The sequence below is a fragment of the Penicillium cataractarum genome (assembly GCF_028827025.1).
Source record: "Penicillium cataractarum strain IBT 29864 chromosome Unknown utg000008l, whole genome shotgun sequence".
Lineage (NCBI taxonomy): Eukaryota > Fungi > Ascomycota > Eurotiomycetes > Eurotiales > Aspergillaceae > Penicillium > Penicillium cataractarum.
This window is the reverse complement of record NW_026622744.1, coordinates 3,733,770-3,952,903: the sequence shown is the minus strand read 5'-3', so window position 1 is coordinate 3,952,903 and position 219,134 is coordinate 3,733,770. Positions and strand designations below refer to the sequence as shown.

The following is a 219,134-nucleotide window of genomic DNA, read 5'->3' as shown; positions in this document are numbered from 1 at the left end:
TAAGTCAATCACCAAGTGTTACCACTGGGTGAATCCCCTACTTGTAGGTTGGGTTGTCTTAAAGGTGAACTGTGAAGTGCAAAGTACCAAAGGTAGTAACCAAGTAACAATGTGCAATTGATCGCGAAGAACTAAATACATGGTGCGAAATGAGTGTCCTTATATATCTAGCTCCTCCTACTCCTGATCTACTCCTGGGGAGTATATCTGGAGTCGCCGTATACTCCATCGTATACTCCTCGGAGTCACGCTGGGAGTAGGCCTCTGCATGGTGCGGTCTTGGTCCTTAGGTCGAGGACCGCGGACCGGACCGCACGGTCTTGCGGTCTCGAATTCGGGGGTTGAGACCGCACCATAGTGAACCGCGGTCCCTTGCGGTCTTCACCACGGTGAACCGCAATTGCATAATTCTACCAAGACCTTCTCTTTTCGGCTACATAAATTGATGATTCATCCCATTTAATTACTGTTATTAAACACTGTTTTGGTCCCTTCATAAACATTTACTGTATTTCAGCATCAGCCACTATGAAAACAGATGAAATATACTCGTATATAGAAAATCTACTATTTAAAATACCTAGACCTGCCAGTACTAGTATATTTCTAAGTTCTAATAGAGAGGTTTAGTAATAATTATTGCTGGCTAGGTGTATGAGGTAAGAAATATATATTTCGATATCAGTACCTGACCCTATCTTCATCTGAGACTTCTTCGTTGAGTGTACATAACCCCCTACATACAGCTAAAATAGGTATTAAGGGTATTATCAGAGAGCTTAGATTCTCTAGTTAACTATTTATCTTGAAATTCTATATTCTACTACTAATATATCATAATAATCTCTTTTCAAAATTGGTTTCTCTGATATGAAGTGTAGACTTAGAAAGAAAAGGAGGATTATACTATTATATGGGCCTTCTAGCGGTCCTTTTCGGTCCTGTGCGGTCCTCCTCATGGTTCTCTGCGGTCCTCTGCGGTCAATCATAGTATTTCCTACTAGCTGTCTATGCGGTCTTCTGCGGTCTTTGCAGCCCTCTATGCGGTCTATCGCGGTTTTTCCTGCGGTTCTATGCGGTCTTCTGCGGTCTTCGTAGCCCTTATCCTATCGGATTGTAGTAAAGTGGAGCCTACTGCCTAATCACTATTACAATTCAATTTGATCTATCTAAATCATGCCTATAGCTTTCTCCTAGAGAAAATCCTTTATTCAGCTTTTTCTAGTAGACGGAAATATTTTAGCAGGTATCTCCTTAAGTCCTTTACCTCCCCCGTCCTATCCTATACTCATTTCGTCAAAATGTTACAGAGTCAGGCCTCCTCTCAGTTCTCTGATCAGTATCCCTCATCGGCTTTTGAGGATAATCCACGAGATACTTTCTCCTTCTTCACATCTGATGGGCTGTTTAACCTCGACGGGCGCGAAACGCCAACTTCTACTCCTAACGTGAACTTACTCCGACCGGCGATTCCTCCTGTTATCCCAGAAACACTCGAACGCGTTGGTCCTCCTAAAAGGAAAAACTATATCCTCTGGACAGAAATGGCGAATGAGGATTTCATCGTCTGGTGGTTAAAGACGGAGTATGGAAGTAAGATGAAACGGAATATCTTTGAGGGTAGACGCAATGCAGAATGTTGGGACCACTTCTACCAGGTCGCTACTATCCAGGATGGGTCTCCTAAGGTAATATGCAAGAATTGCGACCATATCCTTGCCCATCCTGCCGATAAGCGCCGGGGAACATCTACTATGAATAGGCATTATTCGCAAGTAGGTACCTGTCGGAGAGGACCGACTCAGTCGCAAGATATTAGGAAGGCTATCAAGAACGGGGTATGGATAATCAGTCTACCTTTTTCTAATTATTACTAATCTTATAAAATACCCCTTCTAGGCATATCTGTCGTCTCGTAAAGCATCATTTACGCCGCAAGCTTGGATGGAAAGGTTAATTACCTTTATTGCTGCCTCGCGGCTACCCTTCCAGCTTATTGAGCATCCTGAATTTCGCGCCCTTCTTGAGATGGCCCGGCTTGCTCCCTGCTTCCCCGAAATCCCAACTGCAACCACAGTCCGCCGTCATCTTCAAGAGATCGTGGAAGAACGCCAGTATACTCTTCTACAGAAGCTTCCTAATAGTGCTAAGCTCTCTATTGCATTAGATTGCTGGACCTCACCATTTCGCCAAGCTTTTATGGCAATAACGGGCTATTTCATTGACCAAGAGTGGAATTACCGAGAGCTCTTGCTTGGCTTTGAACCTCTACAGGGCTCACATACGGGGGCCTATCTAAGCACTGTCCTGCTTGACCTTCTTGAGAAGCATCGGATTACTGAGAGGGTGTTAACTATTACTACTGATAACGCATCTAATAACGGAACATTACTCGGTAGCCTTCAAGAGGTCGTCGAATCCCTACAGCTACCTAGTAGTATACCGGTTATTCGTATACCATGTATTGCACATGTTATACAGCTCAGTTTGAAGGAGCTCCTTGGTCAGATGGACGCGAACCCAGGAAACGAGAGGGAAGAGATTGAATGGACCGAGAAAGGGCATATAGCTCGGCAAGAGAATAGAAAGATCGTGGATACTCTGAACAAGGTCTAGCTCTCTCTAATCTCTTACTATTATCTCTCTTTCTTTACTAACTCGCACTATATTCTAGGTTCGGAAGGTAGCAGTCTACATCAACAAAAGTCCCCAGCGCCGCGAGAGCTTCATAAGGCTTCAGACGAAAGAGCCTAAGCTTATGCCTATACAAGATGTTCGGACACGATGGAATTCGACGTTCCTCATGCTCAGGCGTGCCCGGCGATTGCAGTCTGCCTTTGATGACTTCTGTGTCCAATTCAACCTCGCTGATGTAAAGATAGACAGAGATAAATGGCGACAAGTTGACTATCTTCTGTCAATCACTTATCCCTTCTTCAAATTCACTTCGTCTCTTTCGGCAACTACAGACGTGACTATCCATAACGTCTTTGGTATCTATAACGCCCTATTCACACATATTGATAAGGCGAAAGTGCAGCTAGCGCGAAAGAAGGTTGGTTGGAAGAGAGTGATGAAGTCCGCGCTTGACCGTGCGCGCGATAAGCTTACAGAGTATTATGGAAAGACTGATGATATTCCTGGTGATCTCTATGCAATTGCGACTATCCTAGGACCACGGAACAAGCTAGAGTTCTTCACAACATCTGAATGGGAACCTCACTGGGGGCCTCGCTATAAGCAGTCGCTAGAGGCTTACATTCAGCCTTACCGGCAGCGCTACGAAGAGGCACAGTCTACATCAACTCTCCAGCCCACAATTCAAGACGTCTCTGACATTGATATCCTTCTGAGACCTACTGTATCTCTTCAGTCAAACGTGACGGCTCCAGATGAGCTTACACGGTATCTTAGAAGTAGTAAGTTAATCTATATACCTCTTCTTATATACTCCTTCTCTTATACCACCCTCACTAGGTACTGTCGAAGCAACCCCTCTCGTTTTCTGGAAAGAACACCAAAATGAATATCCTATTCTGGCAAGCCTTGCTCGAGACATCCTTACAACACCAGCCAGTGGTTCTGGCGTTGAGCGGTTATTTAACTCTGCGCGTGATATCTGCCATTATCGCCGGGGCTCACTGAAACCGCAGACAATCAAGGAATTGATGTTGTTTATGTGTACAACAAAATTTGACGTGGAGTCAGAGCAGCTTGCCCTAGTTGATGAGTATCTTTCTACGCAAGAGAAGCAAGCAAAGAAAGAGCAGAAGGACGCCCAGAAGAAAGAGGAACAATTTGATCCAATTAGTGATAACGAGGAAGACCTATCCACTACTGAAGATTCTGCCGAAACTATCCAACTTCCTAGTGCGCGAGCGCTTGGAAAGAGAAGGGCTACCCCGGATCAGCTATTTGAACTTGACGATGATGACGATGAGGTTCCCCTGCCTGATAATAGCCACTTAGAAGAAGGGAGGACTACTCAGAGGCGTTCATCTGGGCGTGTTCCAAAGCGCTTGAGACAGGATGAGGATTTTGTATATCTTTAATAGAAACAAGAACCACATAAGCTATTCATAAGGAAATCAGTCAATCCTCGCTTTTTCGGTAGAAATCAACAGACACCAAACAAAGAATTATTCTTTACTCCTACCTCAGAATTATATAAAATTAAATATCATTTGAAAGCAGAATACTCAAAAATACAGGCGACTTCTACATAAATTATGCATACCTTGGGTCTAAGATGTTTTGCTTGTTTGCAGGACCGCAGGACCGCACCAAACCGCAGTGGTGCGGTCCCTAAAAATGTAGGACCGCCCAGCGGTCTCAAGGTCTGGGACCAAAGACCGCGCGGTGCGGTCTAATGCGGTCTTGGGTGCGGTCTTTCCGGTCCCGTGCAGAGGCCTAGCTGGGAGTATATCCTTGGCGTCACGTGTGGGTTTACCGGGTCCTTGCATTTGGGGTGTAATCTGGGTGCTGGTAAAGTAGTGGCCGTTTCCTGCGTCGCGCTAACCGTCAGATGGAGTAAGCGGGTATTGATTGTGACGGTTAGCCGTAGGCCGTTTCTGGCTCCTGCCCATAGTGTCTGCCTTGGGGCCCTGCCGGGGCTCGCCCAAGTATACCGAAACGCACGTGACAACGCTAATCCCTAGCGTCCGTAGGATGATTGGCTCTCCGGCGTCCTCAAATAACTGCGGCCCCCGCGCCTCTTGAGGTCCGTAACACCGCCCTACCTAAGTCCGATTATCCGATACTAAATATATAAAATAGCTAACTTTGAATATAAATAACTCGATAATTAGGGGGATAAAATTAAATAGATTATAGTTTTGAAAACCATATATATCGCTCTATATTCTAGTGCCGTAAAATCTTTAGAAAACCTATAACGTTATGTTACATTAAGGTCACGATTTACTATATAGAATCTGCTCCGGATACCCGGTAGACATAGGAAGCTATCTAGGAATAGGAGGGTATCGAGGCGGATATATAGTAACTTTAGTTACCCCGTTATATGCCACGACGTATTCAAGGACTAGCGATTTACACTAATAGGTTACTATACACTGTCACCCCGGACTACGAGTATATATATCGAAGTAAGGAGAGTAATCGCAAATATTAGCGTACAGACTAATATATGTAAGGTATAAGGATAAAGATAAGAAGGGAAAGGGAAGAAGAGGAATATAAGTTAATATAAAAGTTGATAATTTAGCTCATGCCTAGGAAATACCCATAAATCAAATCTATCCTTTAATTTGCTGATATTCGAACCCGTTCCCCGATTCCAAAAAGAAATGAAAAATCAGAAAAAAAAAAAAAGGAAAGGAGAGAAAAAGAAAAAAAGAAAGTTCTAAATCTCCCTCCCATACGGCTTCCCCTTATTCCTCCCCTCCTTAGTCAAAGGCAGTTTATCACAATATCTGAAACTATCAACTTGAATATAACATGGGTTGAACCTCTCATAGATAAGTCCCTGTTTATTACCCTCCACAGAGGCTAACCAGCGGTTCACATCCTCTTCAATGGCTTCCGTGGCACGGCGTTTAAACCATTCATTTTGTCCCTGGTGGCTTTCTTTGTTGACTTTCGTGTATATGGCTGTCTTGAATACCTCTGTAGTCCCAGTTGAGCTAGCCCCAGTTAAGCCGTCTACTTTCTTCCAAGGGCCAGAGTAGGTGTACGCGTAGTAGAAGAAGCCTGTTCCGCCGTGGGGCATTGTTGTTCTTGGGTCTGGCTTAGTTGTTTGGTCGATTTGTTGATATGGTTGTTACGTAGAGGGCTGTATGGGGACGAGAGGTTGGGGACGAGAGGATGCGCAAGGCTTCGTAGACAACTGGTGAACTTCCGTTTGCTAGCAGGCCTAAGGCCTCTCGGGGAGGGGGTTGAAAGCGATTTCCCCAGAGGATAGTTTTTTCTCTTTTTCTTCTCCTCTCTAGCTTTAGTTGCTTCGTTGAATGCACCTTCAAGATTCAGTCTTTTATCTTGGCTGTAACAATGGTATAGAGATGGAGAGTTGGGGGTTATAGGGTTGGTTATGGAGAAAATTTGAACTCCTCGGTCCTTGAACCAGAGACTTCCAAGGCTTGATTCCGTGTGAAATCAGTAGGTGTAGCAAAAGAAGAAGACACACTATTGAGCAAGTGTCAAGGTTTCAAGGTTGATGAGAATCAGAAGACGGTATTCAACATTTGAGCCAAAGTGGAAAATGCTGGGGATTTTGTACCCCTGTGATTTATAGGTGAGGGGTAATTACAAGGCTGTCTTTAGAGCGCTATAGCCGCTGGAAGTAATGAGGCTGTGAAGGCGCTGCGCCCAGACACGTCAGAGCTCCAACTCAACCTTGGAACTCAAAGACCTAAGATGACAACCTTCCAATATTGGAAGACGATGTCTTCCCATGCCTTGTGGGCCAATATATCTATTAGCACAAAGTCGGTGGGATAGCCCATCCATTCTTTGCACTCTGACAGAGGCATATGGCAGCCAATATATCCAGCACGCTGGATAGTCAATTTTCGGAGAAGTTTTGGCACGGAGTGGTCAAATCCAAAGCGCCTGGGCTTACCGCTCGCGTCATGCGAGTGGCCTGCATACCTAGCTTCGATACATGTTTGCCCCAGCCCAGTTCAAAATCTTACAGTCTCGTAAACTCCCACTATCTCTCGATGTGGCAGTGTATCGCCACTCACTCACTCCTATTCCACAGACAGGGGTGAGAGAATCAGGGTATAAAACACTCGATCTTTTCCGTACTATAGAGAATTAGACAACTTTACACTCGGTTCTCTCGATATAAACACGCCGGGTTATCCACATCGCATCGGACTAGATAGCTTACTTAGTCAAGTACAAGAAGTATTTCGAGACTGATTATGGTGCCACTGCATTAAGGACATACTGTACTGTTCGGCGTAAGTTCTGGGAATGCCAGAAGTGGTGTGCTTGCACAGTCAGTCCCCTTTTGTTTACGTAGTTTGTATGAAGTACATTCTGAAAACCCTGGCTAAGTACACAAACCTACTGTACCAGGCCTGAAATCTTGCTGAGCTGGCAATCGAGACTGTGTGTCAGTGCCAAGAGTGTAGTTTTTCCAGAATGAACGCTATAATCCAATAACTATCCACTGCCGCGCAGCTGGGAAGGTCAGTGCGGCGCTCGGGTGACGGCGGGAGATTTTCACTCAGCTTATCACCCTGTCTATAGCGCACTCACCCTTATCAGCCCCGATCGCGCGACCGTAAAGCGGCGCTCGCCCCTTTCTGTAAGAATACTAGTTGTCTGGATAGTGTCAAGATATGTAGGATTGGTATAGACTAGTATGCATATGGACGAATGAGAACTATCGGAATCATACAGAGAAGGTTGATTTATTGAAGAAAGGAAAAGGACTCGAACGAATGGGAAAAGGGGCAGGTTGAGCTGTCCCATGGCGGTGTAACCAGGTATTCAAGTGACCATACCGATGGTCAAGGGTTACCCGCATATTACATACAAATACATAGGAAATCTGGGATGGAAGTGACCAATCCGAGGTCACTGTAATGAATCTCTCCACTTTTCCACGACAGATAGTAACCAGTTGGTCAGGCAAGGCAGAAAAGCACCAAGTCAGATTGCTGGCAAGACTGTTTCTTAAGGAGCTTCGTGCCCCGCTCCCCATAGTCCTAATTTATATACAGTCTTGTGCGAGAGGGGTAGCCAGAGGTTGGACGCCTAAACATATTCCGGTCGTGCCCCGGGGGGGGGGGGGGGGTCTCATAGTTAAGAGAGTGGGGCTGGGGGGCGGTGTTATAAAACACCTGACATGAGGTTATTTACACTTCGGTGCCTCAGGCTTCTCGCTGATGGATCGGCGGCCTTGCGGCAGCTATCCGCTGGCACCTCGTTATCACATCCCAGCGATCTCATGCAGGGGAGCTCCCTGTAGAGGCCACACATTCTGCCCCGCTACCCCTCCATGTTCAAGGATGGAACTCCTTCCTGTTTTGGACGACGAGCCTGTATATAAATCGACTCTCCATGAGGAGGCTTCACGCTCCTCAAGAAACAGTCTCTGAGAAATCTGACCTGGTGCGTTTCTTCTACCTGATTGACAGGCCTTCTACCCTGCAAGTAGATAATACCTTTACACGATCTCACGATGTTATAAATACTGTCTATTTTCTATAGCTAGTTAAATCAAGTTCAATCATTCTGATGAAGATAGAGCATTCTTCTATCATAAGTTGACTTCCGATTCTGAGCCGAATCGTACGACCTGACCTATACGATTCTTTGCCGGATCGTATATTCGACCGATCATGTATAATCGCTTGCTTGTGCACGCACAAGGATTTATGCCGACCCTGTAAATCCGACAGTAACTGTAGAAGCTAAAGGTTAAACTAGAGATATATTAGATATGACCTTAGAATCCCTGAAATTTTCAAGTTCATCGTATAAGGGAAAGGGCGGGCAGTCAGGTCAGGAAAAGTGCCATCAGTGAGGGTGGCCGGCGTGTGGCTTCTGCTCAATCAGTTCTCGGGTGGGTGACGCCGCTTTTGATTCGCGTCACCCGGCTCACCCAGGGTGAGTGCGCTTTAGACGGGGTGAGCAGGAGGGTGAGCATTCAGCTCGGTAACCTTTTATATTCAAGCCAGTATCACGGAACCGATTATAGTCACGCGAACATCTTGAATTATCATCTTATCTGTTGCAAATGGCTCTCAGCAGCCCTGTTATACACCTTAGTCCGGAGGGTATAGTAACTATATAAGAATAATACAAAACCCTTCCAGGGTAGAATTAAACGTCAAAGTTATTCCCCCTCTCTAAGCAAATTCTCCTTGGAAGTTTCTACATAACAAAGGATATTATAGGCAACTAACCTAGGGCTAGGCCTCGTAGCTTTCCTATGAAGACATTGAAATATGCCTAGTCCCCACTTCCCATCGCAACTGCCCTAGTCTCCTCGGCTGAGTCTTCTTTATCGCGCCTATCCGGCGTGTTCTAGGGTCCACAATGAGTCTTCCTCATCGTCAGGCCGTTCCACATTTCTGGCATTGGGGATCGTTTCCTCAACCCCCTTGATCTCCTTGATATTCGACAAGCCTGACTTGTAAAATGCCATCAAGGCATCAATCTGCGCATCCCACTTCTCACAGTGCCCCCTCTCATATCCCCGAATGCAAAGGTATTCCAGACTCTTAGGTAGACCATCCCGTAGCATGAGTGGTTCCCTTTTCTCGTCCGTCTCGCCAAACCCCTTCGCAAAATACAGCAGGAACCCGATTCCTAGGCTCAATCGTTTCAAAGCGCGAAAATCTTTCAGCGAGCCACTATTTCCCCAAAAGGACCGGATGAACTGTTGCTTCTCATCCTCTTCGTCCCTGTAGAGGTCCGTTGCCCTTCCGTCGATTTCCTGGTCGATAAGACCCTCCTGTTCATAAGAGGCGCCTAAGTAGTACATACATGACTCGGCGTCGACATCTAGAACTTCTAGTGTGTCTTTGTGGGGGCATATTGATTTGATGAATGTTTTGACATTGAACAAGGAGTACGATCCATCCAAGACGCCTCGGCCGCCGATGGTATACTGGAATTCTCGCAAAGCCTTGCTGGATTGGATAATACAGGCAAGGTAGGGCGTCCCAAGGGCGCAGTGGTTAAGATGGATTTTGCTGATATTGGATGATCTCGGCACTAGGCGCGAGATGTCATTTTCGTCTTCTCCGAGTGCATCCGTGCCCATCGATTCTATAGACGGGAGGTGGTCGAAGAGTGTCATGCAGTCAATGAAGTCGATGTGGATGTAGAAGCGCTCGTCATCAACTAGGCTCGCTTCGTCGACTATCATATACACCTTGCGAAGATTCTGGAGATATGGGGTGTTGGCCGGGTCCGCATTGGCCCGACGCAGAAGCCGATCGAGGGGATAGTCGACATGCGAATCTCGAGGCCATTTCTCGGCGTCCAGGTAGAATCGGTAATACGATTGGAAGGGCTGTGTCATCGCTAAAGCCTCCAGACCAGGCGACACCGAGATAAGAATTGCCGCCAATGCTTGCGAGATGAAGGTTCCCAGGACCCGACGGGGGCTGTTCGTCTCTTTAGCATTCAGCCGAGGAAGAAGAGGGAATATTTAAAATGTGGATGGCTTCCTTACCTGCTTCCATCTCGATAATAGCTCTTGATGCTATTTGCACCCTGCGTGGTGTTTTGCATGAGCATGTTGATCATAGCGCTTTCTTGGGGACCGACAAAGCCCGCCCTCTGCACAGCCGCGCGGATGAGATTCATTTCGCCCGCGCTGAGGTCGCGCTGCTCTTCCTTCCCTACATAGGAGATCTCGCTGCTGGGCCTCCAGTATTGCTCAATTTCGCGCACATAATGGCCTAGACTGCGCTGCCTGAGGATCTCCATCAGCAAACCAAAGGTCTCGTTAATGCTGGTGTCATTGGGATAGACACGTATCCGGTAAAACCGCTCGCGCGTTTTCATGTCGCATAGGGAGTGTAGTGCACGGCATGACTGCGATAGGGCGGCCAGATCGCGGATTGAGGGGACGTAGAAAACAATTCGAGTAATGATCTCAGGAGGCATGGACAGGAATGCCATCTTGTGGAATTCCTCGCCGGTGGGGTTTTCTCCTGGCTTGGGGAGTCGCAGGTTCGTTTTTAAGCCGCGGGTTCGCGCCCCGCTACACGGACTAGTCTAGACACCCATTGGTTGCCTGAGAAGACTTAGCCTTCGAGAACAGGAAAATTAACCATCATGATTCTAGAGAATATATATATATATATACCGCGAGAATTGTTGGAGGAAACCAGAGATAGGTGGCAGGGGATAGTGCAGCCTATATCCGGCCCTGGGAGAGGCAGAGGTAGAGGCAGGGGGCAGCCAGCAAGAGCATAATCACAGATGAAGCATATCTCATAAAACTAGCTATCGTAGCACTTCTTATAATTCTTCTCTCATATCTGATTTGGTACGAGCAATCCACGAATACTTAATGCTCTCTTATTTAAATTTGGAATTTGCGCCAGATTTTCAAGGGTTTGAGTTAAGGAAGCTGAGCAAAATCTTTTTCATACCCCGTCGTTATCTGAACAATTCACATCTTTAGCAAGATCTAGGGCATGAGCCATATACATAGAGCCCTAAAAAAGCAATATTCTCAAGAGTGTTACTTCACCGGGTGGGTGTTTAGACACTAATTTTGAGCATATTGCATAAAGTCTGGATGGCACAAATGCACCGACGAAGAACCTGGGCATAAGGACAACAGAAATTGTAGAGGGTAATGAAACGCTTTTGGCATAAGTGGCCTACAGAACATTGCTATTTAGGCGAGGATATAGGCTACTGATTATATGGAAGCTCAGTGTCGCAATTTCATATTCAATGTATTGGCCTGATACAGTTCATTGGTGTCGAGGAAGAGCATGGCAGAACCGGAAGGGTGGGTGAATGATCGGGGACCCATACTAGCAGCATTGGGATGGAATTTGCGAACCCCCGAATTGTTGGAGGTACTCGATTCGATCCAGACGCAGATAGGTGTGGGTACCTGGAAGACCTAGGTATTCACCTTCGATAACTTCGTAGTAAACATGAACGAGGACATAAACTATACGAAGCCCTCGGTATTCCCTGGCTTGTGCCCTAAACCCGTGAAAGACGTGTCTCTGGATTTGACGGGAAAACCTTTGAGTGTGGTGCTGGTGTAACCACAATCCAACATTCTCATTTCTTGAGGAGGACAACACGAAGCACGCAAATTCCCTTACTCCCTGCAACCTCGCGTGTCTATTAATGATCAACAGCCCGGTCAGGTACTGGAACTGGCATCACAGTGTCTGTCAAGAAAGCAATTCCTTTACCGAGGATGCTTGGATGGACCGATGCGTGGTGTACTCGGAAGAGAGATGGAAGAACAGCCGGGATCGGCTAACAAGCACACCACCGGGTACAAAGCTCGAGGGTGTGGAGTGGCTAAGGTGTTGTCAACTTGGGCCAGTCGTTGAATTCACTTCGTTGCTAGGACCTAGATATGGCTAATATTGTTTTCTTTTAGCTACGAAGAAACTTTGCCAGTTCTGTACGGGACAAATGTATTCATCCCACGCAGTGGAATTGACTCTTTGTTTATCGTTTCGAGAGTTTTGTCGCCTGGTTGTCTAAGCCTTATCCAATCCATGGATATACTATTCGAACTTTGGGGTGCCTTGAACGAGCCACAGGAAGAGGTAAGAAGCAGCTGGACACCCGTCTACCCTGCATTTTTTGGACTCTTTGGGCAATTTCTCTCCAACCTCCACTCATTACGACTGACAATTCGAATGCCCTCACTACAACATGAGACTGTTTCTCCCAGCGACATGAATGAATTTATGGCGCATTGGGACTGACTTGCTTCGAGTCGAACATGGAAAAGGCTACAGCTTTGCGTTTCTGTCGACTGGTACCTAATTTTGCTAGAGCAGGCGGAAACTAAGAATCGGTGGGAGCTCACCCAAACCTGGTGGCAAGACAGGATCATGAATTATTCTTGTGGCTTCTAAACATCTCAGACCGGCCGCCAGCCATACTAGCTAATAGTCGTTGCCGGAACTGGGGTACCGCTGGTGATGGTGGTAATGGGCCCTGCGATTCTAATACACATAAATACAGACGCCTGTAGACCTGCGCAATTTGTGCTTACGCTTTTATCTGCAAATCTGTGACCAGAGAGTGTACTTGAGAATGGATATGTAAATGCTGACTCGAAGGATAAAGCGGGTACACCCTTGTCCAGAGCGGGAATAATCTCCAAGTATTACTAGAATATACTGCCTCCCTCCCTTCGCTTCGCTCTTCTTTCCCATCTCTTCCTTCGTTTCTCATCCCGCTTGCTCCCCCCAAATTCTTCGCCAGCAACCCCGTCGGCTGGCAAACCAGCCCTATACCTTAACGCCTGCTCACGATAATATTGATGCCTCTGCTCCTGTTGAATCCGTTGCATGACGAGATTTGCCCCAACTTGCCCTTCGATCATACCCATGACGGGATCTCCCCCTGTTTCAGCGCCAATGAATGCGCCGGCGCCCATACCGATCATGTTTGCTTGATGCATTTGGGACGAAGCTGCTGGCCCAGTACCCGGTGCATATTGTGCCATGGCACCTCGTATTTCAGCATTCGACGCATCGGTAATGCGTGGTGGTTGCTCTAGCTGGTGATGCTGATCGACAGAGTTGGAGACGCGTTCTTGCGGGCAGGACTGCGGGATTTGACAGTTCGTTTCTTTTTTATTGTGATCTGGCCGAGGGCTATTAGAGGAGTCGTGACGACGGAACATAGATGTGAAGAAAGACATTGTGAGTTTTTTGCGGCCCTAGAAATTCAGATCACGCCCTCCTTTGAGGTTTTAAAGTCTTTGCTCTTCTTGAGCAAGGTGCTGGTTTGTAACTAGTTAATTTAACATAAGCAGTCCAAAATTAGTAACACGGGACAATCGACTCAAATGAACCAATGGATTCTTTCAGTGGAATGTGTGTGCAGGCGAATACGAGAAAGTGTGTCTGATAATAACGAAGGTAAATATAGTGCCCATTAGATAATTGGTCAAGTGGGGCTTCGAGCTAACCGTCCTAGACCTAGCTGTTCCGTCAAATATGGGTAATAAAACCCTGGAAGATGTAATTTTCTAGATATTTAGGCGTTTCAATATGTATATATTACGATCTTTCGATAGCGGCGGAACCCTACTTACACAATTGCTTAGTAGGCACTGTAGTTAGTTACACCCTAACACTTACTCTCAGTGACTAGTAGGCACCACGTAGCATCAAGGTATTTCAAAGATAGAAAGGAAGATAGACGAAACTATTACGCGGAGCCTGCTAGTCACAATGAGTAAGTGCGTCGAGGATAAATACCTTTCCTGAATTGTGAACAGGGACTACTCCTATTTATAGCTAACTAAGACTAACAAGTCCCCAAATACGAACCCGGTGTGCTTCCTGACTCTCACAGATCTATATACGGCTAACTAAGTTCAGCGCTACTCTGGACTACATAATATGGGCAGCTGGCAACAGCGCGAATCAGCATCCAACAAGGGCCTGACATCGATGTGATTGACCATAACGAGAGATCACCATTGGCCTGGTCTGCGCAGAATGGGCACGAGGCAGTAACTAAGATGTTACTGGAGACTGGGAAGGTGCGTGTAGACTCGGAGGACTTTGGCGGCCGGACACCATTATCCTGGGCTGCAGTAAATGGGCATGAGGCGGTAGTGCAGCTGCTCGAAAAGGCACAATATCCACCATCTTAGAAATGCCAGATCTAGACTACCTCTTGCTTTGAGCGAGCAGGTTAAAGATTCTCACATCTTTGCCGTGTCTCAAGTATGGGATGAACGACAGAAATCATGGACGCCCAGAGACATATCCTTGATATTTGTCCAGTCCGTATTGTAACCAAAGGAGTGGATACGGACATTCTGCAAATCGGGCTCCCGAGGGAGCCATGCCTTAGGCCACGACTGACGTAGATCTCCTTTATTGCACCATCTCTTGCCTGATCCTCCTCTCAATCCGTGAATAAAGATGAGGTCCAACAGGGGTTTAGGTGGTAAGTACAGAAGATTCAACCCGTATGGACCCCAAGAATCCTCCTCTGTTGTCGGCACAGATCTGTTTGGAGAGATGGAAAATTTTCTCGAGGCTCTAGACACGGATACGGCTCTAGCGGTTGACGCTGAGAGGAAGAAAGAAACCTTCGGGGAGGCTTGGTCTTCCAACGTGTCTCCTATATTACTCGCAGGCTAACCGCCACGGCTATTAGGAGCATATCGACGATTGTAATCGAGCAACAGGGTCAACTACACTCTGGAATGGACGAAATATAGCGTGCTAGGTATAGTATCTGCCCGTGGGGTGTTAGGTTTGAGAACACATCGGGTACTGACCCAACCTTCTCTGCACTATGAGCCAGAGACCAGAAAGAACGAGACCGGGGGGCAGGACGCACCCATCTGCAAGGCTCGCGCGTGCATTTCACCTCGACGGACGCGGACAAGGGCCAGATAGACAGCCTCCTCTACTAAGTCTTTCCTTTGATTTGACTTTAATTTTGCTTAAACCCCATTCCACGTGATTCACGTGGGAAGCAACAAAGTTGAGAACTCGGTTCCGAAAGAGTTTGGATCGCCCTGGGTTCCTAGGTTATGGGGCTCTCACGGGAATCCCGTGGTGGATCATCCGGATTTTCGTCCCGCCCCGTCCCGCCACGTCGGCGAATCACCCGGGTAGATAGTGGGGTTCTACTTTTTTAGGATTAGGAGATCTTGGCGGTCTTAGTCACCCTTGATTGAGGCTAAGAACGAGGCTCTCTGGGGAAACAGACTCCTGGCACCATCATCCTCACCCCCTCAACCATGAATCAGTTGAGCGATCGCGGGTTCACCCCACGAGCGCTGGTGGCCGGCCTCCTGGTCGGCATCCTAATCAACTTTTCCAACACCTACTACGGTCTCCGGGTCGGCTCGGGCAGTCAAATGTCCATGATCTCCGCCTTGTTGGGTTTCATCACATTCAAACTGTTCTCTCGACATCTCGGGAGATCCTTCACCCTCCAGGAGAATGTCCTGGTAATCAGCGCCGCCACGGCCACGGGGTGTATGACATTCACGGCTGGCTTTATCAATATCATCCCAGCCCTAGAATACCTCATCGGTCCCGAGGAGAATGGCCCGATCAACATCCCCACGAGCAGCTTGCTCCTGTGGTCCATTGGCCTTTGCTTCTTTGGAACTATCTTTGCTGCACTGCTGCGGGAGCAATTTATCGTCCGAGAGAAATTACCGTGGCCCGGACCAAAAGCCACCGCGCAACTCCTGCATACTTTACACCACAAGTCACAGCCCTTGCCGGGTGGTTCTGACGACTTTCCGTCATCCGACGAGGCCACTGACGGAGATGTTTTCCGTCCCGCGCCAGAGGAACAGCCTCTGATGGCACAGACGAATGATATCCGATGGGAGACGGGCATGAGACGCCTGATCCAAGGCGCGATGATCTCGGGCATCGTGGTGAGAACCCCCTATCCCCGCATGCACAATGTTCCTGTTGGAAACTCGTATCGCTGATGCACTCTAGACCATTGCCATGTTCTTTGTTCCTGTTCTCCACGATCTACCCATCCTGGGGCCCCACATGGCCAACGAATGGCTCTGGACCATGGATCTGTCTCCCGGGTTTTTCGGTGGCGGCATCATCACCGGCACGGCCATTCCCCTGCACATGTTATTCGGGTCCATTGTCGGCTGGGGGATTCTGTCCCCATATGCCAAACACAAGGGTTGGGCACCCGGCAACACTGATGACTGGGAGACTGGATCGCGCGGGTGGATCATATGGGTCAGCCTGGCGGCGTTGCTGGCGGACGCTTCCGTTAAGCTTTTGTGGTTCCTTATCCGCCCGCTCTGGTGGAGCTCCTCCATCTCCACCGGTGATCTTCGTCCAACGAGAGCTGAGGCGGTGGGCGAGGATGTAGAGCCCACGCAGAATCTTCTGGTAGAGCAAGACGATCGGTTGCCTGATTGGCATCCCTCGGCTCGACACATAGATCTGTCGGCACAACGCGATGTGCGACCGCGCGTATTATGGCTGGGGTTCTTGCTCGCTGTGTTGATTTGTATCTTCTCGGGCTACCTTACCTTTGGGGAGTATATCACCTGGTACTATACACTGTTGGCCATAGCCCTATCGCTTCCGATGGCAGCGGTAGGAATCAGATGTCTTGCAGAAACGGACTACAACCCTGGAAGTGCTTTGGGTAAGGATAACCTTCGGAATGGCTGTGAATTAGCTCGCTGACTTATCTATGACAGTCTCCCAGTTGGTCTTTGCGACGTTGATCCCCCACTCTAATCCTAATGGCATCATCATGAACCTTCTCGCGGCGGCAATTTCCCAAGCTGGCTCCAACCAGTCGGGCGAGCTGGCCTATGATCTCAAGATTGGAAGCCTCACCGGATCGCGGCCAGAAGTACAAACCTACGGGCAGATCATCGGCTCGATCTTCGGTGCCTTGATCGCATGCAGTATATACAAGCTCTACGCCTCCCAATACCCTATTCCCGGCCCGCTTTTCCGAGTCCCGGCTTCATTTTTGGTCCTGAGCACGGCGAGACTGCTCATGGGCCAAGGACTCCCGGAAGGTATCACCCCCTTTGTCATCGCAGCCGCGATCCTCTCCGCGGCCGTCACTATTTTTAAGATGCGGTATGAAAACAGGTGGTGGCAGTGCTTTATCCCCAGCGGCGTTTCCTTCGCTATTGGTATGTCGATGGCTCCCAGCCCCCCTCGAAATTGTTCGATACTGACGTCGTTGTCCAGGTATCTATAATTTGCCGTCATATACAATCACTCGTGCCCTCGGGGGTCTGTTTTACTGGTTTTACAAACGAAGAAATGGAGGACGGGCTGGCAACATCGTCATCCTGGCAAGTGGGCTCGTCCTGGGCGAATCCATTGCCAGCATTGCCACTGTTGCCCTCTCTGCCGCGCGCGCTTCGTAAAACTTTATTACATGAAATGATTAACGTGATCTTTATATAAGGGGTGTATACAGTCAGACTACCCTCACAATGCTACCAATTTGCATCATGGTCGCTTGATCTGTAAATGAGGCTCTATCCCTAGATGCATTTCCACCTTTCCCGATGATATTGGATTTCCGAAAGCCCCTAGATTAAACTGGCAATGAAGCCGATACTGAATATGAGGCTCCGTTGAAAAGCTGGCTTGGCATAAAGGCGCCACCCGTGGGGCACTATGATCCTGCAGGGGAGCTGTCTATACCAAAGATGCTTAGCCTCAATACCGTATGGAAACATAGAAAGTCCCCGAGTGAAAATGTATTTAAGCTCGGAAACATCCTCCAAGTTGATCCACCCCGCCAGTTGCCTTTACACCCCCACCGCCCCGGCTTCCCTTCCCTTTTAATCAACTATGTCTTCCAAAGACCTCGAGCTTCTCAAAAAGTTCTTCGCTCAGAATTATGGCGTAAAATTTATCCGCCTGCACTGGGTCGATTACTCCGGGGTTCTGCGCACTCGAATCATCCCCAGAGCACGATCCATCCGTCTGGCCGCAGGTAGCGACACATACCACCTCGCCCAGAACTGCATGATATGCCCCATTTCCACCTCTCCGCGATGCTTCCCCTTAGAAGTGGAAGACTGGACGCTCTATCCAGACTGGACATCGCTGATGCTCTGCGATTTCGCGCCCACCCACGCCTCAGTGATGTGCGCCACCGGGCACAATGGTACCACCACCAGGAACCCAAACCCAGAGCACCTCGCCCGATGTCCCAGGACCCTCCTCCAGACGGTCTTACACAATTTCTACGCCGACTACCCCCGGTTCCAAGACGGTCTACTGCTCGGGTTCGAAATCGAGTTCGTCTTGTTGGACGAGTCGTCGAATCTTGCGAGTTCCCTGGACCGCATGGTCGGGTACTCCCTAACGGCGGGGATACGCGCAGAGAATCTGGCCATCCTCGAAGAGATCGTGACTGCGCTGGAGTTCGCCGGGGTAGAGATCTATCATCTCCACACGGAGACGACGGATCAGTTGGAGATTGCCCTGTCGCCGATGGCACCAGTGCGGGCGGTTGACGCGCTGATGATGGCGCAGGAGACTATTCGTACGATCTGTATCCGGCATGGAAGACGGGCGTGTATGGCTCCCCGTCCGACGCTTCTGAGCTCCGGACCGCTGAATGGGTGTCACGTTCATCTGTCGTTGAATCCGGCTTCTAGCCCGAATTCGCTGATGAATGTGACGGAAGAGGGGCAGATCATGGAGGACCAGGAAGAACAGGCGAACAGTGCGGACTATGCATCCTTTCTCTCGGGGATCCTGCGCAAGACCAAGGCACTCTGCGCCTTTGGTCTCGCCAACTACGACAGCTACTGTCGGGTCCTGGGGGATTGCGCAGGGGAATGGATCGGCTGGGGAACCCACAACCGCGAGTTCCCTGTGCGCGGAATGCGGCCGAACAGGTGGGAGATTCGCTGCTTGGATACCACGGCAAACGTGTACCTATTTGTGGCTGCGCTGGTCGCGTCCGGCATGGATGGCATGAAACAGACAACCCCTCTGACGATCACCGACTGCCCGCTTGCGCCGCAGCTGTATAGCCCCGAGGAGGCTGAGCGACGGCTCCGTGAATACGGTATCACGGAGCGGATGCCCAAGTCTCTCGAGGTGGCCCTGAAATGTGTGCAGGAGGATGAGGAGCTACGTGGATGGGTCGGTGAAGAGCTCTTCGCGCAGTATCGCCGCGTGAAGGATATTGAGATCCAGCATTTCTCGGGCATGAGCGATGAAGCGCGCAGGCAGAAGTTTCTGGATTACTTCTAGACTTACATCGTCTATCCAGCTAGCTAAGGGCGAATGCAGGTAGTCCATATTAAGGAATTAATTGTGGTAACAATAATGAATGCACATGAAACATGCTCAGATCGACCAAAAACAAACCAAGTCATCAAAGTCCTCCATCTCAAGGTCTTTCTTACCTGACTTATCCAGCAAGATCTGCTTTCGGAGTGCGACTGCCCGCTCGACCAGTCGCTTACCTTCCTCAACATTCTGCTTGCCTCCCATCGACTGCAGATGCGTCCCGCGGAGGAAGGACGAGCGTGCGGACTCGTTTCGAAACCACTGCCGGTCTCCCCAGATGCCGAGCGCGCGATCGAGATATTCCCTGCTCGTTTACCACGTCAGCACACCGTGTACGAGCCCGCAACCCGGGTTTAGAAAGCATTTACTGTGCGAGATCATCTTGTCCAAATCGGATATGGTACTCTGCGAGCTTGTGACAGGCATCAGCGGTGCGGTGGTTGAACAGCCCCAGCGTGGCTTCGTATTGTTTCAGACACTCCGAGTGCAGGTAGAACACCTCATCCCACAGACTCTTCGCCTCGGCGTCCATCCCCCGCGCCTCGAGTTGCTTCGCCCGGCTGGCTTTCACATTCCCCAGCGCCTGGAGCACTCTACCGGTCCTGATTGACCAGGAAGAAAGGGACGAGTTAGCGAATTGTGACAACCCGGATCAAACACACCCAACCATTCACCCGTGGGGAGGGGGGAAGATGTACTTGTACGAAACCCGATCCAACTTCCCATGCCGCTCCTCGCGCTGCTGTAGTAGATCCGTCAGCACCTGATCCGCCGTCTCGTGCTGCCCCTGTACCCAATACGCCAGGCCGAGGTTACACGACGGGAATCCAAACTCGTCGACGTCAACTTCCAGCCCCTTCAGCATCTCCACACACTGCTTGAAGTACTCCGTGGCGAGAGCGAACTTCCGAATCATCATGTACGCGATGCCCATCTGGCTGTGGGCGAATGCGAGGCGCAGATCGGGGGTCTTTTTCCGTACCGATTCGGCCTTACGCAGAGCCAGACAGAGGATGTTGTGCTCGAGACAGCCTTCCGCATCGTTGGTTTCGTTGCATAGCGCCCCCATGGTGAGATGCATGTCGCTGATGAGTGGCTCGCTGGTGATGTTCCCGCGTTCGCATAGGTCAAGAGCGAGTTGGAGATACATCTTGCCCTCGTGGGAGAAGCCCCGTTCGTGGAGGTAGACCGCTGCTTCGTTCAAGAGCGTCGGGAAGATGGGATCGATCTCGAAGTTCCCCCAGTCTGTGGCATGCTCGTTGTAAATCTGGTAGAACCGTTCCAGATGCGGGAACAGCTTCTCGCAGATGGCCCATCGCTCGCTCGCCTGACTGCAGAGATCTCCCGGCGGCCACGCCTTGGTGAGCAACGCCAGGACTTGCCGGAAGGTCTCGTACCGCGTCCGTTTGTCCATGCGTGCCCGCACCTCGGCCTGGATGACCCGATGGATCCAGAGCTCCTTCTTGTCGATGTTCCGCTTGATGATCGACGAACCAAGGAGTTCGTACCGGGCGCTCTCGAAATCCGGCGCCGTCCACACTCGACCCTCTCCGTCGTCACCACCGTCCTCAGGCCTTCCCAGTCGTCGCGCACCCAGATAGATCTCCTCCTGGACGCGATCTGGGTTCATGAACGCCAGCGATTTCAGCAACCTGGTGGAATGCTTTCCGAGCCCTTCGAAGCTGTACGCCGTTGCTAGCGTGTGGCCGTATCGGTTATCCTGCATGGGGTTCCCAATTGTGCGCACATCGGCATATCGCGCATCTGACGCATATAGCTCGACGTACTCGCTGATGGTCAGGTGCCGACGGCGGATAAATCCGGCCATTTGCGTCATGGCCAGCGGTAGCCCGTCGAGCTGTGTCGCGACCTTCACGGAGGCTTGGTGCTCTTCCCTATCCGGGGTTTCGTCGGTGCCTTTGGTCAGCCGTCGGAGAAGATACGCCGCGTCCCCAGTCGGGAGGGGTTCGAGATCGATTCCCTGTCCGTTGGAGAAGAAGTGGGTTTTAGCGAAGGGGTCCCGGCTGGTGATCAGGATGGAGCCGTTTCCATAGTAGGGGATGTAGTCGGCGATGATATCAAGGGTGTCCGCATTGTCGAAGATCAGCAGCCAAGAGTAATTGGTCTGGCTGGGGTCACCCGTCCTGTTCGGCGTTTTGGACGGGTTGTTCAGCCATGCTTTCACGATGGCGCGGCTGGACTCCAAATCCTGCGCTTCTTCCGGGCTTTCGAGTCCCAGCTTGATGGAAATGCCAGCGAAGTCGGAGATGAGTTGCGAGACGCCGCCCGCTTCGAGCCAGAAGACCGCGCCGAATGCGTCCTGGCGGGTGTAGGCGTATTCGATTGCGAGGTCGGTTTTGCCCACCCCGCCCATGCCACAGAGGGAGAAGACGCGACTGGTTTGGGCATCACCCGTGTCTGTGGGCGGGGGGCGTGGAAGGAGGTATTTGTCCATTCGTGAGAAGACCCCTGTTCGACCGATGAAGTCGGCATTACGCGAGTAGCTCGCCAGGGAGAAACAGGGGAGTCGGCACGTCCGCGACTGGAGGAGGCGGTCCGAGTTGGACGGGACGTGGCGGAGGCGACGAGGGAGTCGTTGGCTGGTTCGAATGGATTCGCTGGACGAGCCGATAGTGCGCACATCGCCGTGGAGTGATGCTCCTCGAATCCTTTCGGGAGGTTCGATATCGGCCAGATTTAACGGATTGAGCGGGTCATAACCTGAACTGCTGGGCTCATCCGAAGGTCTTCTGCTTGCTGTGTTGCGGGGGGGTCAGTAAGTGACCTACGTCCTAAGGACTGCGGGGGCAGAGCGAAACGTACTGGAGATAGCCTCGAGTAAGGAACGGAGGAACTCTCGCGCGGAGTAGGTTTGGTCTCGAAGCTTCGAGAGGTTGCATAGTTCCATATGCGAGAGGTGCACGCCCAGAAAATGCTCTATCTGAGCGGAAACTGTGGCCGTCTCCTTGTCCACTAGGACCTGGGGCATATCAATCGTCAGTGAGCGGTGGGCTGCACAGGGGAGGAATATGTCGGACCTTCTTCTTGCCTTTGAAGGGCCAATACACACCGGTCCGTTGATAGTGTGTTTCGTATACGGAGAGGACGGGGATCGTAGCGATCTGTTGAAAGGTTGCGGCCAGGTTAGCGAGCTGGAAGACGTCCTTTGCTGGTAGTCGGGACGAGCGTCTCTGCATGGCGAATTTGGCGCAATTATGCAGGACTCGGTTGTGACGGAGCAGGGTGTCATCGTCGTTGGTGCCGCAATGTGGCGTGCCCAGGAACAAGATCCCAGAGAGGCAGTCCACGACAAGCTTGAATCGTTTGTCATGGATGTTTTGATGCGTTAATAGCAGTGCCTGTTGATCTCGTCAACTCCAGCCCGAGGCCCGTCACGGAGGCCTCTCCTACCTTCTTCAGCAGAACCCCTCCTAGAGAATGTGCAATGAAGATAATCGGCCGTTCGGGAAACTGCCCAGAGGATGTTAATTCGTGGTTCATAAGGCTATATCTGGGCCAGGACTCTGGTACCTCCGTAGAGAGTCGCGCGACATCTTCCGCCAGATCATTTCCGGCCGCGAGGAACTTCTCCCACGAGAAGACGTCTTCCTCATCAAATGCCGGCCGGTGGATATAGATATGCAATCGGGAGAGCGCGTCCACGGCGAGCGCCGCGCTTTCAAGCTCATTGCGCAACCCCCACTTGCGAACTGGAGGCGTCTGGTATCCCGGGACCGATATTACACTGCCATGTTACCCATGAGCACGACGCGTTTCGTCGGGGATGGGTAGACCGGCCACATACCTGGTTTGAACCATGCTTCCGTCATTGGGATCGGGACGCAGCTGGACCACACTGCTCAAATTAAGAGAAGAGTGGCCGGTGGTCGGGGTCGTAGTCGTCAGAGAGCTGCCGCCTACAGTTTCTTGGCCTGGTCCATCTGCGTCCTCCTCTTGATGCTTCATTGGCGAATATCTGCCCATAATATCCAGAGGGTCATCAGAGAATAGGACGGGCAAAAGGGCGAGACCCTGTACAACCAGAGGAAATGTTGGTAATTACCCCTCGACATCGTGAGGGTTCCTCCTGAGCCGCAGCTCCATGTGTACCATGTATGTGTACCATGTATATGTACCATGTATCTGTACCATGTACGTACATAGCCTCGTTTGAATGCAGGCCCAATAGGACCGAAACGGGTGTCAGTGCGCCCTCGGGAGGATGCACGAGCATGCAAGATATCACAAGACGGCGCCATGCAAGGATCCGGACGGGATGAGCGCCTCAAGCGACTGGGAGGCAAACCCGGGTGATGGGCAGAAGGATGATCGTACGGAAACTTCCCCTCTTCTCCAAGCCATCTGGACATGGCAGAGCCGCATCAAGAATGGTATTTCAGGTCTCAGTGGAAGCGCCCACAAGGCAGAATCTTTCTTGTGTCACTGATGCGAGTACCCTTACCGTTATTTTCAGCTCCCTCTAAGTACAAACGCCCACGCGAAAAACAAGATTAGCTCCCAGTTATGGAGCCTGCATCGAAGATCCAACCATGGAAGGCTCTTTCGCCAGAGGGTCTGAAGGAAGACCAGAAGCCAGATATCGCTGCTAGGAACCTTGACGAGAACGATCAAGGTGGTGGCTTTGGCGCTTCGGTAAGCAAGCCTGCCGACCGCCAGATTGGCTACCAGGGCTGGAAAGCGGAAGCCTCAACCGAATCCAAGGTACGATGAGACATGATACCCGAGAGAGTTTGCCGTCTGACTATGACAGTGATGGGAGATGCCGCTTGGGTCACTGAGGGGACGAGGATATGATTTTCAACCAACTAAGAGAGGACTACTCTCTCGTCATTCTTTTATTGCGTTGGGGATGTGAATTCTGTTTGCACCGGCTGGGGAAAGCCATGGTGGTCACTGGAATTAGTTTGCCACGAAGCTACTTTTGTACTTGGACGTCCATGTTGTAATTACCTAGGTAGCGGTCCTAACTGATGACCAATTACGAGAGTCCTTTGAATGATGCTTATCGAACCACCATATCTTCATGAAAAAAATTTGATTTCAACATTATGATTCACCACAAAAAAACTAGCTAAATCATGCTACCGCTTCCCTGCTATGCCTCACGAAGCCCAAGGCTTGGACTCCGGATATTCAATGTCAGCGTACATTACCAGCAGACGAACATCTATGCTCTCTCTTCGAGGGATTGTCTTGAGATCCTGCCCTGGGAGAGGGAATGCACCATGCGAACAGGCTAACAGAATCAGTTATCATCTGAACCAAGGTTTGGAGGATACGAAGCGACGTACGGTGGTTATACCGCTTGTCCGAATCAACGGCCTTGAAAACAAGTACCTCATCGGGTTGCTGATCCGGCAGCCAGTACCATGTCTGATTCGAACTGTAATGTAGCATTAGATTTTCGGCGACGTAGTTGGGGTAGATAATGTCAGAGGGCTCAAAGTCTGCTGGGTCGATACTGGAAGCATCGCAGAGAGCAAGAGGCCAGTCCCGGACGGGAACGGAAAGAGGCTTCCAGACACTGTATATGGGGGGGGTTCTATCAGCCACCTGGCAGTAATACGTATCTCACCTAGAGTAGAGAGAATACTGACGTTATGACCTGGAATCGGGAGTTTGTTATCCTCGCCGCATCGTCTCCATATAAGTCGCCGATGATGCTTTTAGACGCTTCCAGAGTGACGTCTATCGTAGCGGTCAGTATTGATACGTACCTAACAAACGGACTATTCACATTCATACCGGCATGCAGCATCAGACTTGGCTGCGGTTTGGGGTGTGGCTTTCCACCAAAGGCTGGAAACTCCGGATCTTTCAGTCGCAACTGTGATAATATATCCCCATAAGTACTGGGTAAACGCCTTCTCCCAGGCCAAAACATACCTGGGAATCCAAGGCTCGAACCTCGTGGGCGCCTAGTTTCTCCTTCAGGTGGAGTTCAAGCTCTTTGAAGTACTTGTCCCGTACGACGTCCTCGTCCATGAAATCCTCGTAGGTCATTTCTGTGGCGAGCCTATGCACTTCGAAGCCCTGCGTGTCAATGGAGAGGGTGGAAACAAGGGGTCGCATGCTTCGCACGCAGACAGTCTGGATATCATGCTTGACGTTGTGGAGGGGGAAGATTTGTTTCGGAAAATAGTGGAAGTTATATGGCTTGACCGTGTCATATAATTCGCTGCGCTCTAGAAAGTGCAATGGGACATCTGGGTGGGTATGAGCCCCCTACTTCGTGTACCCGAAGACTGGAAGCAGCACTCACACTGATCTGAATGATCCATATTGTGTTTTGGCTATAGCAGAATAGCAAGTGAAGAGTAGGTTTCAGTGGTTAGCAGCGAGACTGTGGGAGTGTTCTTTGAATATAATGTAGCAATAGCATCAGCTACACGATCTACTGACGGAGGATTGCTATGCTTACGTCTATATACAGTGCTTACTAAATAATCGTTTAACTGACTCTTCGAGCTAACCTCTTAGATCTTAGCTATTCTGTCAAATATGGGTAATGAAACCCCGGAAAATGCAATTTGCTAGACATTTAGGCATTTCAATAATACGTTACGATTTTTTATAGCGGCGGGAAGTGGGCCTAAACAATTATTTGGTGGGCACTAAAGCGTAGGCTTAGCGGGCAAACGCCTAATTTGCCCCACCTCTGGCATGGACCCCTCCCGTTTCTAGGATGTCCAAGCCACAGAACTCTGGTGTGGACTGCACGGCTGCCGGTTGTTAGCGTCCGTCCCTCACCCTCGGTCCTAAATCCGCTATGACTGGCCACATCTTTATCCCCAGCATCCTTGACCATGTCGGAAACAGTCACACCGATACAGAAGGGACGTTCATTGGATCAAAGAGTCGACCAGGGTCCCGCTGTCTATCATAATAATACCATCTTGTATTGCCTGTGTTTTGTTTGCTAGCCACGTCATCTTTGCATCCGGAGCGGGGTACCTAGTGATGGCTCGACTTATTACCCTCTGATATAGCTGGCTTGGCATGTACAGGTACCTAATCAGCCTCAATTTGAACTTTCCGAAGGTTAAACACGCCCACGCACCGATCCTGGCCAGCCCCCCGGCTCCCTTTGGGTGAAGTGCTGGACCTCCTTCCCCCCTTCCCCCCTGTGCAGCAGCTTGTTGGTTACACTTTCCCATCTCCTTTCACTACTTAGGCATGCGTCTTAAACGAGGGCAGCACACGATGCAAATCCGCCAAAGCTCGCGACTCAACCCTGCGCCACTCACTATGGCTTCCCCCTATTCTGCGGAGAACAAGGCTCATTCGGTCCAGATGGAAGTGCAGGTCACCATCGACGGGGTGGATTATCTTCTTATCCCCAACGGCAATAACTTCCTTTCCTTGGAGGACGACGGTGGTGTGACACCTGCATTGGTGTATGTGACGAACCCCGGACAAAGGATCTCTTCCAGCATTCTGGAAGAGTTTAAGGAAACCGTCCTCGACAAGGACGACGTGTTCCAGCCTGAATTCTTCCGCAATGTGCTGTTCTACGGCCATCCTAAGGCCGATCTGGAAGTAGATCCGGATATCCAGAGCCAGCTGAAGTCGCAATGGGGGACTATCTGGCATGATTTTGTCGAGGGAGATTTTGATGCCGATGTCCGGCCCGGACCTTATGTTTTTACGCAAGGAACAACCTGGCAGCCATGGAGAATATACCGTGATACTCATGGCGCGTTCATGAATACCTTTAAGCCCGCACCGGACTCTACAGGAAGATAAGTGCTTAGGACTCGGGGGGGTGTATAAAAGCCTAATCTTATTGTGCGTATACATTAGTGACACTGGATACGCCACAAGCCGGACTCGGCGGACGAGTTGTCGTGCCGTCACGATGTTACTTTAAACCTTCGCCCGAACGGCCGCTGGATGGAGCCCGAATTAGTGTCAAAGACAACATCGATATCGCCGGACACAAAACCACTCTCTGCAATCGGGCATGGCAGGAGCTGTATCCCGCTCGGTCCGAACACGCCGCTTGTGTGCAGACCATGATCGATGCTGGGGCCGTCATTGTGGGGAAGGTCAAGCTACAAGCCATGATCATGAGAGAAGAACCTCTGGAGGCGGTTGAGTTCACGGCCCCGTTTAACCCCCGTGGCGATGGATACCAGGTTCCGTCGGGGAGCAGTCACGGAAGTGCGGTCAGCATTGGTGCCTACGATTGGCTGGACTTTTCCTTCGGATCGGATAGTTTGTCTCTCCTGATCTTTGCACATGGTGGCTTTCAACTGACATAGAGTCAGCTAATGGCAGCGGCCGCAAGCCGGCGCAATATAACGGCTGCTTTTCTATCCGCCCATCCACAGGGATTATGGATACCTCCGGCGTTGTGGGACAGTTCCCGTGTGTATACTGATATGCTGACGGGGACGGAGGGTACCGATACTAACTGGCTATCTAGCCTCTTCGACATGCCGGTCTTCTTTGGCCGTGATCTTGGAAGATTCTCCGAGTTCATCTCCACGTGGTACGGGAAATCACCGGACCTCCGCCAAGTGTCTAATGCGAGTTAATCCTATGGAGTCAAGGTCTATGTGCCTGGACTAACACCTTGATAGTTCTCTCTGCGCATTCTTTATCCCCAGGACTACCTTCCAACCACAAACCCTGCACAGACCAGACTCATCGACAAGTTTGTCAAGGGCTTAGAAAAGGCGTATCGGGTGAAGAAGGAAAGCATTTCCCTGGCGGAATTGTGGAAGGAGGAACATCCAGCCGGGGAAGCTAATACAGATCTTGCAGAGTATCTGCGATTGGTAAGTCTTTCCTACTGCCATTGACCAGTCGAGATAAGATTTAAACCTGTGTAGACGGGTGGATACCCCTATTATTATGATTCGTACAAAGATCTAGAACAGTTCCGAGTCGAGTACGAAAAAAAGTACAACAAACCGCCGTTCATCCACCGGGCCATGCAGTGGCAGTGGTGAGTATCCTCCAACTCGCCGCGTTATGGCATTACATCATGATCTTAGACTGAAATTCTCCTGCACCAGGGACGTCTCGCGGAAGATCTCTCTGAGCGAGCGAGACATGTACTGGGACCGTTCGGAGAAATATCGAGAATGGCTTCTTTCAAGTGTCTTCAATGCCAAGGACCACAACGAAGTCACCGTCATGATCTTCCCCATTGAGGCCGGAAGACCTAACTACCGAGATTCAGAGTTACCGTTTGTCCTCCCCCATATTGCCCCCGGAGTCCCTATTGATATTAACATCCCGGGTAGTCCTATGGGTATCCTCAGCGGTTATGCATCGCTGAATATGTCGCCGATGATGCGGGCCCCTGAATTGACCGCTATAGGTGAGTCGATCCGCCCCAACAGGTCCTGGAATCAAGTCTTTGACACACAGCGTAATATAGTGGGCGAGTCGAATTATGTATCGAATGTGACCAAACGCGAAGAGCCGTTTCCCATTGCTGTATCTGTGATCGGAGCACCTGGTATGTGTCTTCCTGAAACTTAGGATCGTGTCGATACGGCAATGAATTGCTGAACCACCGCGTATAGGAACCGACTTGATCCTTGCAGATATCGTTCGGAAGGGAATGGAGGCTGCGGAAATCCCGACTACGGTGAAAACTGGGCGTTTCGTACACGATTGAAAATTGCTTTGGGCTATATCTGGGATAGTTTGGGTCAATTAGGAGTAGTTAGTAGTGGCAATCCTTCAACTACGTATCTATCACTCGTACTGGCTCTGTCTTGGCGGCGCCTAAGAATGATTCATTTCTACGAGTAAACAGAAATGCCCTTGTTAAGTCTGGGAGTAACAGGATCTCTTCGCGCCCAAAAAAAGCGGTCTTAGCGATGTCTAAGCCTCCTTTGGATTCCTACTGCACCTGATTCAGACCAGTACAGCGCCGCTAGCGATCCTTCAGCCTGAAAGTCGAGGCTGATGACAGGAGGTGATTTGCCGCCCCTGTTCCTCAGCTGTTTGCCTTGTTCCCTTCCCCCGTAGGTAGAAGGGGCATTTAATGGTTCGTATTCCCCCGCCAGATGGTTCATAGCTAGGGTACAGACCGTGGCATACATTACTACGAGGTCGTAAACTATCACTCCAATGGTTCCACATCAAGGTACTCGCCGGAAGGTCACCTTCCCTTCTCTAAATAGATTCTAACGCAGCCTATCGAGCAGGTCCCTCATTCCGACAAGCCGTCGAACGCCTGCACCAGCAGTCCAGCGACAAATCTGTATATCCACGGCCGGATCTCTATAGCCTGGGCCAGTACTTGAAGTCGTCGCCTAATCCCTCAAAATTTCCGAATGCGACGACCAGTGGCTATTTGACACCCTCCCGCTCTTCCGAGGGAGACAAGACATCGAGCTTCGCGGTCGTCCATGATTTAAACGGGGGCACCGCAACGAGCTTTGGACCGTCGCCATCTGAGCTGGCGCAGTTTGCGAATCGCCCGTTAACCCCCAACCCGGCGATCCTTTTCCTCCGAGGCCACGCCTCCCCCAATGGCTGAACTGCGTTGGTGATAAATATGACATTAACCCGGAGCTGTTTCACCGTCATATGCAATTCCCTCCGTTCGCCCTGGGCGATCGAGACTTGTATGCGTCGCCCGCGTTGCCCTCATCGTCCACGCGGGTCTTTCAACTGACTATCTCCACGATCTGCGACCGAAACGTGACCGGTACCCCCTACGAGCCCGAAGATCTGGAAGACGCCCGTCGCAGTGAGGTAGCGGCTCTGGAGGCATACTTTCGACGGCTTCGTAGCGAAGCGCAGGTCACGGATTCCTGGGTGCGCAACTGCCTCCTCTTCAGTAACCGCGAATATATTCTCGAGCAAACCATCTCGATCGAAGTGGGCCCCTCGCAGGGCGACCCCTGGCGCGCGGTCGTCTGGCTCGACAATGGGACGGACCTCGCGCGAAGCGTCGAAGGACCCTGGAGTCCCCGTCCCAATACCCGGTCCTGGGAGACCTTCTTCTATCCCATCATCGTGCACCAGGCCAACAGCTCCAGTGGCACGCCTGCGCCCGTCCGCGGGCGCTCCTCCTCGTCATCCTCGACGGTGCGGTCCTCGTCCGCACCCAGGCTGGAAGACCCGTCCATCTCCCCGCCAGTCCCCAGCAACGCTGCAGCAGGCACATCGTGGAAGGCGGCGCAGAATATCTGCCTGCTTCCCTTTTACTACGGGGCGAAACTGGACCGCGAGACCGCCACCCAGGACGCCGTCTACGCCCTCAGCGAGGTCTTCCAGTTCGCCGCGTCCTCCGAGCTCCAGTTCCTCAACTTCATCCACAAGCGCATCGATCACGAGCTCTCGTTCATCGGCCAACATACCGTCATCCGAAATAACTCGGTCTCCCTGGTGAACCTCCGCTACATCAAGAAACACCTGGACTCGCACGCTCAGCGCCTCGCGGATGTTGTAACCATCCTGCGCAACCGAGACTCGCTGGACTGGCCATGTGCCCCCGGGTCGCAGAAAGCACAGCATACAGCTCGTCTGCTCCTCACGGACTTCGATTACCTCCTCGCCCGGGCGGAGGCCTTGGCCCGAGCGTGCGAGCACGGGATGGACACGCTCGGGAACAGTTCCGTACTGGAGGAGGCGAGACGCTCGACGGAAAATGCGGCGCGCGTTCACAAGCTGACGGTTATCGCGACTATTTTCATTCCGCTGTCATTTGCCTGTTCGCTATGGGGGATGAACTTCAAAGAGTTTGGTACTGGGAACCAGCCATTGTGGCTATTCCCCGTTACGGCCGCTCCGGTGCTCGTAATTGCTGCTGTGATATATTGCTATGATTTGATATTGTTCTGGTATAAGCAGGCAAAGCACTATGTGTACAAAAACGATATGGGCTGAGGCGGCTGATTCCGGCCCTGTCGGCACAGACTTTAATTCCAAGAGTATCTCTCAACCGTACCGTTGCGATGCTACGCCTTATACGGACTCGGATTTTTTTGAGTATCTTGCAGAACGTGCTAGAGTACGCGCTAAGTAAGTCAGTCACTGAGTGTTGAGCTCCCCCATTTGTAGGTTGGGTTAAAGGTGAACCGTGAAGTAAAGACCAACTGAAAGTAGTAATCAAGTAAGAATGTACGATTAATCGCGAAGAACTAAATGTATAATGCGAAATAAGTGTCTTTATATATCTAGCCCTTCGTGGTGTAGTCTATAGTCAAGTCTTAATAATGACCACTCAGTCAAAAATTGGTGAATTTGTTATCAAAATGTATAGTTCATGTAACCGGCCCCTTTCATAAATTACTATTTATTACGGACCCTCGTTATTAGTAATTTATGAAAGGGGCCAGTTATCCCGCTAATGAGTTATCTCATTTAGCTTCTAGTGACAGCTAGACTCAGGTAACCTAGCATAGGACCTTGAGAGGAAGGCCTTACTGACGGTATTTCCTCCACAGATTCACTCTCGGCAAGAAATACCCGAGTCTTCTTTCATGGAGGTCCCAGAGGCATGCGACACGGGGTTAATATCAGCGGGGGCACTTTCAGTTTTTGGTGTGGACCGTCTTTAGCTTCTTTCGTGGAGGCATACATAAATTGTCCTTGGTAGTAAGCAGATGTTAGTGAAATGGCATCATGTATATATTTCAAGAAGAAGAATTTTTGGGTCGACTTACTGGGTCAGGCTTGGTCTCAGAAGCCTTCGCCGGAGCTAGACTCTTCACGGGCATCTGTGTGGGGCCTTTCCCTTTCTCAACGAATAGTTCATCGATATTTTTGAAGGATATCTGTCCGAATAGAGAGTCTTCAGGTTCCGTGCGTACGAGATGACGAAAGTTAGGGTTGTCCATGATGGAAGCGGATGGACTCCAGGCAGAAGCTGATTTTGGGAGTTCGGGGGAAGAAACGCGGTTGGATAAAAGTCGTGAAAAGATTAGCGGTCATGAAGCAGAAGACAGATGCCCAAAATATTTAGGAATTTTCAACCGTAAGGTCCATGTCGGACTGTGAGGCGAAGATCAAGGCTTGAAGATATGAATGGAAGTTGCAGCTTCGCTCGCAGATGGGAGATCCCGTTTCGAAAATCGTTGCAAAAATACTATAGCCCAGTGTATTTGAGGGCGACACACATACCCTTTTATCTTCTCTATTTTCTTTTCAATCAAGCTTAAATGTTGGTCAGACTTGTTTGACCGAGTCATCTTATTTTGATCGGCCTCTTGCGGTAAATTCCACGTGGCTACTCTAGATATATATCTCGAGGTCAAGAGTCGACATACGAGCGTTCTAGACGGAAGGTGCCGGTTTAACAAAGACTCGACAATATAACACGGTTTCACCACACCTTAATTTAGGGTAAATATACACTGGTGTGGATACTTGGATATAGAGATCAACTAGAGCTCTGAAATTGGGAATAGACTCTCTTGGCGGGGTTGGCGACGAGAGAAGCCTAAACTAAGATGGAAGGCTAAAGTACGTTTCAAATATACAAAGACTGTAATTATAGAATGCCTTGAAAATCCTATATAAAAGGCTACGTGATCGTGGCTTCCGGTGCGTGTTGTGATATTCCTTCAGTCAACACCGCTACCGAGCGACCACCATTAGTAGACAAGTTGCGCTAGCCCATATAGGCGAGTTCCTTCCCCAATCTGGATTTATTGCCGCAGCATCTTGGTAGGAATTCAAATACGAGGTATTGTAAGGTACAATAAAATCAAGGCGAGACAAGCGAGATATATCCATCAAAACCCACCGCGTCTGCACAAACGATCTTTATCCAGTACCTACGTGAGTGTGAGTTGAAATCCTTACGGCGTAGTATAGATTAAAAGCCTCGTAAATGTTCCAAACTCTCAACAAGTCACAACCCGGAGAGCTCTAGCATAGGCCTAAGTCTTCGTTCTACGATCGAAGTATACCTATATGATCCAGGAACTACGCTGTATGAAGTTAGAGAACTTTCAACTACCACCAATCCATTATACAACGACCTCTGGATGCAAGAGATGGAGAGCTGGAATGTCAACAGGATGTATCAAACTTTTCAGTCCAGGTAAAAATAAAAGGATTTATCATAAATGAAAAAGCCAGCAAAACATTAAAGTTGACTAGGGACAAACCCTTGTTTTGGGTCGCCAGGCTAGTCGCATTGCCTTTATTGTCTTACCAATATACCATTGCCTTCTTTTTTTACTCCTTATTATTATCCTCTCAAAGATAGAAACATTCTGATTCTCAAATTAAACATGGCAATGGGCTTGGAGAAAGCGGCGTTAGGTGGAAGTGGCTAGGCGCCACGGCCCAAACATCATGATTGTATTTGTCCATCATTTCTCCCTCAATTTTCTTATTTTAATTCTTCAATTTGTTCAGAATTGTCTATATTGGCTCCTGATCTGATACATCTCCGAATCCTCTCAATCCTAAGCAGATTATTTGAACCCTTTCCTGACGCCCCTTGCTAGCCGGCCTCGACCCAAACCGATATCCGCACCCTCAGGGCCTCAAAAACGCTGGATAAAAATTAGTGAGCATCCATTTTATGATTTGGTAACTTCAGACACATGATCAGAAAAGAAGTAAAATAGGCTTTACGAGCGATTGGATGTGAAGGACTCAAAGGGATGTATTCAGGGACGGGAATGTGTAAGGAGCTGGAATGCGAGAAGCTCTCTCTCGTGGCAGATGGATTCGACGCTCTTTGACTGGCTAGTTTTCGGAATACTTCCGTTACTATTGGTCAGTTCAAAAAGCTTGGAGCCGGACAACTCTGTGGCTCCAGTGGAATGAAGTTCAGGTGAGTGGTTTAGTCATCTATTCAGAATTTCTGTTCTTTTGCGTCGCTTATTCTTGACCGAACATGAAAGTAAAGCTCCTCAAAAGCCACAGTATGAAGTGGCAATCTGCTGGGCAAATAGAAGAGCTGGATCTAATTCCTCTACAGTTAGTCTCCATGGTTACAAATTCCTACACTAAGGGGCCGGCCCGACCTTGACTGTAGTGTGCATTCTATAGTGATTGTTGTTGATCAACAACACTATTATCCGGGAGCTCAACGTCTATTCTCAACATCTGTAACTACACTCTCCTTAGATATAAAAGGCTCTATCTTTTGGGCACTCGAATATGTTCCCCATCGCCAATTCAGTCGACAACATTCGCCAACCCGGAACTCCGCCATCTTTCCTTTTCTAATCTTGACATTGAGATTCAATTGCTGTCTCTCATTAAGCTTCGCAATTACATTTCAGAACCACATTCATTTAAAACATCGTCTGAGATGAAGACAGTCATTTGGCTCTCGTTTTTCGGTGTCGGTGCGCTCGCGCATCCATCGGGTCTGGTGAGTGTCCAAAATTCTTGATGACTACGTGAACATGAACCAATCTAAACGAATTTAGTGGTGGGGCACTGATGAGTGCTACCCAAGCCCGGAGAATACCGACAATCAGTGCTTGGAGCCTCAGAAGACTGGTTTTGACTGGTCTGACCTGGGCAACGGAGACTATTGGAGCTACGAGGGCTTCAATTTCGTTGGCTTCACCCCCAACGATGCCTGTGGATCTTCCGGGGTAAGTCGGCCGAGACTAGGTCATTATATGCACAATGTTAACATCAATAATAGGGCAAGTGCATCGAGGGAAGGCTTTCCCGCGACGATGACTATGCTATCAGAGTGGAAGCGACCCAGGCGCCGTTCTCCGTCAGCAACCTCCATCTCTCTACCTCGCGGGACACCCCGGTCATCCTCAACTACCAGATGGCAGATGGCTCTATCTGTCGCCAGCATGCTTTGGGTTCGACTAGCGGAGCTGATATTACCAACGAGCAGTGTGGTAACGCTGTTGCCGTGGAGTTCACCTTGCCCGAGGACAGCCAGTTCGGCGAATGTGATATGAGCATCCATCGTATGGACTTTGACTGTTCTACCGGAACAAAGCCTCCCACGGAGATTCCTCCTCACTCGTCGCATACTCATCCAGAGTCTACTCCTACTCCTTCAACGTGCACCTCAGGTACAACCACGGTGCCCACCGAGTCTTGGACCAAATCGACAGTGTGGACCTCCGAGACAAGCAGAGTGACGGTGCCCACGGTGCCCACCGAGTCTTGGACCACTTCGACAGTTTGGACCACCGAGGAGATCACAGTTACATCTTGCGCACCCACAGTTACTGACTGCCCTGCGCACTCTACTACCGTGGTTACTTCCACATATGTTGCATCTACTACCGTGTGTCCGCCTCGTCCAACAACTGATCGCATAACCGAAACTCCTCCAAGCCCGACCAACCCAACCAGCCCTACTAGCTCCAGCCCGCCAGTTGTCCCTGCTCCATGCCCTGAGATTGTCCCCAAGTGCTTAAACACTTGGCTCTCTGTCCCCAAGTGTGACTCCAACAGTGATGCTGCCTGCTTCTGCCCGTCTTCTGAGTTCACTGAGAAGGTCACGACCTGTATTCATTCTTGGGGCACGTCTGAGAAGGAGGTCGATTCTGCACTCTCCTACTTTGCAGGTATCTGTGCGCCTTACGTCCCCAAGAACCCAGAGATTATCGACATTGTGCCACCCAGCAACACTCCCACGGATGAGGTTCCCCATCGTACCGTCACTGCCCCGGCTCCTGGTGTGACTGCGCCGCCACAGGATATTACCCCAGCCCCCACCGCGCCCAAGACCCCTTGCACCACCATGTCTTGGTCCTCGCGCACTGTTACCGCGCCTTTGGTTGAATTCAGCACTATTCCCGTTGGCACCACCTCTACCGTTGCCTTGGTGCCTGGTACCATGACCGACACCCACCCGACGACCAGCCATCGTACTTGTTCAACATCGACGACTTCCACTTCAACTTTCTCTACTTCCACTAGCTCCAAGACCACCACCTGCATTACCCATGCCCACAAACCCACGGCGACCATTCCCCTTTCTAATGGCGGATCACGGGTATCGTTCCCAAGCATGTGGGCCTTTGGTATGGTCTTTGCTGTGATGTGGCTCAAGTAGATCATTTTTCCTTAAACTTCTTCTATATACTTGACTTGGTTCGAATAATAGTCAAATATAAGACAAGCTTTTTGCATGGGATGTGTTTCAAAAGTTCAACTAGTGTAAAGGTGGATGCCGGCGACTTGGCCCGAGATTTGATTCGACTGCAGCGCTCCGATCTCTGTCTCAGATCTATTCCACTTACTAAAATGCCTAGAAAACTAAAACCATACTAGCACCGGGTATAAACAGTGAACTATCATCACATAGTTCATTTAGTAATGAAGTGCCGGACCTTCCCCAGACTCGCTCGGCAAGTGGAGATCGGGAGGGGCAAATAACTCGACGTCTCCCGCTTCATTCAGAATCTAAGCGTACGGTTCTCTCCTAAACTCAGCATCTATGGAGAATCACACCGATAGTCCTCGAAAAAGGATCCGTCTTTCCTTTGCGTGCAATTACTGCCGCTCAAAAAAGACCCGCTGCGACGAAGAACAGCCATGTCGAAATTGTCGTCAGGCGGGGGTAGAATGCATCACCACAGACAAGAGACGCGCTGGAGCGCTCGTATCTAGCAGACGACGCACCGTCACCGCAGAATCACCATCTCAACAAGCAATTCCAAGGACACCAGACTCTCATCTTTCAACCGCCACTCCCTCTGCTAGTCAAGACCGCCCGCGACTATGGAGCCAGTGCTGGGGACGCGAAGGCTGGAAAACCGGTCGTCTCCCAATGATGCCGCGATTCGTCGGAGCCAGTACGGTGGAACTCATGACTGAATGGCTCGATATGGCCTTTTATCGTCTCCAGGGATCAAAGACCCATGCTCTATCCCCACAGGTGAATCAGGAATTTGCAGCCGAGGTTCCCGACAAAGCCCCTGAATTGCCTTCGCTGGAGGAAGTGCAGGCTTGTATGAACAACTTCTCGGATACTCTCGGCCAGCTTTTTCCTTTCCTTGACCGGAGCGTTACGGAGGCGCTATTCACAACCGAAGAGCTGGCATCTACGGTACACCCATGTCGACCCTCAGGCGTGTCCCAGCGGGCACTGATCTATTTGACGGTCACGGCCGGAATGATGGCCATGCCCGCATCGGAAGGCTCACAAAGTCTAATTTCGTCCTACATTGCATATTGCAATTCATTGCTAGGCCATATTGTTGCCACACGCTCCCTCAAATCAGTACAGGCTATCCTTCTCTTTGCAATGGTCCTTCGCAGCTGTGACAAAATAGCCTGGGCTTGGGATATTCTCACAATGGGCGTATCGATGGCCCAATCCATCGGTATTAATCAAGCCCGATCTCCGAGCTCAACTCCTGCTGGCCCAGCAGATAACCAAGGATTCAAAACGTGGTGGTCCATGTATGTCTTTGAAAAGATCCTGTCATTTGAACTAGGCCGTCCTTCCATGGTATGGGATCGCGATTTGTCGGGGACGCTTGCGGCATCTGTTCTACCCGAAGCTCAAGATGACTCGGATCAGCAATTTTGGCAGGCATCTACCAGTCTTTCAAATATGCTTCATGAATTGCAGGAGCGATCAGCAAAGGCATGGAGGCGGGAAGCTTGGTTGCCTCAAACGGTTGAGCAGGCAATTGAAGAGAAGCTTCAAACTGGAGGGGAACTTTTAGTTTTACTTTGTGAATGGCAGCAGAACTTGCCAGATAGTCTAAAGTACGTGAAAATTACCTGCAAATCGTGTCGAGAAATCAGCTAACAGATCTCCTTTCAACTTAGACTCCGGTCTACGGCCATCCCCAGTTCTTGTAATGGAGCTCGATCAGCGTTCCTCGCCTACTATTATAACCTCGGGTAAGATTCGGACGCTGTTCTCCTTTGGCAAAGTTGGCTAACCTCCGGAAATATAGTGTGATTTTGGTACATCGTTCAACTCTTCTAGTTGACCCAAATGAATTACGTGAAGTGGTCGAGAGGTTTGCACCGGACAAACCATGGCGTCAACGCCTTCTCAGCGGACCTTCCGTGATTACCGAGGCAGCTCGGGAAATGATCAAGCTTTTTGTTCCACTCGTTGACTCTGGAATTCCCAATTATCTCACGTTGATGACCTCTCCACTTGCTGCAGTATACGCTCTTGCAGTTTCCATCGTTCGGGAGCAAAAGTCACTACTCGTTCGATCCGATTTTGAGGTGTGTCGGTGTGTCTATATTAGATAAAATTTGCTAACTGTTCCGCTAGTTGATGAAAGCTGGTATGCAAATCAGCCGACAGCACTACCGAAAGCATGGCACGGTGAACAACTTCGACGATATATTGCTTGACCTGGAAGGATACATCTCCCACCTTCTCGAGGCACCAATGCCAACCCGACTCGAATTGACGAGCTTGAGTTCTGCGAATCCACTTCTCAACGACTCCCTGCTAGACGACTCATTACCATTTACGTCCCTTGCAGCACAGTGGGGACCCTCCGCTCTTGACTGGGCAGGTTGGGATTGGAATGATTTGAGTCATTTATTTCAACATAGTGAATGAACAATTTATTCCGACAATAAATACATGAATCCGTCAGTAAAGATCTCTCTTCAATTTTCCCCGCTCGTCCAAAGCTTAAGCCATCTGCTCGAGGTAAGGAATACCAGTCAACTTGAAACCCCGATCAGAGAGCTGCACCGGCTCACGAGGAGAAGAGCGCTGGTATGGGTCTGCCTCTCCGTTCCTGTACACCGGGAGGTCAACAACGTGCATCGCGTTGGGCCAGTGGGTGGTCATCTTGGTCTCCTCAAAGGCCTTCTTCTTGATGAGGAGTTGCTCCTTAGTAGCATCTGCGACGGGCATGAAGCAGGTGTACACGCAGAAGCGCGGCTGGTTTGTCTCGGAGGAGACATTGTAGTGAGGAGTGCGAGAGTCCCCTGCATAAGTCTTGTTAGCTTCATAGATGATGAGAAAATGCTAGAATGTAAACTTACAAAGGAGAAGGTCACCGGGTTCAGCCTCAATCTTGATCCACTCGCATCCCTTCTTCTCCAACCACTTTAGGCCCTTCTCTGTGAAGCCATACCACTCCTTGGTCCTGAAAGCATAGTTAGCATCAGTAATACCTCTTGAGCAATAGTGCCGGTAAAACTTACCAAGACCAAATCTTCTCCTCCTCATTCTTGAATTCCTCATGGAACTCTTCACTCAACAAATGCGCCCCCTTGCATACAATCAAGCCACCATCCTTCGGCCCGTTAGGAAGCAAGTTGACCAGACCCTGCAGGCAGCGGAATCCAGGCTTCTCAGGGTCCTGATCCTGGTGGGGCCAAGGCTTGTTTGGCTGAATGTCCTTGCGGTTGGGGAATCCAATACCAATGGAGTCGAAAGAGACGATAAGGTCCGGGGTATCATAGACCTTCTCGAAAGCCTCGATGACGTTGGGCTCTTGGCGCACGCCCCAAGTAAAGGATTCGTGAGAGACGGCGTATCCCAAGCACATACCCTTCTCGTTGATATCGGGAAGGTGGTCTTTGTGAATAGTCGAGGGATCATCTCTCTTGAAACCGAGGTTGCTATTCAGTCTTGGTTAGCACGCGATAAAGACACCACAGGGGGTATGAACGTACAAGCCCTCCAGCCACTCATAGATACCATCGGCATACTTCAGCGCCCGCTCGCGGGGAACGGCGCCCTTGACAACGGCAAAGCCATTTTGCAGCAGGTCATCACGGAAGTCTCCATACTTCACATCCGTGCCCTTAGAAAACAATCGTCCCGAAGGGGCGGTAGTCACGGTTTCCGTTGTCGAGCCCATTTTGCAATTGTTCACATGAAACTTGTTTGGTAGAATAGAGTTTTTTTCTGAGAAAGTCCAAACCTTTATACTTTGTTGACCACTTTACCCCATGATCCGAGTTGGACACACGATCCAAGAACCTGGGGACTCCGGTCCGGCTGGCCGGTTCGGCTCGGCTGGGGTCGCTTGGTGGGGCGAGGAGCTACACAAAATGATGCATTGACCTCGGCCATTGCGATCAGACGAATGATAGCGCCTGGATAGCAATCGAGGTTTGAGGCTTTGTTTCTGTTCGTCGGCTATACACTCGACTGCATCACCCTGCCTTGTTGTCTGCCCCAACACGCCCACATCCCGGGGTTCACCAAGGTCTACACTGAAAGTGGCGACTAGCGAATCCCCCTCTGAATCAAAGCTTGACACTTGAAATATGATCATGTTGAATAGAAGAGGTACTGTTGATTTCGCAATTGCAAGTGGCACGGACATTATGGGGCCTGGGGGCACTGGGCTACAGAGATGCTATTACTATGTTCTTCGTTATCTATGTAGTTTGCAACGGGCTTTAGGATCCGGCTACTGGCACGATAAATTAAGTCTAGTTCGGTTGGCATAGTCTCTGTCGAGAAGTCTGAATCTAGCCCACAGGAAAAGTCTAGATAGATACGCTTTAACTTACACCCTTTCAAACGATTTTTCCTAAACGTCTTTTATACTATCTACTATGACAACTTTAGGATTTTCTCTCGAGCTAATTCGTGGGTTATTATGAACAAACGCGTCAAATTTTTAGCTAGAGAATAGTACAGAGAGTGGAGCTGCACGTTTACCCCGTACTCATTTAAACTACATCTTGTGGACTTCAGGGATAGAAAAATAAAAAATTAATTCACAAAAACAAAAAACTATGGCATGCACTCAGTCATTCCTCAGTTCACCTTGTCATCAACACCGCACCACTTCTGAGCAAACCGTCTGATCCGAGGTCCCAAGAAGAACACCGGGACAGCGATAAGTGCAAATACAGCACAAATGACCACCTCGACAATCATGGTACCATCATAACCAAGGGTATGAACAGCAGGCAACGTAGCATAGCTGAGACCGAAGGAAATGAAACCTCTTCCAGCACAGATCACAACCAAGAACGGCGCAGCGCGGGTCGGGAAGCTATCCACGGCATAGGTAATACCAACGATGTTTGCGCCCAAGAAAGCGAAGAAACTAGCGTTGTAGCCAATGACGACCGCTGCCGCACTCCATTTCTCCGGGTTTTCAGCAGCCTGTCCGTAAATAATTCCACAGACGATGCCGACAATGGCGGGGATGATGATAACTGGCAGACGGTATTCAGGCTTGTAGAGGCCACCATTGCGACGACTGAAGAACTTGATCACGAGATCACTGCCGTAACCCAAGAGGGGCAAGAAGACGAGACAGCAAGCGATTTGTCCAGCTTGAACGTAGCCCAGGGCTTCAAAGGCAAAGGAGTACGGAGGACCCATCAGGATGGTTGAGAAGGTGGAGGCCTGGAAGACGTAAACACCGAGGTGGGCACCGTTCAGCAAGAGAAGCCAAAAGATGGTTGGGATAAGGAAGCCCTGCAAGATTTGCTTGTAGAAAGTCGGGATATCACGCAGACGGGGCTTCACAACGATGGGTTTGATGTCATCAATCCAGCGGCGAGGGGCGTACTGTTCGCCTCCATCGGTACCAGGCGCGCCAGAGATCTTGGAATCAGGCAGCGACTCCCCACGCATGGCCTCCTCTGATCGCTCAAAGTGAGACTCCGAGACGAAGATCACCGACAACACGAAGATGGCCGCGTTCATGATAGTGAAGAACCCGTACCACCATCTCCATCCCCAAGCACTGACCATGTAGGTGGAAATGACGAAGAATACGCCGGCAGCAACGTTTTGGATAAAGATAAACCAGGCAATCTTTCTTCCACGCTCGTGCAGGAAGTGAATCTCCTGGACAATCATTGGACTCAACGCTTCACTCTGACCGGCGGCAAGAGACATGATATTCCGACCAGCGATATGGCTTCCCAAACTCTGCGAGCATTGGCACCAAATGCCAGCGGCGATGAGCAGGAGCATCGATGCAAGGAAAACAGGTCGACGACCACAGGTAAAAGCGAAGGGCATAGCAATGAGGTTTCCAATACCCATGAACAGTGTCGGATAGGTCATGAGGTCGCTCGCGCGGGCTTCTTGTCCGGGGTAGGAAGCTTCGACAACGGTGAAGATAGATCCCATTCCAGAGGCAAGTACAACAGCTGTACAGCTGTAGGCGGAGACGAGGACAAGCAAGACCCATTTGCGCCATGCGGGCAGGTTCAATGGATCTTGGAGACGTGAGCGCTGAACGCATGCTTCATGGCTGGACTATAACATACCTCTAGGATCGGCCGATGGTGTCGGGATCAGCACCACCTCACCTCCACGCAAGAGCTCAACTTGTCCATCTCCAGGATGTCCAGACATCGAAGTGTCATGGGCAATTTCGACATGGGAGATGTCGGACTTGTCCATGTTGAGAAATTGGATTGAGCAGATTTGGAAGATTCAGGAGTCAGGCAGCGTCACCGTCGCACACGCAGAAACTATATGCATGGCAGCTCCAAGCGCATTTATAGCTCAATTGACTGGGACATAGCTACCCTTGTCTTCGCTTTTTCCTCGCTTCGATTAACCCCGTATCCTGGGGTACGTCCGCCCCACTCCAAATCCGGGGGCCCGGTTGATTCCCCAGTGCCCGCAATCCGAAGCGAAGCGAACCGAGCCGGGAAGTGGGCGAATCAGACGTTTCGAAACACTTTATTATGCGCAGTATCCTCGACGCAATTGTTGTGAATTGTGAAAAAAACAAAGCAAGGTTGTTCAAACGTTTCTTTTCCTTTCATAATGACTGTCAAATTCAATGTCGATGTGCCTTGTCAGGAGCTGAAGGCGCCGGAGGTTGGCCATGGAGGTTATCAAGAACTCAACCCACGTACCGAGATTCTCTCAAGCGGTAGTGTGACTGCACCTGGACGACGAGCTCTGTCTTGCGACATCCTCGTGGAACACGATGTTGCTATCCCCATGAGAGACGGGTGCAAGCTCTATGCCGACATCTATCGACCCACAACGGCCCGAGAGAGATCCGTCCCCGCAATTCTCTGCTGGAGTCCGTTCGGAAAGAAATTCAACGGCATTGACTCATTGAAGCTCATGACGCCTTGGAATCTCGGTATTCCCGATGGAACATTGAGTGGACTGGAGAAATTCGAAGCTCCTGATCCTGCTGAATGGGTGGATCGCGGATATGCCTTGATCAACGTTGACTCCCGCGGTGCTTTTGATTCTGAAGGCGTGATGGCTATCATGGGAACGCAAGAAGCCGAGGATGGATACGACACTATTGAATGGCTCGCTAAGCTCCAATGGTGCAACGGAAACGTCGGTATGGCTGGCAATTCCCATCTGGCGATTATCCAATGGTTTGTTGCAGCTTTGCAGCCCCCATCACTCAAGGCTATTGCCCCTTGGGAAGGCTGTGGTGACCTGTACCGTGAGCAATTTGCGCGCGGTGGAATCTATGGCGGAGATTTGTTCGACCACCTCATTATCAAGTACATGCTGCGCGGCCGCAATGGCATGGAGAGTTTCCGCAAGATGTTTGACCAACACCCTCTTGCCAATGACTGGTGGAACGACAAGAGACCCGACATGAAGAAGATCAACATCCCCACATATATCACTGGCACTTACACCAACACCATGCACGGCATGGGCGCCATCAGAGGCTGGCTCGAGGTTAACTCGCCGAATAAGTGGCTTCGTTGGCACCCATACCAGGAGTGGTATGACCTCTGGGGCAACCAAGAGGGACAGGAGGAGCTGTTGTCTTTCTTCGATCGGTACTTGAAGGGTATTGAGAATGACTGGGAGTCAACGCCGCGAGTGCGCATGTCTGTCCTGAGATATGGAGAGAAGCAGCCTTTGGCCGAGGTGGTTGAAGAAGACTTCCCCCTCCCACGCACCAACTACCGCAAGGCATACTTGACTTCCAACGGAGCTTTGAGCCTAGATCATCCGGTACCCAGTTCTGGATCGGTCTCGTACAACTCGGAGGATGCAAAGGACCGGGTGACTTTCACATATAAGTTCACTGAGCGAACGCAGATCGTCGGAATGCCCAAGGCTGTTCTGTGGATGCGCAACGACGACTTTAACGACATGGACGTGTTCCTCGTCTTGAACAAGCTGTCCGCTTCGGGAGAGCGGTTACTCAACCTCAACATCCCCTGGACCAACCTCCCAGTCGAGAAGATTGCCGATATCCCCGCGGACAAGCGCACCGAGGTCATTCTGTACCAGGGACCCACGGGTATCCTGCGAGCATCAAACCGGGATATTGACCCATCACGCTCAATGCATGAGAACTGGCCCTACTACACGCACGAGAAGGAAGAAAAGATTGAGCCGGGCACCGTGGTGCGTCTGGAGATCGGTATCTGGTGCATGGGTATCGAGTTCGAGGAAGGGGAGAGCCTAGAGCTTTCTGTGAGTGGAAGTTACCAAGGATTCTCGAACTTCGGAACAAGCGAACATACCCAGAACAAGGGGAAACACTGGGTTCACGCCGGAGGGGAGTACGATAGCCACCTGGTGCTGCCATTTGTATAGAGGCTTCTTGGACGATGTGTTTCTGTCCACGTATGATATTAGTAAGAAATTAAATAGAGTCAAATTACATGAAGTTTTTTTCAATACCATGGTTGTGTCAAATGTGTAGCCAGGGTAGTCCAAAGTGAAGTATCTTTCGTGGTCCCTTACTCTGGTGTATTGTAAGTCCCATATGAGCAGGGGAGAGGGCGGGAGGGACAAGAGCCATAGAACGGTCTGGGCAGGCTTATATCCCTGGATGTAAGGGATGCAGAAGTTCCGAGGTCATCAAGGGATTGAATTTAGATGGCCTCCTGAATTTTTCGATTTCCCTTGTATCCTCCTTTCTCTCCCAATCCTCGCCCTTGTCTTAACTTTTAAGCCTCGAATCTTAACGATAATTAAGCTACATCCCTGTCCCAGAATCGGACTAGCCGGTGGGGCATCCCGCATTTAGATGGGCCTGGCCCGTGGAATCGGACGCCGCTTAGTCAGGATTGACCTAAGGCATAGTTAGTTAGTTACTTATCAGTAGGAGTTCAGGAATCTACAAATCTATCACCGTCGGGAGCACTGTCAAGCTTGTATGATTTACGTGTAAAGCACGGGCTTACCAGTTGACTTGAACTTCCACTGTGCCCATGAGTTAGTGTGGTTTAACATGGACACAACATAAAAGTGTGATAATACAGCGGGTTTACTCGAAGAACTTGATGGACTACTTGGGGTCTCTATAAGAAAACCACAAAGTAAGACGTTGGTATGATCGGGATCCATGAAAATGAAACATTAGTTGCATGAATGTAAAAAGAAGAAGGTGTTCCAATGCCAGCGTCCCGGATCATTGCCCCGAAACAGGCATTTGCAAACACACAACCAAAACGAAAATACCGAATCCAGTGTCGTAGCATCATTTGTCGTGTCATCGTAACCGAAAAAATAGCATTCACTACCATTGCACATAAATGCCAAATCACTTTAGCGGAATCCGCCACTCGGGAAAAACCTCGGCCCCGCATATCCATGGGCGATGATGCTCTGAATATCGATGTTGCCATCACTCCGAGGGCTCCAAAGTTTGATGAGAATGAACCGTCCGGAACTAGAGTAGATGTCAGTAACAGGAAATCAAGCGACAAACCCAAGCGTTCACATACGGAGGTGGATCAAACTTAATGCTGACCATGCTCTTCTCTCGCTCAATGAAGAACCGCGCATGGGGTTTCAACACTTCAAAAGTTGGCGAGACTCCGCTGGACCCTGCCGGAGCAGAAGATGGAGGGGGAATCGGGTTAACTAGGCTGGCCGGGCGACGTCTCTGCGTGGCTTGGAGGCGTTGTAGCTCGATGCGGCGTCGATGGACGTTACTCAGATTATTATCGTCGAGATCCTCGTCCTCACTGATACTGTCCTCGCTCTCCGAGCAGAGATCATCGTCTTCTTGAACTTGCTCCAGTTCAGCAACCGACGGGCGGTCCTCGTCTTCCCGTTCCATGAACAGATTGTCTTCTGGATATTCATCGTACTCGGTAGTGATGCGGAAATCGGCCTGTGGATCGTTTGCAGCCCGGCTGGCATTGTCGTTCTCCGATAATGCCTGCGAAGCAGGTCCCATGAGCACGGTTCGATCGAGAGATTGCAGCGGAGATCGAAAAGAGTTCAGGTATTCCTGGGATGGCTGTAAACCTGATCGGCGATTGCGACGGCGGCGGCGATGACTGGAGTATTGGATTTGATACTGGGCAGTGCGGGCAAGTAATTCATCGGACGTCATAGACACAAATACCATGCCTTCTTGAATTCTGCGATCGGTGGTGTCAGCAAAGTTCTAGTAAGTAGTAGACCACACGACATTAACATACGGTGAATCAAATCCGGTCCGCGGAGCTTTGATAACGATCTTCTTCAGGCAGAAAGGGGCCTCACCACGGTGCTGAAGAACAATATTGCAGCGATCGGATTTGGTGCAGTAGACTGACTGGTCATTCCGAAGAACATTATCCGGGAATGAACTATCTCCATCAGGATCGTAGATTCCCCCATCACAGCTGGCAATCTCCATCTTCAGAGGCCCGGGAACTACCTGGCCATTATGGCCATAGTTGAAACCTCGGAAGCCTTCTCGGTTATCATCCGCATCAAGCTTCCGTCGCTTCAACCGTCCACGGCCATCGCGGCCCGAGGAAGCAGAAGATGACTGTGGCATGAGGGGCGGGATGGGGATCGGGTCGGTGATATTGCTACTGCCTCGCAGGTCAGGACGGAACGAGCGACGACGAAGGCTTCTGCTGCTTGTTGTTGGGCGCGAAGGGTCTTGATAAGGATTTGTCCGGGCGGGACTTTGGGCATTGATGCCAAACTCGGCCCGCACTTGATCCCACAGCGTTCTGTGGCTCGACCTCAGAGATGCAAAATCGATCTGCGGGGGGCGTGGGATGTTGAAAGAAACCGGCTCTTCAGAATGAGGCTCACTGGAGCTGGTGCGATCCCGGATCTGGTCGAGATTATGCTCTTCGATTTCCCTATCCAAGGTTTCCAAAGCACGAGAGGTTTCGTCGGCGTTTGAACGGTTCCTTCCGGAATGAAGGAGACTCCGTAGGTAATGTAAACGGGCTCCGGTAGATGGCCTAGCAGTCTCAGCGGCTCGTGGATTCTCTCGAGGCGTCCCACCAGTCTGGTCCATATGTTCTTCGGATATCCTAAGCAGCTCGGACAGCGACTCCGTTGTTTCACCGCTTCCCACGTTCTCTATTAAACGAACCCAAGGTGACGAATTTGTGTCGGTAGTAGGCCGATTTTGCTGGGCATTCAAGGTGTCAATCAGGTCTTGGGTGTGTGGATATCGTTCACGGAATGACTGTTGACTGAGTTGACCGTCAAACAGACGAGGGGGTCGGGGCCAGAGTGAGGCAGGAGGATAGTCGTAGTTTCCAGAGTTTCTCAAGTTGCTCGAGTTGCCTGGATTTCCTGGGTCCCCTGGTGGATTCCCAGAATTTCCTGACTATTCGATCATCAATCAACGGTGTTCGTGGGGCTCGCAGAGATCGGGCACGAAACAAAGCACTTCGAAACATACCATCCTGGTGGGTTAGTCCGGGCGGATACCGCTTGGGAGTACCGGATTACCTTGGCGATCGGAGGGTTTTCCAAAAGGAAGAGAGACGGAGTCTCACGGAGTCAAGAAGGAGTAATCAGAGATACGCCCTGCAAAGGGCCAGCCAAAATCAAGAGCAGGATAGGTGTATCTCACTCAGATATGTGATGTGTTCGAGGGGAAAGCAGATGGCGCTTGCTACGTCTATGGTTATCGCATCCACGTGATCGCGGATTAGATCATACGTTTGTGGGGAGAGCTTGAGCTTCTTTCTTTCTATTCCCGTCAACAACCTCAAAATGGCGGAAGCAGAGAACGGTCAGGCCATCAGCGCAGGTAAGACTGACTAGGGCAGACTTTTTGATGAGTGCGAAATAGCGTCAAGATCTCAGATACTAATCGAGTTCTACTCTAGATGAGATTGCGCTCTATGACCGACAGATCCGGTTATGGGGAGTGCAAGCGCAGGAGAAGTGAGTCTCTCAAGCACGGCCAATCTGTCTAGAAAACATCTAATACAATCTCTAGAATTCGATCTGCGAACATCCTCCTTATCACCGTCAAGGCCCTCGCCAACGAAGTTGCCAAGAACCTGGTCCTAGCGGGCATCGGCTCGCTCACTATCATCGACCATGAACCCGTTACAGAGACCGATTTGGATGCACATTTCTTCCTAGAAGAAGCGCATAGAAATGAGGATATTATCAAGCAGGGAAAGAACGTAAATTGCCCTCTCCACAAGTATATCCATGACGGTTCCAATCTAATGAAATCCAACCCTAGCGCGCCGAAGTTGCCGGTCCTCAAATTCACCGAATGAACCCTCGTGTCAAACTCCACATAGATACCTCCGACGTGCGCAGCAAGGATCCCGCATTCTTTGCCCAATTCGACGTCACAATCGCAACCGAGCTAGACTTCGCTACGAATACCACCATCAACGCGGCATGCCGTATCGCCAACAGACCCTTTTACGCAGCCGGCCTGCACGGGTTCTACGGCTATGTCTTTGCCGATCTGATCTCACACGACTTTGTGATCGAGCGGGAGAAGTCGAACGGGCCCACGCAGCACCAGGAGACGCTCACGAGGAGCATCGTGAGTGTGACGACCAAGAAAGAGAGTGAGAAGGGTGAGAAGGGGAACAAGGGAAAGGTAATCGAGCTGGTTACCAAGCGCGAGATTTATTCTCCCCTGCAGTTGGCCAACACCTCCCCATTGCCGGAGGAATATACCAGACTTCCCCGGCGCCGGAAACAAGTCACGCCTCTGCTGAGCTGCCTTCGTGCGCTTTGGGAATTCGAGAAGATTTCCAACGGCAGACGGCCCAGCTTCGCGCATCAGGATTTGGAGGTGTTCACAAAGCTTGCGCGGGAGAGCCACCAAGAGTTAAAGCTGGATTTGGCCACGCTGGATTCCTCGTTCCTGCGCCAGTTCCTGCAGAACCTCGGCTGTGAACTTAGCCCAGTAGCAGCCTTCCTCGGTGGTGCCTTGGCTCAAGACGTGATCAACGTGTTATCTGCCCGTGAGCATCCACTACAGAACATGCTGCTGTTCGATGGCGAGAAGTCCATCGGCCCTATCTACCCATTGCACCCATTCTTCCCGCCAGAGCTGGACGTCGGTTCTCTAGCTGCAGTCCCACCGGTAGCTAACCCGATTGTATTGGACCCCACCACGACGACCAATCTTGCGAGTCATCCAGCTCCCAACTCTGCTGTCAATCTTACGATCAACCACACAGCCAATCCTTGATCTCACATCAGATATGTTCTCTTTTGGATACACGGGACAAGAGAGCTTTTTTCTGGTTTGGCGTACTATGGAATGATACACTGGGATTCAATGGGTTTGACGATTTTCTTTGGAACTTTGATTCCTCGGATAGATGATTGCATGTCTTTCAATGTACGATATCTTGCGGAATGCACTAGTTTATTACTGTTACAGATCTTCGGTGTCGGCTGTTCTCCTGAATTCCAACAAAATAGGATAATTCTCGACGCAAAAGAGACGGTTTGGGAATATTATCTCTCCCGAGTCAGTCTCAATCGTGATCTGGCTGTTGACAGTGAGTTGGAGAGCCTCTTGGTAAATATCAGTCCTTACATTCACTCATGAGGATCAGCAGGCTGGCTCTATACCATCCCTTGTTCCTTGTATATGACCTATCTCTGTGATGCATTGAATACGGGTAGGCTAATCAAAGCTACTTCGGGAGATAAATCCTAGGTTCACTAGCGACGTTGGTCCGCCAGTATTTACTCAACCACATACACGTATTCCGGTTCAAGATCTTGTGGATCCTCCATACTGCAATAAGTCTTTCTCGTGCAGTAAGATGAAGGAATCGGCCATATAAAGGAGGATATGTAACCCAAAGAAGAGAATACTAGAATATCTTATATTCATAACCTAGTTAACAGGATCATTGACTAGTCTATTATCTACTATCTAAAGCTGTACCTTTCTAAAATGACAACATTCTTCATACAAGTCAGTTCATTAAGATCAAGATCGAGGAGAGAATTGCTGATCTTGTGTAACAATGCTCAAGTAACTCCACGGCGAGTCTATATAGTCATTCCCTGCACTTATGTTCTGTCTCTGCATATCATGCAGATGTGGATTCAGCATATAGAAACCAATCACAGGAATTCAGTGAAATATTCCGATAGTTCAACAGAACTTTATTAACACCGAGAGCTCATCCGACTAGCATTCAAAACATACATTCAGGCGTAATCAATATGCTGCTGACGAACTCGAATAACCCCCCGCTACACGCCTCTTGAGTAATCGAGCAACCCACTTCCCACGCAAGTATTCCTCCTTAAGAAGCATTTCTACATCTACCTCCGCATATTCCACCGCCTATCTCACCACTCTACTAGACTTCGATGTGCTAACTACCAAAACGCATTTCACACCCATAGCTCCACATCCATCACGGCCTCTGTATGCACCTCGAAAAGCCCAATCATAACGAAATAAGTCACTCTACGTCACGCACGGCAGATTCATTACCACATACAGCCCTCAACACCCGGGAAAGGTATACGATTGGTATAATGCTATCCAAAGAGAGGGGGAAAGGGGTTTTATTATCGAATCGTCATAGATGGGTTAGGGGTATAAGTATCCGATTCCCATACTCATAACCTTAGTCTACCTCTAGCTCTATCTCTACCAACCTACTAATTATACTCCCACTCTCCCTAACCCAAACAACATCTAAGCTATACGCTTTCCGTCCTTCAAAAATGCGAGCATCAGCCGGAGACAGAATCACAGTTCGATCGAAAGTAGTAGGTCAGTAAATCTTGGGGAAGGCCCTTAGACCAATGCTAACTTTAGAAAGGCCAACCCGATAAAATCGGCGAAATCATCGAAGTTAAGGGTCCGGATGGGAACCCGCCGTATCTTGTGAGTCAAATTGTGCATAATCGGGATTTAGTGTTAGGATTGGTAGTATATGGTACTAACGTGTCGTCAAATCAAGGTGCGGTTCGATGATGGACATGAGAGTTTGATCTTCCCTGGGCCGGATGATATAATTGGATGAGTCAGTCATTCGAGATGAACTGGGATGCTACTCTTGTATCAGACTTGCTCTAATAAGTCAATACATCGATCGATGAACTGCCCTCCAGTTCCATATACAAGAAACCAACCCTAAGATAAAGGATTGAGAATATAAACAAGAAACAATATGTTCAATTCCATTAGCAACATATACTAGTGCAAACAGCACCCAAGAGTCCAACCGACCAACGCCTAGAAAATCATGCATATGATATGGCCCGTAACCCAGAATAACAAGTCACAGGATTACCCAACAGTAATGATAAGGAGACAAGTTCAAGACCGAGAAGCCTCTTTAGCACCCATCTCCTCGTCAGTCGTCTTTTTAGGTCGCATCGAGGAACCAGCTTCGTCCTCGTCATCACTCATCAGGCCCTCCAATTCAAAAGCCTCGGCGTCAGAAATGCGCTGGGCATCTGCGGTCCTCGTGCGGCCGTTCATGTAGTTGCCATTAGCGTTGGCGTACTTGTGAGCCTCTTCTTCTTCTTCCTCCTCGGGGGCACCCTCGGGCCAGGCGTGGACGGCGTAGATGTGAAGGAGGATGTTGACAACTAGAGCGGATTAGTAAGGATCAAATGGCGGGTGTTAGGAAAGGGACATACAGAGGAAGAGGATAAAGGCGATGCTATACAAGATCAAGATGTACGAGACGTGCATGATACCCGCCTGGCTGAGCAACTCCATCTGCTCCTCCGTGGCACCCATGAACAAGAAGCCAGAGGCATAGAGCAAGAAAGGCGTGAGGTACTGGAAGCTGTTCGGGTCGGCACCGCTAATGCTGACATTAGGCTTGTCACGCAGGACGAACGAGATCTCGATGATACGAGTCAGAGCTGCAGCCATCAGAGTGTATCCAAAGATACTATGGACCATAGTACTGATCATCAAAGTCTGGGTGTGCGCCGACATCGCATATCCAGTCAGACCGATAACGATAGCAGGAATCAAGTTCCTCTTGGGCCGGCCATTACGGCTACGGCTCAACCACATGCCCAGTAGACCGGCACACCACCAGACGATACCCATAGTGGTATGCTGGAGATCATTGTGGACCCAGGGACCGCCCCAGCGGTGTTCAGTAAAGGTATTGACGCAGCCCCACGCAGCGATAATCAACGAGTCGAAGAATTCTTGGCTCCGGCCCGTGCGGCGAAGCCAGTACTGACCCACCAGCAACAGAATAGTCAAGCAAATACCATAAGCAATGAAAGCACTGCCCATGATAAAATGCGCCAGACACTGTCCCATATGATCACCCTGGCAGAAGCCCAGGGCCGCAATACCACCAAACAGCATCTGCGTCCAGCTCACAATCGGCATGATCTTGCCGACGATACCGTGTGCGAGAACGAAGATCCATCGGATCCGACCCTGGCCTGCCTTTTCCAGATGTAACTTCAGGTAGAATCCAAGCACGACCTGCACGACCAGGAGCAGCATGAGCCAGTTTGCGAACGAGGCGTGGGCGTTTTTGCCGAATTGGCGACCTTTGTGAGCGTGACCGAGGAAGTAAGCCAGCACGGCGATGATGGTGCCGACGATTTGAACGGGGACGTGCCAGCGCGAACGGACAATCTAGAAGAAGCAGTAGATGTTAGAAAATATTCGCAGCGTATCAAACTCAAGAGCAACAACATACACCAAGAACCATTCCCAACGGGAAAATAATACCAAAGGCAGTACCCATAAGAATCATATGCGTCCATAACGTGGAATCCTATAATCAATAACCACATCAGCAAACCCATTCATCAAAAGTCGTTATCCGTCGCAACCGGGTAACCCGAGTATAAGCCACGTACAATGGGTTCCAACGAGATAGCCTCGCCCTCCGGAACAGCCTCATGGCCACCATGGGCAAGCGCCAGACCAGCAAGCAGCAGCAGGCCCCAAAGGGACCCTTGTCGCGAGAGGGTCATGATGGCGGGGGGTTTGTTGGTGATAAGGTGGGCGAGGGAACGAAGAAGGGGAAGGGTTTTGAAGGGGCGAGCGTCTCGAAAAGGGAACCTCCACCAGTCAGGCAACGTCGATCTTTTGCCAATCCGGCGCATCCGATTACGCCGGTAACGACAACTTGAACAACTGTGCTTCTCTTCCCAGGGTCAGCGACAGGATATCCTGATATCAGAGTGATTATCTGATTGAAGGCGTCTGCTTGTCTTTGACTTTCTTTTCTCGCGATCACATTTCATTCAAATCCGGTTCCTGGCCGACTCGAGGACTCGATTATTCAGCGGCAGTGGTGATTGGCGGGTTACAGTTATACAACAGCCATCCCGGACGAGACCCACTCAACACGCGCGAACTACAAAAGAAACAAGCTCGTTAGAGAAACAAATTGAGTTCTACATCAGAATGGCAGACCACTCAACAGAGCAGCGTCTAGTAAGTGTCCAACCTGAGTATCACAGTCACACCAACTAATCAAACCCTACCCAGGCCACGCTCCGCGCCTCAATAACCACTCTCCAAACCCAACAAGCCCAGCTAGAAGCTGAGATATCAGAAATCAAGACCCAACTCAAGTACGTTCACAACAACACCAACCTCCCCTACACACCCCTTTAATCCCTATGTCCTGTGTTGTATGTCAAGCTAACCATCCCAGAAACGACCCCTCGGAAACAGTGAAACGGCACATCCGTCTCTTACACGAGTACAATGAGATCAAAGATATCGCCCAGGGGTTGATGGGTCTTATTGCCGAAGCACGGGGTGTGCGACACGTTGATGTGCAGCGGGAGTATGGTGTTAAGGAGCAGGATTGATATTATTTTGCGATGCATGAACTTAGGAACTGTGGGTTGGATGATGGAAGGCTGGAAGACGACTTACCTATCTGGCGATGGAGATGATCCGCGCGTTATGAATTATGATGAGCATGTAGTGAAAAAAGCGATATGAGTTATGGTTCCTCGCATATCTATCATCACTTGAGTGATATTCACGATTGATCCAAGTCAATCCGCAGAGAATAATGAAGGTACCTCTACCAACTCACACCATTCTACCATAGACCACCACATTACAATCATCAACACCAACTACTTCCCTCAAACAAAAAATCAATCTAATAAACAGATCCCATTTTTATTTTATTTCACTTTAATAGCTCAAAAGCAAGTATCCAACCCAAACTCCACCAGTAAATTCTATCAGCCAGATAACGGCAAAGCAGAACCATGGAGGACCAGAAACAGGAAGGAGGAAATATGAAATATGAAGATGAGAAGGGTGATTATTTCAATTCATACAGTGACAGGAGATGGATATGGATATGGAGTATCAGAGATGAGAATGAGGACGAGAATGGAGGGAATAAGAAATAGGATCAAGGTAGGAGATGATCAGTAGAGGTAAGATGATTAGACAAGGGTATTGAAGATGATAAACCACGAGGGGGAAAAAAGTGGTCTTTTGAGAAAAAGAGACGGGGTATGGCATGGCAAATATGCATCGCGCATAGCACAAAAAATGCAAAAATAAAATCACAAGAAAAATAAAAAGTCGGTCAAACCAAGTCTTGCAAAGCCCGCAATTAATGCGTCTTACCAAGACTCTGCAAATTAACCAACTCATAATAACGACCCTTATTCCTCAACAGCTCCGTATGCGTACCACTCTCCACAATCTTACCCTGATCAAAGACATAAATAATATCCGCTTTCTGGATAGTACTCAATCGATGAGCAACGGCAATCGTAGTCCGGCCCTTCGCCGCCGCATCAAGCGCAGCCTGAACGACCTTCTCAGACTCCGAGTCCAAGGCAGAGGTAGCCTCGTCGAGAAGCAGGATCTTCGGGTTTCGCAGAAGCGCGCGGGCAATGGCGACACGCTGCTTTTGGCCACCGGATAACATGCCGCCCTTGGAGCCGACGACGGTGTTGAAGCCTTCGGGGAGGGACATGATGAAGTCGTAGATGTTGGCGTCCTTGCAGGCTTTGACGAGTTCGGCTTCGGGGATATCGTCCTGGTCGATGCCAAGCAGGATGTTATCCTTAATGGTACCTTGGTAGAGGGTGGGTTCCTGGCTGACGAGGGCGAGGTGGCTGCGGTACGAGTTGACGTTCAAATCGGCGATGTTGTGGCCGTCGACGAAGACACCGCCGGAGAGGGCGTCGTAGAAGCGCTCCAAAAGGGCGATGGTAGTACTCTTACCGCATCCACTAGGTCCGACGAGCGCGATGTACTGACCGGGCTTGACGCTGAGGTTCAGGCCGCGGAGGACGGGTTGCTCGGGACGGGTAGGGTAGCGGAAGTGGACGTCGCGGAACTCGATTTCTCCATCGATGTGGTCAACAGTGGTACCCTCCTCGGACCAGGTGTCGATAGTCGGGCGACGGTCGAACAGCTTGCGGAACTCGTACGCAGCGTTCTTAGCCTTGCCCATGTCGGGAGAGAACGAGAAGACGGTACCGGCAGACTGGGCGCCGAACAGGATTTCACTGAAGCAGACGAAGAAGCGGAAGGTATCGTATTCGCCGTGACCAAGCAGGGTACCACCGTACCAGAAGCCAAGAGCAACACAGAAGAAGACCAGAGCCTGGGAGGCGGCGTAAAGAGTGGACGACTTGATGACGGAGATCAAGCTGACGCGAGCCTGTGACTCGAGCTGATCGTGGTAGACATCCCAGACATCGGTCTCGCGGGTGAGAGAGGCAACAGTGCGGATGGCAGAGGTAGCCTCGCAGGCATAGCTGGCAGAGCCCTCGTAGGCGAGCTTGGAGCGGGCCTGGAAAGCAGCGAGCATGTAGAAACGGTAGAAACCACAGCCGAGAAGAACGGGAACGACACTGATGCAGACAAGAGCCAGCTTCCAGCCGAAAGAGAGGGAGATGACGATGGCGGCAATCAGGGTGGTGGAGGTCATCAGAATTGTACCCAGGGTCTGTCCACTGATACCGGAAAGATGCTTGGTCTCAGTGGAAAGGAACGAGGTCAAAGCACCGGTGCTGTTCTCCTCGCGATCGAAGAAGTTGATATCCTGACGGAGCATAACACGGAAAGCCTTGCTGCGAGCCTTGCGGATGAGACGCTCAGAGCAGAACGCAAAGGCAATACCATGAGTCGAGAAAGTGATAAACTGGACAATACCGACGACCAGGAACATCAATGACCAGAAGTTGGCATCGGATCGGAGCTTGGCGTACTCAGACTTGGGCAGAGACAGAGCGCTGATAGCCTTGGCGTAGAGGAAAGCCTGGGTGGGCTGACCACCACCAGCGAGACAAGAGAAGATCAAACCGAGAACCAGGTACTTCCACTCCTCCCTGTTGAATGAGGCGATAAACTTGATCAGAGTCCAGAGCGAGTACTTGGCCTTCGGGTCGGGGCCCTTCTTTGAGAGGATCACGCTGGAGACAGACTTGCGGGTCTCTGCACGGCGGACATCCTCGGGGAACAGCACCCCAGCCTCTTCATCCTTGCGAGCGCTCGAGGCACTGGCCACGGACTTGACACGGGCAATGCTCTGCTTGTCCAAAGCCTCATCCGAGTCGTCCTCCACATCCTCATCAGCAAGAGCATCAGCCTCCTTCTCCTCGTTGATGCGCTGGGCCTCGACGAGCTTGGAGTAAGGGCCCGCAGTCTCAATCAGGGCGTCGTGAGTACCCTGCTCAACAATCTGGCCGTTGACAAAGACGACGATGTTGTGAGCAGTCTTGATAGTGGAAAGGCGATGAGCGATGACGATGGTGGTACGGCCCTCGGCGGCACGGTCCAGAGCAGCCTGCACCACACCCTCAGACTTGGTATCCAGGGCAGAGGTAGCCTCATCCAGCAGGAGAATCTTGGGGTCCGAAACGACGGCACGGGCAATAGCAATGCGCTGCTTCTGACCACCAGACAGCAGGAAACCACGCTGGCCGACGTTGGTCTCGTATTTCTCAGGCAGGGACATGATGAATTCGTGGGCATTGGCCATCTTGGCAGCGTTCTCGATAAGTTCACGGATGCGTTCCTCGGGCTCGTTCTCAAGGCGGGTGCCGATCAGACCGTGACGGATGTTCTTGTAGATGGTAGTACCGAAAAGAACGGGCTCCTGCTGGACAAGGGAGATCTGCTGACGCAGCCAGCGCAGGTTCAAAGTCTGAATATCGTGGCCGTCCAAGTAAACGGTACCACCGACGGGCAAGTAGAAACGCTCAACCAGACCGACAACGGTAGACTTGCCAGAACCCGAAGGTCCAACCAGGGCGGTAGTCTTGCCAGCAGGCATCGATAGGGAAACGTCCTGCATGACGGTGACTTCGGGGCGGGAGGGGTAGATGTGCTTGACATTGCGGAACTCGATTTCACCCTCGGCGTGATCGGGGATGATACCCTCGTCCGAAGTAGGATCAACGGGCGAGACACGGTCAATGGTGCTGAAGATCTTGGCAGCAGCAGCCACGGCATTGGTGAATGCCTGAGCGTTGGGAGCGACGTTACCCAAACTGAACGAACCGATAAGAATGGCCATGAGAATAGTCAAGACCTGGCCGACATTGACCTTGCCCTCGACCAAGTATCGCGAGCCCATCCAGAAGCCCAGACCGTAGTTCAGGAACATGACACCGAACATACCACCAACCATGACACCCAGGGCCATCTGCAGGCGCGTACCCCACCGTTCGGCAGTGCGCAAGTGCACCTCGTACTGCTTGGCCAGCTTGTCCTGGGTACCAAAGGCAGTGGCATTGCGAATGGAACTGATGACTTCTTCCGCAACGGTACCACCGGCACCGTAACTCTCCAGAGACAGTTTGCTGTACTTAACGATGAACCGGGATCCACCACCCATAATGAGAAGCAGCGCGACAATGGTCGAGGTACAGATACCAGCCAGAGGGGCATACTTGACGTAGGCAACGATGAAAGCAGTGACAAAGGTTGCGGCGGCGGTCAAAGTCAGACCGACCTTTTCAGAGACACCATCCTGGATCAGGTTGGTGTCAGCGGTGATACGGGTAGTGACTTCACCGGCGCCCAGCTTATCAAAGTAGGCAATGTTCTGGCGGAGGATAGCTTCGAGGTACTGCTCGCGAATCTTCTGGGTGACGTGCTCGCCAGTGTAGATGAAACCGACAGTGCTAATGTAAACGGTGACAAACTCGCCGATACCGAGGTAAACGAAATACAGGACATTCTTCGTTAGTTCGTGGTAAAAATCGTGGTAGGTCATTGTCCCCAATTGGATGCCCTGGAAGGCAGTAGTCAAGGAACCGAAGAGAATCTGTAACACAAAACGTTAATTCTAGATCTGAATTGATTTCTCTATACGACATCAATTTCAGGGCAAAACTCACCGTGAAGAGCGGCATAGCAGCACCCGCAGCAATAGCGCAGAGACCGCTAACCACCAAAATCAAGATATCCATCCTAGAGGCATAGCGATACAGGCCAAAGAATGAGATCTTGACCACCGGAGCATCGAGCTGCTTCTTCAGGATATCCTTCTCATGCTGAGGCAAATGCGCAAAGATCGCATCGTCATCCAAGGACAGCGCGGTTTTGCTTCCATTCTCCTTGGCGGTTCCGGACAACGTCGAACCAGAGTCGTAGTTCTTCTCCGCAACCTTTTCTTGCGAGGATGAGATCTGTTCACCAGCCATCACCTGGTCGGGGACTTTTTCCACCGCAGTGGCCCCCTCTTCCGGTTGCTGCATAGCGGGGGGAAGTATCGCGCGTGGTGACGCAAGTTCGTGGTTGCGGTTGTCGCAAGATTGAGAACAGTCGTCGCTTGGGTCCCACTTTTAGTTCCTAATTCGGGGGGGATGAACCAAGCCTCAGCTTTCAGGAATGTAGGCCCCGAACGGGGTGACGATTTGAGTTGTGGGTGGAAATACGATCGCAACGAGACTGAGAATGGAATGCGCGCAGGATCGATAGAAAGATGAAAGGAGCTTGGCTCAGTATTGTCGCGCGAGCGGGGGAGTATGGAAATGAGAGATATGCGTAGGTCGTAGGAAAAGGGAAGAGAAAAGAGAAAGTTGAAGAAATGGCAGGATTAACAGGGTGGTGATGAATTAATAGGAAAGAGTTGAGGACGAGCTATCGAAAGCTGTCGAGGAAAGAGAGTGAGGCGATAATCTATGAAGGTGATTGTCGAAGATCAAGAAAAAAGAAACGGATGAAACGAGCGGGCGAATAAGAATGTATTTAATAAGGCGACAGCACCAGGCAGATGATTCTTATTGTTCTAGCAATGACCACAGCGTAGTCCGTACTCAGTCTAGTTGGGCTCGCTAACTAAAATCAGGAAACGTCTAGATTTTCTAACACATAAATCAGCCAAAAATCGGGTTTCAAGAATGGAGACCGAGTTGGCAAAAGTGGGCCGGAGTCTGGAGTCTCCGGCAAAACCTTGTGCACGAGGCCCTGCAAGCGATACGGAAGATTATGTACAGTAGTGCTCATAATATTCTGGCATTCTAACTGGTCGGCTGATTTGCTTATACTTCCTTCCGAAGGTGGGGGAAATCAGAATATACTGTACTTACATGTCTACTCCTGAGTTTCTGAATAGCTTCTTCTACAGTATGGAGTACTGTGCGAGATACAAGATGCTTTCTGATCCTACATTTCATTCTAACCCACAATTCCCGTCATCCATACACATCTAAGCATAATTCTACCATCTTATCGTAGCCTCGTCAGCACAATCCCGAGCCGCCACTACTGCAGCATCCTCCGGTCGGAGTATGTAAATACATCCTGCAGAGTCTAAACCAGGGTATCACAAAGAATACAAGGTGGCCTAATTTGTCGGACCCTCCCCGATCAATTCCTTCGGGAAATAGAACATCCCGATCATGGACTTTCGGCCTGAAGCAATCTCCATATCTTCTCTATAGTCATCCATGAGCACTACGGGCATGATAGAACCCGAATATCTCTATTAATATCACCTCTCATCCCTCATTCTTCCATAAACCCAAAACCACTCGTAATGACAGGCCCATGACGCAGCGAATGCATTGCATGCATCCAAATGCGACACTACCAGCAACCCCGGAACATGCGTGAGCCGAATACGAAGCTTCCATAAGTGGACCTGGGGCCCTGACTCATTTTGACGCGGCCGGATCCATCAGCGAGGATGCCTAGGAGTAATTACTGCGACTCAGGAGTTACTAGTTACAGTAATTATACTGTCGTTTTGATAAAATCTAATTTTCGATCCTCCGACTCCATCTCCGTTTCTCCAAAACCCGACCCCGAGCTTTTCTGCCTTGCGGTTCTTGCGTATACTCGACTCCGCTACAGGGACTATTCCACGACTATTCCAACGCCAACCCCATAGAAAATATCCCGATCGCTGCCTGACTCGATCTTCAATCTTCAAGCGAGTAATCCACCGACATCACCGTGTACACGTTGAGGCGATCCGCCAGTCAGGGGAGGACGATCGGGCGACGTCCACTCCTGGTCCGTCCATTTCGTCCGGTCGGGAGTCGGCGAAATTTTATACCCGGATACCGATCGTCTACTAAACGAACCGACGAACCAGGGTTGACTCCTTGACTCCTTTCTTTGGTGTCTGATAATCTCATTCTCCTTTTTTATGGGCCGCACTCTATACCGGTTTGGGAAAGCGCTGCGATATACAGAAATTGTGAAAACTTAAGAATTACATACTCTATACGGTGTAGTGTGGGCGGTTCCTACATCTCCCGTTGATACGAAGGAATCCCTGTGATTTTATGAGACCAGATAACTCGTCTGCAATCCATCTGTTATGCTTATGCAGCATACCCAGCAGAATTAACATGGTCGCCTGGGTTCCATGATGCATGTCAGAGCGTATCTCTAGGCCACCATAGATCCACTGTGGGAATACTAGCAACGTTCAATTTCGCAAGCTCGAGGTGGCGGTCTCCAAATTGGGCAAGAGGAGGATTGGAATCTAGTCACCTTGTGGAAGCCTCAGGCAGAGGTATGTTTTAGTTTCCAGGAGTTGCGTGTCTATCATCTCCGCAAGGCTCAACAGTAATGCAATTATGTATGGCTCATCACTCCCGATACGTATTCTATGTACGTGCTTACAGTAAGAGCCGCCATCCTCGACGTCAACAATGATCATGATCTGTCCGTTGTGAACCTTATTCTTGCTCACAGATTCAGAAGCACGGATCGCTTTCTGGCCACATGGTCATGACGAGGTGACTCGTGCGATATCCAGGCAGCAGATGACTTCGTTTGCCACAAATACGGTCAATCAATAACTTTCTACTCGACAAGCATGGATGTCGTTGTATGGATTGCTATGAAGGACCAGGGTTTACTTGCCAGTGGCAAGCTGCCATCCATAACAAAGCAATCAATGATTAGTTTCTGTACTGTAGTTGTGGCCTTGGTGCCTTAATATCTTTTATGCCTGAGGCATCAACAAATCTCCCAAAACCATGCCTCAGGCCCCACTGCCAACACATCACCTGACCGAACCGAAGCGAAGCCAAGCCCTGCCGCACACAAATCATCCGCCTCCCGAACGACGACATCTTCTCCCATCAAACCAGCTCGCCGTCGCGACCAAGCCTTCAAGATGCCGGTCAGTATTCACCACTATGACCCTCGAACCTATCCCAGTGCTATCTCTCGGCCCTCTCGCCCATATTCTCGTCGTCCAGAATTTTTGAACCGGCAACTAACCCTTCATTTTTCCAACATACAGAGCCACAAGACTTTCCGCACCAAGCAAAAGCTTGCCAAAGCTCAGCGTCAGAACCGCCCCATCCCTCAGTGGATTCGTCTGCGCACCGGCAACACCATCAGGTAAATTGCGCCCTCTGCAATCAAAAACACACATGATACCCCGAGCCATCCCGCAAAAAAAAGAATCGACAAGATACCCGCACAAATTCGCACCCAAGCCCGATCGAAATTTCGCACCACACACTTGAAACAACCAAAATAACTGACAACCCACCCTCAAACAGATACAACGCTAAGCGGCGACACTGGCGCAAGACCCGTCTGGGCATCTAAACTCGTCCCGGACAGCACCCACCCGGTCCTCCTACACGATCCCAATCCCGGACCAACGATGTTGTGTGTTTCGATATCCTAACGACGCAATACCACCCACCCCCACCAACCACCTTATCCGACAATCTTGAACGCGCTAGTTTAATACCAGAAACTACGTTCAAGCCCGCAACTCTCCGTCCAACTCGGATTCAATCCCTCGACCGACACGAGCGTGATTTGTCTACAATACGTTCGTGTCGCACTCGATATCGTTTTCTTTTTCCCGACCCCCTGTTTTCCGAATGGGAATAACGACCTACCCCGAGTCTTGTCCAATTTTTTTTCGACGACGGTTGCGTGAAATGCTTTTGATGAATTTTTAAAACTCTTATGTGTGATGGGTGGTTACTAGGTGGGGCTGAGGGGGAATTTTCTTCTTCGCGGCTCGGTGGTTGAGATGGTGGGGAGGTTTTTTATTTCCTACCTACAAAAATCTGATGGAATTGAATTGACGTCCCTTTTGTCTTGCAATGGTGTTCTTGCTCTGGTCGTGTCTGTGGCGTAGGTGGGGTTCGCTCTCGTAGGATGGAGCTGATATCACGAATGATTTGGGGTGTGGGATGCATTCCAGCGCTTACCTTGATCGATGCCTGTACACGGGGTCAATGGTCAGGCTTGGATACTCGAGTGGACCCATCGCACTAGAGATGTAGAACTGGTTTGGATGTAGGTCTGGGAAAGTGATCATCAAGGCTGGCTAGCATATAATCCATGCCACTCAACGAGTCCTCCGAGCTCGATATCGAGGGCAATGCACATTATCTGCCTGTTATGACTTCTTGACTTCTCCATTCTAGGCTACTAATTGTCTGTGATGTCTCAATTCCCACGAGATCTGATGTCGACCTTGTATGAGTATTCTATCTTCCTTCGTCGATATTCCCCGGCTATCGGGCTACGTGCACAGTCAATTATCATGCAGATTCCCGCAAATGGCTCTGGTCTTAAACAGTGTAGACGATAATCTTGACACCTCGAGCTGCGATGGGATACCAAATCTCTGCCAATTTATCTCTATAAAATGACACAGGTCTGAGCAATGAGATATGAAAATCGACGTTTGACCAGGTGTACCTGCTTGGAGTGGTCTGGAACCTAACTCGTGCTCTTAATTCCATCTGATATGTCGTGACTCCGCACACCATCTCTATTTTCCGTTCTGGAAGCTTGAATAATCAAATCGGAAGGTCCACGTTGGAGCATTTCCAAGTCACAGACACCTATCCTGCAAAGACAAGGCTTAAACACCAAATCAATATCCAACCTATATCTCCTCCTCGCGAAAAGTCTGGCCTCCTTTAGGAAAATCGACAACTCATCCTCAGTATTACCCTTTTTATCATCAGCATGTATCCTCTCAAGCGAATGTTTCAGAATTCCTTACACCCAGCATAACCAATAATCCACTTAGTTCGACCAGCCGTGTAATCCGTTCACGGACCAAGTCCAATGCTTCGACCCAGTGAAAGAAGTTCTCCGTTAGAAATGAAAGGACATTGTTTATCTCGGCTGTGGGGTCCTCGCTCTGCCCCAAATGGTACACCCAGTGGTTACAGGCATATCGTACTTCCAGTGGTATGTTCTGTCGTGAAGCTTGGGGGTGGTGACATTTGGGTTTCACTGTACTATCGCTGCCCAAACCGCAGAGGCTTTTCCTGAGTTTCTTGCGCATGATATCTATACACTGGAGGAATATTCGCCGATGTCGATGTGGGGTATCCACGCGGAATTTCGTTTTGGAGCGTATCAGAAAATCTCGGAAGGATAGATGCATGATTCTCACTGGCAGGTCTTGATCATCTAGCACATGGAGAACAGACGAGAAGGACTCTAGCCGGTTGCTGATGACATCCGCTGGAATATCAAGTAGCTCAGCGAGAGTTTTGACAGGAAGAGGTTCAACTAGGAGGACGATAGTTCCAATGATATCCTGGAATTCATGCAAAAGCCTCTCCGAGTCCTCCTCATCTTGACCAGCGAGAAGTCGCTCCAAGATGGGCAGGTATGTATTTTCCATTTTCATGGCGTACTTTTCTTGATTATTGAGGACTTCGGCAAGACGTACCGTTGGCTGCCACTTATTATCACCGATGAATCGGCATAGTGTGGCCGCAGAAATGAACAACGGGACTGACATAGTGACGAGCGTTTGAAGATCTTCCTCCCGAGGCCAAGACAGAGGTAGGCGTCGCGAGGCCCTGATCTTTGTGAATTGGTCCTTCAGAAATAATGCAATATCCTGTCCAGTTGAGTCCTTGGAGATCATTTCATGCAGGACAAAATCCTGAAAACTTCGATCTGATATTTCTGAAAAGGCCTGGCGAATAGGTAACTCGGGCCTACTCGTGACGAAAATTCGTATGTTCAGATTGCTTGCATCTCGCAACAAAGGCAGACAGCGCAATATAGTCTGAACATCCTGCTCATTCCCACACTCGTCCAGGGCATCAATCACAACAACTGCAGTGGAAAGTTCCGGCCTCTGCGGCGCCAAACCTCGAAGTGGTTGGTATAGCAGTTTATCAAACTGCTCACTCAAAGACTTGGACGTAATACCAGGATTTACCTTCATCGCTGATCGGATCCGATCTCCCAACTCCGGATACCTAAGCATCAATTGCTTGGTAAGAGAGGGAAAGAACTTGATCGCATTCCCCCGATCAGCTTCACCCCATTTAAAGAAGAAACTTGCACCAAGCAAGTTACTGTTCTTGAATATCGCAGCCACGGTGCGGGAAATAGTTGATTTTCCAGTCCCAGCCATCCCATTCAACCAGAAGATGCATTTGCCGTGTGGAGAACGAGCCCAGGTTGTAACTTCATCGAGTAGAGCGGTCCTCGTGCCTGGAAGACATTCATCTTCGTACTGGTCTTTGTAGGAACCATATTCAGCCTCAGGTACACCGGAGAGCTCGCTCAACGGATCTGTTTCGCATTCAGTGCATATTCATTCGACAGGACGGGTGCATCAGCTACCTAGAGCTTCGACCAGGATAGACCCATGGTTAACTCCAACCTGGAAACCTGAGTTTGAGCCACCAAATGATACTCGAGGCTCCATGACCGTGGTCACACAGAGCCTTCAAGGCAAGAGCCCGAAATGCCATAGTATCGTAAACGCGGGGCATCAGTTGGTGAAAGTGTTGGCCTAGCCGCACTATCAGGTGACTTCTTGACTTCTTGCATTGTACCCCTACGTATACCCCTATCCAAAGGTTGTCTCGTTGAGGGAAAATTTTTAATTCTATATATTGCCCAGGGCAGTCTGGATGTTTCGGTGTTGTAAGGAGAGATTTCCACTTGGATAGGGTTTATATGGACATGGTGTGGTGTGGAGTATATATAGTATATATCTTGACGGGCTGAGCCTGCTTGCGCGACGGACTTTTCACCACTCATCCATCAGATTCCTAACCGATTTGGGAATCTTGTAGATCAATTGATAATTAATTATTGAGACCATTTATCAGCTCGAGTACTTCTTACAACTTTTGTTTATTTCGAAAGGCACTGGTCTACCGGGGATTATTTGTGATTATGTCAGCATCATGAAATTCGTCAACAAGACCTAACTCGCAAAAAGCGGCGGAAACCGTTTCCGGCTTTGCAGCCTTAGGCTTCCATATCATGCGCCTCTACTTTACCTATTTCGGCCAGTTTCCAGAACGAGCAATCGCTCATACAAATAATAAGCAATTATATCCTCACACACTCTAGGTGTAGTTTTGCATTTAGACTTGGGAGTTATTGTAAGCCCAATAGTTAGTAATCTGACATAATTCTGCTTCGCTGAATAAATCGACCTCAGCAGGTTCTCAAAAATATCCGCATTTCACTGTATATAACGTGTCGGGTTTGACTAAGTACAGGTACCCAGTGCAGCGAGACGCGTCTACACAGTCGAAGCGGACTATTCCAATCATACCGATGTTGAAGCAGTAGAGAGTGGTCTACTTATACTCTTATTCTGAGCATACTCTAGTTCATCCTGTCTGTCTTAAGCCAAGTCAAGATTCAACTCTAGCAAGTAGAAATCCGAAGCATTTTTGTGAACAATCTCGAGGAAAGAGAAAGGAATTCATTCAGCCTAACCCAGTCCCAAAATTCAAGTACACGCGGTACAAGAAACAAGCAAACTAAGAACGCCATCTCGGAGCAATGTGTAAGGAACAAAGAAAACAAACGGGGGGAGCAACCCGAATGACCAAGGTCCTCTATCTAGCCCAGGACCTGGTTAAGGTATTTCAATGCCCCGGGGGATTCCCCGTTGTGTAACCGGTCAAACTAGACGTGGTCCGATGGGGCGGGGTGTGTGTATCATCGATGATTTTCCGGCAAAGAGAAATATCAGGGCGTTGCAAGGGTGTAGGAGACGTAAAAGCAAGTCGTAAATACGAAGGGGGAACTATTTTAGCGACTGTAGAGGGGGCTTGATTAGCAAAAGACTCGAACAAAGCAATGCGACGCTCAATGAAACACTGGGTGTAACTTACTCCTCGGCCCACTCGTTCTCACGGCGGATCTGGTCTTCCTCCTCGGGGGTGAAGTCATTCTGGATGTTGAACGTCTTGCGGATCTCCTCGGGGGACTTGCCCTTGATCATGTTGGCGACGGTCTTGCAGCCAACATCAAGGAGAGCCTTGATGTCGAGGTAGTTGGCAGCCTATGAATCGCATTAGTCAGAACTCGGAATGGAAAACTAAAAATGATCCACGGAGCATGTCCCGCTGAGGAACGTATGCTGTCAACTTACCAGGATGATCTCGAACAGCATCTCCTGGTCAACCTGCATGAACTTCTGGTCCCACTCATCAATGTCGGTGGTCTTGCGGCGGTTATCATCGTCATCGGTGGCGCTCTGGGGGTCGTTCTTGTGGTGCTCACACCACTCGATGACCTTCTTGAGAACGGCCTCATTGACCTACAGTGTGATGGTCAGCGTTAAGTCTTCCACAAATGCACTATCCGGTAAAATGGACGCGGCAGAGGAAATACTGACGTTGGGGATGGGGATGGCCTCGCCAGAGTCACCAAGATCCTCCAGCATGTTCTTGATCAGAACGGAGCGCTCGGCGACGACACGGTCTGTTTTTCCTGGTCAGTGACTGCGGGGTTAGGCGTGGCGCGGGGCGAAGAGTGCCCTCGCGCTCTTGACTTGACTTACCGACAGAGACATCAACGCCGTCGCTGCTGGTAAGGGTGATTTGGGAGGACATTTTGAGTGACGGGTATATGTGGGTAGGAGAGAAATCGGAAAGGCGCAACCTAAGAGGGAGTGAAGAGTGGTTAGATTGAGGCATGGTTGGTGGCGAGAACCGGGGAGACGCGCGAGATCGAGTAGTCGAAGGAAAATAAAAGCAGGGCAATATGAAGGAGATACTCACCTATTTCGAGAGAACACGGAGTTGAGGGGCAGAAGTGGGAGAGAAGAGAATGGGAGATGGGAAGATGAGGCGGGGAGGCTTAAGAGGAGGTGAGGTTCGGCGGTTTAGTCAGTCCGGCGGCTCTGCAGCCCCCACAGTCTTGCTTTGGCGACGGGTGCCTGGATTAAGTGAACGATGAGTAAATGTTCGATTTAGGATTAGCTGTTCAAGTGTGAAGGGTGAAGACGGTAAAGTTCTACGGTCTTCGATATGATTCTTAGAGGTTGTTTGTAGTGAAATCTAAATAGGCAGTATGAAGCATCCTTTGTATGGGCCCTTTGATTATGCCTAATCGAGGAATCTAGGGGTCCTAGTATACTACTACCTTTAGCTGGGGGCTAGAAGTAATCATCATCTTTGTCCTGGTCATAGAAATATAGTTTTAGGTTTAATTCGGCCATAGAGAACACCTCCGAATCCTAAAGAACAGAGCCTATACCTAATAGAGTCGATAGCCAGTGGTTTACATCTTTCAACTAGTGCATTTCTGAACTATCACACCCAAATCCGATAGATCGCCTAACATATTAGGACAGGAGGTACACAGTACAGCCAAGTCTTAGTGGTCTAGCTCGAGTCATAATTTTAAACCAAACTATCTCCCACTAGACTTATAATAAAGGGAGTAAAACCATAACCACTTTCAGCTGGACCTATGGGAGTTAGTGAACAACTAGCCTTGTCCGTCTCCCAATATTCTGCCGCCAGATCGCGCCAGTGATATCATCGTCAACTTCAACGCGTCTTTTCTTACATTTTCCCTTTCTTTTGAAAAATCCCCCCCTCCAAGAGCCTAATTCTTTCCCTTCCACTTTCCTATCCTTTTCTAGACTTCATCCTTTTTGTTCTCCCGCTGCTCCTTCTGCAGCATGTCCCGCCCCTGAATCATGTGGAGACGAACCTATCTACTCTTACTACTCATCCGTGTTTACTTTGCGCTCTCGCCAAGCTATCTACATCCCGATGAGAACTTCCAGGGTCCAGAGGTCTATGCCGGTATGTTGACAGTCCAAAGATGGGATTTCCCTTATTCTCTAGCACCATTCATCCCTTGCGACACTCGAGGAATTCCATCGCACCGCTGAAAATTATTTGCGACCGGCTGTCGCGGATCTTGCGATGCGCCCGGTCCCGCCATCTCCCTACTCCCAACAAAACATGCCACAACTTCGTCCAGCTTGATGGTCATTATACTATTTCTATCAAATAACTAATCAGATTATCTCTGCTAGGCCGCATCTTTGGCTACCCTTCCAAACTCCCTTGGGAATTCACCGTCGACCACCCCATCCGCAGCGTCTTCCCACTATGGCCCACCTACGAGGTTCCCATGAGCCTGTTGCACTGGTTCTACACGGAATACGGCACTGGCAACCCACCACCACAACTAGTATACTATGCCTTACGAGGAGGAATGTTCATGCTGAGCTTTGTGCTGGAGGACTGGGCGATCTATGAACTGGTGCCATCCCCGCGCCACCGCCGTGCGACGGTTGTCCTGGTGGCCTCGTCGTACGTCACCTGGACATATCAGACGCACACCTTTTCCAACTCTCTGGAAACACTACTGGTAGCCTGGGGCTTGGTTTTGATTCGGCGCATACTCGAGAACAAGGTTCGTGCCGTTTGGCGCCTGTGGGGAAGATCACTACTAGTGGTGTGTATTCGTGGTGGGCACTTAACTAACTGGTGTCGGCAGCAACGCTCGTCCTTCTTCTCCTACGCTGTTCTCTCGTTCATCGCAGTGGCCGGTGTCTTTAATCGAATTACCTTCCCTGCTTTCCTTCTCATCCCAGGTCTACAATTGTTGCCATACTTTCAGCGCAAGTAAGTGTCTTCGATCTACTCCCCGCCCACCCCCAAACTATACAAATCATACTAACCCACAAACAAGACCAAGCTCTCTAGTAGCAATCATCGGCTTCGGCGCTCTCTTCTCCTCAATAGCAATCTACGCAGACACCCTCTTCTACCGACCCTCATCGACCTTCCTCTCCGCCATCCGCAACCCAATCATCACCCCATTAAACAACCTTCTCTACAACAGTGACACCACCAACCTAGCCACCCACGGCCTCCACCCACACCACCAACACTTCACGGCAAACCTCCTCCAACTCCTCGGCCCAGTCTACATCGTCATGATCGTCTCCCTCTTCCGCACCCTACAAATACCCACCTGGCTCCGCAATGCGCGCGCCATCTCCGCCCTCTCCGCAACTCTCCTCCTCTCCATCTTCCCCCACCAAGAACCACGCTTCCTAATCCCCTGTGTGCCCCTACTCCTCAGCTGTATCCGCGTGCACCGCTCCCGCATCTTCCTGGCTGCATGGATCATCTTCAACGCTATAATGGGCTTCCTAATGGGCGTCTACCATCAAGGCGGCATCGTCCCCGCCCAACTCGCCATGCGCAACATAGTCGCAACCAACACCGTCGCACAAGGCATAAAAACAAACCCAGACGCATCAGTCTTCTGGTGGAAAACCTACTCCCCACCACAATGGCTCCTCGGCGCAGATAACAGCTCCACGTCCGCGATCACCACCTTCGACCTAATGGGTATCCCAGGCGTAGACCTGATCCAGCGACTAGACCAATCCGTTCCACGCTGCGGCACCGTATCACCAGTCTACCTCGTCGCGCCGACATCAGCGACCTTCCTGGACGAGTACGCCGCGACGGGGATGCCACGAACACCAGATCTCCAACTGTACCGTCTCTGGACGTACCGCAAGCATCTGAATCTGGATGATCTGGACTTTGGCGATGACGGGATCGTCCCGACGCTGACGCGGGTGATTGGGCGGCGTGGGTTGGGTGTTTGGTCTGTGCGGCGGGCTTGCAAATAAGGGGCGTTTTCCTTTGAGATACACCATATATCCTTCTGTTCTTACAGCTTTTTTCTCTTTGTTACTTACATTGGGTGGTTGGTCGGGTCATGGTCATGGTCATGGTTGGGGATTGGGGTTGGGGTTGGACTGGTTGGGTTGGGTCGGGGATTGTGAGATATGACTATCGTATAATAAAATTAGCAGACACTGGGATTCTCTTGTCAAGTACTTGAGATTCGTTCGTTGGGTGTGATGCACTTTCTCTATGACCTTCTCTGTCACTATTATACCCCGAGATATACTACACTGTTATTGACGCTGCGCGACTCGGATAAGCTGTCCTTTTCTACAAATACATTCCGAAATTGTATGACTCTGCCAATTTTAACCCAATAGTTAATCAATAACACGCCTTCCAATCAATATAAAATAGTAGAGTACATACCTACTGTATGTACTGTACTGTACTGTACGACTGATCAAGTGGGGGAGTGGGGCATCCAATGATCCACTCCAAGCCTGTCGCAACGAGGACGCGTGATATTGATTGGCATCGACACCGAGTACATACTCCCCGTATATCCCGGTTTATCTAGGAGTCTTTAAGTAGGTACTATTCTACGGAAGGCAGAGAATAGGGTTTGTTATGCTATAACAAGGTTACAACTATGACAGCATCCACCTGCTATATCTAATGAAGGTCGTAACCTTCTCCAAGTTCTAACTGACAATTCTCTCGGCCATAGTTAGGGAGCAGTTCATGTACCTCGTTGTGGGTAGGTATAATGGGGATATCCCGACAAGAGGTAACCCTACAACAAACACAAGAACAACAGATCCTTCAAACTAGATCCCGTTTGATGCTCCTTCATATATACCCTCTCACTGCCAGTATCTCGTTCCTTCAAGCTTCTCTTCTCCATTATACCTTCATATTTCTATATCATACCTCCATGGCAGCTCACTGTCCTCCTTTATACAAGGCTCACTAAGACTAGTTTGCCTCATTAACCACGTTCTCCGTACTTATATACACACTGTTCCCACCCCTCCAGCATACCCAAGAAGCAGAGTCAACTCACGACTTCAAAAGCAATCGAAAAGAAGGATAACTATCTTCCCTCGTGGTCATGGGGGATAGGAACCACGCAGATCCACCTTACTCTTCACCGTCTTCACAAAAAAGGCGGGGTGATTCGGGAGTCTCTGGATCGGCATGCGAGGACTTCTGGGACACCGAATAATTCAAACCGTGGAGTTGTGGGCATAGCTTCCTCCATGTACAGCATCCTGTCCGTCTATGGATCGAAGTCGTAATCCATATCGCAGTCTGGCCTTGCGAGCTCCGTTGACCAAAATCAGTTGATGAACTCGTACTCGGTATCTCTCTTTTTGTCACTGGTTCGTCGAGGAAAAGCCTAGTCTTGAAAGACTGAGTGTTATTCGTGTTTCTTTTTTTTTTTTCAAACATGGAGTCTGGTAAGTATCTACTTTAACCCCCATTCAGCTGTGGTATTCTTGTTTAACAATGACTAATTCCTTCGTAGAACGGTCATATCCAGAAGACCTCTGAATCTGCTTCCTGATACAGAATTCGGTGGACAGATCCATCACAGATACTAGGAGAGCCATCTATCTACACCGTGCTCGTGGCAAAATGCCATGACGAGAATAACTTCTGGATGAACATTCCCCGACAGCACGTTTACCGGTGCTCGCCAAGGTCCAGCGTTGGGAAGCACGTGAAAAGGGTGCATGAACCGTTGTTGTCCGCCGAGAATCAAGCTTGATACTAAGACTGGACCTCATGATCATGAAAACTGCCACTTTGCTTCAGAAACCTGACAATCTCGTGGAGGGTTCAAGCTGGCCATCACCATCTCACGGAGAGGGAGCTAGATACTGATTTCTTTGTTTCTGGATAACCGACGTGTGGAGTGGCAATGGTTTAGTTTAAGCCCTTGACATAATTTATACAAGGCAGGTCGTATCTAATACCTATTGCTCAATATTCTATGAAGATAGTACGCGTCTAGCCAGCATGAAGAGAAAAAAATATTATCTATACCATAACCCCTTTTAATAACCGTACATACTTAGCAGATGTTCCAGTATTCATAGGCTACTTCCACCTACAGCCTCCGATAATCCACACGACTACTCTGACAGACAGGTATTATTAAAAGCCTCGAAGGTTAACCTTTATCAGTTCGTAAAACTAAGAATGTAGAATGTATACGTGTACTTCTCCCTTTTAGAAATGGTCACTGGAACTAAGTTACCTACGTCCCGAGATCCCGGGTACAGTAAACAGGGGGTGGTCAGCGCACGGGACTTGATTCGCATGACTGCACCAGCTGGACGGCGGGTGGCGGATTGACGCTAGCTTGAATAACCGGGATACCGATACTAGATACAGTCAAATCTCCATATTCCCATTTGTTGCAGCTATAAGTGGATAATGTGAAGACCACGGTAATTCTGATCTACATCTACTCTCATACCGTCTACCAAGCTCACTAATTCAGCGAAAACGTCCCATTTTGCCCATTAAGTAAGTACATGACAAGTTGTTTCGGGAGGAGGAGAAGGTGAAGAGAGAAAGAGAAGCAAGAGTCCACGCTTGAACTGGTCAGGGTATAGAACTGCAGAACTTCGCGGACTCAGCAAGCTGGATTCAACTCGGGTGAGTGCCGCAAGATCTCAGCCACTTCACCGAGATGAGTTCAAGAAGGGGAAGATGAAGGGAAAGGGGGGGGGGAACTGGAGAGTTGTGTGGGACATTTCTGCCAAATACTGGATGATCGACAGTAGCATGATTGGTATTCATCAGAACGTAAGAAAAGGAGAAGAAAAACATCGAGAGAGAACCGGCCACGTTTACTCCTCGTCATCATCCGGCTGGTCAAACAGGAAGTTGGCGGCCAGCTCCTCGTTCTTGTCGCAGGCAAAGTAGGCCTGGATGACGGAATCCCGAGGGAAGCCCAGACGGCACAGCTGTAGAGAAAGAAGTCAGTCAAATGTACATCCAAGACAAATATTATAGTCCAAACATACACGCTCAATAGCATCGCGCTCCTCCTCCGTAACCGAAATCGCCTGGGTGCCAGGAGGCAGAGCCTCGTCATCCTCACCAAGGTCCTCGGCAAGCAACTGAAGGAACTGTTCAGAGTTTTGCCCAATGATCTGAGCAATCTGAGGGTTACCAGCGGCAACCTGTTGCAGGATAGGCTCGAGCATCTGGGGTTGCTGCTGAACCAGTTGACGGAGCTGCTGGAAGTGGGGGTTGCTGCGAAGGAAATCCAAGTTTGCGTCACCACCAGCCGCACCGGCACCTCCAGAACGAGCACCGCGACCACCGCCCTCGCCAGCCTGAGCAGCAGCCTCGAACATATTGAAGGGCTCCTCTCCACCAAGGGCACCGGCGGCGGGAGACTCGGCATGGATCTCGGTCTGCTCCTGCTGTTGTTGTTGTTGCTGCTGCTGCTGTTCACGTTGGGCGCTCTCGGGGATACCCTGGAGTGAGAATACATCGTTAGAATGGGAAGTATCTGGGGGTGTCCGGGAAAGTAGCTTACGGTCAAGAGATATTCGATAGCACGGTCAGGGTTGAAGAAAGCGGCGCGCATGGCCCGCTCTACCATGGGTCTCTCGAATCCCATAGCTTCCATCTGCTGCATGGCACCCTCGGCGGCACCGCCCATGGCCAGGGCAGAGGGATCACCAAAGGCAGCCGCATCGGTTGCTTGTGTGGTAGCACCGCCAGTTGGGGATGGGGTGGCCGGTACGGCGGGCGTGGAACGAGTGGCGGGAGCGGGGGCAGCAGGAGCGGGAGCAGCGGGCGTAGCAACGGGAGCTCTGGCAGCGGGGGTTGAGGGAACCGAAGAAGCAGCGGAGGAGGGGGCAGCCTTGGGTTGCTTTTGAGATGGGTTAGTATGAAAGAAGGGAAATGTTGAAGAAGACAACGTCCTCCTTGGGAAATTTGCTTGGTGGAGGGAAGCCAGTATTTCTTTTTCGTACCTTGGCGGGCAAGCAGACTAGGAAATCCTTCTCTTGAATGTTGTAGAACTCGACAGTCTTGTCATCTTGCAGAATCTTGCCTGTAAATAGATAAAAAAAATAATTAGCGGAGATGTACTTGGAAAATCGAGCTGTTCCTGGGTAGACAGAGACTGCGAGGCAAACGAGCAGTACCTCCTCACGCCTCCGCAACCCAGCAGCCTCTTCGGACATCCAAAATCACATACCAGAGTAGATAACCTTCATCCGTTCCGCGCCATAATCGGGCTTTTCTTGAGAAATCTTCTCCTTAACCTGTCGGACCTATAACAGTCGCAAAAAAGAAAAGCCAGGTCAGCCCCGCACCAGGTGGCGTCGAGTAAGAACATTGCAAGAGCATCGAAAGTAAAAGTTGGAACATACGGTTTCGGAGGGCTCGACATCGATCACGAACTTCTCTTGCTTGAGATCCTGTACGACGAAGAAGAAACTGCTGTCAGCACGTTCATGGCGGGTAGGATGCCTAGATGGCGGGCTGGAAGGGACGGACCTTGAAGGTAAGCTTCATTTTGGCGGCACCAGGAGATGTGGAGGGTAGAGACTAGGATGGGGAGGGTGGATAAGAGAGAGACCGGGATCAAAGATGGTCTTGAGGAGAGGGGGGTTGGAACAAGATGGTCAAAGTCGATGATCAAGAGTCGAAGGTCGAAAGAAGTTGAGAGGGGCGCAAAGAAGTGACGATGAGGGCCAATGCCCGAGGTGGTGCCTGAGGCGGGAATGGCTTCACCGCCCCACCTTTGGGTCACGGGGAATTGCATAGTTATGGAGAACTATAGAGTTGGACAACATGGGAAAGCTTGGAGATTAAGATGAGATAAATACGTCCTAACTAACTTACATGATCTGTCATGACTGTCAGCCTGTCAGGACTGTCCTGATCTTGCCTGTGCGTCTGGACTCGTGACGGGCACCCCGTTGGCAATGGTAAACCTCGGGGCCAAACCAGAGACAAGCCACAGTTCGAAGCTCATAAAGTGACACAGCCCTGTGGCTGAGCATGAAATGCAGCTTCTCAATTGCTGTCTCGATTGATGCCAAGGTTGATATTCCAAATCTCAAAGCTCTTCTCGGTTGCGTCGAGCACAGACAGTCTCCACCATCTAGAGTGGGAAATTACGGTACGGCACATTCTTAGTAATCGCATACCAATAGAACAGACCGTCTACAAAGCCGCTTTCTTATGAATGCCATCGATTCCAGGCCAGTTTCCCTTTCTCAGTGAAATTGGCCATTAACCATATAAGCAGAGTAGTGAAATGAAAAAAGAATACGTGGGAGATATTGACAGAAATAAAATATGAGCAAAAAGATGAAATCAATTTGGTTTAAGATCGCGACTCTCTTGATGGCTAGAAAAATAAAACCGGCAGAATCAGGTATGCTGGTCTGGCCGCGATTCCCACCATCCATGTCAACAAGGTCTCGCTTATGAGGAATCAACCCACATAAACCCTGAACAAAAGTCTGAATTGACAAATCATGCAGGAAAATATTATGGCAAGTCTGATCCTTTCTCCAGGATCATGCAAGTAAAACCCGAACTCAATTGTCCTTCTCGATCGTCGATCGACGGGGTCAAGCCCATTGTATACCTTCCCAGGGACCTGGTCAGTATACAAGAACTGATCGACTGATCGAGCCTATCGGAGCCAATCCCCCGGGCCGCAACTCTGTTCACTTCAATAGATCCATAACCCCAGTAATTGATATGATTCACGCTGACCAACGATATCTCTAGACCGACTCTTCTTTCAGGGGGAAGCCCGGAAGATTGTGGTGAGTGTCGAGTGACAGCTCACATTCAGCCGCATCGGAGATCGGGAGGGGCAATCCGCTTTGATGAACCCAGCAGACCGTCGGGAAAGCCGCTGGATGGATCATATAGATAGTACGGGAGCTAGCGGGTTGGATTGACCGAACTATGGAAAAGAAAATTTCCCAATCACCTGGTTTGGCCCTGTCAAGTCTGGGGTAGTGATATCCCATAGGCTCGGAGGATTTCCAAGACGGTGGCGATGTATAACAAGACTGATTGCGATATATCAATTCGGTACCAGAAATGTAATTAGAGTAGCATCCACTAAACGACACTACCCTAGTCACTCTACTAGTAGTAGTCTAGTACTATCCCACCCAGTATCCTCCCCGCAGACTCTAACCAACATGCCGGGTAGATGGGTCAGATCCTCGTCTCCCGAGAAATGACAGGTTGGACCGGACTTGCAGAAGTGTGCATCGGGATATGCTCGATATACTTTGACGCCACGCTTTCGACGATGCTTTCGCCCCGTCCCGCTCCACGCGAACTGCAGTCGTCAATATCATAAATATGAGCCATTGCCCTCGTCCTGCAGGGGGTGAAGTTTCTCCTGGACAACGACAAAGTGTTCTCTCTAGTTCTCTGACCCTCCGGTCTTTCAGAACTCTTCCCATCCACCCAACGTGGACACATTCTTTCCAAGGCCGTCGTGCAGGCCAGAATCAGGTTACTGAGCCAATATCTCGGTGACAATCATTCTTTATACTTTGTTATCTGATTATCTTTCTGATTCTGGATCATCCTGTTCTGCACGCTACCACGTTCTTTTCTATATCTACAGTACTACCCCATTCATTCCTTCATCATGTCTTCTGCAATGCTTGTATACTCCCTCGCTGGAGCTGCAGTTCTATCTGCAATCATCGTCACAATCCTCAACGGCCTTGCCTACGCCGAACTGCAATCATTACCCTCACATACTACGACAACCGGACTAGCTCCAGTCCTCATCAGCATCTTGACGAGCATCACCCTGCTAGTTCTCAGCCTTCTCATCCACAAAGATGTCCGCAGTGACATCCCCTGGTCGACATGGAAACTCGGCATCTTCTACTTCACCGGAGTATATCTCCTCACCAGCACCGTCTCCGTCGCTGGGACAATCGCCTCGAACGATCTATACCACTCAGTCCACCAAGGAAACATTTTCATTGCCCGGTCCATCTTCTGGGCTCTTTCTATCCTTACTCAAAGCCTCTACTACGGCTTCATCCTGGTGACTCTAGCCCAGCGCAAACCATGCCAAGATTGGCCACGCTCCTACGCACAGGAACTCAAAACGCTCTCCGAGAGCCCGGAACCAGTCCGCTCGCCAGCACGAACACTCTGTGATCCATACCCAGAGCTTCAACAATTCGATACGAGACGCTCTTCCCTACGCAAGTATCCCCGTCGTTCCCACCGTTTCTCGGGCGGTACCCTCTGCGTCGAGAGAACACGTACAAAGCACGAGTCCTTTGATACGAGTTCATCATCCACACTCTCTTCGCCTTCGCCTTCGCCCTCGCCAACAGCAGAGCACATGCCCACACAGTCACAGACACAAATGCAACCACAATCACCAACGCAACCCCAAAACGACCCCTTCGCAGACCGCGACACCCGCCCCCTCCTCCTCCGCGGCTCCAGTTTCAGAAGCATGCCCAGTCTCCGCCGCGAAGCAAACATCCAACTCTCCCTCGATAGCCTGGTCCAACCATCCCCAACATCCTCAACCTTCGCCCTGGACTCCCCATCAGCATCATCACTAACTCTCCCGGAGACATACGCATTCTACGCCCCCAATCACTCCCAAGTCCAAGCACACGGATTCGCATCTACATCTCTACCCCCTCCCCCCACTCCCCTCACCCACATTCCCACCCCGCGAACAAAACATCCACCCCCTCTTCCGCTCCACGAGTCCCTGCCCGAGTCCCACGCCACTACCTGGTAGCACGGTGAAAGCATCCCCGTCCGCGGGCCAGACAATTACCCAAAAGACGTTGACGCGGATGCGGTCTGCGCGGGAATTGAGACACCTGCGGAAGGAAGATTCGCCCGGTGCTGGGATGTGGATGGGGATGGGTCGGGCGGGGTATGTGAGGAGGAGTATTACGCAGTATGAGAAGAGGGGGGATTTGAATGAGTTGCCTGAGGAGAGGTGATTACACCTGTATAGGATGGAGATTGAGGTTGAGAGTATGGTTTGATTTGATTGAGCTATTTGCGTTCTTTTCTTTCTCTTTTGGTCTGTCTTGCGCGTTTTCTTTAACTTGTCTTGTTGGTATTTTGCGATATGGGATATGATTGTGATTTGGATGGATATGGGATTGATGATTGATGTATAAATGGGTTGGATCTTGTTCGTTTGAGTCTTTGTACAGGAGTAAATGCAATTGGAATGGAGTGATGCAATTGATCGTTACCTTTTTTTCCCCTGGACGTGAATATGCCAAGTAGCATGTAGCGGAGAGACCATCATAGCGATGCCTTAGTAGATGGAGTAGTCTGGATAGTTATCTCTTCTACTGCACAAAAATAATCAATTGTGAATACCGCTTCCTATCTATCATATTATTCCACCAGTACTGAGTCTACAGACTATCCCTGTAATTTCCTCCATCTCCGTAATCTAAATTGCGAGTGCCGAGAAAGGGATAGCCGCTGGATTGGCATACGAGTTCTTGCCACGCGATCAATCCAAGAAGAGAATACTAATACTCGAGTATTTACAGTATTACAGATTGATATTCCCCCAGATCACTCCTGTATAGCTTGACCTAAGCCGGGGACTAGGAATGCAGAAAATGGCCGCGTTCGGTATTCCCCCAAAGTGGGTCGGGCCGTTTATTTTTTTTTTCGAGGCAGACGCTGGCAAGGTAGATACAGTAAGCGCCTGGAGGGAAGATTTAAGAGTAGGCAATGAAGTTGAAAATTAAGATAATGTTTGAATAGAAAGTGTAGCCTTGGAATGTTATTGTTTGTTTTCTTGCCTAGGACTCTAATGCTGCCTCCAGCTGAGATGGCTGACTAGCAAGGCCCATGACGGTTATAAACGCGCGGGAAATCCAACTCGGATCGCTTTTTCTCCCCTTCGTAGACCAGATCCTCATCAACCATCTCCTCCAGTTGATCTTCTCTTCAACTCTTCTCGTCAACTCTCAACACTTCTGATCTTTTTTTTTTTTCCATCTCCCATCTCTTCTCGATTTACTACTCTCCCATCTCCATTCCATCAATCCCGAGCTCCTCGAGTTCCAGTCAGAATCCTCCGACGACGGTCAACTGGCCAGTGAACTCTCACTGGTCCGGACTCTTGGACCCGGCGAGAGTAGATCCTCTCCCGCGACTTCCAAGCACTTTGGTTCCTTTCCTTCACTTTCTTCATCCTCGACAATCCCATTCCCCTTCCACCCCTGGTAAGTTACAACTTCTTTTTTTTCTCTCTCCCTCTACCCGTGTTCTTCTCCATTCTCCTCCATCTCTTCATCCCCCCCCCCCGGGTCAATTCCCGTCACCCCTGGGGTCCGAGCCAAGTACTGTGGATCGTTCTGTAGCCACCGGGGCTGGCTATGCTTCCTTCATGCTTCATGCTTCATGCTTCCTGCTCCATCTTATAAAAGATCCTCCCCATCTTTAATCCAACCTCCCCCTCCCTGCTCTCTACACTCCTTCATCCATCTACTTCTTTACTCTGCACTTGTCTCTCCCTCACTCTCCTTCTCCATACACCCTCTTCCCATCCACGAGCATCCAAGTGATAATCTCGTCGCGTGTCGTCCATCTCACCTCGTCGACACAAGTCCTGCTTCATCAACATCCTCAATCCTCTTCCTTCTCTTTTTTCTTTCTTCCTTTCTCCCATCTCTCCTCAGCTTGTTTTCCTCCAACTCTCAATCCCCCGGATTCTGACCTTTCCCCATTTTCTTTTTTCTTCCCCCCCCAATCCAACTCCCTCCTGTCATCCTTTGACCATCCTCTCTCACTACACTACCCTCCTTCTCATCCTTGTCTACATCATCCAACGAAAAAACCCTCTTCAACTCAACAGTTTTGACTAACTCTCCCTTCAAGACCCTCGCGATGGTGGGCAGACGAGGAAAGCGAGGCGCCGCTGCGGCTAATGCCAGCCCTGCGACGCGATCTTCACGCAATCCACCCAGTAAGTGAACCATCCCCTCCCCCAGTCCGGTTTCATCACGATGGTATTCAGTTCCAACCCAGTTCTACCTCGACACGTTTATCTCGACGTGTTTACTTTTGTTTTGATTTTTTTTTATTTTACATTGCTTCTCACTCTAGTCCCCAACTACTCGCTCTTCTTTTATTCATTTACTAATTCATCTTTTAGCTACTGTACAAGCACCCCGTGCTCGTGGCCGCGGCCGTGGCAGAGGTCGCTGGGCCAATCACTGGGCCAACCGCATCCTTCCTGGCCGCTCGACCAACGCTGGTCGTGTCGATGACCAAGGGGAGTCGCCCAAGCGCTCCCACATTCTCAAGTTCAAGTTGCCCTCCCTCCGGAAGTTGGGTCTAGGATCCTCTTCCACCAATGCAACTTCCTCGGATCAGGCCGACGCCTTTACCGCGCCAGCCGGCACTCCTATGGGCTCGCAGAACCCCGAGACCCCTCGTACTCGCCGCTCCAAGCGCGCCATGGCAGTTCCTGAATCCTCCCGTACCACTCGCCAGTCTGCTCGTCTCAAGCCCTCGGAAGAGATGGCCACTGAAGAAGCCACTCCCAGCAAGTTGGCTGATGGCGTCGATGCCGATGCTGAAGCTGATGCCGACGACGATGTCGATGTCGATGCGGATGCCGACGCAACAGAGGTTGAGGATGGCAGCTCCTCACCTGAACAGCCAGACCAAGACGACGTGGACTACACTCCTAAACTCCGCCTCCGCCTTAGCCCCCCCAAGCCTCCCACTCAAAAGCTATCCCTCACATTCTCCAACCACACCACAGATCCCGACCAACCCAAGGCATCTACAGAGACCGTCGCCATACCTGAATCATCAGAGTCGTCACCGAAAGACTCTCAGGACAATTATGACGAGCCTCACGCCTTGCTCCCCCACACCTCACTCTCACCCCGACTCTCCCGAAAGCGCAAGTCCACCGAAATGAAGGACGAGCCGCAAGAGTTCGAGTCTGCCGAGATGCCCGAGCCGACTGGCACAGCCACGAAGAAGCTCAAGCTCGAAGACCCCGACTCCATCCATGCCATCACCCTTCAAAATGGCAATGGCAACACAGCCGAGTCCGCGCAAGAGTCCACTCCAGAGGACAGCGCAGTCCCTTCCGCCGAGAACCTCGACTCCGCAGTTGCGGCCTCTATTGAGGACCCAACTGATAGTGGGCGAGGTCGCGGTCGTGGACGAGGACGTGCCCGTGGTCGAGGTAGTCGTGGTGGTGCCGGTAGCCGTGGCGGTGCCCTTGCTCCAACCCGTGGAGCAGGCGTACGCGGCCGTGGTGGCCGTGGTCGAGGACGTGGGCGTTGGTCAGCCGCAGCAGCCATCCGTCGTGGTGGCAAGCGGATTGAAGACGAGATCTGGGATAGCGAGAGCCGGCGCCGGACGCCTTCTCCAGTGCCCACCACACAGCCGATTAAGGATCGTGCTGAAGAGTTGGCGGCACTGTTCAAGAAGGTGGGCCAGGCACAACAGCTGGCTCTGAGTGTGTTGGCAGAACGCTCCATGCAGAAGATTGCGCGAGACCAGAACGCGCACATGGAGTGCCCCGAGTACGATCAGTTGATGCGCGAGCTGGGTGAGTACCAACGCAAGGCACTCACCCGATGCCGCGATCAATATGATCTGAAAGTGGAAGCTGCCGAGAGGGTTTACTTGGGGAACCTGGCTATCGTGGAGATGCGGACCCAAGAACGCCTCGAGAACATCCAAGATGAGATGTTCTACGCTGCCCGAGGCAAGTACATGGAGTTGGTGGCGGGCCGTCGTGCTGCCGAAGATGACGAGCACACAGAGGTGAGTTAGAGATCTATTCCGCTGAGAAGTGATATCACATTTGAACTGAATACTAATGAAATCTGATTTATAGACGGACGGATCGGACGCCGAGGCTGAAGAGCCTCGCTACCTCTTCCGCATTGGCAAAGCCGGCCTGCGAGAAGTGGAGCGTGGCTTCTTCGCCGAAGCAGTTCGGGAGCCCGACGGTGCGGCTGCTCTGGAGCGAGGGGAGCAAGAATGGGAGGACTTTGTCATGAAAGTCCGTCTCGGGGAGGACTTGAACCCCCAAATGCAAGCCCTCGACTCCTCCATCGAGGCATCCACGGATTCCATCAACCGGACCGTGGAGTCCCTCCTCCAGGCAGCCCGCGTCGTGGCTGAAGAATCCGACGTCCCGCGCAGTTACGACGGCGCCGCAGACGTCGCCAAGGCCCTCTCCGTCTTGGCCGAGACCGCGCTCTCGGACCTTCACCCCTCCGCGGCCTCATCCTCCCATTACCCCCAGATGCGACCTGATCCCCATCTGGCGGGAGGACACCGCGCCCTTCTTCCCCAGCCACAGGGGGTAAATGTGGCACAACCTGCACCTCCGGGCATGACCCATGGCCCAACGGACCCGCGATCCTTCATTCTCCCGCGGCCAACGCCAACCCAGCAGCCGCGTCGCCTTCTCCCCGCGCGGTCGCCCTTGGGCATGGGTCTGCCCGACCCCTTCGCCATGACCGGACCCCCGCAGCTTCCACCGCCGCCGGGGTCGAATTTCCACCGGTTGCCGCTGCCTTCTTGGCCTCCGGGTCCTCCCCAGCAGGGTGGACAGCAGCCCGGGCCCGGTCATGGTCCGGGAAGTACAGGGTCTCACGGTGGCCCCGGTCCCCACGGGGGACCACCGTCCTTGTACTTCCCTCCGCCACCTCCACGGCGGTATTGAGGTGAGGTTGTTGTTTTTGTGTGGAGGAGAAAAGTTTGTGTTTGTGCTCCGGTGATGGAGCTGGGCAGAAATGCCCATGTATGAGTATTTTCCTTGGTTCGTGGTTCGTGGTTTCGTTGTCGCTCGCCGTTCGTTGCCCGCTGCGGCAGGGCTGGTTTGGTTTTTGGTTTTTGTTTCTTGTTGTTTCTTTTCTTGTTCCTTGTTTTCTTCTTCTTTTTTTTGTTAGATTCCCATCTTCATACCCGTGTACGATTCATACCCTGTTTACAATTGTTTGAGCGACGGCGTTAATATGATGTCTCTTTTCATTGCAAGTTGCAGTTTTGAGATTGGTTTGGGTTCTTTGTAGATCTGTAGATGTGTAATTTGCTATGTTTTTCTTGGTATGTGTAGATGATAGATGTGTCTATTGGATAGTAGTTTGTTGTGATTTACAAGGGCTTAGGAATGGATTGGAGTATAAGGGGAGACAATAAACTTGTATCTTTGTGGATGGGGTGTAGTATCATATAGGGGCGTAGCTAGAAAGAGTAGAGTATAGCACTAGTCGATCTATGGTGGCTAAGGTTTGATATGCCAGTGTTAATATGGTACTACTACTAAGTGGCAGAAAATTGACAGTGGCGATGCTCAGTAATCCAGAATCATAATCTGTAATCCACAGTCTTCCATAATCAGTTTCTACTTCGTATAATAATCAATAGACTACTGCGCCTCAATACTATCATGACTCTAATGCAGCCCGTCAACATGAGACAGGATGAGTCAGTGATAGACTCGATGTACCAGATACATACTTTTAGTATGTAACATACTGGTAAATACAAGTATTGAGTACTTCTTCCCTCGACTCATCTTGGACTCCACCGGTGGAGTCGAGTCCAAACGGCCCGCTGATTGGAGCTTTTGCTTTCTGCAAAATCCCAACTTCAGGCTGTACAGAGCACAATCAAATAGAAAGCGTTTAGTTTTGCTCGAGATTATAATATAAGATATTCCCATCATAAATCCTCCATCTTCATCTCCAACTAAAAAAAAAGCAACTCGAATCTACTAAAAAGTTCTTAGTATTTCCCTTTCTACCCGCTCACTTTCTCTTCTCACCTTCCGTCTCCACCGCATCCGAGCTTTTTTGCGTCGACTTTCTTTCCCTACGACTCTTCTCTCACCTTTCCCTCTCACACGATACCCTCCCCCATCACCACCGGACAACCCAACACCATGGCTGTCCGCGCCCAATTCGAGAATTCAAACGAGTACGTCCCCCCTCTCCTCCTGTCCTGTCAACCCCTCCCCTCCCTTCCCCTCTTCTTCCCTTCCCCTCCAACCCCTCCCCAAGAAACAACCCTCTAACTTTTCCTTTCCCCTCCAGAGTCGGCGTCTTCGCCCGCCTAACAAACTCCTATGCCATCGTCGCAGTCGGCGCCTCGGAGAACTTCTACTCCGTCTTCGAATCCGAACTCCAAGACGTCATCCCAATCTGCCACGCTACTATCGCCGGCACCCGCATCGTCGGCCGTCTGACAGTCGGCAACAAGAACGGTCTGCTAGTGCCCACAACGACTACGGACCAGGAGCTACAGCATTTGCGGAATACCCTCCCCGATGCGGTCAAGATCCAGCGGATAGAGGAGAGACTGAGTGCGCTGGGGAATGTCATTTGCTGTAACGATCACGTTGCCCTCGTGCATCCTGATTTGGAGAGGGAGACGGAGGAGATGTAAGACACCGCACCCACTACCAGGATTGGATTTAACCCTTTTCTTTCGAAAAGGGTTGGTTGTCCTTTGGAAGAAGAAATTTTTTTTTTTTTTTTACTTATACTGACTGGCGTGTCTTGCGTGTAGTATCGCCGACGTCCTCGGCGTCGAAGTCTTCCGCCAAACAGTCGCCGACAACGTCCTGACAGGCTCGTACATGGCACTCTCCAACCAAGGCGGTCTCGTGCACCCGAAAACCTCCATCCGCGACCAGGACGAGCTCTCCTCGCTCCTGCAGGTTCCCCTCGTCGCTGGTTCCGTGAACCGCGGCTCGCCCGTCGTCGGCGCTGGTATGGTCGTTAATGACTGGCTGGCTGTGACGGGTCTGGACACGACGGCTACCGAGCTGAGTGTTGTGGAGAGCGTTTTCCGTCTCGGTGAGATGGCGCCTGGTGGTACCGGTGCGGGTGTTAATAAGGAGAGTATTGTGGAGAGTTTCTACTAGAGGGGGAAAAGTTTTTGATGGGGATTTGGGGGGGGTCTTGGTTTTTTACATATGGAGATCTTTTACTCTGACTATTACTCTTTGACCCCCTGATGCTTGATCCTGATGCTTGACACTTGACATTGACACTCGCCGGGTGGAGTTGTGACTCTTTTTTTTTTCGTTCCTTTTTTTTTGGTTACTTAGGTCCGGCAATGATGATTGATGACCATTTCTCTCTCTGGATTTGATGTAGATTGTGAATTGCTCGTACTTGGAAACTGCATCCTTGAGGTATGGATATGATACACTCGAGTGGAACAGGGTATAGCACCGAGTACCATGGTCATGGTGGAGTGTACTGTGGTATCTCTCTCTCTCTATGGTCTAGTAGATATCAATTCAGATTGAGTAGGTATACTAGATTTAATAGGTATCCGTTGATGGATTGTATTTCTCGGCGTAGTAAACGATAGCATAAGACTTATAACTCTAAGACAGGTGGAGTAGGGTATATCTGAGGCAAACCTTGACTCTGTTTTACTTCTATTTCAAACACAGACACACGTTGTAATGCTATACCCGAACATTCTTAATAGAATGGAATCTAGGAAGGATGTGAATGAATGCATCGAGTAGAATCAAATACACCCCCTAAGCTCGAACCTAGAATCAAGACCAAGACCAAGTCTACATAACCAACCAACCTACTACCCACACCCTCCCAAGTCCTCCCTCCATACTCTCCCGAGGTACATAGGTACGTAGACTATACGTATATACTCCACAAACAAAACCAATAATACACTGCCCAAAAGTAAAAAGTTAAAAAAGAGTATCCCAAACTCCTTATTGCAACTATTTCGGGGGGTATTCTCAAATACATAGCTAGGTACTAGTACCAAGGAACGAGCCAGCCAAAGATATCTCCAACGGAGGAGAGAGCACGAAACAGGAAAGAAAAGTAAAAGTAATCGAAACAAAAACAAGAAAAAGAGGGCGAGGGTGAGGGTAAGCAAAACAAGTCCAATCCAGCACCTCCTTACACCTCGCGTAAACCTCCACGGAAGGAAATCGAGTTGAGTTGAGCGGGAAAGCTGAAGATATCGACAACGGATATAGAGAGATAGAAAACAGCAGGACGACGAGATCAGAAGATGCAGATGTTGCAAGAATGAAATAAAACACATCTAGAATGATAAACGGATGGAAAAGATACAGTATCCAGGATATAGTCGAGGGAATAGAACACAGTAAAAGGGGGAATATTAAAACCATCCCATGCATAAGAAACAAGAGAGCCAAAAAAAATGAAGAAACGCTTTTGCTTTACCCATTCCATTTCCGAAATTTGCAAAAATTAACACCTATGTTTGTGAAGGGGTGCGTGCTTGAGAACCAGAATAAAAAGAAAAAAAAGTCCCTCGTCCAATGCAGTTTCATTTAGGCCAGAACAGGCCGGACCACGCTGTCTCGTATCATCTGTAACAGACCTCACCAGTGCTTCGGAGCTTCGGACCTTAAGCGCCAGGGAAAACGTTCCGCTATACATTCCCCTGGACACTAAGAACAGGACGAGTCTGGATATCACTCATCTCGACATCAGTCCCGCCCTGACCGGGAAACCCCTTCGAGGCTGAAGGCGGCGAGACCGATGTATCGTCATCTGCATCGGCGGGTCCATCCATCGGCGGGGGTGGAGGTGGAGGAGGTGGCGGAGTAGATTTTTGACGTTTCGATGGTGAACTGTCAACTTCCGAGGTAGGATGTGTATCTACACCAACACCAGGGGAAGTCGCATTATCATCGCGCTTGCGTTTGAGCGTGGAGGCAGCAGAATCCTCGTCCATTGGCGTAGGAGGTTCAGCGCTGGCATGTGGATGTGTGACTGGGTCGGCTTCGTCGTCGGACATTTTGACGTCTGGGTCGTCGGCGGGTGTGCTGTCGGGTTTGGGGTTGGTGGAGGTTGTGGTGGAGGAGGCTTGGTTCTGGGCTTTACGGGCCTCGCGCTCCTTGTGCTTTGCGGCGGCTTTTTCGAAGAAGGATTTGCAGTAGCTTTTTACTGTTTTCTTGTGTTTGTCGCTGATTGCAGTTGGGTCTGTGACGCGCCCGTTTTTGTAGTCGCCTTCCACGAGTTTCTTGGCGGTCTGGAATTTGTTAGATATGGGAAAAGCGAACTGGGACTTGATGATAGACATACCTCTTTGGCGAAACGCTTCAGATCGTCCTTCGGGAGCTTATGCCTGAACTGGTCCACAACGTGCTTGATCGTAGGGTGAAGCTAGAAGCGTTGGAGTTAGTATATGTATACATGACGCTTGGGCTGCGCTTCACGTACCGTATTCTCATAGAGCTTCTTCTGCTTCTCCAAAGAAAGCTTCTTCCACCAATCTGCATCTTTCTTTTTCTTCTCCGGTTGCGGATCAGACGCCTGTGGTGTCCCAGGCGTCGCAGTCTTCTGTTCAGAGGGTGTCTTGTCCTGCGAGTTCATGATTCCATCGATGATGCTCTGCAGCGCCTGATTACGCTTGTTGGCAGCTGGCGCAGCGGCAGATGCAGCTGGTGCTGTCGGACGTTTCCACGTCGTCTCTCCCGATGCCGAGTAATAGTACACCCGACCTCCTTCAGCTTCCGCGGTAAACCATCCCTCAGGAAGAGGCTGACGGTTTCGAGGATCATGGCGACGATCCCGGCGTGATCGTCCACCTGGTCCTCCACCAGCACCAGGCCCGGGGCCTCCATGGTGATGTAGATTCCGATCTCTTCGTGGCGGACCAGCGCCATGTCCCCCTCGTGGTTGTGGTTCCACGGGTGATGGGGAGCGACTAACAGATCGCTGCTGTTGCTCTCGCCCAGACTCACGACGCTCGAATTGATTGACAGACTGCTTGGCTTGTTGATCACCCCTTTTCATCCGTGGAATGCGATATCCAACCTCCAGATTGGCCCAGCTTGCAAGCAAAGCCACGGCCTTGCTCGCCACGCGCTCATCGCCAGCAGTCGTCAATGGTTGAATATTCGACTCGATCTTGGAATCAATAATCTTGTTCCTCGTCAAACGCGGGAACTGGTCCAGAATATCCAGAATCTGCATGATCACATTGTGATCCTCTTTCCACATGGCCAACTGCGAGTTGAGAATTTGATAACCGTGCATCTTGACAACTCGGTTGCGTACGCGCTCGTCCTGGCACCGTTGGATACGGCCCAGCAGCTTGACGGCAATCCACTTCTCCTGGCACTGCATGAGCGCGGCCATGACCTTGGTCACGCCCTCCTCATCCAGCGACTTGGGCTGAACGCTGTCCACGTACTCCTCATCGGCTTCTTCAGTCTTCTTCTTGCGAGGTCGCCGGGCAACCACCGTGTCCCAACCGTCTTCGTCCTCAATGCCCAGGGCTTCAATGGTCGCATTGGACAGCTTAGTCGCCCGCTCAGTCTGGGTCCGTCCACCGATGAATCCTGTGCAGTTTTGCTCTCCACAATAACACGGCTGTGGATCCGCACCGTACCGATCAACGTTGTAGTTGAAGACGAGCTCCTCGCCTGCACGAACTGCACGCTCGGCGAAAATGCCCATGCGCAGCTTCTCACCCACCACCCACTTGTCGACATAACAGTTGGGGTTGCACGAGTGATTGCAGAAGCGGCCCAGATTACCTCGTTTCGTGGCATCCACAAACTCACCCTTGTTCAAGGACATAAAATAGAAATGCTTGATTCCTTCCTCATCGTATTGCCTCATCCGACGCCGGAACTGCGCTTCGCCAACCACCTCGCCGACATATTCGAAGATCAGCTGGTGCGGATCCAGATCGACCTCCGCCCGCAGACCGAATCCCTTCTTCTCGGTCTTGATGACGGTAACTGGCGCGTATTGCTTCTTTTGGAATCTTTGGTTGCGACAGTCGGGTCCACATCCACAATCACCCACGCACTCGATCTTGGTCGCACGATTGATGCAGTCGGAATCCTCGCCACATGCTGAATTTTGGCCGGCCTCGGAGTCTGTCGAAAGAGAACGATATCATTTAGTAAAGATCAGAGATAGAAGAATAGGAAATACGCGGGAAACATAAAGGCATTTCAAGGGGCGAATCCGGTGGTGATAAACGCCCTCCTGCAGCACGCTCTAGACCTGCGGAGATTTCCAACAAGAAACACGAGCTCTCCCTCTCTCCAGTCCAAGTGGCGACACCGCAGCAGAGCAAACATCGAAACAAAGAATCAAGAAATAGACACGGAAAAAAAAAGAATACATACCCCACTCCTCAGCGCAGTCGCACTCCATCGCATGTTCCGTATACCCCATATACTTATTGGCATACCAACAAGTCTCAATCTGCTCAAATGTAGCCAGCGCATCGGCCGTGCTATCCGGTAAATGCGAAAACAGCTGCGGTGGCCTGGCCACGATCTTCTGCGACGAGCTCCGCGACAGCTTGGCCGGTTGACCCGGTTCCTGCTTGACGATGATCTCGCCGCCTACCGTCTCCTGCTTCATCTCTGTGTCGTGGTTGACGGGCGAATCGGAACTCGGGGTTCTCCCGGGACTGGTGATGGGCGTGTTGGCGTCGGTGGAGAGATCCTTTTTGAGAGGGGGGTGAGGTGAGTGGGAGGATGGCGAGGGGTGGCCGTTGTTCTTTAAGCTGTGGCCGTTGATCATGGGCGAGTCCATTTTGGTGGATGGTGCCTCGGACTCTGGAGAGTCCGCATTGTCATGGGTGGACATGACGAACACGGACTGTACGGTGGGGGGGTTGGAGAAGTAGAGAGGTTGGTTTTGGAGCTAGATGGGATGTAGAGATGAGGGTGATGATGGAGGTGATGGGTGGTGGGAGAATTGCCCAGAGAGAGAAAGGTAGAGAGGAAGAGTCCTCGAGACGAGTTCAGGTGTTGGAGAGAAAAGGTAGAGAAGATGCACCACTTCATTCAAAAGATAATCCTAAACTGACCGGCCGTCGCGCGCGCTCACCGCCCGCCTGCCTCGAGAGATACTTTTTAAGTTGAACATTTCCCCCTAGAATGCTCCCTAGGATATTCCAAAGACGTGACCGAGTTGTCATTGACCATTCGTTCTTCTCGAGACCTTCTTATTCCCAGCACGATCGTTCTCCATGATGTCCTCCCGAGTCGACTCCGATGATCCACCCTTGGCCCGAATATAGACGCGTCGCGCGACCGAGGCCTATACGTCCTCGAGGCTGTCGAGAAGAAACCAAACCAAAATCTATGCGCGCGCAGGAGGAAATATAACTCTCGAGTAATGAGACAAGGGCATGCTTTTGAAGCCGGATCTGTTGGGCGGGGGGATGGTCTGGTAATGACAGGCGTGGAGAAAATCCACGGTTGACGAGCCACGTCGCGTCAGGTTGTCGCTCCGACCAGGATAATAAAAGGGGGGTTAGCACTATGCACAACCTCGGTATCAGACAAGACGATGCAAGCGATAATGCAGCTGCACGCGAAGCAGCAATTTTGCCAGAGCTATAGGCTCAGCGAAGCCGATCAGACTCGAGGCTCATGCCGAAAATGCACGGCGCCGGTGGATGACACCGGAGTAGATAGAAGACGGTGGGCTAGAGGAGGAGAAATGGTTAGTACGAAGAGGGTCGGGTTTGATACTGTCATATTCGACAGTCAAAGCACAGCCCGTGGCGCGTAATATCTGTAAAATATCTGTATTCTGTCCATTCCCTGCAGGATGTTTCCCAGAAAAATGAGTGGATGAGAAGAGCCGATTTTTGGTTGGGGGGGGTGCAAGGTGCTGCACCCTGTAGGAGTGACTCTGGGCGGGAAATCGATTGGATGGGAGGGGCTCTGCAGGGAGAGAGTTTTTTTTTATTTTTTTTTTCTGTCAGATGCAGAAATGCAGAAATGCAAACGGTGTCTGTGCGTCCGGAGGATCGTTTCTGATTCAGTTGGAATCGGGAGAGGAGAGTGGGAGAGTGGGAGAATGAGAGAGGGTACGGAGGAGGAGAGTAAGCGGAGGATCCAACCTTGAAACCTTGTCATCACGGGAGAGCATAGATATGGCTATTTAGTTGGGTATGGCGGAGAGAATGATTATCATACGACTCTTATCCAGAGTATACTTGAGAATCATCACCCAGGACATACTTTGAGAACTACTAGGACTACTGGAACCTTAGTCCAGATCGGATTAGTTACAATCCATGGCCATGTCATGCTGCGCAGATCTCCAGCATTCGAATCACCAACCCATTCAAGGAAGTAAGCTTCATCGTAATTAGAGCTAGCCGCGAGACGATACGCTTGCTACTATACCTCGTGCTATTCAAGCACAATGGCTATTTACTACATCTCTATACCCTCCTCTCCATACTTGGCACGTTATCAACACCCCTTTTAGCCAGGTTCTATTTATTCCCATCTCAAAGTACCCCGTGCCCCGCGGGATGCCCGTATCGACGACCTACATTAGTGAGGTACCGAACGAAGTATAACCAGGACTACTAGAGTTAGGCTGTGAGCATGGAAAAATGGACGATAGCCAACGAGAATAAATCCTCCGAGCTAGGGAGCTAGAGCTAGAGCTAGACTCGGTACATACTGTATAAGCAGTACGTATAAGCAGTACAGAACTGTACTTAATACTGCGTCTGGTATGGACTATGGAGTCTTTTGACACCCGAGAAGACACCGGTGATTCATGCTAGCGGGCCAGCTGGTCAAAGATCTTCGAACCGTTTCCTGTTTCTCTCTGACCCCCCTCTCTCCCGAACTCACGAGCTAAACCCTGCACGGGTGATCTTGGAAGGGCTACAATGAAGTACACAATATATTAGGCAATTGATCATTCAATTGTATCTTCTACACTTATTACCTACTTCAGATAGCTATATATTTACTTTTTTACTGTCTCCATCCCCCACCGTATTCCCAATACATAATAATCCCTTCCATCAGAAAAAACTCCCCGGTGGATCGACCCTAAACCGCCCCTGGAGCTAGCTTCAAACACAATCCATTCACGGACAACCCAACGTCCCGGGGCACCCGCCGGGGCGCGCCTATCAGACGGTCGCAATTCGCCTGGCGCCCTGAAGGAGCCCACTTGAGGAACTTTTTACTAGAGGTTTAGCTCGGTTTACCACGGTTTACCACCGGAAAAAAGCACTTGCTTCCCGCAGCATGTCCCTTGGCTCTGGGACCGTCAGGGCCAACCGTTTTCCGACTGTACGACATTTTGGGGAATATTATTATTATTATGTATTATTATTATTATTCGTGTTTTTTTGTTTTGTGTTGTTTCCCCCCCCCTCTCCTAGTCTAGTCCACCCCCTGATGAGCTGTCCGTCTCCTTGTTCCCGGCTAGCGTGGGGACTAATTAAGTCTCTTTTCGTCAGGTCCTGTCGCTTTGCGCTTCCTAGAGTTTTGGCTATGGCAGGAAATATCACGGAGGGATTAGAGTAGTAGGGGATTAATTTAGCCTTGTCATTTCTTTTTGTATATACTCCGTACTCTGTAGAATCCTACTATATTCTATTATTCAAGACTATGTACGGGGTATATTCTCTCTATTATTATACTCCTCTACGAGGTACCTCACTAGCCATGCAGTGTACTCTTGATCCCCACTTCCACGCGCAAAGGACTCCATCCTCATCCATGTACGGAGTCTTCTAGTTACATACATAATCCGTTTAGCCCTTTAGAGTCTTAGTGTGTCTCCGTCCACATACAGTAGTGCCCAGTGCCTTGGTGTTTTAGCGTGTTAGCGTGTCTCCGAAAGTACTCAACTTGGGATAATCCAGTGGAAACGCTCTGAAATATGTACTACAGTACAGACAGTACAGTAGGATGTTGGCCTTTCCCCCTCGATCGTACTTTGTTGTCCCAGAACGAGCCCCTCCGGCGACGTGCATCACTAATAATTTTGTTTCGTCTCGAACTCTTCTGGAAGAGATGAAACTCCCCGATTTCCCCGTTCTTATTCTTTCTCTCTTGTTTTATTTTAACCCTTTTTTTTTCCCTTTCCCTTTTCTCTCCCTGCCACTCATTTAATTGTGGGCTCTATAGCGTCTGTTCTGCTTTCTTATCCTCTTTTGGGAGTTCGCTATTTTTATTTTCTTCTTAGCCTCCTTCTCTTCGCGCGTACTGTAAATCCTTTTCTGGTCTCGACTACACTACTGTACTGCATTACTTACTGCATTACTTCTACGATCAACCCGCGAAGCGCACTCCATACCTATCGCTACTACTCTTTTTTTTTGTTACTGCTTCTCCTGCGCCAACTCTAGTCTGTTTCTACTTTCTACCTCTTTGCTTTCTATCTATCCTCCTCTTTCTCATCCTCCTCCTCTTCTACTCCACCTCTCCACCCCAATTCTCACCAACCCCTCCCAAACACGACTTAGACCCTGCAGCTTTCCCTCCGGTCCAACGCGCCGCGGTCCCTCCTGCGCGATCCCGGCTGCTCAACTCCGTTTTGGCCAATCTTTTCCAGCCGGGGATTCATGGACCGCGTTTTGTTTTGCTGCACCTCTATTTCCTGTGGCTGTAAAGCCCTCAATTGAACCTCGCTCTCCTTTTTGTATTTTTTGGGATTTTGTTTTCTTCCTATCCTCTCCCTATCTCTTGTTTTCTCGCTTTCGCATTCTCGCCTCTTCCTTTGCCCGGCCTTTTCTGTTGGCAATTGAAGAATTCCTGACGATTCCCTGTTTGAGAAATAATTCTATTTCTTTTCTCTCTCTCTTTTTCTTTTCTTTTCTGGACCTTTGCCCTTTTGACCCTGGTGGAAAGAGGACGGGCACATAAGAGTTTCCTTTTTGCGTGTTTTTGATTTGTTTTCTTGTTTTCCCTTTCTTACTCTCCTTATTCTCGAGGATTCAAGTTCGTCCATCGTGGGCGTGTTTGTGGACGCGTACACACGGCTTTCTTTTCTGATTGCCATTCGCTCCGATTTAATATCTTGTCTTGGGAGGCTGTCTTTGCTTTGTTTATTGTTTCTTTTGGTGACGAGGTTTTGAAGACGGTAGCTCTTCTCTATTGACCTATTGATTCTCATCGGGTCTGTTCTACTATCAGTGTCCAGACAAACTAAAAGAACATTTATGTTCTCGCTTGAATGGTCTGGATATGTCCAATTCATCTGATACGCCATGGACCGAGGAGGAGAAGGTATGGTCAAAGACTCTCCGAATGATATTGAACTATACTAACATCGGTATAGAACACTCTACTCAGCGAAATCCTCAAGAAAGCGGGCATTCCGTCCAATTATCTACTTCGCATAATCAATGAGTTCCGTATCAGCCCTGACTGGGAGCATATCCCCTTGCCTCAAGGTAATCTTAAGACTGGACTATACGACCGCGCCTTTTACACTAACCACTATCAAATCGGATGAAACCATAGGCCGCTCGCTCAGTCAATGCAGATTGGCCTTTGAAAACATGCAATTGCAATTGAAATCGCAAACACAGTCACAAGCACAAGCACAACCTCAATCGCAATCGCAATCACCATTCCAGCCTCAACCACAGCAACCTCAGGCTCAACATCAACACCAATATCAACAGCCACCACATCCAGCACCACCACCAACAGCAGTCCCAATCCCCCGCCCAGAAGCACCAGGAACACCCTCCAGTATAGACGCAAACCTTCGCAAACGACCCCTCTACCCCGCCGAAAAACCACTCGCTCCACGCGCAATCCAACCCCGCCCCCCAGCAAGCACAGCCTCCTACAGCAGCGAAAGCTCTGCCCAACTATCCCCACGCCTCGACACAACATCAACGGGCGAACCACCCCGCAAACGCGGCCGACCCAGCAAAGCCGAGACCGAACGACGCAAAGCCGCCGCCGAAGCTCGCGGCGAGACCTATCCACCCCCTCGTCGCGCAAACCCAAACCGCATGAGAATCCCACCATCACCAACCAGTCCAGCGGGTCCATATCCAGTACCGACAGCTCCAGGCCCAGCCTCGCATCCCGTCCACGGACCCAACGCAGGACTAATCCCCTACGACGTCCCGGGTCCTAGACCCCTCGCGCCGGCACCGTCTATACCAGGTGCAAGTTCATCGCCCAGCTCCAATCCCAATCCCAGCGAACGCCGCGATATACCAAACCGCAGCATGGGCCCTAATATGCGCGAACTCCCCCGGCCGACGGAGATGGGTCATCCAGGCCATCCGTTGCCCTCCCCGCATGCCTTGCAATTAGGGACGTTGCAATTAGGACCCCCGGACCCCTTTCCGCGGTTGAATAGTAATCCTGGCGAGAGGAGTGCTTATGGTGCTATTCCGCCGGATCGCTTTTCGCCGCCGGATAGTGGGCGCAGAGACTCGGTTGCTAGTCGCGGTGAACGTGAGCGGGAGAGAGAGCGTGAGCGCGAGGGGATGGGGTCGTATGTTGAGGCGAGGAGTAGTACGACGCCTGGCGAGAAGGCGTTGAGGTAATCGGTGTCAGGTTGGCATTTGATTATCTTGTCTTTGGGGTTGAGTCGAGTCTGGATTGGCTTTGCTCTTGTGACGGGATTGGATACATTAAAGATCGTGCTATGAGTACGATCAATATGGCCTCCGAAGGTAGACGGTATTTCTGATTTGTCTTGGCCTGCTTTACCTTCTCCATCCCCTTCCTGACCGTGCTTTTGACCTTTTTTTTGGACCTTTTGGAAAAAAATTCCCCCTTATAACCATCTTTTTCACCTTCTTTTGCAGCTATGTTGCAGCCATGTCTCACGACGACCTCGAATTCATGAAATGAACTCTTGACGAACAGAACAATAGACAGCGTTTCGAGTTGCGTTTATTGTTTATGTTTTTTACTTTGACTTTGGATCATGCATTATGCTTGTCAACTCTTGATTCTTGCGTTTACATCTGATCCCCCCCTTCTTTTTGGATATCTTGTTGTTACATTTTTCGCTTTGCGTTCGACATTTGCTATTTGCGATTCGCATACTTCATGCACTATGTCTTGCAATGATTTCGTCCTGCACGGTCTATTTCCGATTACACGTCTTCAAATGACACAATCCAATCACAATCACAATCACAATCACAATCACAATCACAATCACAATCACCGATGATCTCGCTTTTTGCGTCCGCGACTTCCACTGCCTGCCACTCACCCCTCGGCATGCGGCTCTGATGTGTCCACGATGACTCCTCGACGAAGATATGGACTCCCTCCCATACAATACAGCCTTCCGATCTGCAATTTCTTTACCGAGTTCAAACTCATCTTATGAACCAATGCTTTATGTTCAATGTTCAATTGACGTTAAACGTTAAACTGTCTTGTCTTCTGTTTTGTATTGATTGTTTTACTTGATCAGCCTTGCTTTGCTCTATCTCTTACAATGCTTCTTCTACTCTTCCATGTGCCGTGCTTCTTTTCTTCTTTCTGTCTGTCTGCCCTGTGTCTCCCATGACGTGCCATGACATACACTCCCTCGATCACGACGTCTCCAGTACCAACTCCAGCAACATGGCGACAGCAACCCTTCTTCCGCGCGGTCTACTTTGTTTCTCTCTCCTTCTACGATGGACCTCCTTTTTCACCGTCTTCATTATACATGATCTGGCGTGCCTTTGTATTATTTAATACCCCCATTCCTTCCAGACGTCCTTCGTCCGCAGATGAACCGACCTGTCTTCGACGCCATTGCTATTGCTTTGCTCTGCTTTGCTTTCCTTTCTACGAGACACGACACGTCTCAACCATTACTTACGACTTCTCGCCTGTCATGTAACACAGGTACAATGATGACCTGACCGCGCACCAGATCAGCCCTTTTTTGCACCTTTTTTCTGATTGTCCATGTTTCGTTGATTCTTCTTCTACTACTTCTTTACTGTGTTATGACGCATGTAAGATTATGGATTGCTTTATAATGTACAGCGCTTAATTAGTCTTCCGTCTCTGCCTCTGTCTCTGCCTAGGTCTGTCTGGGCTGTGGATTACTTCGCTATCTACTCTTTGCTTCTATGTTTTTCTTTCGGGTAGTATACATAGCAGCCACGCCTCTTTCTACTCGTTGGTTGATCTTATAGATATGCGCATGAAGACTCCAGCTCGTTACTCTACCCAGCGTAAAAGCATCAATATCGCGTGCCATGAAGTACACGTATTACATAAAGAGCGCATACGATTTACTTACAACCCATCTACTTGCCACCAGTACTGGACCTACCTGTCTACCAAGCATCTTCCCTGTCACCCCACACCAAACCATACAACAACCACAGTCCACCCTACACCGTAACTCCAGCCCTGTCATGTGTCATGTAGATCTAAATTGAGGGGCAGACGTATTGTGTAACCATCCCGCATGTCCCATATGCAACGGGCAATTCCCGAGATTTTGATCACTGCACTGGGACTTTTTCACTAGGTTGGACACATCACCTCAAATAAGGGACAAGGGAAAATTAGGAGGTTTGAAAGGTTGTATGTAGGTATATTTTTTGTTGGAAATAGACTGAGTGAATCTCTCATAGTTGTCAAGACTATATTTCTTTGTGGTAGTGCGCACATGCGCTTGAGAGTGAACTTCAAGGTCAGGGTTCTGTCATATGCAAGGCGATGAAAGTTATGGAACCGCCGGTATGAGGACAACAAGGGAAATGCTAAGTAACGATGTGCGACCTGATATAAAAAGCGGAGAACGAGGTGCTAGCCTTGTCTGCTATTCATATATGTCCTTTCCTCGACCCATCTTCTCTTCACGACTGACACACTCCTCTATTTACACAACCCCCGCGGCCTTCCCTCCGACACAGCAAATCTCTTGTTACTCCTCATTCTTGTCACGAACACGAGCGAGAAGTCGACGCAGTTGCGTGGTTGAGTCTTCTGCACTGGTGTTCGGGTCCGAAGCTGGAACGCCAGTTGCTTCCAAGGACGATGCTTCGGGGCCAGGAATCGACTGTGACGAGAGCGATGAGGAGGGAGGATGGGATTGTCTGCGCTCACGGGGAGGGCTCTGCTGACTTTCCGTAGATTCTTGCCCCGGATTCGACCCCTCCACCGCTGAAGCATCCATTTCGTTCTGCTCGGCCTCCCTCTTCTGCTCCATCTGATTTCGCAACAAGCTCACCGCCGCCCCAAACGCCGTCGCGGACCTGCCAGCCGACGCAAAGGGTTTCCTATTGCCCATTTGCACATCGAGAACTTCATCCTTGACAAATTTCATCACCTCGTGCTTGCCCTCAACGCGACGCGTTAGATACACCTTGGGACTGACGCCGGCGCCAGGGAAGGTGGAGGTATTGGACTTGATGCGCTCGAGTTCCTTACGGTATGCCGTTTCGTAAATGTCAAACTCTGCTGCACCGGGGGATTCACTGACGATTTGCATCGGCTCGTCGGACATGGCTGCATCCAAGGCAGAATCCATTCCGTCCTCGGTGCTGTCGGGCTCGGCGAAGATGGGCGTTGGATCACTGCCAATATTGAACTCGCTGGGTTCCTGAGGTGACATGCCGGTGTAGGTCGAAGGACCAATGAAGAGATAAGGGAAGTCCTCTTCAAGCGGATCCCGTGCATGGCCTCTCGTCCCCTCGACGCTGCGCTTGGTGGTTGCAGAGCTAGCTCGCGAGAGTGCGGGATGAGGCGATGCCGACTGAGAATGGATCCCAGTCGCATCTACTTTTCCAATTGACCTCCCACTCCGTATTGAGCCAGAGTCCTTTCGCTCTGGAGGCTCAAAGGCGCCTCTAGATCGTCCACTGCTGGTTGTACTATCGTCTGCACCAGACGCAACGCTCAATGGAGTGGTTGCAAAGTGTCTCTCTGCTGGTTCGTCTCGACCACGCCCTGCCAGCATAGGGTGCCGCCCAAATGCCTTCCTGATGCCACCAGTGAAGATATGACGACCAGCACGCTCGGCGTTGGGATCCAGCCCAATGGTCGGGAAATCATCGCTCTCGTCCATTTCCATAGGGGGTGCCACAAAGTGAGCATCATGCTCACTACCCAAAATACTTTGCATGGCTGATCCTGCTTTAGACGGATCTACTAACCGCTTGAAGCTCTTGACTGCTTTCATCTGCAACCGTCCATAATTAGCATGAAATTCTGTAAGTTGTCAATTCTGGGTATCGAGTACATACCACTGTTAACAAATGACCCATGTTCTTGGTGATAGCTAGGTTCAGTTCTTCCTCCGTGGGTGGCTCGATGAGCTGTGCTGTGTTGTCTTCATAGGAGAGCAGAGGATCAGCCCCATTGGCGGTTACCCAAGGGTGTTCCTAATCGCACAATGTCAGTGAATCCTCAACATCTCGCCAGCTCTCTCACACTCACCCTCAAGTCGCGCATTTTGATACGCTTCGCCGGGTCCTTTTCCAGAATACGAGTCATCATATCCTTGAAATTATCATCCTGCTCATCCTCAAAGTCTACCGAATCGCTCCGAATGCTTTCATACAGCTCGAATATACTCTGCTGCTCGAATGGAAGCTTGCCATATCTCAGACAATATAGGGTAACTCCCATCGACCAAATATCCGCTGCCTTGCCAGAGACATCACCATGCTTTACTACACACAGCTCGGGCGGGAGGAAAGCCGGAGATCCAGCTGACTTGGCAGTGAACATGTCCGAGTCCTTTTCAAACATCTCCGAAACACCAAAATCAACCACTTTCAGCACGTCGTCATTGGTCACGAGACAATTGTCGGGCTTGATGTCTCGATGGACGATCCCTTGCGCATGAAGGTACTCAATCCCCAGAATCAGATCACGAAACCAGCAGCGGCAGTGCTCGTCATCGTATGGATCGGCTCGTTCTTCCAAGCCAACCTTCATAACCACACCTTTCTTGCACATCTCCATGACCATATAAAGTGAATCTTCAGTCGGATCATCCAGCACTTCGATCAGTGAGACCAGGTTGTTGTGATTCAGTTTCTTCATAATCGCAATCTCCTCCTTGATCAGATAAAGCGGATTTTTGGCGTTCTCATCGTCGTCTTGAGAGGGATGGCGATGCAAGGGCGAATTGAATCCCGTACCGGGTCGTTGAGGTCCACGCGGTCGGCGTAATAGGTGTGACTGTGCACGTTTTCTGAGTCGGGATTTGGAGAATTCTTTCACTGCCTGGTAATGAGCTTCTGTCAGTACCATGCCCTCATTCTCGTCCTGCCTCGTCTCAATGCCCTCAATGGCTATTCCAGGGCGCTTCCATACATATTCATTGCCAAACTGATCAGCAGCCAAGTGGACGGCGCCAAAGGAGCCTCGTCCAATCTCCTGCTTGATGATATATTGGTTGATACGGTGCTCTGCCGTGCCGTCGTCTTGGCTCGTCCTATACTCGGAGCGGGCGTCCAGTGTTTCCTATGCGCCCATGAGACACGAATCAGTCTCTCGCCGGAATCTCTCGCGCGCGCGGTACAAAACGTCTACCAACCTTCACCGGACGCCGAGCTCGGGGGTTTCGTTGGCGGTGTCTTTGAAGACTATCGAAGGATCCAGATGTACTGAAAATGAGGAGATAGGAATACCCGTTAGCTATTCGCCCAAACTATGCCTCGGACCTCAGGGAAAGCTTACGTGACTCGAGATGGGGGCGGCGGTATACCCGCCCCCTCGAGAGAGTCAATCGAGGGCGCCGCAGAGACATCGGACAGAGGAGTCCCAACGGTGTCGTCCATTGAAACGAGGTACTGGGTGAAGTAGAGAAGAAATGCTTCTCCCTCGGCAGGTTGGGTTACGCCTAGGTAGGTGTGTGGGGTAGCGAGGGTCGAGGAAGGTGAGAGCGGGGGGAGAACAGCAGATAACGGGCAAAATGCAGGCTGTCAGCCTTACGAGGCGAATAGAAGAAGCTTTTTGGTTCTTCCTGCAATGAAGATCAACCAGAAAAGACCAAGAAAAATAATCAGGATTTCCAAAATTAGCAAATAAAAAATTAGACCCTTTGGGGGGTTTCTCCTCAGGGACTGGACTGTCCAGGCAACGGCTTTTCTCCATATCAGATACAAAATGATTAGGTTATCGATACCGCCCGCTCACCGCCCTCCTCCCCTGAACATCAACAAATCACACCTTCCATTAAGCTTTCCACCCCATAGTTGAACTTCCAGCAATGACTGTCTACTCGTTCTATATCTTTGACCGCCACGGTAAGTTGATTTTCAAGATAGTGGGATCCACTTGGCTGACTTTTACCTCCCTCTGACAGCGGAATGTATCTACAAACGCCGCTGGCTGCCGCGCCCGGCGTCGATCGTGGGGAAATCATCACGCAACGAGAGCCCAGCTCAGTCTGGCCCCGCAGGAACTGGCCAGACGATGCGCGCTACGGACGATGACTCGAAATTGGTGTTTGGTACGGTGTTTTCGCTGCGGAATATGGTCCGCAAGTTGGGTGGTGATGAGGACAAGTGGGACTCTCCAATGGACACCTCGGATTACCGTGAGACTAATGCTTGGACCTCTCATCTAGCTTCGTGTCCTTCAACACCAGTCAATATAAGCTGCACTACTACGAGACGCCGACCAATATCAAGTTCGTGATGTTGACGGATACTAAGAGCCCCAGCATGCGCATTGCTCTACAACAGATCTACATCAACCTCTACGTGGAATACGGTTCGTCCTGGCCCAGGAGATAAACATGGATCAACTACTGACCTTGCCTGTCATATACAATAGTTGTCAAGAACCCCTTATCTCCCGCTGAACACCCGGGCGGCGTAGGCGTCAACAACGAGCTCTTCGAGGAGTCACTAGAGCAGTTCGTGGTACGTTGTCCACAGACGAGGCGTCCCCGCCCCCTTTGTTATTGACTCATTTTCTGATATGGTAGCAGACCCGTGTTCTATCTTGATTCGGAGTACCCTTTCTACCAGCCAATTGGTACCGTCAGCATTGCCACTCGGGCTGGAGCTGGACATTGAGAAGCTCTCCCACAGCCGGCCGGGTTTCCTAAACCCAGCAAACCTCCACACATCACGTCCAAGAAGCCTGAAATGGAGGAAACGGAGAGACAAGCTGTAACACACCGCAATCTCTTCCCTCCCACCGCCCTGCACACCCAACCAGCCCCCTATACCGCCTTTTTCAGGACAGATTAAGGCGCCAGTCAATGTGGCAGATATCCCACGTGGCGGGGCACCGGCACTGGATAAGCGGGCTCTCGGGCACATCCATCCCTGCACATAGTGCTCTCCACTATCAGTCAGGAACAAGAACCGACGTCGCAATTGAGAGCGGGTGAACCCGGATAGTTGGAGGTCAGGGCAGCAATTTCGGCATTAACAAGCTTCTCACGTCATTGCATATCAAATAGCGTGTTTGAATAGAATCCCGAGAAGACCATCTGTGATGCCGTCATACCACAGTGCAATGTTCTCCTTGTCCGGTTCCTTGTCTCTTACAGTCCATCCGTACCACTCGTATCAACGCGATCGTCAGACTAGGGTAGGTTGTAAGTGAGACAAAGCCACATTTTCTGGAGAGAATTCATTACGTGACCCTGCCAAGGACAGACCAACTCGGATGTCTTGGGTTCCCTCTGCCGTGGCTCATGCATGTCCCGCCGTGTCCGTAGGTATCAGAGACAAACACAAGTGCATGGCCTTCCAGGAAAGCTCGGTGAGATCAAACAGTCTATTTCAGTCAGACCTAGCAATTCAATTGGAAGATCACATCCACAAGACTTCTCAATTGATACTATACAACTGTATTTTAGTATCTTCCATAAATACAACCCTGAACTCCCGACTACCCGCATACAAACCATATATCATATGAAAACCACAAATTAAACGTGCACAGGACCGGCCCGAACCACTACCCACGAGCATTTATCCACCCCATCCCGATCCAAGTCCATATAGGAAGACACCACTCCGGCACACATTCGCCACTGACACAGAGAATTGGCATTGTACGGGGCTCTAGCTACCCCAACCCACAAAAGATCTCCGCGGCGTAGTGGATTCCTTCTCCATCATTGCTTTACAAGGCTAGACAGCCGACCCTCGCCAAGACTGGGCGCTATGCGGTGCATCCTGGTGCAGGGCATGGACCGCTGGTTCAATGCACGATGCAGAGTTGGGCTATAGCTTGGCCTGATATAGGGATGCCATATACCTGAGGTTGGGCGTGAGGTTTGGGGGAACGGAGAGGCCGGTAGGTAGAAAGAATACGATTTTGTATGTACTTAGGATATCATTACTCTGTGGTGTCTATGGAGGACGGCATTGATTGTATACAGAGGGTAAAGGGAGTTTGTGTTGGGTTGCGCCGGTACAGAGGTACACATATCAACTATAGATACAGTACCTACCACCGCGTCCAAACATACCAATCAGCACTGCACCAGCCACTCCAGCATAAGCATCCAAGCTCCCTGCAGATGCCGAAGCTCAGCTCGGCCACAGCTTATCTCAAGCTCGTCCTTGGATAGCTCCCACAGTCTTGGCTTGTACAACCCTCCCTAGAACAGAATCTCCCAATAATAGACAGTAAACTAAAGACACTGTGTTCTACGACTTGATCTGACAAATAGCCACCGAATCTCACACACGCAAGCAGGATAATCCAGAGGGCAAGTGTGTCCCGGAATACTCATCCCCGATGTGTAAAATGGCGGTCAGCAAGGACACGGTTGGACTCGGCCGCTCCGTGTGTCCAGTGGGAGGCTTTATTTTGGGGATGATTTCCCCCTCTCGAACCTAGTGCGGAGGACCCGAGTACTTTGTACATGCTACGTCGCGCATTGTAGTCGGTATATTCGTGTGGTGAGCAAGTATTGGCGTAGAGTTAACGTTCCCGTCTGTGCTCGTGGCACTGGGTGGCTCGCGCTTGGATGGTGGATAGTGGGGTAAGCGTTTTGCTATGTGGTTAAGAGGGGGCGGAGAGGAAGACACAGATAGAGGGACTTGTCTGGACGGGATCTAGAGGTTGACAGGACGAGCGGGCCTATGGAGTAGTACTTGGGATGTGCGAAGACCTACCATATCAGACTAGGTACAGGAGCCCTGCTGATGGTAGGATGCTTTGTATTCTATCCCGTTTTCTTTTCGCAAGAAACAGAAACAGAAACAGGTAAATGTACACCGTACAGGTATAGAATCAGAATACGCATACACTCATACTCGGTATATGAAACTGGTATCGAGCACTTTACACTTGACTTGTTTACTATACTCCGTACATCGAAGCCAAGAACTTCCAAGCTGCGACAGCAGCAAACACAGATAAAAAGAAAAGAAAACGTTCCATCAACAAAAGCAAAAGCAAAAGCAAATCTGCATCGCATCTGCATGGCACACGATATCGCATGTACATGCCAATATGGAGTATTAATAATCAGATCATGGCAAGCCCCCTCCTCAACGCTCGTAAGTGCTGATTGGCGAGGAACAAATGCCTCGTAGTTTAATTGCAATGAAGAACGGAGATGTCGAGGATGTTGTTCAACAATTCAACGGAACACACTGTCACTCGAATATGTTGTATGGCTAACAAGGCTTCATTTCTTTTTTCTTCTCGTGTATGTGGTCGTCCTCTTTCGTGTGTGTTTTCAGTTATCCTCTTTGAGGGGGTTTCTCTTCTCGTTTACCCTTTTGGCGCATGTGCTCCGGTTGGGAAACCATGGGTCTGAGGATGCCGAGGTTGCCCCGGATTAATGTTGCTGTGGCTTGTTCTGCCAATTTTGATTGTGCGATAGTAATCACAACTATCTAAAGTGGACTCTATAATTTATTTTGAAACGCAGAGAAAACCCTCGCTAGTGATGGCCTTATTTGAAACGTTCATGTCTACATCGATCGTGCGGGCAAAAAACTACGGGCTTAACCCGCCGACCAAATCCACGAGTCAGACGACAATAATCCGGGGTAATCTGTGTGCCGTCTCAGGTCGGAAGTTTAAACCGGCATGCGACGAGCTTGCCCTAGTACGGGGTACGCTCAGTTAACTAGTGATGTGCGTACGTTCTTTGGTCGAGTTACTCCCCGCGAGGGAATCTCCTCCCCACCAGTCACTGATCATACTGTGTACTGCCCCCTCATAGTAGATGTAGGAAATATGAAACAGGCTCCAAGCTTCTGTTTTATAGGCTGGCCAACTATACTTTACCTGGTAGCCTATGATCTTGGTAGATCTTACCTCCTTCCCGAACAAGGCCATACGCACCGCTACACCCCCAAATATACAGTGCCAACTACGTTATTATTCAATCTGATCGCCGCAACAACTCTCTACCAGCCAAAGAACCACACAGCGTCCGTCCCACTGACGCCGTCCGCGGCCGATCACCAACGAAGAACCGGGGATAACCACCATGCACATCTCCCCATGGGGCCAGTCAACTCCCAGCGCGGGAGAGGAATCCCCATCATGCCTCTGTGATAAACTCACGCCAAAGCTTACGCTAGCAAAGGACTCGCATTGATATACGAGGTCGTAGCTAGCGGGAGGAACCGTGTTCAGCCCATCTAGCGTCATCCAAGCCAGATGACGGCATTCTCGAGGGGGTTGATGCGGGAATGAATGGGCTGATAAAATGCTGACCAGTAGTTATCGAGCATTGCGTCGGCGGAAGAACTCAGCTGGGCGCGGAGAGCGGGAGGTCATGACCGTTCTGTAGGTATGACTATGACTATGACCTTTTTGCTTTGTTACTCTTTTTCTTTTTTAAGATGTTATACTTTCTTGTGACAGTGCCAAGGAGTGCATTGTCCGATGTCGATGTCGAGTTGAGTTGGCAGATTGACTATATCGTTAATATTGTAGTAGTAGCAGTAGTAGTTGTGTCATCGCGTTGAGGGATATAGGGGAGCCTATCAGGGTTAATAGGAATTGGGGAGGGTATGCGCGGCCGGTGGTCGAGGGGTTCTTCGCATGAGCTTCACCGTCTCTTTTGCGGCGTGATTTGTTTTCCGGGGTGGGGTCGGCATTTTGATGGCGGGTAAGAATTAGTTGGAGTGTAGTTGGCCTTTTAGCTAGGTGCTCTGTTTTGTACATGGTTGGCTGTGATTAGCCCTGTGTTAGACTGTTAGATATCCACACTAACTACATACCAATTTGAGAATAGAAGCGTCCTACAGATGGAACAGCGCGTTGTCAAATATCCACTGTTCGTTGTCGTTTCGCCGACACGCTATCTCTACTATACCGAGTAGCACTAGGGCACTTCCGCGGATGCACAAGCCGAGGGAATCATAGTAGCGGGGCCGTCTATCGACAAACTTCATTCACATACAGTAAACACTAAAACAGCCAAATTGAACATGACCCCCTATCATGCGTTATCTCGCAAAGGTTCACGCCTGATCTACACTCTTCTCGCAGGTGGACAGTGATGTCGGGCTCCACCAAGCCATGATTATCAAGATCATCATCATCCACCAGCCCCTCGTTCACGGTTCATCATCATCATCATCGGCATCCACATCGGGTACCCCTCAAAGGACGGAGGACAAGTGGCCATGCTAGCGCCACACGACGCACCCAGCGCATCGGCTCTTACTGCTGGTGCGGGGCCACGATCGAATCATAATGGGGGCTACTCAACAAAGCAGACGACGTGCACAGCCTCACTCGCATCGGGGCCATGCGCTCGGCGGATGAACGTGGCGGAAGTATAATACTGACCTAGGTTAGAGACGGGGGGGGGGGGGGGGGGATTCTGACATCTGGAATAACTAATGCGTCCAATCGTTTCTAGGATTGACGACGTCATTGGGGTGGTGGAAGGGGAGGGGAACAGGACAGGATCAGGAACAGAATAATGCCCTCATCTTTAACTGGGTCGACACTGGACAACTCATGGACTTGTCCTACATTGACCACTGGACCAGTCAGACTCAGTTATCAGGACCAGTTGGACCGAAACGGGGGGGGGGGGGGGGGGGGGGGGGACGTCATCAGGGGATCGTCCTGTAATTTCGGAATGGGTCTGCGCAGTGCTTAATCTTTCTAAGCTACGGGCCACGGAAAGGGAACAGACCCAGCGTCGGTACCAGGGATCTTCCGGTAAGAATCGAGGTCCATACGAAAGGACTCGGTAGCGATCAACTAGTTATGACTATGCCTATGCAAAGCTATGTCACCATTGGAGTCGGACATAACTAACAATGGTGAGAATAGATGCTTATTACAGGAAGATTAAATCACTCACTAGAAGATAGTAGTCTCCATAATGCTAAGTGTACTCCGTAGTCGGGACTCCGTACCACGCAACTACTGTACAGTATGGGGCCCTCGGGAGCCGGATGTCGTCGTTCGTGTGTTAGTTACCTGGTTTTACCTTTTTTATTGCTGGTCCCGTCTCCAGTGTTTGTAGCGTGCCTAGTTACGGGGCCCCCCTCTTTGCTCCTCGTTTGGTGATTTTCTGGAGTGGATGGATATTTCCATTGTGCCCGCACCACTAGGGCAGGAGGGCATGCGCCACTCGGTAACGAGGAAATGAGGAATGTTACCGGACAAAGTACGGAGTGGAGTGACTACGGAGAAGGACAATGGATAGGAATAGGTAATTAGGTATACTTGGGACTGGAAGAAAGAACAGTTAGAGGTATAGTATTAGCAAATGTGAAAGGAAACCCTATATATTGTAATTATATTATTATTGTATAGAATTATTATTAGTCGTAATATTAATATCATCCAATTCCATCTTCTCATCATCATCATTGCATGATCAGCACCTACTGTAAGTAGTATGCTGTGGCTTTGGAGTTGCCCGCCTCACAGAATCCCCTAGAACAATGCCCGTGGCAATTAACTAAGATGAGATATCAGGGACTGGGCAAATGGCTGAAAGCTGAAAGAGTAAGAAAGCTGACAATTAATAATCCCAAGTCTTTCGAGGCAGTGGGAATCCGGGTACGGAGGACGGAGTACGGGGAGTGTATCCTGACTGTAAAGACGGTGTGGTAAGTAATCTATTACCATGGCCATACACGTTACCGGTCATCTCTGGCCGTGTCCACATTTCTCTCGGACCGTTTGACTGTACCACCCTTTTGCAGTGTCGGTTTGTACCGAGTACTCCGTCAATCTACTTCTTTGTCAAAGCACTCGATGTACTCTGTACTCCCCGTATTCATTTTTCTTGCTCTCCTCAGCCTTAATAATCCCACCAGAAAATTCCATCACTCCTCGGGACAACTCCCCTCCCCGTAAATTACTACTCTACTCTTTCCCCCCCCCCATACGAACTTCGTTTCCCCGTGGTATTTCAACCCTCCCCTGCTCCTCCCGTAGTATCGCCAATTTTTATCCCTCTCATCTGCCACTTCTCCCTCTTCTTTTCATTTTTTTTTTCTTTTACCTCGTGCAGTATATATTATATCAGACATAACCCCTCGGGGCGTATGCTCTTGAATTTACTGCTCCGTATATGATCTGATTTCTTCTTTGCCCTTGACCCGTACTTAGCGTACCCAATTTCCATTTGATCTCGCCTCACATTTCGGCTGCTTGCGAAGTCGCTGTCGTCACCTTGTACACACCTCGCTGCCTCAGGCAACGACCGGCCACCACACACCACTTTTTTTCGCCGTCGGACCTCAACCTCACCTCGTCTCTTTCAAACAAGAAATCAGCGAGTTCTTACGAGCGCATCGGTTGCACTTCCGCAGCTTTTGGCTTCGTGCGAGCGTAGCTCGCCTTCTCCTTCTCACCTCCAACCGGAGAATCGACTGAATCTTCTATTCCCTCCGGTCTCGCTCTCGCGATCATCCTCCTCCTCTCCTTCCCCTCCCCCCCCCAAAAGATCCACCGCACATGACTCCGCTTTCTCCCTCACCTGTCCCGTCCGCAGTCTCCTCAGCCGCAACTTCTCAATATTCACATGACCCCCGGGATGGAGACCCTTCGGTAACACGAGCCCTGGCGGGCATGAACCTGTCCGCGTCGAACGGGGACATGCTCCCTCCGCCGTCCTCACCGGCCACGAAACCTACTACCAAAGGCAACATGGCCTCTCGCATTTCTCGCATGTTCTCGAGCTCGGGGAAACAAACCCCGACTCGAGACCACGACGTTACCCACCGCGAGCTCTCCGATAGCAGTATGGAGAGCGTTCAGCCACTTAACGGCATCCAAAAGCCAAACTCAAAGGCTTCGTCTCGCGCAAACTCAAGACCCCCCTCTCGCGCCCCTTCCCGACAACCCTCGCTCAAAAGTGAGCCCGTCGACAATACGAAGAAGAAGCCGGCCAACTCCAAAGACCAGAAGGATGGTGCCCCGCCCCACAAGCGCTTCGAGGTCCTTCCCGAGGGCACCGGCACTCACAACCATCACCTTCGAAGCGCCCGACGACAGGAGAAACTCACCGACCTCCTCCGAGACATGCTAGGCGGTGGAAGGAAAAAGGGTGACGACCAGGCTGATGAGCAGCAGTTGTCCCTAATGTCGACCTGGATCGACCAATTCAAAAACGAGCGCGATAAGCTGGCCGCCGATAAGAAGGGTGGACCCAACGCGACCGCGTCCCTGGTGGACAAATATGGCAAATGCCAGGAAATTGTTGGCCGTGGTGCCTTCGGTATCGTCCGTATCTCCCACAAGGTGGATCCCACAGACTCCAAGTGTGAGCAACTCTATGCCGTCAAGGAGTTCCGCCGCCGACCCCAGGAGACGGCCAAGAGGTATCAAAAACGATTGACCTCTGAGTTCTGTATCTCCTCCTCCCTTCGCCACCCTAACGTCATTCACACCCTCGATCTGCTGCAAGATGCCAAGGGCGATTACTGCGAGGTCATGGAATATTGTGCTGGTGGTGACCTCTACACCCTTGTCCTGGCAGCCGGCAAACTCGAAGTCGCCGAGGCAGACTGCTTCTTCAAACAATTGATGCGTGGCGTCGAGTACATGCACGAAATGGGTGTCGCCCACCGCGACTTGAAACCCGAAAATCTGCTGCTTACCACCCACGGTGCCCTGAAGATTACCGATTTCGGCAACGGCGAGTGCTTCCGGATGGCTTGGGAAAAGGAAGCACACATGACCGCCGGTCTCTGCGGATCTGCACCATACATCGCCCCAGAGGAATACATCGAGAAGGAATTTGACCCCCGCGCCGTGGATCTGTGGGCCACCGGCGTGATCTATATGGCAATGCGAACAGGTCGCCATCTCTGGCGTGTGGCGCGCAAGGACGAAGATGAGTTCTACCAGCGGTATTTGGAGGGCCGGAAACACGAAGATGGATATGCGCCAATTGAGACGCTGCATCGGGTAAGCACTACTACTGCCGCTGCAGGTCATTCATGCAATGCAGGACATCAGACTGACTCCACATGTACTTTCCAGGCCCGTTGCCGCAACGTGATCTACTCTATTCTGGATCCGAACCCATCTCGCCGAATCAATGCTTCTCAAGTCCTCAAGTCTGAATGGGTCCGACAGATTAAGTTGTGCAAGGCCGGCGAGGAAGGATTTTGATCCATCGGCCTGCACTTGACTCGGTGGGATAACGAACAAACGGCAAGAAAAACAGCATTGCCATGTTAATTCCACTTGGAGATTACGAGGATCGAAGCAAAAAATGCCAAAGTAGAACTAGGACAGGTTGAGAATTGTTCCAATCCAACCTGTCTTTGTGTTTTTCTTTTTCTTCGTTCCCCCCTTATTCCTGTATCCCTGTGATAAAATGAAGGAAGGCTATTTGGATTTGTCTTTCTTTCATGAATATTTCTCATTTGCCTCTTTTTTCTTATGGAAGACCACGGAGGGAGGAACTCTGAACCTTTTACTATACTCCTGATAGAACAAGGAGGTCCTTTTGATTTTGATGTCTTTCTATATTTCCTCCCCACCCTTTCCACGCCCTCTTCTCATCTCCTCCTTTCCCCTTCTCCTTTTTCGTCCCTGATTAATGTCCATTGTCTCATGGTCATTTGTTCCGGCGTATTCTTGTTATAATTCCTTTTCGATCCGTGTTTTTCATCACTAAGCTGGGTTGTATTTTCTGTTTTGGGGGAATTTGCAAACTTGCCATGGATTTCTACGCCAATGCAACGAAGACTCATGACTTTTTCCTTTCTATTTCTTCTCTATGTTTACTCTTTCGTTTCTGATGGTGAGACTCTTTCTTGCGGAGCGGGTTGGATTGATTCGTTAGGCGTTGAGTGGTATATTGCGCTTTTTGGGATGTTGTGGTTATACCTTTATGATGACATGAGTCATGACTGCTCAATTGGATATGGTCAGTCACGGTGACGGATGTCTTGGAGCTTGGATGCCCGAGGTGATATCCATCTTGGCGTTCCCAAGTCCAGCTTCATGACCTGTTTACGTTTCTACTGGGCCTGGAGCAGATCTTTCAGGTCTGGATTCGATAGGCACTGGACAAGACTGACACTTTTCATCTTCACTCATTTTTTTCGAGATATCGGGCATTTACATATCATGATGCACATTGCATATAGCCTCAATATCAAATTGAATGTCAAATTGACCACTATGACCCTCGTCATTACAATAGTGTAGCGTTACCCAGCACGAATCAGCCTGATTCACATACCAACAAAGGACTCAACGTACACTGCAGCCCATGCAGGATGATCGATACACAAACCTAACCTGCCCACGCCGCATACATTCGCAGATCCCAAATGTACTGTATGACATCAGCCTAGCTTGTGGCACCAGGTCCCACAACAGACACACTAGCCAACGCATAGGTTTTAGATTCTACTGTTCGGTGATCGGCGCTGAACCGGGTGCTTCCGAAACGTTTTACTTTTTCATACTTCACGTACCACGGTTATATGGGATGCCTGCCTTTTACAATAGTAGATTAGGGCTCAGGATGATCGTTCAACCTTATTAGATTTATTATTCCTCGATAATCTAGATCAATCAAGTCATTGTTGGGCGGGAGATGAAATTGTTATCGATTTATCACAACGCCATGCAGTCCCCAAGATCGACGACCACAAGATAAGCCCTACAATCCTCCAGGATTTGCGTTAGCACTAGGTAGGACTAAGTATATGCACTCCCTTATGCAACTCCAGCCCAGCACTAGCCACTTCACCCACGCACCCGCCATACATACATTACTCCATCTCATACTCAAGGATACTGTATACTATATCTACAAATCTAAGTCCGTCCCACTCCCCAATCGACCAGACAGACGAACACCCCAACTACGAATTATTTCCATGCAGCCTCAGAACCCGTAAAACGAGAACCCATACATGCACCGCCAATACAGCACCGCCCCATAAACTAACAGTCTTGGCGCATCACCGCTCCTCCCACAACAGCCCACCCCGTCAAACCAGCCCTTTAGGCACCACCATTTCCAGCCTCGGCGTCCGCGGACGGCACCGCAATCGGTTGAAGAAACTTAGAAAGGGTCACAGCCACATGCTAAATCTAAATCGGCCTGGTGCCTATGCCATGGAATAGCGGATATACGGAGCGGAGGAGGGATTAGAAAGTGTAATTGTATTTGTAATTCCGCTTACACTATGGCTGGAATTGGATGGAGGAGTGAGTAGTCTTGGTGCGGGTATAGTGCCAAGCCCGCTGTGCGCTCCACCGCTAGGCTGAAGGATGAAGACTTCAGCCTTATAGGTTGATTGTGGCTGTACGAGGGGAAGTTGGTGCCGGTATGAAGGATATAGTAATGGAATTGGATGGGGGTATGGGGGGTGTGCGTGTGTATGTTGTTTTACGGATACCTGGGTTGGAACTGCGGAATAGCACCGGAAGACGGAGGATTGCATGTGATGGAGTTATTTTGTGATATAAGCATGAATGAATGGGAATGTCTTGGCCAGGATTTTGAATTAGACATACTCTGTGTTTGTCGAGTCTAACACTCACTCGGGTGGCCGATGGCGAAGAGGTCAAGGCCAGGTAAGCGGGTAGGCTGTCAGGTATACACTTGATCAGTCCGACTCTATTCGCCAACTTCCCTTCTACACCAATATCCTATGATAATCTCTATAATCTCCCAATCAATTAATATCCAGTCTATCCGCTTCCCATCAAGACAACATCAACCTCATAAAACAATTATCCGCACTAGCAACATACCCCCCAAAAGCCTCACAACCCACAAATCCAAGACCAGCATAAAACCCCCTCGCCCTCGCAAACGACTCATCAGTCCCAGTCTCCAAACTCAAAGACGTATACCCCCTCCTCCTCGCCTCATCAATAATATGCAGCACAATAGCACGCCCAACACCCTGTCGAAGATACTCCGTAGCCGTCCTCATAGACTTGACTTCACCCGCAGACGGGGAGAGTTCTTTCAGTGCGCCACATCCTAGTAAATTCTCGCCGTCCCAGGCAGAGTAGACGGATATAGATGGGTCTCGGAGGGCGGTTAGGTCGAGGACGTAGCAGGATTCGGAGGGTGTTTTGCGTTGGAGTTCGGTGAAATGGTGGGTTAGGAGGGTGCGGATAGCCTCTGTGGAGAGGTCGTCTAGTTTGATGAGCATCTTGTTTTGTGGGAATGGAGAGGATTTGGAGGGTTTCTTGGATGACTTCTAGGTGTTGTTGCTGATAAGATGCGTGCTGGGGAGTGATAGCGAGGCGGGTGAGTCATACCCCTTCTGGCGTTAGTATGGGAATTGTGTATACTCGCTGTAAACTGGTCGGGGCGATCAGATAAGATTGAATATCTGGTTATTTTACTTAGCTTGTCTATTGGCCTGATACTGATTGAGTTGGGTGTCTAGATGTGGATCTTATGTTCCTGGTCTACAGGCCTATAAGCGCCCGCATGAAACTAGGCTTCATTCACATATGGAGGAAATAACAGTCCTAGTTGACATATCAATGTAGATATTCTATTTCAGGAAATAGTGACGAAGACTTTGCTCACTGTGGCATGAATATATCGCCCAATTCTGTAAATAGTCCATCAGGCCAAGTCCTCAGAAATAAAAAAGGTGAACAATGGGAGTTAGCGATGATCAAAATATTTGGTAAAATTGCTTCAAAGCGGATTGCGAAGGTATTGTTGGTAAAAACCATCAAAGCCATAGTTTAAAATAACACCGAGTGAAAGAAAGAACAATGAGTAATCGAGGGGACGACCCCCCGTCCAAATATAGTTCTTTCAAGGAAGACCTTAGTTCAAAGAATCATATAACGGCATTGTTTGAAAAGTTGGTATGGGAGGACTGTTCAAGTATAAAACGGACCAAATCACCTACTATCGCTTCCAACTCCAGCACTCTGCATTCCCATTAATTGGTTATTAAGTTTACAAGTTCTTTCCCCGACATCCAATTCATCTCCACCATCATGCTTACCGGCAGACTCAACGACGCAGCGATCATCCTGCACCTCTCCCTCGATGACAACCAAATCAAATACGCAGTGATAGGAGGCTACGCCATCACCCATTTCGGAGGCAACCGCCAAACAAAAGACATCGACTGTATCGCAAACGCCTCCAAACAGCAAATTATCAACGCACTCGATACATATGCCGGACTCGCCGTTGTCTCCCAAGACCGCGACGACTACGTCGGTCTCTCATGGTCGGACAAGCCAGACCGCAGCGATGCCGTCTTCATTCACGTTTTCTGCTCCGTGTACCCCGGTGCACGCTTTCCCTCGGCGCTTTTCCGCTTCGAGTCTCATGAAGTGAGGGGCGATATCTTCGGCAGCGGCATGGTAAGTTTCCATGAACCTTTTTACTTGTTCAAGGCTGCACTTCGCGCGGCCGGTGCTCGGTTGAATTTCCTTGATTCTGTTGATATCCGGTGGTTGGTGCAGCGATACACTACTGAGATTAAGGTGAGAAAGTATAAGATTCATCTTGTGGATGTTGGGCGTGCGCTCAAGCAACACCCTAATCTTGAGGGTTTGTTTGAGCCACTTGGGATTAATGTTGCTCAAGCTAAAATTGCTGCACAGGACTTCAATCCTTTTAAGGTTTCTTCAACCGGAGTGAAAGATATACCGAAAGGTTTGTTTGATAGCTTGGCTGACTCCTGATAGGCAGATTATGCTTTCGTTGGGTCTTTGTGACTGCAAAGCTGCTCTTCGTGGTGAGTTATCTGATTTTCTTGCTGATTACCGTTGACTGTTATTAGATTGTCCCATTTTCCATATCTGGCCTGAAATAAATTCGTGATCACTTCTTGAGTAATTCCACTAGATTAAAACGCGTATCTATTTTTACTAATATTGTCGTAGCTTTAGTCCTTGCAAAAACCTGTATACTGATAATACAGTACATATCGTCAAAGAAGTCTCGAAGTCTTTCGGGAAGGGAAGAGCGCGAGACAAATTCACCAGGGCGTCAGACCGGTCCCCGTCTGCACCCTAGTTGATATGAAGGCTACGAGCTAGACAATCATAGGAGTTTGAATCAGTTTGGAGCAGCACTGGATCTGCCACAGATATCGATGGCTACACTCAGAACTCCCACTCTTCCTCGTGTTCATACCAATCCGTCCTGCGAGGCGCTTTAGCTAGCATATATGTGACATAGCTTGTATCCGTCCATTTGCGCCTACTGTCAACAGGGACAGCCATTCGAACCCCTGAAATACGCCTGTGAACAAAGGAAAGTTAGTGCGGCGTAGAGGATCTCCAATCATGACTGAAGGGGCTCACATACATCTTTCCGGTAAACTCGTCATAGATAATCTTCAAAGAGGTAGGCGGAAATGGTTGAAAGCCGCACCGTATAAGCTGTCTTATCAACCACTTAGCCTTTACGATGGGAGGCTCACGCGGTATATACTTACTCATAAACACGGCGAAACTCTTCACGTATAAGTTGTCGCTGAAATTGGTCGAGATTCCAGAAATAACTCTGCGATAATGGAACCCCTGCAACTTTCTTCCAGACGATCCTAGTAGTAAACCCTACGGGGATGATACCATCACCTAGCTGCTTTCCGTCCTGGTACCCTAGGAGCTTAGGAATGACAGTACATTCTTGCTCTATAAGAGCTTTAAAGGCCACCAACTCTGCAAGCTTTATCGGTGGGACTACCTGAGTAGCTCTGACTTTAGAGGGTGACCACTCAGTACCAGAGGTAGGAATCTGGTAATAGACTCGCATAAAAGCTAGTTCTCGAGTAGTGTCATCCGCACAGAGGAACTTTCCAGCAGCAAATCCAGGCTCGCGGCCACCGTCAAGATCTATTTGATTCATGAAAAGGGAGACTTCTTCGAGCTTTTCAGTGATAATCCATGTTTTTGTTGGTAATTGAAAGTCAGGCTTAGCCTCAGTACTTACCTTAGTGCCTTCGTAGCTGACCAGGAAGGATGTCTCAGCACTGTGCATCTTCCGACTAGAGAGCACCAGCAAGAACAGTTTTGTGGAGGGTGCGCAGCCTTGGAGACCGGGTACAAAATGAAGCGATCGATTGAGAAGTTGACGCGATCGTGACTCTTATACTAAATCAGATGCCTTTTGGTGCCTGCCGAAGCAGGCATCTATGCGATGTCCTACGTTCCTGACCTCTGCCCCTCCCTAACTACTTCAGTAATCTGACCTAGAAGCACTCGCCCTTGAAGAAAATTAAATTCTCTCTCGTATAGCCTTTTAACATCGGGTCGGCTAATAATATAGTCTTGATGAAGAAGGGAACCTCAAAGCGGCCAAGTTAGTATGGGAAGGATGAGACACAATGGCAGTCGCTTGACGACCGCAAATAAACAAGACAAATAAATCTATAAATCAAATACAACCAAGTCAAAACCTTCTCAACAGACCTCAACGGTCGCCTCGTCGCTAGGATCTTCACCTCTGCCGTCCGATGGAACACCTAGAACCGCCATTGAGATAACCAATTCTTCATCAAATCTGGAGAGATTTGTTCAAGCGCCCTCATTGTTTCACTCGCGACTTTGGCTCTTGACACGTCTAAGGCCACAGACATCGTTGCATGCTTTTCATCAACAAGCGCGCGATAGAAGGACAGCAATTTGAGGGCCGGCTTGTCTGCTATGTCGGTACTGCTTGGATTTTCGATACGCTCAAGCTCTGCGACCCACTCCCTAAGCCCAACTGGCTGTACATTCAAATCTTCCTGGATGGCCGGGATCAGAGAGGACCACGAGGTTGTGTTCCAATTTGTGAGATGGAAAACCGCATGCGGATTCTTCGAACCATCTCTGTGACGCGTGTGGACAATCTCGGTCAACATCGATGATAATGTATCCTACAGTCATATCAGATTTGCGACGCGCACATGAAAGATTCTGTTGATGACGTGTTACTTACCACCGGTACCCAGTCAACAGCGATCGAACCCAATCCATTGGGAATCTTGCCCATGGCCTTGGAAGAAGCGATGATGGTTGGAAGCCATTCCTGGCGATTCCACTGCCCACTGGGGAGGGTAGGACCTGCAATTTGTCCCACGCGGTACACCGTCGTCGGGACATGACACCGTCGAGAAGACTCCAAGCAGATACGTTCTCCAATATACTTAGACTCGCCGTAACCCTGTGGCAAGACAACGTCGGGATTTTCAATCGGTTCCTCCGGCACAAGCGATCCCATTTGTTTCGTCCATGCCCCCACCGTACTCACGGAGGACACAAAGTGGATATGCGCATTCTGCCGGCTTTGCAGACTGAAATCGATGAAATTGCGCACTCCTTTGATATGTGTCTCGAAAGAGTCCACAGAGTGATTAAAATCAACCTTCCAAGCGTTGTGGATCACGGTATCTGCCAGATTCGAGATCTCTTCGTATTTTGCTGGCTCTAGATCGAGCTGAGGTTCGCCCAGCGAAGCTTTGAGGAACTCGATTTTAGCCCATTCATCCGGTGATACATTAAGACCCTTCTCGCTGAAAGAATTCTTTTGGCGAGTTTCGGCATCCGAGCGGTTGAGACAATAGACCTTTGCAATCGTTGGAGTCTTGATAAGATCATGCAGAAGGTATGTTCCCAGAGAACCAGTGGAGCCTGTCAGCACCACGACAGAGGGATGTTCAGGTTGACTTGGAGGTTGTCTGTCACAGTCTGCAATGAGATTGGCGGTATATTTCTGGATCAACTGGTGGATCTTTTCATTGCGAGGGATGTCATCATCAATCGTGCCTTCCAGTATTCCATGAATGAATCGAGCCAGACCATCCACCGTCGGGTTTGCGTAGATAACTTGGGGAGTAATTGTCCCCTCCTTTGTCTCCGTTCGATGCTGTTGAAGTCCTTGCTGCAAGATTTTGGCAATTTGAATCGTCATTAGAGAATCGAGTCCAGCATTGTGAATATTCTGGTCATTGCGGAAACGGGATTTTCCAAATGCCCCAGAAACTACTTGATGAACATATTTCACGATGCTCGAGCGATTCGCGGTCTCAGGAAATGGCACGTCCAGTTCAAAAGGTGAATCCGCATCATAAATAGCATTGATCTCATGCTCATAATCCTGGAGTATTGCCTGCCGCTGGACTGTACCCTTTGCAGTAATTTTGAAGGGCTTTGCGTTTGAGGCGAGTCCAATCCTCTCTTTCAGGACCCGCCCATGGGCGGCAACACTTTGATTTGCCTCTTGAACTGTCGGCCAAATCTCCTCAATGAAAGCATTCTGTGTCATTTCCGGAGCTTCGGCAGTTGGTTGAATAAGCAAACCAGCCTGAAACCTAGATTGACCGACAACCACGGCTTTCGAGACGAGAGGATGGCCCTCGATGGTTTTCTCCATGTTCACTGGGTTGAATTTCTCTCCATTGCTGAGAACGATCACATCGTCAAACCTTCCGTGGAACTTCCATAAGTGAGGATTCGTGGGATGTCGCGTGTATAGATCGTTGGTTTTGTATACATGCCGGTCGGGAAAGGTATGAAAAATGGCTTGCATACTCCGTGAGTCTTCCCTACGAGGGATGACCATCTCGAACAAGTCGTCTCCTCGAGGTTGCATTTCAATCCCATAATATGGGTTCCATTCAAAGTAGGCCCAATCTTCTTTGCTTTCTGGCACCAGTGCTGGAAGCCAGCCCATTTCCGAAGACCCGATAACAGATATGACCTGGACATGCTGGCGTAGGCGACGACCCGAATCAAGCGCCAATGGCGCGCCCCCGAAGAATACACTTCGGAGTGCCTCGAGGGACTTGAGCGCCTTTTCGGAATGGCTCATATCTTCCAAGACTGACGGCGGGAAAAACCCAGCTGTGGGACTCGTCTTTTCGATGAGCTCAACCAAATGGTCCACTGAAAGTGGTTTCTCAGGGCCAATCAAGACGGGTACATTGTGGAAAATTGACATAACAAATGAAATAAGTCCCATCAAATGGAAGAATGGGGTTGTTGCAAGAACAAGCTCATCCTGGCCATAGTTGTAGAACGTGGCCGGTTGGCGAGACTCGGGCCAGAGAAGTCGCGAGAACTTGTCGTGGCACTTGAAAAATCCGTTGGTCAGAGATACAAGCTTTGGCATACCTGATTATTTCGGAAAAAGTCAGTTGATAGTATTTGAGTATGGTGCTTGACAGAATTTTCTTACCGGTGGTTCCAGAGCTGTGGATGATACAAATGGGGTGGTTTTCCACGTCATCATAAGCTTCTTGGTAGATATAAGATCGTCGGCCATTTTTATCACCAAACATCTGCTGGAGCGTGGGGACTTGGAAGATCTCTACATTCGGGCACAGCTCCTGAATTTCGAGGACTCGAGTGTGTCGCTCTTCGCCGAAGAAAATCTTGGTGCAGTCAGCTGCTTTGAGCAGGTGAACATGAGCGTCATCTGAGTTTCTCGTGGAAGGCAAAAATGCCTTTATGTATGACGAGTCAGCCAGGTTTCCATCAGTATCCACGTTAACTCTTACACACCTCGTAACCCAATTTCTGACATGCGAGGATAAACATGCAGTATCGGACATCGTTCATTCCGATATAAGCCAGCCTCTCCTGGGAGATTGCCGGTCCAATAGTCTTCTCAATCCACCAGCAAAGAGAGTTCACGACATGAGCTAATTCCTTCATCGTAAAATTTTGGAAGCCATCCGATACTTTCACACCCCGTGGAATGACTGCAAACAGTCTCTCCGGGTCACGCTGAGCGGCATCATCCACTACTCTCGACAAAAGTCTTTTTTCCGTGGGCGCCATGACTTTCTGTGGTATGACGAGTCTTGTAAAGGGAAGCCAGACACTTGAAAAGAAGACAGAGGCACAGACAAGTTTCCCGGTCGAGAATTCAAGCTCTCTATATCATTTATTTTACTTGATTATCAAGTGGGATCTGAGATCAACGCGTTTCTTTCCCGATCTGGACTACTTGAAGCCCATCGGTGGGACTAAGGGAGATCTTTACCTTCATAATCCACTATCCAGTCTTGATCGAGACCCACTCAAATCACTATGCTTGATTTCAATGGCATAAGGTTCACATGCGCAAAGCGGAAACACGGAAAGCTCATGACATGGCCTATGCATAGCACTGCTAACGGTGCATTGCTAGAATTAATACTTATTCCTGGCTGTATAATACTAGAGCGTGAAATCCACTAGCTAGTCCACCAGGTGTTCTGGTACATGAACGGAGTTGTGCCAGTGGCGCGCTTACACAAATTATCTACCGGAGCCCCAAATACCGCGCATTGTATCGGGAAAGGCATTTCCCGCCTGGAAATAGTTCTCAAACGTCATCTGTTAGGCCAAGCGTTCTGGGGATTAGTCCTGGAAGTCTATTTCATGGAATTGGGTTATTACAGCTAAGCCAAATACTGTAAAAGTTCCTGACCCATGGTGCGGAAAAAGTGACGCAACGGTGCGATTATATAGGAAGCGAAGATATAAGTGAGAAAGTGTGAGAAGAACGCAGTAGAACAAGCCAATATTTCAAAAAGCCTTCAAGTCCATATATTTGACTAGTGGGTGACAAACGACAGAGAACGGGCTCCAACTTGATCCACTCGGGGCATAGCGCTGCAGGAAATTCTCGGCTCTTCTTCACGTATGGCTGAATAATAATAGAAAGATTCAATAGAGTAGTAGTAGGGAGTGTTCGTCAGCCTCCAACGCGCTTTCGTGTTCCAGGACTGGTCCGCCCGCTGAAGGGCCACCACATCCACTGCAGTACACTGCATAATTCCTAGGAAAATTGGACATAAAATCATACATAAAATTGACCGCTTCTGAACCCTCTTCTGCGGGTGCCTTACCCTTGAGGCAACCGAGCCATGCATGGTGTTCTACTTCCTTATGATTACTGCTGAAAGGGGTTGTCCCTTAAACGAATCTCAAGAAATCTGCTTGGTGATTAAATAAAGTTCTCTGAACAGGTTCTATTGGACTTATTATCATCCATTTCCGTTGCAAAGGACCCCGTAACATCCTAACTAGTCTGTCGAGTCGCCGTTCCGATATATTTCTCGACAAAACTGACGATTCGATTAATGCCATCTTCAGTAGCCTCCCCCATGCGAATGATCGTAAAGGCATGGCATGCACCTTCAACCACACATAATTCCGTTTGATTCCCGGCACTGAACCATCTTGCCGCCATAAAGACACTATCGTCAACCAGTGGCTCGATAGCTCCCGTTAAGAACAACGCTGGGGGCATCCCCTTCAGATCGGCGTACAACGGTGACACCAGTGGATTCTTGCGCTCGGTCATAGGGATATGCGCGAATCCAGCATCAACAAAGTCCATCATGCCTTGCTTACTGAGGATAATGTCGCGTTTGTGCTCCAGTAGAGACGGGGTGTATGTCATATCATAGATTCCGTACCCCGTTACAATGGCATCGAGAATTGATCGTACGTTAAGCCCGTGGTCTCGTTTGAGGGATAGCCCGGTTGAAACAGCCAGCCAGCCACCCGCGGATTCGCCACCGAGGATTTTGAGCGGCGCCCCGAGCATTTCCTGCCCCTCTGGGGTCAGAGAGTAAAGAGCGGCATCAACACAGTCGTGTAATGGCTTGGGAAACGGGTTCTCGGGCGCGAGGCGATATTCCACAGAGACCATTGTAAACCCGAGACGGTCGGACAGAGTTGTCAAGTAAGGATCGTACGATGCGTTGCTACCGATCACAAACCCTCCTTGACATATCGAAGACTGAAATTAGTCGCAGCCAGGACAAAGGATATCCACATCTCATGTGAACTTACCTGCGTGAAAGTGGAGCCAAACTCCTTTACTTTGTTGTTGCGAGGGAGAGATGATGCGTAGTTCAATCCTATGTCCATCCCGAGCGCTGATAGTTGTCGTTCTTGCCTTTGGGTTCAAGACGGGCTTTGGGAAGCCATTTAAGCCCTCACGGCGCATTCTTCGATACTCCGCTGCAGACTCGCACTGGTTCCATTGCAGACTGCCTTTAAGTTGGGCTTCATAGCCATCAAGGAATTCAAGACGAGCACTTAAGACTGCTGGATCAACCGGAGCGGGCTGGAAGTTGAGCGACATGGTAGATGATAGCTAGGATGTATGTATTCAGCCAGATGAGGTTATTCTTGACTCGACGGAGGCAACTTATGAAGTTATATGGTGTGCTCAGCATATTGTAGATTTGTATCAGTTGCTGTGAGGCCTCGGAACTACACAACAACGGAACTAGATACAGTCGGAATGGAAACGAAGTAGACCACCACGGAACTCTCGCAGTCGCTATATTTCCGTTCCTGGGATATCAAAACTGCACCACGGAAGGATTGTTTCGGTCTTCCTTGTCTGTTCTTATTCTAGCCCGAGTCTTGCTTCAGAAATGTATCTACTCCTACCTATGCCTATCTGCATTCTTGCTCAGGTTCCCCCACCCTCTAGGTATCAGTCGCATAAGTAACCGTGACCGGAGTTATCAGTAGATGATATATATCAAAACAATCGGAATATAACTATGTATTGAGATGATGCATCATACGATCCTGGTCGTTAATTCTACCTCACTGTAAATCAGGAGCAGTTCAAAGCAGATGGAATGAGCAAATTTTCTAATAGGCCAAGACATAGCCAGAATTTAAAAAATGAAGTACATAGAAAATCCAACCAATCTTGATGAGAAGGATATAACCTCTCCATAGATATGCTATGTCGCTAAGCAACCCCGGCTCTTGGTTTCAGGGTCACCATCAACTTCTTTTTCTCCCACAAGAAAAACGTCTTCTGCTTATCCCAGCCGACAGACTCTGGAACAAGGTTGAAATCAAAATGATACAAGACCTTAGCAAGTATCAAGCGTAATTCGCTGTATGCCAAACTAAACACGCAAATAATGGTTAGTTTCAGACCTTAGGTAGAAATCTTAGAACACAGCGGGGTTGACAGATCATACTTCTTTCCAAGGCAATTGCGTGGCCCAAATGAGAAGGGCTGAAGGGTCGCCTTATTATCACTTGCAAATTCGTCACTGATCCATCGCTCTGGAATATACTCATTTGGTCGCTTGAAATTTTCAGGATCGTGATAGGTTGCCCAGTGATTGACTGAAAGTGCAGTCTATGTTGCTCCGCTGTTAGAAACGAGTGGGGCCAAAAAATAGACAAACACATATCAAATGACTTTGATAGACGTACCTTGTGAGGGATATGCTCTCCACAGACCATAAGGCCAGCTTCAGGTGTGACTCGAGGCAATCCAACCGGAACAGGAGGGTAGAGGCGAAGACCTTCCTCGATACACGCATTCAAGTACTTCATCCTTCCCAAGGCTTCGAGCTCAATGCCTGAATCCTTAGTAAACGTGCTCCGAATTTCGTGAACAATCTTCGCCATTTTATCTGGATTCATTAGGAGATGATATGTCAACCCACTCAAGGCAGTTGCTGTAGTCTCAGTACCAGCAACCATAAAAACCTGCGAGTTCGCATACATTTCCTCACGGCTCAGGCGGAGTCCTTCCTTCTGATTCATAACAATGCCCCAGATATCTGGTCTGTGGGCATTTCGAGATGGATCAATCCGCCTGTTTACGCGTTCCTTGCACGCCTTGTAATGCGCCGCTGTCTTTTCTACCAGAGCCTGGGGAATAAGTTTCCGCGTCAAGAATGCAGTCCAAGGGTAGTAGCGTCCAAGTCTGCGAAGTGCATTGGTTTTCATGCTGATGTATATTGTGGAAACCCAGCTGTCATCGCCACTTCCAGCTAAGAGGTTCAAAGATTCTCCGAACGTCAAATCACCCATGATATCGAATGTGGTGAGATTGTATAGATGGACGATCTCAATTGGTGCTTGCGGATCTTCTTGCACAAGGGTTTGTAATTTTTCAACCAGCAGGTCCACATAGTGGCGAATCAGTGGCTGCTGTTCACGGAGGGCCTTCTCGGAAAATGCATGGGAAAAGTTGCGGCGGAAGCGGGTGTGATCCGGACCAAGAGCGCGAATAATATCTGGGGCGCCATTAAATGAGGGTCCATAAAATTTGGTATCCTTTTCTGTTGTTTTTTTGCCGGCAGACGCGTGACCGTAAACATCCTTCCAAGCCTCTGGGGTAGAGTAGCTTAGCTCATTGGGAGCTACGCGCACGGTATTCCCATAGATTACATGCAGCTCGGTAACCCACTCAACTAGATCTCCTTTAAAAGTATGATATAGATTTGGGATTCGGGAAACAGCCGCATATTTGGGGCCTGGAAATCGGGCCAGAGGGCTGAAGTATATTTCATAGAGACACTTGACCACAATGGCGAGTAAAATCTATAAAGTTTATGAAGATAAGTTATGTCGTAAAAGATGATTGGGTTGATCACAATACCAAGATAATAATCACAGCATAATAGTGCTGTGACGCATAGTTTGCAAGAGACTGGAGCAACATTTCGCAGACTGCTGATGTATACAACCAGATTTTACAGTGGATTTTTTGATGTTGAAGCCGGTTCAAAAATTCGGAAGCAATTTGAACAGAAAAAGCTACTAGATAGGGGAAACATATTTATGTATCATGATTTCCTAGGCTAAACATACTTTCAGGAATTATGGATATGCATAACAAGGCAACATCGTATCCGATTCTTCATAGGCTTAGTATTAGAATAGTGAATCTGTTATGCTGGCCATTTACTGTATAACTAGGGGTTTTCCTTTCCAATAAGAAGGTTGAAGCTAGTATGCGCTTTCCGCGGAATAACTTTTTATACCCCCGCTTCCGTACGCTACGTCAAGGCTTGATTGCTTTCATTATCACTGAATTTCTTGGTTTATATTAGCAGCTAATTGGTCTCATTTCCTGCAATAGACAGCTAGAAAACTGGTGTAGGACAGTACTGGTCTACTGTATGCTATTAATAGGAGAGATTTATGGATGAAGTCACGGACACTAGGAACTCATTTTTGCCAATTTTCAAGGGTTCCTAGGCAGTTCAGACATTTCATATTCTCATCAGAATAGGGTTTCTTGTTAGTGGTCGAATTACTTCCTAAGTATTTCCTTTGGTCAGAGACTCAGAGTGAATTGAATGATCATGGGACATTCCCCTTGAAATACTGAGAAAGGTTATCTCTCAATACCACCACTGTATTAAGATTTAAAAATTTCTATCTGATGAAATTCAAATATACTAGGAAAGCCCAGCTTCATACCTCAACGCGGCTAGATGCCCAGCATCGACCACAATGGAAGATCCTGAAATATAACTCGCGCCACACCCGCTCAAAAATACACAAACATCAGCAATTTCCTCCGGCAGTGCCAACCTCTGTAGTCCATTTCCATCCACTGCCCAATTGCTGGCCTTGCCATTCTTTGTCAACGTATTCCGAGCTCCAACCATAGGTGTATCCGTCATACCGGGGCAGACGGCGTTGATACGGATCTGATCGCGGGAATGATCGATCGCCGCGGACTTGGTGACGCCGATAACAGCATGCTTTGACACATTATAAGGCATCATATTCTGAAGGGCAGCAAACCCAGTGACGGATGCGACGTTGATGATACTGCCTCGTTGCTGTCGGAGAGGGTTGTCATCGACGCCCGGTGTGACCGTCGGGGTTTGCTTCTGCATAGCCTGTAATTCTTCTTGCATGCAAAGTAGCACACCTTTAGTGTTCACATTTAACAGTTTGTCGTATTCATCGATGGGATATTGAGCTGTTGGTAATCTGGCAGTGGTTGTGACTCCGGCGACGTTGGCAGCTTGATTTGTTAATCTTTATTTTCGTTTCTGCTCACCCAGTGAGGAAATATAGTGCTTGAAACATACCATAGTCAATCCTACTAAAAGCCTTGACAGTCTCCGATACCATATTCTTGACCGATGCTATGTTGGTCACGTCCACCTCTAGAGCGAGTAGTTGTAAAGCAAAACCATAACTTTTAATTAAGGATATGGTTTCTTGAATTCCGTTAACGTCCATATCAGCTAGAGCGATCGCCACACATCCTGCTCTTGCATATGCGATACAGAGCTGGCGACCGATACCAGACCCTGCATATGAAGAAATGTCAGCAATGTGTCAAGATCATAATCAAAGGGGTATGTTAATACACGGTCTTACCAGCACCGGTTACCAGGGCCACTCCGTTTAGAGCTGCCATCTTAGAGGAGTTGTGCTTTAGCTAAGTGAAGAGACAACGGTAGAAGCTCAGTTGATGCCACTCTCTGTCCTTTAAGTTGCTTAAATGTAAGTAATCCTTGCCAGGATTATTGCCACTGCATAGTTCGGAAATACCGTGCGGGTCGTAGTGATTCCGGAGGGTGATATGTGTTCCGAACACCACCACTTCTTCTAAAGGGGAGAGACAATCACTTTGCGCCAATGCAACTTGATGTAACCTAATAAATAAAAGAGAGAAAACGCGTTCCACAAATTTACACCCAGTTTTTCCCTCCTTCGATCCTAGAAGACATAGATAGAGTGAATGAAGGTTAAGTGGAGGGCAAGCCCGGCCTTGGCCTTGGCTAAGATTGTCGATTAATACACTCCTATCAAGGGCCCTGGCAGTGCTAGGTTCTTGGAGGGAGCAGTAGTGAATTCTTCCTTGGATTCACTGATGCCTACGTGAGATAGAATCTAGCGAAGATTTTAGTTTCAATGCTTTTTACTCGCTATATATAGGCGTCTATCCGCTGGAGCCAATATATATTGATTTGACAGCGGAAAATCGTTTCAGCCTAATGTGTGTCCCAGAAAGTCCTGGCCACTAGACTGAGAAAAGACATCCAAATAAAGGGCTCTAGCACGCACTTTTTACTTATGTTATAAGTCATATGTAGAGGGAAACAATCGTTGCAATTCAATAATTGACAATTTAACCAATATTTTAGGTGATTTCTGCTGTGGCAAATCCAGCATTTCACAGTCGCGATCCTCGCAAATCTTTTCTTAAAGCTTCCTCCACAAGCTTTATGGCCTCCACTGCCTTTGCTCTCGATGCCGAGGCTCGACCCTGAGGCCCACTATCATTCAAAAGTTTCACTTCTCGCCAGCCCCCAATGTCTGCCACCTCAAGTACTGTTCCGGAAGGATACTTGGAGTCCGTGATCAACGCAATCATCCCTTTTACAACCTCATCTGGAGGAAGAAGAAAGTCATTCTCTAGGTCAATATGCTCACGGGCTTTAGCACTATCCCTGAATAGAGGAGTATCCACAACACTGTAAAGTCAGCTTGTTAGTCAAACATTTTGTCCCGATTTAGCACCGAGTGCGAGTTGACTGATATATTAGATAAGTACTCACCCAGGGGCAACAGCAACCACTCGAATGCCTGCTAAACGCTCTAGCGGCTCCATGCATCTTACAAATTGGCTGAGTGCCTGCTTCGATACTGAGTATAGTGGATTTGTCACAGAGGGCTTTTGAGCCACGATACTTGACAGATGAAGAATTACACCGGGTTTCTTCCCTGCCCGAGTCATTCTTCGTACTGCAATTCTCGTCATCTTGATTGGATGCAGGATGTTCACATCAAAGATTTTGTAACGCGACCCATTGGTGCTGTCCTGGTCACCCCAGAAAGTGTTTGTGGAGGGCTCATACAGGCCAGCACCGGGCACCACAATATCCGGAACCTGGCCGTTGAACTGACGTTCGAAAACATCAAATAACTCCTCTAGGTGGGCCCAATTTGTCACATCGGCTTCGTGGAATAATGCTCGTTGTGATGCCTGGCTTGTTTCCGTGGATAGAAGCCATTCTTTGGCGATTTTTTGGAGAGAAATATCAGCTATTAAAACTGAGCAGCCCAGGTTGTATAAGCCCTTAGCGAGAGCAAAATTGATACCTGAGAGTAGTTAGATACCGAATTATTCCTGGGAAGTCTAAGAGTGAGAGTCAACGGGGTAAGTGAGGATTAACTGACCAGAGCCGCCTCCAGTAATGAGTGCTTTCTTGCCTTCGAGATTGAATTCGGTCATGTTGAGTGCAAACCTTTGAATATGTAACTAAAACTAATCACAAGATTTATATAGCGGGAAATAGAATGTAATAAACCACTCTACATATTTATAACGATTTCCCGGAAGAAAAGCCATGAGGAACAGAGGCCGACTCCTGACATTGCCCAAAACCCTGTTCGGAAAAACTGAACCTCATTTGTTATTCCGCTACCGAGCGTTCCAATTAAAATACTACAATCTATTCGTTAAGATTGACTTCACATTATGGCCGGAAAGCATCCTCTGATTCCTTTATTTCGAAAGGCTGTCAGGACACATATCTCTTACGATTGGCGACAATATAAGTCGTAACTGGAACAGGCATCCTCGGGTATCCCTATCCCTCATTCAACCAACCATGTCCCCTTCTCAGGCATTTCTGAAAGCCAAATGCCATCCAAGTGTGGTCGGAACTCCCCGGACTATGGATGAGAACACGCCAGATCTATTTCGACCGTTGGCCATTCGCTCTATCACGCTTCGCAACCGGATATGCGTCTCCCCGATGTGTCTCTACTCAACTGCCTCCTCCGGTCCCCAACAGGGAGTACTCACGCCGCTCTATATTACGACAATTGGCCACAATGTGTTCAAAGGTGCTGCGCTTGCCATGATCGAAGCGACTGGTGTTCAGCCCAATGGCCGCATCAGCCCTCACTGCCCCGGTTTGTGGAATGAAAGCCAGCAGCAAGCTCTCAAGAACTTGACCGACTTTATCCACTCACAAGGTGGGCTATGTGGCGTACAATTGTCGCATGCAGGGCGGAAAGCCAGTACTCTGTCACCTCTGGCTGCGGCGGAACTAGGAAAATCCAGTGCCCGAGCCAGCATTGAAGACGGCGGGTGGCCTGCTGATGTGGTCGGGCCTTCCGGTGGGCTCTCATGGGACGGCAAAGGAAATGATGATCCTTCTGGGGGTTATTATATTCCCAGAGAGCTCACAAGACAGGAAATCGGAGAGCTGATTTCAAGTTATGCGAGCGCGGCGAAGAGAGCCGTGAAGGCGGAAGTGGATGTGATCGAGATACACGCAGCACATGGATATCTGATTCATCAGTTTCTGAGTCCGCTTTCGAACAGGCGAGTGGATGAGTACGGTGGCAGTTTTGAGAATCGGATTCGTCTCTTGGTGGAGGTAATTCGTGCAGTGAGAGCGGTGATACCGGCTGGAATGCCTCTTTTTGTGCGCGTTAGCGTCACAGACTGGATGGAGGATAGCGATATCGGGATAAATCTGGGGAGCTGGGATGAGGAGAGCACATTTCAACTTGCAAAAATGCTGCCAGACTTGGGAGTTGACTTGATGGATGTGAGTTCAGGGGGTAATTACCATCAGGCGCGCTTCAATGTTTTCGACGGAGGGCAAAAACACGTTGAAATTGCAAGGAGGATTAAGCAATCTCTCGCGGCCCAGGGTAACGATCTCTTGATAGGAACGGTCGGTATGATTACTGAACCACAGCAGGCCAGGGACTTGGTGCAGCGTAATCTACGAGGAGAGCCGGGAGTAGATGTCATTTCTCTCGGACGACAATTTCTCCGAGAGCCAGACTGGGTGTTGAAGGCTGCTGCCGAGATTGGCGTTGATGTCGTCTGGCCTGCTCAAATTGAGCGCATCCGGCCCGCTGCTAGTGCTCGGATCTGAAGCTAGAGAAATATACTTTTTGCTTATGAGTTCCTAGGCCAGAGTAATGTTTTGTTTCGTCTTCACCTTTCTCTTATAAGGATAGGCAAGTACGTCGGATATGCGGTAGTTTATAGTTCCGAGAGAAAGATATTCCGATATCTTAGCTGCGATCTTCCGGACATATAAGTCTCCTTATATGAATGTCATATTCCAATCTATAGATTTTGTCAATCTTCAATATTCACCATGATTGCGCGCACCTCTACCTTGCAAGCCACACAACTTAACCAGAAGACTCCAATCTGGAACTTCGGGTCGAGAAGTCTCCGCTCCGAAATTATGCACCATCGTTATCCAGGTACAGGGTCTGAAGATGATCCATATATTGTCTCTTGGATGCCCGCCGACCCTGAAGATCCAATGCAATTCACCCTAATGAAGAAAATCACAATTACCTTGGTGACAGCCTTTGCGTGCTTTATAGTGTCCCTGTCATCTTCAGCGTATGCAGGTAGTACGCATGGAGTCATAGCCCAATTTGATATCAGCAAAGAATTGGCTACCGCTGGTCTTTCACTATTCGTCCTTGGATTTTCTGTTGGGCCCTTTATATGGGCCCCTTTAAGTGAAAGTGTCGGCAGACAACGCCCCTTCCTGATATCCTTGTTGGGCCTCGCCGCCTTCTCTGGGGGCTGCGCTGGTGCCCAGAATATCCGAACGCTCTTGGTTTTGCGATTCTTTGGCGGCTCCTTTGGCTCCTCACCTTTGACAAATGCAAGCGGCGTGATTTCGGATATGTTTACTGCGAGGCAACGTGGCCTGGCATTGTTGTCCTTTGCATCAACTCCCTACTTAGGTATCATTTCTGTCCATTTTTACAACAATATTCTGGCATCTCTAGATTCTAGCTAACAGAATGGAAAGGACCTTGCCTTGGGCCAATAATTGGCGGCTTCTTGGAAATGAAAGCAGGATGGAGATGGGTTGAGGGTTTCCTGTCGGCTATCGCAGCACTGGCATGGGTTCTTATGTTTTTCTTTGTCCCTGAGACATATGCACCAGTTATCCTACGCAGACGAGCAAAAGAGCTATCTTGTCTCACAGGGAAATGCTATGAAAGCAAACTCGACCTCCAGATAGGTAAGACCGTCACTATAACAAAGAGATTGAAGACGGTAGGCTTGCGCCCATGGATGCTACTTCTAAGGGAGCCAATTGTCCTATTCCTTACGATATACGCTGCTCTTATCTATGGAATTCTATATATGCTCTTTGAAGCACTCCCTATAGTCTACGAAGACTACAGAGGCTGGAATAAAGGCGTCGCAAGTTTGCCTTTCATCGGGGTCATGATAGGGGTGTTTTGTGGGGTTATCTACAGCCTATATGATAATCAGCGATACACCAAAATGCAACGCCAATGCACCAACGGCGACTCTCTGGCTCCCGAAGCTCGGCTCCCGCCTTGTATGACAGCGTCACTAACAATCCCTGCTGGGCTTTTCTGGTTCGCATGGACGAATTCACCATCCATTCATTGGCTGGCCAGCGTTGCATCCTTGGTTCCGTTTGGATTTGGACTACTTCTCGTCTACATGGGCATTGTGAACTATCTCATTGATGCATACACCATCTATTCAGCCTCTGTTATGGCCGGTATGAGTGTATTTCGATTTGTGTTTGGTGCAGTGTTCCCTCTCTTCTCAAATGATATGTATAGACGGCTGGGTATCCATTGGGCTTCGTGCATTCCGGCATTCTTGTCTGTCTTGTGTATGCCACTTCCATTTCTAATCTACATATATGGACCCGGGATAAGGAAACGATGCAAGTATGCAGCACTGGCAGAGAAGCATCTACGTACTGTGCGGGAGGTTTTGGTGGTGACTGAGCACGCTGACCAGCCCAAATTGGATTCAACCCTTACTTGATCTCAAAAAGGTATTACCTCAAATACATATAAAACTGCAAGACTTCTCTCAGCTTGAATAATTGGGTGCGAATCATAGAGTGGAAGGTCCACTTTTTCATGACTTTTAGATCGCCGCTTCATTTTCTACACTTCTCTTTTTCGATATACTTCAAGTTGGCTTATATTTTTGCCAGAACTCTTCTTCCTAGCCTATTAGTTTGTAAGATCGTAGAAAGTGCTGACAGTGGCCTTCAGAAACGGAGATGCAATCCGATGGCGGGAGAATTGTCAAACGTAAGGAGGCAAGGGAAAGGGCAAAGGGAGGTTCAATTGTGTCTATCTGCATGGGAGAACAAGAGAAGAAGCAGAAAAGGGGAAATTGAAGGCCCTATAAGGACAACCAAGGGCTGGTTCTGGAAACGGTCGGCAGGCAGGACGAAGGGGAGATCCTATAGGAAACCCCCAGCATCGGCCAAAAAAGGACGGTTTTATAGGAAAATTCCAACACAAGCATAAATCAGCATAGAGCCTAAGTATTTACCTGGCTAAAAGAGATATGTAGCTATAATATCATCGTACGGAGGTGTTGAAAATTGACAGAAAAAAACAATTGAATCTACTCGCTCTAGTTACCAGTCGCACCGATAAACTTTCCGAGTATCTCTGCTGGTTGGTTGAGATACCAGCTAGAAAAAAACCATGTCAGCTCAAGTCATCTTTTTGTGTCATGTTAGGTGTCTTACGTGGGATCCGCTTTTTGAACTTCCCCTGGAGCAAGATCCGGCAGCTCATGGTCCAAAAATCCGTTGTTCAGCCATGCAAAATCTAGCTTCGGGTCCTCACACCGGCTCTGCCAATCCATATCTTCGTATCGGTGCCGTCGCAAAAGTTCAAAATAATGCAGCCTAGATCCTGGGTGGAATGCATGAAGCTCTCCGTCCTTGGCGCCATTCTTGAAAGAGCTCGCACAGTTGTCTCCCCATACCGTTTTCTGGAGCCAGTTGATCATCTGGAATTGGTATGACTTTGCTTTACCGTCCCGAAGCCGGAATGAGGAGTAATTCTCTCTTTGGAGTTTCTGGATCATGTCTACCACATACAGGGTGATCCGTTCGATGGATGTAATCATGCTGCCATGGCCGACGGGGCTGCCAGGCCCCATGTAGACAAAGTAGTTCGGCATATCCTGGGCCAAAACGGAAAGATAGCATGCCGGATCCTTGCTCCACACCTCTTGCAGATTCACTCCGTTGGCGCCAATAATCGGCCATCGAGGCGTAAACGATAGGTCAAAGCCGGTAGCCGCAATTATGAGATCGAACTCCCGCTCAGTGCCATCCTTTGACTTTAACCCAGTCTTGGTGAATGAGTCAATTTCACCCCAAACTACTTCACAGTTGTCAGCGCAAAGCGAGTTGAGGTATCCAGGACCCGGCGTCGGTCTGCGACACCCCACGGCAAAGGAAGGGAGCAGAATATCTGCAAGCTCTGGCTTTGCCGCGAGCTTTGCACGCATGTCTTTCGCCGTGAACTCCCTGGCTATTTCCTGGAGTTTGGTACCCCGGACATATAACGGGAATCGGAAATTAAGCTCTTGTTCGATCTCTTTCCGATATGCGAGATATTCCTGTGGGTTTTCACTCCACTTGCGCTGTTGTTCGTCGTCATAGTAAACGTTTGACTGGCCCTGCTGAATAAACCTAGATCCTAAGTTTGCGGTAATCCAGGTCGGGGATCGAATGAACGCTGAGACATGGCCGGCCACTTTCTGAACGGCTGCAGTCACCTGGATGCCACTGCTTCCGTTTCCAATAACAGCAACCCGTTTTCCTTGCAAATCGAGGCTAGGATCGTAATTTGCGCTGTGGGATAGGATGCCTTGGAACTCTTCCCGACCAGGAATATCGGGCCATCGCCAATTGTTGAGATAGCCGCTCGCGTTGATGAACACATCACACTCCTCAACAATATCTTCGCCCACCTCCCCATCAGTGATGCCTCCCATGCTGGAAATGAGCATGCGTCGTCCGTCGGTCTTCTTGTATGTCACTTCCCACTTCTGTCGGGCCTCGTTCCAGCGGGCACCAGTCACTTTGCGGCAAGTCTGGATATATTTTCTCAGTCCAAATCGATCGGCAACATCATTCAAGTATGCAAGAATCTCTGGTGCCGAGACATAAAAAGAAGACCACTTCGGATTGGGCGCCCAGGTGAACTAATTTGAAAATTCCCGTTAGCGACCATTTGGGCAAAATTACTGATGAAATGTGTAGTTCCTTACAAGATAGTTATGCGATGGGATATCGCATGCACATCCGGGATAACGGTTTTCCCACCATGTTCCTCCCAAGCCCGCGTTCTTCTCAAGGATTTGAAGATCGATATTTCGAAGTTGGGAGGTTTCCACGGCATGAGCAAGAGAAAGACCACTGATACCAGCCCCGACTACAATGACTTTGACAGGTCGCGGATGGTCGAAGGGAAGCTTGGACTGTTCGTATGCCACAGGGTGGTTGTCTTTGTAGGGCTCAGTAGCTCGGATTGGCGGCAGCTGGCCATCTTCGACACCGTTGGTTGACATTTTTGAAATTTCGACCCAAGTATAAAGTTGATATAGATATGATCGGATGAAATTCAGCATGTAATGCGCCTACTTATAGGGTCTTTTATTGACTAGCCGCAGAGTTATGAACGGAAATGTTTGTGGGTGATTGCATACCTACCCCGTAATTCTGGAATAATTGTTTATGTCTACTCCGAGATCGATGTTATCGAGCATATCGGAATTATGCAGTGAGAGGTTTCCGAGCCTCGGGAACTATTCGCCAAATATTCAGCAAGGTACGTAACATTAATTTTGCCTGATAGTGAGCAGAATAGAAGGACTGAGTCTGATGAGGGTGGTTTCGGAAATGGAAGAAATTCCACGGCATCTCAGATGGGTGTCCGATTGGCAACTTCATGCGCATGTTCACAATAAATGAACCCTCAATTCCAAGCAGAAACGCAGACCTCACCATCACTTCGACTATTTCAACTTCCTTGGCAAATCTACTGAATTCACTTGACTTTTTGGTCATTTAACTTTCTCGTTCCGAACATGTCGTACAGCGATTTCAATGGAAAGGTCTTTGTGATCACCGGCGCAGCATCAGGCCAAGGCCGCGCGACCTCTCTCCTGCTCGCAAAGCAAGGCGCTAAGCTAGGACTTCTTGACCTGAACCATCCGCAGTCTGTTCTGGATGAAATCAAGCAACTGGGCGGGGAGGCGATCGGATTCCAGGTCGACGTTGGCGACTCATCCGGTGTCGAAGCCGCAGTGAAAGGCACCAAGGAGAGATTTGGGAAGATTGACGGCGCAGCAAACCTTGCTGGGTGGATTGGCACACAGGGTTTCAAAGGCAAGGGATATGCTCTTGATACTATCACTGACCCCGAGTGGGACGCAATGATCAGTGTGAACTTGACTGGAGTGAAGAACAGTATTGCGTCGGAGCTGAGACATATCAGCAACGGTGGTAGTATTGTGAATGTCTCCAGTATTGCGGGTCAGCGAGGAACCCCTTGGAACTCTCCGTATGGAACCGCGAAGTCCGGTGTCATTGCGTTGTCAAAGGCAGCGGCGTTTGAGGCCGGCCCCAGGGGAGTTCGAGTTAATGCCGTTGCACCGTAAGGTCCCAGGTTCCTCTTTCTCCGACTTGAAGCGAGCAAAATTGACTAATATTAAATGAATTATAATGGTTAGGGGTATCGTCGATACTCCCCTTGCAAAGGCATTGGGGCCTATGGAGCTTGTCCAGGAGAGGCTGCTGAGCAGAACCGCGCTTGGACGAATGGCTCAACCTGAAGAAATTGCCAAATGCATTCTCTTCTTGCTCAGTGATGAGTCCAGCTTCGTAAACGCGAGTGTGAGTACTTTCTCATTGGTTTTGATATCCATTTTTGGCCAATGGTGCTAATCAACTGCCAGGTTCTGAATGCCGATGGCGGTTTCCAGTAGCGTTTCGATTATTGGACATAGAACTAGTGATAGGTTATTCCAAGATAGTATTACATATGTCTAGCTAGCAATCAAGTCGCATGATAAATGATAATCTGTTCTCTGTGTCTTTCATTGAAACGCTACACTACTTCCATGACTTTCGTTACATCTAGTAGAATTCCCTACCGAGCTACTTTCAACACTACCTCAAATTTTAGTCCAATATTCAAGAAAGTTCTACCGAATCATTCTCAAAAGACTAGTTAGTCGGGTGATGATGTTTGTGGCGGTCTGGGCTCAAGACTCTTCGTTCGGAACCGGAAACCAGATTCGTTATTGTTCCGCGGAAAAACATATCTCATAGTTTGTTGCTTCTACTATTCAGGCTGCCATATCGCATACACAACTTAATCCACAGTTTCTCAAATACATGTCTACTAATATTAAATCAGTGAAAGCTTAGAAATTTTCCCATGCCTCTCATCTGTCGTTTAATCAAAAGCTTTATGAAACCCCCTTCAACTGCTGTAGCTAAAGATAATTCACGAAAACATTCGAAGTAACTTCCAATAAAATCTTCATGTAGTTTCTAGCTTTAAGCCACAAATTGTGAGCCAATAGATACTAGGTACTGTGCACAGACAAGTGCTGAAATCGCTGACCCTGCTCTGTGCCCAGCCTTACCCCGTGTTGTGGGGAGTTGATCGGTCTTCCGGGGTAATGGAAGTTGGCTTCATGGAGGAATATAAATACCTATCTCAATAACGGAGTTGTGGAAAAGGTTTCTATCAGTCTAAGATAAAAGTCTAGCTCCATTGAATCCTTCATTATGGATGTCCCAGCGCTCAATTCAATCAAACCTGCCAGTTTAAAAGCAAACTGGTACACCACAGGAAAGTGTATTATGATTGCCCTTAGCTCCTTTGCCTATGGCTATGCGGGAGCAATCATTGCAACTACACTCACACAGCCATCATTTGTGGCAGCTATGGGACTCGACAAGGCATCTAACGAGGCCTCCCTGGTTGGTGCGATCAACGGTCTCTATTATGCCGGAGGAGTTTTTGGAGCTTTTACAGGCGGCTGGCTTTCCAATCAATGGGGCCGCAAAATCTCTGCCATCGTTGGCAACATTATTCTGTTGATCTCCGCCGCAGTGATGACTGGTGGTGTTAATGTGGCCATGTTTGTTACCTTCCGCTTTTGTAGTGGCGTTGGGTGCGTTCCTGCGTTCTCTATTGGTTATAAGTTTTTAATGTCGCATGCTAATCATTATATTTTTAAACTCACAGGTCCTTCGTCATTCTCGCTACCATTCCCGTGTGGATAGCTGAATTATCACCGCCGCAGATTCGAGGCATCATGGTGGATATTCACACCGTCTCCATGATGACAGGTTACGCTGCAGCTTCGTATGTGGGACTCGGCTTCTACTTTGTAGGTGGCAAGAATGGCTGGCGAGGTCCGATGGGATTATCGGCTGCTTGGCCATGTATTGCTCTTTGTGCATCTTACTGGGTACCCGAGTCGCCTCGTTACCTCGTCTCGCGAGGCCGGAATACTGAGGCCTTGAACGTCTTATTACGAACGCATGCTGATCCCCAGAATGATCCCACCAACGAACACGCGAGACACGAGCTACACCTGATTGAGCATCAGATTGAGCTTGATGCTCTCAGTACCTCAAAACAACGGTCATATAAGACGATTCTTAAACAGGCGAGTCTACGTCGCCGAGTGTGGATGACTATCCTCCTGGAATTCGCGTTGATGAGTTCTGGCGTTCTTGTTATTTTAAGTAAGAGCCCACTCAATGTTACCGAACAGAAATCTTGTGGAAAACATAAAGAAAGCAAAGAAAATTGACCAAGTGTTGCAGACAACGGCGCGATCATCTGGGGTGGTCTAGGTTTCGAAACCTCCCAAATCCTCAATTTCCAAGCAGGTTTCCAGCTATGCGGATTAGTTTTCAATCTGACAGCTATGATTTTTGTCGACCGTGTCAAACGTACGTGGTTGATTTCCTTCGGGCTACTGGCTTGTGCCCTGATCATGATGGTTGAAATGTTGTTACAACGTTCCTATCTCGGTACGACAAACAAACCGGGCCTATCCGCAGCCGCTTCGATGATCTTCATTTTCCAGATGACCTTCTCTCTGTTTCTGGATGGGGCATCCTACTTTTACATCGCTGAAATTTGGCCTAGCCATCTGCGTCCGCAAGGGTTCGCGATTGGAATGGCTACTTTATGTATCACCAATATGGTATGGCTTCTCGCTGCTCCGACGGCGATCGAGCACATTAGCTGGAAATATTACCTGTTCTTCGTCACCATTCCAGCCATTGCGGCGGCGGCCGTGTTCTTCCAGTATCCGGACACCTTGCACAAGCCGCTGGAGGAAATCGCCGCGTTGTTTGGGGATATGGAAAGGGTAGTGGGTCACCGGGAAGACCCGAATGGAGACGGGATAGAAACTGAGGTTGATGAATCTAAGGGCCAGGTGGCTATGATCGAGCAGGTTGAGTAGCTTGGGGGGAATGATGGTGGTTGTGTTAAAAAGGCAAGATTGCCACTCCGAAAGATCCGGCTTCTGTAACTTTAATGGGGGCAAACCTGTGGCATTGTGAATAATGCACGAAAATGGTGGATTAAATCCCTATGCAGACCTCAAGGACCCACATTACTAGTACTCCTTTTTTCAACTGCATCCAATCGGGTCTCGACGCCAAGATCCATAAATCTGTGGGGTAATTGGCTCCTGTACTGTAGTCAATAATTCTTCCCCGCATTCTTCTCGTCCTTATAAAGGCGCCCCTTAGCACGCGGTTCTCGCCCCTCTCGGAAACTCACCAATGATCATAAAAGATTATGGGGAAAATGTCACAGCATGCGTTGCCGCAGAAAACAGGTGCAAAGCGGGACAAATACACCTCGCATGCATGGTAAGCTATTGCTTGTTGTCTTCAGATAATCTACCCACTGATTCATTGCTGACATGTAAAACAGCGGCGAATGTCAGCGGCGGAAAGTGAAGGTTAGTGCGCTCGCTTCAACTATTCCGGGAATATTTCTTCGATTGGGTGATGGAACTAATGTAGAGATGGTGTGTGTCAGTGCTCGGGGGAACCGTTATGCTCGAATTGTCGAACCAGAGGCGCCAACTGCCAATATGAGGATGTTGGTCCCCGTGGGCCCAAGCCCAGAAAGCGGTTCCATGAGGATTTTACCTCTGAGTATGCTAGTCTTCCACTTTGTGAGAGTCATTGGATTAACTCGCAGTTATAGGGATCTTCGCTCTCAATATGGCCTCCAAAAACGAAGAAAACCACGATCGACACTCAGGGATCAGCTCGCGCAGCTGCAAGAAAAGGTCGATGAACTCATTCAAGGCCACAATCCCGAGGGACTAGTCCCATCCACTTCTCCAGAGCTACGACATGACCCATCAGTATCCTCCAGTCCACGCATGATAATAGATAGCGCAAAATCGAACCCAAGTCCGGAGAGCCTATTCAACTGCTCCATATATACCAGTTCGCTCGACGCTTACAGCCACGGAAGGCTATTCCAAGACACAGATGTGTTTCATGCTCAAAGCCCAGGGTCCAATCCCATCGCCCTGGGCTCTCAGATTGATGCACTCCGAAAACTGGGATGTCGAAATCGTTCTCGGAAATTGCCGCTCCTTTCAACGGGTTTTACAACCGAACCTGACTTTATCGCCCAACTTCCGGAGCCCACCATACTATGGGGCCAAGTAACAGTCTTCCTTGCAGAGTTTGGGTGCTATTTTCCTTGCCTGCACGAAGATAGAGTGTGCGATCAGCTCTCAACCGCTCTGGGATTGTTAGGTTACGATGAAAATCATAGAGAAGTCTGTGTCGATAACTCGCAATGTCAAATCATCGCCTTTCTTTTCAACATGCTAGCATACGCAGAGGCAGTGACGCAGTCATCCCCTACAGTTGGCAATATTGAAGCCCACGCAGGTGCCGAGCGCTACTTTCAGGGTGTGAGATTGATGGAGCATTTCGGGAAATTGCATGGAAACGACCTACAAACAACAGTGTATCATACCACGGCTACCGCCTATCTACTTGAGCTGGGAATGTTGCAGGTGGCATTCCAGAGCATATCTAGAGCCTTCCAGACAGCTCTCTGCATAAACCTGAATAACCAACATCGGTGGCCGAATAATACGCAGGATGAGGATATTGCCTGCCGTCAATCACTCTGGTGGACCATTTTCTTCCTCGACAAGCGAGTCGCACAGAAAATCGGCATTGCATACTCCGTCCGCCAGACAGAATGTGCAGTCAGAGAATACCTTGAAGACGACAGCAGTCTCAGTCTGCAAGCTCATCATGAGCTACTACAGAGCATGATATTGTTTGGTCGACTTTGGGCTCAAATTTGGGACACTTTCTTTTCCTCTAAGGCAAATCTGAAGGAGAACAAGGAGGGAAGAGATGACGCATGGGCGGAGCTGCAATTGACAGACATGAAAATTATTTTGGCATATCGTCGCCTTCCTTCGCGCCTTCGTTGGAAATCTGAGAAGATAACCATGTATATCAAAAATGGCGATAGCGAGAAGGAAGTCAGACGGCGGTTGCTGGTATTCTTGGTGAGTTTGTTATTGGCCCATGACTGGCTGTCGCCGTCGGCTATCTTGTTAGCCACGATTACTGATAAATCTTTCAATGACTCACGGGCAGCGATTTGCGTTGTTACGTCTGAGTATCCGTCACAACCCCATGGAAGACCCAGAGGCGGATTTCGAACGTCGGAAATGCTGCGTCCATGTCTGCCTTGCCACGATCAAAGCTGTTCGAACTTATACAGCAACATTCGGATACCACAAGCCAAGCGGCCACGTCCTCACAAGCGCCCTTATCGAGAGTCTCTACTATATAATGTCCGAGCAGCAGCGTCAGCAGGAGCAACCGTCAGATAATGGTGGCAATGGTGATCAAGTAGTCTCACAGGAAACTCTAGAGCGAGCCAAAACCTGTTCGAGTGCACTCCTCCATAAGCTCGCCTTGACTACCGCGGGCGCTTCTCGGGCCTGTGAGGCCCTCCAAGAGGTCTTGTCCCCTACAGATTTTCATTGCGATGATGGGAGTTACAATTATGAGATACTGCTACCTGGTATCGTAGAAAGTGATCCTAGTATGCACGCCATGCAGGATGAGTCGGCATCAGTGGCTGAGCTTTGGCGAACTACATCCGAGGCCGCCGGGCAGGAATACGACCCAGAAAGCCCCAAACTTGAGATGCCAAGTATCTCAGAGATAAATATCATTTCCCCGTCATTGAGTGAGTTTGTAGGAGGAGTCGAAGATCCGTTTGGCGATTTGGCTGAAGGAATGGACTGGGAATCTTTGCTCCGAACGTTACCTTCGTGATAACCAGCTACCTATTCTTAGGACTTGTATTTTGATTACTTTCGTTTTAGAATACCATGAGAGAATTTCTTAATTTAGGATGTTCTGTCTTCCATAAAAGCAGCAGAAGCTTAAGCCAAGTTCCGAAGCATTTTATTCCACGGAACGACAGGACCGGAAAAAAATAACGGAATCAAGAAACTAACCCTGTTCGAAGTGGGAATCTCCGTGAGATGGTCATACAGTTTGTCATAACATTGATACTGACCGAATTATGATAGCATTCCACTCATCTGCATTCTCTTTATATATACCTTCGGGGCCAACGCTGTCCCGCAAAATGGTTACAATGGAAATGAAGACAAAGACCACCCGCGTTGAATCACCATTTAGCATTAATATGCAGGAACTCGATACCACCGAAATTGCTCGACGAGAGGCTCTCGAGGCTTTTCAAGCTCTCCTTCCTTCAAATCCTGTACCAGGAGAAGCAACGGAAGCTTATAAGACGGTTGATGAAATCGCATACTCTTTGTCGAGACTTCCCCTTGGAACAGCTCGTCCCATCAAAGTCATCGTCGTTGGCGCCGGTTTCAGTGGGCTCGCATTCGCGCGGGAGGTTGAAACCCGGCGCCTTATGAATGTGCACTTACAAATCTACGAGAAAAATGCGTCCGTTGGAGGGACTTGGTTTGAGAATAGATATCCAGGGTATGTTTAATGCGATTCCCTTCCTAATTAACTTAAAAGTATATTGACCTAATTACCTTCTACAAAGATGCGCGTAAGGACTCTATATTTTTCGCAGACAAGCTTCTTATTTAAGATTGGAAAAACATACTAAGAAGAACTTTCACAGCTGTGACATTCCAATCCATAACTACCAGGTTTTCATAATTCTGTCTAAAATTTCCAAATCACCCGCTAATGGATTTCCTGTCCTCTTCTACAGTATTCATGGGCGCCCTACCCTGACTTTCCAAGCTACTATGCGAAAGGACCGGATATTCATCGTTATATTGAGGCCGTGGCAGACCAACACAACCTCCGCCAATACGTCAAAGTTTGCCACAAAGTGGTCGGTGCAAAATGGTTAGAAGCCAAACAGAAGTGGTCTGTCAATGTTGTCCGCACAGATGGACGCTCGGTCATGGTCAGTAACCGGGATGCCAATAAAGAGGGCGAGGTGGACGAACCGTTCAACGAGGAATGCGATGTTTTCATCAACGCAACAGGCTGCTTTAACGATTGGAAATGGCCAGCTATACCCGGCAGAGAACTATTTCAGGGTCAGATGGTTCACTCAGCGGTCTGGCCTGAAAAGGATCAACTGAACCTGAAGGGGAAAACGGTAGGTTTGGTCGGAAACGGAAGTACAGGTGTGCAAATTCTCCCTGCGATTCTGGATGAGGTTGAGAAGGTCTATGTCTTCATCCGTAGCCGGACCTGGGTCACGGCTAGCTTTGCACAAAAGTTTGCTGGTCCTAATGGCGCGAATCTCTTATTCTCCGAGGAGCAGAAACGACGCTGGAGGGAACACCCAGAGGAGTATCTTGCCTATCGAAAGGAGGTGGAATCGGAATTAAATTCTCGGTTCCGGCTATACCTGAAAGACTCGATGGAGCAGCGAGAAGCACGTGAGTACTCTGTTACTCAGATGAATGAGAAGCTCGCTTCCAGGCCAGAAGCGCAGAAGCGGCTTATTCCGGATTTCTCTGTTGGGTAGGACAACTTCACCTTGATTATGTTGATCATTTCTGAGCTCTTGATTCTGACAGATGTCGCCGCACCACTCCCGGAAATGGATATCTGGAAGCATTGTGTTCCCCTAAAGTTGAAGTTGTCTGGGGTGGGATCGAATCCTTCAACGAATCCGGCTTACTGTCCGACTCTGGGGAACAATTCAATGTCGACACAATCATCTGTGCTACGGGGTTCAACATGTCCTTTGCCCCCCGATTTCCCATAATCGGTCGAAACAACACGAACTTGCAGGCAAAGTGGGAAGAAAACCCGGAATGCTACTTATCTGTCACTGCAGCCGACATGCCGAATTACTTCGTATATCTCGGCCCTGCCAGTCCTATTGGCCATGGTAGCGTGGTATCCTCACTGGAACGGGTGACGGAGTACGTTTCACGGTTTATCCAAAAGCTACAGACAGAAAACTATAGCTCTGTGACGCCAAAGGCCCACATCCCGCGCGCATACCAAAAACAGGCACTTGCATGGCTGGAAAAGACAGCTTGGAACTCTAACTGCGCATCGACATACAAGAATGGCAAGGCAGATGGCCCACTGATCTCTCTTCATCCGGGTTCGAGATTGCATTACTTCAAGCTACTTTCGAATCCACGATGGGAAGATTTTGAATGGACAAGCTTGTGCCCAGACGAGGAATTGGCGTTTGCCTGGTTGTCTAATGGATTTATTCTGGAAGAATGCCAAAAGGAGAATGAGACGGATCTGACGTAAGTCATATCTCCTTTCCAAAGTTTGAATTTCTATTTCTTCCCTTGCGTAGGAGATACTGACAGAGCTATGATAGGTGGTTTTTGGGTCCTGTTGAAGAAGACAAGGTTATTAGAAAGACTTGCTAGGTTATTTGTTCCCTCGGTCTTTAGCCATGTCCAACTTTGTTTTAGCTTGTTATCTCTTAGAAATTGGCAGAAGCTGTTATAGATTTAAGAATAATCAGTGTTCTATACCGGTGGAAAAAAGACCCAAGTAACCTCGAATGTCTCTGCATAGTGGCCATGGCTAATTGACGAGTGTCCAATTCTTGTATCTAGGCGCATAGAGGGGGTTTTCATGCTTGGGTGCATGCTGAGATTTACGCTGATTGATATCGCTAGAGCCTTTTTCAATTTTATAACTGCCCCCGCAAGTGTCAAATTCTCTCGCCCTCTGTAGTCAGGTGATCCCATAATCACGTCTTTTTCTGATAATGTAAAGGCTTCCTTCGACCGATCTGGTCGTTGGGGGGCTGTGCTCCCATTTCGGATCTGTTCGGAGTTCCGAAATCAGGTACCGAATCTACTTTTGGGCGGATGTTATTTCCACCATACGAGGTGTCGACCGAGCCGTGATAGCTTCAACTGATCTACATATCTAGACTGTTCCCATGCCGATCATTATTCCCGCATGATTGTCTCTCCATGATTATGCATACGTGGACAAAACAGCCGAGAGATGGCGAGACCATCATCCATGGAGGGGTAAGCACCAAGACTTTGCGTACGTAGGTAAAATCAAGTACATACCGGGGCATTGCTACATATTGGCTCAAAATCGCGATGTGCTCATGCCAATTGAGGGCCCATGCATTGCATATGTATTGATATCCCTGTCAAAAGATTGTACTCTGGTGTGGTGGCAAACTTAGAATGATGTTTACAACCCAGATTTACTCCTCATCTACAGCACTACCCCTTTTCACTGCAAGACGAGTAGTGCAACCCATCACACCAACGTGGCTGGAACTATTTCGCGCATTGGTCGCGAACGCCACAATGGCTCATGGAGCGCACACTGTGGCTGTACAATTGAAAACCAGAACTTGTTTCTCCACGTGAATGGTGTAAACATGGGTTCCGTGTCGATCCGGACCTGACTCGTATTAGCTGCGGACTAAGCTTTCATGAGCATGATGTTTCCCTCGACGCCTTTGCCCCCCCCCTCCTTTTCATATAGATTTCATCAGCTACTGTACATCCAATATCGATCGTAAGGGTAACAATAGAAATATTTAGTGTGCTTATTGTATCATCTTTTAGGAATAGGAAAGTCCCTAGTTAACTCTCAAATCCAATAGCTGGGAAACTTGGCACCATAGACTGGACGGATAGCGTAACTAGCGCTTATTCTTTGCCCCTCATTCCCCTCTCTTCCACTAGAACAGGTCAGATCGAGATCAGATGGGCTGGGATAATTACTCCACATCTTTCAGCTCCCCACAAGGGTCCCTAGTCGAGATTCTAAATGGGGACCGAGGGTTCTCCAGCACGTCATTTGGCTCTCCTCCTCTCCCCTCCCCTCCCCGCGGAGCCCGTGGCGTAAACAAGTTAAATAGCTGTCCCCCGAGTCTGCGAGCTCCTGGTCGTTCTAATTCCAATTTTATCACAGTTGAATTTGAGTTCAATCTTCTACAAACATGTCTTACAACAACGATAACGACGTAAGTTGAGATGATCTTTGTTTATCTATCTGTAGTGGGGGTTATCCCTGCTATTAACATTCTTTCCAGACGCTTCTTATGCAATTGATCCATTGCTAACACACTGCTTTAGCGCTCTTACGGCTCTGGAGGTAGCGACTCCTACGGTTCGTCTGGTCGCGACAATGACAACTCCTACGGATCCTCCAACCGCAGCGGCAACGACTCCTATGGCTCGAGCAACAATGATTCATATGGCTCGTCCAACAAGGACTCGTACGGTTCTTCCAACCGCAGTGGCAACGACTCGTATGGATCTAGCAACAATGATTCCTACGGCTCCTCCAACCGCAGCGGTAACGATTCGTACGGCTCTTCCAACAAAGATTCGTATGGCTCGTCTAACCGCAGCGGCAACGACTCTTACGGATCGTCCGGCCGTGACAATGACAACGATAACTCGTATGGTTCTTCTGGCCGTAGCGGTAACGACTCCTACGGCTCCAGCAAGAAGGATTCCTACGGCTCTTCTAACCGTGACGACGACGACTCCTACGGCTCCAGCAAGAAGGATTCCTACGGCTCTTCTAACCGCGACGACGACGACTCCTACGGTTCTTCCAACCGTAAGACCAACACCTATGGATCGTCTGACAACAGCGATTCCTATGGCTCCTCTGGCCGCGGTGGTAACACCTCTTCCTACGGCTCTTCCGGCCGTGACAATGACAACGATAACTCGTACGGCTCCTCTGGCCGCAGCGGTAACGACTCCTACGGCTCCAACAAGAAGGATTCCTACGGCTCTTCCGACCGTAACACCGACTCGTATGGATCTAGCAACAACGATTCATATGGCTCCTCCAACCGCAGCGGCAACGACTCGTACGGCTCATCCAACAATGACTCCTATGGCTCGTCCAACCGCAGCGGTGGTGAGAGCACCTTTGGAAAGGTCCTGGAGAAGGCTGGTGACCTGTTGAACAGCAACGAGCGTGGCCAGGAGCGACGTGATCGCTCGGATGACTACTAAGCTGCTGGAACAGTCTGGAAGTAATTTAGGCTATTTAGTACCTCGTGCTGTAATTATTTTGCGAGATGTGGTTGCCTGGTATATGGTTGAGCTGTATTTACTTGGTGAATATATAATCAAAGTACGAATTGTTGATGATTGTTGTTATCTTTGAACATTGTACTACATATCTAGGATAGCAGTAATATTCCACAAGATACAGGCTTTGAGCATTTTTACTTACCCCTCGATTGATGATGTCAATCAGGAAAGTTCCAGGCACCTGCGTTCCTTGAGGGCGCAGGAGCACCGAATTAGGTACACGATACCTCCCCTTTACTTTTACCCCAACGACCGACCTCTCCATAACATTGTATAATTAAATGCCCAAATCAGGACTCCCGATAGACTCTATCTAATGGTAGGCATAACCTCTCCTCAATAATATCCCGAAAGCCAAGAACCCTCGGCTTAAAATAGAAAATCCGACCATCCCCTCAGCCCTAATGACGTAACCGCATCCGGAAATCTCTGACTAAGCAAACCAGCACCGCCACAGCCCTGCGTAAGGCAGACTTGCACGTTGGGGCCGAACTGACTTGAGTGGTTACACTTGACGAACAGCACTCTCGACCACCTGTTCTGCTTTGACTACCGCCGTCGCTCTCGCTCTACCACCACGGTGAAACCGACTCACGATCCGGACTCTCTCCCCCGCGCAATCGACCGATCCTCACACCCGAGAACCACGTCACAAAGAGCACATCTCAGGCTGCCACCATGTCGTGGGCAGGTACGTCTTCACCGACAGGGCTTGAGCTCTAGCGATTTGAGTATAGGAGGTTACTGACGAGACTGTCGGGCAGGATTCAAGAAAAATGTCAACCGCGCGACGACGCAGGTTATGATGAAGACTGGTGAGTTTGTGGAATGCTACCCCGCAACGAGGCTTGCGGGATGGCTGGATTGGAGTTCCTACGCGAGAGAACGAGTTTGTACCGGGATGTTTCGAGCAGCTGGCTAATGCTCAATGCTGGATAGGTCATGTTGAGCGGACAAATGACCGAGACTATGAGATTGAGGAGCGGTATGTCATTCCCGAGAGATCATGATTGATGGACATGAGCACTGACGGGGTTACAGTCGATATCGGACAATGGAGGCCGCTGCGAATCGGCTGCAGAAGGAGGCCAAGGGATATTTGGATTCATTGCGAGGTGGGTTGTCGCTATTCTCACAGCTGGATTGAGCTTGACGACTAACGAATATCCGTGTAGCCATGACCGCCTCTCAGATGCGCATTGCCGAGACCATCGACGCTTTCTACGGTGACGCCGGTACTCGCGACGGCGTAAGCCGAAGCTACAAGCAGGCCGTGGAAGACCTCGACGCAGAGACCATCAAGGCTCTCGACGGACCATACCGGTAAGATAACCCAACTCCAAACTCCATCCGCCAAACCAGAACTCTAATAAAGCCCACTACTTCAGAACCACCGTCCTGGAACCAATCTCCCGCTTCTGCGCCTACTTCCCAGACGTCAACGAATGTATCAAAAAGCGCAACCACAAGCTCCTCGACTACGACGCGATGCGCGCCAAAGTCAAGAAGCTAGTCGAAAAGCCCGACAAGGACGCCACAAAGCTTCCCCGCACCGAGCGCGAGACCGAAATGGCCAAACAAGCCTACGAGCAACTCAACGAGCAACTCTTCACCGAGCTTCCCCAACTGATCGACCTGCGCGTGCCGTATCTGGACCCCAGTTTCGAAGCGCTGGTCAAGATCCAGCTGCGCTTTTGCGCGGAGGCGTACTCGCGCATGGCGCAGGTGCAGCAGTATCTGGATGCGGAGACGAGGGATCAGTATGCACGGGGTGATTTGGATAATCGAGTTGAGGAGGTGTTGCAGGAGATTCGGGATTTGAGTATAGCGGGGACTGTTTGAGGGGTGATGATGATGATGGTGGCGGGTGCTCGATAATAATGGAGTACTAAACTATTCGCATATTGGGGTTATGTGCTTTATTTCTTATTCTGTTTGGCTGTCTCTCGTTTTTTGCCTGGTTTATTTGTGCTTCTCGCTATCTGACGAAGACTACGTGATCTTATACTTGTTTCTGTGTTTCACCTTCTCATCTTACAGCCATCCTGTACATGATGCTGGGGTCTTTCTATCTAATCCGGGGACTGTCTATTCCCCAGCTACCTTCTTCCTCTTGATTATCTGGGATAAAATGGAGTTATGCTTTCAATTGCAGACGGGGTATCAAATACAAATGCTCAAACCGGGCTCATGTCGTCCATCGTACATGGGCTGTAGCCCTCTCTATATAAGTCATATAATACAATCATAACCGCACAGCCTCCCATATACACATGCTCTAGATCCTGCAAGGATAAATCTCCCTCCCTCACGACGCAACCCGACACATCTCCTCCTCCAAAACATCCACCACACTCTCCGCCGCCCTCGAAACAGCCTCCAACTCCCTCCCCTCCATCTCCGTCAACACGTAATCCGCAACGGCATCCTTCTCCCTGCCCACCGGCCTCCCAATCCCAATGCCCACCCTCAAAACATCCAAATCCCTCGGCAACCCCTCCTCCCCCCTTCCCACGCTTCTTCCCAAGCACCGGCGCCGATCCCATCTTGCCCTTCGCGGGAAACAGCCCCTTCCCCCTCAACGTCTCCAGCACACTAATCAACCCTCTATGCCCTCTCAAACTCGCACTCTCAGGCCCGCCCCTCTTCACCCGCACCTTCCCCAGTGGCGCTTCAAGCTCATCATGCAGAATGACCAGCGTAGCCGGGTACCCGGTACTCGCGGTGACGGGGAGCGGCCCGCCGGGGAGATCTAGCGGGATGCTGTCGCGGGTTGATAGCCACTTGGTCATGTTTTTGACTAGTTTTGGCCCGGAGATGTTCATTAGGGAGGGGCTGTAGAAGGTTGTGTAGAGGGGGGATGCTAGGCGGGTGCGGAGGGAGGGGATTATTGCGTCGAGGAGGATGTGGCCGGCGCTGTGGCGGGTTGTGCGGTAAGGTGCTGGGTTGCCTATTGAGGCTATGTAGAGGAGGCGTTGTGGGGGGGCGGGGGAGGGCCATTGTTGGTGGTGGCCCCAGGTTGAGGGGTGAGGATTGGGGTGGATGGGATGCGCTGGGAGGAAGAGAGGTGGAAGAGGTATGATGTGGTGATGTTGATCTTGTCATGCAGTAGTTGGTCGCCGGGTGATGGTAGAGGCAGGATAGACGGGTCAGACCCGATGGCGCGGTGCGGTGTAGACGGGAGGGCGGATGGTTCCGAGTTACTGGGAGTGGAGAATAGCAACAGTAGTATGTCTCCGTATGTCTTCGTACAATATATACTGTAGGATCTTGTATGCCGGAAGACAATTTTTTTTGGATCCCCGAATGTCTGGATCAGGAACGGGAGATCGTCTCGTGACTGGGACTTTTCTTGGTTCGGGGGCGCCGTCGGGGCCTTACCCGTTTAGGAAAGACTCTCGGGCTCCGTGCAGGATTCGCAACCAAACTGTCGGGTCGGCGCACGGAGGTACCTTTGCCACGTTAGAGTTTGTAGTGTTGTTATAGACGAGGTTTGTTGGCCTAACTTGGAAGAGAGCTGCGCTATTCTAGGTTTTATGGAGTTGTATGGTTGTTGTTAGCACGTTTCGTTCTCTAGGTAGATGATGACTCTGATCTAGGTATATATTTTCTACCGTAACTATAGTAATTATCCGTTGGGTCCAAGTCACTTTGCGGCACTTACCTGAAAATTAGTCCGTTTCGACAAAGACATGCAATGCGCCTGGCTAGAGTTAGTAGTCCAGAGCAGAGTTATTACAGTAGCTGCCTGTTGCCTGATTCCATTGCCAAGTAGGTATACTTCCATTGGCCACGGTACCGTACATACCCCTCCTACCATACTTATATAGCAATAGTGCCGACAAGGTAGGACAGACGGTGTGCCAAGTACATACACTACATAGTACATAGTAGTATCGCCCACCGGGGTAAGCTGACAGGGGTCGGCGATATACATGCAGTAGAGATCCAGACTCCTGGGCCAGACAGCCAAATCAGTATAGGCTAGCCCTGCGTTAGGGCAGTAATCACTAGTTAGCTAAGTGTATATCTAGCTAGGCACTGTAGACAAAACAGAGATAGTGACAGAGTAGTAAAGCTTTAATTATGCTTAGATGAGTTGTCCGAAATATTCATCCCTAGAATAATCCACCAGTCGATGGACACCACGGAATCTCTCCGTTGTCTAGCCCCTGATCGTACCACTTAACACGACACATTTTAGTAGGTCCCAGCGAAACAACTCATCTGGCCGCGTGGAAGGCGGAATGGAGGCGAGAAATTCTTCTGTCTGTACAATGTACCCCGTGTAAAACTAGGTAGGATGAAATTCTTGATTATCGTCTTAAGTAACCTGTATTGACTCTCTTTTCTGTAGCCGGAGAACCCGATGCTGTGTACGCCGCTCTACAGTACTAGACACTCTGTACAAGTTGTACTCTTCAACTCCTCGGCCTTGAACAAACTCATACTCTACAAAACACTCCTATAATAGTAGCTATGCACCCATCTACATACAATCCTCACATATCCACGTACTCCCATCCAAAGTACAAATCCACATTTTGCCTTCCGTACCTGACCCCTGTCCAGGTGTCCACCGAACCCAGTCTACCGGGTCTCCCCCGTTCCAACCGGGTCGTGCATAAGCTCCAAACCCAAAACGTGCACAATCACTGGCCCGATCGGACCTCCCGGCCCCACTTCAGCTGTCGAACCTTTCCCCGCCGCCCCGAGGAGAAGGATAGCACATGCGTTGAGCTAACAAGTTAGTCAAGAGTGCTAGACGGGGCAGAATAGTATCCTTGTCAGACTAAAGCCCTCTAGTATAAAAGGTATTTAGTGCATCGCTTATAGTAGTACTCAGAAATTAGTTAGGTATACGATATCAGGTCATGGAAGGGAGGGGTGGTTAGTGGTAGTGGTAAGGGGGTTATGAACGGGTATCATGCCCGTCCCGACTGGCTAGGGACCAATTTCCCAGAGTTTAGGAACGTCCCCGCTGGCTGGGAGGCTCCACTGGGTTACGGGAATGGGGGTCCGACTGTGGACGTTGTTAGGAACTTGGGAGGGAAGTTACGCGGAATAATTACAATGTCATAATTAAGGTGATCGTAGCCAGTTAGTAACAGATTAGGTGTAATTTAGATCATAAATAACTAACAGTAAGAACTTAATATGTCTGTTTGTGTGTATTCTGTACTACTCGAGTCATTCGTTTAACGTGGCCTGATTACCGAGTGTTCCCTTTATTGCTTTTTTCCGGCCGCCGGCCCAAACTGTCGGGTCGGCAATATCTCATCTATCAACTGTCTTTCCAAGTGATCGGGTAGAAATTTGGATATAATTCCTTTTCTTTTCTTTGCCTAATCGGACGATCTCCCATCGAAAATTGATCTCAATTCTACCAGGTATCTAGCGAGTATAGTACCGTATATCCTAGTCTCCATACTTCGTACTTCCTTGTACATACTACCCCATCTATCAAAGTTCACCCATATACACGCCTGTGCATCTAGTGCCGCCCGACTATGCAGTGACGTCTCACGACCCGGACTCTCGGGTCATGGCCCCCAGTTTAGTTCCGCTAATAGCGATGCTCCAGAATTATTTTTCGGGAGGAGGGAAAAGAAAAAAAAATGGAAATTAAAGCCCGAAAAAAAAGGATTACAATTGTAGTTTACTAAGTTGGTCGCCTTTATTCGGGCCTGGAATAACAGTAATCTTCCTTTCTTTGCTAGTTCGTTTCTCCCTCTCGTAACTCTCTCCACTTTATTTTTTGCGCCAGCTTAACTTTACTTTTACCTTCTCCTTCCCCTTCTATTTTTGTTAGACTTGTTGTCTACTCTTCTGTTCTCCCTTTCCCTTCGTTATACATATACTTCCCATCTGCAGTCATTATTCGGGAGAAGGTGTTCTTTCGACAACGCGGTACTGATCAGGGCTGTCTTCGTCTAATCTCGTGATTTATAAGCCTTGTATTATTCCATTAATTTGGCTCATTCTCTCCACCATTATATACCAAGTCGCATTCAGTCAGTCTATACGGTTCAGCGATATTTTTCCTACGATAATCATCCCAATTCTGTCGCTTCCCTCCAATACTCGCTTTGAAACCGTCATGTCATGGACGACAAACCCATTCAGCCAGCGGAGGATATACTGGCCCCAGACGAGAACCAGACCGAACACGCATATCCAAATTCAGACCCCGAGTCCGATTCCGATACTGAATCCTTGAACGAACCATCCATGTACGTATATGAGAGTTCATCACATGAGTCCATACTCATATTCAATTACCACGTTCTACATACCAATCCAAAGTATACCAAACCCTAACTAACATCAACTCCCACCCAGAAAATCCACCCGCTCCTACGCCTCCCTCACCCTCCAACACATCCAAGAAAATGGCCGCCGTTACGCCAACGAAACCTACTTCATGCCCAACGACGAACCAGAACTAACCCGCCTCAACATCGTCCACCAAATCTACCTAATCCTCCTCGACAACGCCCTCACAACCGCCCCACTCCCTCCATCCCCAACTCCAACACGCATCCTAGACATCGGCACCGGCCCAGGCGACTGGGCCATCGAAATGAGCGCCGCCTACCCAACAGCCACAATAATCGCCTCCGACCTAACAGTCTTCGACTCGGGACTCGGCCACCTCGCCCTGCCAAACGTGGACTTTCAACTCGCCGACGCCCGCGCAGAATGGACATACCACGAGCCCTTCGACCTAATTCATCTTCGCGGGTTATCAGGTGCCTTCCAAGACTGGGCCGCGATATACGCACAAGCATTCACCCACTGTAAACCAGGCGGATACATCGAAGTCGCAGACACAGATCCAGCAGCTGACACAATCGCATTCTCCCCGCTAAAACGACCCGGCAGTGAAGCCGAGATCCCCGCACTACGCAAATACACATCCGCCCTGCGTGCCGCCGCCGAAGCTGCGGGGTATCCACGGGACCTGGCACATCTCAACACGGACGCACTAGCCGCAGCGGGATTCGTGGATGTGCGTGTTATCGAACGAACGATACCAATTGGTCTATGGCCGGAGGACGTCGCTGAGAAAACGCTCGGCAAGATGACGCTTATTTCGCTGTTGGAGGCGTTGGAGGGGTATGCGTTGCGGCCGTTAACGGTGCATGGGGGGTATACCGTTGATGGGGTGAAGGAGTTGTGTCAGTCTGTGAGGGGGGAGCTTTTGGGGGTTGATGGGTTGACGGCGAAGGTTAGGATTGTTACGGGGAGGAGGCCCGTTAGCTTTGCGCAGAAGAAGGCGGACTTGCTTGCCAAGGTTATGGCGAGGGCGAAGCTTGTGCAGGAGAGGGCTGAAGGGTGAGTACCTAGCGGGTGTTGAGGGTATGATACTTGGGAGTTTAAAAAAACATTTAGCTTAGCGTTTAGTGGGGTTGTATAGAATATCGGGATCTATAGATTACTATATTCGGTAAGCTTTTACTGAATTTCAAAAGAACTTTGTTGACCACAACCCAAAAGATACACTGGAAAATAGTTCCCGCTAACGCTGTCTATAGAGAGAGTTCAAAGGACCTTCCAGAAGATCTTTTAAAAGAGCGGTAGTTAAATCGTATCTTTTAGACAACCGAACTAGGTTTAGTTTGCCGTGCTGCTGGACTAGTTATATATGGTCTAGATGAAGAAGGATAAGGGTTCAGGTAACAAGGAGCTCCAAAGCATATTTCAGGTCTATCAATACAGAGAGTAGAGCAGGAGATACCCTGAATATGCCTCGTGTGGTACCTGGGCGGTACCGGACCCTAAATATATGGTAAACGCTACATCGTGAATTCATTTTGTGCAACTAACTGTAACGTTTATTTAAACAGTCTCGAGATTCGAAGATTCTGGAAATCCCACGCATTCACATCATCATACCGACAAGGCGTCGACGGCGTAATAAACTCCTTAAAAGGGAACAACGACGCTGTGCGGTTCGGCTTCGCGAAGTACGCAATTGAGTACCGTTCCGGAATAACCGCCTCAGACCCAACCTTAACAGAAGGGGGATAAGTGACTCGGTGACACGCCGCACGGAACGTATCATTAGTCAATCGCTGCATCGAGTCACCAATATTCAAGATAATCTCCGTCTTATCTGCAGACTCGATGCCACGGAAAACACCAGGGCTCTGTTGATCTTCAACCTGCAAGCCGCCAACAGAGTCCTGGAATAACATCGTGATGCTGCCAAAGTCCGTGTGCTCGGCGATGCGTGTTGCAGTGCCATCAGCCAGTTCTGAGGCAGGAATCTCTGGGTAGTGGAGGATGCGGAACTCGTTCTCGGCTTTGTTGTGGAGGGCGACCATTTGGTTCTCGTCGACGCCGAGTGCTCGGGCTAGAGCAGCGAGGATCTCGAGTTCGAGTTTGAAGCATGTTTCGTAGAACTCTTCGATGAATTTGCGGAAGCCGGGGAGTTTCTCTTCTGGAACCCAGATGTTGTCTACGAGTTCGTCGCGGGGTGAGCCAAAGTCGACTGTTTCCTGTATGACTTTAGTTCTCTGTGCACCAGCTAGATCTCGCACATTGCTTACCTTGATATCACGGACAAATTTCCCCTGTGGGAGCCCCTTCTCAAACCCACTGATGGTCGAGATAGACTCTTGTCCGACGTAGCAGTATCCGCGGTTAGGGTTTGCCTTGGGAGGATGCTTTGCTAGCATCTTATCCTCGTGGGGTAGAGCGAAGAACTTGCGAGTCTGTATATAATTAGCACTTGGGTCTTGAACTCATTGTAAATGCTCAATGCTTACCCAGTCAAACAAGTCATAGATGAGTTTGTCGGGAAGACCGTGGTTCTTCAACTTAACACCACCCCGAGTCTTAAGACCATGGAGCAGAGCAGCGGAGATTTCCTCCCTCTGCTGGGGAGTTCCCTTCAACAAAGAAATATCGAGAGCCTCGGACATTGTAATTGTGAAGGAATGTTGCAAGGTTAATGAAACAATTGTGTCTTGGTGAATGTGTTATGTTAGTAGTGGTTGGATGAGGGCAAACGAGGGAGAATCAGGGCCAATTTATAGAATATGGCCCTACAGATATGAAATAGTACATCTCAATGCGGAGATAGTCACTTTGAGAAGGTGATGTCCAAAAACGCGGGGTCTGCACGAATTGAAGCTAATTACTTTCCCGAATAGATCGAGTGGGTCCAAGATCACCTTCCTCGATCATAAATGCACCAATCAGAGAGTTATTAGCTGTGGGGCACAACTTTAGATGGAAAGTGACTGTGTCGCTGCTCCAGTATGAATTTCCCACAAGGTCATCAGAGATAACTAGCAAGTGACTGAGATTGGTTTGGAGAGGATAAGAACCAAGGGTATGATAAGGGCCATTTAGGTAGCTGACCTACATATTAAGATCTGGCCCTAAGGTTATCATATACTTCACCTTAGCATCGTGTCTAGAAAAACGAGTCCAAGATGCTTCGATTAGGTGGCTGAATAGGTCCAGTTACATTTCTGGGAATCTTTCTCGGCCTACGAGTACTAGGTGCTGGAGACTTCTGTTTGGAAGCTCCCGTTCCCTTCTCGTCAAAGACATGGAATAGACATAGTCTGGCGCGATGAGGTAGGAACTGTAGGTGACTAGACTTGGAATGGGACATCGAGCTGGGAACGCGGAATGCGAATTACTTTCTAAGCTGGAAGGCCTCGTCTTAAATTGACATAGTATTATAATCTAGGGCACAATTGACAAAAGAATGAAACCTCTAGTGAGGCGTCTATGTTCATTCGACATATTTAGGGTATATGCCAGCAAATAATAACAAAAACCATGCTTTTGGATACTCCCCAAACCCCATGCGAAAGGAAATAAAAATGATTCAGAAAGAAGAGAAATGCAGAAGACCGCAAGCCCTGTCGCTGCTTTACAGCTGGAACTTGGTCCGCTCCTTCTCCATTCCACCCTTCCATTCCCACTCCTGCCCGCTGACTCGTTGGATACCCTTATCCACACGGCGCAGCTTCAAAGTAAACCGGGGACCTAGCTCCTGCAGACCAGTCCGGATACCCTCAGCACCCTGCATCTCTTTGCCATCCGCGCCAACAACCGCCTTCTCCGACTCCCGCTTCTCACGGAAGACATATCGATGACGGCGCACGAAGATGTAATCACGCTGGTTGTGCAAGGTGACGACCTGCCGACCCTCAAAGTCTGGCTGCGGTGGGAAGCACTGCTGGAACATGCGTGCAGTGAGCAGACCCAGCGGCGTGCGGAAGTTGTTCAGGATCAACTCGGGCCAGTGGCCAGTTGCACGACCGTGACCGGGAAGTCTCTTGCCCTCAATCCAGTTGCTGATGCTGAAGTGGAAGGTCGGGCCAATCGGTAGATGCACGACGACCAAGCCGCTTGGCTTCTTCTGGTCCTCTTGCAGGACCACCACGGTAGTGAAGTTGCGGTTCGCGGCGAACTTGGAGATCTCGCGGATGGAGAACTTGTGCGAGTAGCGGTGTGCCGTGCGGCGAATGTATACACTGTTCGGGAACAGGTCTGTGAGGATCTCGGCTTCGTTGTGGAGGGTTGAGTTGATAGCGGTCGTGATGAGAATTTTGGGAGCAGGAGGAGTTTCGGTTGAGAAGAGCGAGGGGAATTTGGCCGCCAGGGCTTCTGGGGCGAGGCTCAAGTTTGTACTGCGAGTGGATTGTGAAGGACTGGTTGCGCGTTCGGTGGCAGTGGGTAGCGAGGACTTTTTACGTCCACGGCTCGAGTCTTCCGCTTCGTCGTCTTCATTCTCGTCATCGTCCTCGTCGTCATCCTCGTCGCTCGTTGCGATCATACTGTCGATCGACTCGTTATCGGAATCCGCGGCATCGCTGTCGTCCTCGCCCTCTTCCAATGGCCGATTCAACTCGTCCTCTTCTTCCTTCTTGGCCCGCTTGATGCGCTCAATGTCGACACTCAATCCCAGGCCATCCTCCTCAGCGTCACTGCCGGCTTCATCCCAGACACGCTTTCGCTCGAGGGTTAGGGGAACGTTGCGACGCAGACGCTCTTCCCTCAGCTTGGGATTCTTGGCCTCTTCCTTCTTAAAAGCATAGCGTTCCTCGCGGCGCTCTGCATCCTTGGTTCTCTTGCGCTTGATGTGCAGCATCTTCCGGCGCAACTTGTTCTTAGTCTTGACCTCCATGCCAGAGTTTGGCGGAGGCCGCGCTTGACCTTTCATACCCATGGTGAGTAAAGAATTTGCTGAAAGGTAAAGGTGATTTTTGGTGAGCGACTTGCCGAAGCTTCAAATTGATCCTCGCCGATAAAATAAATTGTCTCGGAGAATCATTCCTCCGGGCTGGGCCGGCCACCATCTTTTTGATTGAATGTTGATCGCAAAAGGGGGATTGAAAAGAAGAAAAAAGAGTGAAGAAAGTACACATCCATTCGTTTTTTTCTGTTTTTCCCATTCCTTGTATTTCTAGAACTTTTGTATTTTATTCTGTGGTGTGTACGAAGTCCGATAAGGTGGACTTCTACGGTGGATGACTCAATTGCTGCCGCGCCTTTTCCTCCCCCGCTCTTTTCTTTCCCCTCCATCCGTTCAATTCAGGACTTTCACCTGCTCGACCGCGCTCCAGAAGAAGTCCAATCGCAACCCCAAGATGGCCACCGTCACCACCAAGACCGGCCAGTCGGTCGATCGCACGGTCCTGGACTCGATGCTCCGCCGCCGCATGTTCTACACCCCCTCCTTCGAGATCTATGGTGGCGTGTCTGGTCTCTATGACTATGGCCCACCCGGTACCGCCCTCGTCGCCAACATGACCGATTTGTGGCGCAAGCACTTTGTGCTCGAGGAGGATATGCTCGAGGTCGACTGCACCATGTTGACCCCTCACGACATCCTCAAGACCAGTGGGCACGTGGATAAGTTCGCCGACTGGATGTGCAAGGACCCCAAGACTGGCGAGATCTTCCGTGCCGACCACTTGGTTGAGGAGGTTCTGGAGAACCGGCTGAAGGGTGACAAGGAGGCCCGTGGCCAGAAGGTCGAGGTTGACGCTGAGAAGGAGGCCAAGAAGAAGAAGAAGTCCAAGGGCGAGACCAAGGCCGTCAAGCTGGATGACGCTCTCGTCAAGGAGTACGAGGAGACTCTCGCGCAGATCGACAACTTCGACGGCCCTGCTCTTGAGAAGCTTATCGAGAAGTACGATATTCGCAACCCCTCTACCGACGGCAAGGTCGAGCCCCCCGTCGCTTTCAACCTCATGTTCCAGACCTCCATTGGTCCCACCAGCAACATGCCTGGTTACCTTCGCCCCGAGACCGCCCAGGGTCAGTTCCTGAACTTCCAGAAGCTGCTTGAGTTCAACCAGCAGGGCATGCCCTTCGCCTCTGCGTCCATTGGCAAGTCCTTCCGTAACGAGATTTCTCCCCGTGCCGGTCTTCTCCGTGTGCGTGAGTTCCTCATGGCTGAGATTGAGCACTACGTCGATCCCGAGGGTGGTAAGAAGCACCCTCGCTTCGTCGAGGTCAAGGATGTCGAGATGTCCCTGCTCGACCGTAACGTGCAGCTGTCTGGCAGCACCAAGACCGCCAAGATGACCATTGGCCAGGCTGTCGAGACTGGTCTGGTTGACAACGAGACCCTGGGTTACTTCCTGGCCCGCATCCAGTCCTTCCTCCTGAAGCTGGGCATTGACTTCAACAAGCTGCGCTTCCGTCAGCACATGGCCAACGAGATGGCCCACTACGCCGCTGACTGCTGGGACGCCGAGCTGCAGACCAGCTACGGCTGGATTGAGTGTGTCGGCTGTGCCGATCGCAGCGCTTACGATTTGACCGTGCACAAGAACAAGACTGGCGCCGCTCTGGTTGTCCGTGAGACTCGCTCCGAGCCCCTGCGCATCGAGGAGTGGCAGATTGATCTTGAGAAGAAGAAGTTCGGTCCCCGCTTCAAGAAGGACGCCAAGACCGTCGAGGCCGCTATTGAGGCTCTCTCGCAGGAGCTGCGTGAGAAGCTGGCCCTGGATCTTGAGCAGCAGGGCAAGATCGAGGTCGACATCGAGGGCGTTGGCTCTGGCAAGGTTGAGCTTGAGAAGGACCTGATCAAGATTGAGAAGCGCACTCGTGTTGAGAACATTCGCGAGTACACTCCCAACGTTATTGAGCCCTCCTTCGGTATTGGCCGTATCATGTACAGCATGATCGAGCACGTCTACTGGTCCCGTGCTGGCGATGAGGCCCGCGGTGTAAGTCACAGCGTTCTATTTGTCAAACCATCGTGTTTATTTGTCATACTAACGGATTTCTATTTAGGTCCTCTCTTTCCCTCCTTCTGTCGCTCCCACCAAGGTCTTGCTGGTGCCCCTCTCCACCAACGCCGGCTTCAAGCCCCTGACTCAGAACCTGAGCGCCAAGTTGCGCCGTCTGGGTGTTTCCAGCCGTGTGGACGACTCTTCTGCCAGCATTGGCAAGCGCTATGCCCGTAACGATGAGCTGGGTACTCCCTTCGGTATCACCGTTGACTTCCAGTCCGTCAAGGACAACACTGTTACCCTACGTGACCGCGACACGACCAAGCAGGTTCGTGCCAGCGAGGACGAGATTCTGCAGGCTGTCAAGTCGCTTGTCGATGGCGATGAGACCTGGGCCGATATTGTCAAGCGGCTGCCCGAGTTCACTGGCCAGGAGATCGAGTAAAGTGTAGAGCAGAGCAAAGACGAGTCCAGTGGAAGTTTTCATTTGGCATTCCAAAAATATACACCATTTCAATTTTTTTTCTCATAATTGTGCTATAGTAAATATCTTTAACGAAAGTTGTCTTACTTTTACCTTTTTTCATTAAAAGTAGCGCCAGTGGTCCTCTTGTTTAAAGCCAATAGCGCATGCTTGATTTTAAGCTCCGCTCCCGAATCCGGTTTACCGCGCCAAGAATCCGGGGCAACCTCGTCGCATCTTCCATCTGTCCTCATCCTCCTTCTCGTGGAGAGAGCAAGTCCCAACGCAGAACCCATGGCGCCTACAATCCACTCCGCCAAACTCACGCTATCCTGCCCGCTGTTCGCAGCAGACTTCGACCCGCGCAACAACGGGCGACTGCTCGTTGGCGGCGGAGGCGGCGAAAGCCGCAGCGGAGTTGGGAATAAGATTGTAAGTGGCGCGTGCTTTAGCTTCGCGTTCTGGGCCTCTGCAGTGTTCTAACTCATGTCTATTTAGTCTTTGATTGATACGTCACGTCGAGATGAGATTACCGAGGCTGTGGAGATCAACTTGTCGCGCGACGAGGACTCGGTGACGTCGCTCGCTGCGGCGCCGCAGTTTGGCGATGACGAGGGCTCGCTGGTCGTTCTAGCTGGTATCAACAGCTCTCTTGCAGACCAGAAGAAAAACAACAATCAGCACATGCGGTCTTTCCGATTCGAAGCGCCTCAGAAGAAGAAAACCTTGACCCCGACCAACTCGCAGGACGACGCGGAGGATTCCAAGGACACGAAAGCGAAGAAGGAGAAGACGGCTGAGGAAGTGATACCTGGGAAGTCAGAGGCTTTGTCGCGTGCTTCGATTTTCCGCGCAAAGGGACCGGATTCGGGTGATACTTATCAACGAGTCTTGAGGCTGTCGCCTTGGAGGAAGCCGGCTGATGGCTCGGAGAAGACTGGTCAGGATACCAGGGTCGGTGCTATTGCGACCGGCATGGCGCAGTCTGGTGAGATTGTCTTTTTCTCTGTTACAAAGGGTCCCACCGAGTCGGATGTCATCGGCCGTATCCGTCTCGACAGTCACGAAGAAGCCGAGGATGTGGACTTTGCCAGCCTTGAGAACGACCCCGAGCAGACGGGAGATGCCCGTGGTAGATACCGTGTGGCATACACCAACGGTGCCGATGTGATGATCGGCGAGATCTCTTCATCCACCCGCTCCAACGCTGCACCCGATGTTCGCTGTGTTTATACCATTCCTCTTCCCAGCAGCGGCGCCCGTGCTGCTCGTCCCAAGTTCCGCGCCTTGCGCTTCCTCTCTTCATCGGCACTACTCCTGCTTCAAAATGCCCCAAACCGCGGTGGTAGCGAGCTGGTAATTCTTCGCTTGCCTACAACTAAAGCGGGCACGGCAACTATCCTCCGCCGTCGCAAGCTGCCCCGGAGTGTTCAGATTGGTCTGGGCCTCGACATTTGTCCCTTAGGCACCAACCCAGCTGGCCAACAGCAGACTATTATTGCCGCCAGCGGCAGCGACAACTCCATACCGCTGTTAACGGTAGAGTTCGGCCCCAACAAGGGATATGGCGCGATCAAGTCTTACACAACCCTCCGCGACGTGCACCCATTCTCCATGACGAAACTCGTCTTCTCTCCTTTCACAGCTCCCGCCCACCCAGTAACACCCGACGTGCTCCCGCAAAAGGTCAAGCTTGCCTCTATAAGCATGGGCAACACCATCGTCGTTCACACCCTCCCACTCTCCCCCTTCCCTGCCTCCTCCCGCACCCCTCGCTATGTCCTATCCTTACCCGGCCCCGCGGAGTTCTGGGAGGGCCTATACTTTGTCGCTGTCCTACTTTTCTCTCTCGTCCTCATTACTGGAACCATGCTTGCCTTTGCCGAGATCCGTGGTGGTACACCACCAGTTCTGGGTGCCGCACAGTGGCTGCCTCCATCATGGCGCAGTGCCATTGTAAACGAGTATATCCCACCTGCACCAGGCAAGGGCTCATACATCGACTATCTCCTGTCGCCTAAGAGCCAGGAAGCCCCTCCCGTGGCGAACGTCGTCGCGGAAAACCAACTCGAGAGCTTGAAAGACATCCTCGATCGAGTCCACAGCGCCGGCGCCGCGCCCATTGACCTCGAGACCGTTAGCCCACACGCTCTATCAGTCATCCTACGCTGCCACGACGGCCAAACCGCCGAGCAAAGCGTCCTCATCGAGACATTAGCTTCGCATCACGCCAGTGAGGATGAAGCCCGCGAGGCAGAAAAGTTCCGCACCTGGGCCGAGCTTAGCGGTGAAGACCAGGTTGCCTGGAAACGGAGACTGACTGATGCCGGTCGATGGGCTGCGAGTGAAGGCGAGACTGTGTTGAAGGGTGTTTTGTTTGGTGAGGCTTGTGGGCAGTTGCGTCATGCTGTTGAGCAGGGATTGCGCTGATCTTGGATGAGATGTTGGGTTTGGGATAGGGGAAAATTGATGCTTTGATGCTGTCTTTGATTGTATGAATTGTTCTATATATTGCTGCATGATAGATGAATCTTGATTTTGCTGTACACTCTGCTAGAACATTGCATCGAAATGTCCAAGATGGAAAGATCGGGGACCATGGCACAAAATTAAGGAAGTCATTCCGATAGCTCAGGTAAATTACTGGAATACGATCTCTCGATTATACATCCTGGGTATCTTCTTACTCGCATATATTGCTTTGGCTAACGGCGACATCGAAGATTGAGTTTTTTAAGACTGGGATACACCAAGGTAAACCCTCTCGCTTCGTTCCTTTCAGGACATCTGACCTAGACTAATTCTAGATAGCTAGGTAGTCAGTAAATGTCTCTACTGCATAGAACATATCTCCCTTGTGCCCTGATCAGATCTAGATACGCATGTGCGGTTGTTACTGTAGGTTTTTAAGTCAAGATCCATTACATAGTTAGCTGAGCAGTAGGTCGTTAGTTCTTGAGAATGACAAAACTTTCTCGTCAGCCACGGCCGTGTTGTGGTCTATACTGGTCGCTGAAATTCCAGCCGACTCGCCTATTTTTACTACACACTTCACCTAAACCCTAGGTATAAACCTACCGGGGTAAGCCGAGAAACTATGCGCTGGCGACCCTCTTCGACCAATAACTGGCCAGCGTTTAGCGAAATCGTTTGGATGAAAAAGGTCGATTGACGAAGACGGCTGGATATCGTGGGGCAGGCTAAATACTAATGGCGTGAAGACATGCAATTTCATAAATGGGAAACCGAATGACGGCCGATGTGTCTGATCTCTCCCCAGATGCGATGTTGGTAGTCGGGCTGGTAGTTTTTCAGTTCAGTCGGTTCTTTTTGAAATCGTATATCTATCTTATATTGATCTTATATTGAAAGTGATATACAACGTTCTTCTTTATCGGCGATGGGAGGTGCGGGGACTCGTAATGAAATAGGGGACTTACCTGCGGTAAGCACCATCTGGCAAGAACCTGATGTCGAAGCACCTTCATGTTTATGTGCTTTTGTTACTCATACAGTATGCTGCACAAACTCTTGCCTGCTCGAGCACCGGAAGTTATTCACACAATACCTAAGCTGTGTCTCTAGCAATAGTTACTGGCCGACCTCCATTCTCCGCGGACATAAGCATAGCTTCCATAACCCTCAAATCTTCCAGGGCTTCAGAGGTTGACAATCTCGAGTCCAGTCTACCTGTGGCGATGGACTCAGCAAATGCCGCGACTTCTTCCTTCACACCCCACATCAATGGCGCTGGTTCTGTTTGATTCTCCCACTTATCCAGCTGGTTCTTGAGTTTAGTCAAGATTTTCATCTCAAATGGGCGATACGTGATAACGCCTTTGTCTGTGACAATTTCAAACTCCATGCCAAGCTTGGCTTCAGTTCCAACAGATGAGATATAGGAGCCACTGCGCCCGTTATCCGTTCTCAAGATGGCATGGATAGTGTCAACAGGAGGTAAATTTTGTTGCAAAGACATCGTGTATGCGGATGTGCTTTCAATCTTTCGACCTAAGGCACCAAGTAACGTTCGTAAGACAGCCACAAAATGAACGCCGCCGTCAAGTAGATAACCGCCCTGAAAAGTAGGCTTCTGGCGCCTTGATACCATGAGTTATTAGATAAAAAGTACTCTGGTCTTATGGCGAATAATAGAAGAGGATTGACGGCTTACCATTCAGAATGATAGAAAGGGTTCCTAGAGTCTGTGAAGGAAAAGGCAGCGACAGAAAAGGTGAGTAGGTTTGCGTCGAGGTCCTTGATAATTTTCGCTGCCCGATGCACAGAGTCCCAGAACCGGAAATTCTCACCCACTCCCCATAGGGCGCCTTTTATCCCCTGAGAATAATCGACTAGGCTCCGGGCTATGTTGAGGTCGGGCGCAATGGGCTTCTCGCTCAGTACATGCTTGCCGGCGGCCAATGCCTTTTTAATAAGCACTGGCGCAACGTCAATAGCGACTGCAATAATAACGGCTGCAATATCACTTCGCCGTAAAAGATCATCAAGCGACTTAGATTGGACAGACGGCGAGTCAAAGTAAGCATCGATGTCCTTGCAGGCCTCACCCTCGAAGGCTGTAGATACAAAATTCTCGGCGGAGCTCTGCGATCGTGAGTAGACTGCTTTCAAGGTGAACAATTCACTTGAGTTGATTGCCGGGAGGTGCTCTGTGGGCTCGGGCTCTCTACTGTTAGATACCCAGCAAAAACTTAATGCAGCACTGCCGATCAATAGAAAATTTATGCTAACCTTTCTTTGCAAAAACACCTGCTCCAAGCAAGGCTATTCCAATGGACATTTTTGCGGTACGGGTGTGACACGGACAATCTGCTGTATTTTAGTCAAAATGATGGCCGCTTGCCAATCACTGGACATCCGTCCCTTTAATGGGGTCTGTCTACACGGCTAGTTAGTTCGGCATGTGTCCTAACCTAGCCCCCCACCGAGCCGGAGGCTTATGAATTTCCAGTTTCCCCATTGCGGAGTTTGCAGTGGATCACCCTTCCCCCACATTATTCCGATGGCCCGATCGATCTCAAAGCGCGGATGCACAAGGACTTCCTCTATTATCAGCCTTGAGGTGTAACCGCAACATGATAGGCATGGGCTATCCTACCAGCAATGCGCATGCCAACCATATCTGAGCATTTCTCGAAGCATATCTTGACCTGCAAGGTCTGTCATTTCAGGGAGTGTTCTTCAATGACATCCATTTTCGCCCTCTACAGATCTCTATGCCTTTAGCTACGCTCTAGGGGCGAGTTACCCCCAGAGACGGCCTGTTTAACTGCCGCCTGGATTACAGTCGGTGCCCTACCACGTGTAAAGAGAAAGGAAAGAACATGTTGAAACTAATAAGAAGCCAATATAGTCAGTAATTTCTCAAGTATCCTCATTTTCTAGATTGTATTACTCGGTTCTGGTGTCCGTTCTTTCGTAGTACCGCTATTGTGATTGAAATGTTCTAGGTTATTGTCCCGTGGCTTTCACAATTCAATTTTGTTTTCTAGCTAACAGACAAACTGTTCCGTTGAATACGCAAATTCAATCCCCCCCTCGACACACATCCTCTTTACTGCCTCAAGACCTTGAAACAGCTATGGGAATAAATCCTCGTCACCGGGAAACAACTGAAGAAAGGATAACTTGATGCTCTCAAGCGAAGGAAATTGAGCCTTACGACATGACAGCATAGTACAAAGTCCATACTCGACTACGGCATAGTCACGCTCGACAATCCCCCTCAAGTATAGTTTCACCACACTCCTAGGCAGCATTTAAGGTAATAGCAGCTCCCGGTCTTCATCCTGAGGACCAAGAAAGAACCCGAATGGCATGGAGATCTCGCGTAGTTTTGTGAATTCCACTAAGGATTCGAACCACGACTGCGTAAGGATAGGGTCTGTGCGGTGGGCCCTGTTTGTCAGGATGTTATGCATAGAGCCTGCAGATCCTTCATTTCCGTCATCAAGCAACAGTAGATGTCTTGAAATCTCGACGCAGGGGCTTGGCCATCCCGGGAAGAGATGGTATTTTGATAGAGCAAAACTTGAGGATTTGTGCAAGCAGTGTTATACACGCTTATGTCGGTCGTGAGAGGAGTCAGGCATACTGTCACCTTTATGACTCCGGAAGATCCGCGCCGGCGTTCTAGCGCAATCCATATATCCATGTCAGGTACTTGCAATGTCATTTAAATGGCGAACTTGTAAGATGGAACTTTGGTTGCGTAGTTGAAGTCGTTATGGAAATATGAGTGAGCTAGACAGACTACGTCGTGCCCGCAGATGATGACTTCTTCCAAGTGCTGCAGTGGCCGGTGCTGGGGATCAATTGAGCGAGAGGCCATTTTATAGAAAGCACAAGCAGTGCTTCCCCCCCCCCCCCAATACCAACACGACTTGACTTGAAGCATTGAAGATTTGGCAAAAGAAAGAGGCAAATTACCATCCAGGAATCATAACAGCGTCCGATTAGAGCTTCTTGCCAATGATGACGGGCCTTTCTAGAATATGTATGATGAGCGATTGTCAAAGGGCAAGCCATTCTCAAGATCTCGTAGAATGGCTTCACTTGAGCTTCCTCCAACGGGCTATCCTTTCTGTGACATGAGATGCGGTCCTCGCAATTGGAAACGTTAAGCTGCAGTCTGCGCACGGAAGAAGCCAGATCGGGGTTCTGTTGTACAGACCGAGCTAGCAGATAAAGTTGCCCCACAGAGTGCAGCTCCAGAGAATGGTAAGCTCTGTGAAGAAATAGACTATACCAGGGCCGACATACTCGCAGCAATGGAAGTCTGGTGTGGAAGACATGCAAAGAAGGGGTACAAGGCTCTCGGTCTCGGGCCCCTGGGCAAGGTGGTCGAAGATGAGAAGGAGGATTTCATTAGGGAGGCGACGCATCCTCAGCAGGCGAGGGGCTTTTGACTAGACCCTCAAATGAAACTTTTCTGTCACTGTAAGTTGAGAAGTGTAAGGTGGAGGGGGAAGAAAACAGAAAGCCATCGTGCTTTATGTCAAAGAAGTGAACAAACGGACGGCATTGTTTATCGGGAACCTGCCATGAAAGCCCAGAACAAGGCAAGTTATCCTCATGTATCCAATGAAATATTCTTAGATCGCCAACTCAAAAGAGACTCTCTCGATTTCATGGTATCCGGATGATCATCACCCAACACCTGCATCTGGAGATCGACACATTTCCCCATCAACTCGACCGCTTCTGTCTTCCTGCCGATTCCCATCCATGCAAAGGCCAAATTACTCATAGTCCCGATTGTATCGAGATGTTTATCCCCTAATACCTCTTTCTGAAGATCCAACAGCTGAGAGAAAAGTTCCTCAGCGTCCTGACCACGGCCTTGGTCAAGGTATGCCAGCGCAAGGTTATGCATGCTCTCGAGAGTGTCAGTGTGTTTCTCGCCTAGTAGCCGTGCTCTTATGTCCAGGGCTTGCGTTTGTAATAACTCAGCGGCTGCATAGTCTCCAAGGTCAATTAGGACAATTGACAGACTGTTCATACTCGCGATTGTGTCGGGGTGTTCGTCACCCAATACCCTCTTTCGAAGCTGGACAACCTCGTGGTGTAGTAACTCGGCGTCTGAGTGTCGACCCTGAAGGGAATATGTCAAGGCCAAGTTTGTCATGGTCTTGAGCGTCTCGGGATGCTCCTCGCCTAAGGTAATCTCCTGAACATCAAGAATATCTGCGTGAAGATGCGCATCTGAATATCGACCTTGATGGTGATAAATCTTCGACAATTGATCCTTGCTCTTCAGTGTATCTGGGTGATTGTTACCCAACTTCTTTCTTTGAAATTCCACACTCTCCAGTCGAAGTGCCTCGGCGTCCGAATGACGACCCATTTTGGAGTATATCGCTGCCAAACCACCCATTATAAATGGCGTTGAAGAGTGCATTCCACCAAAGATCTTCCTGGAAGCAGCAAGGGCCTGCACATAAACCGTTTCTGCATCTTCGAACTTGCTCTGCCACTCGTATATCATGGCAAGATTGTGCATATTACAGATAGCCTCATTACTTTCCTCTCCGAGAATTCCCTTGAGTGTCGACACCACTTGCGTCAGGAGAACCTCCGCCTCCTCGAACTGGCCTTGCTTCGCAAGCGACAAACCTAATCCACACCTAGCCCCAATCCCACGAGGCCCATCTTCGAGCTGCAGTCTCTTGCAGATGTCAAGAGCCCGAGAATGCATAGACTGAGCATCCTCAAACCAACTCGTCTGGTAAAAGATATTTCCCAAATTAACCATGCTCATAATCGTGATATCATCTTCTTCCCCAAGCGTATTAAGACAGGCTTTTAACTGCGCTTCGCCGAGAATTGCCGCTTTATCCCACTGTCCCGATATTTCAAACGCTTTCACGAGCATCAAGTCACTGTGGAGCGTATCTTTGTCATTTTCGCTAAGAAGTAAAGCCCTTTCTCGCCCAGACTCTGACGCCATGATTTCCATGTCGTATGGCTTTTCGACTTGGCCCGCATAGTATGCGGCTCTATAAAGAAGGTCTGCTCGTTGTAAGCGGCCCTCCTCCGATTGTGGAACTTGATTTAATGCCATTCTCACGTGTGGAAACAGTGATTGACAATCTTCCTTGCGTAAGTTAATACTGGGGAAATCGCTCGGGAAATGACGGTAAAGGCGAGTGATGAATTGCTCTTTCCAGGTTTCGTACATGGAATTGGACTTGAGCCACTGATGTAAGGCTAGTTGCACTTGCCGGTGCATCTCGATAGTCTTTCCATGTGGATGAGTGGAGATGAGCGAGTAATTCTGCAACATCAGAATGTCATCCTCAAACTTGCCGCTTTTATCTGTGTTAATAGAGGCAGCGTCCCCTTCGCTGCTCGCACCAGCAGATGGTTCTGGACCAGCTTCGTCTGTATTGTGCAAAGGGGTAGACTCATCATCAGACTGGGCGTGACCACCGAGAAGATAATCCTGAATACCAAGTCGATCAAAAAAGCTCATCAGACGAAGTAAATCCGCAGCCGACGGTCTGACACTTCGAATGTAATCGAAAGACATCTCCCACGTAACCATAATCGAATCCCTCGCCTCGAATTCCCGGCGGTTCACACGTCCAGCTTCGCCATCCGGGGCACTGAGTCTGCTCTGCTGTATTTTCAAAAATTCCTCGAGATACCGTTGAACGGCGTATCGGGGCGCTCGCTGAGATATATATGTTCCAGCTAGAGCAATAGCAAGCGGCATACCGTCTAAAGCATCGACAAGTTCTTTCATCCCAGTCTCATCCACATCCTCTGATCCGATCTTTTTTCGAAGAATAGCCACGCCATCTCCCCCCTTTAACGAAGAAACCTCCAAAACACTCCCCTCCCTAACAAGTCCCCCCGCAACACTTCTCCTCGTCGTCGTAACAATAATAGCCCCCCTCTCACTTTTCGGTAAAAACGTAACCAACGGTCGTCTAGTCCCAGGAAGATCTTGAAAGAGAAACTCCTCCTTGTCAAGACCATCTAGAACAAGGATCCACTTCCTCTCTTCATCATTCTCAAACCAGTTTCGGACGAGATGATAAATATTACATCTGGAATCCTGACAGCCGGGGAGATTGAGATGCTTAGAGATGTTTTTGTGACTTAGTTCGAAGCGGTCTTTAGTGTTCGCATTGATCCAGAATATCCATGTATCCGGGGATGTTTGTCGGATTCGATAGACGTGTTCAATAGTAAGGTAGGTTTTTCTGACAAATTTTAGTAGTGAAGCCAACAATCTTAGACTTGGATACCTAGTCAATGGCGGTAGGTACACTAATTCGTGACTTACCCAATACCACGAGGCCCTACTAATACAGTCATCGATGCCGGCCTGGAAGATAACTCATACAGTCGATCCAGTAATCCTCCATGATCAACGAAATCAGGATCCCGCTCATACGGGATTGAGAACACGGCCTCTAATGGTTCAAGTCGGTCTGGTTTCCGGCAGAAAAGTTAGTCAATACACATACATCCACCCATTTCCAGTCGACGAACCTGGATATACGTCTACCTGAGGAGTGGCAGGGCCAGAGCTATCCCCAACGCGAAGCCCGGAAAATGCATTACCGAGCGTAGACATCTTGTCTTTTGAACTCTCGGAAATATGGACTTGATTTGAATCTTGTGATAGAGCCGAGGAGATTTAATCGCTCGCGGCTCAACAATGCCCCTCATCATGTGATTCGTGGAGAACGGGGCATGAACCCCGCGCATTCGTATTCACGACGCTACTAACGTGGAAGGATTACGCCTTGTTTTGAATTATTAGAATTCATTTCTAAGAGATAAGGGAGCATGTTCAAGCTTAGAATCGTCCTTTAGAAGCATTTACAAAGTTACGGAAGATATATATCTCGATTCTACCATTGAGGCTACAGAGAATAGACATAGATCAATACCTTCTCACAAGATCTCGTCTTAAGTCAATTTACCAATAGGATTTAAATGATCGCTTTCGCCCAAGTGCAACCATACGCTAAGCCCTAGCACTGCGTGTCACTTTAATATCAAGATCTGATTTAAGGGTATTCAATTCCACACCAAATCCCTGTCATCCTGAATACCTCCAGTAGGCGAAGGTCGACCACATCCGATCAAAGTAGAGCCTCCTATCCAAGGAAATTCTTGTAATGACCGGACCAACCTCAAAATAGCCCACGATTACGACAAGAATATAGGGACCTGTGAGATCGACGCCAAAAATGACAGCCTCTGGCGCTAGAACTTCAGCGATTCTTCTTCCCGTAACCAAGTTCTCCGGAGTAAATTATCAGTTCCTGGGGGCTTTAGAATTGAGTTTCATAAGCTCAGTGCGTGTTGGGGAGCGCATGGCAGCATTTCTGGGAGCGGTTCCTGTATTCCTGGAAACGAGTCAGCCCGTTTAGGAATGAGCATTTAATTCCCTTGGAAATCATCACCCTCAATTCTTGTATTCAGATTACTAGCTCATACTACCCCAGCTTGATCATAGGCTTTAACCATTCGTGATAGTGGAATTGGAGTTTCGTTTTCTAAGGAGATTGACTTAACTTCCCCGTTTTTGAGATCATTGAGTCTTAAACGAACTAGTACGGTATATTAGACTCGAAACTTGTCACAGGAATTGACAAGTATCTACGAAAATTCTCACCTGGAAAAATCATTGCTTTCTCTATATCAATATAAACTTCAGGGATCGACAGACCTATTCCCGTTTGTGAACACTTGCGTCCTATAGCGGCCAAGACTGTGGGCCCCGAACTCTTACTATTCATTCTCAAGGCGTGCCTGGACAGCCTACCGCCCCGGATACGAGATACTCTGCAGCTAGGCCACCAATCCGATGACATTAGGGTTTTATTTCCATTTTATTGGGTGCTGATCCCGCTGTTACTGACTCGCTTCCACTCAGCAGGCATGAATCAACGAGTTTCGGGAGGCTGAGCCCTGCGTCCTGCAGGTGGCCTCCAATTTATTTAGGACAATGTTATTGACACGACAAAAAAATTCACGGCACGACAGAGCTAGTCCTAATTAGGAACGTACCCCCCAGATACAAAATGCTACCTTCGACATCCACATAATAATTGCCAAGCCCTTATGTATGCATATTCCCATACATAAGCGCTTCCCGCGGATGCTCTAGTGTCGTCAGCGGTCATACCCGCCTCTATCACATGACCTCTATTTGTTTATCTCCATGACATACCAAGTCGGCATTCCAAACTCATTCCTACATACTAACCCCCTTCCTACCACCAAGTTTTATATTCAATGGCTAATTGATTCTCTCCTTAGGGCCGATATCTCTTTCTAATTCGCTTCCTACCAATTCAACTCCTACCAATTCAACTCCTACCAATTCAACTCCTACCAATTCAACTCCTACCAATTCAACTCCTACCAATTCAACATGGCTCTTCAACCACCGCCGAACAACTGGCTAATCGAGGTCGAAACTAGCCAGGAAGCCCGGGCTATCCTTAACCAATTTGCCTCTCACCAAGGATACGCCATTACCACTGCGAATTCGAACGATCGGTCGGTTACCCTCCAGTACGATCGGGGTGGCCAGCCTAGGAAGCACCCTTCTAAAACCACCCGCCAGACTACCTCTCGCCGCTGCGGTTGCCACTTCTCTGCCTACCTTAAGAAGGAAACCAACGGCTGGCTCTTCACCGTTAAGAAGGGCTCTCATACTGGCCACACGGCTTCTGCACCTGCAATACACCCAATTCACCGGCGCCAGCAGATGAAGGAGACCCAGGAGCGGGTAATTCAACTATTCATGCTAAGGCATTCGAACCTCGAAGTTATCAGTATCCTACGGCAAGAGGGAGCTTATAGCAAGGCCGAAGTTAATGCAGAAGACCCATACCAATCCCGCATTCGCCTCAACCCAAGAGACTTGGCGAACCTTCGCTATCGTGCACGGAAGCGGTTTCTTAGGGGACGTACGCCTACTTCGGCCCTCCTGATGGGGCTGCCGGGCTGGGACGTCTTTTATAAGGAGACCGAGGGGGAGAAAGCCGGGTCCAACACATACTCTGCGCATCTCATTCGGGCCTCGACCTTCTCGCTCGATTTTCCTCTCTCCTTTGGATTGATGCCACATACAAGACCAATCGGTTCAATATGCCTATGGTTAATATTGTTGGAAGGTCAGCTAATGGGAAAACCTTCTATATTGCCTGCGCTTTTATATCGGATGAGCAAGAGGGTGCATATCGGTGGGTTCTGGAGATCCTTCGGGATCAACTTATTAAGCACCAAATCCCCTTTCCAACAACTATATTCTCTGACGATGCAGAGAGTCTCCTGGCTGCTATAGCAACGGCCTTTCCAAATACAACCTCCCTGCTTTGTATATAGCATATCCAGAAGAATATTGAGAAGAGACTGCGGCCGAAGATTGCCCAGCATCTTCTTGTCTATCTTAAGAAGGAAGGGGACATTCGAGACGATATCAACGGGCGATGGAATTCTGCAAAGGACCTCTTCAATAAAGTCATCTTTGCACCTACAATAGCAGAGATGGAGACTGCTTGGAAGAGCTTTAAGAAGCACTATAAGCACCAGGTTTTCACAGAGGCAATTGACTACATCTCGAATCAATGGATGAAGGATGGTATGCAGCAACGCTTTCTCCGCTGTTATACTAATAACACCTTCCATTTCGGCGAAACTTCATCCTCGCGAGTGGAAGGGGCCCATGCCTATTTGAAGAGATTCATTAAGTATTCAGTTGGCGACCTCCACACTGTTATGTGTGGGATTCGAACTGCGGTCAGTGCTCGCCATATTACCATCAACCAATCGATTGCGGAGGAGCGTGAGAAGCTGCCAGGGAACCTCCTTACGCCCCTGTTTCGTAAGGTTCTTGGTTGGGTGCACCGGAAAGCCCTTCAATCGGTTGCTAGGCAACTAGATGCATATAGGAAGAAGGAATTGGAGATGGTCGATTGCACCAATTACCATCGGCAGGCACTTGGTTTACCATGCATCCATGAGATTTTGGTGGCTATTGAAGGCAATCTGCCTCTCGAAAGGGATCAGTTCCATCGCCAGTGGTGGCTCCTTACTTCAATTAAAGACGATTACCAGCCACTTTACATACAAAGTGTGCTTCAAGTCAAGGAGCCAGCAATCGCGAAAGCTGCAGGGCGCCCCCCGGGCGAGCTAACCATGCTCGAAAAGACCCCATTGTATTGGCAGCGAAGGAGACTGCTAATGCCACGGCAGCAAAGAAACAGCCAAAGACCACTAAAGCCAACAACTTGAAAACCACCAAAGCCAACAACTTGAAAACCACCAAAGCTAACAACTTGAAAACCACCAAAGCTAACAACTTGAAAACCACCAAAGCTAGCAACTTGAAGACCACCAAGAAAGCCACCCGCCGGTCAAATCGATTAGACCGATCTACCAAGCGAGATCCTTCTGGTTTCGAGGTTGTTAGGAAGCGTACTGCGCGGATTGGGCGGGAAGGGCGTGTATGAGGGTGAAATCGATCTAGATAATATATTAATTAGCCTCTGAAATTTGAAATTGCTTCTGCTTCAAATCCCTGCATGTTTAGATGAATTAGGTGGTTGTAAAATAGCCTTGGAAAAGGGTGATGGTAGGAAGTGGGTTAGGAAGCCGACTTGGTATGTCATGGAGATAAACAAATAGAGGTCATGTGATAGAGGCGGGTATGACCGCTGACGACACTAGAGCATCCGCGGGAAGCGCTTATGTATGGGAATATGCATACATAAGGGCTTGGCAATTATTATGTGGATGTCGAAGGTAGCATTTTGTATCTGGGGGGTACGTTCCTAATTAGGACTAGCTCTGTCGTGCCGTGAATTTTTTTGTCGTGTCAATAACATTGTCCTTTATTTATAAGTTGCGTTTTGGTGCTAGGGGTTGGATATAAAAGATCTGAGAGATATAGTTCAGGACGAGGCACACTGATATTCTTCTGCTTCTCTCATTAGCATTCTCCGAGTATTCACTACAATACAATCCAACTTTTGTTACCTCGGAAAGACCTGCGCCTAACACCATGCACTTCACCAAGCTCATTGCCCTCGCTCTCGCCGCCATCGCACCTATTGCGGTCGCAGCTCCGTTTCAATTGGAGGAGCGACAGAGCAACAGCTGCCAACAGGCGTTAGCCGCCCTCGCCGGAACCGTTGCCTATTATAAAGGCGTTACCAAAACCTGGACTGGCAACGCAGCTGTATGACGATAGCTTATGTCTAAAGCGGAAACCGTGTACTAATCCGTGATACTTTTAGACTGCGGCCAATACTGAGATTAAAAAATTGGAAAAGGCGGGTCAGTCTATAAAAACGGCGTGCTCTCAGATGGACCAGGCGATTTCGAGTGCGGATCAGAGTTAGTATGTTATTTCCCTCTGGAGTTGTGGATTGATATGAGATCACTAACAAGAATAAACCTTGCAGTAAGCAAACAGAGAGCCATAACTCGAACGTCTGGGGGTAGGTCTGAGACAGCGTTGAGCGATTGACAATATAATTGAGGATATAGGCTCCACTGTGGAAGGCTCATATATGGTATACCTGACAGCTCCTACCTACATTCCCACTGCTCTTCTTACTCAACCCGATTCCATTGTATTTGGAGAATATGTTACGTGATATCCTTAATAACACCGATAATTTGTTTGCACACATGTATATAAAACGTACCAAATTAGCTCCTTCCTTTCCGTGGTGCAGATTACGAATGTTAATGCGGTAGGAGTATAGTTAGTCCAGGAACTTTGTAAGGTCCCAGAAATCGGTTGACCAGTTGAACATCCACTTAACTACCATAATCTTCACCCTTTACAAGCGTCCATATACCTCAATATGGCTTGTAATGCATCCCTCTCTAGCCGCCTCTGTTCCTCGGCGAGTTAATTTCTCATTGGAAATTCTTCGAGTTCTAGATATACAAGATTTCTGAACTGATCGTCCTATCTGGATGGCCATGACTCTTTACCCCGACAAGATCCTGTTTGAATGCCTACTCTATACTACAGCTCACGATTCTTGAGTGAACATTAAATATCACCATGCAAATCCAGGACGTCTCAATTTGTTGGTAATGTTCCTGCAGTCTCGGCGTGGTCTAATTTCCTCCAAAAATCAACATTCTAGACAATTTAATAAGCAAGCAGCGAACGAAGTAAGTATTTGTCCGTTAACAATGGATAACTCGTAATAGGCAAAATGTGATTTAAGAGGTCGGCTCCAGCTTTTATGTTTGGACGACAGAGGAAGAGATGACAAGATGGTGTATTAGGGCGTTAGGCCAGGAACGGCAAAACTAACTAGTGACGCGCGCTGTCACGCGCCGTGGCCTTGAAACAAAACATGTACGAAAAGTGAATAGTGAATTAAGTAATAATATAAGAGTCCAACGTTTAGACAATGGCTGGGAAAGGTACGCACTTACATACATGAGGTTCAGTAATTGAAAGCATGCCGAGTTGTGCTGCAAAGTACACATAATGCAGAAATTTCAAAACATGACACCGAAAATTGTGGCGGCATTGATCATGAGGGACCTCCGTGTTGAAGACGAAGCCACATCTGACCTACGTTAAGAATGGCGATTTTTTCATTTTTGAACGCACGGAAAATATACAACTGCCAGGATTGGCATATGGTCCCTCCATACTGTTATATAGCCTGGCGTGTGACTTGAGTATGGCTTAATGTGGCCAATTTTCCTTGCGTGGATTCATATAAACATCGAGAACAGTTGTAGACATATGAACAACAGATAGGCAGAGTCAAGTCATAATAAAGTCCCATGCAGAGATATACGCATGTTCGCTATGTTCAGCCGGTCATATGCATACAAATTTGCGTAGCATGCGGTGTAACGTGTGACAACCCACGCGACTCCGAGAAGGAAAGGGGGTTTCATAGTTAAGATAAGGCCGAAACCCAGGAGGAAGAGGCCGAGGGGATAGCTACTTCTTACGGTACGCGTAGCGACGAGCCTACGAACTTGGTAAAATAGGCAGCCGTCTAAGACTGGATGTAAGCTTTATTAGAGTCTCACTACAGTGTGTTGTGTCGGCCTCTGGCTTATTAGAATCTCACTAGCGCTCGGTCCAGAGGCTATCAGAAGTTTGATAATCAGAAATCAAGAATTTGTATTATATCTGTACATTTCGAGATCCACCTTGCCTGGAGGTCATTTTTGAACGAGATAGAATCCTCCTCTTTCGCATTAGCTTCCCACTCCTCTCTTTCAACAGAATTCCACAGAGCATTATTGCTTGGCAGAGGGAATTGGAGTTCACTCGCATGCAGCAGAGGCTTGTTCTCCGAGGCACAGCTGCTCAATTTCGCACAAAGTCTGTAGAGCGCTATATTGAACCGTTTGACTTCCTCAATACCCACCCAGACGAAAGAAGGTAGATCAGTATCTTTGTACTTGGAAAGCATGTTTGGATAAAAGAACATGCCTAATTTTCGACAGCTCCCAACAAGCGATTGGAGTAATCCTAGATTGGCAGAAGAGATAGAAGCTCTGAGGTCGAGGTTGACCACACCGCTAGACTTCATGACAATAGAAAGAATAACGTGTAGTAATATAGCCTGATAAGTGGCCACTGGCCAAAAGCAGGCGCTGGAGACCCCTCCATCTCTGAGGCATCCCATTTCTCCTACAGTTCATCCGTCAGTAAACTAGACACATCATAGATCGGTGATGTGGAATACCGTTTGATGTCGGATTGCACAGTCAAGTTTATCATATAGCTCCATTGCGGCAGACTGCGCAGATGTTTCTCCCGTTATCCACATCCCTATAACTACCATTGACTGTAGAAGTAATGGAGGTTCTTGGCGTATATCGAAGGTGCCTCTGTGGATGAAGGGCCAGCACGGATGGAATATCTCAAAATAACGATCAACGAACTCTTTTCTCTTCTCACAATAGGATAACCGCGACTGGTCGGGATTTAAGGATGGCGGTGTTGGGTTTAATGACCGTATTCGTTGCTCTGCTGCAATACTAGTGTGGTCTTGGAAAGAACATTGAACGTTGCGACGAACACACTCCTGGCATGGTACGCCCCCTTCGCATCGAGACTTTGCTGCATGGCAACCCGCACAAGCTTGGCGCGCGCGATTAAGAGGCTCCTTGACTTGGTGCTGCCTCTGAGTATGACGTCGAAGGGTATCACTAGATTTAAGGTTCTAGCGTTAGTGATAATGTTGAATGAAGGTGAACGCAAGGATGTGAACACCTTCGTCTAAATACACGACTACACCTAGAACATGCAAGAGCCTGTTGCTTAGTGTGCTTCGATCTTTCGTGGCGGCTCAAATGCTCCTTGCGCTGGTATGTGGCATTGCAGCCAGGAAATTGACACCGAAAGGCGTCGTGTGCAACAAGGCCCGGGGGACTCTGAAGACAAATTTCGCTGCCGAGCGACTCCATCGTTGAATATTTCCCAATCAACCTGTAGAAATGGCCCGGAAAATGGAATGAAGAGTAAGCACTTCGCTGACCTAGGCTTTGCGGGCGGCAAATAGACTTTTTACCCTGTATCCGGCACCCTACCGGCAACCCGCCGGTAACCCGCCGGCATCCCATCGCTTATTAAGCACCAGGCAGACCCTGGAAGTGATAATCTTACCACGGTGAAGGCTAGTCAAGAGTCTTCGGGTCGGTACAATCATTCATGGACGCCTTTTTTTCAGTAGGACACTGGCGGGCGGCCGGCTGAAGGCCTGTTAGATTTCCCCACTGCCGAACGTCCACGAATCATGACGCTCGCATCTCTAGATCCCTTATTCAGTCTCACTGTTGATATTATTAATATAAAGCCCGAGGCAAAATAAGGGTATAAGTATCATGCAAAGCCTCCGATATCCAGTGAACTATCTCGCTGATACCTCAAACCATGACCCCTACCATCCTGATCGTCGGCGCCACCGGCAACACCGGTCGAGCTGTCGCTCGGACACTGCCAGAATTGATTCGGTCAAGCAGGACTCTGAACAGCAACCGTATCATTGCTCTCACTCGTTCCTCTAGTAATCCAGTGGCGCGCGAGCTTGCCAAATTACCAGAAGTTGAAGTGATCGAGCAGAACTGGGTTGAGATCACCGCCGACTGGCTCCGTGAGCATCAAGTTGCTAGAGCCTTTATTGCATCCCACAATGAGCCCAATCAATTTGCCGAGGAGTCGACCCTCTATCTCAATGCCCTCAGTGCTGGCGTCAAGTATGTCGTGCGGATATCGACAACGGCTGCGAACGTGCGCCCGGATTGCCCTGCGTACTACCCACGCCAGCACTGGGCTATTGAGGCTATGCTCAGCTCACCCGAATTCAACAACCTGCAATGGACATCTCTACAGCCAAACGTCTTCTCGCCGCTTGTCATCTCCCCTGCAGCGGCATTTATCAAAAAGTACCGCGAGACTGGAGAGCAGGATACCCTTCGTCTGATGCTGTCAGAGGATGCACCAGTCGGGATCATCGACCCCGATGAGATTGGTGTTATTGCAGCTCATCTCTTAGCTCAGGATGACACTTCCGTGCACAACAAGGCGAAGTACATCTTGAACGGGCCCGAGGACATAAGTGGAAAGCAGCTTGTCGACATGATTGAGAAGTACACCGGTGCAACCGTCAAAGACGTTCGTTACAAAGACGTTTCGTTCATCGACAAGCTGTATGAATTCCAATATGCGCCAACCAAGCAATCGAAGAACGTCATCTATTCAGTCAAGCGTGCGCCTGAGACAGCGTGGGAAGGGAAATGTTCCTCTTCTACAACTAGTAAGGAGATTCTGGAGCTTGCTGCTCCAAAACGAACGCCTACTGAAGTTTTGCATGCATTGCTGAAGGAAGGAGCAAATTGTTAGTTAGAATCGAAAGGTGGTTATTGGTTATCTAGTCTATCTGATCATATGAGCTCCTTTGCACTTAAGCGAACAACGAATTATCGTCCATTTACTGTGTGCATTAGTGTAAAACGCCTAGTTTGGCATAACCCAATGGAGAATGTGTTGATCTCTATCGAGAGTCGGTAGATTCATTTCTTTAAGCCGCCATGCTGACCAAATACCGCTAGATCTTCTAGTCGCTGTTATCATGCCAGTTATATTATTCATATCCCGAACGGCCTGAACAGGAATGTTTCGTGCCATACGAGTTATAAACCAACATCCGTCAGCGGTCTTCTCCAGCCGACCAATATAGGTAGGTGCCCTGGGCCTGGACAACCACGGGGTTCTCATTGGTATCGCTAAAGTCGTGTTTGGACAAGCTTGCTAATGGTACTCGGAATCATCCCATTCGTTCCAGTAATCCTATAGTCAAAGCTAAGTCCTCTACCGCATTATCCCACACTCCTGAGTTATCAGTTTTGTTTACGGATTGTGGAGATCCCCCGGGCCTCGCGTTGAAATTCAGGATGCGACGTCATTTTTCATGATGAGATGCCTGAGTACAATGAATTTATAGGCAAATAAGGAGACTAAGTAACAATACAGAATTAACTGCAAATACAGCTTTTAAGCATTTATTGTACTCTCACATGTTAGTGGAGCCAAGACGCCTCGTAGACCAGCGACGCCAAACGTGGAAGTTAATATCAAAGCCTTCAGAAAACTCAAGTCAAGAAGAGAGCTACACAATCAAGCACGAGCCAGCACGAGCCAGTCATAGAAGGGAACCGTAGACAGAACTGCGGATCGAAGCCCTACCCGAAACCTAACAGCTAGGATGGATAGAGAAGTCAACGAGCAATAAGACAACGCAGCCGCGATAGACTCCAGCGAACTAGAGCACGTCTTGGCAGCGAAAACCGACCAATCAGCAGCAAGAATATGGACCGATTTTGCAGTACAAACGTAGTACTGGTGACGCGCGCTGTCGCACGCTGTGGCCCTGAAACGAAACAAGGGCGAAAAGCGAGACAGAATTTGGAGAAAGGTACGAAAGTTGAACGTTGGGGTTTGATAAGGTACCGGAAAGTTCAACGCATGTATGGTTCAGATATACAAGCCAGGTCACGTTGTTCTGTGATGCAAGATGTGATTGGACGAGCATGGATGCAGAATCTATCCATAAACTCAAAGTGTCCCAGGAATGAGTGTTACAGATGACGAGGGTTCGTGTAATACGTATTAGGTCTGAGCTAGATACAGGGAGGATCGAAATCAGTTTCACCACTTGTGTGTAGAGATTCTTTCTCGAACCCTCTCTTGAAACCCCACTATGCCCGTTAAAGTTACCTTACCCCTGACTAGGTTTCTTGGCAGTCTTCTGATACAGCTGTAAATTACAACTTAAAAATAGCTTCCGTAATAAGCCTGTATGGTCTCAACGGCTTCTAGAACGTTGAGCCTGCAAACGAGGTAAACAGAAGGGGGTCGCCAAGTCACTCCAGTAACTTGGCCACGTTCGCATCTCAGTCTCTCAAATTCTCAACGTGAGGAGTCTCTTGAACGATCCAGCTGTACATCCAGTACTGTAGGGGCAGCTCACGGGTATTGGTCAGTGTAACAGGCAGGGTTTTCATACTAGGGACTAAGATTTGCTGGACTGTAACTGGAGGAAAATGCTGACATTGAATTGCATTGCAACGGTTAGAATCTTCACGAGAACGATGACTGCTAACTCGAATCCCGATGACGATGACCTTTAACCCTATGATTCCGACCCTGTCGATCACAACTGGCAAAATGCCCCCACTCCAGGATACTTTGGTTGCACGCCCACATCAAGGGGCGAATTCAGCCCTTCACCCGACTCTTCCACCGAGGACGGTCCGGACTTATCCCAAAGTAAGACGGAAAGTCCCAGACTGCTCCAGCTATCCGAGTGGCATGATGGAATGCTAGACGATGAGCCCCCGGAAAACTACATCCAGTATACGATCGAGTGGAAGGTCATGGTGAATAAGAAAGTGATCTCTCGAGACACGGAGGAGGACGTAGCTCTAGCACCAAGCGCTTACTGGCCGACGACGCTGAAGGGTAAGTTAGAGAAGTTGTTGGAGGGGAAGACCTCGTACAAAGGACGGGTGAGATCTGATGACACGGCAATTGTCGTATCGGTGAATGATCGGTCTCAACGCGACCTGATAAAGCGATTTGACCATCTTGATATCGACTGGAATACCGTTGAAAAACAGCTGCTTCGGTGGGGTACGCTATTTCTTTAGGGCAAAAGATTGAGGTTAAGTATTACCTTTAAATTTGTTGAGAATAACAGTCTCTGCAGAACCATCTCTAGTAGGGTTGAAAAAAGAGGCAGATCGTCTGTCACGAGACGGATACTTAACGAGCGAGAAGCTCAACTGGATGCCGAAGAGCACACGTCTAGGCAAGAATCCGTTTAGCGGGCCGTATACAACCTCATGCGTTGTCCCTCCTCCTCGTGCCATCTTAGCCCACATTATTAGCAAGACCCACATGAGAAGAAACACCATACGCTACGAAGCCATTATCTCAAACGTCTCATTACCTTTATAGAGAAGGGAGGTACCTTAGAGTCTTATGGTAACGTCCCCAATAGTTTTCGTGAAGAGCTATATTTAGAAGAGCGCCAAAGACTGGAGAACTAACAGTCCAAGAACAAGATAGGCGGTTCCTAGGGAGGCTCTCTTCCTATAAACATCAACATCAATAGGATACCTCCTTCCCCTCAAACGCAGGTCCCTAGCTTAGCCGCGATTTCAACCTAGGCCCAAGTACAGAATGATCTCAATATTCCCGGATTACGAGATGTGGCTATCAAACAATACACCGCGTGGCATGAGGCCAATGTTAAGGATAACGCTTTGAAGGCTCAATTTCGGTAAGCGCGTGATATAGCATTAGCCAATAGGCTAGATCTTAAACTGATCCACGATGACCAAAATCCATCATTCTTTGTCGACAAAGGGATTATAGTAGGTATCGCACGTTAGTTTGTCAGAGATATTAGTACATAGGTTCGGTCTCTAGATATTGTGTCGTTGACTGAAGAGGCTTCGCTAGTAGTAGACTGAAGATTTTAGGGTCAAAAATATTCAAGACGGCGTTAGTATAGCTATAAGGTTGATTTTAAATTTACGGTTCGATATAATTACATGATATTTCTACGAGTACGGTGGACATGTAGGGAAATGAAAAAACACCAGAAGACCCATCTGTCCTAGTATCCATTGAAATCTTATATATGTAGGATCACACCAAATACAGTACACTGCTACTGTACAATACCAAATCCGTTAACTAATCTCCCCGTGTAATGACCACACCAGCATGTCGAAAGTGGCCCAATGCACTTTGTTTTCGAGAGCCAACAACGTCAATACACCAGTCGAGAAATATCCGAAACCCTGGTTCTGTGTCTTCCTCATAATGCACCCAATTTCTCTTTATGAATACTTTCAACTCTGAAAAGAACTCCTCGATGGGATTCAAGTCGGGTAAGTAAGGTGGAAGATACACCAGCTTCACTCCTGCGTCACTACACATTTTTTCAATCCGATCAGAGCGATGGAAAGATACATTATCCATGACTAGAACGGACTTCGGCTCAGGCCACCTTCCGCAATGTTGAAGTAGCTACTCAATGAAATCCGCAAATAATGCAGCGTCCGTGGAGCCCTGGAATACACGTGAAAGGACAATTCCGTCCTGGCAGTACGCTAGAAGTATCTGGTACCGCTGGTCGCGATGGAAATTGGCTACCTACAAGGGTGTCACGCCTAGCGGAGACCAGCCTGTCCGTCTGAAGCCAATCCGCTTATCACATCCAGACTCATCCACATACACTAGGTGATGTGACTGAAAGTCGGATAGGTTATGTAAATAGAAGTCTCGCAGATCGGCATTTTGTTCCTTAGCTCTCTGTCTAGCCACCTTTTTCGACCAGCCCACCGAAGCCAGAGCCCGCTTAAGGCTCGAATTTGTAACCTATACGTGAAACTCATCCCATAGAAAAATTGCCATTTCATCCACATACAGGCCGGGCTTTTCGGGAAGATGGTCACACAAGGCTTCTAGCATCGAAGGGGTAACGGTTCGTCTGCGACCGACACGCGTTTGCGGTGCTTTGACGTTTCCGAACCAGCGAAGGTTATTGCTGATGTTAATAATTGAACGTTTACTACATTCAGCGGCTTTGGCCATTTCTGAGGTTGTCAGTGATTCACTCAATATCATATCTTGAATCATTTCAAGCTTTGCGTGAGGGAGTCTTAGAGCCATATTGTGGAGAGACGGGAAATGGGAGGATCTGGATGATGGTACTGTAAAGAGAGATTTGGCGAGGAAGCCATGGAGGGCTGCAGAGGGGAACGGGGAGTGGATTCATCTGCCCCCCATTGCCGTTCCCCTTGCTCAGTGAGCAGATGAAATGATTTCGGAGCGAAGGTCTGGGGCATGCTGGATAATAGGAAATGCACGTGACTTGGCGATTTCGGGTTCCTGAGAGCTGGGTGGCCCCTTTCAAAGCTCCTCCCAAAAAGCTGCGGGCCTCAGAAAAAGGCGGTAAAACAGATAGCACATCAGCTATCTTAATCACCAACTATGATCTAGTGGTTCTGGAAACGTGCATTTTCATTGCTGAGTGGTCTCCTCAAGTGACAAGGTTCAAACGTTTGTCGAGAAAATATTGGCTGCAGTGGTAACAGGGCTCTTTCGATCTGAACGTTTGGGTCGGGTCGACCCGTTCCTGGGAACGCCCCTCACTCCCCGCCCCCACATAAGGATGATCATCGATACGAAACCATGGAAACGGTGTGAGCGAGAGCGAAAGCCGCAGATAATCGTTCTGGCTTAGCGCGCAGATCACATGGTCATGAGGCTGAGGATTTGCCCCTCTTCCAGCTTGTAGGAGTCCTGCTGAGATTCTCGTCATGAAGCACCATATTGGAATTTTTTGAAAACAGCTACTCCTTAGCATCCGCCTTTCCATCAACTATTCACTTTGTGAACTCTCTCTTCTGGAGTAGATCTGCCAGGACCTTGGTTCTGCGAGAACAGAGAGTGTTTGGTTGACATAATGAGTACTATCTGGCAAGTCTAAAGATTGTTGCCTGGTCGAGTATATCTCATTCGATATGGCTGGAATACCCCTATCCCAACCAGAGCAATCAGTAACAGCACAAAGCAACGCTGGTCCAGAAATATCCCCATGCCGAAAACGACTGCGACACGATGCCTATACCATCGGGTGGGTTTGCGCTCTTCCAAAAGAACAGACCGCAGCCAGAGCCATGCTAGATGAGGAGCACGAACCTCTTCCGACCCCTCGCAACGATCATAATGCATATACCCTTGGCTCAATATGCGGCCACAACGTCGTCATAGCCTGCCTACCTAATATGGGAACAAACCCTGCCGCGACCGTCGCAACCTCAATGATAAACACGTTCCAGTCGATCAGGTTGGGACTTATGGTAGGGATTGGCGGCGGAATTCCATCGAAGGTCAATCTGGGAGATGTGGTGGTGAGCCAACCTGTTGCGGACTATCACGGGGTCGTACAATGGGATATGGGGAAGCTGGAGCGGGATGGGCGGTTTGTCCACACAGGCTCGCTGAACCGACCTCCGAACGCACTACTCAATGCATCGAATCAGCTAAAAAGTAACTATGAGATGTTCGGATCGAAGATAAATGAGTACCTGGATGATATGGAACGGAGATACCCGCGACTAGCGCCAAAATATACCAGGCGCGAGTGTTTGGAAGACCCATCGTTGATATTGAAGAGGGGACGTCAGATTTCGACCAAGCTCTATATTCTGTCTCGCTTGTGGCAGGCAATCATCACAATGTTTGCATATCTTCTTGGCTCATGGGCTATTAGCCCAGTAAATGAGGAGAACAGGCGGCTGCCCGAGAAAGCAGAGGAAGCACGGACCCAGAGAGAAGTGCGGGTACATCATGGCCTAATTGCATCCGGGAACAAAGTGATTAAGGACTCCCAGTCCCGAGACTCCCTCGATAAAGCATTCGGCGGGCACTTGCTGTGCGTGGAGATGGAGGCTGCTGGGCTCATGAATGACTTTCCATGTATTGTTATCCGAGGCATCTGTGACTACGCGGACTCGGGAAAAGAAAAAAGCTGGCAAGAATATGCTTCAGCCGTAGCCGCTGCATATGCAAAGGAACTTCTAGGATGCGTGCAGCCTAGTGTTGTTGATGCCGAGGAGTCAGCGAAAGCTGTGTTGGAAAATGGTTAGTATCTGCCTACCTGAATGTTTCAGCTCTAGATGTTTGAAGCACCAGAAATACCTGGGACAAAATAATACTTAGGCTTCGAAAATGTCCTAACTCGAAAAAGTCAAGAAACAGATGAATAGTGTGCAGCGAATGAGCGTCGCAATGAAAGCTAACACCGATTCTATCAAGTCTAACCTTCTTACTCATGATATCAAAGCCTGGCTTGATCCCTCGGACCCATCTACGAATGCCAACCATGCGAGGACGCTCCACCATAAGGGAACAGGCGCGTGGCTTCTAGAGAACCCCGTCTTCCGGTCGTGGTACTTGGGGTCGCGTCAACATATGTGGCTGCACGGGCTCGCCGGATGTGGAAAGACGGTGCTCAGTACAATTGTCCTTGATTGTCTCGCGAAAGGAAACGATCCCATTCTCAACTTTTTCTTCGACTTTAGCGACACCAGGAAGCAGACATATGAAAGTATGCTACGGTCGCTTGCTTTCCAGCTTTACCAAGGTGGATTTGACTCTGCAGTTCATCTTGATGCGTTATTTCAAGCACATCAGAATGGCAAAGACCAGCCTGAGAGAAAGGTGCTCTCGGCTCTCTTATTCAAGATGCTCGCTGTCCAGAAAAGGGTCTCTATCGTTCTGGACGCATTAGATGAATCAACTTCGAGGGATGATATTCTCAAGTGGATCGAGGACATAATATCTAGGCCAGAGTTGGCCCATGTCCAGTTGTTCTATACCAGTCGACCTGAGTCCCAATTTCTGCGCCGCATCCCAATACTAATAGGAGAGGAAGGTTGTCTACCACTTAATGAGCAGGCTGTCAATTCCGATATCCGTTCATGGGTCTCAGTACAACTCTCTCAACGGTGCGACTTTACAGAGAAATCCTTATCTCAAGGCCTTCTCGAAGAAATACAAAAGAAGGTTGGCGACGGGGCAAACGGAATGTGAGATATTGCCGCTTTGATCAATATTGTGATGGCTCACTAACTTCTACTCAGGTTCAGATGGGCGTTCTGTCAATTGGACAGCTTAGCTCGATGTCATCACCAGGCAGCTATAGAGGAGGCACTCGCATCTCTGCCGCTGGATCTAAATGAGACATACCAGCGCATGATTGACAGTATACCGACAGATCGTATCAACGATGCGATACGCTTGCTTCAGTTTCTGGTGCACTCCAAGAGACCTCTCAAGCTGGTCGAGGCTAAAGAAGTAATAGCCACCCGGATCGAAAACGAGCCTAGGGAGTTTGACATCAAGCGTCGATTGTTCTGCGAGACTGATCTTTTAGATTACTGTCCCGGCTTAGCAAAAATCTCTCACGGCACGGATAAAGCGTTACAACTTGCTCACTTTTCGGTAAAAGAGTACCTTCTCAGCAGGAATGATTGCCAAATCACGACTGCTAGCATTTCCATCATGAAGACGTGCCTGATCTATCTTACAGATATTGATTGTAGCCATAGGAAAATTCAACGGGATTTTCCGATGGCAAGATTTGCTGCAGAAATCTGGACAGACCATGCTGCATTGGCTCAGGCTTCTGAAGAATTAGTTCGGATGACAGTCAATTTTTTAGAAGATGAAGAGACATTCCAACGATGGGGTCGTTTGTATCAGGCTGATATGGCTTGGGACGATGACCCTGGTCCACCGCGAGGCTCTAGGCTCTACTACGCTTGCTTCAGTGGGCTCATTGCGCCCGCACGGGATCTTATTGGCAAAGGAGCGGATGTCAACACTCAGGGCGGCCGCTACGGGAACGCTCTTCAGGCCGCCTCATTAGAAGGTCATCAAGAGGCTGTCAAACTACTCTTGGAAAAGGGAGCGCATGTCAACGCGCAGGGCGGCCTCTATGGCAACGCTCTCCAGGCTGCCTCATCTAAAGGCTATCTTCAGATTGTCAAACTGCTTTTGGAAAAGGGAGCGGATATTAACGCCGAGGGTGGTAAATACGCCAACGCTCTTCAGGCTGCCTCGTCAGAAGACCATTTAGAGATTGTTAGACTGCTTCTAAACAAGGGAGCGGATGTCAATGCTCAGGGTGGCTTCTACGGCAACGCTATCCAGGCTGCCTCATCTGGAGGCTATCTTCAGATTGTCAAACTGCTTTTAGAAAGGGGAGCGGATGTTCATGCTAAGGGTGGTGAATACGGCAACGCTCTTCAAGCCGCCTCATTTAATGGTAATACAGGAATTGTCAAACTACTCTTGGAACAGGGAGCGCATATCAACGCGCAGGGCGGCCTCTATGGCAACGCTCTCTCGGCCGCTTCATCGGGAGGCTATCTTCAGATTGTCAAACTGCTTTTGGAAAAGGGAGCGGATACTAATGCCCAGGATAGCTTTTACGGCAACGCTCTCCAGGCCGCCTCCTATGATGGGGATTCAGGGGTTGCCGAACTGCTCTTAGACAACGGAGCGGACGTCAATGCTCAAGGTGGCTTCTACGGCAACGCTCTCCAGGCCGCCTCATTGAGAAGCAATTTTCAAATTGTCCAACGGCTTTTGGAAAAGGGAGCGGATGTTAATGCTGGGGGTGGTGAATACGGCAATGCTCTCCAGGCTGCCTCGTCTAATGGAAATTCAGAGATTGTCAAAATGCTCTTAGACAAGGGAGCATATGTCAATGCCCAGGGTGGTAGACACGGCAATGCTCTCCAGGCTGCCTCGTCTAATGGGGATTCAGGGGTTGTCAAACTGCTTTTAAACAAGGGAGCGGATGTCAATGCCCAGTGTGGCTTTCATGGCAACGCTCTACAGGCCGCCTCAGCGAGCGACCATCTTGAGATTGTTAAAATTCTCTTAGACAAGGGAGTGGCCATCAGTATGCAGGGCGGCTTCTACGGGAATGCTCTCCAGGCCGCCTCGTCAAAAGGCAATCTTGAGATTATCAAATTTCTTATAGACAAAGGAGCGGATGTCAATGCCAAGGGTGGTAAATACGGCAATGCTCTCCAGGCTGCCTCGTCTAATGGGGATTCAGGGGTTGTCAAACTGCTCTTAGACAAGGGAGCGGATGTCAATGCTCAGGGGGGCTTCTACGGCAACGCTCTCCAGGCCGCCTCGGCAAGCGACCATCTAGACATTGTTAGACTGCTCTTAGACAGGGGTGCGGATGCTAATACCCAGGGTGGTAGACATGGCAACGCTCTCTACGCCGCATCGTCTAAAACTCAATCAAGGATTATCAAAATGCTCTTAGATAAGGGAGTGGACGTCAGCTTGCAGGGCCACTTCTACGGCGATGCTCCTCTGGCCTCCTCCGCAAGCGAATATCTTGAGATTATCAAAATACTCGTCGAAAAGGGAGCGGATATCAATGCCGATGGTAGTGAAAACGACAACGCTCTCTACGCCGCCTCATCAGAAGGCCATCTTGAGATTGTTGAACTGCTCTTAAACAAGGGAGCGGATGTCAATGCTCAGGGTAGCTTCCACGGCAACGCTCTCCAGGCCGCCTCATTAAATGACCACCTTGAGATTGTTATACTACTCTTAGACAACGGAGCGGACGTCAATGCTCAAGGTGGCTTCTACGGCAACGCTCTCCAGGCCGCCTCATTGAGAAGCAATCTTCAGATTGTCAAACTGCTCTTAGAAAAAGGAGCGGATGTTAATGCTGAGGGTGGTGAACACGCCAACGCTCTCCAGACTGCCTCATCGAGAGGCCACCAAGAGATTGTCGAACTTCTTTTGGACCACGGAGCTCACTTTAACGGGCGTGGCGGCGACTGCATGAAACAAATTGAAATGCCTTCCCTCAACGACTCTGGGATCCTTCAAGCCTCTCTCAGATAACCATGTAGCCGCCGCACCTCTGCGTAGCGGAGCGAATTGTAACGGACCAGAGCCCAACAGTGAAACCATGTGCCGTGGCCTTCGAACACGCCATAGGCGGAAAGGATTCCATCGGATTCCGTCGCAAGATTCCTTCAGGGACGATCGATTATCTTCCTTTCCTTCGGCAGTGACGATGGTTCTGAAGAATTCTAAACGATTCTATCAAGGACGGGACTGATTCGCTTCCCTTCCCCTTTCCTTTCTCCAAGATTGTTGTAAACTGCATGTTGGTCTAGTACAATTGCATAAATTCTGCTATAGCCCTTCACACGAATAGGTCAATGATATCAGACTGGTTTAGTCATCACGACGCCGGCGGGAGATCATAGGACTGTCCTAAAGCAGGGGCACTTTTCCATAGTTTCGAAAGGTCTCTCCACTGTCAGACTCGAATCAGCTAGACGAAGGCGCTTCCCGTTGTGGACTTTGAACTTACTAATCAACATTTAGCATTTACTTCTATCCTTCAGCTGGAATATCTGACAATTTATCAGTCAACTCAGATCGTGGAAATGGGCAAAGAAGGTCAATGAATCATATACAGTACCCGCAATCGTCACCTCTTTATAGCCTTTAATCGACCCGTTCGATAAGGCCAGCCGCTCAGTGACTCCATAAGTGAGATAGTCGATGACGTCACATTGTATTCACGTAATGGTATTTCCTTTAGCTCATCGGATCCACTCTTCAATATAACTATCTTTCAATATAATTCAGCCCCTTGAAACTAGAATCAGCCATATTTAGATTAGCGTGTTGAGGAGTGGAGCTTAAGAAAGAAAGTCTGTGTTCAAGCGGTGAATCTGATTTCGATCCCTGCTGTATCTTTTACAAGGGGTGTTGATTCGACAGTCCGAGGTAACAAGTGATCTTATATGATTATCTAATTCTATTACGATGTAAAGCACCATTATATGTCCGAAGCTTCCTGCCACGCAGCAATCGTCTCTTTTTCGAGTTCTTCAAGTCTTTCCATTTTAGCTAGCAGTCGAGGATCGGGTCGGAATCGGAGATTATGCATTTCGAGTTTCTGAAGGAGATGAAGCCCTTTAGAGGACCGAAGCCAGGATAGCTGTATATACATCGAGCAATACTTCCGGTGATGATCTTGGCCCCGAATGGTGGGGTCATCTTTGAGGTCGAGGATAGCAGCTAAAAGCGTTAAGCCTTGCACTTTATAATCGGTGAGGCAGAACGCTAGGTATATAGGGACCTACTTCCTTCGGACCGAGTAGGCTTTTATAGTGATAGATCGCTCTAATGGAAAGACTGGCATAGCTAATAGTTCAAGGTCTTGAAATCCGGTGGCCCTTGATCTGTTCGGTTTAAATATAACGCAGGACGGTAGTTTAGTGTATATGATATAGAGGTCGTCGATCTAAAAGAATTCGGCTAGAAATAAGGTATAACCGTGTAAGGTGGTTATGTTCCTTATTGTTTCTAAGGAAGGATAAACCTATCCGTGGGATCGACCACGATACCTATCGCAACCCCCGATGCCCTATTAACCAGGCCTAGAGGAGTGTAGATATTGGTTAGTATGACGGCCGGCATATTTGGGGTATATAGGAAGAGGCCTAGGGAGGGGATCTTTGTGCCTTGATCCGGCTGCTAGAGTAAGTCGTCTGTATAGAGTCGCAGGTTCGTTAGGCTAGTGGACTTAGTCCGCGTATAAAGCGCCGGGAAGATGTAGATATTCTAGTAACGGGTCTAGGTAAACTCTTCTAATCGAACGCGGTTTACCTAATACCGCAGAGAATTTAACTTAACTACGGTAGTGATATCTTCTAGTTAAGGGCTGACTAGTAACGTGACTGTTTTGTTGTTAAGAAAGGATCGATCGGCTTTAGTTAAAGTCCCGGTCCTGGCTCGTGATAGCAGGTCGTGGAATAAAGTGTCTTGTTCTGCCTACCTTATTTACTCATCGAGGATGATTACCTTTTTGAACTGATGCCAGAGGACCCGACCATTTTCATCCTTATCTATGCCTCTTCTTGGCTCCCTCCATAGCGCCGGACCGAGAACGGGTGGAAACTGAAAAAAGTCACCGATAAGGATCACTATAGGAAGACCACCAAAAAGATTAGGAGAGGATCTATCGAGGGATTTAGCGATCTTGTATTAATTATTAATCACGCTAATTATACGTAGATCTATTATGCTGACCTCATCTACGATCATGATCGTCTTACGAGACTAAAGCCGCCTTACTCTGGAGTTTATCCGTGTTCGACGTGAACGGTCGATAGATATTCCTAACGATGTATAATACGTATTCCTACCGATATTATCGGCCGCGGTACCCGTCGGTGCTATAAGGACCACTTCGTCTTTTCGTCCGATAAGCTTTATGCTAGCGATAATTGCCTTAACAATCTAGCTCTTACCCGTTCCTCCTTCTCCTCCAATATAGAGGAGAGTTTGCTTACGCAGCGACGAATTAAAAGGGTAATCTGCCTAAGCTAAAGCTTCCGATAGCACTCTCTCCACTACTATTCGTTATTTCCGATTTAGGGAAATCACGTCATTAATCAGGGACGCAAGAGAGGCGCTAGTAGGATTCTGGCCAACTTAGAATTAGTAATCATCTATAGCAGAGATCGTATCTAATATAGCTAGCGTAGGATACAAGATACTATCTTCAACGTGTATATCAAAATCGTTAAGTGGAATACCAAAAGTTCTTACATCACTATCAGTGCTTTCTTCAGGATTAAAATTAACGCAACCTTTTAGCTAAGTGTCCCATACTTATAAAGTAGATCGTGGGAGGAACTATAGCCCGGAAGATTCGTATGCAGAAGTGTTAAAGATATCTAGCGGTTAAAGGTTCTATAGTGACAAGCTGTGCGTTCGACCTATCGCGTGTAGTAAGGGAGGGATCCGCCGGCCAGTGACTAACGTCTCTTGATACCATACTTTACTAATAGAGTGATATGTAGCGATTAATGTATCTATATTAAAATTCTCATCCTACAGGTATAAGAATTCTTCGTTCTCTTCGTTATCGGACCAAAAATTTACGGGCCTAAGCTCGTCCGCATTATCGGGAAATGAGTCAGCTGCACCGTTTACAGACGTCCACATTTTTATATTAGCTTAATAGTCCTCTTTGGACTTTCGCAATAACTCGATATTTCTTGTAAAAGCTCGATTGTGAAAAGGGAGGGTTAGTTCTATAGCCGCCTATGCTTAAACACAAACGTCCGTTCTTGTCGTATACAGTCGGAAGAGGTTGACCAATTAATCCTAGGGAACAAAGAGCCCTAATAATATCTCCGCTATATCGTTCATGATCGCGGTTATTTTAGGATAGCCCCCTGGAACTACGTCTTCTGTAGCCTAGAATTCGGTTAGCTATCCGTTAAAAGTAATAGTGGCCACTTAGCTTGGGGTGCGCGCTAGGCGTTATATATACGTGGCGTACCTCGGGTAGTTTGGGTCGAAGTCTATATCGTCAGTAATGGCATCGCGTATATGCTTTATCTTGATAAGCATGTAGTACTTAAATAATGTAAGAGCAGCGAAGTGTGGCCTACGCTATTTATAATTATTAAAGATGCTTACGGGAGCGGTATCACTAGTTTCGTACGTGTAAGGCTCTTCTGCCGTGGGGTCGGTAGGTGGACTGCTTTAAAGGCTATCTAGTTAAATGATCGCCCGGATATAGCGCCTTAGCCACTAGAGGTTGATGCGGGTAAAGTTGTAGTTGATCGTGTAATAGGTTAGTAGTTAAAGTAAGGCGCTAGCGACCTATACACCACTGATTTCTCGGTCATGAGAGAGGGTATTAAAGCAGCGGAGTGCAAAATTGTTAATACCTTTTTCTCGAAGTCGCCGGTCTGTCGCTGTTAGTGGCTTAGCAGCCTTTACCTTCTTAATGGATTGCTTTAACAAAGCCGCCCGGGCCACTATCTGCTAAGGAGTAATGTTATCTTTCGTGGCGTAGTTGGTAATGTAATAGATTAGCGATAAAGACTTTGAGACAGTTAGAATCTAAGAGATGTCGTGATTAGAACGCACATAACTAGTAATAGCGGGGTTCCACGGGTTTATCTAGGCATGGTTTCGAATAAGGTAAATCAGTCCATACTCATCAATCTTAGAGATAGGAACTAGATCTCGAGGTATACTAAAGCGATACGTATGCTTTCCGGGTTCCCGCTAGCGGTATTTAAAGTATGTGGCGAGGTGGTGTTTCGAATGGACCTGCGTTTTGCGAGCGATATAATTGCTGTTATATGATAGTCGAAGATGAAAGTCGTTATCGGATTCGAAATCTTGGGCCGATAGTGGCGTACTTGGAATGTTCACTTTAGGGTCATGCAGAATAGTCTCATTAATGCCTTGTATAATGATCGACTCTAGATAGCGAACTATACGAGTTACAAAGTTAGTATCGTGCAGGAGCTAATCACGTAATGTAGTGAAAGCCAAGTTACCTCTCGCCTACGCTAATCCGTGGATATGTAGCATACCTCGGCCGTTTATCTCGATAACAGCAAAATGATTCGAGAGCTCACTAAGGATACCAATCTAGCCGGTATTAGTAGCAAAAAGGCCTTCTAGGACAGCTTTGTAGACGTGATGGAAGAACTCCGCAATAGCTGTAGGGTTAGAGGTAGTAGTAGCCTCACGGATAGCGGCATTAACCGTAGCAAGGTTGTCCCTAGAATACTCTATACCGGCTAGGATTAGGACGAGGGGGTTCCGTAGGTCGGAGGGGTTAATAGTGATCCAAAAAGCAGGCATGCCGTACCGGATAATCTGACCTCGAATTTCAGAGCGCAATCTGAGTTTCTGAGCAAAGGATCCTGGGACCTGCATGCCGATCGCCACGATATTTCGTAGTAGTCGTCGGATGATCGGATCTTTAATTTTCTGGCCCGTTACGACTGTCTTTGTAGCATTTTAGAGTTAGGTCACTATTAGAGAGGTGATATCCTTAGTTACCGAGTACTAATTCTGGCGTTTGATGAGGAAGGCGTTGCCTATCGACGACTTTCGGAGTTAAATTATATCATATAATAAGTACATGAAGGTTCTATAGCGAGCGAACCTATGGCGTATTAGTAAAAATGTACCATTATCGGTAGGGGGCAGGCACCTTCTACTATAGTGGCTCAAAGCCCACTCGGTAAACGCCCCAAGAGAGACCGGAATAGCTCGCTCGTCTAGATGGCCGCCGTTGCCGGTAGGGAATAAGGTTGGGAAAGCAGCGGTAAAATAATGGGGATTTGACCAGTGATCCACTAGTGTGGCTTGTCCCTGGATTGTGTAAGAGATAACAGGCATCTTTCCCGCCCTTTTTTCCGCCGATGTGGCCTCACTCAATGTCTGCCGTCCGTTCGTGATAACGCTGAACAACGCATCCAGCACACGAAGGTTAGGGTCTTGACGCTCTCCATTAATATCCGTGGAGACCGAGCCAGTGATAAAAGGCTCGCCGATGTTGGCATCACACGTATTATCTTAGGCGGCCTGAAAGTCGTTCTCGTAGTTTCCCTTCTACAGGTCTACCGTGTACCCTCCACGCTCGTGATGATCCGGCTCGTCAAGACGGATGATGCTATCTCGCAGCTCTGGTGGGATGAAGTCATCGCTCTAGTTATCGATCATGGGCCGGTTAATGGTGAGGTTACGGTAGAGGGGGTTATATTAAACAAGGTATTGTAAGGCGGCCAGAACTTTCGCCTTTCGCACGAGAAGGAATGGACTAAGGTCCGAATCTTTAGGGGGTCGAGCACCCAACCAGAACACCTTGATTAGGCTGTGGAGCATTAGCTCCGGGCTCGGCAAAATGTCGAGCAGCGGTCTAGGGTCTTATAGAATGACGATGAAATGACCTCGGAGAGCGTAATAGTTGACTGGCGCGGAGTGACCGCCCGGTCGCAGCTTCAGAACGAGACCAAGAGGATGACATTTTGCAATGAGGCATTCTTCAGTTAGGGTCAGACCCTCCAAGGCTAAGGGATAGTCCTGGCATTGAGTCACATTCACCATGTTCTTTGCCGAGAACTTAGGTATCATATCCCGATTCAGTGAGGAATGGCATAACGAGCAGAGATTCCAAGTGTTATCTTGTCGGCCGCAAGTATCAAGGCTCCCCCGTAGTGGTAGCAGTAAAGGATCCCCATTATCCACATAGTAGATATGAGTACTCGGGACAAGTCTCCCACATGAGCAACAGACACATCTCTTCGCAGCTACACACATTTCATCCTCGTATCTAGCTATAGCTGCCCGTATATTCGAAGAAGAGATCTCCGGGGGAAATGTGTCAGAGGCGACGGCTCGGGACTCTAACTCATCCCGTAGGAAGCATAGCGCGCGATCCAAAGTGTTCCTGTACGTTGTCGGGTCTAGCGTTCTCTGCCTTTTCACTGCGGGCCGCAATAAAGCGGGAAGCCGTCTTTTCTGTTCGCCAACTAGAGATGGCTGTGGGACTGGTGATGGGGGTGAGCGAGGCACAGGCAGAGGCCCCGCAGGAAGTAGAACCCTTTTCGCTCTTGGCTCGGTTCTCGGATGTAATGGCGGAGGGAATGGATGAATCCCGACATTTGCAACATCGAATGATTGATGTGAATGCAAGGCTGATTCGGACGCGGGAGCCAGTCTCCTTAACAGACGACTTCTGGTTGGTGATGATGGGTCAAGGTCACTAATAGGACGGAGTTGACCTTAATAGGGTCCAAAACGTCAGCATATTTACTAGAGGGACTGTCGAAGCCTAGTACCATGTATGAAGCTAGTCCTCCACCGTGTGTCTGTCTCTACTCTCTATCACAGGGGGTATTTACTGACTGGATCTGACCACCCGTGCGGAAGCTTTCCGGCGACAATTATGGCAGGTCTTGAACTGTGTGGAGAACCAAGGTCTGGCACAGCCTGAGCAACGGGTACGTCCGGCAATGGGGGATGGCATTGGCAAGAGAGATGATGTTGAATAGTGAACGGCATCCATTGTTAAGTTTGCACCAAGACGAACCTGTGCATAGGTGAATGAAAGAAATAGGCATAAGCGACTGACCGGGATCAAGGGACGTAACGGACTGAATCATATCGCAGTGAGAAACCCCCAATCAACTCTAGATGAATACAGGGAGAAGTTGTGAGCAAGGAAGGGAGGGACAGTGAGATGTAGATGTTAACCACAATAAGGCGAGAATAACTCACTAGTGGCAGTCATGATGTCGACGATGTTGGCCCAAGAACTTAAACATCGTAACGTATCACAAGAACACTAAGAGTCCAAGAAGCACCCATACTATTTACGCGCAAGAAGCCGCCCGAGGCAAGATAGCGAAGCAGGGAATTTTTTCTTTTATGAGGTAATAGTCGAAGACATCGGGCCTAGCGGGAGTGTAGGTCATAGCGTGTTTAAAGTAGCGGAAGACAGGAGCCGAACCCGATAGGCTTAAATTGAACCGAAGCACGGTGGCGCCAAATGCAAAGAGAGTCAGCAAGTCAACAAAAACCATGAGGACACGTCATACGCGTGACAGTGAAACGAAGCAACGAACGAAAGGCGAAAAGGCAAAAAGAATCTCACAAGTCAGGAAAAAAGAAAACGAAGAATAGCAGCAACACAGAGTGAGACTTGGCAAGAGAAATTGGCCAATCGGCGTTACAAATCGCGACGAGATTTGCAGTGGCAGCGCAGCCAAAGCTCGCGGGTAGCTCGCGCAGGGTAGTAACCCCTTCACTCGTTCCTCGTTTCAGGGCATCCCCTTCACTCATTCCTCGTTTCAAAGCAACATAGTAATTCATAGGTCCCAATATTACCAAGTCAACATACAAGGGTCGTTATCATCATCGTCATCATAGTTCACAGTCGTATCCTAGATCCGGATAAACCAATATCCAGCCTGGACGAAAAAAAATCATAAACTAAGACGAGAGTAAAGGTTTAAACTAAACCGCTATTTCGTGCAGAAACAAGCTGAACACAGGTCATGATATATCGATACACCACCACGATGTTCAACTCAGGCATTCATTTAAACGAAGAGGTAGACAGTTTGATGAGAAGGTCAATAGTAAAAAAAGTACTCTTTTGTGCAAGTCAACTCAAAACGAGGACGGGGATTATCATAGACGCGAAAAGAATAGAAAATACTAGAAATTGGAAATAGAAAACTTGAATCGGGGGAAAGGGGGAGAAGCGGGTGTGAAAGAGAAAACAGAGTCAAAGTAGAAGCAGATGATAAAACGCCAATGACCCACGCCGGTGTTGTGTATTGTGCAGGATGGAGACAGTAGATAGAGCAGGCATAAGACAAACACAGCGCAGCGTGAGCGTAAATCGAAGGTCGTTGTGAGAGGGGAAATAGAGAACGAGGATGGGAATGTGACGTGATGCAGAGTGCCGATGCGGGTTTTCGTGAGAAAGCAGAAGAAGGAACGTGTCTAAACCGGACAGGCGTTAAATTGGACCCATATGTGCGCAGAACAGATCTTCAAGGTGGTCAATCAACTTCGTAGACGGGGTGGAAGAGTTCGAGGATGGCGTGTTTTGGTAGGGAGGGAAGTAGGTGGTGGAGCGTATCATGAGCATAGGGAGAGAAGGGAGAGAGATCCTCGTGTTATCGGATGAAACAAGCAGAAAGGGGACCAATGATCTCAATTATTGACCATTAGCCTTCTTCCAACGCAGCAGCTCGGCCAGGCTGGCAAGGCTGCATCCAGTCTGGAGGAACTCGTGTGCCAACAGCTCATCGGCGGTAGCACGGCTGCGGACATCCACGCAAAGACACACGCTGAGGAAGGCCTTGAGCTCCTTGCTCAGCTTCTCCGGCTTCTTCAGACGGGGTGTGCCGTTGGTGGCGATCAGGTAAAGAGCCTTAAGGGGCTCCTCGTTGAGGTATGGGGGCTCAGACTCGATCATCTCAATAGCCATGATACCCAAAGACCAACAGTCGACCTTGGGTCCATACTCCTTCTGCTTGACAACCTCGGGCGCCATCCAGTACGGTGTTCCGACCATGGTGGCACGCTTGCTTTTCGACTCGGTCAACTTGGCACAGAAACCAAAGTCAGTGATCTTGACGTGACCGACTCGGTCGAGCAAGACGTTGTCACTCTTAATATCACGGTGAATAATGTTCTGGCTGTGAAGGTGTGCCAGTCCCTTACAAGTCTGTGGGAGTGTTAGTAAAGTCGTCGACTAGTCAGGCTTTTGTGGGGGAATGTCATACCTCATGACAAATAGTCGCAATCTGGTTCTCGGTAATCACCTGGTTATTGTCAATGACATCTGTCAAAGCACCACCTTCCATAAACTCCATTACAACCCAAAGCTCATTGCTCGACTCCTGCAAGAACGAATCCAAAAAGTTGACAATGTTGGCATGCTGGCTATCCTTCATGACAATAATTTCATTGACAATCAGCTCCTTACGAGGTTGGCTCCGCAAATCCATCTGCTTGATAGCCACCTGGCATCGAGGGCCGTACTGGCGGTACAGCTCGTGTGCGACGGGCGATGTCGCATGCTCCTTGACCCGAGCGACGTAGACGGATCCGGAGGCACCCTGACCAATCTTACGCTGCTTGCTGTACGATTCGTTGGGGTTATCCTTCGACACCACAGACCGCAGACGATCCATAACCTCATTCTCAGACATGGCCGACATGCGGACCTCCTTCTTGCTGCTCGGCTCAGGCTTCTTGGTGAGGGCAGCCTCGGCCTGGCGAACACCATCCGGAACAGCTTGCTGCTTAGTGCCGGTCTGCTTGTTGGCAATGTTGAGTGGCTTCACAGCCTGGACCGGAGCAGGAAGGCGACTCGGGGGAGGCCCTTGCTGGCCCTTGCTGCCATTGGCCTGGGGCTGGCGACTGGACGATGCCTGTGCGCGAGGGTCATTGGGGGCATAGCGAGAGGAAGAACTTTGGGTATCGTCGCGAGAGCTGCTGCCGGCATGAGTGCGGGCAGGACCTTGTCCATAGGGACTCTGCGAAGGAGGAGCCGGCGCAGGCCGTTGAGCCGTAAGCGGCTGACCTCCGGGGACGCGCGCTCCAGAGCCGGGTGCCTGGGGAGCCGGACGACTTGGCTGGTAACGGCTGTTCATCGAGGGATCCGAACTACCGTAACCGCCAATCTCCTGCTTGGCCAATGGAACACGGGTCTGGGGGATGGATGCGTTATATGCGGCATCCTCCTTACGGCGCTGCTCTTCTTCTACACGACGACGCTCTTGCTCTGCCAACTGCTTCATCCGTTCCAGTTGCTGCTGCTGTTCAGCCGCACGGTCAGACTCCGGACCTTGCTGGCCGGGAGAAGATGTGGCAGAACGCATCGAGCTATCCATGGAGCCCTTTGATTGGCCGCTATCGAGACGCTGCAGGGGGCCTGGAGGAGGGGGGCGAGGGGGAGCAATCGAGTTACCCACTGCGTTGCTACCCAGAGGCTTGGGCTGCGCTCCTCCAGGACCACTCATACCAGCATAGTATTGGGGGTTTTGTTCCCTCATCTTGATATCCGAGTAGAACTCGAGGACTTCGATAACAGCCTGGGGGTTCTTCTTGTAATCCTCCTTGGTGATCGCAGACGCGGTCAGCAGCTTCTCCCATTCTGGGGGCAAGCCAACAAACGCGCCAGTCTGCGGATCGAAGCCGACGTGGACTCGGTGGCTGAAGTTGGTCGGGTTGCTGACACCACCCATGCCAGGGCAGCGCTCATAGATCTTATCAATCCACTCGTAGATCTCGTCGTCGGATTTTACCTCGCAGGTAATTGTCTTGGTGGGGACATCGCGGGTAATCATAGCGGTCTTGGAAGCGGCGTCCTTGGGGTTGGCCAGGCGAGTGACCTCGAAGGCCATTTTCGATTCCTCCGATCGTGCGACGGCGGTGACGGTGGAGAGGGGGAATGACAGCACCACCTTGCCAGACTCGCTCTTCAAGAAATCAATCTTGAAGTCGCGCAAGACCAGGTAGCGCTGGTTCCAGGTGGCCAAGAACTTGTCTTCCTTGCAACGCACGTAACCTTCTTTGATGATTTGGAGGCCGCCGCTACCGCCAGTCTGGGCGCGGGCCAAACTGGGGGTGCTGGTGTTCGGGAACAGGGAGAGATTGCCGCCGGGGCCCGGAGTGCTAGGAGAATTGAGCGCCATCTGGCTGAAGGAAGTCGCGACATTATTGTTTGTGGGGAGAGTCAACTTGGGACGATCAGTCGGGGGGCGGGGAGCCGGCCCCGGATTCATGAACTGGTCCGGAGTGTACATGGTGCCACTAGAGAGGCGGAAAGATGATAAGTATAGAGTTCATAAGATGAATAGCGAGAGTTGCATTTGCTCCGAAAAAGAAGGGAGTCGGCGATTAAGTGTTGGCACAGAATGGGAGATGGGGTCAATCACTTACTTGCCGTACGAGGCCATCTTTCAGACACTTTGGGACGCGAAAGAAAGAGGAAAGTGAATTGGGGCGCGCCGAGACCTCCTGAGGCCCCCTCGAAGTTAGCGGCTCCTGTTTTTCCCACAACGGACGAGAAGAGTTAGTTCGTCGTTTAGAAAATTCCGTGCCAGGAACTCGGGAACAGTCAGAACGTGGCAGGGTAGAAAAGGCGTTGATCCGCGAGGAGACACGAGGGCGAGAGATTGAGGCGATGGGAGGGAGGGGCGGGACGGGGGGGAGATGGGGCGGAAGTCGCTTACCTGTTCCTGTTCGGTGGAAGCGCGGCCGACCAGAGCGATGAAAAGGAGCAGTCCTCGCACTGCGAGGATTGGCTCAAAAGATAGACTGCGGAGTGTACGGAGAGAAACAAAAATCCACGAGAGAGAAAAGAATTGGAGATGATTGAGATTGGTGGTGGGGGGGGGGGGGGGGGGGAGAAAAGAGGAGGATTAAGGGGGGGGGGTGTGGTTAGTGGAAGAGAGAGAGACGGCGGTGACTTGGAGAATGGAAGGACTGGAGGAATGGAACTTTTGAAGCGGGAGATCTCCTCAGATCGAACGATTGCTGTTTTCCGTACTCCCGCCCAGTTATACTCCTACTATATAGAATTCTCGAATTTCTCGACATCGTAGCTGATACTACCACAACCCCTGGATCCCAAGTTTCAAATGGTCGCGACCCTGAGGTTCAATCTATGGAAAACGGCGTTGAACCAATCAACGGGCTCGCTGGGAATGGAGGGGCGCGGGATCCACGGCTCGTGTTGGGTTCTGGAAGGCCTGGATTAGAAGGTCCTGGATTAGAAGGTCAAAGAACGTAAGTATGGTCTATAGTAACATAGTTATATCTAAAGGCACTCTAGGTAGTCAGATGAATAGGACAAGAGTGGAAGTCACATACTATAACCTACCATATGCTTGTACTCGAAGGAACTATACTCGACAAGCTACTATGTAGTATATACTCCTATCATTATTCTCCACCATCAAGACAGAGGGCTTATGAATCTTGTTTCACTGTACAACTTTAACTTATTTCTTCCCTTAAGATGTTAATTTCTGTACTAAACTACGGAGTAGTTAAGTGGAAGTTTGAACTCGCCCCGATCTAGTCTATCATTCCACCCTTGCTCCTGCTCAACTTAATCGTCACGTCAACATACTGTTTCCCGATCTGTGCAACAAACATCCCTAGAGTCCAGGTTAGCCCCGTTTGGTGTGACTCTCTTTGTTTACTCTGGCGACAGTCTAGACTGGCGACGGTATTTCATCATAGGTTGAGGTACTGTCTAGCTATTCAGTTTCTCGAAGTATACGAAGATAAACCTATTCATTATGCGACCCTCTACTAGCTATTATATTAGAATTCATACCCTGTGCGGGACAACACGGCATAGTAATAAAAGAAAAAGGTTCGAAGACAATATCGATATACGAAGGTGGCTCCATCTGTGAGGGTCTACGAAGTACACTTGGTTAATATGCCGAGGTTCTTGAAAGCTACCCAATAAATAGGGGCGAACTCATACTTCTTATCACAAAGGAGCCTTTTGAATGACAACAAAGGCAATTTTTCTGCTTTCTTATCACTAAATGGTAAAATGATATCGTTCATGCCAGTTATTCGCCTTGGCGACATAGTAAGCTTTGTCTCTACCCAAAATCAGTATAGCCCTTTTAGTCCTCTTAGCCCCGAGCAGGGGGTATAACTACGCCACGGAGCACCTTCATTCCATTTAAAAGCCACTCCCCACTTCAGGATCAATCATTTCCTCCCTGGTACTTTTATTAGGCAAAAATAGGCGCGTCTGGCTTGTACAAGCGATAAGCGATCGGTGGTTGAGCCCTTGCTAAGCCGATCTTGTGATGCGGGGGGAGGATGTGGAACGGGCAGGGATCTCGAGACATAAGCGTCGGATTGCACTCATAATGCTAGAAGCTTGGGTGGGCTGTGATAAGGATATCTACAGTAGCCATGCCCTCGGCGCTGCCCAACCATTTACACGTGTTTACGTATACGAGCAAGAAAGAAGCAAACTGGGGCTCCGCCAGGCCAAGCCCCACAATGAGCTCCGGCTCTGACGTTATGAGCTGCCTGCGAACGGTCCACGAGACTCAGCCCAGATCATCCCACTCTCCCAGTCCAGCACTTTTCCAAGAACCTATGGAGCTTCAATAACCACCGCTCTTGACTCTATCTCCCATTTCTATCCCTCCCTCCCTTGTCTGTCCTACTTTGTGACCGCTTGTCTTATCCAGAACAAAGCCAGTCACCGCCCGCTCCGTCGATCATCCGCCGCATCCCGCTAAGCATCAACGACACAATCCCTGGTGGACTGGACTCTACAGCTCCCTGGAGTTGCTCCTTAGCTCTCCAGCTCTCTTCTCTATTCGTACTTCAGGTCCTCCCGACCTCAGTCCCACCGGCGACCGACTACCTCCCTTCTCTCCCAGTCATTCTACCATCATGAGTGAAGCCGAGGTTCGCCAGCGCAAGCCTCTCCCCCACCAGGATACGACTGAGCTCCAAAATCACTCCACGAAACCCCCCGTCGAGCCACGCCTTAAACATGGCATCCCCATGCAAATCGCCCGCTCCCTGGCCATGGCTGCCTGGTTCGACTGCTGTTGCGTGGTCATCTTCGTCACCCAGCTTGTCGGTGCCCCACTGTACTTGATCAACAAGGATTGGTACTACACGTACATGGCCTATACAAAACAGAACTTTGGTCTGGTTATCACCGCTCTCACAGAGTATGGCTGTCCAACTCTGTTCCGGGTTAGTGGAGACGAGAGCGTTCGGGGTCAGTTGCATCTATCCGAGGATGGGATGATACAGACACAATTCCCAGAGCGGATGGTCCTGATCGCCAACCACCAGGTATATACCGACTGGATATATCTGTGGTGGATCGCTTATACGAATGTCATGCACGGCCGTATCTTTATCATTTTGAAAGAATCGCTCAAGTATATCCCCGTCATGGGCCAGGGCATGATGTTCTACGGGTTTATCTTTATGGCCCGGAAGTGGCAGTCTGATAAGCCCCGTCTTCAACATCGTTTAGAGAAACTGAAGACGAAACTTTCGGGTTCCAAGTCTGGCAAGTCGCAGTTTGACCCTATGTGGCTGTTGATCTTTCCCGAGGGCACAAATTTGTCACTTAATACCAAGCGCCGGAGTGATGAGTTTGGAGCGAAGCAGGGGTATCCGTCGTTTAAGCATATGATTTTGCCTCGCTCGACGGGTCTGTTCTTTTGTCTGCAGCAGTTACGTGGAACTGTGGAGTATGTGTACGACAGCACGATTGCCTATGAGGGCCCACCGTATGTTTCCTGCTTCCCAAAAAGCTCCTCACAATTCGCTCATTGATCACTAACCTAAACTCTTATTTGATTTACAGAAAGGGGAGCTACCCTGATAAATACTTTACCCTCCGCTCTACGTACGTGCGAGGCCGGCCACCAACCTCGGTCAACATGCACTGGCGACGCTTCGCCGTTGCGGACATCCCCCTCGACGACCAAAAGGAATTTGATGAATGGCTGCGTGCTCGCTGGGCTGAAAAGGACAAGCTCATGGATGAATACTTTGAAACTGGGCGGTTCCCCTCCAACCTGGGCGGCTCCATCGAGGCCAAGAATGCAACCGAGGAGCAGAAAGTGGCCATTGATAATGGTTATGTAGAGTCCTACGTTCGGTTGCACCATTGGGCCGAGATTATTCAGATCTTCATTGTCTTGCTTGGTCTTGCATTTATTTGCAGGTTTTTCTGCACATGGTGTCGATAGTCTTTTTGGGATTTTGGAGTTTGGAGAGCCACTCCTCTCTGTCTTTGGTCGGGTTGAGCATGATACGATGATAAGACTTGGATAACAGCTTGACATATAGCTTCCTACATGAATATTGAACGAAATACATAAATTATGATCTGCTTCTTTCAGAGTCATTCTAAGTTGTTGTTTTATATCAGTAGCTATCAAGAGTGTAGTTATGCTCAAGTAGCGAGGCACTACGTTTGGAGCCATTGTTTGGTGTGGCACTGTGGCGGTGCAACCAGCACCAGCCACCCTCCGAGCCTCCAATTCTCAACTGACCAGCACCTTGAACCGAAGCTCCTCCGATTCACTTGCGCGTTGATTCCGGCAACCCGCCATTCAACTCTCAAGTGAACCGGCGCAAAAGATCATCCCTTCAATCCCGTCCGCTAAAGGGTCCATCTCACTTGACCATGAGTTAAGAGATCGTCCCTCCATACACAACCCTTTCAATCCTCCCAGTCGCAATCCCGCATCCTCGAGAAAGAGAAACGAACCACCTTCTCTCCTCACCCTTCTCCTTCCCACTCCCTGCAATTAATCTGCCCGGTGCACTATCCCCGCCGCCATGGCACCTCTCGAGAATGGCCATGCCAATGGCTTGAACGGCGAGACTACCACGACCACCTCCCTCCGCTTCTCCGACATCCCCGACGCCATCGACATCCCGGCCTCCAGTTTCGACAGCGAAGTCGAAGTCAGTCTCCTCGATCTCCCAGAAGACCCGACCGAACTGTGCACACTGCTCGAGAATGAGCGCGCCGCCAAGAACTTCTGGGTCATCATTGCTCTGGCCTACGCCAAGCGAAAACAACTCGACCATGCGCTTGACATCCTACAAAAGGGCCTCTCCTCCGTCGCCCACGGCGCGACAAAGGAGAAACTCGGACTCCTGGGCTGGATCTGCTGGCTGCTCATGCTGAAGAGTCGACAGGCGCCGCGTGTCGCGCCGGAGGGCGAGCTGTACACCGAAGCAAAGACGAAAGATTTCTACCTGCAGCAGGCCACGTCAATTCTCAACGAGGCCTCTCGCTTGAACCCGGCCTACCCGCCTCTGTTCCTGGCTCGCGGTGTCTTGTGTCTTCTCCGTGCATCGTTGCATCCGCCTCGCGCGGTGCGCCCTGGTACGGTCGACACGTCTGACCGTGTGGAATCGCTGCGGCAGGCGCTGAAATGTTTCGATGAGTCTTCCAAGGCTTTTGGTGGGCGGAATATTATGGCTATTCTGGGTCGCGCGCGTGCGCTGTACATGCTGGGGCGATATGCGGATGCCCTGGCTGATTACCAGAAGGTCCTGATGCAGGTGCCGAACTTGACAGATCCCGATCCCCGAATTGGTTTGGGTTGTTGTTTGTGGCAGCTGGGTTTCAAGGATCAGGCCAAGGTTGCTTGGGAGCGTTCGCTGGCTCTGGTATGTTGTAGCACCTCGCACTCTTGTGTTCCTAAGCTAACCACACGTCTCTACGGCAGAACCCCGATTCCAAGGTTGCCAACGTCCTTCTCGCCGTTTACTACCTCCACGACAGCTCCCGTCGCTCGACCACTGACCCCAAGTTCGGATCTTTGTATAAGATGGCCATGACGCAATACACACAAAAAGCATTCAAGTTGGATAAGGAATACCCCATGACCTGTGCCTTGTTCGGTGGCTACTTCCTCCTCCGCAAGGCATACCCCACGGTCGAGACCTTGGCTCGCAAGGCCATTGAGCACACGGACGTCATGCCCATTGCTAGTGATGGCTGGTATCTCCTCGGACGGAAATCACACTACGAGGGGGATGTCGCACGCGCAACAGAGTTCTACAATCGCTCCGACCAGGCTCGTGGTGGCGGCGACAAGGGCTATCTCCCGGCCAAATTCGGTGCTGTGCAGATGCAGGTTACGAACAAAGACTTGGACGGTGCCAAGTTCAAGCTCGAGAAGATCGTACAGAGCTCCAAGAACGCCGAGGCGATGATGTTGCTCGGTGCTCTCCACGCGGAGGAAGTCTTCGCCGCACAACGCTCTGGTAGCAAGGAAGACAAATCCAACGAAAGCAAGCGGGCTATCACGCTCCTCGAGTCTGTGCGTTCGATGTGGAAGGACGAGAAGCAAATGCTCACACCGGATGAATCAGTGCTGGTCTATCTGGCTCGGCTTTATGAGAGCTCGGCACCCGAGAAGAGCATGCAGTGCTTGACGCAGCTGGAGGAGTTGCAGATTGCCAGCATTCCCGAGAGTGAGCGGCCGGATATCGAGGATGACAATCAGTTGAAGTCTGCTCTGCGGGAGAGTCTTCCCCCTCAGCTTCTCAACAACATGGGCTGCTTCTTGTACCAGAGTGAGAAGATTGCTTTGGCACGTGGCATGTTCCAGTCTGCTTTGAACGCTTGTGTACAGTCTTCAGAGCGGGAAGGTGGTACCGATAATGACGCGCTTGTTACCACGATCAGCTATAACTTGGGTCGGACGTACGAGGCTGCTGATATGTGGGATGAGGCCAAGAAGGTGTACGAGGGTCTGCTCGAGCGCCACAGTGATTACACCGAGGCTAGTGCTCGTCTGACATACATTGCCCTGCGCCAGAGTCCCACCGACGAAGGTCCGAAGAAGATTGCCAAGCTGTACGAAAACGACTCTTCTAACCTGGAGGTCCGCTCTCTCTTCGGTTGGTATCTCAGCAAGTCGAAGAAGCGAGTCTCAAACATCAATGAAGACCCCGAACAGCGCCACTACAAGCACACTCTGCAATATCACGATAAGCATGACCGGTACGCCCTGACCGGCATGGGTAACGTCCACCTTCTCGTGGCTCGTGACATGCGCCGCGACACCGACCAGGAGAAGGAGAAGCGCCGCAAGATGTACCAACGTGCCGTCGAGTTCTTCGACAAGGCTCTACAGCTGGACCCAAAGAATGCCTACGCCGCCCAGGGTGTCGCCATCGCTCTGATCGACGATAAGAAAGACCACAGCAGCGCTGTGCAGATTCTCGCCCGTGTCCGCGACACCATCAAGGATCCCAGTGTCTATCTGAATCTCGGCCACGTCTACGCCGAGCTCCGCCAATACTCGCGCTCAATCGAGCACTACGAAGCCGCGCTGGCCAAGGACCGTGCCCGCGACGTGCAAATTCTCGCTTGCCTGGGCCGTGTCTGGCAACTAAAAGCCAAACAAGAAGGCAGCCTGCAATCCATGAAAACAGCCCTGGAATACGCCCAGCGCGCCCACGCCGTCTCCCCAGACGCCCTCCACCTCCAATTCAACGTCGCCTTTGTGCAGAACCAAATCGCCTCGCTAGCATACGGCCTCGCCCCGACGCAAAAGACCCTTCAAGACGTCGAAGAAGCCGCCGAAGGTCTCAAAGAAGCCATCGACACCTTCGACCGTCTATCCAAGGAGAAGAGCCCGCCCTACCCAGCCAGCGCCCTCGAACAGCGCGCCAACATGGGCCGCACAATCGCCAAGCAACTCGACCGAGCCCTGCAAAGCCAGAAGGAATACGAAGAGAAGAACGCGACCAAACTGCGTGAAGCCCGCGAAGCCCGCGCCGCAGCTATCGCCGCCCGCGAGGAACAAGTCCGCAAAGCAGAAGAAGTCGAAGCCGAGCGCAAGCGCAAGATCGCCGCCGAACGCGCCCAAATGGTCGAAGAAGCACAGCGTCACGCCGCACAACGCGCAGAGCGAGAACGTGCCCGTGAAGAAGCCGAGTTAACCGACGGTAGCGACGGCGAGCGCGTCAAGCGGAAGAAGAAGGTTGGCAAGCGCAAGAAGAAGGACGACTTTGTCGCGGCTGATGACGAGGACGCTGGTACCGGTGGTGGCAGTGACGCGGGGATTAGCGAGAGCGAAGCCGCACCGAAGAAGAAGCGTCGTCTTGAGAGGAGGAGTGGCGGCAAGGCGTCGAGTAAATTCAAGAGTTCGGAGGTTGTTGTTGACTCGGATGAAGATGATGAGGAGGGTGTTGCCGCGTCGCCGAAGGGTGATGACGATGACGAGGATCTTTTCGGTGGTGAGGAGGGGGAGCGTGGTCAGGAGGAAGAAGCTGCGCCGCGGAGACGTGGGAAGGCTTCTCGTCGGATTGAGGATGATGATGATGACGAGGAGGAAGAGGAGGTTGTTGAAAAGGATGCTCCCGCTGCTGCTGGCGAGGGTGACGATGATGATCTCTTTGGTGACAATATGGAGGAGGATTGAGTTTGTTGAGATTGGGATTGAACATTGTTTTTTTTACTTCTATCCATGTTTTTTTACATACCTCTGGCGTTGGCAAGATATTTTAAAGCCTTTTATTACATTCAACAAAGCTGTCACGGTAAATACTTAAGCCTACTTTTCTGATACTTGAAGAGATCTGAACCCGTCAACCGTAGCAGCGATATACGACTTCTGTTCCACGACCAGAGGCACTCGTGACAACCGAGTGACAGCAAGAAGTCCGACTAGTCCTCCTCGGTATCGATATTCTACCCCAAATCTTCAACCCGGTCTCCCGTGTCAAGACCTGCCCTAGTCAAACATTGCAGTACAACAAGGATCCCTATTCCACAAGGACCCCAAAGAATTGCCTTTCCTTCAATTTCGCCATTCCAAGCACTACCCAAACAGCTCACCACATCAACAGAATCAATAATTATGCCAACCAGCAAGATATGCTTGAGATCTCTGCCAAACTGACTGGACAAGCTTGTATCAGATTTCGATAGTGCTCTTGAGAAACTCGACGAAACGCTCCATAGAAGGGCGCCGAGTGCTAGATCTCGAATACCGAATAGTCGAGCGAGGACGTTGGTTTCTGGAGGTAGGGCTATGCCGAAGAATTTTCCTCCAGTTTGCGGGACGAAGAGCATGATAATGCCCACGAGGCTTCGGGTAATAGAAACGAAGGTGATGGAAGAGTTGGCTTTGAGGGAGAGTGTGTTAGGAGGCATTTTTATTGGTGCGAGATATTGTGATGGAATTCATAAAATGGGAGCATGAGCTGATGCTTTAGTAGAAGAAGACGGAAATTTGGCAACATGCGGGACTGCGATATGCCAGATATTTATATCTGCTGTGGTATCTTAAATTTTACCATGTTTAAATGTGGAGAACTTCTCTGGTTGATTAAGCTCAGATTGTGGTCATTGATTGGATGAAGTGTCAAGCCTTGCCTGGTAGCATAACGTTATGTTCAAGACTTGATTGACGCCACGGTATAATGCGCAATTTCTGCCTTGAGGATCGTCCAGCACTCTAGCTTTTCAAATTTATCGGGAATTATGAGAACTTTTATCACCATATTGCAGTTCATCTCCCACAATAGAAAGTCGAGAACAATCAGCGCCTCTCACGATCCCTGCTGTGGGTGACGCAGACCCTACACGGGTCTTGAATGTTCTAGCTTAGCGCAGATACCGTATTAACCCCTGCTTCATCGACACTTTTTATCCAATGGCAGCAAGAAGTGTGATGACAAGGGCAACGTAATTGAGAAAGACTAGCCATGTTGAAAAAGAGCACTCGACCTGGTCTCTCTCCTCCGCTCCCCGCACATTTATCAGCCAGCACGACGGCAATGAATTTCTGTTAGCTAGTGCCCCTTCTATAAATGAGTGTCATATAATACTAGACGATATCCGAACGCGCGAGTAGATGAGAGTAGCAGCCTTGTGGGTATTCAAGGCTTTGTGTTCACCACCATGAGCACGGGTGCAATTATGATTCACCTTTGGTAAATAGCCATCTCGTAGGGCATAGACGGCAGAAGGGACCTTGCTCGGCTCTGGAGCCACAACTCAGATATAGAGATGATAAGTGGGATAGAAAGGACTTCAACCAATTGATTCCATAATCCATATTGGCGGGGCCTTGGAGTAGTTTCGCTGACATATAACCAATATTATTCTTCTCCCAAATTGCCGTGCCTAGCGTGTAGTTCATCCCACGCCAGCGGGGATGGAGACTCAAGCGAAATTTTAGATACATATAGCGCCTTGAAGTTGCATCACCCACAGGCTAGATATGATTGATGAAGAAGCCAGTAGAATGCTCCCGTCCCACCGAATTTAAATACTCCTTCTTTTCTTCTCACGTTTATTCAGTCTGCCCTTCTCCAATGAATAACAGAACCAAGTGATCAAAAGCTGGCCCGAAAAAATGTATACCTGCGGGGCTATCCGAGCCCCATTGTAGAATTCAGGATCAACCCAAGTGGTCCCAGGGTACAAGATCGCAGACAGACCGGCGATGGTAGTCAAGGAACCGACACAGGCGGCAACGAAAAGGCTGTCTTTTGCAGCCGCAAGCGAGGGATTATGTCGGCAAAGGAGGTAGATCGCTAAGGCTGCAGCCAGCGCGCCAAAAGACATACTCTGGCCATTGTGAAATTTGGCATGCGGCGGCCAGCGGGGATTGAAAAGATGCGACTCGCTGCAGTCAGCGAAATAGGCCGCAGATGCAAAGAGAACGTTGTTTATGACCATGATGCCACGGGGGGTTGATTCGAAGAAAGATGGCATGTTGAAAGAGCTTGGCTCGCAATTTGAAGCGTGAGGTGGATTGCAGAATTGAGATTTCGCACGTTGCTGTCACTTTGGGATGTTCCGCCAACTAGCGACTTTTAAGGATGACCTAAAGACCACCTAATTTTCGCAAATGAAACCGCCTTTGGGCTATATCGCTTTGAATCCTGTGCCGGAAGAAGCAGCCGATCTTTCAAGATGCGGATGTAGCGGAAGTGGTGGTGGGGGCGGCTCAACGTAACGACCCACGGCAGATATGACGGCACACAAGCCAGAAGGGTTCAACGTGTGTTGTATGTTGCGATCTTTTGGTCACCACAACTATCCAAGCGTGGAGATCACGGTCCACGAATTACAACTAAAGTCCATTGGCGCAGATTCTGCGTTAGAGCTCGCTCGAACTAGAAATTTGTCAAATATCGTGCATGAGGCCAGTGCGCTGCGCTAATAAATCTGCAGCCCTCGAAGAGGAAGTGCGACCCCTACCGCTAGAAGCTCAACGTCAGCTTGGCGATTCACGAACTCGACCCTTGTTTGTCGCGCCTCCAACCACCTGCAGGGCTGATTGGCTCTGTCCAGTATTTGTCTATCGATCGTAGCCGCCAGTTGGCGAATTTGAGCACTATGCCTTGCCAAAATATCCCACAGGTTATAATAAGTCTTATGTTACCTCTTGCCATGTTACTGGCACTACATAGTCCTTGCTCTCCGCCAGTTTCTTTCCCCTCGCCGATATGGCTCTTCCCCGTGGTGACCACTTTTACCCTACCACTACCTATAGTGGAAGCAGTAAGAGGTGGTCATCTCCCATATGACACTACTGATCTGATCACTGAGATGGAGCCTGATCTTCCTCTATAGAAGCGGCGGTAGCTGAGATAGGAAACCATATCTGCCAGACATCATCCTGTCTATATTAGTGCACATACTACTGCAATTTTGAGTAAGTCACTTGATTGCTTTAGGCAGGCTTTTGGATATCTTGATATAACTACTGGCACCCCAACCGATTACTAACAATGTGCGTGGTGTTTGGCAGATCAGTTAATTCTATAGACAGCTTCACATTAATACGGCAGAATTTATCATCAATGTCATGATAATCAAGATGTATCCCACCACGGGAGTTAAGACATTTACGCTGCACAAAGTCCTAAGTAGCGCCGTCTTGCCGAGGTATCTTCTCAGCTTATTTCGAGTCACAATCCAGTCAATAAGGAAGGGAATAAGAATGTGCGCCCAAACAAAACAGAAAGCTATACCAGATAACAGACGAATGTATACCCACCAAATCAGATCTTCAGACAAGATGCGTGCGACAGAGTCACGGAGACCAGTCCAGGTAAGTACAAAGCCTGCTACAACATATTTGAAGAAACAGATCAGAATATTACATCCTTTGAGGGATGCTGAGTGATGATAGTAATTTTGATCTGGGTCAAATACGGGAGAACCCTGTTATTGTGATGCCTCAACCGCACACTCGTGTGATCGACTGGGTTCGGCCGAGAACACACACTCAGGCTAGGACCATGGTTGTCTGGGCGGGATGAATCCAGCGTTGGGTCATATGCGAGAAGATATTGTAGAACAATTGTGATAGCCACAAGGCCAGCTGTAGCAGTATAGCCGATGAGAACCTATATTTACTCTATGTCAATTGTGACAATTTTTAATGTGGTCAGAAAGCTTACCCCGGTTCCGGTAATATCAGGATCAAATATGATATCTTCAGGTTGCGTAGAGCAATTGCGCTGCGGAGACATTGCGGTACAGGAATTGCTGGGAAAGAGTCGAATGCCGACGTAGGGAGCCCCGGATATCTGTTCGAGATATTATGTATAGGGTTGGCGTCATTGGGAGTTCTAACTAGCAGTGATTTCTGCTGCAAGGAGCAGGTAGCCATGCGCCCGGTAGTTGGACTCCAGTCTGCCTGGACCGCTTGTTATGAGATGCTGTGCCACCTCATAACCTGGATGTGTGCGTCTGGGGGAAATACCTCGACCAGCCAACGCCCCGTAGCCAACATCCACAACCAATAAGGATATCTTTTGGCCTTCTTTGGTCAGTCGCTGCCTCTTCGGGTTATGTTCCCAGTCATATTTTAAATAATTAACAACCAACCTGCTTGTAGTTATTGAGTGCGAGCTTTCCTCCTACCCCCTAATCTCAAACGAGATTTTAAGCCTCACCCGCCCTGCCACGAGGCCCTATAGTACATAGAACCACTACGCTTCACCTTAAGCTCATAAACATGATCATCGTTCCTTATCACTCCAACCAATCACTCACACCAGCCAGCGCCACCGCTCGCTTGGCCTACCCAGATTCTTCTCAGTAGTATACATGTCCAAGCCGAGGCGTCAGAACCCTTGTCCCTGCGCAGAACCTTCCACCGCAGCAGCTGTATGGCGAGCGACAATAGAATACAGACCCTTCTCTACCACCTAGCCTGTGTGTACAGAGCGCCGAGATGGTGGACCTGCAAGATCAGGAACGGACTGAGTCGATCTCAGACGCCCAGATTTACAGGAGTGATTGACCGTAGCGCCCGGCTTTGTCGATCTTCGTCAGCATGCAGAACTCCCACTTGGCTCCCAGTATGACATTTTTAGCCATCTCTCTAAGAGGCCCTCTACCATGCAAGCTGACTGGTAGCCTCAGGTCGATATCAACTGCTCCTTAAGTCTTGTTCGAGCATTACACACGAAATCTGCATACGATCCGATCCGACCAAAGCTCAGGTTTCATATCACAATAATAATAATTAATAGTGCCAGGCGGCATGCCGGGCGTGTTTTCTGGCGTAAAACTGCTTACTTGCAGAGTGTAGCCCACTTGATATAATGGTGCGAGTTGGAATATGATCACGAGTAGCTGTTCACTCCTTCGCTGAACGACGATTTGACGCCCCAAGTGATACAGATTTCGAATGAGGTGCTCGAAAACCCCCGCCAGAGCATACAAAATAATCTAGAAAGGACACAAGCAGAAAAAGAAAAGCCTGGCTTAATAAAGCTGTATATCGTAAACGCCAGAAGGTGTATCTCAAGAGAATAGCTTGTATTATGCTTGTGTGTAAACGACTTCAATATCGAATTCGGCCAGCGTTTCGTTAACTCAGTCAATATCTCTCGACATTTACTGCTACCCTGCTCACCGTTTCGAATATCCATCGATAATTGCCGTTTGTAATTCTGTCTCGAGTCCCGATATAGTGCCCCTAATATCGCTAGCTGTACTTCTAGTGATTCTACTGCCAGTAACTGGAGCTTTTACTTGATAGAGGTAAATGTAGATTATAACGAACCAGGGCCGGTGATTTATTGATTATTTTCTGCAAGAGGATATACGATCAGGTATTAGATCTCCCGCTGGCGTATACCTAAGAAACTTTAGAATATGGCGACGAAATCTCCTTAGTTATAGGATCTTCCCTTGAGCCATCGAGGCATAAAGGCCTACGTCGGTGATCTCCTATAAAATCTTTCCTCTATTTGATGTGCCGGTTGTTCGCAGGACCATTCCTTCGTTGGCCCATATAGAGCCTTTCCTGTTTTCCTTCTTGTTCTCTTGTTAGACGCAATCGATCTCTTTTGCTTTTTTTTGCTTCCTTGTGCTGGCAATTCTACCCCCATCACATGGGGATGATGGTAATAATATTCTGCTATTTAGAAACCTAGATCTTGTCTCAATAACCACCTTCCACCTCCCTGCTTTACTGGTGAATTAGTCAACACCGTCCTTTCTACATAAAGGCCTTACTCGGACTCAGACCTCTTCTCCGATTCTACCTCTCGATAACCCCACTCCCCCATTAACTGATCTTACCTATGTATATACAAATATACTTCTATAAGCAAGGTATACCGTCTCTCTCGACCTCTGTCTCCAGAGAGGTAGTAAGACACAGAAATCGCCAATTCTCTCTAGTAAGGTTAGAAGGAATATTAAGTCGTTTTCTGCAATTATTATATTTCGTACCGTGTGCCTTCGAGGGCCTGTAGGTAGAATAAATTCACTAGAATTTGCGGCTCGTAGTTATCCTTACAAGCGTGGTGTAGTTTTAAGCATGAGCCTCAAAACGAACGATCCGATTTAACGGCCAATTGTATGGCTATAGCGGATTATCTAGGCGCATCACACTTCTGGCTGTGTAGAGATACTAATAAATCAGATCTAGCAAGCAGCTATCAAGTAGAAAGCGCGAGGTAAGTAAAGGATCTACGCATGGCTCATATTCTAGCCTCTTTTGTTAGGTTCGAAGATGCGAGCGATTTTATGCAGGGGTAGAGCTCTTCTGTGACTTCAGACTAATCGAGAGTCAAGCCTGCTCTATGACAGTTTAAGGCGATGGGCAGAGGTGAATTTAGGATAGGTGGATAATTAGGTTAAAAAAGAAAAGGCTGATATGCTCTTAGAGCATTCTAGCGCTGTTCTGGTTCTTTCCATCTCTTTCTTCCTATAAGACTCAATACCTTGTCAATTACCTCGATCGCTTATTCTTAGCTTCCTTAGCTCGTCGTTAGACACGTTACCATAGCTTAAAAATACAATCAAATTGTTTTCAACACGCTACTCCTCACGGAAAATATCCCCTTCCTCCGCGTGTAAGATCCCGCGACGCGTCCGAAGTATTGTAAACACAGGACCATTTCCAGCTTACACAGATCGTACCAGTGTCCATCAATCCCATAAAACGCCTCTCGATATCAATCAAAATCAAGATAATTTGGTAACACAACATCCAAGATCTAATTGATTGATGTAGTATCCCTCCTGCACAGCATTCCTCCAACCCCCGCCACTTCACTTCGCTGCCCCTCGCCTTCTCTACAATCAACGGGGGGCAACACTATATTTCCTCTGAATCCAACTCGGCCCCAACAGGTCAGCCAGTGCCAATTGAGCTGAAAGCTGACAACTGACTCGAAAAAGAATAGCTCTGAGCGGGAGCACAGCTAAGCTGACGCTATTAATTTCCGGCTCCTGCCTCGGATATTTTACGTGTGTACAGTATTTGTCCGGCTCGTGGGTCTCTAAGGCTAGGGCTACTCCTGTACTGTAAGGATGCTCATGCGAGGGGCAGCTGCGCCCGGTCGGTTGGCCTGGGTCCAACTAATGTAACTGTGCGGTGCGGGCGTACTCTAGGTGCATCGTAGATGCAGGTGTAATGTACTTTTGTTCTTGTGGCTCTAGGTCCGAGTGTACGCCAAGCTAGTTAGCTTCAGGACGGGGAGGGGCGGGTGAGATACAGCAACGATACGCTCCGAGACTGGGCTACTTACAGCCACTAAGAGCACGCAGGATCGGGATCTAGATGCAGGTCCCATCGTGCAGGCGGCGCCGTGCATTGCATTGCAGCGCAGCGAGTTGGTGCACCGTGTGTCAGCGTTGGATTATGTTGGGGGCTGAGACGGGGAATTTTTCTCTTGTGGGGATGATGAGAATTTGAGGGGAAATCTTTAGTGGTGAGATCTTGTGCATATGCTGTAGTGGGACATTGAATGCGCTCCTATGAGTTCTAGATGTCTTGTCATGCGAGTCATGGATTTACCTGAAGACTTGAGAGCTTATATCAGCTCAGATGCTATGCATCTTAGTGGGATGTCTCGCCTGCATGTTCCAAGTTGGAATTTGAATGTCTTGAGCTGTTGTATTTGTGCTCTGTTAATTACCGTACAACTCGAAGTCTAGTATGTATTATATTGAATTTATTACAATAGATGTTATTAGGGCTAGAGAAACCATTTAATCGAGTTTTCTCACAATGTTTGTTCAATAACTCTGTGCCTGAACGGGAATATACATCCCCGTAAATGTTCTATCACACCTCGTACATCTCCCGATCGCGCGACCATGCAGATTCCCGTCTTAGATTAGTATCCGTGGAATGAAAATATCCAAATCAAGCCTCAAGTCAAATATTCAGCTTATTGTACCTTTACCATGGCGAGTAAAAAGCTCCATATAATTGAGCGCCTGTGTTGCAACTCTAATGGATGATCCTTCCTTCATCTAGTAAGAGGGAGCCGCATATGGAAATTTCGCAGAGCCGCACGAACATGACTATGTACTATCATCGGGAAAACCTAGTACGGAACTCAGCAAAGGATGAATTTCTCAAATAGAACACATATTTTATCCATGGTGAAACAATTAACGATAAGAATCTCCCTTAGAGCACAAACTCACACTGTGCGACACAGCTGTCCTTGGTTGCGGAAAGACTAACTTCCATGTCCTTGGAATGCGTCATTCTGCCAGGGCAGAATGCTACGCTGGCGACCCAGTCCCACGGAACTGAGAGGTACAGCCCGACATGAGTGTATGATGTATGGCTTACATGATAGTAGGTAGTACATGCGATGGAATCAATTTCAGCGCTGAGCTAAGCGTCCGATGGAGACTTCCATAATTAACAACCCTACTTAGAAGGGAAAAAAGTACTGGAACCCAAGGGACAATCTCATTTTGAAAGGTATGGAAGACCGTGCAGAGACACGAGAATATGAAAGGGGAGAATTTAACAGAACTCTTAGCCAGTTAAGCTTAATGAGGGCGGGTCTTGGCACCTGAGCGTGAGTTTAAAATGGCTTGACAGTGGTTATATTCCAGACCATAAGAGGCGCCTCTGTAGCTCTATTTTGTTGACTTGCGTATTAGATTAATCTTGAGCATATAGAACATATTGGCTCGGCTATGTTTCAGTTCCAGGTTTAACGGGTATCATTGCATCTCATTTTCTACCATCTCATCTTCTCGTACGTGACGTTCCATCGGCCCCCCGATTCGGTAACCCGAACAGCTTCCAGATTATGACATCAGTCATAGAGTTACCAATCCAAAGTTCACCCTTCGGTATTGACTTGAATAGCCAGAGATCGTCGATGAAGTGCGCTTTCATCGCTGTCCTAGGCAGGCCCGCCTCCACTGCCGTTGATACCTCACCCCTTCCTCTTACTGCGAAGCTTTCTCTCGAGAATGAACAGAGCTTGACGTAGCCGACTTATTCAGTATGCAGTAGAGCACGTTAAATTTACGGATCCAGGTTCACAGCTGTACCTGTTTGCAT

The 219,134-nt window shown here is 49.3% G+C and overlaps 69 protein-coding genes across 69 annotated transcripts; 35 read left to right on the top strand and 34 right to left on the bottom strand.

The window, feature by feature from the left end:
* Window positions 1-1,301: 1,301 nt before the first annotated feature.
* On the top strand, window positions 1,302-4,052 carry N7496_010506 (uncharacterized protein; the record flags this gene model as incomplete). The annotated part of the gene is made up of 4 exons (XM_056703419.1): window positions 1,302-1,838; window positions 1,900-2,610; window positions 2,675-3,419; window positions 3,478-4,052. 4 exons carry the CDS (start codon window positions 1,302-1,304, stop codon window positions 4,050-4,052), a joined length of 2,568 nt encoding a protein of 855 aa, XP_056552419.1.
* Window positions 4,053-8,989: 4,937 nt separating this feature from the next.
* Window positions 8,990-10,611, bottom strand: N7496_010505 (uncharacterized protein; the record flags this gene model as incomplete). Its single annotated transcript, XM_056703418.1, has 2 exons — window positions 8,990-10,091; window positions 10,160-10,611. 2 exons carry the CDS (start codon window positions 10,609-10,611, stop codon window positions 8,990-8,992), a joined length of 1,554 nt encoding a protein of 517 aa, XP_056552418.1.
* Window positions 10,612-12,814: 2,203 nt separating this feature from the next.
* On the bottom strand, window positions 12,815-13,351 carry N7496_010504 (uncharacterized protein; the record flags this gene model as incomplete). The annotated part of the gene is made up of 1 exon (XM_056703417.1): window positions 12,815-13,351. The coding sequence occupies one exon, from the start codon at window positions 13,349-13,351 to the stop codon at window positions 12,815-12,817; it is 537 nt and encodes a 178-aa protein (XP_056552417.1).
* Window positions 13,352-15,418: 2,067 nt separating this feature from the next.
* Window positions 15,419-17,563, top strand: N7496_010503 (OPT family oligopeptide transporter; the record flags this gene model as incomplete). The annotated part of the gene is made up of 4 exons (XM_056703416.1): window positions 15,419-16,072; window positions 16,140-16,818; window positions 16,874-17,323; window positions 17,382-17,563. 4 exons carry the CDS (start codon window positions 15,419-15,421, stop codon window positions 17,561-17,563), a joined length of 1,965 nt encoding a protein of 654 aa, XP_056552416.1.
* A 433-nt stretch (window positions 17,564-17,996) lies between these two features.
* On the top strand, window positions 17,997-19,415 carry N7496_010502 (protein fluG; the record flags this gene model as incomplete). The annotated part of the gene is made up of 1 exon (XM_056703415.1): window positions 17,997-19,415. One exon carries the CDS (start codon window positions 17,997-17,999, stop codon window positions 19,413-19,415), a length of 1,419 nt encoding a protein of 472 aa, XP_056552415.1.
* Window positions 19,416-19,511: 96 nt separating this feature from the next.
* N7496_010501 (tetratricopeptide repeat protein) lies at window positions 19,512-23,420 on the bottom strand (the record flags this gene model as incomplete). The annotated part of the gene is made up of 7 exons (XM_056703414.1): window positions 19,512-19,758; window positions 19,823-20,056; window positions 20,129-22,211; window positions 22,278-22,466; window positions 22,525-22,813; window positions 22,866-23,199; window positions 23,260-23,420. The coding sequence occupies 7 exons, from the start codon at window positions 23,418-23,420 to the stop codon at window positions 19,512-19,514; spliced, it is 3,537 nt and encodes a 1,178-aa protein (XP_056552414.1).
* Window positions 23,421-23,978: 558 nt separating this feature from the next.
* N7496_010500 (uncharacterized protein) lies at window positions 23,979-24,228 on the top strand (the record flags this gene model as incomplete). The annotated part of the gene is made up of 2 exons (XM_056703413.1): window positions 23,979-24,176; window positions 24,226-24,228. 2 exons carry the CDS (start codon window positions 23,979-23,981, stop codon window positions 24,226-24,228), a joined length of 201 nt encoding a protein of 66 aa, XP_056552413.1.
* Window positions 24,229-24,577: 349 nt separating this feature from the next.
* On the bottom strand, window positions 24,578-25,756 carry N7496_010499 (uncharacterized protein; the record flags this gene model as incomplete). Its single annotated transcript, XM_056703412.1, has 6 exons — window positions 24,578-24,711; window positions 24,767-24,999; window positions 25,073-25,163; window positions 25,221-25,302; window positions 25,362-25,681; window positions 25,738-25,756. 6 exons carry the CDS (start codon window positions 25,754-25,756, stop codon window positions 24,578-24,580), a joined length of 879 nt encoding a protein of 292 aa, XP_056552412.1.
* An 895-nt stretch (window positions 25,757-26,651) lies between these two features.
* On the top strand, window positions 26,652-29,109 carry N7496_010498 (amidase; the record flags this gene model as incomplete). The annotated part of the gene is made up of 9 exons (XM_056703411.1): window positions 26,652-27,159; window positions 27,279-27,692; window positions 27,746-27,845; window positions 27,904-27,997; window positions 28,061-28,258; window positions 28,313-28,428; window positions 28,499-28,806; window positions 28,867-28,947; window positions 29,015-29,109. 9 exons carry the CDS (start codon window positions 26,652-26,654, stop codon window positions 29,107-29,109), a joined length of 1,914 nt encoding a protein of 637 aa, XP_056552411.1.
* A 920-nt stretch (window positions 29,110-30,029) lies between these two features.
* N7496_010497 (uncharacterized protein) lies at window positions 30,030-31,852 on the top strand (the record flags this gene model as incomplete). Its single annotated transcript, XM_056703410.1, has 2 exons — window positions 30,030-31,244; window positions 31,829-31,852. The coding sequence occupies 2 exons, from the start codon at window positions 30,030-30,032 to the stop codon at window positions 31,850-31,852; spliced, it is 1,239 nt and encodes a 412-aa protein (XP_056552410.1).
* Window positions 31,853-34,722: 2,870 nt separating this feature from the next.
* N7496_010496 (CFEM domain-containing protein) lies at window positions 34,723-36,450 on the top strand (the record flags this gene model as incomplete). The annotated part of the gene is made up of 3 exons (XM_056703409.1): window positions 34,723-34,785; window positions 34,844-35,014; window positions 35,068-36,450. The coding sequence occupies 3 exons, from the start codon at window positions 34,723-34,725 to the stop codon at window positions 36,448-36,450; spliced, it is 1,617 nt and encodes a 538-aa protein (XP_056552409.1).
* A 384-nt stretch (window positions 36,451-36,834) lies between these two features.
* Window positions 36,835-38,937, top strand: N7496_010495 (uncharacterized protein; the record flags this gene model as incomplete). Its single annotated transcript, XM_056703408.1, has 4 exons — window positions 36,835-38,114; window positions 38,178-38,252; window positions 38,309-38,591; window positions 38,641-38,937. 4 exons carry the CDS (start codon window positions 36,835-36,837, stop codon window positions 38,935-38,937), a joined length of 1,935 nt encoding a protein of 644 aa, XP_056552408.1.
* Window positions 38,938-39,012: 75 nt separating this feature from the next.
* Window positions 39,013-40,195, bottom strand: N7496_010494 (uncharacterized protein; the record flags this gene model as incomplete). The annotated part of the gene is made up of 4 exons (XM_056703407.1): window positions 39,013-39,314; window positions 39,372-39,475; window positions 39,534-39,953; window positions 40,008-40,195. The coding sequence occupies 4 exons, from the start codon at window positions 40,193-40,195 to the stop codon at window positions 39,013-39,015; spliced, it is 1,014 nt and encodes a 337-aa protein (XP_056552407.1).
* Window positions 40,196-41,106: 911 nt separating this feature from the next.
* N7496_010493 (uncharacterized protein) lies at window positions 41,107-42,717 on the bottom strand (the record flags this gene model as incomplete). The annotated part of the gene is made up of 2 exons (XM_056703406.1): window positions 41,107-42,530; window positions 42,582-42,717. 2 exons carry the CDS (start codon window positions 42,715-42,717, stop codon window positions 41,107-41,109), a joined length of 1,560 nt encoding a protein of 519 aa, XP_056552406.1.
* Window positions 42,718-43,089: 372 nt separating this feature from the next.
* On the top strand, window positions 43,090-44,856 carry N7496_010492 (CocE/NonD family hydrolase; the record flags this gene model as incomplete). Its single annotated transcript, XM_056703405.1, has 1 exon — window positions 43,090-44,856. The coding sequence occupies one exon, from the start codon at window positions 43,090-43,092 to the stop codon at window positions 44,854-44,856; it is 1,767 nt and encodes a 588-aa protein (XP_056552405.1).
* A 957-nt stretch (window positions 44,857-45,813) lies between these two features.
* On the bottom strand, window positions 45,814-47,914 carry N7496_010491 (uncharacterized protein; the record flags this gene model as incomplete). The annotated part of the gene is made up of 4 exons (XM_056703404.1): window positions 45,814-45,937; window positions 45,993-46,637; window positions 46,698-47,836; window positions 47,912-47,914. 4 exons carry the CDS (start codon window positions 47,912-47,914, stop codon window positions 45,814-45,816), a joined length of 1,911 nt encoding a protein of 636 aa, XP_056552404.1.
* Window positions 47,915-48,228: 314 nt separating this feature from the next.
* On the top strand, window positions 48,229-49,684 carry N7496_010490 (E1 ubiquitin-activating protein AOS1; the record flags this gene model as incomplete). The annotated part of the gene is made up of 4 exons (XM_056703403.1): window positions 48,229-48,265; window positions 48,345-48,402; window positions 48,458-48,650; window positions 48,713-49,684. The coding sequence occupies 4 exons, from the start codon at window positions 48,229-48,231 to the stop codon at window positions 49,682-49,684; spliced, it is 1,260 nt and encodes a 419-aa protein (XP_056552403.1).
* Window positions 49,685-51,790: 2,106 nt separating this feature from the next.
* N7496_010489 (Ytp1 family protein) lies at window positions 51,791-53,433 on the bottom strand (the record flags this gene model as incomplete). The annotated part of the gene is made up of 4 exons (XM_056703402.1): window positions 51,791-52,065; window positions 52,117-53,089; window positions 53,154-53,231; window positions 53,317-53,433. 4 exons carry the CDS (start codon window positions 53,431-53,433, stop codon window positions 51,791-51,793), a joined length of 1,443 nt encoding a protein of 480 aa, XP_056552402.1.
* A 436-nt stretch (window positions 53,434-53,869) lies between these two features.
* Window positions 53,870-54,282, top strand: N7496_010488 (SWI5/SAE3 family protein; the record flags this gene model as incomplete). The annotated part of the gene is made up of 3 exons (XM_056703401.1): window positions 53,870-53,899; window positions 53,954-54,039; window positions 54,123-54,282. The coding sequence occupies 3 exons, from the start codon at window positions 53,870-53,872 to the stop codon at window positions 54,280-54,282; spliced, it is 276 nt and encodes a 91-aa protein (XP_056552401.1).
* A 770-nt stretch (window positions 54,283-55,052) lies between these two features.
* On the bottom strand, window positions 55,053-59,160 carry mdr1 (ABC multidrug transporter Mdr1; the record flags this gene model as incomplete). The annotated part of the gene is made up of 2 exons (XM_056703400.1): window positions 55,053-58,727; window positions 58,801-59,160. 2 exons carry the CDS (start codon window positions 59,158-59,160, stop codon window positions 55,053-55,055), a joined length of 4,035 nt encoding a protein of 1,344 aa, XP_056552400.1.
* A 2,879-nt stretch (window positions 59,161-62,039) lies between these two features.
* On the top strand, window positions 62,040-62,547 carry N7496_010486 (60S ribosomal eL39 domain-containing protein; the record flags this gene model as incomplete). Its single annotated transcript, XM_056703399.1, has 2 exons — window positions 62,040-62,269; window positions 62,434-62,547. 2 exons carry the CDS (start codon window positions 62,040-62,042, stop codon window positions 62,480-62,482), a joined length of 279 nt encoding a protein of 92 aa, XP_056552399.1. The 3' UTR covers window positions 62,483-62,547.
* A 1,334-nt stretch (window positions 62,548-63,881) lies between these two features.
* Window positions 63,882-65,585, bottom strand: N7496_010485 (uncharacterized protein; the record flags this gene model as incomplete). Its single annotated transcript, XM_056703398.1, has 2 exons — window positions 63,882-65,449; window positions 65,501-65,585. The coding sequence occupies 2 exons, from the start codon at window positions 65,583-65,585 to the stop codon at window positions 63,882-63,884; spliced, it is 1,653 nt and encodes a 550-aa protein (XP_056552398.1).
* A 1,428-nt stretch (window positions 65,586-67,013) lies between these two features.
* skpA (SCF ubiquitin ligase subunit skpA) lies at window positions 67,014-67,740 on the bottom strand (the record flags this gene model as incomplete). The annotated part of the gene is made up of 4 exons (XM_056703397.1): window positions 67,014-67,187; window positions 67,278-67,445; window positions 67,524-67,609; window positions 67,689-67,740. The coding sequence occupies 4 exons, from the start codon at window positions 67,738-67,740 to the stop codon at window positions 67,014-67,016; spliced, it is 480 nt and encodes a 159-aa protein (XP_056552397.1).
* A 1,094-nt stretch (window positions 67,741-68,834) lies between these two features.
* smp3 (glycosylphosphatidylinositol-alpha 1,2 mannosyltransferase smp3) lies at window positions 68,835-70,799 on the top strand (the record flags this gene model as incomplete). The annotated part of the gene is made up of 4 exons (XM_056703396.1): window positions 68,835-68,943; window positions 69,180-69,562; window positions 69,647-69,774; window positions 69,842-70,799. 4 exons carry the CDS (start codon window positions 68,835-68,837, stop codon window positions 70,797-70,799), a joined length of 1,578 nt encoding a protein of 525 aa, XP_056552396.1.
* A 2,862-nt stretch (window positions 70,800-73,661) lies between these two features.
* Window positions 73,662-75,348, bottom strand: N7496_010482 (putative UV excision repair protein (RadW); the record flags this gene model as incomplete). Its single annotated transcript, XM_056703395.1, has 7 exons — window positions 73,662-73,778; window positions 73,839-74,297; window positions 74,360-74,698; window positions 74,802-74,881; window positions 75,029-75,104; window positions 75,204-75,251; window positions 75,331-75,348. The coding sequence occupies 7 exons, from the start codon at window positions 75,346-75,348 to the stop codon at window positions 73,662-73,664; spliced, it is 1,137 nt and encodes a 378-aa protein (XP_056552395.1).
* A 2,116-nt stretch (window positions 75,349-77,464) lies between these two features.
* N7496_010481 (uncharacterized protein) lies at window positions 77,465-78,595 on the top strand (the record flags this gene model as incomplete). Its single annotated transcript, XM_056703394.1, has 1 exon — window positions 77,465-78,595. One exon carries the CDS (start codon window positions 77,465-77,467, stop codon window positions 78,593-78,595), a length of 1,131 nt encoding a protein of 376 aa, XP_056552394.1.
* A 2,129-nt stretch (window positions 78,596-80,724) lies between these two features.
* On the top strand, window positions 80,725-83,539 carry N7496_010480 (uncharacterized protein; the record flags this gene model as incomplete). Its single annotated transcript, XM_056703393.1, has 3 exons — window positions 80,725-80,803; window positions 80,993-82,629; window positions 82,703-83,539. 3 exons carry the CDS (start codon window positions 80,725-80,727, stop codon window positions 83,537-83,539), a joined length of 2,553 nt encoding a protein of 850 aa, XP_056552393.1.
* A 1,221-nt stretch (window positions 83,540-84,760) lies between these two features.
* On the top strand, window positions 84,761-85,744 carry N7496_010479 (translation initiation factor 6; the record flags this gene model as incomplete). The annotated part of the gene is made up of 3 exons (XM_056703392.1): window positions 84,761-84,795; window positions 84,912-85,259; window positions 85,387-85,744. 3 exons carry the CDS (start codon window positions 84,761-84,763, stop codon window positions 85,742-85,744), a joined length of 741 nt encoding a protein of 246 aa, XP_056552392.1.
* Window positions 85,745-87,267: 1,523 nt separating this feature from the next.
* On the bottom strand, window positions 87,268-90,455 carry set2 (SET and WW domain protein; the record flags this gene model as incomplete). Its single annotated transcript, XM_056703391.1, has 4 exons — window positions 87,268-87,870; window positions 87,924-88,004; window positions 88,062-89,731; window positions 89,987-90,455. 4 exons carry the CDS (start codon window positions 90,453-90,455, stop codon window positions 87,268-87,270), a joined length of 2,823 nt encoding a protein of 940 aa, XP_056552391.1.
* Window positions 90,456-94,825: 4,370 nt separating this feature from the next.
* Window positions 94,826-96,153, top strand: N7496_010477 (putative AT DNA binding protein; the record flags this gene model as incomplete). The annotated part of the gene is made up of 3 exons (XM_056703390.1): window positions 94,826-94,867; window positions 94,920-95,034; window positions 95,105-96,153. 3 exons carry the CDS (start codon window positions 94,826-94,828, stop codon window positions 96,151-96,153), a joined length of 1,206 nt encoding a protein of 401 aa, XP_056552390.1.
* A 2,345-nt stretch (window positions 96,154-98,498) lies between these two features.
* On the bottom strand, window positions 98,499-101,364 carry N7496_010476 (serine/threonine-protein kinase; the record flags this gene model as incomplete). Its single annotated transcript, XM_056703389.1, has 5 exons — window positions 98,499-99,755; window positions 99,820-99,957; window positions 100,013-101,047; window positions 101,121-101,190; window positions 101,264-101,364. The coding sequence occupies 5 exons, from the start codon at window positions 101,362-101,364 to the stop codon at window positions 98,499-98,501; spliced, it is 2,601 nt and encodes an 866-aa protein (XP_056552389.1).
* A 431-nt stretch (window positions 101,365-101,795) lies between these two features.
* Window positions 101,796-102,539, top strand: N7496_010475 (TRAPP subunit BET5; the record flags this gene model as incomplete). The annotated part of the gene is made up of 5 exons (XM_056703388.1): window positions 101,796-101,832; window positions 101,892-102,093; window positions 102,156-102,301; window positions 102,365-102,453; window positions 102,519-102,539. 5 exons carry the CDS (start codon window positions 101,796-101,798, stop codon window positions 102,537-102,539), a joined length of 495 nt encoding a protein of 164 aa, XP_056552388.1.
* A 6,914-nt stretch (window positions 102,540-109,453) lies between these two features.
* Window positions 109,454-111,115, top strand: N7496_010474 (serine/threonine protein kinase SAT4; the record flags this gene model as incomplete). Its single annotated transcript, XM_056703387.1, has 1 exon — window positions 109,454-111,115. One exon carries the CDS (start codon window positions 109,454-109,456, stop codon window positions 111,113-111,115), a length of 1,662 nt encoding a protein of 553 aa, XP_056552387.1.
* A 2,561-nt stretch (window positions 111,116-113,676) lies between these two features.
* On the bottom strand, window positions 113,677-114,135 carry N7496_010473 (GNAT family N-acetyltransferase; the record flags this gene model as incomplete). The annotated part of the gene is made up of 1 exon (XM_056703386.1): window positions 113,677-114,135. One exon carries the CDS (start codon window positions 114,133-114,135, stop codon window positions 113,677-113,679), a length of 459 nt encoding a protein of 152 aa, XP_056552386.1.
* An 811-nt stretch (window positions 114,136-114,946) lies between these two features.
* N7496_010472 (uncharacterized protein) lies at window positions 114,947-115,645 on the top strand (the record flags this gene model as incomplete). The annotated part of the gene is made up of 1 exon (XM_056703385.1): window positions 114,947-115,645. The coding sequence occupies one exon, from the start codon at window positions 114,947-114,949 to the stop codon at window positions 115,643-115,645; it is 699 nt and encodes a 232-aa protein (XP_056552385.1).
* Window positions 115,646-116,068: 423 nt separating this feature from the next.
* N7496_010471 (uncharacterized protein) lies at window positions 116,069-116,948 on the bottom strand (the record flags this gene model as incomplete). The annotated part of the gene is made up of 3 exons (XM_056703384.1): window positions 116,069-116,207; window positions 116,404-116,837; window positions 116,901-116,948. 3 exons carry the CDS (start codon window positions 116,946-116,948, stop codon window positions 116,069-116,071), a joined length of 621 nt encoding a protein of 206 aa, XP_056552384.1.
* A 484-nt stretch (window positions 116,949-117,432) lies between these two features.
* On the bottom strand, window positions 117,433-120,733 carry N7496_010470 (putative NRPS-like enzyme; the record flags this gene model as incomplete). The annotated part of the gene is made up of 4 exons (XM_056703383.1): window positions 117,433-117,828; window positions 117,891-120,064; window positions 120,129-120,396; window positions 120,455-120,733. 4 exons carry the CDS (start codon window positions 120,731-120,733, stop codon window positions 117,433-117,435), a joined length of 3,117 nt encoding a protein of 1,038 aa, XP_056552383.1.
* Window positions 120,734-121,961: 1,228 nt separating this feature from the next.
* Window positions 121,962-123,035, bottom strand: N7496_010469 (alpha/beta hydrolase; the record flags this gene model as incomplete). The annotated part of the gene is made up of 2 exons (XM_056703382.1): window positions 121,962-122,671; window positions 122,741-123,035. 2 exons carry the CDS (start codon window positions 123,033-123,035, stop codon window positions 121,962-121,964), a joined length of 1,005 nt encoding a protein of 334 aa, XP_056552382.1.
* Window positions 123,036-123,662: 627 nt separating this feature from the next.
* On the bottom strand, window positions 123,663-125,381 carry N7496_010468 (cytochrome P450; the record flags this gene model as incomplete). Its single annotated transcript, XM_056703381.1, has 4 exons — window positions 123,663-123,825; window positions 123,901-124,064; window positions 124,142-125,260; window positions 125,319-125,381. The coding sequence occupies 4 exons, from the start codon at window positions 125,379-125,381 to the stop codon at window positions 123,663-123,665; spliced, it is 1,509 nt and encodes a 502-aa protein (XP_056552381.1).
* Window positions 125,382-126,059: 678 nt separating this feature from the next.
* Window positions 126,060-127,103, bottom strand: N7496_010467 (SDR family NAD(P)-dependent oxidoreductase; the record flags this gene model as incomplete). The annotated part of the gene is made up of 4 exons (XM_056703380.1): window positions 126,060-126,078; window positions 126,146-126,701; window positions 126,769-126,993; window positions 127,064-127,103. 4 exons carry the CDS (start codon window positions 127,101-127,103, stop codon window positions 126,060-126,062), a joined length of 840 nt encoding a protein of 279 aa, XP_056552380.1.
* Window positions 127,104-127,862: 759 nt separating this feature from the next.
* N7496_010466 (uncharacterized protein) lies at window positions 127,863-128,924 on the bottom strand (the record flags this gene model as incomplete). The annotated part of the gene is made up of 3 exons (XM_056703379.1): window positions 127,863-128,163; window positions 128,248-128,791; window positions 128,870-128,924. The coding sequence occupies 3 exons, from the start codon at window positions 128,922-128,924 to the stop codon at window positions 127,863-127,865; spliced, it is 900 nt and encodes a 299-aa protein (XP_056552379.1).
* A 379-nt stretch (window positions 128,925-129,303) lies between these two features.
* Window positions 129,304-130,590, top strand: N7496_010465 (NADH:flavin oxidoreductase/NADH oxidase; the record flags this gene model as incomplete). The annotated part of the gene is made up of 1 exon (XM_056703378.1): window positions 129,304-130,590. The coding sequence occupies one exon, from the start codon at window positions 129,304-129,306 to the stop codon at window positions 130,588-130,590; it is 1,287 nt and encodes a 428-aa protein (XP_056552378.1).
* A 228-nt stretch (window positions 130,591-130,818) lies between these two features.
* On the top strand, window positions 130,819-132,503 carry N7496_010464 (MFS transporter; the record flags this gene model as incomplete). Its single annotated transcript, XM_056703377.1, has 2 exons — window positions 130,819-131,428; window positions 131,488-132,503. The coding sequence occupies 2 exons, from the start codon at window positions 130,819-130,821 to the stop codon at window positions 132,501-132,503; spliced, it is 1,626 nt and encodes a 541-aa protein (XP_056552377.1).
* Window positions 132,504-133,109: 606 nt separating this feature from the next.
* Window positions 133,110-135,065, bottom strand: N7496_010463 (flavin-containing monooxygenase; the record flags this gene model as incomplete). Its single annotated transcript, XM_056703376.1, has 3 exons — window positions 133,110-133,170; window positions 133,228-134,699; window positions 134,766-135,065. 3 exons carry the CDS (start codon window positions 135,063-135,065, stop codon window positions 133,110-133,112), a joined length of 1,833 nt encoding a protein of 610 aa, XP_056552376.1.
* A 519-nt stretch (window positions 135,066-135,584) lies between these two features.
* On the top strand, window positions 135,585-136,484 carry N7496_010462 (SDR family NAD(P)-dependent oxidoreductase; the record flags this gene model as incomplete). Its single annotated transcript, XM_056703375.1, has 3 exons — window positions 135,585-136,153; window positions 136,230-136,392; window positions 136,455-136,484. 3 exons carry the CDS (start codon window positions 135,585-135,587, stop codon window positions 136,482-136,484), a joined length of 762 nt encoding a protein of 253 aa, XP_056552375.1.
* Window positions 136,485-137,295: 811 nt separating this feature from the next.
* Window positions 137,296-138,995, top strand: N7496_010461 (MFS transporter; the record flags this gene model as incomplete). Its single annotated transcript, XM_056703374.1, has 3 exons — window positions 137,296-137,684; window positions 137,759-138,264; window positions 138,346-138,995. The coding sequence occupies 3 exons, from the start codon at window positions 137,296-137,298 to the stop codon at window positions 138,993-138,995; spliced, it is 1,545 nt and encodes a 514-aa protein (XP_056552374.1).
* A 341-nt stretch (window positions 138,996-139,336) lies between these two features.
* N7496_010460 (fungal specific transcription factor domain-containing protein) lies at window positions 139,337-141,876 on the top strand (the record flags this gene model as incomplete). The annotated part of the gene is made up of 5 exons (XM_056703373.1): window positions 139,337-139,410; window positions 139,475-139,573; window positions 139,621-139,701; window positions 139,754-141,095; window positions 141,187-141,876. The coding sequence occupies 5 exons, from the start codon at window positions 139,337-139,339 to the stop codon at window positions 141,874-141,876; spliced, it is 2,286 nt and encodes a 761-aa protein (XP_056552373.1).
* A 319-nt stretch (window positions 141,877-142,195) lies between these two features.
* Window positions 142,196-144,324, top strand: N7496_010459 (flavin-containing monooxygenase; the record flags this gene model as incomplete). Its single annotated transcript, XM_056703372.1, has 3 exons — window positions 142,196-142,566; window positions 142,840-143,577; window positions 143,634-144,324. Coding segments are annotated over 3 exons (1,800 nt in total), but the record flags the coding sequence as incomplete, so codon positions are not given.
* Window positions 144,325-146,008: 1,684 nt separating this feature from the next.
* Window positions 146,009-147,044, top strand: N7496_010458 (uncharacterized protein; the record flags this gene model as incomplete). Its single annotated transcript, XM_056703371.1, has 2 exons — window positions 146,009-146,032; window positions 146,145-147,044. 2 exons carry the CDS (start codon window positions 146,009-146,011, stop codon window positions 147,042-147,044), a joined length of 924 nt encoding a protein of 307 aa, XP_056552371.1.
* Window positions 147,045-147,803: 759 nt separating this feature from the next.
* On the top strand, window positions 147,804-148,967 carry N7496_010457 (amphiphysin-like protein RVS161; the record flags this gene model as incomplete). The annotated part of the gene is made up of 6 exons (XM_056703370.1): window positions 147,804-147,816; window positions 147,890-147,940; window positions 148,065-148,110; window positions 148,167-148,240; window positions 148,301-148,448; window positions 148,514-148,967. The coding sequence occupies 6 exons, from the start codon at window positions 147,804-147,806 to the stop codon at window positions 148,965-148,967; spliced, it is 786 nt and encodes a 261-aa protein (XP_056552370.1).
* A 335-nt stretch (window positions 148,968-149,302) lies between these two features.
* Window positions 149,303-149,950, bottom strand: N7496_010456 (uncharacterized protein; the record flags this gene model as incomplete). The annotated part of the gene is made up of 1 exon (XM_056703369.1): window positions 149,303-149,950. The coding sequence occupies one exon, from the start codon at window positions 149,948-149,950 to the stop codon at window positions 149,303-149,305; it is 648 nt and encodes a 215-aa protein (XP_056552369.1).
* Window positions 149,951-150,084: 134 nt separating this feature from the next.
* On the bottom strand, window positions 150,085-150,945 carry N7496_010455 (uncharacterized protein; the record flags this gene model as incomplete). Its single annotated transcript, XM_056703368.1, has 4 exons — window positions 150,085-150,328; window positions 150,507-150,577; window positions 150,790-150,828; window positions 150,934-150,945. 4 exons carry the CDS (start codon window positions 150,943-150,945, stop codon window positions 150,085-150,087), a joined length of 366 nt encoding a protein of 121 aa, XP_056552368.1.
* A 2,285-nt stretch (window positions 150,946-153,230) lies between these two features.
* Window positions 153,231-154,467, top strand: N7496_010454 (class I SAM-dependent methyltransferase; the record flags this gene model as incomplete). The annotated part of the gene is made up of 2 exons (XM_056703367.1): window positions 153,231-153,358; window positions 153,468-154,467. The coding sequence occupies 2 exons, from the start codon at window positions 153,231-153,233 to the stop codon at window positions 154,465-154,467; spliced, it is 1,128 nt and encodes a 375-aa protein (XP_056552367.1).
* A 496-nt stretch (window positions 154,468-154,963) lies between these two features.
* On the bottom strand, window positions 154,964-156,055 carry N7496_010453 (isopenicillin N synthase family dioxygenase; the record flags this gene model as incomplete). The annotated part of the gene is made up of 3 exons (XM_056703366.1): window positions 154,964-155,629; window positions 155,681-155,845; window positions 155,900-156,055. The coding sequence occupies 3 exons, from the start codon at window positions 156,053-156,055 to the stop codon at window positions 154,964-154,966; spliced, it is 987 nt and encodes a 328-aa protein (XP_056552366.1).
* A 965-nt stretch (window positions 156,056-157,020) lies between these two features.
* Window positions 157,021-158,322, bottom strand: N7496_010452 (rRNA-binding ribosome biosynthesis protein RPF1; the record flags this gene model as incomplete). The annotated part of the gene is made up of 1 exon (XM_056703365.1): window positions 157,021-158,322. One exon carries the CDS (start codon window positions 158,320-158,322, stop codon window positions 157,021-157,023), a length of 1,302 nt encoding a protein of 433 aa, XP_056552365.1.
* Window positions 158,323-158,743: 421 nt separating this feature from the next.
* Window positions 158,744-163,232, top strand: N7496_010451 (glycine--tRNA ligase; the record flags this gene model as incomplete). The annotated part of the gene is made up of 4 exons (XM_056703364.1): window positions 158,744-160,333; window positions 160,401-160,780; window positions 160,985-161,234; window positions 161,301-163,232. The coding sequence occupies 4 exons, from the start codon at window positions 158,744-158,746 to the stop codon at window positions 163,230-163,232; spliced, it is 4,152 nt and encodes a 1,383-aa protein (XP_056552364.1).
* Window positions 163,233-164,370: 1,138 nt separating this feature from the next.
* Window positions 164,371-165,603, bottom strand: N7496_010450 (Gfo/Idh/MocA family protein; the record flags this gene model as incomplete). The annotated part of the gene is made up of 3 exons (XM_056703363.1): window positions 164,371-164,902; window positions 164,977-165,487; window positions 165,555-165,603. The coding sequence occupies 3 exons, from the start codon at window positions 165,601-165,603 to the stop codon at window positions 164,371-164,373; spliced, it is 1,092 nt and encodes a 363-aa protein (XP_056552363.1).
* A 2,292-nt stretch (window positions 165,604-167,895) lies between these two features.
* Window positions 167,896-170,910, bottom strand: N7496_010449 (uncharacterized protein; the record flags this gene model as incomplete). The annotated part of the gene is made up of 3 exons (XM_056703362.1): window positions 167,896-170,533; window positions 170,617-170,764; window positions 170,826-170,910. 3 exons carry the CDS (start codon window positions 170,908-170,910, stop codon window positions 167,896-167,898), a joined length of 2,871 nt encoding a protein of 956 aa, XP_056552362.1.
* A 4,449-nt stretch (window positions 170,911-175,359) lies between these two features.
* On the top strand, window positions 175,360-175,802 carry N7496_010448 (uncharacterized protein; the record flags this gene model as incomplete). The annotated part of the gene is made up of 3 exons (XM_056703361.1): window positions 175,360-175,536; window positions 175,595-175,698; window positions 175,763-175,802. 3 exons carry the CDS (start codon window positions 175,360-175,362, stop codon window positions 175,800-175,802), a joined length of 321 nt encoding a protein of 106 aa, XP_056552361.1.
* Window positions 175,803-177,414: 1,612 nt separating this feature from the next.
* On the bottom strand, window positions 177,415-177,763 carry N7496_010447 (C2H2 type zinc finger domain protein; the record flags this gene model as incomplete). The annotated part of the gene is made up of 2 exons (XM_056703360.1): window positions 177,415-177,433; window positions 177,498-177,763. The coding sequence occupies 2 exons, from the start codon at window positions 177,761-177,763 to the stop codon at window positions 177,415-177,417; spliced, it is 285 nt and encodes a 94-aa protein (XP_056552360.1).
* Window positions 177,764-178,015: 252 nt separating this feature from the next.
* Window positions 178,016-178,763, bottom strand: N7496_010446 (Zn(II)2Cys6 transcription factor domain-containing protein; the record flags this gene model as incomplete). The annotated part of the gene is made up of 2 exons (XM_056703359.1): window positions 178,016-178,519; window positions 178,584-178,763. The coding sequence occupies 2 exons, from the start codon at window positions 178,761-178,763 to the stop codon at window positions 178,016-178,018; spliced, it is 684 nt and encodes a 227-aa protein (XP_056552359.1).
* Window positions 178,764-179,229: 466 nt separating this feature from the next.
* On the top strand, window positions 179,230-180,198 carry N7496_010445 (NmrA-like family protein; the record flags this gene model as incomplete). The annotated part of the gene is made up of 1 exon (XM_056703358.1): window positions 179,230-180,198. One exon carries the CDS (start codon window positions 179,230-179,232, stop codon window positions 180,196-180,198), a length of 969 nt encoding a protein of 322 aa, XP_056552358.1.
* A 5,351-nt stretch (window positions 180,199-185,549) lies between these two features.
* Window positions 185,550-190,320, top strand: N7496_010444 (Pfs NACHT and ankyrin domain protein; the record flags this gene model as incomplete). Its single annotated transcript, XM_056703357.1, has 3 exons — window positions 185,550-186,516; window positions 186,623-187,463; window positions 187,518-190,320. The coding sequence occupies 3 exons, from the start codon at window positions 185,550-185,552 to the stop codon at window positions 190,318-190,320; spliced, it is 4,611 nt and encodes a 1,536-aa protein (XP_056552357.1).
* A 1,959-nt stretch (window positions 190,321-192,279) lies between these two features.
* On the bottom strand, window positions 192,280-192,890 carry N7496_010443 (uncharacterized protein; the record flags this gene model as incomplete). The annotated part of the gene is given in 4 exon segments (XM_056703356.1): window positions 192,280-192,477; window positions 192,574-192,738; window positions 192,750-192,819; window positions 192,886-192,890. The coding sequence occupies 4 exon segments, from the start codon at window positions 192,888-192,890 to the stop codon at window positions 192,280-192,282; spliced, it is 438 nt and encodes a 145-aa protein (XP_056552356.1).
* A 1,636-nt stretch (window positions 192,891-194,526) lies between these two features.
* N7496_010442 (uncharacterized protein) lies at window positions 194,527-195,962 on the bottom strand (the record flags this gene model as incomplete). The annotated part of the gene is made up of 5 exons (XM_056703355.1): window positions 194,527-194,738; window positions 194,841-194,898; window positions 194,947-195,257; window positions 195,447-195,833; window positions 195,890-195,962. The coding sequence occupies 5 exons, from the start codon at window positions 195,960-195,962 to the stop codon at window positions 194,527-194,529; spliced, it is 1,041 nt and encodes a 346-aa protein (XP_056552355.1).
* A 58-nt stretch (window positions 195,963-196,020) lies between these two features.
* On the bottom strand, window positions 196,021-196,996 carry N7496_010441 (uncharacterized protein; the record flags this gene model as incomplete). The annotated part of the gene is given in 3 exon segments (XM_056703354.1): window positions 196,021-196,184; window positions 196,209-196,790; window positions 196,810-196,996. Coding segments are annotated over 3 exon segments (933 nt in total), but the record flags the coding sequence as incomplete, so codon positions are not given.
* Window positions 196,997-198,988: 1,992 nt separating this feature from the next.
* On the bottom strand, window positions 198,989-201,740 carry N7496_010440 (serine/threonine protein kinase CLA4; the record flags this gene model as incomplete). Its single annotated transcript, XM_056703353.1, has 3 exons — window positions 198,989-199,501; window positions 199,560-201,594; window positions 201,724-201,740. 3 exons carry the CDS (start codon window positions 201,738-201,740, stop codon window positions 198,989-198,991), a joined length of 2,565 nt encoding a protein of 854 aa, XP_056552353.1.
* A 2,482-nt stretch (window positions 201,741-204,222) lies between these two features.
* Window positions 204,223-205,547, top strand: N7496_010439 (lysophospholipid acyltransferase family protein; the record flags this gene model as incomplete). The annotated part of the gene is made up of 2 exons (XM_056703352.1): window positions 204,223-205,082; window positions 205,160-205,547. 2 exons carry the CDS (start codon window positions 204,223-204,225, stop codon window positions 205,545-205,547), a joined length of 1,248 nt encoding a protein of 415 aa, XP_056552352.1.
* Window positions 205,548-206,142: 595 nt separating this feature from the next.
* On the top strand, window positions 206,143-209,753 carry N7496_010438 (putative RNA polymerase II transcription elongation factor (Ctr9); the record flags this gene model as incomplete). Its single annotated transcript, XM_056703351.1, has 2 exons — window positions 206,143-206,985; window positions 207,045-209,753. 2 exons carry the CDS (start codon window positions 206,143-206,145, stop codon window positions 209,751-209,753), a joined length of 3,552 nt encoding a protein of 1,183 aa, XP_056552351.1.
* Window positions 209,754-219,134: the final 9,381 nt, after the last annotated feature.